This window comes from Lepus europaeus, chromosome 22, assembly GCF_033115175.1.
Source record: "Lepus europaeus isolate LE1 chromosome 22, mLepTim1.pri, whole genome shotgun sequence".
Classification (NCBI taxonomy): domain Eukaryota; kingdom Metazoa; phylum Chordata; class Mammalia; order Lagomorpha; family Leporidae; genus Lepus; species Lepus europaeus.
In genome coordinates, this window is record NC_084848.1 from 26,455,839 (window position 1) to 26,709,213 (window position 253,375).

Below are 253,375 nucleotides of genomic sequence, written 5' to 3' on the forward strand. Positions count from 1 at the left end.
ACCGCAGGGCCCCCGGGGTCGAGCGTTCCCCGGCCATTCCGCGGAGCTGGCTAGGAATTTGGCCCTCTTCTGTGACCCCGGGGCACCTAGCCATTCTGCCCCCTGTCCCACGAAGAGAGAGCAAAAAGCAGGCACGGGCTTTGAACTCGGAGCCTGGCATCCGTGGCTGCCTGATCTTACACCTGTGTGGCCTTGGGCAGGTGTCACGGCCTCTCAGAGCATCAGGCTTCTCCCTCCCTCTCCCTCACACACACACACCCTCAAGCTCTCCTTCCAAACTGTTTCCTGTACATGTCGCACATTTTTGGAAATTGGCCCTGCCCTGAGAACGTGAACTCCTATCACCTGGAGTTTAAACTCGGTCTTGTTGGCTGTGTAGCCCAGCACAGCTCAGGTGCGCAGAGTTTGTGGGCGGAATCCGGGCCTCCCTGCCGTCAGCACACAGCTCTGCTGCTGCCCTAAGTGAAACCACGTGGCAGCCCCTTCCCCAGGCCCCTGAATGTTTACCTTTATGGATCACCTGCCTGATAGAAACCTCCGGCTGAACTGATAATTGAGTGGCCTGTGCCTGTTCCTTCTGGTGTCTTCACCTGAAGCCGCTTACCTGGTCAGGACTTTCCGGTGCCTTCTCTCAGCCAGGTGCTGAGCGCACCACTCTGGGGGCGGGTGGGGGGAGAATGCAACCAGAAATCGGGAGAAGAAAGGGCAGGCATCGGCCGCGGTGCTCACGTCGTGCCTTGCATGCCCACGTCTCGTGTCAGAGTGCCTGGTTCAAGTCCTGCTTCCTCTCTCAAGGACCCCCTGGGAGGCAGCGGGCGATGATTCAAGCTCAGATTTTAAGACACAGGGAAAAATCCATGCCCCGCTGCCACCGTGACCAATCTTTGGTCTCCCTCACCTGGATTATTTCCTAAGCTTCCTGAGCTCTCTTTCTCCATGCACGTGCTCTTTTTTAAGATTTATTGTATTCATTTGAAAGGCAGCATTAGAGAGAGCAAGAGGGAGAGAGAGATCTTCCATCTACTGGTTCACTCCCCAAATGGCTGCATTTGGGCCAGGCCAAAGCCAGGAACTAGGAGCTTCTTCCAGGTCCCCCATGTGGGTACAGGGCTCCAAGCTCTTGGGCCGTCCTCTGCTGCTTTCCCAGGCACGTCAGCAGGGAGCTGGGAGCAGCTTTACCTGCTGCACCACACCCTCACTTTCTCTAGCTTCTCCTTCACACCCGTGTCAAAGATCCTGAAAGGCAAACCTAATCCTGTCACTCCCCAGCCTAAAGTTTTCGGTTGCTTCTCCATGTCTGTCGGACAAAGTCCCAACTCTGCCACTTGACCAGGCACCTGATAGTCTGGCTTCTTCGACCGATGCCCCTCCCGTCCCACAGATGCTGCTCTTTGTTCAGCCCCCTGCGCTGTTCCACTGCCTCGGTCTTTGTGCAGCCCGGCCCTCCTGTAATCACCCTGGGAGTCTCTCTCTGGAACCCTCCCTAACCCCTCTGGCAGAGTCAACAGTTACTTCTTCTGGGCTTCCAAAGCAGGTGCCTGTGCCTCTGTATTGTGTGGTGCCGTCACGCACTGCTCCCCCAGCTGCTGCTTCCTCTGGGCAGAGCAGAAACTGGGAATGAGACTTCTTTGTACTTTCCTGATCCTCTGGCTATGACACAGAGCCTGGTTCTCTTAGGTTCCCAATAAACACTTGTGAAATGACTGAATAGTCCCATGCTCCGGACAGGCTAGACACAGCTGAGGAGTCCAAGAACAGAAACCGGCAGCAAAGGCCATCTTCTGCCGGGGTTGCTGCCAATGGGTCTCCGATGGCTACTTAATCCTTTCACTTTTTAATCACTAATTTTTCAATTCTTATCTAAGGCTTAGAAGTTCAAGCCTGGTTATGATGCTGGCAAAGCACATCTCCTGGGGTTTGAGGGTTCACCTGAGTTAATTTTAAATTTTACAGTCTTAAATGCAACACACACACACACACACACATGCTCCCATGCAGGTATCATGCAAAGTCCTTCTCAGAGGCTAAAGGTTGAAACTGCTTTCCTTGCTTTCATGTCTGAGCTTGCTCGGAGTCCAAAGTATAACCCAGTAAGCCAGCACGGCCTACCACAGTCTCCCAGGACACAATATTATCTACTGGGACAGGTAGTTCATAACCGGCAAGGTTCAAAGGAGAATTTTTAAAAATGTTCATTGTAAAATATATATTCATAAGGACATCTAGATCTATGCAGATGGCTTAAAGAAAAATAATCAAGAGAATGCCCATAGGGAATGGAAAAACCCCACGTGGCCCTCCTCAGCCATCACCCTCAGATAACCACTATCGTACCAAATCATTCTACCTTCTCATTAGCTATATTCTCATTATGGCTTCAATTTGTGTATGTCCCAAACCATACATGTGGTTTTGCCTATTATTTATTTGTCTTAAGATTGATTTATTTATTTGAAAAGCAGAGTAACAAAGAGAGAGGGAGAAAGAGAGAGACAGAGAGAAAGAAAGAGATCTTCTATCTACTGAATCACTCCCCAGATGGCTTTAATGACCAGGCCTAGGCAAGACCAAAGAATCGAGAACTCCATCTAGGTCTCCCACGTAGGTAGCAGGGGCCCAAGTACTTGGGCCATCCTCCATTTCTTTCTCAGGTGCATTAGCAGGGAGCTGGATCTTAAGCAGAGCAGTCAGGACTCAAATTGGTACTCTGATATGGGATGCTGGCTTCATAAACAGTAATATAACCCACCGTGCTATAACACCAGCCCTTCTATTTCTTAAAAAAGATTTATTCATTTACTTGAAAAGCAGAGTTAGAGAGAGAGAGAGAGAGAGAGAGAGAGAGAGAGAGAGAGAGGGAGGGAGAGAGATTTTCCATCCACTGGCTCACTCCCTAAGTGGCTGCAATGGCCCGGACTGGGCCAGGAGCCAGGAGTTTCATCCAGGTTTCCTACAGGGGCACAGAGGCCCCAGCCTTGGACCATCTTCAGCTGCTTTCCCAGGTTATTAGCAGGGAGCTGGATTGGAAATGGAGCATCTGAGACTTGAACCAGTGCTCTATGGGATGCTGGCACTAGGAGGAGGCTTAACCCACTATACCACAATGCCAATCCTGGGCCCTTTGATTATTTAATGAGGACAAGATACATTAGCTTTCAAATTATTTAAGCAAAAAAAAAAAAATGTTCTTAGAAAGGATTAAGTGGCTGGGCCAGCGCTGTGGCATAGTAGGCTAAGCTTCTGCCTGTGGTGTCAGCGTTCCATAGGGGCACCCATTCATGTCACAGCTGCTCCACTTCTGATCCAGCTCTCTGCCATGGGCTTGGAAACCAGTAGAAGATGGCCCAAGTCCTTGGGCTCCTGCACTCTCATGGGAGACCTGGAAGAAGTTCCTGGCTCCCGGCTTCCGATTGGCCCAGCCCCAGCCATTGCGGCCATTTGAAGGAAGACTTTCTTTCTCTCTCTCTCTCTCTCTAACTCTGTCTTTCAAATCAATCAATCAATAAATAAATATTTTTTAAAAAGAAAGGATTAAAGCTTCAGTGAATGGAAACACCACAAAATGGGCAGCTTCAACCATGACTTTGTCCTTACCGCAAATCCCTGGTTCTCACATTTGTGCTCTGAACCCCTTGTACACATCCTTACTCATGTAAATATGGATGTTCCAGACCAGATGGTAGGTGGTCTGCAAGTTAACCTGCTGTCTGGAGGCCCCTACATCAGGAACTGTATGCCCTTTGTTCACTCCGTATCACCTCCAGTACCCACATCCCATCTTTCTGCCTCTCTGTTCAGTTGTAATTTAAAAATAATGAATAGATGGATACACAATGAAAATCTAGACATGATCTTAGGTGTTATAGTTTTTGGTGTATTTTTGAACCTAACAGAAAAGTATCCTTCTGTGGCTTCGCTTTTCCCTCAACGTTGTCATTGGCGGAGTTCTACGTGATTGTGAGTTGAGCTATGGTTCGTTGGTTTTCATTGCTGTATTTTGTAACATTCATGCCATGTCCCAAACCGAAGGAGGCAAAGATGGTCAGCTTCGGGTGATGTCCACAGCCTCTCCCTCCTGCACACGCCCTGGGACGCCAGGTTTAGGCGCTGGACCAACTCCAGTCTCCTGCAGATGCTTGAGGGACAGGGGTAAGATGGCCACATTGGAGCTGCCTCACTGGAGAATTTGGAAGCAAGGGGAGAGCAGTGCCCAGCTGCAGGCCAGAGCAGCGGGAGAAGCCAGGTAATTTGGTCCCTGGGTTTTCCAAGGGCTCTGTGGGTCCTTGGGCAAGGACAGAAGGTGCTCTCTGAGCTGCCTCATAGGGGCACCCGTGTTGGGGGAGGGGTGGGAAATGGCAGGGGGGGTGTCAGCCAATCAGCTCTGGCCTTTATTTGCATATTCATGAGCCCCCCTGTGCTGGTTGGCTGTGCTAAGCAGCCCCCTCTGTTCCCAGAGTCACTGTCTGCAGCAGGGCTGGGGCAATCAGATGGTGCTTTGCACTGCAAAGGACAGTAGGCTCCCCTCAAGCAGCTGGGGCACCAGGCCCGCCTGGGGAGGAAGCAGGTAAACCAAAAGCACTTCCTGAGCCTGTCCAAGGCTGGTGAAGACCGGGCACTCCATCTCCTGGAGCACGGCCCCACCTGGTCACCGAGCCCCGGCCTCGGACCCCCCTCCCCAGGGCCTGTCCTCCGTGAGTAACACCCTTTCTTCTGTTTCCCTGGCCAGACTCCGATCGTGACGATGATGATGGTGATGATGAAGGCATGCTTGCTACGAAGGCTTTCCGGTATTCAGATATTGCTAACATGTTGCTGTATTTATTTCATGTATCTTTGTTGGTGGGGAGACTTTTGAGTACATTGCAGACCTGGAGACCCTTCTGGCCCCAGGACCTTCACTCTGGGATCTGCGCAGGGGCAGGGACAAAGCTCTCCTTCCTGTCCTTTGGTTCTCACACCCGTTCTAGGTGGCAGGGTGATTACCAGTTCAGGACAAACAGAAACAGCAGAAAGCGTGGCCTGGGGCAAAAGGTCCGGGTGAGCGGAAGTCCTGACTGGCAGCTGGGCAGCTGCGTGAAGAGCAAGCAGGGCAGATTTCCTAGACAGCAGCTGTGCAGCCACAGAGCGACCTTGGGCCTGTCGCTCCACCTCTCAGGCCCGCTGTTTCCTCCCGCCACAAAGCTCCAAGGGTCCCTGACACCAGGCTGGCATATTTCCATAGAAACGAGAAAAGACAGTGTAGAGAGTTTTCCGCAAAGTTTAATTTATTCGCTCGTTGAAATAAAAACGATGGTAGATTACAGCCTTTGATGTGCTTATTTTGCGCCCTTACCTTCAAAATAAAATAGCAGCCACTCCCAAGCTAGCCCAGTTTTTTTTTTTTTTCTGTCCATTTTGTTCATGATTGAAGTCTGAATGCTCAAAAAGTAGCTGCTGCAAGAGTTGCTCCCCACGTCCCTTCCAGCGCTGGAGTTCATGGCTGCAGGGGCCCCTGACCACCTAGCAGGGAGACTACAATTGGCAGCGTGTCTGCTGGCAGCGAGAGCCGAGGGCCCCCGGCTCTGGGGAGGTGCCATCCTCCCCTCCCCCGGGGGCTGGACTGTTACCAACCCCATTGTACAGATGAGAAACAGGTGAGAGAGGTGATATAAACTCGCACGGAGTCACATAGAACAAGCGATTCCGAGCGAGGTCCCACACTGCTGGATCGTTGCACAGTTCACAGGCACCGTGACCCAGACCACGGGGCTTTCCGACCCAGTTACGTCTGTGTGTGTGTGTGTGTGGCCGGAGCTGTGTGGCAATGTGCCCACCAAACCAGACCCCTCTCCCCATTTCTGCCATGAGCCAGTGCCGCAGGGAGAGCTGCTCAGAGCTGCATCGGAGACGGACGGGGCGGCCTCTGGGCTGCAGCAAAGCAGGGTCAGTGCGGGGGGACGCTCATCTTAGAGAGACAGAGACCAGGCTGTGTGTGCACACACCTTAGCGCAGTGTAAAATTGCCCTAGGCGTTTGTGGTGGGTTTCCCTGAGCCAGTCTTGCGGTTGGCTGGGTCGGGTGAGTATCCGTGTGGGAGCCTTGCAGAAGTCCAGTAGGTGAGATGGCAATGTGTTCAGACGTAAATGTGATTAAGTGACCCTTCTCATGGATTGCCAGGGTTGGGCCCTCAGAGCCTGTGACACCCGCACGGGACAGGCCTTTTTAGGAGAAAGCATTTTGGTCCCAAATTCCTGCAATCTTAGCAGGGTGTAGTCAGCTACCAGCTACCAGCTGCGCAAATCCATCTGAGCACAGGAAAAGAATGGACAAAAACATTGCAAAGGAAAACACTAAGTCTCCCCAACAAAATTCTAGCAGACTTCTTGTAGAAGTCAGGATGGGGCCTCAGCGGGCAGTCCTGGAGTGGGCTAGCAGCCCTGGAGCTTTGGCTTTTGTCCAGGGCTCCCCCATCACCCAGCTCACCATCAGTTCCCCCAGGCCCTGGCAGAGGTGCCGCCTGTTCCTTTCTTTCGCCGGTCCCACCGTGGGCGGAGCTCTGGGCGCCCTGGGCCAACGCAGGGAAGCGCACAGACCGCCAGGGAGAGAGGCAGGAGGGCGTCTGTGCCCTCACCCTCCTGCACACCCAGCTTCTCTCCCGTGTCTGTCGCGTTCGTGACCTTCAAAGCCGCCCTCAACTCCTACTTCTGGCTGTAAACCCCGCATCACTCGGCGGTCATCTTGCGAGCCCGGTGCGCGCCGCGCTATGTCGGCGGCCAAATTCGCTTCAAAGGAGGGAGGCTGGGAAGGAGCTAATGGGAGGCGCTCAGAGCTGCTGCCCGTTTATAAACTTTTCCCTGAGCGCGGTCTTGGGCTCTGAGCAGAACTGGCTGGAAGGTGCGTTGGGTCCCCTGTCGCCCCTCCCCCAGCGTGCTTAACCTCCCCCAGACCCTGAAGGAACAAATGCCAGGCTCACCTTTTTTTTTTTTTTAAGTGTGAAAATCATATTCATGGAAAATACAAAAAAGTAAAAAGATACAGAGGAAGAGATTATTATCTGTGATCCCAAAGCAACTACTGCTAAGGTACCGATGTTGTCCTTTCTTTTTACGTATCCAATTTCTGACGCGCTCTCAGTTACTGTTTAATAAGGTTCCATAAACTCTACTGAAACATGATGCATGATGTTTAATAAGGTTGCATAACAGAACATCCTGTAGCTAATACTGTACTTCATCATTCATTTAACTCTGTTCTTGTAAATACTACTGGGATGGCCATCCCTGACATAAATTCGTGGATGTAGTTTTTGTCTTTTTTGGCTTAACTTTGTAGGCACAGATGCATTGACTCGAATGGTGTAAACAGTTTTAAGTTTGTTAACATAAATATTTCCCCAAAAGTGCCTGAGAAATGAGCAATATTCCTAAGAATCAAAAAATACAAATAATTAGATAACACCTTCACCCATCATTCTGGCAAATGTTAAAAGACAATGCCCAGCATGAACTCATTCTTGTAAAAAGTCAATGAGGAAATGTACAAGCATAGAGTACAAATGGAAAATGTCCTTCTTCAGCCGCTTGTCTTCACCCTCAGTCAGCCTGAAGTGCTCTTAGGGGGGAAATATACAAGTTTAACGTGGGGCAGGCACGTGGCACAGCGGCTGTACCCCACTTGGGACGTGGCATCTCATATTGAAGTGCTGAGTTCGAGTGCTGGCTGTCCACTTTCAATCCAGCTGCAGGGTGGTTGACGCGCACCCTAAAAGGCAACGGTGATGTGGGTCTCCACCATCCCCATGGGAGCCGGATGGAGGTTCACACTCCTGATTTTGGCCTGGCCCAGCCTTGGCTGTGTCAGGCATTTCAGCAGTAGATAGAAAACCTCTCTCTCTCTCTCCTGACCTTTCAAATAAACTAAAAATATTTGTTTTAAAGTTTAACTTATGCTTAGTCTTTGGCACAGTATTTCCATTTCTAGAAATGTATCCTAAAGAAACAGAAATAACTGTGTCAGGAACAGTTCTAAAAAGATAACAAATGTTACTCATTGGATCCTTACAACAACTCTCCAATAACAGATGCTGTGGTTATGCCCAGTTTATTGATGGGAAAACTGAGGTACAGCGATGTCACAAAAGTAGATCAGCAGCACTTGAGACTCAAATCTAGGCCGCCTGACTCAGGGGTCCATGCTCTCAACCACCATGCTCTGTCGTCTAGATAGCCATAACAGGAAAATAAGGAAAGAATTTGTCAAAAGAAAATGTGTTCATGGGCACCAGTTCATGTCCTGGCTGTTCCACTTCACATCCAGGTCCCTGCTACAGGCCTGGGAAAGCAGTGGAAGATGGCCCACCTGCCTGGGCCCCTGCCACTGATGTGGGAGACCCGGAAGAAGCTCCTGGCTCCTGGCTTGGGATTGGTGCAGCTCTGGCTGTTGCAGCCATCTGGGGAGTGAACCAGTGGATGGAAGACCTCTCCTTCTCTCTCTCTCTGATTTTCAAATAAGAAAGAGAAAGAGAGAGAGAATGTAAGGCCACCACAAAACACACCAAACACCAGAGTTAAGGGAAAGGTTTATTGTCGGATGGCGGAGACCCGGCAGGCTGGAGGGAGAGGTTAAGAGAGACAGAGCATGTGTCCGGAAGCACACACCCCTGTTACACTCCTGCACTGGATAGGGAAGTGGGAGCAGCGAATCCTGTTTGGGTGGGGGTGGAGCTGACACTCGGCCACCTAACATCTAGTGAGCCAGGCTGGCAAAGGCGGCCAGATCCTGGATGGTGCCACAGATAAGATGGCACCATTTTACTAACAGAAAATGTATTCAATAAGATATGGTGCACCTATACAATGGAATATTATCAACTTTCACAATGTTGTTATATATTTTATGAGAACTATATACATACCTATAATGTTATTTTTCAACAAAAATTTAAATTTTGATAAATTAAGCATAATTGTTATTAAATTAAAAAATGTTTAACTATGAGAACTTTTATAGGGGTAGGTGTTTGGTGTAGCATTTAAGTCACAGATTCGGGTGCTCACATCCCATATCCAAGTGCCTGGGTTCAAGTCTCACCTCCACTTCCTGTCTCACTTACTGCCAATATGCACCCTGTGGGCAGCAGGTGAATTTAGAGGTGTGGACCGGTGGATGGGAGATCTCCCGCTGTTTCTCCCTTCGCTCTTCCTCTTTCTGCCTTTCAGATAAAGTAAGAGTAAATGGGAAAAACATTTAAAGAAATTATATAAATTTGTACACGGAGAGAGAAGTTTGGAAATAGGGATGCACCCGAGAGTGTTCGCGGTGATTCCCCCCCGGAAGCAGCACTGGCGCTGTGTCTCCTTTCCTCCTCGGACGTCTCTCTGGCTGGGAGGTCAGCGAAGCCTGCATTACTTTCGCAACCTTAAGGAAAGCCATGCAGCGGCTTCCAAAGGGTCGGGACCACCGCTGCTCCCCGCAGCGAGAGCCAGAGCGCGCCGATCACTTTCAGACACCAAGCACGGCTGCCCCCGGTGCGCCGCCCCGGCCACAGCGCTCCGGGCAGCGCCGGCTTCCTGCGGCTCCGCAGCCCGGGGCCGGGTGTCGGGAGTCGGGCGGAGCCACGTCCGCCCCGAGCGCCGCGCAGGCCGGCTGCGTTTCCAGCTTCTCCTCCAGCGGCCCTGGGCTCCTGGTCGCTTCCTGACCGCGGCCCCGCCTCTCTGCCTGGTGTTCCGCCCGCTGCGCGGGGCCTCGGAAAAAGCAGCCTTGACACCTGCCGGGGAGCTCAGCAGGCTCCGTGGTCTCGTGAGCCCGTCTGTATCCGTTTTGTGCCGTGCCCAGGGCTCCGTCCTAGGCGCCAGGGTCTCCGAAGCGAAGCGCCTGAGCGCACGGGACCTCCCGGAGCCTGCTGGTTGAGACGCCCACATCCCTCCTGGGAGGGCCTGGGTTCCAACTTCCTGCTAATATGGGTCCTGGGAGGCGCCAGTGACGGCTCACGTAGTGGGGTTCCAACCACCCATGAGGGAGACACGGAGTGAATTCCCAGATCCTGGCTTTGGTATGGCCCAGCCTAGCTGTTGTAGGCATGGGGGGGTGTGAACCAGTGGATTTTGGGAACCCTATTTCTCAAGTAAATAAAGAACTATTAAATGTTTAAAAAGTCATTATAAATGAAGCGCTTGTAGAACAATATTTTTTTTTTAAAAAAGAAGATTTATTATTTGAAAGTCAGAGTTACAGAGAGGCAGAGAGAGATTTTCTGTCTGCTGGTTCACTCCCCAAATAGCCACAATGGCCCGAGCTGCGCTGATCCAAACCAGAAGCCAGGAGCTTCTTCTGGGTCTCCCACATGGGTTCAGGGGCCCAAGGACTTAGGCCGTCTTCCATTGCTTTCCCAGGCCATAGCAGAGAGCTGGATTGGAAGTGAAGCAGCCGGAACTCATACTGGCGCCCATGTGGGATGCAGGCACTGCAGGTGGCAGCTTTACCTGCTATGCCACAGTGCAGACCCCTAGAACAATTTTTAAAAAGGATTTATTTGAAAGGCAGAGTGAGAGAGACAGTGGAGGGGGGGATAGCGTGTATGCACTGGTTTACTCTCCGATTGACCAGAACAGCCGGGGCTGGGCCAGGCCAAAGCAGGAGCCAGGAACTCCATCCAGGTCTCCCACGTGGGTGCAGGGGCCCAAGCACTCGGACCATCTTCCGCGGCTTTCCCAGGCCTTAGCAGAGAGCTGGGTCAGACGCACAGTAGCCAGGACTTGCTCCGATAAGGGGTGTGTGTGTCGCGGGCAGCAGCTTTCCCAGCTGCACCGCAGTGCCGGCTCCTATAAAACCAATTCTTCAACTGGGTCCACAAACATCTGTTTGGTGACGATTGGTAGTCGGGCACTACTTGGGGACACAAAGGCTACCTAATGGAGAATATATCATATTGTCACAGACAAAGCAAGTTTAGTTTTGGGAAGCACATGGTTATCTTAGGCCCCCAGGGATTAACAAATCACAAGTGCAAGGTAAGATGGTTTTACACTCCAGGAACAGTAGATTATAACAAAGACAGTTTCAAGGAGGCACAAACTATCTTCCCTGGTATGTGACTAGGCCTTCATGGCAGGCGGGGAACTGGTTTCTAAGTCAATATCGGTTTGCTTAGACCCAGCCGGCCCTGTGATAACAAGTGGGAGGGAGTCTGGCGTCCCCTCGAGCTGGCTCCTTAAATTTCCAGCAGGAGAGGGTAACAATGTGGGCATAGTTCAAAAAGTCCATGGAAAAATGGAGAGACAAATTTGGTGGGGCTGGTGCTGTGGTGTAGCAGGTAAAGCTTCTACCTGCAACGCTGGTGTCCTGTAGGGGCCCCTGTTCAAGTCCAGGCCGCTCCACTTCCCAACCAGCTCCCTGCTAATGTGCCTGGGAAAGCAGAGGATGGCCCAAGTACTTGGGTCTCAAGTGGGACCTGGAAGAAGCTCCTGGCTCTTGGCTTCAGCCTGGCCTAGCCCTGGCCACTGTGGCCATTTGGGAAGTGACCCAGTGGATGGAAGAGTTCTCTCTCTCTCCCTCTCTCTCTGTAACTCATCTTTCAAATAAATAAATAAATCTATTTTTTAAAGTGGAATATAAGTTAGGGCCACTCTGTGGCACAGGAGGTTAAGCTGTCACCTGAGATGCTGGCATCCCATATGAGCATGGGTTTGAGTCCTGGCTGCTCCACTCCCAATCCCTGCTAACGTGCCTGGGAAAGGCATCTGCAGATGGCCCAAGTGTGTGGGCCCCTGCACCCATGTGGGAGACCCAGAAGAAGCTCCAGGATCCTAGATCAAGCTTGGCCCAGCCCAGCCATTGCAGCCATTTGTGGAGTGAGCCAGTGGATGGAAGATCTGTGTTTGGGTGGGGTGTGTGTCTTCCTCTCTCTGTTACTTTGCCTTTCAAATAAATAAATAATTTTTTAAAAAGGTGTTTATGTTGATGGAAATCAATGTATAGGTTTTTTTTTTTCATAACACTTGTTTTCCATGCACTTTTTGCAAATCAGTTGTATGTGTGGATTTAAAAAAAATTTTTGTACCGAAATCAACTTACCTTGTAATTCTATCTTCCATGAACTTTTTTGAAGTCCCCTGTTATAATTTAAATGATCATGTACTGTCCCTCTTGGTTAAAACATCAATGTTGGGGCAGGTGTTGGTTTAGCAGTCGGGACACATTGGGATGCCTGTGTCCCATGTCAGTATCTGGCTTTGGCTCTGTTCCTGACTCCAGCTCCCTGTAGGAGGCAGCAGGTGATGGGCCAGGTACTTGGGTCTCTGCCACCTACCTGGGAGACCAGGATTGAGTTCCTGGCTCTGGGCTTCAGCCTGGCCCATGCCCGGGTGTTGCAGGCATTTGGGGCATGGATCAGTAGATGGGAGTTTCTGTTTCTCCCACTCTCTTTGAAATAATTAAAATTATTTTTAAAAAATCAATCCTTCTTAGCTATAAAGTAGGGAATATATGCTTAGTGATCCAGGCAAGTTTATCAGAGGGTAAGATCAGTTTTTTAAGTAAGTTTTTCATAGTATAAATAATATGTATGCCTTGTCCAATTAAAACAGGAAATTGAGAAATGGTTCCTTCTCAGGTGGTGAGCCATGCGAACTGCTGGCATTGCAGGCGGTGGTGACAAAGTCCTGCGATTACGTTACCTTGGCAGTGATTTATTCTCAGGCGAAGTGCAACCCTTCTCAGGATGTGGACCCAACAGCCTAGGCATCGTCCAGTGGTGATGGCGCTGCAGCTGCTCCCACCTCCCATCCTGCACCCCGGCCCTTGGGGTGACACAGGGAGCCTGTGCTGGGTGCCTCTGCCAGTCACTGCCGCTCCAAGTCTGCAGGCGCCTGGGGTGGGCCCAGAACCCGCTGGCTGCGGCTGAGCCGGGAGAATGCCAAGGCCGCTTTGGATGATGGTGGGGAGAAGAGAGGCCGTTGTCTGCGGCCAGCATTTGTGCAAGAGAACCAAAGGCCATGGGAATAGGGGGGACAATCTGTCCACTTCCTCTGAGAGAGGATGAATTGGGGAGAGAGAATTCTCTCTCTCTCTCTCTCTCTCTCTCTCTCTCTCTCTCTCTTTTTGGACAGGCAGAGTTAGTGAGAGAGAAAGAGACAGAGAGAAAGGTCTTCCTTCCGTTGGTTCACCCCCAAATGGCCACTACAGCCGGAACTGCACCAATCCGAAGCCAGGAGCCAGGTGCTTCCTCCTGGTCTCCCATGCAGGTGAAGGGCCCAAGCACTTGGGCCATCCTCCACTGGCCTCCCGGACCACAGCAGAGAGCTGGATTGGAAGAGGAGCCACCAGGACAGAATCAGCGCTCCAACCGGGACTAGAACCCGGTGTGCTGGCACCGCAGGCGGAAGATTAGCCTAGTGAGCCGTGGCGCTGGCCAAGAGAAGTCTCTTCACAGACATTTTTTGTTGTTGTTATTTACTTGTTCCCAACTACTTGAAAGGCAGAGAGAGAGAGAAAGAGAGAGAGAGGGAGGGAGAAAATGTGTCTTTCATTTGCCGGTCCTCTCCCCAAATGCCCAAAACAGGAACCAGGAGCCAGGAGCTCCATCTGGGCCTCCCACGTGGGTGCAGGGGCTTAAGCAGTGGAGCCATCGTCAGTTGCTTCCCAGGATGCATTAGCAGGAAGCCGGGTGGGAAGTGGAGCAGCCAGGACTCGAACCAGGCACTCTGATACGGGATGCGGCATCCCCAGAGGTGGCCTCACCTGCGGTGCCACGACGCCTGCCCCTGGAGTCTGCACCTCTCACAAGATGGCCAAGATGAGTTTGAAAGGCGCTGCTCAGAGGCACACACCCGTTTTCTTTCTCTCATTTCAGGCGTCTGCGCAGGAGGTCTGCGAGCCACGGCCTCCAGGGCCCGAGTCCTGCCCCTACCAAGGCTGCTCGCGCTCCTTCCTGTAAGGACAGACGGGCGCTCAGCCCAGGAGGGCAGGAGGAGGGGTCCTGAGGCCCTTGAATTCCTTCCCAGGCCTGCTCACCCGGCTTTCTTCTCCGTCGGACCTGCTCCCACGGGCAGAGCTCCCTATGGAAGGTGAGCGAAGCCCATCATCCCCAGAGCTGGGAAAAGACCTTCCCCTTCCCTGGAGCCAGGTCCCTAGCTCTAGCCTGGCTGACCCCGACTGGTTTTGGGGTGAGCGCATCCAGGCGAAGCGGGCCAGAGTGGAAGCCACCGTCCACGACAGGTGTCTCTTGCCCCACCCTCTGCTGCCAGACCACACCGGAGCCCGGGGCGGCCCGGGCTGCCCAGAGAAGGCCCGGGAGCGGAAGAGGAAGCAGAGCCTCCCCGTGCACCAAGGCCGCCCGAGGCCAGGCCCTGCCTGGGACCAGGGCACCTGGAAGGGGGGCCCCCGGGTGAGAGAACAGCTTCAGCTGCTGAAGCGACAGCTGCGACACCTGCACGGGCACCTCCTGCAGGCCGTGGGGCCCAGGCCCAGCGCCCAGCACCCTGGAGGCTCTGAGAAGGGGACGGACCCCTTGCGTGGGGAGCAGAGTGATGGCTGTAGGTCCGGTCCCCAGAGCCTGGACAGCAACCGCTGCCACAGCTCCAGCAAGAACCCATCTGGGGTGCGGACAGCCAGAGGGGCCGGGGGCCAAGGCCAGCCTGAGGAGCCCCGCCCCCCTCCTCCCGGGGCACAGGCTTTGCTGGGGAGTCTGAGGACGGAGCTGACCAGGGCGGTGTCCCAGGCTGTGGACTCTGTGCTGCAAAAGCTCCTGTTGGATCCACCACGCCCTCCAGCTCCGCTGGGCAGAAGCTTCCAGGCGCTAGTGCCGGAGGCAGGGAGGGAGCCCACACCTCCTGGGCGAGGTGCCCACCATGACCCACTTGCTCTGGCCCTCTTGCCCGGGAGGGCCCAGCCTCCAGCTGAGGTCCCCTTGGGACATTTGCCGCTGGCCAAGCCTCTAGATTGTCCTCTGCACCCCGTCTCTGCGAGAAGCCTCCTCAAGCCCCATCAGGGTGCCCCGACTGGGCCTGCCTACAGCCAGGGAGAGCAGATGCTTAGCCAGCTCCTGGGCCCCGGGCCCAGCGGCCTCTGGAGCAGCCGTGCTGCCCAGGACTCGCCCTGCCTAAGCCACCCCTCCTCGGAGTCTGCCGTGCAGCCCTGGGGAGCCGCCGCGCCGGGGCCGACGGTTCTGAGCCAGCAGCGGCAGCGTCCCCTGCCTTTCACCTGCCCCGGCCTGGGGGGCTTCGGCCTGGTCCCCTCGGTGAAGACGGAGCAGCGCAGCCCGCAGGCTGTCCGGGACGTGCTCGCCCTCTCCTCCCGCCACGTATCCTTTCCCAGCCGGCGAGGGGCTGCGGGAGCATCCGCGGCTGCGGAGGGAGGGGGTTGGGAAGGAGTGCGGGCGTCGGGCGCGGGGCGCGGCCGCAGCCACTTCGGGGCCGCTGTTCCCAGGGGCGCACCGCTCACTGCGTCCTGGGGAGGCGGCCACTGTGCCTGTCGGCATTTCTCTTCTGTGACTCCTCACTCCCCCCACTACCGCCCGTTCCTTGAAAGCGTTTTGTTCGGTGGCTGGGCTGGCTGGTGTGCCGGCTGCCCGTGCACAAAGCAGTGACGTCATTTGCGGCATGGCTTCCCCGCCCTGCCTCCATAACTCAGGGGGAGCGACCTCGGGGCACACGGGAAGGGAGTTTTCGTCCCGGACTAGACCCGGCCAGGCAGCTGGAAGGGACCAGAAGCCTTGGCGTTAAGGGGCAGCTTCCAAGCTGCAGCTCAGTGGCCTGGGGCCTGGGGGCTGTGCCCGTGGAAAGAGAGGCGCCCCCACTCCCCCCGACGCATACTTAGAGAAGCCTAAGAGGCCCAGGGCGGCCCACAGGGGCCCGGATCTGACTGCTTCCACTTTGCATCCCTTAGGCCGACCCCGCCCTCCGCACCAGCGGGCTTCCGGGTGCGGGTCAGCTTAGTTGTCGAGTGAGGAGAAGTAGCTTGTGTAGACACCAGGGTGGTTTCTTTACTGGGACTTCTCATTGCCTTAGCACGCTGCAGTCTGACGCAAAGCTAGGGGCACGGTATCTGCAGCCCGCCACTCACTTGACAATGAACTCTCCTCCAGCGAGCATCTTGAAGAACTAACGTTTCTAAGGACATTTTAAAGTTTTTACAAGAGATGTATTTATTTCAAAGGTAGAGTGACAGCAAGAGAGAGGGGGACACATTAGCAAGGAGCTGGATTGGAAGTGGCACTCTGACATGGGATGTCAGTGTCACAGGTCGCAGCTTAACCCCCTGTGCCACAGCACCTGCCCCCAGAGGCCACATTTTGGATATTGCTTTTTAAGTGAGCTTTGCCCTCGCTGCTGCTTCCTGGGCAGCCTTGGGCCATCTCCAGAAACTACTGTGTCTGGGGAGTCGCATATCCAGGTGGGAACAGGGGTTGTCTTTTGCCTGGCAGCAGCCGCAGGGTGGGGTCCCGCCAGCTCACTCCCACTCCTGGGCCCTTCCTTGTGTCCTAGGTGTCATGAGCGCCCCCTGCTGGTCATAGGTCTTGGCAGCATCCCGGAGCTCAGGATCACCTTGAAGGCAGTGAGCTTTTTTTTTTTTTTTTTTTTTTTTTGACAGGCAGAGTGGATAGTGAGAGAGACAGAGAGAAAGGTCTTCCTTTTTGCCGTTGGTTCACCCTCCAATGGCCGCTGCGGCCGGCGCATCGTGCTGATCCGAAGCCAGGAGCCAGGTGCTTCTCCTGGTCTCCCATGCGGGTGCAGGGCCCAAGCACCTGGGCCATCCTCCACTGCCTTCCTGGGCCACAGCAGAGAGCTGGCCTGGAAGAGGGGCAACCGGGATAGAATCCGGCGCCCCGACCGGGACTAGAACCCGGTGTGCCGGCGCCGCAAGGCGGAGGATTAGCCTGTTGAGCCACGGCGCCGGCTTCTATCCTCAATGTTAAGGACACCACACGGGCCCGGGACAGGCTGATGCTAGCTGGCCAGCCGTTGTGCACGAGAAAGGCTACCCCTAGGGTCTGTCGTCAGAGACTGCTAGTTAAGACTCAGCACTAAATCCAGGCAATGGTCAAAGAACCCGCCTCCTGGAGACTGTGTGTGCCTGGCCCTGCCCTGTGAAGAGAGGACTGGAATGAGAGAGCTCCAAGAGGCTTCAGAGCGCAGCTAAGAAACACAAGCAGGCCTGGCTGCCAGGGGGAAGTGCTTGGCTAGCTTTGGGATGCATCACATACCGGAGCAGCATCCTGGGCCCCCAACTCTTCCCTCAGTCCTGCTGCCTGTATTGAGATGGATTCCTGGGGGCCATGACAATCACCTAATGGCAAGTGGCTTTGAAGTGTAAAAGAATGCTGTCACTCACAGACCCCTAACCCTGTGACACAGGGAGGCACGTGTGAAGACCGCTGGCAGGGGATGGGGGGGTGGGGGGAGTGCATCTTGTGGCAGGCACTGGTGCCAGCTGCTCATGGCTGCGGGGCCACCTCCATTCAGCCACAGTTCTGGAATCCAAAAGATTCCGAGGGGTCCTATGCTTTTTTTTCTCCTCTGATGGACGCTACTTATAGACCCCCTGGCTAAGCAGAAATAGTCTTACATTTTGCTATTGTATACAGTGCCTCTGCTGTGGGTGTTAATGTGCCTATGGTGCACATACCTCTCCCCTTTACAGCACAGCAAATTCCGAGATCTGAACTCCAGTTGCCCCAGTGTCTCAGATGAGTGCTGGGCTCGTGTTATTTCACAATCAAGTATCCCTTCCAGGTTCAGGTACCAGAGTGGCAGAGACAGAGAAGTGAGCTAAGTTGTCGAGAGTCGCAAGATAGGCAAGTGGGGAGACAGGATTCAAACCCAGGGTCTGATGGCCAAGCACGAGCTTTGATGACTGTGAGATGGCCCAGAGGGGGTCAGTGGCTTGCCCTAGGTCACGCAGCTAACAGGTGGCAAAATCAGCATCTGAAACCGAGCCTTTGGCTCCCAACTGCGGGGTTCTTCCAGTGGCATATATGGACCTGCAGGAATTGTAAGGAAAGGATGGCAAATGGGCAGCGACAAGGGTCTTCTGTGTAGTAGCTTGGGTGCCCGTGCCAGCTGTAACCACAGTGTTTGGTTTCTTTTGGCTAAACTTATTTATCCTATTGAGAAGTCTTTTTTTTTTTCTTTTTAAGATATATTTATTGATTTGAAAGACAGACAGACAGACACACACACACACACATCTATCTGCTGGTTCACTCCCCAAATGGCCTCAGCAGCCAGATCTGGTCCAGGCTGAAACCAGGAGCCCCAACCCCATCCAGGTCTCCCACATGCATATCAGGGGTCCAAGCACTTGGACTATCCTGCACTGCTTCCCAAGGCACATTAGTAGACAGCTGGATCTGAAGTGGGGCGGCTGGGACTTGAACCACATGGGATGGCAGCATTGCAACAGCAGCTTAACAAAGCTACACCAAAACACTGGCCCCTTCTGGGAAGCCATAACTGTCCTAAAGCTGTGGCTCTTAGACCTGAGATCCATGTTAGCTCTGTGCGATGCCTGTCACCCAGCTGGGTCCTGTCCATACCACAGCTCCCCTGCTCTTGCTAAATGAGAAAGAATCTGCTCCCAGAGTAAGGTTTGGTTTGGAATATAACTTCCAATATACGTGCATGGGTTAATATCAACCATTCACTCACCCACTCCTTTATCCACCAAACATTTATTGAGCACCTACTATGTTCCTAGCACTAGGCTAGGCACAGGGAACACAAAGATGAAAAGAGAAGGTCCTTGCCCTCTGAGAGCTCACAGTCTGGGGAGACACACAAGCAGTCCGGGTTCCCACAAGGTCACTGCTACCATAAAGGGTTGTACACAGAGCCCTGGTGGCCCAGGGTCAGGAGGGGCCTCAGCTCATTCGGTGAGGAAAAGATTCACGGGGGAGGCAGCTCTGGGTTGAGACTTGAGGGGAAGCTGTGCCAGGCCAGTGGGGGCAGGTGCAGCCCGGCCACCCCAAGCCTACGTGCAGGAGCACAGTGTGAGCTGGGCTCGGTCCCGTGAGACGCTCACTGGCTTAGCCACTGCTAAGGTAGTGGGGACGCCTTGCTGGCTCCTCCTTGTTCTAGACGAGGACACCGAGGTGGAGGAGGGCAGCCAATCCCGACGTGGGGACACCTGGAATAGAGGCGCCATGTCGTCCCAGCCCGTTCAGAGAGCACGCACCAACTTCCACACATCACGATGCTTTTAAAACCCTGCATTTTCACCGTGCACGTATGGTATCCAGTTTATCTGATCAGGGTTTCCAGAGACAGAAAAAATGGAGCAAATACATCATTCAACCAGAAAAAAAAAAATAGAAACAACAGGAACAGGACAATTCACCATTTCGATAATCAATTCGGATGAAACTGTCTGACGACCTGGTGCTTTACGGTGTTGATTTTCCTTGACATAGAGATAAACCCAGGAGGGCCTAACGCCTGGTCACTTGAAGAAGGCCAAGCTGATGTTTTTCTTCACGCGGTACCCCAGCTCCAACCTCCTGAAGGCCTGTTTCCCCGACGTTCAGGTAAAGTCATTCAGTGGGGTCTCAGCCTCGGCGAAACTCCCCAGGGCAGTGTGCACTGCCCAGTGTTAGGTCACGGTCATGGTCACGGTCATGGTCACGGGGTGTGCACTTCAAAATCGCCTTCATGTTTATGGAATTAGCATAACTTCCAAATCTGGGCTGAGACTCTGCCCCAATAATAGTAACCTTTGGCTAGGAAGGTTGGTTGTCTGGATTTTCAAAGTGTTGAGCTCTAGATAAGTCCAGAAACACACGAGAAGGGAGGACAGGGGCAGAGAAAAACACCAGTAAGTGGCATCTTGGGCCAAGCTTTCTGTCTCTGTGGGGGACGTTATGAAGAATAAAGAATACATTGAGCCAGATACTGCCAAATTCACATTCAAATTCCTGTGCTTCCAAGCTGAGACAAAGTATATACAGACCAAGTGTGACAGTAAGGAAAACAACTCCGTTGGAAGCAAACCTCCCCTGTTCCCAGCAAGTGTATCAGGGCCTCTCCCGCCCCGGGAGTTGGGTTAGGGGCTGCTGGTACTTTGGCTCTATCACATTCAGCTTCAGTTCTGTCCCCCATAATCAGTTGTTTGGTTGCCCCCCTGCAGCAAACTCTGATTGCAGTTTCAATTCATTCTGCAACTCCGAGCAGCCGGTGAGCTGCTCTGCGACCTCTCCTGGCCCTTCTCCCAGGCAGGCAGCTCCTGGGCTGCCATACAGTTTTTCTGAGTGCAGCAAAAGCTGGCACGCACTGGCCTTGACCCTGGACCTCCCCTAAGTCACACTTCACATGGGTGAAAAGCCTTTGTTGCGAGGGCCTCCTGCCCAGTGGCTGACTTGATGGGACCCCTTGTCTGCAGTTCAGCCGCTGCGTCACCTCCCAGATGATCAAGTGGTTCAGCAACTTCCGTGAGTTTTATTACATCCAAATGGAAAAGGCTGCCCGGCAAGCAATTGCAGATGGCGTCACAAATCCCAAAACGCTGGTGGTTCTCCGTGATTCGGAACTGTTTCGAGCTCTCAGTATGCACTACAACAAGGGGAATGACTTTGAGGTAAGAGCAGGTGCTGGGGTCCCCTGAGGTCCGATGAGGGAATCCCCAGCCTTGTCTGAGCGCCAGGTTAGCCGAGGGGCAACCTCTGTCTCCTCCACAGAGCTCAGACCTCCCACCTTGTCCCAGGCGGCTCTCTGAGTGGTCAGCCAGTCTTCCTTCTGAAGCTTAGGCAGAGGTCGACCAGGTGTCCTGCCATCTTAAACGTGGCATGTTGTAATGACCGAGTTATAGAACTCATTGCCTTAGTGCCAGGAGGCTGAGCACCAAAGGCTGGGCCCCACTCATTCCCTCGTCCTGGCCTAGGTTTTTGGAACAATTATTTCTGTCGCTCATTTGGCTCTGATCCATTTTCTCAGTTGAACGGCTTTATTTGGGGACCCTCCATGGCAAGTCACCTCAAGTCCCTCTGGGAATCATGACTAAGCAGTGCTCGAGCCTCCCAGTCCCCGGGAATCTCCGTGAAGGCACACGTGGCACCTTGGAGCCCAGGTGTCCCTGGCGTGAACAGCTGTCGGGCTGGCTTCTTTGCTGTGATCCCAGAGAGCAGCCCCTGGACGCTCAGCGAGAGGGTGTCTGGGAGGCCCGCCTGCGGGGAGAGGGACCAGGCCTCCTTCCTAAGGCCAATGTGGACAGGGCGGGGGGGAGGGTGCTGCCACATCTTCCACGTGGGGATGGCCATGTGGCACGCTGGATCCGGAGGACCTGTGGGTGCCAGTCTGGGTCCCCGCCCTGCAGGGCATGCCAGTCATAAGCTTGGGGTGCTCCTGCCCATGATGGGTGCTAATGGAAAAGATGACCAGATGCGACCACAGAGCTAATTTCAATCAGAGTCTCTTACTTCTTAAAAAGCCACGCCGTTAGTGGAATCAGCTCCTCCTACAAGGGCGTGTTCTTAATACACCTGTCTCCGTGGAGCCTCGCTCAAAGGTTTGTGTTTGACGAAGGAGCAGGGGCTTCCTGGGGCTGCAGCAATCACAGGCCAGGGGGGCAGGGGTGCCCTCAGCCACTGCCCAGGGCCCACATGGCATCAGCCAGGGGAGCAGGGGTGCCCTCAGCCACCGCCCAGGGCCCACACGGCATCAGCCGGGGCGGGGGGCGGGTGTCTCTGCAGTGCCAGCGCGTCCCAGCCTCACGTCTTTTCTTTCTTGGGGGTCTCTTTGGGGATGCAGGTTCCAGATTGTTTCTTGGAAATCGCCAGCCTGACGTTACAGGAGTTCTTCAGGGCTGTCTCCGCAGGGAGAGACTCAGATCCTTCCTGGAAGAAACCCATTTATAAAATTATTTCGAAACTGGACAGTGACCTCCCAGAGATATTCAGATCTTCCAGCTACCCCCAGGAGCTGTTTCAGAGTTAAGGTCCCACAACATGAAGAGTGACCGGTCTGTCTTAAATGGCTGTTCAGCTGTAACCATATAAAAAGGGCATAAGGACCTGCACCCCCCTCCCAGTAGCTACCATTACCATTTTGATCATTTATTTCCTTTTCCAGAGTCATCAGATTTAACCTTAAAGTCTGTTAACTTTAAGGTTAAGTGTAGCGGTGTGTTGGCAGAACACTGTAAAGGAAACACAAGTTTGCAACCAGGAGCCTTGAATCCCAACTCCACTCCACTGTCTCCCTGCATCTCTGTAGGGCGAGGCTGTAGGCACTGGGAGGCATCCGTCCCACAGTGCTCTGTGCTTCAGCACCCCCGCACCCTGGCTTTCAGAGAAGCTTCCCGTATTGAGGGTTTTCACAAATTGCTGTTTTGATTTTAGTTCTCTATTGATCAAGCTCCCTCTATTTGCCAGACACTTTAGCATGAATTATCTTTTTAGCTTGCCACCCTGAAAGGTAGATATTATCCTCTTTCAAAAAAAAAAAAAAAAAAAAAAGTGACCACACACTGAGACTTGGGGGGTAACTCGCCAGAGGCCATGAGGCTAGGGTGGTTAGGTTGTTAGGGACCGGCAGGAGCGAGTAGCCATCAAGGTCTTTGGAGCCGGACCGCCTGCTGGACCTCCCCAGGCTGTCACTTGGGATCTCAGGCCACCACCCCTGGGAGCCCCAGCGCTGGCAGGGCACAGTCATCCGACGGCCTCTGCCTGGCATTTGGGAGCGCCCACCCTCGCGTTTCACTGATCATCTTCACAAACCCGACACGCACTTCCTGCCGGCCCCGAGTGTTGCTGTTCTTCCACGTTCGTCTGCTGGAAAAGTCCATCAGCCGGACAACCCGAATAGTCCCCAGTCGACCAGTGCAACTGATGTCCACCTTCCTATGTGTGCAAGAAACTGAACCTCAGGAGACGGATCGTCTGGCCCACCTGCTTAAATTAGGAAGGAGGAAACCCAGGCCCAGAGAAGAGGCTCGCACGGCTGGGTACAGCCCCGGCAAATGTGTCACACGCAGAATTTGGGAATCCTCACTCCACAAAGAAATCACAGCCCATAGCTGACATCTGCAGATGAAGGAACTCATGCAGTCAGTAGGTTTTTTTTTCCCTACTGGTGCAACACAAATGGTGAGTCCCTCTGAGCACAGGGCCATGACGCCTGCAAAGCTGAGCGCCTGTGCCTGTCTTCTCAGCTGGTCAGGATCCAGTCTGCCCGCTCTGCCAAAGGTGTGCAGGGCAGGTGGGTAACACGGGGCCAGGCTTTGTAGTCTTCCTCACCGGGCGTCTCTGCCATCTGAGCAGAACAGGTTTCCGAACTCGGCTGGTCCCTGTCCACCACCTCTCGGGTCGGGTGTGAGCTGGAGAGCAGATGACGTTCCTGAGCTAGGCAGATCAGCACCGGGCTATGAGGGATGACTTCCTTCGGGTTTTCTCCTGCTTCGAACAGTTGAGAGGGAAAACAAAACGAACGCAGTGGCTCAGACCCACCTGCACAGGTGACTGACAGGTCTCCTCGCAGTGTCCCTCAATACTTCCACTTGCACTCGGACGATCTTTGCCCTGTTTTCTCCCAAAGTTCCCTTTATGAAAACAAAGAACTCTGCCAAAACCCAGGCTTCCCACGCAGCAGGCACTGGGCGTGGCTATCCGCTGTGTTTGGAGGCAGCGTTAGAACCCACCCTCTGCAGGAACAGCTCCGAGTTCACGACTGTCTGATATGGAACAGCCCTCTTGCCTGTCCGAAACCTGAAATTCATTAGTGTGTGTTTGAAAGACTGAGCCAAGCCACCTCTAGGGCAGCGAACCTTGTCCCAGGGACAAATTGAAAACATTCGTGTACTGCAGTCTTTCCGGGAAGTGCTCTCTAACCACTGAGCTAATCAGAGAAGAATGAGTAAATATATATGTTCTGCCAACAGAGGAATTCTGTTTTATTGTATTTTTCGGTTTCCACCAAGGGTATCTCTTTCCCTCCCGGGAACACGCTGCGAGTGTAAGCTGAGCCGGTCATTCTGTTCCATTCGCCTCACAACACAGCCAAGGTCTGCTCGTTCTTTCCATGAAGACACAGGCGGCGGCTGTTCTCTCCCGAGTCAGCCATGTCCAGAGCCTGGCCGAACACTGCCTAACTGTCTGGTCTTCTAGTGGTGGACAACAGGCCGTGGACTGTGGTTTTTGGTAACAGCTCTCCTGAGGAGTCAGTACCCAGGGATCGATTGAAAGCAGCTGGTGAACTGGCGTTCCAGGCAGAAGGTTCGTCAGCAACCTTTGATTCAAACGTGGTTTCACACAGTATACACAACTCCAAGCCAGGTGCAAACAGTGGGAGCCCAAAGGCAGCTCCTGGGCACATAAGGGGGAAAGGCAAAGCATAATTGGCAGAGATGTCGTGGCATTTTTGATAGTCCTCCATGCCAGCCCCAGAATGGAGGCCCTCTTTTAAAAATACTGTCTTCTTTGGCCGGCATTGCGGCTCAATAGGCTAATCCTCTGCCTGCGGCGCCAGCACACCGGGTTCTAGTCCTGGTCGGGGCACCGGATTCTGTCCTGGTTGCCCCTCTTCCAGGCCAGCTCTCTGCTATGGCCCGGGAGTGCAGTGGAGGATGGCTCAAGTGCTTGGGCCCTGCACCCCATGGGAGACCAGGAGAAGCACCTGGCTCCTGCTTTCGGATCAGTGTGGTGCGCCGGCCACAGCGGCCATTGGGGAGTGAACCAAGGGCAAAAGGAAGACCTTTCTCTCTGTCTGACCACTCTGCCTGTCCAAAAAAAAAAAAAAAAAAAAAAAAAAATACTGTCTTCATCTTCAGTGATGAAAACCTAGGATCCTCAGAAAGTCATTTCAAATAGCACTTCTGTAACATACTTTTTACATGTGTCTTTGGGAAATATTCCTTTTAAAAATCCTTAAACAATTAGCTAGCTTCCTGGATGAAATACATATTCTAAATTTTCATGATCACTGATTCTGGCCCATTTCTTCAGAGTTTTGATCCTTTGCTCTGTAAAGCAGATCAAACATAGTCTGGTGATGTACGCATTCAAACCAAACAGAAAATATTAAAAAAAAAAAAAAACCTTTAATGTTTTCACGCAGACTCTGTTAAGCATTTGCACAGATTTCACGTCACGCGAGGCCATTTCTTCAGTACTGAGAAAATCAGAAGAAAATCATGGGATTGTGTGATGGGTGGGCAAAGGTCGCAGTTCCCACGGGGGCTTCAGAGCTGCTGCTGCAGGCCTTGGTGCTTTCCGGAAAGCTAAGCCTGCAGCAACGAGGCAAATACAACAGTTGTCATCCCAGCAGATTCCCGGCCGGATTTCAGCCTGCTGGCCTACGTGAGGGGATCAACGTGCGCCGAGTCGCAGGGGTAGACCACGCTACCTACACTTAACATCATTAACGGGTGTTCACCTGTGGGAAAAGATGATTCCTGAAGAGTACTGGGGGGGGGGGTGCTTAGACAATTCCCATGGGTCAGGAAAAAGCTCTGATAAGCCGAGTACAGTGCTAACCTGGTGCCTGGTGTGGAACGCTCAGCCGTTAAAACACACGCAAGATGGACGCAGCCTCCAGTGGGCCAGGGCGGAGGAGAGCAGCAGAGGGACACTCCTGCAGCCCGCCGGCCTCGCCCGTCCAGAGATACACCGAGGCACCTGCCGGGTCGTTGTGGTTCTCACGACCTCACCTCTTCGTGCTCCCAAGCCCTTTTTCACCAGCACTTCCACATTCTCCAGTCACCCCCCGCATAAGTACGGGTTCCTAATCTTTCCTCAGCAAAATCGTTTTCTCCCTGAAGTTACTGATCATTGCTTCTGGCCTGGAAATTCAGCCTGAGGCGACAACACTCTCTCCCTCCACTGGATGCTGCCGCCCCCCACGCCAACCCGTTCCTCTTCACCCACCTTTCCTAAGCAGAGCGCTATGGTAGGAGTGTGGGCTCCACCACCTATCAGCTAGGCTCCTTTGCAAGCTACGCTCTTGGCCTCAGCTTTCCAATCTGTAAAACAGGGCTAATAAAACAGTGCCTATGGCCGGCGCCGTGGCTTAACAGGCTAATCCTCCGCCTTGCGGTGCCGGCACACCGGGTTCTAGTCCCGGTCGGGGCGCCAGATTCTATCCCGGTTGCCCCTCTTCCAGGCCAGCTCTCTGCTATGGCCCGGGAAGGCAGTGGAGGATGGCCCAAGTCCTTGGGCCCTGCACCCCATGGGAGACCAGGAGAAGCACCTGGCTCCTGGCTTCGGATCAGCGAGATGCGCCGGCCGCAGCGGCCATTGGAGGGTGAACCAATGGCAAAAAGGAAGACCTTTCTCTCTGTCTCTCTCTCACTATCCACTCTGTCAAAAAACAAAAACAAACAAACAAACAAAAAACCAGTGCCTATCCATCTCACGGTGCTGTTGTCAAGTTTAGGTAAAACACGTGTGGCATGCGTGGCGCGCTCCTAGTACATGATACATGCTCAGCAAATGGCATCAATGCCACTGCCCGGCAGTCATAAGCTGCCAGCGGTCAGAGACCTGCAGTGCTCTACTGGGAGAAAGGTTTCTTAGCTGGAGAGTGGTACTGACTCGGAACACATTTTGCGGCTTGTTTTTGTTGTAACTCTGCAGTAACATGGCACGGCATAAAGCCTAGCTTTAAGTCGGTTTGCAAACACATTGACATAAACAAATCTCCCCTACCTAATAAGCCTTGTGCTAAAATGTTTATATGCACCTCCTCACGTACTCCGTTCCCTGCCACCTGCCACACCTATTGCTGTCTGCGGAGACACAGACCTGCTTTTGCTTCTCCTGGGCCAATGTCAGACTCTGCATTTTTGGCATCCTCTTCCGTATAAGCTTAGCAACGGATGTCCCATTTCTAAAAGTAAGCGATTTTCCATCTTTAACCGTGACTGGGGGGCTGTCCGCATGTCCGCTGAGTAGGCTGTTTGGGGCCTGTCTTCTTGACCGACTTCGGTGCAGTTTTTCACAACACCCTTGCAGTCGCTCCACTTGATGAGAGGCTGGCTCGCTGCCTTCTTGCCTGGGTAAGGGGTGAGGCAGGGAACATGTAACTGAGGGCCCTGCTCGTCTTTTCCTGCCGTTTAAAGCAGACGTGCAGGATTCGTCCCCGTAAAGAAGATTCCACTCTTTTCTGGACAAGGACGCAGCCTCCTTTCTGCTGTTGGGTTCTTTCCACTTGCAGCCTTCGGGGCCAATGATCTTCTCCTCTGCTCTTCCTTGAATGTGGGCGGTGGTTACCTTTTTCAGGATATAAAGACTCTGTTTTCTGGCTACCTTGTTTCTAAATAAACTGACTTTTCACATTGAGCTTTGTGAGGCAATGGGATTACCATGTTGAGGTTTTGCTAATTCTCACTGTATTAGATTTCTAACACTGTCACAATGAGTGTGTTCTTTATAAACACTGCTAAGCTGTTCTTGTGCAAGGCTGCCATCCTGGTGCTTAGCTACTCCTTCCCACCCAGACCCCACGGCTCCACCAGGGCTGGGCTGACTCCCAGCCCTCCACAGCCCTTCCCTAGAGGCGACTCTTGCCAAAGACAGTGACCCCAGCAGGAGTTTCTAAGGAAGAGAGCAAGGCAAAGGGATTGGAACAAAACCCAAGCACCAGCTGTCGTGCTACGTTGTGGACTCAGCAGCAATTACTGGAAACAGAAAATTCAACAGCACTGGACATATTTTCCTAAACACCTTAATTTTGTCACACTAGGAGCAAAGATAAATGGTAGTCGTGAATGTGTATGCTTAAGCTATGGAGAGTAACAACCCAACATGTGAGTGAGGCAGAGCTTGATATGTTCACTCCATGATTAGAATATGCTGCTAAGTGTCGGCTTCTGTTTCTTTATTACAGAGCCGTGCCTATTCCATTCAAACACCAGGGCAGCTCTCTGGAAGGTTGAGTCTCACTGTTTGAAGATCCGATCACTGCATTTGGACAGAGCAGGTCTTAAATGTTTTGAAATGGAGGCTGGCGCCGTGGCTCAACAGGCTAATCCTCCGCCTTGCGGTGCCAGCACATGGGGTTCTAGTCCTGGTCAGAGCGCCGGATTCTGTCCCGGTTGCCCCTCTTCCAGGCCAGCTCTCTGCTATGGCCTGGGAGTGCAGTGGAGGATGGCCCAAGTGCTTGGGCCCTGCACCCCATGGGAGACCAGAAGCACCTGGCTCCTGCCTTCGGATCAGCGAGATGCACCGGCCGCAGCGGCCATTGGAGGGTGAACCAACGGCAAAGGAAGACTTTTCTCTCTGTCTCTCTCACTGTCCACTCTGCCTGACCAAAAAAAAAAAAAAAAAAAAAAAAAGAAATGGAGCAGAAGAGAACTGCCTGGCCTCACTCCACTGCTGTGGTAGATCTGCCCCAGAACCAGAACCAGCACCATTACGTCCTCCTGTTTTGGGGTAGATCCGTCTCATTTCACTCCTCCCAAATAAAGCAAGTGGCCGTGCTTCAACTATGCAGAACATAGTTTTCAAGGACAGCACCAATAATGATGATACTATGAAAAATGAAGAAAAAGCCACCTTATGTTTCAAAACCTGCATTAGTTACCCCTGCAAAGGAGCAGTCTCCAACAATACACAACGCAATTCGTTTTCTCTTAACAGTTCTTCAACATCTCATGTGGAGTTCTGTATCTTGCGGGTAGTGGTGATTACATGAGCCTATAGGAGGTGTAACTGCGTAGCACAGACACGCGCACATGTGCTTTAAAACCTGGAAAGTCTGTGTAGGCTCCGAAGGTGGGCTGGTGTCAACTCTTTGCCTTCGACAGGTTTTGATACATACCTCCCATTACGTGAGACGAGACCACTGAGGAGGGGCGTGGGTGAGAAACGCAAAGGGACTTCCTTCTACATTTGTTTGCAACTTCTGAATCTACAATTTTTCAAAGAAGAAGTTAAAAAAAATGCAACACCAGAATCTTTGAGAAGATTCTATTGGTGGAGTGATATCCCCTAAAAAAAGCCCATACTACATATCAGAACATTTTTATTGCCACTTATGCCAAGGTATCAAAAGCAGAGAAATAAGACACATTCTCGCTTCTTGATGAAAGAGCAATTTTCCTCCTGATGGGGTTAGTCTGGCTCTGCTCTGAGCACAGGGGAAATCGGACTACATGCTGGTGTTGGTCTTATGAGGCTCAGGGCCGAGAAGCCCCTGGAAGATGATCCGCTCTTCCTGCCCACTGCCCTCGCCTCATCTACAGCCCTCTCCACAAACCAAATTCCTCCTTCAAACTTTCAGGGTCAGATGACATTGCGCCATCGCTCTGTCTGCTGGCAGGCGCCTTTCCCACAACTGGCAGGGCGGTGGTGGCAGGGGGCGGGGATGATGGCGACTGTATGTTTGAGATGAACTTTGGCTTCATTTGCTCCCAGGAAATCAGATTCTTCCTGTACCTACGCTGCTCCTTGGCTATCATGCACCTCTGGAAACTGCATGAGCCCTTCCAGGCTAGTTGGATTTCATTTTTCACACTTAGAGTTATCAACTGCTATGCTTCCAACAAATCTACCTTCCACACCTGCAAAGCTAACAGGACAGAGTCTTCAGAAGTCATGTGTAAGGACTGTGTTTTCAATCTCCTGTACGCCTGGTTCTGAACTTGGCTGCCCACTGTAACTACCTGACGGCCCTCACAGGGTAGCAATGCCCGAGTGCCACCTTAGAGTCTGGTGTGCAGTCACGCAGTACGGCCTGAGCTTTGCCGGTCTTAAAAGTGGCCCAGGAAAAACCACTCTTTCACAAAACAACTCTTCACGTGGGATACTTTTCATATTTCCCCATTCTTCCACACACGGCGTATCGAGTGGAATTCAAGCAATTATTTCATTGGCCCCTGACTGGTTAATGAGCTATGGCCTCCATTGTCAAAAGCTTTCCCTCTGCCCTGACAATAACATTCATCTGGTGGAAGCAGAAGGCTAAACTGAAAAACAGAAAACTCTCAGAGCACATCCTTTTAATAAAAGCTTTAATGTCTGAATGAACCACCATCCACCAAAGTGGGTGTTCCAGACTTCACCACTTTAAAAAATTAGTTATTCTGAATTTAGTTGAAAGGGAGGGGGGGTAAGGGAGAGATTTTTCATTCACTAGTTTATTCCTTCAAATCCCCACACCAGCCAGGGCAGGGGAACCTGGAACTCAACCTGGGTCTCCCAAGTGTGTGGCAGGGACCTAAATACTTCAACTGCCACCTGCTCTCTCCCAGGGTGCACATCAACAGGAAGCAGAGAGGCTGGGACTCCAGGCAGGCACTCAGACATATGACATAGGTGTCTCTAGCAGTCTCAACCACTGTGCCAAACGCCTGTCCCAATAATGCCTCTATGGGGTGTGTGTGTGTGTGTGTGTGTATGATATATAGGAAAGGATATAGAACCAAAACCTTTTCCAGGATTATTCAAACTGGTATCAAAGCAGTGTGATGTACTCTCACACCACCTGTGAACCCAGTTGTCATAATCTCAAAGGGAGCCGAGAATGTTTCAGGAAAAAAACCAAACCAACCCTTGGTGACTGAAGAATACTATCACCTCAACCTACATTGTACTTTTTTCCACAACTGAAACATAATATCTATTCCTAAAATTTATTAGTTCTGAACGATGGCTACTTCTTAGAATTTATTTTGCTTATCTGTAGCAATTCCAAATCTTGATTCAAATGGCAGAATTCAAATGAGGGCAGTACATAAAGCTGGAACTTTGAAATACCAAAATTTTTTTTTGAGATTACAGACATTAAGTTAAGATTCCTTCTTAAACATATAGATAATTATTAGAAGAACATAAAAGGAGAAATTGTTCCCCTGTAGCTCAGCATTTATTCTGTATTTTCCCTGCAAAAAAATATGCCTACAAGGGGCATTTACCAAGATGTTTAATGCAACATTGTTATGACAGCAGGAAACTCACAAAAAAGGAAAAAATGTTACATACATATCATGGCATGTACCCATGTGTAATACATATCCATATTTATGATGATAGATACCTGCAAGTGTGTATCCAAGAAACAGTGGGTCTGCAGAACAATAGGGAAAGAATGTCATTCATGTGGAAAACTCTCTTGTAGATACGTACACCAATGCGTGGAGAAAGCCACACTTCCGAAAGCCACGTTCCAAATGCTAACAGTAATGACCTCTACGATTTAAGGTATTTGCATATAAGATGGGGTGGGAGTGTTTGAGATTCATCTGCAATAATTTTTTAAATAATAAAAATGAATTACTATGTAACAGTGGAAATAAACAGATCGGAAAAAGAAAATGTCCAAAAACATACTTTAAGAAATACAATGTAACAAAAATATACCCACCTTGACAGGCGCCAGCAAATTTGTTTTAATACACTGATTCTTTTCCCAGTGGAAATAGAAAATGGGAGGACGTTTAGAGCGATATATGCTGATCAATTCACATGCAGACGCGGCCACCCAGCCACTCCACTTAACCCAAGGGAATTCTTGCTGCCTTCTCTGGCACGGGTTTGCGCTCGCTGTTTAACTGTCCATACAAGGCATTTACCTGCATCTTGAGAAATGGAGGCACTAGAAGAATATCACTCAAAGAGGCAGGCATGATCACGCTTCCGTGTGAAAGCAATGGACAAGAACTACTCCACTGTAAATTCAGCATCGATATTATTACAGACCTAGAGCCATCAGGCTCAATGAAGACCCAACTGCTATTGCAAAGTTATCAGTAAAATGGTCAAAACATATATAATCTACATAGCATGACTGACGGCTTGTTTCTTCACAATAACCCTTCCAGAATCATCACTATTCGTTAGGGTCTACGTAAGGAGCCCCCAGACTATGGCCGCAGGTCACATGTGACTTATTCTGCCTCTACTATGTTGTCTCCACAGTATTCTGAAAAGATTATTTCATATAAAAATCCAGATTCCAGTTTATCCTCATCTGATAACATGGAATCTACTTTTCTTCATGGCAACCACCAGCTGGAGACCTGTCACCTTGCTACTGGACAAGCATGGCCAGGCATGGACAAGCATGAACAAGCATGCCAGCCCCCTCTGTGCCCTACTGCCTCACCAGCACTGAAGCCGAGAGGCAGCTGCCGCGTATCATTCTGATTTGGTTTTTTTCTAAGAAGATATTAATAATTAATTGCATTTCTAACACACAGCAGGAAAACTAGAGCTGGCATGTCAAATAGTTCAAGAAAAATGGGAATGAGGACACGACAGTAGAGAACATGCTTACATGTCTCTCAAAAACCGCCTGTCTCCACTGGGAGAATGTGACTTGTAATGATCGAACTGCTGGCCGATTCTCTCATTTACCTTATCTCCTACCCTTTGGAGGCATTTGGACTTGCAATAGCGGGTGTAGACATTGCATATGGGAACACTGGGAGATACAGAAGCAATGAAAAAGCAAACACTGACAACTGTTTTGTAAATCACACACCTGTTGACCTATATGAATTAAATTTCTATTTAAAGTTTCACCTGGTCAATTCTAGATTAACTTGTTGCACATCAACTATGTATAACAGATGTTGCACATTGGGTGCTGCAAGGGTGGAAAAGTAAAACAGGTCTTACCCCACAGGAGCTTGCACTGGGACGTGGGAAAGGAGTGGGCAAAGATGGGGGGGGGGGTGGCATTGTATACAGATTAAGTCGCTGATAATCCTGCTTACCCCATTTCTGATCCAGCTCTCTGCAAATGTACCTGGAAAGGCAGTGGAGGATGGCCCAACTTAGCCCCTGGCACCCATGTGGGAGATCCAAATGGTGTTCTTGGCTCCTGGCTTCAGCCTGGCCCACAGCTGGCTGTTGTGGTCATCTGGGGAATGGACCAGCAGATGGACGCTAGCTTGTGTTCTGTCCCCCGCCCCCTTCCCCATTGTTCTGCTCTCTTTCCTAGTGTTCTGTTTTCAAATAAATAATAAATAAATCTCTGTGTGTGTTTGTGTGTGTCTGCTTAGTATAAATAAAAGGGCTACTCTAGGAGAAAGGCAAATCAAAATGGCTGGTTATGGACAAGCAAAGCCCTGAGAGCTGGGAGGGATCAAGATAGGAAGACAGGGCCGGTGCTGTGGGGTAGTAGGTAAAGCCGCTGTCTGCAGTGCTGGCATCCCACATGGGTGTGATGAGTCCCAGCTGCTCCACTTCCAATCCAGCTCTCTGCTATGGCCTGGGAAAGCAGAAGATGGTCCAACTGCTTGGGTCCCTGCACCTGCGTGGGTAACTGCTCCTGGCTCCAGGCTTTGGGTTGGCCCGGCTCCAACTGTTACGGCCATTTGGGGAGTGAATCAGTGGATGGAAGACCTCTCTTTCTCTACCTCTGTGTAACTCTGCCTTTCAAACAAACAAACAAACAAACAAACAAACAAAAAAAAAGACGACGACGGGGACCAGCATGAGGGCAGCATGGAGGCTGGGCCCGCAGATCACTAAGATTCCTAAAGGATGAGAAAGAGAGGCAGAAACAGCAGGGACCGCAGGGGATGCTCAGGGGACCACACCCAGTGTCCTGCAGTGCTGGACAGGGAAGTAGCAGCTGGAGAAGGGGTTGGGATCACTGAGGAAGAGTTCCATGCCAAGCTAATGAGTTTGTCCTTGATAAGGTGGGACACAGGATGACCAAGATGCTTGTCAGTGGAGCTAAGGCAAACAGGCTAGTTACACATGAAATGACAAATGACAGAAAGCTATCTGCACACCAGGACACAAATGCTTTACCTGTGTACTCCACTGTTCTCGCACAAGAACTGAATTCAGTACTCCAGTTAACCTCTAAGCTTCTGTGATTAAAAAAAAAAAATCAGGGAAGAAACATGCACTCAGGTGAGATCCTAGTATACAGCCAAGGAAGATGGCGGCTGAGGTGACAGCACGGCTCCTGATGGGAGTCTGGGTAAGAAGGCAAGTCCAGGACCACAGCTTAGCACGCGCTCCACGCCGGGGAACTCACCGCTCCGGACTTCACCAAGGTCTGCATGAAGCAGCCACTGCAGTTCGACCGAGTGACTGAGAACCTGAGCAAGTCACTTACCTCCTTTCTCTTTCCAGTTTGAAACCGGCAGCCAAGTCAGAGGCGGCAGGCACTTGGCAGCCTGAGGGAGCTAAAGCCCTTACCAAAAAACCCCAAAACGCCAAAGCCAAAACTAAAGTTCTAGGTACTGAGTTACTGAGTCGCTCTCACACACACACACACACACACACAAAATCTTAATCCGTCGTTCTTCTTAGAAGCTCCCAACAGACAAATATTCCCACGGGGCCACAACCTGCTAAGGCCGGGGAGGTTCTGTCTCCCCCTCCAGTCGGCCTCTCGTTGCCCGCCTTACCGTTGTCTCTGCCCTCCTGCCGCACCCGTCACCTGCCCGGCTCTGCCACGTGCACAGGAAGCAGCACCTTATTTATTCTCTACAGACACAGGAGTAAGGCACTGGGCCAGGTGCTGTAAAGCAAACACGTGGTAGGGAACACACACCCCACTGTAGGGAATTACGTGTTGTCCGATTCTAGTATCACAACTCCAAGTCAACTGAGATCTTTCAACAGAGTTGGCTGTACTTCTGTCATTCTGGAGAACACATAAAGGGCCTCACTGCTGAGGGCTCCCGAGACCTCACAGGGCCGCTGATCCCTGTGGAGGTCCCCGTCTTCTTCATGGAGCCCACGGATTTAAGTTAGAAGAAAAATTAGACATACCTACTCATAATAGAGCAACGCACTGCCAGAGGTAACAGAACGGAGTGGGATTTCAGTGCCTGGCAAAAGCGAAGAGATCAGGCCTCAGTCTAGAACACAATCATCAGACACAGGGCACGACCATCTGGAAGAAGGGTCAGGCTTCTTAAGTAGAAGAGTCAAAGCATGGCTTTCCTTTCACAGTGAACCATGAAATCCACAGGCTCTTTGCAGAATCACAAACGCTAGGCGCTGCCCCAGGCAGAGGGAGGGCTGTCAGCTCTGGCTCTGGCCAAACGCACCTGAGATCAGATCAGCCACAGACGCGCAGGTGCATGTCAGTATCCAGGTTCTGAGGGCAGTGGCCTGAGGACTCTAACTCTCAGATGAGGTGGAGCAGAAACCACCACAGTAGCTGGCTGCTCAGGTCTTCAAAGGCACACAGTAGTTCTTTGTTCTGTCAGAGCCTACGATGCCTCTGTCACCACATTACTGTCACGCTCTCTTGAGAGCAGTTGCCCACGGTGCTGGGCTGGCTCCGAAGTGCTCATCACCCTCTGAGGACATCCACGTGAAGGATGCCATTGCTATTATTCCTTCATAGCTAGAAATCAGCTAAGTGCAGGAGGTGGCTCCGCAGGAGAATGGAATGGAATGTCAGTCAGCAACAAAAAGGAACAAACGGCTGACAGATCTAACAACCTGCATCAGTCTCAAGGGAATCATGCCAAGTGAAAACAGCCAAAATCCCAAAATGCTACACACTATACGGTGTCATATGTATCTTTCCCTAAATAACAAAATGACAGAAATGGAAAACCCATTAGTGGTTGCCAAGGGTTGGAGATGGGCTGGTGTGTATGAGGGGGGCAGATAGGATAAAGGTGGAGAAGGGGTTACACAAACCTACACATAAGAAAATTGTATACAATAACACCTATGCCCTATACTCCACACCATGAATAAATACAGCTGAAAGAATTTCTAAAAAAATTTAGTAATCCTCCTTACAATAAGATACGTTTGGGAAACTAAAAAGGGGAGAGAGAGGAATACTTTTACACATGATCCGAATGAGCTCCAACACATAAAGGAGAAAACCAAGGTAGCCATGTGTACAAAAACCAGCTGAAAATGTGAGTACTTAGTGTGTATCCACAGAATTTTTCTAAGAACACGACACAGTTTCCACCAGCTGCCTCTACAGATGGAAGAATACTTTACACTCCTGAGTCGTCTGAGTTTTACGCCACATGAATGTGTTACTCATGAATCACTCTCTTCTTTCTATGTGATCTGGCAACCGCTTTCTGGGACCACTCATCCCCTCTTGGGTACCTGATTACCCTCTGCACCTGATCTGAAACCTCCATACTGGTTCCAAAGATCAGTGCCACTGGTACCTGAAAGTGTCCGTATTTCTCCAGCTCACGTATGCTGTACTATTTCACATGGAACAGCTGAGTCTACAGTAGCTGGCTATAAAAAGCAACAACTATCTTCAGGCCAGCTGGGCATTTTGAATTTCAAAAGAGCAGTGAGAACATAATAGTGAGATGATGGCAGCTACTGACTGCTGAAACTTTACCACGGGCTGATCACTGCACCGAGCAGCTTACATGCACTATGTCTGCTTTATTATTTTCATTTTATAGGAAATGGAAGTTCAAATAGGTTAAAAGATTTACTCAAGGTCATATAGCTTCTAAAAGAGAAACCTGAACTTGTACTAGGATCTATTAATCTAAAAATGAGTGATCATCCTCCTTCTATGGCTCAGTAAAACTCATGTTAAGTCCTAGAAATTATGCCAGGCTCTAGTTACCTACAGCAACATGCAATGAGCAGAATAAAATACTTAGCGTGAAAGCTGCGGGCATCCACAGGAGGAAAATGTAAACTGAACTTTTTTGGACACCTACTTTGGCTTTCTCAATCAGTGTTCAAAACTTTTCCACAAGGAAGTAAATCCAAACACAAGACTTTATGGTTTTACCTTTGTCAATAAACTTCCATATTAATCACTGGTATCTGAATCAAATGCCTAGAAATTATGAGCATCAAATTAAGTGTCAACAGACAGACTACTGCAGAGTATGATGGCTTCTGATTCCTACAGTGCAGTCACCAAAATATTTTGAACAGGCAAACTCAACTTAATCCTAAATAAATGATTCCGAAAGAGAAAGGCCATCTACATCTCACCTACTAAGCTCCTTGTAAGCAAGTTTACTGGTAGAGCTGAATCATGGAATTGAGAAATCTGTACATTTAGGTTAAAAAACCCGACAGGCCCACCAGGATAGCAGGACCTTTCCCCAAAGTTAGACTACTCTGTATCAAGACACCAAAGATTTAACATAAGAGAACGATTAAAATAAAAATGTACTAACATTCTAAGCAGCTTTCTGAGATAAGAAAAACAATATTAATGAAATGAAAATGAAATGCTAGCAAATAAATAAAATCCCAGGTCGGGTCCTCTGTATTCTCAGTGCATCTCTTAACAAACTTAAAACCTTTGTGGGCATTTTCTAGCCATACCAAATCTCTCTGAGGTACCCTTGGATTTTCTACTCTGTTCTGCTTCTAGTGATAACACAAGTTCAAGATTTAGTTAACAATTCCATTACTGGACTAGCAAAATCAAGTAACAATTGACCATCCTAAATATTTTCTTTTTGGTGCCTAATTTTTTTTCATTTGTCTTCTTACACTGAGGTCATCTGTTAGATCACTTTCCTAAAGGCGATACTGCTTCTCCCCTAAGGTCATGCTAATCTGTATCTTCTAGAAACTGGCAGGGGCCATTTCTGTGGCCTCTTCCCCACACCTCTTGATACGAGCACAGACACAAAGCCAGGGCTTCGAGGCAAAGCCACAATCCCAGACTCTGATTACCACTCCCTATTTTGCCGCATTCTCAATGCCGTCAGAACACAATCTAGAAGAACACACAGGTTTCCATTTTTGTGAACCAGAGAACGCATTCTGGAAGTTTTGCTTTTGATGACAAAAGACATTGGTGGTTTTAGTAAGCAATAAATGAGTCTTTATATACTAATTCTATTTGGTTATATTGTGATACTCTTTTACCCAACATAATGAAGTGGCTGAGAAAGATCAGTGTGTAGAAATGTATGGCAGGCCAGGCCAATAAACAATCAAATAGCTTGTTAAATACTACAAACAGTGGAAGTTATTTTATGCAGCAGATTATACATTCAATATTGACTTCTTAATGAATTTAACGTCTCTTATGCTTTAAACACTAAATTTCAGGGAGGTCTGCATCAAACTAAGAGTTGGTGACCTCGGTGATACTACTCAAATGTTAGTAAGTATCAACTCTATTCACACAGCATGTAATGTAGGTCATAAAACGGCAGAGTTTTTGTCTGCAGCCCAAAGATACTCCACGTCCTGAAGTCTCTAGTGAATGTGTTTACCCGCTGCTGAGCTGCACTGCAGAGTGGAAATGGTGTTTGAGGAAGAAGGCTCTTCTCTGTTGTCTTCCAGTCTAGAAGATGACTTTTTTGTCTGAAGAATGAAAAAGGGAAAACAGCCCCCTTTTCATGTTGAAATAGGAGTATCTGGGCTTTGGCTCTGTGTTTTGGGCTCCACCTGGTTTTACCCACACAACAGGGCACTGTGTGCAGAAGGCCATGCCCTCCAATAATGAGCAATCTGGCAAGAACCTAAAATCCGACAGGCTTACAGGCTACATGGCGAGGGCTCTGCATCTCCATACTCCCTGCAATCTTGACTTTAAATCCTCCCATGGCAGTTATGTCCAACAGGATTCAATGCCACATCAGGAGAAAAACCAAAACCTAACATAAAAATAAAGGGAGGAAATGGAAAAGAAGAGAGAGAAGACACAGAGTGGACTCCAAAAACACTTAAAATAAAGCATCATGTTACTGAACAGATATACTCAGGGAGTTGATACTTGAACTTGGTCTCTGTCAGTCTTCAAGACACAAAGAAGAAATCAGCTATAAAACAAAGATGAGTGTTTATGAACGTCGTCAAACGCTGTGTTATGTAACATGTGCTAAGGAACCATAGAATTTTAAAATATCCAATGGGAAAGAGTTTTGGGGGATGTTCAGCTAGTATGTAATTAGGACACATCGTTTTATAAAAGTAATAAATATAAAATTAAGAAAACAAGAGAAACGGGCCCGTGCTGTATAGCCCATGAATCTCATCGGCTTCATCGTGAAAGTTTATTGTTTTTAATCCTAGTACAATCAGCTACCAGTTACATACAGTAAAAAACAAAACCAGCCACAAAGCAGTGATGGCAGATAGTCTGTGACGTCGTACAGTGGAGGAAACAGTCTCGGAATCCTCCAGTGGACCCCCACCGGGCTTCAGCACTTCAGCTATCACTCCCTCCCGCCCCAGAAGAGTTAAAAAGAAAAATTAATGTCTTGCTTGGGTACAGCAAGATCCTAATACCTCTTGGGGACACTGAAGAACTTTAAAAAACTAAAGCAGTAGAAACAAAACAAAAACTGAAACGTGGAAGCAAGGTGACACACAGAGAAGCTCCACGAGGCCTTGGCTTCGGGTCACCTCCAAGCGAACCACCTGCAGAGAAAAGAAAAGATCGTCAGGCCATGAGAGAATGGGCACCACGCGCAGCAGACCGCACTACCACATCATTCCACTCCTTCCCAAATCTAGGGCCTTCAAGCTTTCCTCAAGACTTTTGTTTTTCTAAGTGAGCCAGGTTGCAGAATACTGCTTCCTGTTCTAAACTTTTGTGTTGCAAATGTCAGCAACTGGCAAATACTTACTCTTTCAGAACTAGAAACACAGGAAGAGGGCATTTCTAGCAAAGCATGCTGTCTTCTTTATCTCAAACCCCTTGATGCAAGCACACAGTAGGCCGTTTGTAAGACTGCATACTCTTACCTCAGAGAAACAATGACTCCATTCAAAAACTAAGTCTCATATATATTTGGTTCGATTGAGGGCTTTTTCAGCCAGGTGACCACTTTCATCTGTGATCTTCTCCCAATCAGTCTGTCCGACCACAAAACCTATGGCCCTTTTCCTATCTGCGTCCTTCTTTTCTTCCAGGTCTGCCCATCTCACCTAAAAAGAACACAGCATTAGGCTGGGTTTCAAGAAAAATCAACATGCAAAAGGCCCCCTTCTCTCTGGATAGCTGAAGAGGCAAGATTATTCATCTGAAACCACAAGTAAGAAGTAGAGAAAGCCATTTATCTAAAGTTGCAGAGCACGAACTATGGTCAATCACCAAGTCCTAACTGTTCCGACTCCTGAGCTTGTCTGCTCTCGGCTCAGTTGTGCTCTCTCCATCTCCTCGGCCACTCCTTTTTAACTCGATGACTTCATTCTTTGGCCTGAAGTAAAGCACTAACATCTAACCTAGTCTCCCTGTCTCTGCTCACCCTCTTGAACCCACTCCGCCGGTGTGATCTTCCTAAAATATACATGGTTGTGACTCTCAAATCTTTCCCCTCCCTACAAGATGAAGTCCAAGCACTCAGGCCTTCTTAATACAGTCCCTGTCTGACGTGCAGCATCTCCAGCCAGTGCTTAAAGCATTTCACACAAGAAATACAGACTGACTTCTAGCACCCGGAGCTACTTCGTGCTACCTCACCTTGTATGTATAACCTCTCTTCCTGAACTCTGTCTACCTCGTGTGAGTCTGGTCATCCACCATGCTTTATCCCTCTTTTCCTCTGACATCTGAATAACTCATCATGGCTCTCCTGGGTTCACTTCTGGATTTCAATATGTCTGCTTTTGAACTTTCACATTGTATTGCAATTACCATTAATGGAGTTATCTTCCCTATATACTATATATTCAGACTACATACACCCTGGATCAAGGACTGAGAGAACTGAGTTTCATTTATCTCCCCACACGTAAAAACTTCTTGAAACTCAATCTTAGAGAAAACAGAGAGCTGGATTTATTACTTTCGTTCACAAGACAAAGAGATCAATGGACTCAACTGATATCATCATTCATGGCAAGATCACAACTACAAATCTATGAACAAAGGTATTTTCTATTGGTACTCTGGGTTTTCACAAATATAAATTCTTACGTCATAAGTTTCTAAAAACATATGCAGATATATTCTGTTTAAGTTGAAATATTTAAAGGCAGACTATGAACCTGCTGCTTGCAGTACACAGTGACACATTCTGCCAGATCATTTAAGAACGGCTTGTGATTTACTGTCTGCAGCACGGAGAGGGAACTTCATCTTCTTTATGCTGGATTAGGAAATACATTTTTGTTCTGACTGGTAATGAAATGACCAGACTTCTAACAGCTACAAACTGGTCAAAGGGAAGATCTAGTAACAGCAGTAGGGGAAAATTGGCAACACCTGACTCTGCTTCATGTAGCCTTCTAGAGGGTAGGAAATCTATGGCTTAAATTCCTTCAAAGGCCTCACTAAGAAGCCTAATAAACAGTGTAGGCTTTGGCATATAAAGATTTGACCTTTATATATGGATCTTTGGGCCTTCTACCCATCAATGCTGATGTACTGTTTTGCTTAATTCAATCAAGTCATACATACACTCAGTTCCATTTAGCTTCAAACATACACATTTTATAGAAAGATGGCTATTGGCCAGCGCCGCGGCTCACTAGGCTAATCCTCCGCCTTACGGCGCCGGCACACCGGGTTCTAGTCACGGTCGGGGCACCGGATTCTGTCCCAGTTGCCCCTCTTCCAGGCCAGGTCTCTGCTGTGGCCAGGGAGTGCAGTGGAGGATGGCCCAAGTGCTTGGGCCCTGCACCCCATGGGAGACCAGGAGAAGCACCTGGCTCCTGCCATCGGATCAGCGCGGTGGCCATTGGAGGGTGAACCAACGGCAAAAGGAAGACCTTTCTCTCTGTCTCTCTCACTGTCCACTCTGCCTGTCAAAAAAAAAAAAGAAAAGAAAAAAGAAAGATGGCTATGTCTTAAGGGGCACAAAGGATGGCTGGACAGACTGTGGCTGCTGTACAAAGGTCAATTTAAATCCATGCCTGGGGGCTGGCGCTGTGGTGCAGTGGGTTAAAGCCCTGGCCTGAAGTGCCAGCATCCCATATGGGCGCCGGTTTAAGATCCGATCCAGCTCTCTGCTATGGCCTGGGAAAGCAGTACAAGATGGCCCAAGTGTGCTTGGGCCCCTGTACCCCCATGAGAGACCCGGAGGAAGCTCCTGCCTTCAGATCAGCACAGGCTCTGGCTGTTGCAGCCAATTGGGAAGTGAACCAGCGGATGGAAGACCTCTCTCTGTCTCTACCTCTCTCTGTAACTCTTTCAAATAAATAAAATAAATCTCTAAAATAAATAAATAAATCCATTCATCCATCCATCCATCCATGCATGCCTGGGGTAGTCTCAGCATAGAGTTTAAAACACTGATCAATCTCACCCTGTCATTCTTAATTTTGTAGTTAGTTCCTGAGTCTTTAAAACTCAGATAATGGACCAGAATTGTGGTATAGCAGGTTAAGCCACCACCTGCAACGCCAGCATCCCACACGGGCACTGGTTTGAGTCCCAGCTGCTTCACCCTGATCCAGCTCCCTGTTCATGTGCCTGGGAAAGCAGCAGAAGACAGTCCAAGTGCTTGGGTATCCATGTGAGAGACCCGGAAGAAGCTCCTGGCTTCAGTCTGGCCCAGTCTAGGCAGCTGCTGTCATTTGGGGAATGAAATGGAAGATCTCTCTCTCTCTTGCTCTGTCTCTCCCTCTCTACAACTCTGTCTGTTGAAAGAAAGGAAGGGAGAGAGGAAGGGAGTAAGGAAAACAAAACCCAAAAAGCATAAAACACTCAGATAAGAGATGGGCATTAGGAATGCCTGAATCACATATTGGAGTGCCAGTTTGAATCCTGGATTCTCCACTTCCAATCCAGCTTCCAACCAATGTACTTGGCAGGCAGCAGAGAACTGCCCAAGGATTTGGGTTTGTGCCATCCACATGGGAGATCAAGATGGAATTCCTGGCTTCTGGCTTTAGCCTGGCCCAAAGCCAGCTGTTGTGGGCATTTGGGGAATGAAGCAGTGGATGAAGATCTCTCTTGCTCACTCTGCCTTTCAAATAAATAAATAGGGCTTGGGAAAAAAACTCATATAAAAATATGGAATTAGAAGCAAAAGTAAGAATTTTTTAAAAATAATCAACATGTCTTAGTGTACAAGTTCCCAAATCCAAAGTTGAAATTAAATAATTTAGAAATTAGTATTTTGTTCATATCTCTAATATATGACGCTTCAATGTGGAAAATTGAAATTACTAGATAATGCATATTTTCCATAAACTTTTTGAGGACCCTGCATATACTAATTCTATATTTAAACTAATTTACATGCTGAATCCTCCTTTTAGTTCCGTAACAGGATTAATCCACAGACCCCATGCACACAATCAACTTGTAGAAGAATGAATGATTACAAAAACACTAAACATATAAGGAGCAGAATAATGATTTCAGCTAGAAATAGCTTCTTGAATGCCAGGATCATTCCTAATTTTCCAAAAGCTACCTTTGAGATTTAAAGAACATTTTAAGAACATTTTATTTTTTGTCACCTATTAAAAAAAGTTGTTATAGTAAAGAAAAAATCTTGACTAACATGCAAAGGTTTGAAGTACATATATTTACTGCACTGTTACTAAAAATATACAAATTGAGCAAACAAGGGAATGTTTACATTTCTCTTTCATAGTTGTTAAAGAAATACAAACTGAAGTCCACATGAGCTATTATTATTATTTTTTAAAGATTTGTGTATTTGAAAGGCAGAGAGTTACAGAGAGAGAGAAAGAGGAAAAGAGAGGTCTTCCATCCGCTGGTTCACTCCCCAAATGGCTGCCCACAGCAGGAGTTGGGCTGATCCAAAGCCAGGAGCCAGGAGCCAGGAGCTTCTTCCTGGTCTTGCACGTGGGTGCAGGGGCCCAAGGACCTGGGCCATTTTCTACTGCTTTCCCAGGCCACAGAAGAGAGCTGGATTAGATGTGGAGCAGCCAGGACTCAAACTCAGCACCCATATGGGATGCTGGCACTGCCGGCAGTAGCTTTACCTGCTACGCCACAGTGCCAGCCCTGAGCCATTATTTTATAGTCAACTATGTAAATGAAATTTTTAAAAGATAAATTAATTATATTTTAAAGTCTAGCCATTTAGCTAAATTCTAGTATGGTAAACTTCACAAGTAAACAGCTTTTTGTTACAGAGGAAGTTAATCCCAAGAACTCACCTGGTATTTGTAAAAAGCCAGATTACAGAAACCAAGACACCCCAGGAGTTCTGATGTCAGTTTTTGTTGAGTTGTCTGAGAGTTAAAAGCTATTTGAAATTAAGGTATGAGGCAAGAGAGGAGGCTAAAGAGGAGCCTTTTTTTTTTCTTTTTTAAGATTTATTTATTTACTTGAAAGTCAGAGTTACACAGAGAGAGAAGGAAAGGCAGAGGGAGAGAGGTCTTCCATCCGCTGGTTCACTCTTCAATTGGCCGCAACGGCCAGAGTGGTGTTAATCAGAAGCCAGGAGCAAGGAGTTTCTTCCAGATCTCCCACATGGGTACAAGGACTTGGGCCATCTTCTACTGCTTTCCCAGGCCATAGCAGAGAGCTAGATCAGAAGTGGAGCAGCCAGGACTTGAACCAGCACCTATATGGGATGCCGGCACCACAGGTGGCAGCTTCACCCACTATGCCACAGCGCAGGCCCTGAGGAGCCACTTTATAGGATTATTTTGTATGTCAACTCAGTTCTCCTTGGCCACCTAACTTAAAGGAAACTGCATGGGATCACAAACTGCTCACTGATGAGAATGACAGTTACATAAAACTACTTAGAGCACAATAGTTCTCATTTCAGATTATTCACTGTTACCAGAAAGAACTACAATTACTCCTAAGGAGAGCTTCTACGGGTCCCAAATTTAAAACTGCAAAGACACTGAGACTGGCATCTGGCACAGACATTAGGTTGTTACTTGGGGCATCTGCACCCTGCATCAGAATGCCTGGCTCATCTGCCTGCACCAGAGGTCTGGTTCCTCTGCTTCTGGTCCAGCTTGTTGCTAACATATCCTGGGAGGCAGCAGTTGGTGGCTCAAGTACTTGGGTCCCTGCCACCAATGTGGGAGACTCAGATGGTGTTCCAGGTTCCCAGATTTGGCCATGCCCAGCCCTGGCTGTTGGGCATCTGGGGAGTGAACCAGTGGATGGAAGTTCTCTCTCTTTTTGCCTTTCAAATAAAAATGTAAAAAACAAACTGTAATAATAGTCATCACTCAAGTAGTCCTTGGATGGGGCTGGGCACAAATGGAAGGCCATCAATAGTATCTCTTTTTTTTGTAAATCTTTTAATTTATTTTATTTATTTATTTATTTATTTATTTATTTTGACAGGCAGAGTGGACAGTGAGAGAGAGAGAGAGAGAGAGAGAAAGGTCTTCCTTTTACCGTTGGTTCACCCTCCAGTGGCCGCCGCACTGTGCCGATCTGAAGCCAGGAGCCAGGTGCTTCTCCCGGTCTCCTATGCGGGTGCAGGGCTCAAGGACTTGGGCCATCCTCCACTGCACTCCCAGGCCACAGCAGAGAGCTGGATTAGTCTATTGAGCCATGGCGCTGGCAGGTATCTCTTTATCCCATCCGCTTGAACTATATATACAAAGGTGGGCCCCTGGACTGTCTGCTGTGTCGGAAAGCTTTGAAACCTGGATTCTTTCAAATGGTATATAGTGGAGTGTTTGTCATTTTGATTCTCTTAGAATAAAATATTCTCTAACTATTAGACACTGAGGAAATTAATAAAATACAAAGAAATGATGGATAAAGATATACAACCTCACAAAAAAATGCAAAATGAGGTATTTTTAATCTATCAGATTGTCAACAGTTAAAAAGTTTGACAATAGCACTGCTGGTGTGGAAAAACAGGCATTTACAAACAGGTCTACAGGGCATACAAACAGAAGTAACCTTTTTGGGAAATAATCTTTTAGTATCTGTCAGAATGATAGACCACAGTCTATGAGCTTGCGACTTTAATGCTAAAAATTCACTTCAAGGGAACATCTGCTGCCAAGACATACACACCACGACTCAGTATTTGTACCAGCAACGAAATGGAAACATCAGTAAGGCACTGGGTAAATAACTGATTGTACAGCCAGACGATGGCACAGTGCACAGCCCTTTATAGAGAATGGAAGAGTTCTACAAACTTACATAGGGAGATCAAGGTGGATTAGACGGACACAGCTTGTGCAGACTGGGTATGTGCCTTTGCTTCACTTTGTTTTAAAGAACATAGCTACAACAATCACTTCTACTGAACTCAGTATCTGTGTGAAGACCCATCCCAAGTCCTAGCCCCATTTCTCTGCTCCCTTCCAGAGCAGAACTTCTCCAAGAAGTTGTCTGCATTTACGGTTCTGTCCTTCTTCATCTTTCCACTCTCCAGTCTCCTGCAAACCAGCTTCTGTCCCCCAGCTCTCTGAAAATGCTACATCTGCTGGCGACCTCCACGCTGCGAAACCTAACAGCATTTCAGTGTCCTCCACGTCCCTGTCTTCTCTGCATCACTAAAAACGGACCGCTTTCTCTTCCTGAAACACCGCTGGCTGCAAGGCTGGGTCCTGTGTCCTGTCATCTTTTCTATTCACACTCATCTCTGGGCAAAATCACTCAGTCTAATGGCTTAAATACCATTTCCTCAAATTTGTGATTTCAGTCTCACGAAATTCATGACTTTCATACTACAAGTCTGCCATCCACACTGAGATCTCTAAGGTCCCTCCCTTAACTCCCAATTCTTTCCCTTCAAACTTATGACTTCTCCAGTTTTCTAAGTAAATGGTACAGCATAAACCTGGAGTGCTCATGGCCAGAACCTCAAGGAGTCACCCTCGATCCCACCTATCCTTGGACCCTCCACACTGAATCCATTATGAAGTCCCACAGATTCTCTTCAACACTGTATCCTGCACCTGGTTCCTCTGCCCCATGACAAAATGGCACAAATGGCCACTCTCAACCTACTTAGGGTTGACAATATGCTATTCATGTGAGGTTCTGGTCTCCATATTTTTAGTTAGTTGTACGTTTGATCTAACAATTTGTAAGGTCTGACACTTTTGTGGATATGTAATGGGATACAGTATAAACTAAACTGCTCTTAAAAAAAAAAAAAAAGAGCATTCATTTGATTTTCTGCCTGCAATTTTCAGAACCAGAAGCTCAAATGGGCCCTGCATGTGTGGCAGTTACTGACAAGATCTCTTACCCTCTTCTTCCCAGGCTCAGAAGCACGAGTCTCATAGTCGTCAGGGAGCTGAAGATAATCCTCCATTCTGCTGGCAATCGCCTCCCAGTCACGTTTCCTTTTAGTACCAGTCCTCAAGCCATCCAACTTGTCTGGGGGACAAACACAGAGCCGCAGCATTAAGGAAGAGTGTGAGCGAGCACACAAGACATTAACAAGAGGAGAGAAGGCTGGAGGACTTTCAGAGGGCACAGCCACATGTCTGAGTGCAGCATCACTTGCAGATCCAAACCGTCTTCTTGGTTGAAATAATCTCAAGCTCTGTCTACTGTCTGTATTGGCAGCCATGACATCATGATGTTGGGTTAAGTAACAAATATGGGCAAAGCACAAAGCAAGTGAAGGCACTTGTCTCCTGGCCTCCTTGTCCTCTCACCCCTCAAAATCACAATTCAGCTCTCATGTTCTGAAGGAAAATGAAAGGCAGGTTTCCCCAATTTTTTCCATTCTGTTGTTTTTCCTTAATGCAGTATTAATACCACCCATTTGATCTTCAATCAGGAGCAATATTATGCCGTATGAAAGTGAGGCAAGAACTCAATGAGCCAAGCTAACATTTAAGAAGGTTCTAGATTAACAGTTTCTCAGGATTTTGGCTGCTGTGAGAGTATTCACCATGGGTTAATATTTATGAATAAGCTGACTTTATGAGATAATCACTTTCTGTATGAAGTGCTATTGACCATTCTGAGGCTAAGAGCTGGTTAGCAAAGTGACAAGATCTGATATTTCTCTCTGAACCCAGAATCTGGGAGGGCTTTCCAAAGGCTCAATGCTGTAATCAATTAAACAAACAGGGACTATGAATTCAGAAATTACATGTCTCAAAGAAGAATACACAATGAGAATGTGCTGTATATTTTTTATTATTAATGTTGATTCTGATACTACATGTAGAATATTACGAGTTTTATACATTTTTTAGCTACATTGAAGCACTGAAACTTTTGAATCAACTGAATTTACATAAGCACAGTGTTGTTAAGCAGGCCAGTAAAAGAAAAGCCTAAAAACTTCAGAAACACATGATTACCATGCTTCATCAAACTCCATGAAGGGTGAGAGTGCACACAGGTGTACATAGGTACCAAGTTGGAGAGTACTTGATAAGCAAAGTGCAACAGCTGTAGGAGAGTGAGTTTATGTTTCAAATATAAATGTCTCCCACACAACTAACCGTACAAGCTTTAAAAACCAACAAGGTTTCCCATAATTGGCGCAGCTTTTAGTTACTAAGCCCTTCCCCCATAAAAGCAATCCTCACTGAAAAATTAGCAAAACAAACGACAACAATTACAAAACGCAAGAGAACTGTTATCGTCTCAATTGGCAATATTTTAACATGGACGGGTTCAACAGACCCAGTCTTCCAAGTTTCCTCTGTAAACCAACTGCTGTACTAAATGGCTGTATCTACATGTAAACGACGGGCCATGTTATACATGAGCTTAAAGCAGGGATACCTTGACTACACAGGGACACCGATATGGTATTAGAAAACCAACCAAGTCCCACAAACAAGAAAACTGTTTTCGGTTCAAAGCGTACAACATTACCAAAAGGGCAGGAAGCTCCAACACACTTATTAAACAGACCACAAAGGATTTCCAACCTTAACACAATCAGCTTTGCCATCAACATACTTCATAGGAAAACTTTCACATCTGTTTCAAGAACACAGCATGGCCGGCAGCAGTGCAGAAGGGCAGTGGGAGAACTGCAGAACATCCCCTAGCACACAGTGTGTATCACGGGAGTTACAGGTCAGAATCCCACATCTGTCACGGGGAAGCTCAGAAGAGCAGGCATTTCTGGCGTGAGCATCCTTGCTTGAAAGGGTTAATCTCAACTTTCATGCAAACATGCTAACGTTTCCTTCTTGGGGCTAAAGAGAGGCCCACACCTCTTCCACCCAAACAGCAGATGGGTGGGACAGGTGAGGCAAGAAAAACCTGGGTATTAGTCACAGGAAGAAGGCTGGTGCCCAACACTCACACTCATGATTTCCAGAGGGCCTGAGTTTCAAAAGATGAAGTTTTAGAGATGAAATTTTAAATCCAACTTGACAAGAGATTTTTACATTTTCAAAACAGTATATGTATTATTATAACACATAACAGAAAAAAAATTTAGACAAATCTATGTGTTTTCTAAATGTAAATGATATTTCTGAAAACTGATTCAAGGTGAACATACAAAGGTGATGTGCCTATACAAACAGTAATTACATTCTAACTGTGAAGGGAAATGCAGAAGGCCAACACACGACTCCTAGGTAGAGACAAACGACGCCAAGATGGGAAACCAAAAGTACTTCCTATGGAATTCCAGTAGCAGCACTGCTGAATCCCAGAAAGCTAACTCCCACTGTTGCATTAGGGTGACTGCACCAGCCAAGAGGGAACCAGTCAGGTGTGACTGAAGGTGCCTTCAACAGCTCCATGACACCCAAGCCAGCAGTCGCTCAGACCTGCTCTAAACTGTTCTAAAATCACGCTGCTTCTAAGTTGGCATTCCAACCCAGGCCAAACAGCATGCTGCTCTTAGATCAGAGCACTGAGCAAGAACCTGCGATGAGATCCGGCCAGCTGCTTCAAAGACTACAGGTAAGTATCTTCTCACTGGCAGACTCAGTCGTGAATAAAAATCCCTCGGTTTCAGATTCTACTCTTCTTCTGACTCAATGTATGACACTGTGAAAGCTTAGTATTTTCCACCCAAACATTATCATGTTACCAAGAGCAATTTAAGAATGTTGGTAAAGTACTCAGAAGAATAAATTTGTACCTGACAATCAAATATATTAAATTTGTTATAAGGATGGCAACATACAAAGACAAATTCTCAGACGCAAGATTCTCAAGTTTTGGAGAACAATCTTCTCAAATGGATCAATGGGCCAAAGTCAAAGAGGTAAGTACTTTCAGGAACGCACACACTCAATTTGCCTTCCTCCATGGCTGGATTATTCTCAAGATAATACTCACACGATGAGGCAAGGTGCAGGTTCTTACACAAACATTACTGTTACTCATTGAAAACAAACAAACTCCACTGCAAACATGTCGGAATCCACTTTCTAGATTACCAGATCTTTAGCGCTTTCAATGGAAAAAGATTACTTAATAAATTCATTTCTGGTATTCATTGTCCAACATTCTGTTTTTAAAACTGAATTTAAATAAAATGTATTTTTGAGATGCAAATGCTAGTTGAGACAGAATTTTGCTCAGCAATTAATACCAGTATTAATATAGTTTTGAACATAATTCCATTTTCCTTCTTCCTTAGAAACTAGAAAGGAAAGTAGAAAATGGACTGGCTTAAGTTTAAAAACCATCCTTCTAAGACCTTATAATGTAAACATCTCTGAAGAATATTTACTTTGCTAAAGTATTTGTTACTTCCATAAAGCCCTTGTCTATATTTTGTAATATCTTCTTGCCCCCCAAATATTATTATACCACTATTTAGATAACACAAAGGTCTTAAGAGTCTTCAAAGTTATTCTAAAAGTACAGAGCTTCAAATAGTTTAATTCTAATGTCAAAATAAGCAGAACTAATGCATTATTATTTTAACGACTAATATGAGATTATTGTTTCCCTACCTATTTAATTGCATTTAAACACAGAAATGTTTTGAAACTATACAGAAGACAGTTGGTTATTAAGCCATTTCCCAAAAGGAAAGACTAGCAGAAGAATGTCGGTAACCACTTGTAATTTTCACAAGCAATGAAATTCTAAAAATACCTTTTAAACTCTACAACAAAGCATCTATCCAAATACTCTGCGAATATTATAGTTTGTGGAACTGTCTTTTAACATCCACATCAACTGTTAGCGTAAACGTTTGGGAAAATTACAGATATAATGTATGCAACTGTGTACAAAGTGCACCTCTGATGTCAGACACACAGCTAAGTTGCTCAGACTTGTGTGAATCTAAGATATGCGGAGGGTTGTTCCCTGTTGGCAGCGACAGTGTGATGCCAGGGATTGACAGCTAACATTTCATCTATCAGAAGGTCAGTCTTCTCAACAAGCCTTGAGCATATTTTCTCACATCTTTATTAACACATCTTAGCAGGTTAAATCATTCTCTTTAAGTGAAGTAAAAAACAAGCTGAAGAAATGCTTTACAGTTGCATTCTGAACTACTGGAGGAATCCTCTGGATCCATATGATTTTCTGCTCTGAAGGTAACCACACACTAAAGTCTGCTTTAGACAATCACTTTAACCGCTTTACCTTGTGATCTGGCACTTCAAGACAACTTGAAGGAAAATTAGAAGGTAATTTTACAAAGCAAGTTCCTCAAAAAATCTGAATTATACATCTACTTCCCTCCATACAGCAACTTTAAGTTATTATGAGGAAAATAACTGTCTTTCAACTAATTTCAAAATTTTAATATATATTATTATTATTACCCAAAGTATTCATAATCAAGTCCAACTTTGGACTGCAAATATTTGTTAAAAAAAAAAAAAAGAAATCTCATCAGCACCAACATTTCTGATCAATATAAAAGAACGGACGTTAGAAGAGACAGCATTTTGTTACTAAATTTATCAAATATTTCCATTTAGTCTAAGAACTTTAAACGGCATTGAGGATTATTATTTCAAAATACTCTTTTATTTCACTCTGTTACAAGATACAACTAGTTAAACCGAAAGCTAGTGAAACAGACTAGAAGAGGTAAGGTAGGTCAAAAATCTTGGTTTAAGCACAAGTTTTGGGAAACTTGTTCTTCTTACAGCAGAAAGATCTATGACCATTACCATGAGGTATCACATATAAAAACAGGAAAAAGGAAATACCCACCTAGCTTTGCCTCAGATGTGTCCATCTCCCATTTGCTTTTCGGAATGTAACCCTAAATCGTACACAGAGAGAAGCTCGAAGGGTTAGAAAGAGACACATACATGCATACAACTTTTGAACTGGAAAAGCATTAAAACTGGGAATGGATTCAGTTTCCACTCACTAGTTATAAAAATATCCTTAGGGAAAACAGTCTCATTATCTTTGAAGAAACTAAACTGCCAAATTCACCAGACTTCACTGCCTAGATTTCAGAGTAGGCAATTCAGAACAGTGTAACGAAGGCGCTTAGAGGCAGCCACAGTTCAGGAATCAAAACTGCAGCTGAACAACATCTGTATAGCAAATATTATAAGATGTACAGGTAGTTACTGTGCTATGATTGTCAGAAAATTTTTAACTAGCTAGGTTACTTTCTAAATACAACTGCTATTCTCAAGTGATAGTAGTCATGAGGTCCAAAAAGCATTCTTTAAGATAGTTACTTTATATTTCAGTGTAATCATATAGTACTCAAAAGAAAGGAGAAGGATTGGTATCACTGAGCCCAAATACCCAATTATGAAGTTCAACCTCATTTTAAAATGATTCAATCCATTTACCAGTTAGGTCTTACAGACTATTTTATTGAATCAGTTTCTTTCATCATTTTGGAAACTAGATTATTTCTGATGTCTTATAAAACTGCGTTCTCCTATCATACAAAAAACCAGAAATCTCCAAAGGTAACTTACATCTTATATTTCATAAAGTACTAGAGGGTTTATTTCAAACAAACTCCCAAAGATTTTCAAATCTTCCAATGTGCCTAATGAACTAGGTATTCCTCCTTTCCATTCAGTCTCGTGTGGTTTGTCACGATGCCCTCTTTTCTTCACTTGGAGTCTGTTTTCCTATTAGTCCCTAACATACAGAAACTTAATGGAGCTCCTAAACAGGAGAGATTCATCAAAGGTGCCAGCATCTTCTTTGATGAGTCACTGTATCTCTCTATTGTTGGGGATGTTCAAGTTCACAGCACAGACTGACACAGGGAAGGCAGAAGGCATGTTGAAGATGTCACGACAACAGCATGTAGGTAAGTTTATGAGAGTATCATCACTACTTCAGGAAACCTACGTGTTATAAACATCTCTAGTGTTTAAGCCAGATCTAATAATTCAATTTCAATTTACTAGGTTGTATTTCAGGTTATAAATATTGTTTCCAAACACATCCTTAGAACAAACCAAGACAAAGCTAGGCTGAAGTGAGGGTGCTAAAAGTACAAAAGAAACCTGTACAAGTTATGTATCAAAAATTGTCTGAAAACCTTCAGCATTACTGGAATAATATTTTTATATATACTAGGTTCACTGAGGCACTAAAGAAGACAAACTATCACGCCAATGATTCCCCCAAAAAGGATTCTCTTAACCAAGAAGTACAGATTTCACCCAGCTGTATTAAGGAGTCCAGAACAGAAAATGCAAAGTTTACTGAGAAATCCATTAAAATGGTCTGAGTGACTAAAGACTTTCTCTCAACCCTTTGGTTAATATTCTCCAATGATCTTTTACTCTTGGACTAGACCCCAATAGTAGAAGATTTGGATACTGCATCCTTGAATGGGTTAAGGAAAGTTTTATAACATAAAGTTAAGCCAACGAGTATACTAATGTCTCCCTGCTGGAACCATCCTGTTCTTCCTTAAACCTGTCCCATCCTCCCACCGATTTCAATGGTAGGCGACGTGAAAAAAAGATAGTCCAGCAGGGTAGAAAGTGAAGGCTTCCTTGCCATGTTTCTGATGTAAAAATATAGCATTACAGTGTGTTCAACTTTAAAAAATAGTAGTACATGCAACTGAAGTAGTTTGACCTACATCTAAGCAAGTCACCTGTTATGGATCATACGTATTTTGAAAAGCTAGGAAGCTATAGCACTACACACTTCTCTCATGATCATGGTCTAGTACACACGCTGCAAGTAGTTACAGAAGTCAGCAGCCATAGTCCAGAACAGTGTGGACCTTTAAATGCATTTCCTGCCTGTATTTTAGATTATGTCAAAATACAACTTAAGAAAAATACTGTTTAAAAAAATAAAAAAAAAATATTGAGACTCAAAGGCCATTAACTTTAAATCTTATTTTTTAATCCATGTTTAAAACCTAGGAATGTAGAAATTGACACCATCTCTATATAATCACAGTTTCTATCAAGAGTCCTTTATCATGCATGCATTTGATGGGACCACTCCTTGGAGACTTATATACTCTAGAGGGTAAGAATCAGTGTTCTTGCTTTGTACATTTTCAGAAGAATATGAGAAGAACTTTAGCAAGGGCTGAGTATTAAATAAACCGAGTAGTATTCTGGAATTAAAAAGCAACACTATTCCAAGGCATTACTATTCTCTGTAGCTCATTAGCAAACACTGAAAAGTCAACATAACTTCAGGCCGCATATTTTTGAATGACAGGGTAAGGCAAACAGCTCTACAGAGATGTGATCAAAAGTATTTACAGTAGGTACACAGAAACTTTGAATTCACACTACATAAGCTTTTAATAAGTCTAAGCAAAATCCATTGCCTACACAAATATTTTTCCCATCACTTAACATGATAAAATGAAAAAGAATAAATCCAGCAGCCAGTGGCAACCCTCTGCCTCCTCATTCGATAAATCCTTCTGCTCAGTTGCCAGAAACTCAATTTTGAGATCTTGTAGCAAAGAAGATACAATTATGCGTAAGTTAGGTTACACCACAGATCTGCTGGAATGTAAGAAAGCCCTTAATATCTGTAATTGATTTTCTTAAAAAAAAGTATACTCCCCTAAAACCACCCACAAATAGATGAGTTTATACGGGTGAGTTTCTTAGCACCCTGTTAAAATTTTCTTTCAGCAACACAGTAGAGGGTTTTTTTGGTCTGAGGAAAAAGTAAAAACTATCCAAAAGTCTCCTTGAAGATGATTATGGGAAACTTTTACCATTAAAGTATATACCAACAATAGTAATCTGATCATAGATCAGAATTCAAACCCTTCTTAATGATTTTCATAAAGAGACACTGTTCAAAGTGGTTGGTCTGTCTCCTACCAGTTCGCTTTCCTCTTCTTCTGCATCTTTCTTTTCTTCCTTCTGCTCTTCAATATTTGCATCAAAATCTTCCATCTCCACCTACACCATGACAATAATCATGAAAAGAAAAAACATGTTAACATTTATGAAAATGTTGAGGCCCTCACTGAAACTGAGAATAAGCACAGCCATCCAGAGGAAGAAAGCACAGATTCACCAAGTCATTTTTTTTTTTTTTTTTGGACAGGCAGAGTGGACAGTGAGAGAGAGAGACAGAGAGAAAGGTCTTCCTTTTGCCGTTGGTTCACCCTCCAATGGCCGCCGCAGTAGCATGCTGCGGCCGGCGCACCACGCTTATCCGATGGCAGGAGCCAGGTGCTAATCCTGGTCTCCCATGGGGTGCAGGGCCCAAGGACTTGGGCCATCCTCCACTGCACTCCCTGGCCACAGCAGAGAGCTGGCCTGGAAGGGGGGCAACCGGGACAGGATCGGTGCCCCGACCGGGACTAGAACCCGGTGTGCCGGCGCCGCAAGGCGGAGGATTAGCCTATTGAGCCGCGGTGCCAGCCTCACCAAGTCATTTTTAACACCCCAAATTTTGACACAGAACCGATAAAAAACAGATTGATACTCTTGAACTTAATATTCCTGGGATGTGCATCTTCATAACTCCCTCCATAAAGTCAAGTGTAATGCTCTGTTCTGAGCAGACGACCACTTGTTTTGAATGCCTACGGAGGGGCCAGCACGTGGCGGAGCGGGTGATGCCACCGTCTGCAGTGCCGGCATCCCAAGTGGGTGCTGGTTTGTGTCCCAGCTGCTCCACTTCTGATCCAGCTCTCTGCTATGGTCTGGTAATGCAGAGGAAGTTGGCCCAAGTCCTTGGGCCCTTGCACCCGCGTGGGAGACCCAGAAGAAGCTCCTGGTTTCAGATAGGCCCAGCTCTGGCTGTCGTGGCCTTTTGGGGAGTGAACCAGTGGATTGAAGACCTCTCTCGTCTGCCTCTGCCTCTTTGTAACTCTGCCTTTCAAGTAAATAAATAAATCTTAAAAAAAATATATTTATTTATTTGAAAGTCAGAGTTACACAGAGAGAGGAGAGGCAGAGAGAGAGAAGTCTTCCATCCGATGGTTCACTCCCCAGATGGCCGCAATGGCCGACGCTGCGCCAATCTGAAGCCAGGAGCCAGGAGCTTCTTCCAGGTCTCCCACATGGGTGCAGGATCCCAAAGACTTGGGCCATCTTCTACTGCTTTCCCAGGCCACAGCAGAGAGCTGGATCAGAAGAGGAGCAACTAGGACTAGAACCGGCGCCCATATGGGATGCCGGTGCTTCAGGCCAGGGTGTTAACCTGCTCCACCACAGCGCCGGCCCCAATAAATCTTTAAAAAAAAAAAAAAAAAAAAAAGAATGGGCCAGACATAAAAAATAAATTCCTATGGATTACAAGGATTTCTTTTTAAAATTTTTAACATGTATTTTTCCAACCAGGTAAAACATGAAAATTATTCAAAGTTCAAAATGTGAAAAAGAGTATAGTAAAAAGTAGGATGGAAGTATCTTTGGCCCAGGATAGTAGCAATACAAATTAGAGTAGAAGGATTAGAAAAGTACTTATAAAGTACACTTGGCCAACTTGTTAATAGTTATATGGTAGAGGGACAAGGCTGAATACTGGTAAAGGGGAGAGTAACGACTCAGATAGAGGCTGGTGCTCTGGAGTAGTAGGTTGAGCCTCTGCCTGGGAGGCTGGCACTCTATATGGGCACCGGCTTGAGTTCCAGCTGCTCCTCTTCCGATCTGGCTCTCTGCTATGGCCTGGGAAGGCAGTGGAAGATGGCCCAAGTGCTTTGGCCCCTGCACCCACATGGGAGTTCCAGAAGAAGCTCCTAACTTCTGGCTTAGGATTGGACCAGCCCTAGCCATTACAGCCACATGGATGGTGAACCAGTGGATGGAAGATCTCTCTCCCTCTCTGTAACTCTGCCAATCAAATAACTAAATCTTTAAAAAAAAAAAAAAAAAAAAGTCAGAGATAATCCTAGATTACTGGTTGTAGCAATCAAATGATTGGTGGTTCCAATTACTAAAATAGAGAATATCAGAAAAGATAAACTACTGGATGAATTACATTTTGGATAGGTTGTGTTTGAGGCATACCAAGATAATACATATTTCTTTTTGATAGAAAATTTGAAAAATAATCATAAAATGAATTGTAAAAATCATCTCCACTCAGAAAGGTTGTTTAGACTGATGTAATTCACCCCAGTCTTTATAAATTTAGACATATATGTGGCAATCCAAGCTACTAAAAAGATTCTGATTATTTATATACAAAGTGCAAAGTGAAAACAGCCTAGAATAGAGGCGTTGAAGGAGTTGTTTTAAGGACTGGGTAGGGACAGCATGGTAGCGAAGTGGGTAAAGCTGCTGCCTGTGATGCCTGTCCTGCCTGTGATGTATGGACATCAGTTCAAGTACCAGCTACTCTACTTCCAGTCCTGCTCCCTGCTAATGCGCCTAGGAAAGCAGTGTAAAATCACCCAAGTCCTTGTTTCCCTGCACCCGTATGCGAGACCTGTGTCTCTCCCTCTCTCTGCAAAATTCTGCCTTTCAAATAAACAAATAAATCTTTTTAAAAAAGTTTAGTATTAAAAAAAAAGAATTGGGTACCAGGAGACTAAAAAGAAATGGTCAGAAAAATAAAACTGGAAAAATGTGGATTCTCAAAAGTCAAGAAACAAATATGTTCTTGAGAATATGGGCATGGTCAAGTATTTCACATATGGCTACAAAATTAAGCAGCAAGAAAGGCCTGCCAACTGTCACAGAAATTACCAGCGAAGAGTCTGTGGAGAACGGTGAGGACAGAAGCCAGGAGGAAAAGGGATGTGGAAGATGGGAAATGAAAATACAAACACAGTGACAACATTGAGTGTAGATAAAGCTCACAGGAAGAGTTAAATAAAACAGAAGCATACAACTAGTTAAAACAGAAACTCTGTCTTTTTTCCATGGTAACGATTTTCTCCCGCCAAATTAATAGTTGATTCAGGAAAGAATTATTAATGTATTCTGTTAGGGAAGAGAATAGTAATGAAGTATCTTCTATGGATTTCTTATTACAAAAAAAAGTAGCAAAAGAGCCAAGAGACACTACCTTAACCAAGTGATCAGTGTTTAAATCACCAATAAACAAAGTGGCATCTTACGGCTTCCCATATAATGCACTAAGCACACATCACCTCTTAGGCAGCATTCCTGCTAATGTTTAACCTAAACCTAAACATGTGCAGACAAATGGACAAATCCAAACTGAGGAACATTCTATAAGACAACTGGCCCATACACTCAAATGTTCCTTTATCTTTCACAACAATGACAAAACTGACAAGTTTCTTTTTAAATTAAAAAAAAAGTCGAATCCTGGAGTTTTGAAAATTGTTTTAAAGCACATCTTGGGCCAGCGCTGTGGTGTAGTGGGTTAAAGCCCCCATATGCAGTGCCAGCATCCCATATGGGTGCCAGTTCGAGTCCCAGGTGCTCCACACTTCCGATCTAGCTCTCTGCTATGGCCTGGGAAAGTAGCAGAAGACGGCTCAAGTCCTTGGGACCCTGCATCTGTGTGGGAGATCTGGAAGAAGCTATTGCCGTTACGGCCATTTGGGGAGTGAACCAGCAGATAGAAGATTTCTCTTTTTCTGCCTCTCTGTTACTCTGCCTTTCAAATAAATAAATAAATCTTTTAAAAAAAGAAAATAAAAGCACATGATGGGGACAACTAGTGAAATCTGAGCATGGATTGTATATCAGATAATTCAAGAAATTCTATTCAGGAAATGTATATTACTTAATATAGTATATTATCAATGTTAAATTTCCTGAATTTGATAATTGACCAGTTTTGGAGGAGAATGTCTTGCTCTTAGGTCTGATGTGCTGATGTATTTATGGAGGTGAAGGGTTCTGAGGGCTGCAACTTAATTCTCAGTGAGCTCTATAACAATAATGACAACATTATTTATAGCAATTTATAGAGAAATTGTGGCAAAATAGTAACAAAAAGTGAATGTATGAAAGCATACAGGTGTTTTCATGATATGGATGCAATTTTTCTGCAGCTATAAAATGATTCAAGGTAAAAAGCTGGAATAAAAGCTTGTTTTGTGCTGCCTTCGAGCCAAAGGACACTCACCTCTTCAATAGCAGCATCTTGCAGCAAAGAACGAATGTCTAGACGCATCATGTGACGAGGTGCAGCTTCCCAGTGATCGGCCATCTAGGGAGAGATTCAGCTCAAGTTATCTCAACAGTGCTCCAGAAACTACTCAAAGAAAGACCAAGTGAGCATGCCAGATAAAAATTCAACTAATACTATGAAGTCTAACAGGTTGGTTCCAAGAAAACCCAGGTCACACCTTTGTATACAAAGGAAAAAACATTTACGAAAGCAAGTAGAAAAGATATTCTGAAGGAAAGCGGGATAAACAAGAGTCTCCAGGTAACAGTGCTCATACAGACGGAGTGAAGTTTAGGGTACTCCACTGTTCTCTATTTCTGAAAATTACCTTGTTTATTTCTTTAAGTTTCCTTCCATGAATATTTCTCTTGCCACAAGTCTGGTTATCTGCACTCATTTCAGCCAAATACACCTATGCAAGAACAAGCGATGATTAGGAAAAGAAACACAACACTTACATAGCAACACAAATGCTCTGAAGTTCTCTTAACACTTTACCTCAAATCCTTTGGTTTTTGCTGCACTCCAAAACTGGTCAAAATGCCTGACTCTGTCATTGATGGCATCCAGAATGATGAAGGGGAAAAAGCCGTCATCCAGAGTCTTTTTGAAAGTTTTGAACATGCTGGTACGGTAGGTCTCCTCCATCTCAGCTTCATATTCATATTCCATTACCTATGAAGCCCCAGTAGAGAGCTGGCGTTAGCCAGAGCAAAAATCATCCTAAATTGTTTCTTTAGTTTAGCACAGATACAGAGAGAGATGACTCTGTAGTCCTCCATTCACACCTGAGTTCTAAAGTTCATGTTCCAAAATGAAAGAAGTCCTTGTCTTCAAAGATGCCCCATCTCTCTCTAGAACGTTTTCCTTTAAACACGAACAAACACTTTACCTTCTTTTTCACTTTCTTTCCAGAATCCGGATCTTTTTCTTCTTTCTCCACTTCAGTGATGAAGTAATCATCCAGGCTTAGAACTCTGGGTGCTGGTCCTCCAAATTCAACCTCCTTATCCTAAGAATCACGTAGTTAAGAAGGTTAAAAGAATTCACGGAGGGTGGGAGGGTGGTGTGGTGGGAAAACTCACTATATTCCTAAAGTTGTATTTATGAAATTTGTACTCATTAGTACAATCTAGTGGATTCAAACAAACAAAAGCAAAAAATATTTGTCTAAGGAGAAAGAAACTGGGATGGGTGTTTGATGTGGCAGTTAAGATGCCACTCGAGACACCCACATCCCACGCTGGAGTGCCTGGTTTGAGTCTCAGCTCCACTTCTGATTCCTGCTTCCTGTTAATGCACACCCAAGGAGGCAATGGGTGATGGCTCCAGTACTTGGGCTCCTACCATACATGTGGAAGACCCAGATTAAGTTCTAAGCACCTGGCTTTGGCCTGGTCCAGCCCTGGCTGTTTGGGCACTTGGTAAATGAACCAGCAGATGGAAGATCTCGCTGTTTGCCTTTCAAATAAAGTGAAAATAAATACTTTATATGAGCTACATGGGACACAGGTCAATTGGGAGTTACCTACGTCAATATCACTCTACTTACTAAGAAGGCAAGTAGCTAAGGCAAACAATTGGTTTTGTCAGTTTTTCCATACTCACTCGAATAAGTTTTGCAACATGTGTCTTCCCGCTACCAGGCAATCCTCTCATTATGACAACAATCTGAAATGCAACAGACCCCCCCAAAAAAAGTCATTCAGAGATTATTTGTTTTGCAATGAGATCTCAGTTAAAAATGACCTATCATTCTCCCTAATATCACATGGCAGGCCATGAAACAAACCTTCCTACACTTGAAAGGGTAGAAGTAATTGAAAGTATGTTATCTGACCACAATGGAATGAGATTAGAAGGTAACAGGAGGGGGAATGGCAATGTGGTGCAGTGAGTTAAGCTGCCGCCTGCGATGCTGACATCCCACACTGGAGCATTAGTTTGAGTCCTGGCTGCACTGCTTCCCAGTCAGCTTCCTCCTAGTGCAGCTGGAAAAGCTGCAGATGGTGGCTGAAGTACTTGAGTCCCTGCCGCCGATGTAAGAAACCAGGATGGAGTTCCTGGATCTGGCTTCAGCCTGGCCCAATCCTGACTGTTGTGGTCTTTTGGGGTGTGAACCAGCAGATGGAAGACCTCTGTTTGTCTCTCTCTCTCTGTCACTCAGCCTTTCTAATAAATAAATAAATTTTTTAAAAAGATTTGTTTATTTATTAGAAAGGCAGAGTCACAGAAAAGGAGAGGCAGAGAGAGAGAGAGAGACAAACAGACAGACAAAGATCTTCCATCCTCTGGTTCACTCCCCAAATAGCTGCAATGGCTAGGGCTGAGCCAGGCCAAAGCCAGGAACCAGGACTTCATCCAGAACGCTCAAGTGGGTGCAGGGGCCCAAGGACTTGGGCCATCTGCTGCTGCTTTGCAGGCTCATTAGGAAGAAACTGCAACAGAAGTGGAGTAGCTGGGACTAGAATGGGTGCCCATATGGGATGCCAGCAGGGCAGGCAGCAACTTTACCCATTATGCCACAGTTAAAGAGAAAGAAAGCAATGTAGGGAACAATAGGGAACATTAAAAAATATGTGGAAGTGAAACAACACATTCCTAAATAATCATTGAGTCTAAGAAGAAATCAAAAGAGAAACCAGAAAATACTCTGAAATGAATGAAAATGAAAACCTAACATACCAAAACTATGGGATAAAGCTAAAAACAGCATTTAAAGGGAAATTTAGAGACTGGTGTTGTGGCACAGCTGGTTAAGCAGTCATTTGCTACACTGGCATCCCATATCAGTTGTGGTGTAGCAGGTTAAGCTGAAGTTGCCGGTGATACCAGAATCCTATATTGAAACGCTGGTTTGAGTTCTGGTTGCTCTTTTTCCAATCCAGCTTCCTGATAATGCACCTGGGAGGGCAGCTCAAGATTGTCTGCATATTTGGACCCATGACTTCCAGATGGGAGACACAGGAGGAGCTCCTGGCTGCCCTGTCTTGGCCATTTGGGGAATGAACCATTAGATGAAGATCTTTGTCTCTCCCTCTGTCACTCTGCCTTCTGAATAAATAAAATTTTTTAAAAACTGACTGAAGAAGAAACTGACAACCTGAGCAGACCTCTGACAAGTGAAGAGATTGAATTACCAATAAAAATAACCACCCACTAAGAAAACCCCAGATCAAAATAGTTTCATTACTGAATTCTAGCAAATGTTTAAAGAATTAACACCAATTTGGCCGGTGCTGCGGCTCACTAGGCTAATCCTCTGCCTACGGCGCTGGCACCCCGGGTTCTAGTCCCAGTTGGGGCGCCGGATTCTGTCCCGGTTGCTCCTCTTCCAGTCCAGCTCTCTGCTGTGACTCTGGAGTGCAGTGGAGGATGGCCCAGGTCCTTGGGCCCTGCCCGCATGGGAAACCAGGAGGAAGCACCTGACTCCTGGCTTTGGATCAGTGCAGCACACTGGCCGCAACATGCCAGCCATAGCGGCCACTTGGGGGGTGAACCCACGAAAAAAGGAAGACCTTTCTCTCTCTCTCTAACTCTGCCTGTCAAAAAAAAAAAAAAAAATTAACACCAATTCTTCAAAAATTCTTCTAAAAAACAGAAGAGAAAGCAATAATTCCCAATTTTTTATGAGGCCAGCATTACCTTGATACAAAAAGCAAAGACATCACAAGAAAACTATATCTGTTATGAATATGAATACAATAACCTTCAACAAAATACTAGTAAACTACCTTCCAACACATAATAGACACAGTGGGGCTGGCATTGTGGCACAGTGGGTTAAGTGGTGGCTTATGATGCTGGCATCCCATACGACAGTGCCAGTTCAAGTTCCAGCTGCTCTATTAAGGATCCAGACTCCTGACAATGCATCTGGTGAAGGCTGAAGAAAATAGTCCAGGCGCTTGGGCCCTTGCCACCTGTATTCCTGCTCCTGGCTTCAGCCTGGGCCTGACCTGGCTGTTGTGGCCATTTGTTGTGGCTGCAAGATCCCCTGCTTGTTTCTCTCTCTCTCTCTCTCTCTCTCTCTCTCTGTCACTCTGCCTTTCAAATAAATAAATATTAGAAAAAACAGGCTGACGCCGCGGCTCAATAGGCTAATCCTCCGCCTAGCAGCGCCGGCACACCGGGTTCTAGTCCTGGTCGGGGCGCCGGATGCTGTCCCGGTTGCCCCTCTTCCAGGCCAGGTCTCTGCTGTGGCCAGGGAGTGCAGTGGAGGATGGCCCAAGTGCTTGGGTCCTGCACCCCATGGGAGACCAGGAAAAGCACCTGGCTCCTGGCTTCAGATCAGTGCGGTGCGCCGGCTACAGCATGCCGGCCGTGGCGGCCATTGGAGGGTGAACCAACGGAAAAGGAAGACCTTTCTCTGTCTCTCTGTCTCACTGTCCACTCTGCCTGTCAAAAAAAAAAAAAAAAAAAAAGAAAGAAAGAAAAAGATAAAACAAAGAATACCATGACCAAGTAGAATGTACTTCAGGGATACAAGTTAACATACAAAAATCAACCAATATGATATGCTATATCAACAGACTAAAAAAAACAAAGGAGTTATCAATTGAATTGATGCAAAAAGTGGCATTCAGCAAAATCCAACTTCCTCTCATGGTAAAAACATTCACAAACTAACAACAGAACTTTCTCAACTTGATAAAATAAATCTCTAAGAATCCTAGATAACATCATAATTAATGGCAAAAGACAAGACGTTTTCCCTGTAAGATCAGAAATAAGAGCAGGATGCCTACTTCCGCCACATCTGTCCAACACTGTCCTGGAACTTTTAGCCAGAAGCAGGTGTTCATCACAGAAAGAAGTAAAACTGTATTTGTAGATGACATGATCTAATGTACAGAAAAATCCCAAGAATTCACCACAATTCTGTTAGAACTAATAAATGAGTTCAGCAATGTTGTAGAATGTAAGGTGGGTACACAAAAACCAACTGTATTTCTATATACTTTGCAATGAATAATTCAAAAATTAAATTAACCAATTATATGCATATAAAAATTGTGAATGTATTAAGCAATACAGTCAAAAGGCAGAGACTGTCAGACTGCATAAAAAAATACAACTCAATTAATCTTTTTCCTACAACAGACAGATTTTACATTCAAAGATAGGAATAAACCAGAAGTTTAAATGGTAGAAGACATACAGTAGTAAACCTTTATCCATGGGGGATACATTCCAAGTCCCTCAAGAGAAATCTAAAACCAAGGGTAATAGTGAATCTTACACACAAGCACCGAGATACTGTGACAACTGATGTGATAACCAAGACAGCTACTAATGACTAATAGGTGGGTAGTATATACAGCATAGATAAGAGGGACAAAAAATATTATTCACTTCTTAAGCAGGACACAGCAAAATGGCATAAGATTTCATCACACTACTTAGAATGGTGTGTATTTAAAACTTATGAATTGCTTATTTCTGGAACTGTATAATGTTATCATTGCTGACTGTGGGTTAACAGAAACTATGGAAAACAAAACTGTGGAAAAGGGGGGACTACCATAAAATGCAAACAGCAACCACAGGAAAGCTGAAGTAGCCAAATAGTAACAGCATACAAAAAAAGCTCTATAAAGACCTCTTATCTTCTGATTACAGTACACTAGTCAACTCCATAGGACTCACTCTCTCAGGTCTGCTCTCTCGGCCTGGTGGTTTCAAAATGTCATCCACATTCTTTGATTCAGGCTTCTTCTCAACCCGAGGAGCCGGAGGTGGCTGGTGGCTTAGTGAAGGGGCTGGCAAGGGCATTCGTTCCTCTGGGTAAGTCCTTCGTTCTCCTAGAATTCCAGCAGTTGAACAAAATTACTAAGTCTAGTGGTTTGAGGGCCACTTTAAACCTTAAATAGAGAAAGATTAACATAATTCTACCAAAATCAAGAAAATGAGAAGACTTAGCTATGATTTGAAGCAAACAAAATACTGAATTCATCCTTACTTGTACAAAATGTAAGAAAAGGTGTGGGCGGGTATCACGGTGCAGCAGGTTAAGCCACCAGCACATCCTCTGACAGAATGCTGGTTCAAGTCCTGGCTACTCCACTTCTGATACAGTTCCCTATGAATGTGCAGCAGCAGGAGATGGCTCAAGAACTTGAACCCCTGAAACCCACCGTGGGAGACTCAGATGGAGGTCCTGGCTCTTGGCTTCAGCCTGGCCCAGCACTGCTGTTTGTGGCCATTTGGAGAGTGAACCAAATCAAAGATTGTGTGTGTGTGCGCGCGCATGTGTATGTGACAAAGCCTTTCAAATAAATAAATATTTAAACCTAAGAATACAGTTAAGCAACAGAACACAGAATAATAAATACTCTGCTGGATAGTCCACGTGTGACAATAGTTTTGTAAACTCTGCTTTATAGTTCTGAGAACAAGCATCATCAATTTATGAAAGCTTGTTCCTATAAATAGCTATGAGTTTCTAGTTAAGTAAAATTGATAACAGTGAAAACCTAAAAACAACCAAAGCATCCAACAGTAAGGGTCTTATATTTTATCCACTCAGTTAAAAGTCACAGAGCCACTAATAGGTTTACATATGGAAAGCTGTGTATGGTATAGAATCAATCAGAAAAAGCACCAAAAAAGAGTTTGGTGTTGTGGCACAGTGGGTGAAGTGCTGTTTGCAATGCCAACATTTTGTATCTGAGTGCAAGTTTGAGGGCTATCCTGCTTCTGGACCAGCTTCTGACTATGTACCTGGGAGGCAACAGATGATGGTCCAAGTACTTGGGCCCCTGCCACCCATGTCAGAGACCAGGATGGATTTCCTGGCTCTTGGCTTCAGCTTGGCCTAGTCCTGGCTATTGCAGCCATTTGGGGTGTGAACTAGCAGACAGAAGATGTGCCTTTCTAATAAACAAATTAATCTTAGAAAAAGCAACATAAAGAAATTATGCTTCAACTTTCTTTACATGCTTAACATCCTTGTAATTATAGGTATCACTCTACCTCCAAACATGGATGGCCCTTCATAGGCTGGGCGGTCAGACTTCCGGTCATAGGATGGCCTATCAAACCCCCCTCTCCTGGATGAAGAATGGTCTTTTTTGTCTCGATATGACTGAGTCCTAGAAGGTAGAACGGGAAATTGTTTGGTGTACAGAAAATATACAGAGGTCTATGTTTCAGAATACAACACCATCATCTGCCCAGTTTTCTCTATGGATAGTTGTTCTACATGGTCCATATGTTGCTTTGATTTTTATTTTATATCTACTTTACATAATCATCTACAAAGCTCAGAAATTGCAAAGATAAATCCTTTACCTACTAATTATGACACGAATGCTTCTAAATTTGACAATAACATTTCCTTTTCTTTCTGATTATCTCCATTTCCTATATAACCCTCTGGAATTCAAGCTAGTAAAACTCAGATACCTACTTTCCTGAAAGTTGGTCCAGAAATGCTCTTCTCTCTCTAGATCAGACACACATATGCATATGAATAGGTTATCAACTACATTTCCCTCAAATATACTAACTTTTGCTGAACTCATTTATCTGGTACTCTGCACACCTAGCAGTTTTCATAGCATACCTGTCATCTCGGGGTCGGCGTTCTCTGTCAAATCGATCCCGGTCATAGTCAATAACACCACGATCACGGTCTCGATCTCTATGTGTCTCTCGATCTCTTTTAAAATCTCGATGATCTGCTATAATATTACTTTGACGATCAAAATAAGGCTCACGGTCTCTGTCCCTATCATAACGATCACGTTGGCCTGCATGCTCTACAAAAACAATTAGTACAAAACAAGAACTGTATCCCTTTTTTGGAAAGAAAAACAAAAAAATACAAATCTATCCTTAGAACTAGTATAAACTGCTGTCCTAAATTCAATAACAATCTTTTAGCTATATTAAAAGAAGGCCTTGAAAATCTTACCAAAAGGAAATTCATGTGATAATTAGGCCCAAAAATATTTAAAAATACTACTCTTGGGGTAGGACTAGCACTATGGTGCCAGTTCGATTCCTGGCTGCTCCACTTCTGATCCAGCTCCCTACTAATGTGCCTGAGAAAGCAGTGGAAGATGGCCCGAGTACTTTTGCCGCTGCACTCATGTGGGAGACCCAGATGAAGCTCCTGGCTCCTGGCTTCAGCCTGGCCCAGCCCTGGCTGTTCAGGACATTTGGGGAGTCAATCAGTGGAAGGAAGATTGAGCTCTCTCTCTGTAACTGACTTTCAAATAAATAAATAAATAAATCTTAAAAAATAAAGTAAAATAAAAAACTGCTATTCTCTCTGGAAATCCTACCTGTATCAAAGGTTGACCTTTCAGGTAGTGGATCTGGGCGTAGAGTTATTCTTTCTCCATAGGGTATCTGCTCAACTTTATTAGAGGATATATCTGGCAAGTAAACCAAGAATAAAATGCTGTAACAGTGAAACTTAAGGAAACAGTGAAAGCTTAAGATATAAGAATAACAATTCCTACAGAATCCCAAATACTACCATTACTTACCTCGACCATGGCCATAATCAACAGTCTGCTGTACTGGTGGTGGTTTGGACATTGGTGGCATACCTATAGGCATTGGGCCAGGAGGCGGAATGGAAGAGTGAACAGGTGGAGGTGGTAATACTGGAGCAGATGGAATTGATGCTGTTTCAGGCTTAAATTCTGAATTCAATCCTTGTTCATCATTTGTATCCCACAGCCCATAGAAAGAATCTTCATCCCAGCGTTCCTGTTCTACAGCTGAAGTCTGTGGCTTTATCACTGGAGGAGGAGGTGGAGGCGGAGGTGGAGGCGGTAGAGGTGGAGGTATTGGGACTGGAGGCCTGGCCATAGGAACAGACGGTCTTGGTGGAGCAGGGGGTCTTACAATCGAACCTGGTGGTTTGCCCATAGGAGGGGGCGGTCTATAGGGTCCTGGAGGCTAGAGAACAGAGCAAATAGCTTAGTGGATGAGCACGCCACAGTTTTTTTTTTTTTTTTACAGATAAGTGGAAATTAAAATCAGGTTCTGATACACAAAAGAAAAAAATTAGGGGCAGCAGTGTGGCATAGAGGGTTAAGCCACCACCTGTGATGCCAGCATCCTATATGAGCACTGGTTTGAGTCCAAGCTGCTCCATTTCCAATCCAGTTTCCTGCTAATAGGTCTGAGAAAGCAGCAGAAGATGACCCAAGTCCTTGGGTCCCTAATACCCATGTAGGAGATCTGAATGGAGTTCTAGGCTCCTGGCCTCAGCCTAGCCCAGCACTGGCCATTGCAGCCATTTGGGGAGTGACTAGTCGATGGGAGATATCTCTCTCTCTCTCTACCTTTCTAACTCTGCCTTTCAAATAAATAAAATAAATATATTTTTAAAAAAATTTATGTGAGAGGTAGAGTTACATACAGAAACAGAGAGAGACAAAGAGAAAGGTCTTCCAACTGCTGATCCACTCCCCAAATGGTTGCAATGGCCGGAGCTGAGCCCATCCAAAGCCAGGAGCCAGGAGCTTACCCCAGGCCTCCCACATGGGTGCAGAGGCCCAAGCATTTGCGCCATCTTCCACTGCTTTCCCAAGCCATTAACAAAGAGCTGGACCAGAAGAGGAGCAGCTGGGACATGAACCAGCACCTATATGGAATGCTGGTGCTGCAGGTGGAGTTTTAGTCTACTATGTCACAGTGCTGGCCCCAATAAAATAAATATTTTTAAAAAGAGAAAATTAATAAATTGGATTCATTCAAAATTTAAAACTTTGTGCTTAAGACACCATTAGAGGTAGAAAATTTATGTAAATCTCTTATCTGAAGAAGTACTTGGATCAGAATACATGAAACTCTTAAAATTCAGTAAGACACACAATAAAAATATACATATAGGCTAAAGATTTGAAGGGTTATTTCTACCAAGAAGATACATTAATGGCCAATAAGTACATGAAGAGAAACTCAATATTACTAGAGAAATGTAAGTTAAAACCATAATGAGGTACCATTTTACACTGACTAGGATGGGTCTAAGTAGTAAGACACATAAAAACAAATGATTGTGAGGACGTGGAGAGAGAAGAACCCCTTAGAGAGAAGAATCCTCTTAGTGGGGTATAAAATAGTGTCACGACTTTGGAAAACGGTTTGTCATTCTGAAAAGAACCCAGTGATTTCACTTCCAGGTATTTGTCCAAGAAAAATAAGAACATACATCCACCCAAAAAGTTGCATACAAATATCAACTGTTTAACAACCCAAATGTCTGTGAACTGATGGATGGATAAACAGAATATGGTCTATACACACAATGCATTATTATTCAATGATAAAAGATACAGAGGGGCCGGCACTGTGGCGGAGCAGGTAAAGCCTGCAGTGCTGGCATCCCATAGGGGCGCTGCTTTGAGTCCCGGCTGCTCCAGTTCCGATCCAGCTCTTTGCTATGGCCTGGGAAAGCAGCTTGAAGAAGGCCCACATCCTTGGGTCCCTGTGTCTGGGAGACCTGGTGGAGGCTCCTGGCTCCTGGCTTCAGATCGACCCAGCTAAAGTCATTGTGGCCATTTGGGGAGTGAACCAAGGGATGGAAGACCCCCCACTCTCTGCATCTCTGCTTTTCAAATAAATAAATAAATAAATAAATAAATCTCTTAAAAAAAGAGAGACACAGAATATTGATTCATGCATCACATGAGTGAACTGAAAATATTATGCTAAGTAAAAGAAAACAGATGCAAAAGGGCATATATTGCATGATTCCATCTATATGAAATGCCCACAAAGGCAAACCTCGAAGTAATGGTTGCTTGGAACTGAGAGCAGGAATAAGGATTAATTTGCAAACTGGCAGAGGGATCTTACTAGGGTGATGAAATGTTCTAAAACTGGTTTATAACTGTGACAGTTGCTTGTTGAATTTAATTTCTAAAAATCATTGAAGTCTACATTTAAATTGGGTGAATTGTATGACATATGAATTATACCTAAATAAAGTTGCTTAGAAAAAGGAATAAAAGAGGGGAGGGTACTGTGGTACAACTGCTGCTTGAGATGCCCACACCCCACATGAGAGTGCCTGGGATGGAGTCCCGCCTCAGTTTCTGATCCAGCTTCCTGTTAATGTACACTCTGGGAAACAGTAGATACACTTGGGTACCTGCTACCCAGAAGGGAGACCTGGGTGAAGTTTTAGGCTCCTGGTTTTGGCCTGGCCCAACTTTTGCTGCTGTGGGTATTTGGGGAGTGAATCAGCAGATCCAAGATCTCTTTCTCATTCAGAAAAAAAGAAAGAGAAAAAGAAACTGCTCTCAACACTATCATCTATTCCAACAATGTACCACACCCTTTCTTTCTTCACCTTACCCCAAAACAAGGTACTATCCACTTAGACTCAAATGTCTCAGGCCTACCCCAAACCAACCGAATTTCTGAGTGTGAGGTCCTTAGTTTAAAACAAAAACAAGGGGCTGGTGCTACAGCGTAGGGGGTAAAGCAGCCGCCTGCAGTGCCAGCATCTGATATGGATGCCGGTCGAGTCCTGGCTGTTCCACTTCCAATCCAGCCCTCTGCTCTGGCCTGGGAAAGCAATAGAAGATGGCTCAAATGCTTAGGCTCCTGTACCCACATTGGAGACCTGGAAGAAGCTCCTGGTTCCTAGCTTCAGATTGGCCCAGCTCTGGCCGTTGCAGCCACTGGGGAGTGAACCATAGATGGAAGATTTCGCTCTCTCTCTCTGCCTCTGCCTCTCTGTAACTCTGCCTTTCAATTAAAATAAATAAATCTTTAAAACAAAACAAAATCCATAATAATTATTATGTTCACTCCTTAAGAACCTCAGCTATGGCCGGCGCCGTGGCTTAACAGGCTAATCCTCCGCCTTGCAGCGCCGGCACACTGGGTTCTAGTCCCGGTTGGGGCACCGGATTCTATCCCGGTTGCCCCTCTTCCAGGCCAGCTCTCTGCTATGGCCCGGGAAGGCAGTGGAGAATGGCCCAAGTGCTTGGGCCCTGCACCTGCATGGGAGACCAGGAGAAGCACCTGGCTCCTGGCTTCAGATCAGCGCAATGTGCCGGCCGCAGCGGCCATTGGAGGGTGAACCAACGGCAAAAAGGAAGACCTTTCTCTCTGTCTCTCTCTCTCTCACTATCCACTCTGCCTGTCAAAAAAATAAAAAATAAATAAATAAAAAAAAGAAAGTGGAGCAGTCACAACTTCAACCACAACGCCAATATGAGATGCTGGCATTGCAAGCAGTGGCTTAACCCAGTGTACCACAATGCTGGCCCTCAAATTTCTAAAAAAAAAAAAAAAAAAGAACCTCAGCTATAAATTATCTTTCTACTCCCTATCTCATCTGCAAAACCAGTAACCTTCCAGTGTGAGAAACAAACTCTGGATGGCCCCTGGACTGCTATTCCTTTCAGTTGTCTGCTTGACAACAGTAGTTTGTGGCAAGAGTAGGATCAACAAAGAACATGAGCACTGAGAAACAAAAAAAAAAGCAACTAAAAGGATGGGGCCAGCGCTGTGGCATAGCAGGTAAAGCCGCCGCCTGCAGTGCCAGCATCCCATATGGGCGTCAGTTCAAGTCCTGGCTGCTCCACTTCCAATCCAGCTCTCTGCTATGGCCTGGGAAGGCAGTGGAGGATGGCCCAGGTCCTTGGACCCTTGCACCCGCATGGGAGATCAGGAGGAAGCACCTGGCTCCTGGCTTCGGATCGGCGTAGCTCTGGCCATAATGGCTTGGGGGGTGAACCAACGGAAGGAAGACCTTTCTCTCTCTCTCACACTAACTCTGTCAAATAAATTAAAAAAAAGAGTTACACAGAGAGAGAAGGAGAGGCAGAGAGAGAGACAGAGACAGAGAGAGAGAGGTCTTCCATCCGTTGGTTTACCCCCCAATTGGCCACAATGGTGGGAGCTGTGCCGATCCGAAGCCAGGAGCCAGGAGCCACTTCCAGGTCTCCCAATTGGGCCAACTTCCACTGCCCTCCCAGGCCATAACAGGGAGTTGGATTGGAAGTGGAGCAGCCAGGACTAGAACCGGTGGCCATATGGGATGCTGGCACCGCAGGAGGCAATCTTACCTGCTATGCCACAGTGCTGGCCCCACATTTGTTTTCTAAAAGCAACCACCAGATGCCAAGAGAAATTTGCATTAAAGAGATGGGTAGCATGTTTTGGCAGACAGGTCCCATCCATTCAACACTGAAACTCCAAATATCTTTTAATCTTCTAACTTGACTCAAACACTCAGTTCCCATTCCTCTTAAGTTCATTGTTTCTGGTTTGTTTTCAGTTTACTGGCCACTAGTTTAGACTCAGAACAGCCACTAATACACATTACTCACTCTGACAGTGGAATGAGATGGACAGAGATGAATGAGAATGTTCCTGAAGTAACCTAGGCAAGAACTGACAGGCTGGAACTGAGGTTGTGGGAAGTGGATGAAAATACCTCAGCAATATTAAAAAGGTGGTAGACGGAGTGTGGGGCTGACTGCCAGGTGGAATTATGGTGACCAGATGACAGTGAGGAGAAAGAACAGTTGGATGGGAGATGACTGTGAGCCCCATTCTGAGCATGTTGAATCTGACAGGAGACAGATCTACAGAGACACTGAGTGTGCATACAAGGGTCAGGAGACAGGATCCGGGGACTCAACATCACCATGGCAGTGGCGGATGTCAACACTACTCGAGTGTGACATGTCAGACAAGTCGGAAGAGAGCACTGAGAAAGGAAAAGGGTTAGCTTGGAAAAATGGCTCAGCAGTGGCTGTTCCCCTTAATGTGTTGTCATAAAATTAAGTGCATGGTATCTGTTTTAAAGCTTATCACTGGCTTAAAGGTAAATCACAAATGAGAAAAACAAAAAGCCCAAACCAATTGAGCCGGCACTGTGGTACAGGTTAAAGCCTTAGCCTGAAGCGCAGGCAGCCCATATGGGCGCTGGTTCTAGTCCCAGCTGCTCTTCTTCCAATCCAGCTTTCTGCTATGGCCTGGCAAAGCCAGAAGATGGCCCAAGTCCTTGGGCCCCTGCACCTGTGTGGGGGACCCAAAAGAGGCTCCTGGCTTGGGATCGGTGCAGCTCCGGCCGTTGCGGCTATCTGGGGAGTGAACCAGCGGATGGAAGACCTCTCTCTCTGTCTCTACCTCTCTCTGTAACCCTGTCTTTCAAATAAATAAAATAAATCTTTAGAAAAAAAATCAAAGGAAAAAAAACAAAACAAAACAAAACATAAGCACCCCTTTTCACAACTTAGTGAACAGTACTAGCATATGGACTGGAGTGTGATGTTTGATCTCCTCCCCTGCTGAAGAACTAGTGGCCTAAACGGATAAGCATCACCAAGAGGCTCACATCTAGCCTTGTACAGAGGGGAAAACAGGCCTATTTGGACATAGAAACTTATTAGGAAAACAATACAATTCTGTGAACATGAAGTCATGCAATTCAGGTGTGCTTGGTACACTCAGCAAAACCTGGGAAAAACAGCATTTCTGCCGTAGTTTTAACTATACCTATAAGATGGCCAAAGGTCAATCACCAGTGTTTACTTTACCAAAATGTACACTTTTCACAGAGAAAATTTACACTTATTGTAACGTAAAAAAGAATCAAACAACATATAAACATACAGAGTAGAAACCGTCTCATTTTCTGAGAACACCTTTTCCCATACCGGATACATGGTGGGTCTTGAAGGTGTGTTCTGCAACCTTGAATCCTGTGGTGGTGGGTGGTCAGCCATCTGTGGCTCACACCCAAAGTCCTTCATCTTTTGAAGCTGTTCTTTCTGTTCCCTGTAAACAATAAAATTGCCACTGCACATAAGACACGTTTACTCCATTTGCTCCATATTAAGTCCTAAATGACTACAGTTAATATCAAACCTTTAAAAAAAGAGAGAGACCTAAAAACCTGATCCTACAATCCTAAGCAGTGCCTGATAACACCTCTGTGTAACACTTTTCCTTTTATGCAGATAACTCATCAGTTACATATGACCTATATATAATTATCAATTATTGAAGATATTCCAGGATGGATTCTACAACTGGCCTCAACATCTATTCTAATGTATCATCTACTTGTAAGGTTTTTCCTTCATCCCACCAAAAGCTCTCTTACTATTTTGTTAATACTCTTTAGACCAGAGATTGCAAAATGGTCCAGAAAAGGTTTTTTACTTGGCTTTCACATTAATTTTATAAATTTGAATTAGCTGCTCTTATTTATTAAACAAAATATTTTACATATAAACTCTGAAGAGATTTGGTAATAATAGGCTTATATGCCCACATGCCAACAATAGTGGAGCAGAAGCTGCCCATGTTAGATAAGCAGTTTCCATAATCCCCACCACACTATACCGATTACAGCTGGTCCACTTTCACTCATTTTTGTTACATTTCTGATTCTTATGGATATTTAAATCATGGACCCTGCTAATGAGAATGTTAGTCTATAGCTTTAACAACAATGTTTCATATTTCTAAACATTAATTATGTAAACCTTCAGGTTTTTCTTTAAATCCTGGTTAAGTTCCTTTAATTCTTTCTTACCATGCCTATCTGAAACATGTTTAAAATCTCTACAACCTCCTCGGACCTTTTAGAACTCCTCCTTACATTTTGTACAGTGTGGTGGGCCAAACAGACGTAAGGTGAGAATCAAGTATGTAGGACTGCTTTCGGCCTCATGTAAATCACATCCTGTGATAGTCCTTACAGCTGTACCCTAAAGCAACATAACCCACCTCTCTTCAACTATGACCACTATTCTCTCTCTGTTTATTTTAATTGTGTTCATGTGGCCTAGAAAGAGTTTTTAAAAAAAGGGATGATGAAGAAGCAGCACCTTTTACCCAGCATTTATATGCAAAGCAATAGTGGATGAAAAGAAAATTTCAAAAGAAAAGTAAAGAAACCCTAGCAGGTTAGCAACGCCCATCAGCCTGATGTTCTCCATAAATAACAGATCGTACAGTCAGACAGAGTTCAAATTCTAAGTCTGCCACTTACTGGCAGAGTGGACATAACGTCTCTGAGCCTTAGTGTCCTTTGTGAAGTGGGGATGATACCACTTATCTCTGCAGGCCTTTGAGATATAAAGATTTGAGAAAGGAGCGTTGAGACAATATACATTAAGTTATTAGCACAGTGCCTGGCACACAGTAGGTGTCAAATTAGAATATCAACAGTTCAGAAGAGAACAGTGCAGCAGCTAAACGTCCTATGACGTGCTTTCCACGTCTTCTTCACGAGTAATCTGGGAAGAATAAACCTCTCAGATTAGATTCTCCGGAAGTGACAAAACCTGTTTTACTATCTAAGGCAAGTGGCCTTTTTGTCTTTACCTACAGGTGTCCTTCCTCATACTTTTCTAGTCCTAAAGTTTCTATTACAATTTCTATGGCATAATCCACAAATGTAGACCGAAATAGAAAAATGAAAGTACCACAATACATTAGAATTGATTTAAAACCTAATCATTAACTTATTTTCTAAAAAAAAAAAAAACAAAACTGCTTTAAAAGTTGTCACTGACTCTCAACTTCCTCTCCTGGGATATGGCTGGTTTAAGGATTTAATGGGTTGTTATATAAACACTTAGATCAGTTCCTAGAAGAGTTAAGCATGCAATAAATGTTAGCTTTGTTGTTATTGCCACTACCTGGGAAACATTATGTGGATACCTATATGTGGTTGATTGTAAGTCAAGAAATTCGAATTTTATTCATCATCTCTCAAAGAAAATATCTGATTATGAACAAACAAGTAATAGCCTCAAGCAGAAAATATCTGACTCTGGTTATAATGAAAGATAACTAAAGAGAAAGTGTCAATAGTTAAACAAATCTGAGGATGCTTGAAAGTAAATCACTCTCAGTTTCAACAGAGAAAAAAATTCAGCACTTTCCAAAGTTATAATCCAAGATTAGTGAATATAAAGTCTAGCAGATTTAATACCAAAGAGCAAACTGCCTACTGGAACAGGTGGAGGTTATGCGCGGGGCCTGTGAAATCCAGAGCCCGGAAAGGTAAGTTTGACACCTGGAGCATGCACAGGCATGGCAGGGCAGCAGCACAGCTACAAAGGCCAAGAACAGCAAGCCTTTCTCACGTCTCGGGGCACAGTTTATAGTTCACACTGTTCCCACATACCCACGCTGACCCTAAAACACACTGGATGACGAGAAATAGAAATTAAAAGTATATAAGAGCTTGAAGTAAAATGATTCCATTCAAATACATCATTTCACTTTAAAAAAGAGCAGACCGAATGTGGTGTTGAGTAAAAAGAAAAGATCTTAAGGAGTCAACTTACCGAAGCATTTTCAGTTCTTGTGCAGCTTTCAAAATGATTTCGTGCTGCCTCTGACTGAGAACCATCACCCCTCCAAGGCCTTGATCAGAGTCTAAGTTTGCATCGGACCCCATCATTTCAGAGGAATGATGTGAGGAGGGCATATGCTCCGCCATGGGGGAATGTCTCTCCACATCAGATGGGTACCATCTGTCTGACAACCGTTCTCTTTCCCAGTCCATTCTGTCAGGAACATAATCTCGCTTTTCCCGCCACGTATCTCCTCTTTCTGGATACTCTCGAATTCTCAACTCACCCCTATCACGGAAATCTCGATCATACCCATGGTCTCGATTTCTTTCTTCTCTCCATCTATCATCCCGATATCTATCCAGAGGTGGAAGAGGTGGGAGGGGTGGTAAAGGCGGAAGAGACGGAATATCGCGTTCATGAAACTGTGATTCTTGTTCGTCCAGTGGTCTCCCATAATCTCTGTCCCACTCATTATCCAGATTTCTATCATACATATCCATGGGTCTTCCAATTCGATCCACATCCCTGTCCATGTCCCTGTCCATTTCCCTATTGTAGTCCTCATCCATATCCTGGTCTCTCTCCCAATCTTCCCACCAAGGGCCTCGCCGATCTCCATCATGAGACCGAGATGGAGGCCCTGAGAACCTGTCCTCTCTATTATATGGATCAAGTGTATCATCTTGATAGTCAGGTTCACACTCTCTCCAGTATCTATCTCTATCCCAATCATCAAGTCTTTCTCGGTCCATTGGAGCACTTCTACCATCTAATGGGAACTCTTCATGCCCTCTCTCTTCTCCATGGTTCCATGGAGCCCTGGGAGGCTCATCTCGGTGATAGGGATACATTTTTTCCCCACCATCTCCTGGTTCTGGTCGGAATAGACCTCTATCACGACCAAAATCTGGTCTTCCTAGTCCCCTCTCCCGATTGCCAGGCCCTCGAGGAGGTCCCCTCTCCCTGCTCCCAGCTCTGCGGGGTGGTACTCTCTCCCTACTCCCAGCCCTTCGAGGGGGTCCTCTCTCCAGACTACCGGCCCTCCGAGGCAGCCCCCTTTCCCGGCTGCCAGCTCTACCCCTTTCCTGGCTGCCTTGCAGACCACCTGGCACTTTCTCCCGACTGTTTCCTGGCCTCATCAGCCCCCTATCCCGGTTGCCTTCTCTGCTCATCTTCTCTCGACTATCTTCTCTCCTGCCCATCATCTTATCACGAAAGTCTTCTTGCTTGACCAACCCTGGGCCTCGACTGATTGGCTGGCCACGACCTCTATTTACCAGTCCTTTATCTCGAGTGTCTTCCATTCTGCTTTGCCCTGGACCTCTGTAAGATGAGCTGCTGCCTCGATTGCCTTCTGACCTATTATCTCTGCTATCTGGCCGGGGCAAACCTTTATCTTGGTTGTTTTCGGAATGGGGCAGACCGATACCCATAGGTTTAAAATCATTATCTGCAGTTAATGATGATGATGTTGCTACTGCTGTTCCTCCCTCCATCCCCCCAGCTTTTGAGGGAAAAGTAGATTGAGCAGGTACAGGTTTATTTGCAAGAGATACAGGCTGAGTAACAGCTTGGGCTTTGTCCATTTGAGTCTCCACACTTTGAGAATTCGGGTCCCAATCAGAAGGCTCTATGGGCCCTTCCGAGACTTCGCTTTTAGGTGGCTCTTGTTGAGAGTCGCTTAGATTCTCATCTGACTGAGCCGCCTTGGCATCCTTTACATCTGCAGCCACGGGAAATGCAGCTGATTGCATTTTAAAATTCTTCTGCTGGTTACTATTGGTGTCTGCTAATGGTTCTTTGCTTCCTGAAAGAGGCTCTGCTTGTGACTTAGGCTGCTGCTGATGTTGCTGTCCAAAAGCTGGTTTGGGGCCTTTCCACTGTGGTCCACTTTGTCGAGGACTTAGGGATGTATTGGGGGTAATATAAAATTGAGATGCTGGCCCCCGGGGAATCATTCCCCATTTGCTTTTAGTGCCCTCTGCTGGGTGACCTTCATATCTGGGTCTTGGCCCATCGGGGCGATTTCCTTCAAAACGAGGCCCTTTGGGTCTCGGTCCTTCACACCTTGACCCTAAATCCTCAAATCTTCGAGGACCATCAAATCTACAAGTAAAACAAAAGATATTACTCAAGACAGTAAAGCAGAAGAAAAATTCTCCATGTAAGAATATTTAAGGCACTCTCATTTTAGAGTTTGTTTACAACGACGACTCTTTCAGCCATGACAATTCTGAGCCATCTCCATGTTCAGACCAGTATGTTAGGGTGGCAGTGCTCAGAAAGTCTTAGGACAGGCTTTGGAAATCATGTCAGTATTATTAATTCATTTCAACACATCTCCTACAGCAAGTCACAGGAAAGACAGCAAAGCCCACTCATTTTAAATGGAAAAATAAATCAACAAATTGCATAACTAACCCTGAGGGTACTTATTATAGAACAACAAGAAAATATAGAATGGTTACAAATATCATTGGAGCAAGCACTCACATCTCGATTAACTGACACAAGTTCAACAAAACAGTAGCCATATCTTAAGAGTGTGCTCTGACATTGTAAAGTCTGCACAGATATGTATTTTCCTATGGACTCACTCATTCAGTAAATACTTATTGCACAGCCCTTATCTAATCAGGCACTACTATACCCAAGAGATTTAGGAATGAAATGTCATCTGTGACCCCAAAGAATTTACAATCAAGAGCAAAGAGAACCCAAGTATAAATAAGCGCCAACAGATGCAATGACTAACATGGATCTGCAAATAACAGAGCAACCGAGGGAAGACTGGCCAACTCTGGCAGGAGAAAAGGTGCTGCCCAGTAAGGGCTTCACACAGTAAGAGATGGTTCAGGAGAGTGCTGAAAGACAAACCCTCTGCGATCAGGCTGACAGAGTGTGCTAGAGATGAGGCAAGTAGGTGGCAAGGCCATCTCAGGCTAAGTCAGCATTATGAGGAAAGGCAGACACACACACCAACATAGCAGAGTTTAGCACGGGTGATACAAGGAAACAGAGTCAGGAGAGCTGGGGCGGAGGGAGGAGTGGAAAAGCAGCACATTAAGAAGTTGGGGGAGGGGGGCGCGGTACGGTAGCAGTGCTGACATCCCATATGGGCACCGGTTCAAGTTCCAGCTGCTCTACTTCTGATCCAGTGCTCTGCTATGGCCTGGGAAAGCAGTGGAAGATGGCGCAAGTCCTTGGGCCCCTGCACCCACAAGGGAGATCTGGAAAAAGCTCCTGGTTTCAGATCGCTGCAGCTCTAGCCGTTCTGGCCATCTGGGGAGTGAGCCAGTGGATCGAAGACCTCTCTGTCTCTGTCTCTCTCTCTGCCTCTCTGTAACTCTGCCTTTGAAATCAATAAATAAATCTTTGAAAAAAAAAAAAAGAAAAGAAAGAAAGAAGGGAGGGGCCATTGCTGTGGCCTAGTGGGTTAAGTTATGGCCTGTGGCACCAGCATCCTACTTGGGCACTAGTTCAAGTCCTGACTGCTCCACTTCCAATACAGCCTTCTGCTAATGTGCCTAGACAAGCAGTGGAAGATGGTCCAAGTCCTTGGACCCCTGTACCCACATGGGAGACCCAGAAGAAGCTCCAGGCTCCTGGCTTTGGCTTGGCCCAGCCCTGGTCATTACAGCCATCTGGAGAGTGGGGTGAACCAGGAAATGGAAGATTGATCTCTCTCTCTCTCTTTCTCTGCCTTTCAAATAAACAAATCCAAGGCGGGGGGGGGGGGCAGTAAAAGCAAGCATCAGTCTCTAGAGACCTTGCAGGTCTCCCATGGCAGAGTCTGCTGCTGCTCCTCCAAACACCCACTCCCACCATTCTCCACTGGAGCCTCTCTATTTTTAGCTGGACACAGGCTCCCCAGAGACTCTCTTTTCCAACTTCTCTTACAGCCAGAACTTGCAGCCAACATCTGGCCACTTGGCTGACAGTGAAAATTAGTCACACAACCTTCTGGGCTGTCCTCTTAAAGGGAAGAGTCACGTCTTCCTCTTCATCATTTTCTTTTTCATGTTAGTGCTGACACAGTGGTGAAGTACTCTGGACCACGTAAACAAAGACAATGTACTAGTGGGCAGTTAGGATACAAATCAGAAAGCACCTGGATTCCTGACACTGTGAATTCACACGTAAGTCCTGAGAGAGGATAAACTTCTGAACTGGTAAAGCCATCTGCCTCTGGCTTTGTTACAACAGATGAATTCAGCTGGCCAAGGAGTGTGGAACTGCCACACAAGCTATTAGAGTCACTAAATATAATCTGCTTTTTTAGAAATGATTTTAGCAGAAAAATATCAAAAGGATAGGAGGGAAAGATTTTTTAAATTATTTGTTAATTTAAATGGAGGAAGGGGAGAAGAGGAGGGGAGTAGGGAGAGAGGGAGAGAGAGAGAGACTATCTTCAATCTGCTGGTTCATTCCCCAAATCCCCACAATAGGTGAGGTGGACCAGGCTGAAGCTAGGAGCCCAACTCAATCCAAGTCTCCTACATGGGTGGTAGGGACCCAGCTACTTCAGCCATCATCTGCTGTCTCCCAAGGTGTGCATTAGTAGGCTGCTGGAATTGGAAATGGGCCCAGGACTCAAACTCAGGCTCCACTATGGGATACAGACAACCCAAGTGACATCTTAACCACTGCACCAAATGTCTACCCCACAAGGAAAAGAATTCAGAGATAATTTCTATAATCTGGGTAGATGAAGGTGATGCCCATTTTTTTAAAAAGATTTATTTATTGACTTATTTTAAAGGCAGAGAGAGAAAAAGAGAGATCTTATCTTCCATCTGCTGGCTTAGGCTCATTCCCCAAATGACTGCAGCTGGGGATGGGTCATGCTGAGACCAGGATCCAGGAACTCTGTGTCTACATAGGCTATCACCTGCTGCCTCCCAGAAGCATGAGCAGGAAGCTGGATCGGAAGAAGTGGGACTTAACTCTAGGCACTTTGATATGGGATGCAGGTACCCCAAACAGTGGCTTACTCTGCTGTGCCCCAACACCCACCCTGGAGACTCCTGTTCTACAGTCGTAACTGACAAAAGTGAGATGTCAAAGAAGATAGAACTAACAGGATTTTCTCATGGGTCGGGGGAGATCATAGTGTAAAGGCAAGAATTCAGGTGACTGAGGGGCCAGTTGATGCCTTTAAAGAGCAATGACAAAGGTTCTGCTTCATTTATTTGGGAAATCAGTGAATAATAAATTTAGTTTCAGCAAAACTTCTCATCCCTGTGACTTGAGGCTTTGCTGGTCTAACACTTCTACCAGAGCAGTAACAATGATTCTATGAAGCTGAAGTTGAGACTTCAGAAGGGGTTTACTGCATTGGCTGGGGTGATGAACTGGGTCCCTGATGCACAAGGGGGGGTCAGGAAGAACACGTCTGAAACACGACGGGTCCTTGAGGACACCTGCAGTACAGGTGTGTCCTGTGACTACAGTCAGCAGAAACCACCACAACCTACTGCACACAGCACTGCAAAAATGAAGGTCTGGGCCACCCAACCAAGCAAGGAGCCAGGCCTAGGCGAGCTGCTTGCTGAGAACAGGGGAGCACGGGCTGAGTGGGGGAAGAAGGTAATTATAAATACCAGTTCTGACCACATGACCAGTTGTAGAAATAAGGATAACATTTATGAATATTTCTTCCTTAATTCAATGCACATGTGTTTGACATATACATTTCAAAATATTTTTGGTTCATTTGTTTTCTTATCATCTAATGTAAGACGTTAACAATAGTTAACTTTCTATTTCAGCATTTACATTGCAGAATATCAAATCAGGGAACATAAACTGGCTAGGACAATGAATATTACCGCTCCATCTCCCCCCAAAAAAGACTTCATATCCTCTTCTGGGGAAAGGATTAGTTAGTGTTTTTAGTTGTCCAGGGATAAATGGCTTATCTTAAGTACAAAAATCTCCCTGTGAGGGCCCGCCCTGTGGCACAGTAGATCCACATACCACATGGGTGCTGATTTGAGTACCAGCTACTCCACTGCTGATTCAGCCTCCTAATGCACCTGGGAAAGTAGTGGAGGATGGCACAAGTCCTCAGTCCCTGCATCCATGTGGGAGACCTGGATGGTGTTCCTGGCTCCTGGCTCCTGGCTTCAGATCAAGTCAGCTCTGGCTTTTGTGGTCATTTGGAGAGTAAACCAGTGGGTTAAAGATATGTCTCCCACCCCCCGCCCCATAATTCTGCCTTTCAAATAAATAAATCTTTAAAAAAAACAATCGCCCTATGGTCCACTATAATCAGAAACATGTAAGAAGGGGAATTCTGGGAAATGTAGTTCAGCATAGCCAAGTTAACACTCCATAAACCCAACACAAGGAATTAAAAAAAAAACATAACCCATAATAAATAGATGAGAATCTTGTTTTTAAATTCTCAAGACAAAAATGAGTAGAAATTTACAGAGCTGGAAGAAGCTGTGGTTCAGGCTACTGGCAGCACAAGGGGATAAAATCAAAATGGGCTGGCTGGCAACATGGCTCACTAGGCTAATCCTCCGCCTGTGGCGCCGGCACACCGGGTTCTAGTACTGGTTGGGGCGCCAGTACCAGGTTCTAGTCCTGGTTGGGGCGCTGGTTCTGTCCCGGTTGCTCCTCTTCCAGTCCAGGTCTCTGCTGTGGCCCGGGAAGACAGTGGAGGATGGCCCAAGTGCTTGGGCCCTGCACCGGCATGGGAGACCAGGAGAAGCACCTGGATCCTGGCTTCGGATCGGCACAGCGCGCCGGCCGTAGCGGCCATTTGTGGGGGGTGAACCAACGGAAAGAAGACGTTTCTCTCTGTCTCCCTCTCTCTCACTGTCTAACTCTGCCTGTCAAAAAAAAAAAAAAAAAAAAATCAAAATGGGCTGACTTATGTACAGAATCCCAGGGACCACCAGGATTCTCAGACACCAGGGATGCTGGGGAAGAGCAGGAGTAAAATTTGGGACTAAGAAGATGTCAATTACAACCTACATTCAGAACCATCAACCAGCCCTTTCCCAGGCTGAATGTCTCTAAATTCCTGTATTTGGGAGTCCCCTAGCAGTAGCAGACAGTTCCTTGTCTTATCACCTAAAGCAAAACGTGACAACTGACATATACCTCACAGACACTCAGCACCCCTATCAGCTCATCAGGGTCACCCATTGTTCAAAGTAAATGGACAGCCGAAAATCACTAGCTATTTAAGAAAGAGATCAAAAGATAGATAAATAAGACATGAATATGGAAAAACAGAGGCAAAACACAGAAGAGAACTTATAAAAATCTCCTCACATCGGAACCCTCAGAGATTTTTAAAGAGTACACCAATAAATTAAGAACAATTTGCTATTAAAAAATTCAGACACATAAGAACCATGAAATTTTTTCAAATTCTCAAAATAAAAAAATGTACTGAGCATTAGAAGTCAAATTATGTCAGAAAAATACAACAAAACAAAAGAAAAAAGACACAAACATATTCAATCCATTAGATCCAAAGAAATTTCTTAAAGAGATACCAAATTCCAGACAGAAAGAATCCGGCACACTCAGTACTCAGTATAATTAATAAAACCAAACCTTAAAAAAAATATGAAATTTCAGAATATCAGAAAAAAAATGTTTCTGGCAGCAGTAGGAAAATAATCAGAAGAACACAACAGCCACACTCAGTGACAGAAGAAAACAATTACCCTAAAGCCTGGAAGGATAATTATATTCAACTACAAAGTCCATATCCAAATTACTGTCAAGTGGACGTAAGAATAAAGACATTTTCAGACAAAAGGACTCAGAAAAACAGCCTTCCCACTCATACTTCCTAAATGACACGAGATGCATTTTGGGAAAAGGAGGTGCTGAACCTTAACAGGAAGCCAGGAGATTCAGCCAACAGAAAATCCAATCCAGGGGGACGGTGACAGGAAAATGCTATGCTACCTGCCCGTCCAGCAACAACCCATCCAGGAACAAGGATGCCTGACTTTGGGAGACAGATCTCTCCAGAAGAGGAGATGTGCTTTCAGGAGTGAGTGTGGAGGAATATTTGAAAGAAACTGCAAGCAGAAACAGAAATGGGAATTCTAGAAAAAAAAAAAATTACTACACAAAAGAAAATGTAATCATAGTACCCTACCTTACTGAGTTCTACAGTAAGCATTTATAAAGCTAAGTATCACAGGTTTATCAAAATAGTGATATAAACATATTGAGAAGATGGGGTTGGAGGGTAGAGAAAGAACTACACCTTCATCAGAACAGAAAGTTAACACATCTAAAACGTGCCAGAGAGGAGCAAGGCCTTATTGAGTGCATGAAGCTAGATACCAAAAGAGAGAATTAAAAGAGGTTGTCTACCGGGAAACATAGGTAGGAGTGGTGAGGGGCAGTAAATAGCTGTGTCATTTGATTTATTTTAAAACCATGTCTATGTGTAGGCATACTTTGATAAAAATGTAAACTGTATGTTTTTCAAAGGGAACAAAGAGGGGCAGGCATTTAGTCTAATGATTAACATACTGGTTAGAATGTCCACATATGGATATGAGAGGGCCTGGGTTCAAGACCCAGCTTCACTCTTGATTCCACCTTGCGCTTAGGGTACACCTTGGGAGGGAGCAGCTGATGGCTGAAGTACATAGGTCCCTGCCACACACAGGAGTTCCCAGCTTCTGACTTTGGCCTTGCCCACCCCTAGCCATTGCAGGCATTTGAGGAGCGAACCAACAGACAGGCATTTGTCTGTCTCTGTGATTCTGCATCTTAAAAAAAAGGGGGGGGGGGCAGAGATTAGCCTTCATCAGGAGCTGGGCTTGTTCTCAAGACTACAAGAAAGAAGGACATGGTAAGAAAAGGTCAGCGGTGGAGATGAGGAACTGTACTGGCCCTGGCAGACAGCCCTGACTCCCTGCTAGGGAGGAAGCCAAATTAAAGAAGAAAACAAAATAAAGATACCTACTGACACTGAGAAAAGAAGCACTAGGATAGACCTGGCACAGCTATCATGGGCACAGGGGGAAAAGCTGACCCGAAACTCATCAAAGGGACTGCGATTCAGTCAACAGTGAATCCAATCTGGGGGCTGACCAGGGACCCATTGTGAATGGTGTTAAGGATGGAGAACATAGTTACAGAGTGCAACAAATATGCTGTTTTAGGGCTTGTGATGATTGGGTACCTTTTCTTGAAGTTACATTTATTAATTCAAAGTGCTAGAATATTATAGACCATTAGGATTATTATTAATACACGCAGTAAAAAGACTATCTTTCATAAAGTATAAGTCAGTAAGAAAACTATCAACGTGTTATCTGGTATTCCAAATTATGAATGTGAGCAAGCCATTTTCCTAACTTAACTGTGAATGACTTGAGAATTTTATCCATTACACACTTTGATATAAACAGTATTTATTGAACACCTACTAATTGGCAGGTACTGTGCTAATACAAGAAATAGAATCCAACTTGCAAAGATTCTACAAGAGTAAGACAAGTGAGTCAACAGTCAGAACAGAATCTGATGAATATGGGGCTTGTTTCTCTTGCTAACTAAAGTATCCCCAGTGTCTGCCTTATTGTAGGATCTCAATTTATGATTAAGGAAGTGCCACCTCTGGGACAGGAAAAACAGGAGTCAGTGAAGCAGGAAGGAGACTCAAGATCGAGAGAAGAGCAGGTGTGCGGTCAGAGGAAGGAGAAAGGAAGCAGGAAGCATTTAAGGTGAGCAGATAAAGAGACTATGGCAGAAAGATTCACACAGCAAACAAAGGGTAAGGTGCTTTGCTTTCAGAATGGCTGATTAACAGCCAAGAACCACCATTTTTATTTTCATACTGGGGACCAGGAAAATGTTGAGACTATTTGAAATATGCTTTCCACACTACATATAAATGGGAGTTTAAAATTTTTGGAGTTTAAAGACATACAACGATAACACTTAAAACCTTTTTCATTTATTTTATTAATTTTTAAGGATTTATTTTTACTTATTTGAAAGTCAGAGTTACACACAGAGAGGAGAGGCAAAGAGAGGTCAATCTTCCATCCGCTGGTTCACTCCCCAGATGGCCACAATGGCCGGAGCTGCACCGATCCAAAGCCAGGAGTGGGTCTAGGGGCCCAAAGGCTTGTGCCATCGTCTACTGCTTTCCCAGGCCACAGCAGAGAGCTGGATTGAAGTGGAGCAACTGGGACTCAAATCGGCATCCATATGGTATGTCAGCACTGCAGGCAGCAGCTTTACCTGCTACACCACAGCGCCGGCTCCACCTTTTTCACTGATAAAAGTAAAGCTCTTTAATATCTTTGGAAGCGAAGCTCTTTAAAACTCAGTAGGGGCTGGTGTTTGGCACAGTGGTTAAGGCACTGTTTGGGACTCCTGTATTTCTTTTTTTTTTTTTAATTAATTAATTAATTTTTTATTTATTTATTTATTTTGACAGGCAGAGTGGACAGTGAGAGAGAGACAGAGAAAAAGGTCTTCCTTTGCCGTTGGTTCACCCTCCAATGGCCACCGCGGCCAGCGCACTGCGCTGATCCGAAGCCAGGAGCCAGGTGCTTCTCCTGGTCTCCCATTGGGTGCAGGGCCCAAGCACTTGGGCCATCCTCCACTGCACTCCCGGGCCATAGCAGAGAGCTGGCCTGGAAGAAGGACAACCGGGACAGAATCCGGCACCCCGACCGGGACTAGAACCCGGTGTGCCGGCGCCGCTAGGCAGAGGATTAGCCTATTGAGCCGTGGCGCCAGCCCGGGACTCCTGTATTTCACACTTGAATGCTTCAGTTCAAGTCCCCAGCTTCCTGCTAATGGGCATTTGAGTTGACGGCTCAAGTACAGGTTCCTGCTACCTACATGGGAGACCTGGATTGAGTTCCAGGCTCTTGGCTTCGATCTGACCCAGCCCTGGTCATTGTGGGTATTTGGAGAGTGAAAATCTATCTCTCTTTCAAATAAATGAATAATTTTCAAAATTTTTGTACAAATTTTAAAATCTGTATTTCAACAATGAAATATTGTGATCTTTTAAACATCTATTTGAATTACAGTAAAAATGTAAGATGTGTTCACTAAATATAATTACATAAAATGGATACGTTGCACATTTGACAAAAAGGAAAGCTAACAAATATTTGGTATTCAAGTCTTAAAAACGTTTTGTATCACTGTTTCATAAACTCATAAAAATACCTAAAAGTTGGTAAAAAAAAAAAATTTGTATCTCAGAGTAGGTATAAAAATTTCAAAGTTTAATATAAAACCTTTAAATTGTGCCTTGCGGCGCTGGCACACCGGGTTCTAGTCCCGGTCGGGGCACCAATCCTGTCCCAGTTGCCCCTCTTCCAGGCCAGCTCTCTGCTGTGGCCAGGGAGTGCAGTGGAGGATGGCCCAAGTGCTTGGGCCCTGCACCCCATGGGAGACCAGGAGAAGCACCTGGCTCCTGCCATCGGAACAGCGCGGTGCGCCGGCCGCAGCGCGCCTACCGCGGCGGCCATTGGAGGGTGAACCAACGGCAAAGGAAGACCTTTCTCTCTGTCTCTCTCTCTCACTGTCCACTCTGCCTGTCAAAAAAAAAAAAAAAAAAACAAAAAACAAAAAACCTTTAAATTGAGTATAAAAACTTAAGAGGTATGCAGAAATACAATTACCCTTAAACAAGGTGTTATTTGAATCAGACTATTCGAATGATTAATAGACCATGGGAATTAAGAGATACCAAATTCTGGGATCAAATTCCTTCCTTTCTGGTTTTCATCAGAAGTAATGCCTATTTTCTAGTAACCAAGGTGCTAAAATCAAATTTCTCAAAAATAACCAATCATTATAAATGGAACAATTGTGACAAATGGAAACAAGAAAAACTATAGTCCCTTGACCTGCAACTGTGGCACAGGGTATTAAGCCACTACTTGCGATGCTGGCATCCCATATCAGAGGGCCAGTTCTATTCCTCAAGACAACACAGGGTGTGTGTGTGGGGTGTGTGCAGTGTTGTGGGACGGGGGTTAAGTGCCACGTGCTATACTGGCATTCTGTATCAGAGCACTCGTCCAAGTTCTGGCTGCTGTGCTTCCATCCAGCTCTCTGCTAATGCGCCTGGGAAGGCAGCAGAAAAAAAGGCCCCTGCCACCCCGGCTTTGGCCTGGTCCATTTCTTGCTGTAGTGATCATCTGGGGAGTGAACCAATGGACAGAAGATCTCTCTCCCCATCCCTCCCTCTCTGTTGCTCTGCCACCAAATTAAGACACACACACTCACACACACACTGAAGCAGGCACTTAGCCTAGTAGTTAAAATATCCCATGTCATACTGTAAGGCTTAAGAGTTCGATTCTCACCTCCAGCTCCTGACTCCAGCTTCCTGTCAGTGTAGACCCTGGGAGGCAGCAGTTATGGCTCACTAGTTGAGTTCCTGCCACCCCCATGGAGACCTGGATTGAGTTCCTGGCTCTTGGCTCCAGAACTCCCATCACTGTTGGCATCTGGGGAGTGAGCCAGCAGCTGGGAGCTCTGTCTTTTGAATTTTATTAAATATATATTAAATATGTATATAATCAATCCTTAGAGTTTATCAGGCTTACCTATCCAATTATAATTTTTGAGCTTTTTTTTTTTTAATAGTTCTATTTATAAAGACTGATTATTTTGTGACATTTTTTCTTACAGGCCTACCCAAGAACAAAGAGAAAATTTCATTTAAAAAAAATATATATAGGCCGGCGCCGTGGCTTAACAGGCTAATCCTCCACCATGCGGTGCTGGCACCCCGGGTTCTAGTCCCGGTTGGGGCGCCGGATTCTATCCCGGTTGCCCTTCTTCCAGGCCAGCTCTCTGCTATGGCCCGGGAAGGCAGTGGAGGATGGCCCAAGTGCTTGGGCCCTGCACCCCATGGGAGACCAGGAGAAGCACCTGGCTCCTGCCTTCGGATCAGCGCGGTGTGCCGGCCGCGGTGGCCATTGGAGGGTGAACCAATGGCAAAGGAAGACCTTTCTCACTGTCTCTCTCTCTCACTATCCACTCTGCCTGTCCAAAAAAAAAAAAAAAAAAAAAAAAGTATATATATATATATATATATAAATAAATAAAAAAGAAAAAAATATATAAATATAACAGCAGTGAGTGTTTAACCTAGTGGTTAAGATGCCAGTAAAGACACCTAAATCCCAGATCAAAGTACCTGGCTCTGGCTCCTGATTCCAGCTTCCAGCTAATCCTGTCCCTGGAAGGCAGCAGTGATGTCTTAACTAATTGGGTTCTTGCGACCCACATGGGAGACTTGGATTGTGTTCCTACCAGCTGGCTTTGGCCTCGGCCCAATATCAGCCATTGCAGGCATTTGAGCCAGCAGATGGGAGTTCATTCATTACCTGTCTCTGTCTTCTGTCTCTCAAATAAATGAAAAATATAAAATACTTTATATGAGTCTGTTGTATCCTTTTATAAACATAAGATATATTAGAGGATCTTACTGATTTTTTCCCCCTCTATCTTGAAACATTCTGCAAATTTCCTCATCCTAGAATCTGTTATTACACATCATTACATGTTAACTATCCTCAACTACACTTCAAAAGATTAAAATAAATAGAAAACAACAAAAACTTTTTTGATGGAGTTGTCTAGAGGGATGAAACAAGAGTGAAATAACTTTTCATCATACTAGCACTGCCCAAAATATTATGGTCTACTTTTAAGCTTCATTGAGTACAAATGAGAATTCAAAACTTTTCACTTCCTGACTGTAATGATAAAGAAGAAAACTGACAGAGAAAGTTGTTTCCAAATTATTGGATGTACAGAGACAGTAGCATTCTGGGCTCTAAAAATGATGTCAAAATGATCATATAAGTGAAATCTCCAGTGAGTCCACAGATGATATATCCCTGATGGATATTCTCAACCTCAAGATGTGGTAAGCAAGCAATTTCTGAGGATATGAAGGAAATGTGGTACTGTCACCCACTTAGTTATTAAGCAGGAAGGAAGAATCTGGATGATCTTGAATTGCTAAAAGGACTACCTGACAGAATTACTTTGTCCTTTATAATGTTTCTGTGTCAAAATTTATTGGATGCAAAGTACATTTATTCTTTAAAATTCCTAATTAGTTGATTTGTGCTATTCTTTTATTCTCTTATTATTATTTTATTTCTCTAAAAGACACAGTTAACAGAGAGAGGTAGAGCCAAAGAGAAAGAGAAAGAGAGAGAGAGAGAGTGTGTCTTCTATTCTGCTGCTTCACTCCCCAAATGACCACAACAGCCAGAGCTGAGCAGATCTGAAGCCAGGAGCCAAAAGCCTCTTCCAGGTCTCCCACATGGGTACAGGGGCCCAAGGAGTTGGGCTATCTTGTACTGCTTTCCCAAGCCATAGCAGAGAGCTGGATCGGAAGACGAGCAGCCAGAACTCGAACTGGCGCTCATTTGGGATGCTTGCACTGCAGGCTGGGGCTTTCACGTGCTGCGCCACAGCGCCAGCCCCTCCCTTTATTCTTACCTCTGTAAACTGTTTATAAAATTACTTTTGGGGCAGGCACTGTAATGTAGTAGGTTAAGCCTCTACCAGCAGTGCCGGCATCCCATATGGGCACTGGTTCAAGTCCTGGCTGCTCCTCTTCTGACCCAGCTCTCTGCTATGGTCTGGGAAAGCACTGGGAAGATGGCTCAAGTGCTTGGGCCCTGCACCGATGTGGGAGATCTGAAGGAAGCTCCTGGCTCCTGGCTCCAGCTCGGCTCAGCTCTGGCCATTGCGGCCATCTGGAGAGTGAACCAGCGGATGGAAGACCTCTCTCTCTGCCTCTCCCTCTGTCTGTAATTCTCCTCATAAACAAACAAACAAACAAATAAATAAAACTAGTTTAAATTTTAAAATAAAAAGAGTCCATCAGATCTATATGATAAATGGTCTGGTGTACTGAGGGTTAAGAAAGTAAAAAGTATGGGGCCGGCACTGTGGTGTAGTGGGTTAAGTTGCCACTTGCAGTGCTGGCATTCCATGTGGGCACCGGTTTGAGACCCAGCTGCTCCACTTCCAATCCAGCTCTCTGCTGTGGCCTAGGAAAGCAATGTAAGATGACCCGAATCCTTGGGCCCCTGCACCCATGTGGGAGACCTGGAAGAAGCTTCTGGCTCCTGGCTCCAGAATGGCACAGCCCCAGCCATCACAGCCAATTAGGCAGTGAACCAGTGGATGGAAGACCTCTCTCTCTCTCTCTGCCTCTCCTTCTCTCTGTATATAACTCTTTCAAATAAATAAATAAATATTTTTTTAAAAAGTAAAAAGTGCTTCAGAATGAAAAATCTGAACACAAACAATGGATGAAGATTTGGTATCTAGAATATATAAAGAATTCCTACAAATCCATAAAAGTAAAACCTAAAATAAAAAATGGGAAAAGACTTGAATCAGTGTTTTACAATAGAATAAATCCAACTGAATGATAACCAAATGGAAAGAAATGTAACCTCATTAGGCATCATGAAGTATAAATTAAAAACAGCTATCAGGATTCACCAAGATTGCTAAATTTTAAAAAGTTTAACACAACCAAGTGTTGAATGAGGATGAAAAGAAAAAACTGGAACACTGAAACACTACTATTGTGTAGAAATTAAAAAAAAATTTTGGAAACTGTATAACCGTATTTATCAATGCAAAACATGTACATACCTAAGACAGCCAATTCTATTCCTTTAACAGACTGTGGCATATTTACACCACAGACTATTGTACAGGAAAGGAATGAATAAACGACTGGTGCAAACAACACAGATAAATAATACAATGGAAATGAAAGATATCAGACTCAAGAGTACATACAGTCTGATTTAATCCCACACATACAATACATCCAGGCAAAATTAAATACACACCAACACACACACATCACATCTACAGGAGACATATATAGCACCAGAAGGCAAAGAAGTATTTTTTATATTAATCAAAACATTCCACTCACCATCAGTACTGGAATAAACAGACTGTGGTATATTCATACAACACAATATTGTCCAGGAATGAGAATGAACCAACCACCACAACATACACTATGGATGACTCTCATGATAATACAGTGTCAAGTGAAACATTCAAAAGAATAATGTAGGGGAAGGAGGTGTATTTAGCTTAGCAGCTAAGAGGCCAGTGGAGACACCAGCATCCCATACAGGTGTACACAGGTTCAGTACCTGGCTCCAGTAATTGGTCACTACCACCTACATGAAAGACCTACATTGAGTTCCTGGTTCCTGATTTGGCTCAGCCCAGTCCTGGCTGTCATGGGCATTTGAGGAGTAAACCAGAGGATGAGATTTCTCCATCTGTCTCTCTGCCTTTCATATAAAAATAAGTAAATGAAAAAGTTTAAAAGAAATACGTACAGAACGTAAGATTCCATAAATACAAAATTCACAGATGGGTAATTTGTGGTGTAAAAAAATCAGTTTGTTGGCTATCTTCAAGTGGGAAAAAATAGCAGAGGATGCTGTGTTTGGCACTAGCAATTTGTTTCCTTCACTAAGTAGTGATAATATGGGCATGTCTGTTTTGCTAAAATTCACTGAGCTGTATGCTTGAGAACATACACTACTCTACATTATCCTTCAATAAGTAACTTTAATTATTGAAAGCTAAAATGCTCTAGGAAGCCAACATCCATGATGGGACAGTTTCCTGGACAACAGTAGTCTTCTGGAAGACTCGGTGAATCCAACAGTGAGTGCTTATGTGCACACACACAGTCAAAACAGCTGCCCTGCAAGTTCAACAAGTGGTGCACCATTTACATGCCATGCAATTTGACTTTCTGAAACCTCCAGTTTTTAGAAGGCAGACTAGAGCTGGATTTTGCAATAATTCAAAACAACTGAAGTACTTTATTTTAATAACATGTTATTAGTAAATCAGTTTGGCCATGTTCTCAATTCTTATTTTTTCTACCTAACATTTTATAAAAAAAATGAGTGACTTACAGTATTAGTTATGTGTTTATAGCAAAATCAGACTCAACTAATGAAGTTCACAATTTTCCTTAAGAGTGTGAATTATTCTTAACTTCTTTCACTCAATAACCAACTTCCTGCTGGGGTGTATGTGTGTGTATGTACTGGGGGGGATGGCTGGTTACACAGGAGAAGAAAAGGGACTATGTTTAGGTAACAGTCAAAAACTGTACTCTCCAAGAATTCAGTAACCACGAAGTAGAAGTGTGATACAAATGGCAATGACTTAAGCTAGCTTGGGGAAAGGTTTTCAAAACAAGAGGGACAATACAAGCAGAATTCATCTCAAGGACCAAAAAAGACATCCTTATCAAAGTTGTAGTTGAAAAAGCTACACATACATAGAACAACATAATCAATATTTCACCAAGATTTCAGCAGACTAAAATGTTGGCCCAAAATTAGTTAGATAAAACATAAAGATGTCAGGGCTGACACTGTGGTGCAGTAGGCTAAGCCTGTGGCTGTGATGCTGGCATCCCATATGGGAGACCATTCGTCCTGGCTGTTCTTCTGACCCAGCTCTGGTAGGGCCTGGGAAAGCAGTAGAAGATGGCCCAAGTCCTTGGGCCCCTGTACCTGCAGGGGAGACCTGGAAGAAGCTCTTGGCTCTTGGCTTCGGATCAGCCTAGCTCCGGCCATTGTGACCATCTAGGGAGTGAACCAGCGGATGGAAGAACTTTCTCTCTGTTTCTCCTTCTCTCTGTCTGTAACTCTGCCTCTCAAATAAATTAAAATATTCTTTTTTTAAAAAACTTTTTTTTTTTTTGACAGGCAGAGTGGACAGTGAGAGAGAGAGATAGAGAGAAAGGTCTTCCTTTTGCCGTTGGTTCACCCTCCAATGGCCGCCGCGGCTGGCGCGCTGCGGCCGGCGCACTGCGCTGATCCGATGGCAGGAGCCAGGTGCTTCTCCTGGTCTCCCATGGGATGCAGGACCCAAGCACTTGGGCCATCCTCCACTGCCCTCCCAGGCCACAGCAGAGAGCTGGCCTTGAAGAGGGGCAACCGGGACAGAATCCAGTGCCCCGACCGGGACTAGAACCCGGTGTGCCGGAGCCGCAAGCGGAGGATTAGCCTAGTGAGCCGTGGCGCCAGCCATAAATTAAAATATTCTAAAAAAATGTAAAGATGTCTGGCCAGCGCTGTTGCTCAATAGGCTAATCCTCCGCCTGTGGCGCCGGCACACCGGGTTCTAGTCCCAGTTGGGGTGCCAGATTCTGTCCCGGTTGCCCCTCTTCCAGTCCAGCTCTCTGCTGTGGCCCGGGATGGCAGTGGAGGATGGCCCAAGTGCTTGGGCCCTGCACCCGCATGGGAGACCACGAGGAAGCACCTGGCTCCTGGCTTTGGATCAGCGCAGTGCGCCAGCCACAGCACACCGGCCCTAACGGCCAATTGGGGGGTGAACCAAAGGAAGGAAGACATTTCTCTATCTAACTCTGCCTGTCAAAAAAAAAAAAAAAAATCTAAAGATGTCAACTATTGGGAAAAACAAACAAAAGCAAACAGAAATAAACCATACAAGTTCAGGTGTAAGAACAGCCAATGTAGGTGCTGGCACTGTGGCACAGCAGGAAAGCTGCCACCCGTGATGCTGTCTGCCATATGAGCATCAGTTCAAGGTCCTGGCTGTTCTGCTTCCAATCCAGCTCCCTGCTAATAAATGTGGGAAAGCAGTGAAAGACGGCCCAAGTGCTTGGGCCCCTGCTACCCTCCTTAGGAGACCTGGGTGGAGTTTCAGATTCCTGATTTCGGTCTAGCCCAACCCCAGCCAATGCAGCCACTTGGGGAGTACACCAATGAATATAGAATCAATCAATCTCTTTGTCACTTTGCCATTCAAATAAATAAATCTTAAAAAAATAGCTAATGTGAAAAAGATCTGGGAAGCCAAATTGATATAAAGGTTCTACATGAGTCAACACTGTGTGAGCACTGGCCAACAAGTAGACAAAGTTAAGGAAACTCATTTAAGATCTGCGTAAAAAATAAACATTCCAGAAAATTATCAACGACTTACATGGCAGTGTTCCTTTTCACAGTGCCAATGTTTAAACACAATCTATCAAGCACTTGTCACAGGAAGTGTGAAGGGCTTAAAAGTGGATCAAGAGGCCTTGGATTCTAATCCCATCTCAATCATTTATTAACTATGTCATCTGGAGCAATTTATTTATATCCTCTCCAAATCTCAGCTTTCCTTATCTAGTAACCTCATGAGATCACTGAGAGGAATTAATAAGGTGACACATGCAAGACCCAGCATGACAAACTAAAATGCAATCCAAATGTGGGTTGCCATGGAGGGATATAGCAGACAAATGCTAAAATCCTTCTAGCACTGAGATTAACTTTACCTCTGAAGTAACAAAAAACTTAAAATAGGTCCTAAATTTATAAAACCAAGACTTGGTAGGCAAAGAGAGAAAACACTAAAAAAACAGAAATCAAGGGAGCAAGATATATGTTTCAAGAAGTAGTAAGAAGGTACTTCTTTGATAGCGAATTAGTCATCAGATCTGAGAGGTAATGCTCAATCCAGAAGACAGATACAAATTCAAATCTAGAAAATGCACACAGCAAATAAATCAAGACTAAAACAGTGTTTGTAATCACTGATAGTATGAGTCTGAACCATGGCATTAAACATACTGCTGAATGGTGCTTTGGCTTAGGGTCCCTCGAGACAACTCCATCTAGGTGTAGACTCAGGTTCTCCTCTCCTGGAGCTGTGATCCCAGTGGACTAAGTCATCCAATCCTCTCAGCTCCAGCTTGCAGCTGTGGTGTAAGCTGCCTAGCTCACAAGATGCTGAGAGGACTCCCAAGAGGTAACAATGTGTGAAATCTCCAGCAAGGCTCCTTAGCTCACAGAGGAATTCATGCTGACTGCCCCTAACTTTCTCTCAGCTTTGTTTTTGGATGGAGGTTTGCACCAAGATGTACTCAGAATTATAAACTTGTCTGGAAACAACCAAATGCTAAAAAATAGGTTTTAAATTAAAAATTATGCACAGACGCACTATTACTGAAATGGAAAGCTACATAATGAATAAGCAGAAAAAGTAATTTATAAAACATTGTACACAGAATGATCCCATTTCATGACCTATTGTTTAATGATTATCTCCTGATGGGGAATTAGGTGACTTTCACTCTTTTCCTAGGATGTCTGAATTTTGTATAAGGAATATATATTTTTACCATAACTACAACTAGTAAAAAAAAAATCTGATTAAAAAAACAGTATTTTTCTATATAGGAATTATCATTTAGGTAAATGGGGAGAAAAATATTTTTAAAAACTTGAAAAAAATGAATTTAATGCTTTTAACTGATAAAGAGAAAAAAACTTAGAAATCACTGATTTCTTGTCTTTTCTACACAAAGATGTAGTTCAGTTGGAAGAGAAACATCTCCCTAATTGAGGAAAATATAAAAGATGTATGTTCTGTGGGAAGCAGAGATTTTGTCTGGTTACATTTAGTGCTGTAAGCACAGAACAGGAACTTAATAAACATTTGCTGAACAAATGGAGAAAAATAAAGTCCTATTTACTCTTACACTAAATTTCACTGCCTTATTTCAGTAGAATATTACTTAATTCATCTTCATCTCTAAAAACTGGCACATTATCTAACAAATAGTATTTGTCAATTCAATTATCACATAAATGAAAACAAAAAAATCAATGAATAAAAATTTTTGAAGCTGAAAAGTCAGTAAGGATAAGCATTACTCTAAAACACTACATTCTGGACTGTAATCCCTACATATATGATAAAAGCAGCCATATCAAAGAAATCATTTCTGTAACACATTGTCACGTCTAGTAAATGAGCAATACCAACATCTGTAAACCAGAAGTATACATAAAATACAAAGACTAAAAATTGTAAAAATGAAGTTTTTGATTCCCTCAAAGCCTATGTGCCCTAAGTCCACAAAATAACCAAATCCAAGGGAAAAAAAAGTAGACCTACCTTGGGCCTCTTGGACCTTCCAAGTAACTGCTTCTAGGAGGATCTGGAAGCAGTCCACCTGACCTCACTGGCATGTCCTTGGCCGCAGTGATCGGCTGAGATGGAGCTGCTGAAGATTCCCCAAGTCCTTGCTCAGATGAGAATGAGCTGTACGGTAGAGTAGACTTGCTCAGAGGACCTTTAGAATTCACTTGTTCTGACTGCAATGGAGGATGGTAAGCTGAAGGTGGGGCTGAACCAAAAGACACAGGAGTGGGAAGCAGTGCTGGTCTAGGTTTCTCTGGATGCTGTGAGCTCTGAGAACCGGAGGCTGGTGGAATTGGGGCTGTTGTTAATGGAGGAGGTATCCCTTGTGGAACTCCAGGAGGAGGTATTCCTGGAGGAGGTGTAGCTGAAGACAACGGCGGGAGGGGTAAAACAGGGGGTGGTGCCGATGAAGAAAGAGATGGTGGGGGGAGAACTGGTGGCGGCCCTGCAGAAGAGAGGGAAGGCGGGGGAAGAACTGGAGGTGGCCCTGCTGAAGAGAGAGATGGAGGTACCCCTGGGGGAGGCACAGAGGCTGGTAGAGAAGGTGGCATCACAGGCGGGGGCATGCCAGGAGGTGGCACGCTTGTCGGCAGGGCAGGAGGCATCACTGGGGGGGGCAATGATGGCGGCAATACAGGAGGGGGCATTGTGGGTAAAGGTGGCGGCATCTGAGAATATGGGACAAAAGGAGGTGGCATTGACATGTTCCCCATATACTGGTTCTTCACATTCTGAAATGAACTGACTCTCTCCTGGAGATAGTTCTGAGTGGCCTTCATATGCCCCTGCCATGTTTTCCACTGCTTCTCATACTCCTGAAGTTGATCCTTATGAGGATAGGAATGGAGCTGCTCCTCCCACAGCTGAAACTCTCGCTCCCATTCTTGGTAGAGATGTTGAAACTGCTGCTGCTGCATCTCATAATGCCGCAGCTGCACATCTACAGACATGGTCTACAAATAAAAGAATAAAATTATGTCAAGACATTCACTTAAGAGAATTAATCACAAAGGAAAACGTTAATGAACCAAAGGCATACACAGACTTAGGGAATCAGAACATGAAAGACTTTAGCAGGCTAAGGGTAAGCTTGTTAAATCCTTTTAGTGATAGCCGGCGCCGCGGCTCACTTGGCTAATCCTCTGCCTGCGGCGCCTGCACCCTGGGTTCTTGTCCTGGTTGGGGCGCCAGATTCTGTCCCGGTTGCTCTTCTTCCAGTCCAGCTCTCTGCTGTGGCCCGGGAAGGCAGTGGAGGATGGCCCAAGTGCTTGGGCCTTGCACCCACATGAGAGACTGGGAAGGAAACGCCTGGCTCCTGCCTCCTATCTTCAGATCTGTGCAGCACGCCGGCCGTAGCGGCCATTTGGGGGCTGCACCAACGGAAAAGAAGACCTTTCTCTCTGTCTCTCTCACTCACTGTCTAACTTTGCCTGTCAAAAAAAAAAAAAAAAGAAATCCTTTTAGTGATGATCATGCTTCTTTCTTCCTTAGCTTCTTTATCACAGGTTTGGAAAACCCAACCAAACACTAAAGAAATACCTATATCAGTAGTAAGTATTTATCAAGTTGTTAATATCAATGTAAGTCATTTTAAGAACTGAAAAATGATCTATTATTATAGGTCTAGATACATGATTATGCACCTAAGATGCAAGATAAACAGGTATCTAAGTCACCTTATCTTTTTAATACATAAAACTATTTAAGATTTATTTATTCATTTTGAAAGTCAAAGTTATGGGGCCGGTGCTGTGGCACAGTGGATTAAAGCTCTGGTCTGCAGCACCAGCATCCCAAATGGGCACAGGTTCGAGTCCCGGCTGCTCCACTTCCCATCCAGCTCTTTGCTGTGACCTGGGAAAGCAGTAGAAGATGGCCCAAGTCCTTGGGCCTCTGCACCTGCATGGGAGACTCGGAAGAAGCTCCTGGCTCCTGGCTTTGGATTGGCTCAGCTCCAGCCATTGCAACCATCTGGGGAGTGAACCAGCAGATGGAAGACCTCCCTCCCTCTCTCTCTGCCTCTCAAATAAATAAATAAATAAATATTTTTTTTAAATGTCAGAATTACAGAGAAAGAGGGAGAGACAGAGAGATCTTCCATCTGCTGTTCACTTCCCAGATGGCCACAATGGTCAGTGTTGGGCCAGGCCAAAGCCAGGAAATTCATCTGGGTCTCTCACACAGGTGGCCAGAGGCCCAAGCACTTCTGCTGCTTTTCCCAGGCCACTGTAGGGAGCTTGAATGGAAGTGGAACAGCAGAGACAGGAACTGGCACCCATATAAGATGCCAGTGTTGCAGGTAGCAGCTCTTACCCATTATGCTATAATGTGGGCCCCACAAAACTATTTATTTAACAGGCAGCAAGGGGGCTGGTGCTGTAGTGCAGTAGGTTAACCTGACTTCTGCAGTGCCAGCATCCCATATGGGTGCCAGTTCAAGTCCCGGATACTCCGCTTCCAATCCAGCTCCCTGCTAATGTGCTTGGGGAAAGCAGAAGAGGATGCCCCAGGTCCTTGGGCCCTGCACCCATGTGGGAGACCCAGAAGATCCTACTGGTTCCTGGCCCAGCCCTGGCAGCCATTTGGGGAGTGAACCAGCAGATGGAAGATCTCCCTCTTGTCTCTCCCTCTCTCTTTCTCTCTGTAACTCTGCCTTTCAAATAAATAAAAGGCAGTGAGACAAAACAGAGTGAAGACAAAGAGAGTGAGAACACACTCCCATATGCTGCTTCACTCCCCAGATGTCAACAAAGGGTGGAGCAGAGCAGAAGCCAGGAGCCACAAATGCCATCCAGGTATCCCACATAAGGGCTAGGGACTCCATCACTTGAGCCATCCATGCTGCCTCCCAAGGTCTGCATTATCAGCAAGCTAGAGTCAAGAACTAGAGCTGGGTGTCAAACGCAGGTAATACGTGTGGAACATGGGCATCTTAACCACTAAGCTGAATGCCAGCATCTTACTTTCATTATCTTTTATGGCACATCTGTTTAGATTTTTTTGGTGAGGGTTGTTTTTGGTCTTTTTGGTATATTTATTTTCTTAGTTGTTAACGTAGTGATCTGTTGCAAAATACAAGTAAACTTGAAGTTATGTGATAAAATGCTCTGGTTCTTAAATCCCTTAGCAGTAGTACTCTAGCATCTGCCCTAGGCTGACATGATTAGGAGACTTCACCATAGCTACCTCACTCCGTTCCCCCAGGCAACTAGACATATAACTACTTGGGCAACCCCTGGGAAATAACTAACTGTCAACACCAGGCATCTTCAGTTTTTCACATTCAAATATCTTGCAGGAATAACAAATCCTTAAATGTCTTGGGGCAACTTCCCACTTGTCAGCTCTGGAAGCACTCGCCTGCATATGCGGTGGCTGCTGTATAATCTGCTGGTACTGCTGCAGGATCTGCTGTAACTGAGTGTGCTTCTGCATTATTCCCTGATACTGGAAGCCGACTCGATGCTGCTGGTGCTGCTGCCAGTGTGCTGCTGCAGCCTGCAACTGTTTTAACCTGGCATCTTCTTCTGGGTCCTCAGACTAAAGATAAAAATAGACTTTTATGTAACAAAAAACAATCAAATTAACATTTCACAAATGTGTTATAAAGTTCAGAATCGCTACAACTCAGGCTTGGTTGAGAACAGCTGTTCTAAAACTCCTAGCTCCATCTATTCTGTTATAATGGATACTAATAAAGAGGAGTTAAGCAAGTCCATAGTCCTCACTGTGACAATCATTTCACTTTTCCTATTTCCCCAGGAGAAAGTGAACCTACAGTGAGTCTTTTTCACTTTAGAAGAAATTTCTTCTTGTTGGGGAGTCACTTTTCACCAATGGAATACAATGCAATCATTATGGATCAATACAGTTTCATTTAAGATTTTGAGAGAACAATGACCTTTGGCCCAACATGACAATTTTCCACGTGCCAGTCACTATTCTGTGTGACAAAGATGATCACATTTAATCTTTCAGCAACTCTCTAAGAGGCTACTAGTTGAATAAGTGCTTGTTTCAGATGAGAACACTGAAGCCCAGAATGGTTAACTAACTTATTTGAGTCACCACCAGCAAGTAGCAGGGCCTGGACTGCAGCCTGGACAGCTGAAGCTCTTTAACCGCTGCCTGTACTGTCATTATGACCATACGCTGGCACCTCCCTCTGAATGAGAACATTCAGAAGACTTTCTCATTCTTCACTCTCGCTTACACTAACAAAAAAATTCTTTTTCTAAACATGATGTAGTAGATATCTGATTACTGCACAAACAGAATTTTACCTAAACATGTGACAATACAACATCTACTTATGACAAAAGTGGACATAAATGAATAAAAAAAGAACAATTTAATAAATACCAAGTACTTTTATGGTTACCTGGGGTTCCTCAGGTGGGAGAGGAGGTGGTGCCTCCTCTTTCAGAGGTGGTAAGGGGGGCTCCTCAGATGAAGGCGGTTCTGCAACCTGACTGGTGGCAGGCACTGCCACTTCTTCTTTCACTGGCTCTGGTGCATCCTTTGTCACCACAGGACTCTTCTTGTGTCCTGGCAAATGCACTTTTGTCCTCTGCTGCAAACTGAGCAAGTGCTGTCGATACCAATACTGCTGTTGTTCCTATAAACAGAAACCATCTTTAAGAATCCTAATTGACAGGCATCTATCCTTGCAACTTAGTAGTAACAGGAAACCACATCTGTATTTGAGTTCATTTGTTTATGTATATAATAAAAGGCAAAGTTAGTCTGACAGAGACAGACAGGTTAATAAAATCTTAATAAAAAGCTTCAGAAAATTTTCAGTTTCTCTCCCAAACTTACACATTTAATTCAGCATACTTCTTCACTCTCTTTTTTAAGATTTACTTATTTGAAATGGCTGCAGCAGGGCTGATATGAAGCCAGGAGCTTCCTCCGGGTCCCCCATGCAGGGTGCTGGATTGGAAGCAGAGCAGCCAGGACTCGAACTGGCACCCAAATGGGATGCCGGAACTGCAGGTGGTGGCATTACCCGCTATGCACAGCACCAGCCCTTCTTTACTCTCTTAAAACTTGCTTTTGGAGGTTAACACAGTCTTTTTGCTGAGTGATCAGAGTAAATCCTTTCAATTTTCAGAACTACTTTTTTTTTTTTGTAATGTTTATTTATTTTATTTGGGAAGCAGAAAGAGAATGTTCTTCCATCTGCTGGCTCACTTCCCAATTGCCCAGAAACCAGGAACTCAAATCCAGATCTCCCATGTGGGAGGTAGGAACTCAACTACTTATCACCTGCTGTCGCCCAGAGTATGCATTAGCAGTAAGTTGAAATCAAGAGCAGAACTGGGCTTGAAACCAAGGCATTCTGAGATTGGATGCAGGCATCTTAACCACCATGCCAAACACTCCCTCTAATTGTTTCTAAACTACCTTTCAGTTTCTACAGATTTATCCACAGGGGTCTCTCTTCTTTTGATCACTTCCAGTGCTCCTCTCTCAATTTTATTTATGTATTTATTTGCAAGTCAGAGAGATAAAAGGAGAGAAACAGAGAACCCATCTACTGGTTCACTCCCCAAATGGCCACAACAACCAGGACTAGGTCAGGCCAAAACCAGAAATGGGAAACTCAATCCAGGTCTCTCACATGAGTGACAGGAAAATACAAACTTCAAATTCTTGAGCTATCACTGCTGCTTTCCAGGCTCCATTAGCAGGAAGTTGAAGTCAGGAGTGAGAGAGGATATTGAACTCAAGTACTTCAATATGGAACTTGGCCATCTTTATTTATTTATTTTATTTGAAAGGCAAATACTACCTTCTGGTTCACTCCCCAAATGCTCACAACAGCCAAGGCTGGGCCAGACCAAAGTCAGGAGCCTATAACTCAATCTGGATATCCCATATGGGTGGCAAAGACCCAAGTATTTGAGCCATCACCATTGTCTGCCAGGATGAGAATTAGCAGAAAGCTGTGATCTGAAGCAGAGCCAGGGCTCAAACCCACACACTCCCATGTGGGGTATGGGTATGGTCCACCCTAACTTACCTTTTAATTCCATTTTCCCAAAATTTTTTGAAGAACCTTTGTACATTATTTTTACAGCCTCAGCTTTATCTTCCTAATTATATTGCAATTTAATTTTCTGGAACCCTGCTTTACACCTCCATTTAAAAAAAATACAGGGGCCGGAGCTGTGGAGCAGCAGGTTAAAGCCCTGGCCTGAGGCGCCGGCATCCCTTATGGGCGCCGGTTCTAGTCCTGGCTGCTCCTCTTCCAATCCAGCTCTCTGCTATGGCCTGGGATAGCAGTAGAAGATGGCCCAAGTCCTTGGGCCCCTGCACCCGTGTGGGAGACCTGGAAGAATCTCTTGGCTCCTGGCTTCGGATAGGCGCAGCTCTGGCTGTTGCGGCCATCTGGGGAGTGAACCAGCGGATGGGAGACTTCTCTCTCTGTCTCTACCTCTCTCTGTAACTCTGACTTTCAAATAAATAAAAAACAAAATCTTTAGGCCGGCGCCGTGGCTCAATAGGCTAATCCTCCGCCTTGCGGCGCCGGCACACTGGGTTCTAGTCCCGGTCGGGGCACCGATCCTGTCCCGGTTGCCCCTCTTCCAGGGCAGCTCTCTGCTGTGGCCAGGGAGTGCAGTGGAGGATGGCCCAAGTGCTTGGGCCCTGCACCCCATGGGAGACCAGGAGAAGCACCTGGCTCCTGCCATCGGATCAGCGCGGTGCACCAGCCGCAGCGCACCAACCGCGGCGGCCACTGGAGGGTGAACCAACGGCAAAAAGGAAGACCTTTCTCTCTGTCTCTCTCTCTCTCACTGTCCACTCTGCCTGTCAAAAAAAAAAAAAAAAAAAAAAAATCTTTAAAAAATAAATAAATAAATACAAACAATATGTTCAGTGTGGAAAAATATTAGAAAATACAAACTTCATTATTTATAGATTCTGTACTTGTGAATTTGCCTACTTGCAAAGACTTATTTCTAATCCCAAAATCAATACTCACTGAGCTTTTTTAGGTATTTAGGAAAATACAAAAGGCCGCAAAAACCATGTGTGGCCTGGAGCACAGCGATGCCCTGGCTTCTGTCCCAGCTCTCCTGCTATAGGTAAGCATTCATTCTATGGTCTACTCAGTGCCGCACTTTCCACACCTGCTGCTGGTTCTGCTGTTGAAAATGGCCCATGGGGGCCAGTGCTGTGGCGCAGTGGGTTAACGCCCTAGCCTGAAGCACCGGCATCCCAAATGGGCGCCGGCACCGGTTCATGTACCAGCTGCTCTTCTTCTGATCCAGCTCTCTGCTATGGCCTGGGAAAGCAGTAGAAGATGGCCCAAGTCCTTGGGCCCCTGCACCCACCTTGGAGACCGGGAAGAAGCTCCTGGCTCCTGGCTGGCTTCGAATCGGCGCAGCTCTGGCTGTTGCGGCCATTTGGGGAGTGAACCAACGGAGTGTAGACCTTTCTGTCTCTCCCTCTCACTGTCTGTAACTCTACCTCTCAAATAAATAAAATTAAAAGAAAAAAAAAGAAAAAGAAAATGGCCCTCAAGCACAGCACTGAGGGGCTGCCCCATGTTCCTAAGGGCAAGAAGACTGTGATGCTTCATGAATAAAATGCATGTTAGGTCAGCTTTCTTCAGCACTGCTGGCCATAAGGTTCCAGGTTAATATACTTTTTAAAAAAGATATAATAATGAACCTTTAAATAGAAACACCTATAAACAAGAATATGTATTGACTGGTTCATGAAAAGATGACTAGAGACCCATAGGAATCTAACCTTGTAATTCCACAGAAGCGATGGTTCAGGGGGCCAGCGTTACGATGCAGGGGGTAAAGCCACAGCTTGCAACACCAGCATACCTGACAGCCCAAGTGCTTGGGTCCTTGCCACCCACCCAGGCTTCTGCCTTCAGCCTGGGCTAGCCCCAGCCATTGTGGCCATTCAGGGAGTGAACCAGTTAACAGAAGCTCGCTGTCTCTTTCAAAGAAATACATAAATCATTTTTTAAAAAATATAAGGTGTAATGACTAGGTAATAATTCAGAACACAAATATCTCAAATAAAGAATATTTTTTAAAAACTTATAACCAAAACAAAGGAAAAAATGGAATGTTCAAATAAGTACCAACTAATTAAAATCTCACCCCTCAGAAAAAAACTGCAGAATCTTTATTATCCTATTCATTATAAAATCCTCCAGTTGCATGAGGAAAAACAAAAGTTGTCTTAGTAGGGGGCTGGCGCTGTGGCTTAGCAGGTAAAGCTGCCACCTGCAGTGCTGGCATCTTATATGGGCACCAGTTCGGGTCCTGGCTGCTCCACCTTCGATCCAGCTCTCTGCTATGGCCTGGGAAAGCAGTAGAAGGTGCCCAAGTCCTTGGGTCCCTGCACCTGTGTGGGAGACCAAGAAGAAGCTCCCGGCTCAGCTCTGGCCATTGTCGCCATCTGGGGAGTGAACCAGCAGATGGAAGTCCCCGCCTCCCCCCCCCCCCCCCCCGTCTCTGTCTCTCTGTAGCTCTGCCTTTCAAATAAATAAATAAATCTTTAAAAAAAAGTATGTAGAATTAAAATGTTTTCAATCTTCTTCCATTATTTTAAGATACTAAAACTATCATTAGGCTTATCTTTTAGCTTTTAAAAAATGTGTTCTTTCAAATAGAAGTTTAAAGTTTCCTTCGTTTTAGTTGCTTTGATAGTAACCCTAAGAGATACAAAGATGCAAGCTTTTGCAAACTAGCAGCCAACAGCTCAAGAGATGGCACAGGGCTAGACTCCTTCCTCATCAATTTGTACCCACCTATTCTCATGCTTCCCATCTTTGTCTCAGGGGCAGTTCAGGGTTAAGTACTTGTTGATTCACTGATAATATGCTTTGTAAGTCAGTATCTATTTAGTAAGAACTTTCTACGCGGGAACCAGATCTAATTCAATCCTACAACTAAACTTCAGCACAATTCTGAAGCTCTACAAATGAATACTGATGCCATCAGTCAGAAAAGTCCTTGGTGACCCCAAGAGAAGGTTGATTATCTCTGCTACACAAAGAAAAAAAAATGAGCCTGAGTTTCTTGATGACAGCAGACAAGGAGTCAGTTCTGAATGTCCCATTGTCTCAGACAACTCCATCTCACAGGGGTTCACAGGTAGAGGAAAATCAGGACATCTGTCACATTTAAAAAAAACCTGAATGAAGGGATTAAAATGTCCTACAAATATTATCCTACAAATAATATTACTAAAGAAGATGGTAAATTATCCAGAAAACACTTACTGTCTGCTTGCTACCAGCACAGCAATAAACTAGCTGCTAAATGATTTCCAGAGTGGGGAAAAGTAAAGGAGGAGGCTGTTTGTGTGTAATGTTCTAAAGAGTCACTCTGGAAAGTTCCCTTGCCTATACAAGTTGATTATTATAAAGGCCTGTAATACTGAATGCTCTGTCTTATATTCTAAAACAAAGAGAAAAACCTCGTAAGATAATAAACTAGATTACCATTTTAGAAATTCATTAAGAACATTTGACCTAAATTATTTTTTGAGGTTCACATTCTACTCAGGAAATTGGGATCACAAGATACACTAAGTCCAAATCTTTAATGAAAAAAAAAAAAATGTTGCTTTTTTTCACTTCTTCCTCCAGCTCTTGCTCTCAACTGTCATTCTCCTTCAATCCAACATCTTGCTAAAATTGTCTGTAATACTTACCATCCCCATTTCCTTACTTTCCATCATTCCTCTTATCAATGCAATATGGCTTCAGTCACCATGAAACTGCTCGTGCCAAGGTCAATACAACCTACACATCAGTAAGCTCAACAGGCACCTCCGAGGCACTCTCCTACAGGATTTGACACAGCTGACCACCCTCTTCTCCCTAGGAGGCATCTTCCCTTCACTTCTGTGGCCCTGCACCTCTTCATTTCCCATCTACATATTTGCCCTGCCTCCATTGGTTCTCCTAGCTGTTGCTATCTGGGCAGGGGTGGAGGAAGAGCTGGTCATCGTTTCTTTCTTTCTTTACAATTTGTTTATTTATTTGAGAGGCAGAGTTACAAAGAGGGAGAGAGAGGGAAGAGGGGGGAGGCAGAGGGAGGGAGAGGGAGAGGGAGAGGGAGAGAAAGAGATGTCTTCCATCTGTTGGTTTACTCCCTACATGGCCACATGGCTGGAGCTGGACTGATAGGAAGCCAGGAGCTTCTTCCACGTGGATGCAGGGGCCCAAGCACTTGGGTCATCCTCTGCTGCTTTCTCAGGAACATTAGCAGGGAAATGGATTGGAAATGGAGCAGCCGGACTCAAACTGGTGTCCACAAGGGCTGCTGGCACTGCAGGCAGAGGCTTAACCTACTACACCACAGCAACAGCGCCCACTCGATGTTTCTTAACCTCCGCTCTTACTCGGCAAGCACTGCTCAGGAGACCTCATCTATTTCTGTATTCTCACATACCTTGTTTATGCTGATGACTCACAGATCGATCATGATTTCCGGAAGTTGTTTCTAGATTCTACACCTCTATCTAACTTCCACCTGGCCTCGATATCTGAAGGACCTCAAACCCAGTATATCTAAAACTGAACTCATCATTTCCCCCTCATCCCCAGACCTGTTCCTCCTCCTCCTCAAAGTTTTCTTCCTTTAGTAAATGGGACCACCACCCACCCACAGCCCACTCCAGAAACCTAGGACTCATCCTTGATGCCTCCCTCTCCACAATGACTCAAACTCCAACTGAATTCTGGCAGCTGAAGATTTCTAGTTTTCTCACTTTTCTCCATTTTCACTAATACCAGCCAAGTCTAAACCCCTGTTATCTCTTGCCTGGTTTTCTTCAATTACATTCTCTCTAAATCACTCTTGCTCCTTTCAATCCACACTCTGCACTGCAAGCACAGTGAGCTTTCAAGTACGCCCATCTGTGACATTCACCTACACAAAAGCCTTCAATAGTTTCCTAATGCCATAAGTAAATTCTTTACAGGCCTTCCTTGACCTGGTTCATGCCCACTACTCTCTCCCGGAGCTTCAGTGAACCTTATGGAACTTAACTCTGAATTCTACTTTCTTTGGGTTTTACTTAAATATCACTTTACAAAGGAAGAACTCTTCAATTAGATTAGAGCTCCAGTATACTCAATCATTATAAAAATATTTGTTCTGGCCCGCGCTGTGGCTCAACAGGCTAATCCTCCGCCTTGCGGCGCCGGCACACTGGGTTCTAGTCCTTGTCGGGGCACCAGATTCTGTCCCGGTTGCCCCTCTTCCAGGCCAGCTCTCTGCTATGGCCCAGGAGTGCAGTGGAGGATGGCCCAAGTGCTTGGGCCCTGCACCCCATGGGAGACCAGGAGAAGCACCTGGCTCCTGCCTTCGGATCAGCGCGGTGTGCCGGCCGCGGCAGCCATTGGAGGGTGAACCAATGGCAAAAAAGGAAGACCTTTCTCTCTGTCTCTCTCTCTCTCACTGTCCACTCTGCCTGTCAAAAATTTAAAAAAAAAAAAAAATGTGTTCTGCAAGGCACTGTGAATACAACAGTGAGCTTAAAAAAACAATAGTTTACCTTTTCCAGTTCCTTATGGAAGAATCTAGTAATATTTCACATTTTATAATCCCAAAGTCTTCTGTACTTTTCTTAATTACTTATTAAATGCCTTCCTTGGGGCTGGTGCTGTGGCGTAACAGGTAAAGCCACTGCATGCAGTGCCAGCATCCCATATAAGCACCAGTTTGAGACCCAGCTGCTCTATTTCTGACCCAGCTCTCTGCTATGGCCTGGGAAAGCAGTGGAGAATGGCCCACATCGTTGGGCCCCTGCACCCACATAGGAGACCTGGGGGAGGCTCCAGGCTCCTGACTTCAGATCAGCACAGCTCCAGCCACTGTGGCCAGTTGGGGAGTGAATCAGAGGATGGAAGACCTCTCTCTCTTTCTGCCTCTCCTCTCTGTTTAACTCTGACTTTCAAATAAATAAATAAATCTTAAAAAAAATGATTCCTATTAAAAATAAGAGTGGGAGTAGGAGAGGAAAGAGATGTACAGTTCAGCACATGTTCCCTTGGACTTACCTGAGGGTGAGGCTAAAAACTTGCCATAGGACTCCAAATCCCATTAAGTTGGCAGGTACCAATCCCATCTTACTAGTTAAAGTGATCAGTTTAAGTTCATAACTGATCATAAAGATAGGATTAAGTGTCAAAGGGATCACATAAATAAGACCAAGTGTCTGCTAATAATAATTGATAGAATTAAAAAGCAGAGAACGATCAAACATGAGAAGCAGAATACACAGCAGACTCATAGATAAATGCTCTAAAAAGCACTCTGGCCTCAGAATCAGCCCTTAAGGCATTCGAATCTGGCTAAAAAGCCCATGAGAGCATTTCAGGCATGGAAAGCCAAGACACTGTGGCAAAAATGACCTACATAAAAGATCTCTGTAAGTGAGATCCTGGTGAAAAGAAGGGGCCATCAAAGAAGGAGGTACTTTTCTCTGAAGGGAGGAGAGAGGAGAGAACTTCCACTTTGATTATGGCCTGGTCTAAATAATGTCAGAGTTTGTGGACTCAAGAGGCTTCCATAGCCTTGGTAGCTCATGACAAGAGCCTCGGGTGATCACTGACATCATAAATAAGAGTGTCAATTGTTAAATCAACAACAGGAGTCACTGTGCACTTGCTCCCCATGTAGGACTTGTCCTTAATGTGTTGTACTATGAGAATTAATGGTAAAACTAGTCTTCAAACAATATTTTATACTTTGTGTGTCTGTGTGAGTGCAAATTGTTGAAATCTTTACTTAGTATAGAGTTGATCTTCTGTATATAAAGATAATTAAAAATGAATCTTAATGGAGAATGGGATGGGAGAGGGAATAGGAGGTGTGATGGTTTGGGAGTGGGAGGGTAGGTATGGGGGAAGAACCCCTATAACCCATAAGTTGTACTTATGAAAGTTTTATTTATTAAATAAAAGATTTCTATTAAAAAAAAGTTTTCCTTCACCACTGGAACAAGTCAATCACAGCAGGTACCATGTCTACCTCGTTTAGCATTTCATCTCCAATACTAAGCACCATACTTGGCACATGGTTGCCAGTTCATAAATACTTGAATATTAAATGATGTGGGCTTGTCCTGCGAGGCCTACTCTGTTGGGATGGTGAGGTGATGGTGTTCTTCAACAAGAAGCACCGGAGACAGTTTTGGTGAACATGTCCATTTATTAACAATCAGGCATAAGTTTTTATAGGGTAGGCAAAAGGGAGTAGCTAGTTCAGGGTAACAACACTAATTCTACAGAATAAAGCCAATACTGGTGCCTCTACACTTCTCCTCCAATCAGCTATGTAGCCTTCCAGGTGGTCTTATGGGTCTAGGCCACACACACACAAGCACAAGGCCCCTCAAAAGGAAGTAGGGGTGGGGGAAATGTACCTGAGGTCCCTGCCACTTGCCAGCAGTCAGGTCATGTGTGGGTCTCAATGTGCTGAGTCCTCAACTAGGGTCTTTCCTGGGAGGCATGGTGTGCCATGCCTTCTTAACCTCCTGCGAGGGCTAGGCAGGCAGTCTCCCAGCCAGGCACAGGATCACCCACATCCACCCCTCAATCCTCCCCGTTTTAGAGCAGACTATCTCTATGGTCAAAATCTCAGCCAGCAGAGCAGCCTTTCACATCAATCGGCAGATGTGACCCTGCTTAGCATGGCACAAAAAAAACCAGATCAATAAGCCACAACCCACAGTAACCACTGCTGTAGTAATCAACGCACAGGAATGGAACCAAAATTTCATGAGTCCCCACCAGTAATCAACCAGTCCCTGTATAAAGGTGGTAACTGCCAGAATAGAAACACAGGTGGCATTAAGTTTTGGGTTAAATTGAAGAGTGTCTGAGAAAACTCCCCATCCCAAGGACCCTTGATATAAGCTGACAAGTTATGATATCAAGTTTCCCAATCTAAGACTGGCACATTGGTGACACAAATATCCGTGAAGCAAACATCACACTGGAGGCACACGGTTTGACAAGGGAAACTGTGGTGATGGTCACACAAGCTACCACAGTGACAATGGATATAATAGCAGCGATGTTCAGTCCAAGGGCCCTCTTAGTCTACTCTACCAGCTGCCTGCCCGCATCCTTGAAGGGCTGGTCTCAGGGTCCAGTTCATTTACTGTGTATTTGGACAGGAAGCCAAATCGCTGGAGCCATCCTGGGACCCAGCCTCGTCATGGGCAGCCTGAGAGTTTGACGTCAGCTGCACAGATCAGCACCACCAGCAGCGAACCCATTGGATTGGGGGTGGGCATTGGGCTTGGTCCATCAGACCCTTGAGGTCCCCCCATGTCGGGAGGGAACAGGCTTCCTCCTCTTTCAGTGTCTCTTCATCAGTGGCTCATTTAGGGAAAGGTGCCGAGGTTGGCTTGTCAGAAGGTCGGCTTTCAGAGACTTGGGTCCAGGGTTTGACATTTCAGACCGGTATCCACAAAGGCTGTGGAATGATCTCTGGAAAGTCACAAGCAAAACCTTTTCCCATTGTTATAACAGGATCATTATATAACGGGACCACCAGCGGTCAGGTCATGTGTGGGTCTCAGTGTGCTGAGTAGTTGGGTGGTCAGGTTCCTCCATCAAACCAGAGGCAACTGGGTTGGGCCCATGAGGGGTCTTCAGTGTCTTACTGCTGGCAGCTCTCCACAGGGTGAGACTTGGCCCTGGATAGTTTTCCACCCGGAGGGAATTCCTCCTCTCTCAATATGGTGACATCTGTCCCTGAATCAGCTATGCCCTTGAAGACCTTACCATTAATCCAAACATGTATGTGAAGTTTGATCTGTGACTCCAGAGGAATGGTCCAGTAAGCCCCAGGGGCACCTATTTCCATTTGATTGGATTGTCCAGTTTCGGACAGCAAGACGGTCCCCCTAGGGGTGACGGGGCCAGGGGATGCCCTGATGCCTGTTTAAAGGTTTGCCCTTTGTCATACTGGGACCTACAATCCTCTGCCCAGTGATAGCCCTTCCCACAGTGAAGGCACACCGAACAGGGAGTGGAAGAGGAAGGAGAAACGGTCTGAGGAACAGGCTGTGGGGTGCGACCCAGAGAAACTGGGGCAGGGCAATTACATCGCATATGGCCCTGTGCCCCACAGCCCCAGCATATTGGGGGTCCACCTGCTCCCGCGGGGTCCTGAACCCACACCACAGCAGTCAGAGCTTGGGAAAGCATCTCTGTCTGGTCATTTAAGTGCCTGGGTGAGCTTCTCGGTTTGGGAAGAGTGCACCCCAATATCCTGACATGCTAGAATCCACTCATCTAATGACTTCAAACGCACTGGGGCAATCACACCATGGTGCGCTTTGTTTAAGCCTTCCCACACAGGTCACAGATCAGGGCCCTCTTGGCCTCTTCATGAGTGACCTTGCCCTGTACAGCCTGTACCACTCTGGTAAATAAGTCAGTAAGATCCTCAGAGGCCTTCTGACGTAGACCTTGGAGACTGACCGGAGCCCCTCCTACCGGCAGTTTACATCAAGCTCAGAGGGCACAAAGCTTTACCTGTTCAAAGAATTGCGGGGGATTCAGCCTGGATGATGGGGTCTAACCCCAGGGGCCCTCCCCCTTAAGACTCTAAAGGGCCTGGCAGGGGCCCCTAGCTCACAAATTGTGGACTGACTGCTGTTTGCATTCATCATAATAAAAGGCTCTCCATTTTAGAAAGTCCATGGGCTCCAGAGTGGCCTGCGCAAGGTCCTTCCAGTCCTGGGGGCAGTTAAGACCAACAGCTATGGGCTAGTAGTTGCTCAGTGTAGGAGGCACAAGGGCCATTTTTACATACTGCCTTGCACAGATCTTTAAGAGTGGAAATATCATAGGGATACCACTCACAGGGGCATTGAGAGGTTGGCAGAGCATTGATGGGGAAGGCCTCGGGTGAACTGACCTGAGGGGGAAGTTCAGATCCTCAGGGGGGGGGGGGGGAGTGGGCTGAAAAGCAGTGGGGAGCCAAAGCCCCACAGCGGGACACAATGGAAGTGGTCCCAGGTAGAAAGCAGCCCCAAGGAACCTGAGCAGCAGGGGGTAAGGGCATAGCAGGTATGCGGCAAGGAAGAGGAAGCGGTAATGCTGGCTGGGGGCAGGACTTGTGGTTTGGACTGGCCCAGTGGGACCTGAATGGAGCCGGGGGCGAGCTGGAGATAACAAGGGAGGGGTCCAGACACCAAAAGGAGGCAGCTCTCCCTGTCCCCCAGAAAGAGGAACTGATGGCCAAGTTAACAGAGGCCAAGGATGGGGGGAAGGGGAGGCTCAGACGAGATGGGGGGCTGGGAGCCAAGGTCACCCTTCCTGTTCGGTCCCCCATCAGGCCCACGATCTCTGAGTTTTTATCATTGGTCCAGTGCAGAGGCTCCGAGTCAGAATCACTGTCTAAGTCAGGGCTGGGGAGCCAGCTGACAAAGCCCGGTAGATGTTTGTAGCATCTGAGGTGGAAACAGAGGTCTGGCTGGTGGCATGGATGTCAGGAAAATGGCAGTAGGGGGCAAGATGGCAGTAACCATAGGGTAAAACTGGAGGTGTGTTGGCATCCACCTCTCACCATTGGGCGGTTTGTAAAACCTTCTCCCAGATGAAGAGATCATACATGTCTACGGCCTCAAGCCACAGACACATGCCTGCAGAGGTTTCCCGAAACTTTTCAGCTTCCTTCTGTTTTAGTTTAAGGCCATGAATTTCCAACAAAGCCTTAGGCCTGGGGTCCTTACTCAGGGTCTGGCCCATAGGTAGGGGCAAAAGTAAGCAACCAACCAGTGAAAGAAAGAGCCAGGAGGATAGAATCACAGACAGAACAATTCCATGGGGTGGTCTCAGGGGAGCAAAAGAAAATCCACATAAGGAGTCGACGAAAGTGGTGGGGGCCCCCAGGATGGGACAGAGATATCCTCTCACTTAGCAGAGAGAGGTTGGGGGCCTGACCAACGGGCTATGTTTTCTCACCTAGCAGGGAGGGGCCCCCAGGATGGGACAGAGATATCCTCTCACTTAGCAGAGAGGGGTTGGGGGCCTGACCAACGGGCTATGTTTTCTCACCTAGCAGGGAGGGGCCCCCAGGATGGGACAGAGATATCCTCTCACTTAGCAGAGAGGGGTTGGGGGCCTGACCAACGGGCTATGTTTTCTCACCTAGCAGGGAGGGGCCCCCAGGATGGGACAGAGATATCCTCTCACTTAGCAGAGAGGGGTTGGGGGCCTGACTAACGGGCTATGTTTTCTCACCTAGCAGGGAGGGGCCCCCAGGATGGGACAGAGATATCCTCTCACTTAGCAGAGAGGGGTTGGGGGCCTGACCAACGGGCTATGTTTTCTCACCTAGCAGGGAGGGGCCCCCAGGATGGGACAGAGATATCCTCTCACTTAGCAGAGAGGGGTTGGGGGCCTGACCAACGGGCTATGTTTTCTCACCTAGCAGGAGGGGCCCTGTGAGGCCCACACTGTCGGAATGGTGGGGCAATGGTGTTCTTCAACAAGAAGCACCGGAGACAGTTTTGGTGAACATGTCCATTTATTAACAATCAGGCACAAGTTTTTATAGGGCAAGCAAAGGGGAGTAGCTAGTTCAGGGTAGTAACACTAACTCTACAGAATAAAGCCAATACTGGCACCTCTATGCTTCTCCAATCAGCTTGAAGGTCATGTAGCCTAGGTAGCCTTCCAGGTGGTCTTATGGGTCTAGGCCACACACACACAAGCACAAGGCCCCTCAAAAGGAAGTAGGGGTGGGGGAAATGCACCTGAGGTCCCTGCCACTTGCCAGCAGTCAGGTCATGTGTGGGTCTCAATGTGCTGAGTCCTCAACTAGGGTCTTTCCTGGGAGGCATGGTGTGCTATGCCTTCTTAACCTCCTGCGAGGGCTAGGCAGGCAGTCTCCCAGCCAGGCACAGGATCACCCACAAAAATGATACCTCTAAAACTCTAAGCAAAGTCAAAGCTTCACCAAAATAAGTTATCCTGAGAATAAAAGAATAAAATCACAATTCATGAAAAATGACTGCTATCTACTTTACCCAGTCAGTCTTTTAAATATACAGAAGTTATTTTAAAAAGACACGTTCATGAGGCCGGCACTATGGAGTAGCAGGTAAAGCCACTGCCTGCAGTGTTGGCATCCCATATGGGTGCCAGCTGAAGTCCTGGCTGTTCCACTTCTAATCCAGCTACCTGCTAATGTGCCTGAGAATGCAGCAGAGGATGGCCCAAGTGCTTGGGAACCTGCACCCACATGGGGGACCAGGAGGAAGCTCCTGGCTCCTGGCTTCGGATCGCCTCAGCTACAGCCACTGCAACTATCTGGGGAGTAAAACAGAGGATGAAGACCTCTCTCTCTCTCTCTCTCTCTCTCTGCACTGTCTCTCTGTAACTCTGCTATTCAAAAAATAAATAATTTTTTTTTTTTTTTTTTTGACAGGCAGAGTAGATAGAGAGAGAGAGAGCGAAAGGTCTTCCTTTTTGCCGCTGGTTCACCCTCCAATGGCCGCTGCGGCCAGCGCATCATGCTGATCCGAAGCCAGGAGCCAGGTGCTTCTCCTGGTCTCCCATGCGGGTGCAGGGCCCAAGCACTTGGGCCATCCTCCACTGCCTTCCCGGGCCACAGCAGAGAGCTGGCCTGGAAGAGGGGCAACCAGGACAGAACCCGGCGCCCCAATCGGGACTAGAACCCGGTGTGCCGGCGCTGCAAGGCGGAGGATTAGCCTATTGAGCCACAGCGCCGGCCTCAAAAAATAAATAAATCTTAAAAAAAAAAAAAAAAAAAAAAAAAAAAAGACACGTTCCAGGACCAGTGTTGTGGTACAGTGAATTAAGCCACCACCTGTAGCACCGGCATCCCATAGAGGCTCAAGTTCAAGTCCTGGCTGTTCCACTTCTGATCCAGCTCCCTGCTAAGGTGCCTGGGAATGCATCAGAGAATGGCCCAAGGGCTTGGGCCCCTACACCCACTTGGGAGGTCTGGAAGAAGCTCCAGGCTCCTGGCTTCCTATTGGCTAAGCTCCAGCCACTATGGCCATTTAGGTTGTGAACCAGCAGATCTAAGACCTCTCTGGTTCTCACTCTAACTCCTACCTTTCAAACAGATAAAAAGATCTTTTTTAAGTCACATTCCATTAAGTCATTAACAGTTTACTTAGAAAACTGGAAAACAAATGGAAAAATATCAAGTATTTATCTTGTCCTTCCTATACTAACTATATGTCTACCAAATAGCTCTAGTTTATGAGTGAAAGTTTTTCTTGGGGCCGGCGCTGTGGCGCAGCAGGTTAAAGCCTTGGCCTGAAGTGCTGGCATCCCATATAGGTGCTGGTTTGAGTCCCGACTGCTCCTCTTCCAATCCAGCTCTCTGCTATAGCCTGGGAAAGCAGTAGAAGATGGCCCAAGTCCTTGAGCCCCTGCACCCACGTGGGAGACCTGGAAGAAGCTCCTGGCTCCTGGCTTCAGATAGGCACAGCTCTGGATGTTACAGCTACCTGGGGAGTGAACCAGCGGATGGAAGACCTCTCTCTCTCTCTGTCTCTACCTCTCTCTATAACTCTGTCTTTCAAATAAATAAAATAAATCTTTTAAAAAAAGTTTTTCTTTACGAATTTCATATAATAAATGTGGAAGAAATGGGAGGAAAAAATTACGATATTGCAGCTTCTAATGAAATAACTCACTCAGGTAGAGACCACTAATGAATGAACCACTAGATGAAACACCAGATGCAAGAATGATGGGAGGGGCTGACACTGTGGCGCAGCAGGTTAATACCCTGGCCTGAAGCGCCCACATCCCATATGAGCGTTGGTTTGAGACCCGGCTGCTCCACTTCTGATCCATCTCTCTCCTATGGCCTGGGAAAGCAGTGGAAGATGGCCCAAGTCCTTGGGCCCCTGTACCCGCGTGGGAGACCTGGAGAAGCTCCTGACTCCTGGCTTCAGATTGGCTCAGCTCTGGCCATTGCGGCCAACTGGGGAGTGAACCAGAGGATGCAAGATCTCTCTCTCTCTTTCTGCTTCTCCTCTCTCTGTGTAACTCTGACTTTCAAATAAATAAATAAATTTAAAAAAAAAATAAAATAAAAGACTGATGAGAAGCTTCACAGTAGAGGGATCAGACTGCCACCTCCTGAACCCAATCTTGCCACTTGAACACTGAGACAATCAGACACTGTGTGCCACACAATGGGATGTAAATGAAGTACACAGCATCATTATGAACTACACTTGCTAAAAGAGAGCTGCACTTTAATAAGGCTTCAGAATTAAATTCTAATCCACACACACACACACAAAACAGAAGACAGAGATACAAGCCAAATGACACCAGGAGAAAGCAGACAAATCCAGAATGTGGGACATTCTACAGGACACCTGACAGACTTTATATCAAGTTCAATGAGGCAGAAAAAGAGAATAAGATTGGGCGGCCAGCCCTGCTCTCTGCCTGTGGTGCCAGCATCCCATATGGGCACTGGTTCGTGTCCCGGCTGCTCCTCTTCTGATCCAGCTCTCTGCTACGGCCTGAGAAAGCAGAAGAAGATGGCCCAAGTGCTTTGGCCCCTGCACCCACATGGGAGACCCGAAAGAAGCTCCTGGCTCTTGGCTTCGGATCCTCCCAGCTCTGGCAGTTGTGGCCATTTGGGTAATGACCCAGCAGACAGAAGACCTTTCTGTGTGTATCTCGCTCTCTCTCTAACTCTAGCTCTATCTCTACCTCTCAAATTAATTTAAAAAGAGAGAGAGAAAAAGAATGATCTAGGTGGGTTTTTTTTTTTTTTTTAAGATATATTTATTTATTTAAAAGGCAGAGATACAGAGGAGGGACAGAAAGAGAGATCTTCCTTCTGTTGGTTCACTCACCAAACGGCTGCAACGGCCAGAGCTAGGCCAGACCAGAGCCAGGAGCCAGGAGCTTCTTCCAGATCTCCCATGTGGGTGCAGGGGTCCAAGTACTTGAGCCATCTTCTGCTGATTTCCCAGGTGCATTAGAAGAAAGCTAGATTGGAAGTGGAACAGCTGGGACTTGAACTCATGCCCACATAGGATACCAGTACTGCAGGCAGAGGCTTAACCTTTACACCACAGCACCAGTCCTATAAATGGTTTCTTTGCCCCCAGGGGGTTTCCAGTTGTCAGACCGGAGGCCTGTTACTAATATCTAGTGAGTAGAAGTTAGGGATGCTGCTAAACAACCTACAATGCACAGGACAAGCCCGCCCCCTGCCCCAGATTATTCAGTACAAAATACCTATGGTGCTGAGCTGAAAAACTTTCATCTACATAAAGTCTTCCTTTTAAGATTTATTTTAATTAATTATTCATTTTAAAGATTTATTTATTTATTTGAAAGTCAGAGTTGCATAGAGAGAGGGAGAGAGACAAAGAGCAAGATCTTCACCCACTGCTAGACTCCCTAGATGGCTGCAATGGACAAAGCTGAAGTCAGGAGCCAGGAGCTTCATCTAGGTCTCCCACATTGATGGCAAGGACCCAAGTACTTGAGCCATCTTCTGCTGCTTTCCCCAGGCCATTAGCAGAGAGCTGTGTTAGAAGTGGAGCAGCAGGGACACAAACCGGCCGGAATACCCATATCGCAGGTGGCGGCTTTACCTGCTATGCCACAACACCAGGCCCCTATTTATTTATTTATTTATTTGAAAGGGAGAGACATAGAGAAATTTTCCATCTGCTGGCTCATGTTCTAGATGGCTGCAACAGTCAGGGCTGGACCAGGCCAAAGCCAGGAGCCAGAAACTCCATATTGGTCTCCCATGTGGGTGACAGGGACCCAAGTACTTGGGCCACCTTCTGTTGCCTTCCCCCACACATTAGCAGGAAGCTGGATGGGAACTAGATCAGCCACCAGTATTGCACTCTAATATGGGATGTCAATGTCACAAGCAGCAGCTTAACCTACTGCACCACAATGCCAGTCCTCAAAGGGCCTTTTTTTATACCCTGTGTGTATCCTGATTTGAACAAACCAAGAAAACATTACTGACTTAATCTGGAAAATTTTAACATGGATGATACCAAGGAATTATTTTTTAATTCCAATAGTATAAGATAATAGGCGAAATCTGAATGAATCTGGTGTTAGAGGATACCAAGAAACTGTTAACTTTGTTAGGTGTTACATGTTAATTTAAGAAAAGGAGGAATGAAATGACACAAAATCTAAGATTTGCTTTAAAATGTTTCAGAAGCAACAATTAAAGCTAGTAAACATGACCAATTAAAACTAGCAAATGTGACAAAATTTTGATAGTTGGGATATATATGGCAGATCATGATACTTTCTCTATTTTGTGTATTTTTAAACTTTTACCACAAAGAAATTTAATGACATATTCCAAATATAAAATATGAATAAAATAGGTATGCAGAAGGGTTGGTTGTCAGAGATTAGTACTGGCATGAAGAAATGTTTATCGTCTGGGGCTGGCATTATGGTGAAACAGGTTAAGTTGTTGCCTATAATGCCTGCATCACATATGGGAACCCTAGTTTGAGTCCCAGCTGCTCCACTTCCAATCCAGCTCCTTGCCCATCTGCTTGGGAAGGCAGTGGAAGACACCCCAAGTACTCACGCCTCTGCCACCCATGTGGGAGACCCACAGAGTTTCAGGCTCCTTGCTTCGGAACAGCCCAGTCCCAGCGGAAACTGGATCTCCACATGCACAGGTATGAAACTAGACCACTACCGTACACAAAAATCCACTCAAAATGGATCAAAGAACTAAATCTACTACCCGATACCATGAAATCATTAGAGAACATTGCAGAAACTGCAAGAAAATGACATAGGCAAAGACTTCTTGGAAAAGATACCAGAAGCAAGGCAAAGCCAAAATTGACAAATGAGATTACATCAAGCTGAGAAGCTTCTGTACTGCAAAAAAACAACAAAGTGAAGGGGCAACCAACAGAATGGGAGAAAATATTTGCAAACTCTGCAACTGATATAGGGTTACCATCCAGAATCTATAAAGAGCTCAGAAAGATCAACAACAAAACAATCCAGTTAAAAAATGGGCAAAGAACTTGAGCATTTTTCAAGAGAGGAAATTCAAATGGCCAACAGACACTTGAGAAAATGCTCAGGATCACTAGCCACCAGAGAAATGCAAATCAAAACCACAATGAGGTTTCATCTCACTCTAGTTGGAATGGTTCTCATACAGAAATGAACAAACAACAAATGCTGGCAAGGAGGTGGAGAAAAAGGTACCCTAATCCACTGTTGGTGGGAATGTAAGCCAGTGCAACCACTGCAGAAGATAGTATGGAGACCTCAGAAACCTGAATATAGACCTACGATATGATCCAGCCATCCCACTTTTGGGAATTTACTCAAAGCAAAAGAAATCAGTATGTGAAAGAATGATCTGTACTGCCATATTCATTGCAGCACAATTCACAATAGTTAAGATTTGGAATCAACCCAGATGTCCAGCAACTATTTACTGGATAAAGAAATTATGGTAAATGCATATATACACTATGGAGTACTACTCAGCTGTAAAAAAAATAAATAAAAAATAAAAAACAAAATTCTGGTTTTTTGCAACAAAATAGATGCGACTGGAAACCATTACACTTAGGGAAACAAGACAGTCCCCAAAAGACATATATCATGTTTTCCCTGATCCAAGGTAACTCAGAGTACCTAAAGTGTAATGTGTTGGAGTGAAATAGACATTTAGAGATTCAATGATGTTCATAGCCCTTGTCTTTCTTGTTGAGGGACAGTGTTCTTTTTTTTCTCTTCATACTATTTGTTGAACTCTTAGAGTAGGGTTAACTATACAATCACTAAGTAAACTGAAAATAAATCTTTGTAAAAATTAAGAGAGGGAATGAGAGTGGGAGGGAAGGAGGATTGGAATGTGGGTGAGAGAGAGGGTCTCAGGGAAGTGCCACTATGTTCCTAAATCTGTATATATGAAATATATGAAACTTGTACAACTTAAATAACATTAAAAAAAAAAAACAAAAAAAAAAACAGTGGCCCAGCCCCAGCTGTTGAGGCCATTTGGGGACTGACCCAGTGGATGGAAGACCTCTGCATCTGTCTCTTCTTCTGTCACTCTGCCTTTCAAATAAACAAATACAACTTCTAAAAAAATATTTTCAAATAATAAACCAAAGTATCTTAAGCTTAGAGCATGACAAATCTGTGTCTCCAACAAATCTTGTGCAGAGTCTACAATCTGCAAAGCACTATCCTAGGTGCTAAAGGAAATTAATAAAATAAGCAAAACAGGCTGGCGCCGTGGCTTAACAGGCTAATCCTCTGCCTTGCGGCGCCGGCACACTGGGTTCTAGTCCTGGTTGGGGCACCGGATTCTATCCTGGTTGCCCCTCTTCCAGGCCAGCTCTCTGCTATGGCCCGGGAAGGCAGTGGAGGATGGCCCAAGTCCTCGGGCCTTGCACCCACATGGGAGACCAGGAGAAGCACCTGGCTCCTGCCTTCGGATCAGCGAGATGCGCCGGCTGCAGCGGCCATTGGGGGGTGAACCAACGGCAAAAAGGAAGACCTTTCTCTCTGTCTCTGTCTCTCTCACTATCCACTCTGCCTGTCAAAAATAATAATAATAATAATAAGCAAAACAGTCCCTGTCTGCAAGGGACTTCCAATCTGAAGAAAAGAACCAAACCAGATGGGTAAGGTCAGGTAAGGCTTCATGGAGACCTTGCTACTGGAGATGGCCTTGAAACAGATCCAACTCTACTGTGAAAGAGTTGGGACAAATTCTACACAAAGCTAAGAGAGCCACAAGTTTACAAGGTCTTTCTTGACCTAGTCCATATACACTCACCCCTTAATCCTCATCTTCTACCACTTTCATTCTGCCTTTCAGAATGGAGGTACAGGGGTCAGTGTTGTGACACCGCAAGTTAAGACACTACCTGAGACGCTAGCATCCCATATGAGCTTCGGTTCCAGTCCTGGCAGCTCCACTTCCAATCCAGCTCCCAGTGAAAGTGCCTGGAAAAGCTGCAGAGGATGCCCCAAGTGCTTGGGCCCCTGCCAGCACCGTGGGAGACATGCATGGAGTTCAGGTTCCTGGTTTTGGCCTGGCCCAGCCCCAGCCATTGAGGCCATTTGGGGAGTGAATCACTGGAGGCAAGATCTCCCTCTCTGTAACTCTGCCTTTCAAATAAGTAAGTCTTTAAAACCAGAATGAAGGCACAGAATATGCATACTTAAGGCACTTAATAAAGATCATCACACACAAGGGTACAAAGGCAGAAAACCAAAAGCAATGTTTATGGTGGGTGTTTATATCGGGACCCAGTCTGACACATACTCTCCTCTCCAAAAACTGTCAGAAACACTCCTAGCTTTTGGCTGTTGTAGGCATTTGGGGAGTGAACTAGCGGATGTGCAATTCTTATATTCTCTCTTCTTTTCAAATTTAAGTTTTTAAAACTCCCAAAATATAATTCATGTGTTTCTCTATAAGGCCAGAAAAGCAGTCTAGTAGTATAGACAAGGCTATAAATGTCACATTTTGGCTTGAACGAACTCTGACAGTTTGACAACAAAAGCAATGGATAACAGAGCAACCTGGGGGAACTAACCCAGTGGGACGGTACAGATTTGGTGTGGGCCGACAGAACCACTTATTCCACTGTTCCATAGAACAGAATCGCAAGCATCTTCTCCCGATGCTGTGCCAAGCATCAACTCATAAAGCCACTGCTTCTGTCCTCATTTTCTAATGCCAAACCACGTGAAATTCAAACCCCGCATGCCCATCTTTTGGAAACCTTTCCTACGCAAAGCTGAGCTTGTATTTCTAAGACTTTCTTTTTTGCCTTAGCAATTGTAACATAGGTAACAGCTAGAAGCGTTATTTTAAGAAATCATAATAAATGAGTTATTCCACTTCAGCCCTACCTTCCTTTACAGAGAAATTTACTTATTTCCATGACCCTGCCAGCCGCTGCTCTGCGGGCAGAAGTTCACGGTTCTCACTAAACTTTCCTCTACCTTGGCCAAATTCCACAGCTATTACTTTGAAGTGAGTGGCAGCAACAATTAAATGAAATAAACTGGTCAGGTCATAAAACGATCTCGCAAGTAATGGGAGAAAAGGATGTATGAGTGGATTCCCACAATGGACCAACACACCCCTGGCAGACAGCCTCACCTATGTACCGCACGTGGACCTCCAAGCCTATCAGGATGCTCCTGACAAGATCTCCAGCCTTCGCTTGCTGAGACCTCTTGATTCAGGAAGCTGACAGCCATCCTGGGCCCCTAAATAATGCCGTCGTTGCTGTTTTAAAAGCAGACTGGTCATGGATTTGCATGCATTGAAGGGTCAGCCCTGTGAGGCGCTTCCTTGTTATGCTGCCTCGGAACTCCAAAGCAAGGCGCTCTGCAGCGGCAACAGGACATGTAGTTGGCTGGGCAAAGAAAATCAAGCAATAAACCTGAAAAGCAACTCTGGAGCCAGCCCACTGCTCTGCGGTGTGCAGACACATCTCCCAACACTGTTCCTTTAGTAACACACTGTCCAGTCAGGCCACTCTTGGAGTGCAAATTAGCTGGTCGTTGTGTGCTGGAATCAGGCTAAGCACCGGTTAAAGCCCCCCGGGGCCTGTTCGCTTAGAGCCTTGTAGGGACCGAGCCCTCTTACCTGTGGAGTCATCGTGGAGGGATCTGGCTCAGGGGCGGCTTGCTGCTGCTCAGCACTCTTGTTCTTGGCCCCGCTCTCCAAAGGCTCCTGCCGGACAGTTGTCTTCGGGCCAGCAGGGGTGGCCGGTGGCGGTGGGGGGAGCAGGCCTTTAGAATGGCCCTGGGAGGGGCGGGAGGGCGACGCCTGAGAAGAGGGCAAGTAGGACTGGGAATGGCTCAAATAGGACTGCGAGGAAGAGGAGGAGGAGGAGTAAGAAGGGGTGGGCGCCAGGTAGGGCTGGGAAGGTGGGGACTGCGACGGGGACGGCTGAGCGGGAGGCAGGTAGGGCTGAGACGAGGACGGGGGATAGTACGAGGGTGGCGGCTGAGGCGGGGGCATGTAGGATTGAGAGGGGGGCATATAGGACCCGGGCGGAACAGGGGGAGACTCAGGGGGAGAGTCCAGCTCCATCGGAACCAAACCAGGAGGCCCGTCTCGTTGGTGGTGGAGCATCTGGTGTTTGTACTGCTGCTGCTTCTGATAGCTGAGGGCCGGCCCGGGTGGCGGGGGCATCGGTGGCGGCGGCGGCTGCCAGTCTCCGTAGCCGCCCCCGGGCATCACCGGCGGGGGCGGCAGCGGGGGCGGAGGAAGGTGGTGGGGCTGGAGCACGCACTGCATTTGCTTCTGGTGCATCTGCTGCAGCTGCTGGAGCTGCGCCAGGTGCTGCTCGCGGAAGCTCATGAAGCCCGAAGAGGAAGGGGCCGCGGGAGTCGTCGAGCTCGAGTACCCGGGCCCCGGCGAGGCCTCAGGAAGCGCCACCGGAGGCGGCGGCGGGACCGGCGGCGGCAGATAGTGGCTGCTACCGCCATACCGGCCCCAATTCGGGTACATATCAGAAAAAGAGGCGCAAGGCCCGTCCTGGCGCCGTTACTCGTCGCAACCGACCTCCAGGAGCCGCGGCGGCGACGGCGACAGCCGGAACTCGCGGCGCCTACAGGCCCCGGAGCGTGTAAACGGAGCGCGCCAGTGCGCCGGCGCTACCGAACTGGGCCTGCGACCGGGAAGGCGGGGACGGGACTGGACTGACTACGCCTGCGCAGGAGCAGCGAGAGGAGAACAAAGGCGAGATAGAGCGGCGCATTGCTTGCTGACTCGCGATTGCCATCTTCCGTCAGGTTCCGATAATGTAGGCGCGCGTCGAATGTTCTCATAGAACCGAGGAACCATAGAGTCTCTCAGCTGAAAGGGGGACAGAGATCCTACCGCTCCACGGGTTCATTTTTGAATGAAAAAAAAAAAAAAAAAAAAAGAGGTTCCATTCACAATAGCAACAATCGCAACAACAACATAAAACATAAAACAACGAGAAACTACTCCAATAAATATGTATCGCTTATATGAAGAAACCTGCAGAATCTCAGACTTGAAATGATGGATAGGTTTCCCATGGTCCTGAGTGAAAATATGTCAGTTCTCCCCACATTAAATGGATAGACTTAGCTCAGTTCTATCCAAAAATCCAACTGGGGACAAAGTTGTGAAGAATGGAACCTATTTCGAAGGCGGAATGTAAGACTGCACCAATTCCTGCGGGCATACAATAGGAGGCATCTGCAGGTGGTGTTAAAAGGAGAAAGAATTCTTTAGAATCCCCCTCCCCCTCCAAACACACACACACACACACACAAATCCACGTTGGAGACCCTCAGAGCTAAAGCAAAGATAGCAAAAACCAGCCACAGCGATTGTCTAGAAAAGATTACCAGGAGATAATCTTTCAAAAATGTCCAGCATAATACTAAACAGCTCCTTCTTTGGCTTGAATGAATTACTGAGAAGCAAAGGTGATAAAATGAATTCTGGGCGACAAAAACTACAAAACAGAATTTAAAAAAATATATTTGTTTATTTATTCGAAAGGCAGAGCAACAGAGAGAGGGCAAGACAGAGTCTTCTGTTTATTGGTTCACACACCAAATGGCTCCAACAGCCAGGTCTGAGCCAGGCTAAAGCCAGGAGCTAGGAACTCCACCCAGGTCTCCCACAAGGGTTACAGGGGCCCAACTAGTTGGTCCATCCTGCTGCCTTCCTAGTTACATTAGCAGGAAGCAGTACACAGATCAGGAAATAGAGCATTACCCAACCCAGAAATCCCAGAGTTGTATTTTTAACTTTTGGATTGAAATTCTCTTCTGAAATATAAATGAATAAGTAAATGTAATTCACGTAGTAATAGACTAAAGAAGAAAACCATGGTCATCTTATTAGATGTGGAAAAACATTTTTTTAAAGATTTATTTTATTTTACTTGAAAGTCAGAATTACACAGAGAGAGGAGAGTCAGAGAGAGAGAGAGAGAGAGAAAGAGGTCTTCCATCCGATGGTTCACCCCCAAATGGCCGCAACAGTCCGAGCTGCACCGATCCGAAGCCAAGAGCCAGGAGCTTCTTCCAGGTCTCCCACGTGGGTGCAGGGGCCCAAGGACTTGGGCCATCTTTTACTGCTTTCCCAGGCCACAGCAGAGAGCTAGACAGGAAGCAGAGCAGCCAGGTCTCAAACTGGCACCCATATGGGATGTCAGCGCTTCAAGTCAAGGCATTAACCCGCTGCACCACAGTGCCAGCCCCGTGGAAAAAGAATTTTATAAATTTCAAATTAGGGGCCAATACAGTGGCATAGCAGGTAAAGCCGCTGCCTGCAATGCCAGCATCCCCTGTGGGCGACGATTTGTATCCAGGTTGCTCCACTTCCAATCTAGCTCTCTGCTAATGGTCTGGAAAAAACTGGGAGATGGCCCAAGACCCTGGGCCCCTACACCCACATGGGATACCTGGATGAAGTTCCTGGCTGTTGGCTTCAGCCTGGCCCAGTCCCGGCCTTTGTCGAGTGAACCACTGATGGAAGATTTCTCTGTCTCTCTCCCTCTCTCTCTGTAACTCTGACTTCCAAATCATCTCTTAATCTAATCAAATAATTGAATTAGCTTGAACTGACTAATCAGGTAATAGTTTAAACATTTTACAAATTATAAGTTTATAAATAAATATAAATATTTAAACATTTTTCAAATTAAAACTTAATTTGAAACTTAATTTAAAAGTTAGCAAACCAGAAATACAGGGAACCTGCTTAATCTGATAAAGAATATCTACTAAAAAACTATGGCAAAGGTCATGCTTACAGGTGAAAAGTTGAATATTTTTCCATGAAGATCAGGAACAAGCAGCCACTACTATCACATCTGTTAAGAGTTGAATTTTAGGCCGGCGCCGTGGCTTAACAGGCTAATCCTCTGCCTTGCGGCGCCAGCACACCGGGTTCTAGTCCCGGTTGGGGCGCCGGATTCTATCCTGGTTGCTCCTCTTCCAGTCCAGCTCTCTGCTGTGGCCAGGGAGTGCAGTGGAGGATGGCCCAAGTCCTTGGGCTCTGCACCCGCATGGGAGACCAGGAGAAGCACCTGGCTCCTGGCTTCGGATCAGCGAGATGCGCCGGCCACAGCAGCCATTGGAGGGTGAACCAACAGCAAAAAGGAAGACCTTTCTCTCTGTCTCTCTCTCTCTCACTGTCCACTCTGCCTGTCAAAAAAAAAAAAAAAGAGTTGAATTTTGTCTCTCCAAAAAGATATGTTGATATTCTAATGCTCAGTACTTCAGAATGTGGCGTTATTTGCAAATAGGATAGGTACAGAAGTAATTAGTCAAAATAAGGTCATACTTGAAAAGTATGGGCCCCAATCCCATATAACTGATGTTCTTATCATAGGGTAGCCATGTGAAGACACAGAGACACACAGGGAGAACACCATGGGATGATGAGGGCAGAGACTGGAGCTGACCACTGCACAATAAAGCCAAAGATTGCCAGAACGCAAGCAACAGGTCAGAGAAATCGGGGAGGAGTCCCCTCCAGGTCTCAGAGGGACCGCAGTCCCGACAGCACCGCAGCTTGGTGTTTAATGTACAGTGATTTTACATACAGTTCAAATATTGGCAAAACAAAATTATTGTTTTTTTAGAGACTTTTTATTTTTTAGAATGAGAGAGAGAGAGAGAGAGAGGGAGAGAGAGATATCTATCCACTGCTTCACTCCCCAAATGGCTGCAATGGCCAGGGCTCATTTAGGCTGAGGCCAGGAGCCAGGAGCTTATTCCTGGCCTCCAACATGGGTTCAGGGGCCCAGTCACTTGGGCTATCCTCTGCTGCTTTCCCAGGCACATTGAACATGGAGCTGGATGGGAAGTGGAACAGTCGGGACTTGAACCGGCACCCATATGAATGCCGGCAGTGCAGGCAGAGGCTTAACCTTCTACGCCATGGAGCTGGCCCCAGCAAAATAAAATGACAACAGAAGTGAGGGTGGTGATTTCCTTTGGGGAGAAGGAAGAAAGGTAGGGACTAGGAGGGGCACCAGTGGTTTCTGAGGTTTACTTAATTTTCAGAAACCACAGTGACCTTCATTATACAGCGTCCCTGTCTCCAGAACCCTAAGAGGAGCCTCACTGGATAGTGCTCTCCTCCTGACACCTTAGCAACATTCACTCCACATCACAGGACCAACCCGGTCCATTTTTAGAGGCTCACTTCACTCATCTACATTGCAAAAAAAAAAAACAGTAAGACTGAAAATGAACGAAGGGATGACTTAGAGCACAAATCACACCGAAGGGTTTGCGCAGAAGATGCCAGAGGAGGCCAGCTGTTAGTTGTCAGTGCCACTAACAGGAGAAGATGTAGATTATTGAAATTTCTCAGGATAAGGTGTATGTCCCAGCTGCATTTCCTTCCTGCTGGGTCTCAGCCTAGGTTCAGGAGCAGAAGGTGGCATTTGATTGACAAGTTGATGTAAGGGCCTATTTGATGGGCTGGCGACTTGCATGGCATTTTGTAGAATAAAACCCCCTGCTAGGGGCCAGCGTTGTGGTGCAGAGGGTTAAGCCGCTGCCTCTTGTTCCAGCATCCCATATGAGCTCCTGTTCCTGTCCTGGCTGCTCTGCTGCCAATCCAGCTCCCTGCTAATGTGCCTGGGAAGGAAGCAGAAGGTGGCTCAATGCTTGGGCCCCTGCCACCCACATGGGAGATCTATATGGTATTCCTGGCTCCTGGCTTCAGCCTGGCCTAGCCCTGGCCGTTGCTGTCATTGGGGGAATGAACCAGGGGATGGAACGAACTCTCTCTCTCTCTCTCTCTCTCTCTCTCTCTCTCTCTCTAACTCTGCCTTTCAAATAATAAATAGATAAGCCTCAAAAAAATATCCCATAAAGCTTTTGCCATTTATACTGTTGTGAACAATAGGATCTACAGGCGGATTATCTGCTATGGGGCCTGTGTGTCTTGGGCAGGCTTTTCACCAGGATTCTGAATGGGTAGTGTTTAGATTCCCAGAAACCTGGCTAGATGTGAGCTTCTTCCTCTCCATGGAGCTGTGTTCCCATCTTATCCTAGAGAAACCTGTAAGTAACCTGGGTTGCCAAGTGGTCAGTCCTTCTAACCATTCCCAATGGATCTGCACGGTTTAGGAGAGCCTGGATGCTGGCCATATCAACAGCTGAAACTTAAAGAAAAATGGGGGAGAGGGCACCGTGGCTCACTTGGTTGATCCTCCGCCTGCGGCGCCGGCATCCCATATGGGCACTGGGTTCTAGTCCCGCCTGCTCCTCTTCTAGTCCAGTTCTCTGCTGTGGCCCAGGAAGGCAGTGGAGGATGGCCTGGGTGCTTGGGCCCTGCACCCACTTGGGAGACCAGGAGGAAGCACCTGGCTCCTGGCTTTGGATCAGTGCAGTGCCGGGCGTAGCAGCCGTTTCGGGGGTGAACTAATGGAAGGAAGACCTTTCTCTCTGTCTTTCTCTCTCTCACCATCTATACTTCTACCTGTCAAATAAAAAAAATTTTTTTTTTAAAAAAGAAAAGAAACATGGGGGGGCCGGAGCTGTGGCGTAGCAGGTAAATCCCAGTTCGAGTCCTGGCTGCTCCACTTCCAATCCAAATGTCTGCTATGGCCTGGGAAAGTAGTAGAAGGTGCCCAAGTCCTTGGGCACAATTGGGACTGCATTGTGGTGCACTGGTTAAGCTGGGCACTGGTTTGAGTCCTGGCTGCTCCATTTCTGATCCATCTCCCTGCTTATGCACCTGGGAAAGCAGCAGGTGATGGCTCACATCCTTTGGCCCCTGCCATCTGCTTGGGAGACCTAGATGGAGTTCCAGGCTCCTGGCTTCAGCCAAGGCATCAGCAATTTAGGGAATGAACCAGCAGTTGAAAAAATCTCTCTCCTTCTCTCTCTCTGTCTCTCCGTTTCTCTGTAACCCTGCCTTTCAAATAAATCAGTCTTTTTTTTAAAAAAGGTTGTGGAACATGGAGCTGCAACACCAATTGTACCACCCAGAGAACCGCACTGCCTTTGAAATGTTTCTTCCAGGTGCATTTCTGTGCTGTTTAAGGTAGACTGCGTTTGGATTTTAGATACTTGCCCTGAAAACCACTCTAAGTGAAACCTGGAGATGTATCCAGGGATACATATGGAAACACGAATCTCACACACAGTTGGGCCATGGAAACTCAGCCTCACTAGGTGCCACAAGAATGGCTGCATATGTGGGGCTTACAGAGACTGCAATGCAGTTCAGGATGGCCCATGGTACCCAGCGTGTATCTACCTGCTGCTCACTTGCTCTGCATTAGAAGGCCAGTTTCCATGCCAGGACTCTGCTATCCTCATACTCTGGCACTGGGTGCACCTTGCTTTTCTTTATGGATGGTTTCTACCCTTGCTGTAGCTGTTCAGCTCTCCCTATTTTGAGATTCTTGAGATTCAAATTTACCAAAGAGAAAAATTTATTTCCTTAGAACTTTTAAAAATGAATGAATGAATTTATTTGAAAGGCAGAGAGAGAGAGAGAGAGAGAGAGAGATCTCCCATCACTGGTTCAATCCCCAAATGCCCACAACTGCTAGATCTAGGCCACGCTAAAGCCAGGAGCCAGCAGCTCCATCCAGGTCTTTCACATGGGTGGCGGGATCCTCCTGTATTGCCTTCTCGGGCACCTTAGCACAAAACTGTATCAGAAGCAGAGCAGCCAGGACTTGAACTGGTGCTCCAATATGGGATGACGGCATCCCAAGCAGCAGCTTAACCTGCTGCACCACACCACTGGCCCGAGGACAGAATTTTCGTTGCAATCTACCTTGTGACCTTTTGGCCAATCTGTAGATTAGATGTTTGTAGGTAAGATGACCTTACCTTTGACTCAATTTTGTCAATTATGAGATACCAATGTGGCAATTTATGTGGAAAGACTCTAAGAATTCCCCTAGGAATATGCTTTCCATGCCAAGCTTAGAAGTCCAGTACACAAATGGATGAGTCACTGCACAGTGTAGGCTCAAGTTCTTTTTTTTTTTTAAGATTTATTTATTTATTTGAAAGTCAGAGTTACACAGAGAGAGGAGAGGCAGAGAGAGAGAGAGAGAGGTCTTTCATCCGCTGGTTCACTCCCCAATTGGCCACAATGGCCAGAGCTGTGCCAATCCGAAGCCAGGAGCCAGGAGCTTCCTTTGGGTCTCCCACGTGGGTGCAGGGGCCCAAGGACTTGGGCCATCTTCTACTGCTTTCCCAGGCCACAGCAGAGAGCTGAATTGGAAGTGGAGCAGCTGGGACTGGAACTGGCACCTATATGGGATACTGGTGCCTCAGGGAGAGGCTTGATCTTCTATGCCACAGCGCCGGCCACTCATCTAAATACTTCTAAATGTTAACAGCAAAAATAAAACCTCCCCCAAGACAAACAAAAAAAAATTAAAGTGTTTGCAATGAACAGACCTTGTTTTGAGTCCCTGTTCTGCTTCTGATCCAGTTCCCTGCTAATACTCTTGGGAAAGCAGCTAGGATGGCTCAAGCATTTGGTCCTCTGCCACCCATGTGGGAAACCTGCATGGAGTTCCTGGTTCCTGGCATTGGCCTGGCATAGCCCTGGTTATTGCAGCCTTCAGAGAGTGAACCAGCGGATAGAAAATCTTTCTCTCTCTTAGTAACTACCTTTCAAATAAGTAAGTAAATTAAAAAATATATAAATAGCTGCATAATTGTTGTCTTTAGCCAAAATATTTAGTCTAACAACATTGAACACAGTTAATATATGAGTAAATAATTTCATAATTTTCTTTTGTGCCTTTTTGGTTGTTGCATCTGTCATTGCCCCCTTTTCTCTTCTCTTAAATTCTTTTGGATTGATAAAATCTTTTTAATAATTTATTTTATTTTTTAAATATTTATTTATTTGAAAGAGTTACACGGAGACAGCAGAGGCAGAGAGAGAGAGAGGTCTTCCATCTGTTGGTTCACTCCCCAGTTGGTTGCAATGGCTGGAGCTGCATCGATACAAAGCCAGGAGCCAGGAGCTTCTTCCGGGTCTCCCACGTGGGTGCAGGGGCCCAAGGACTTGGGCCATCCTCTACTGCTTTCCCAGACCACAGCAGAGAGCTGGATCGGAAGTGGAGCAGCCAGGTCTCGAATTGGTGCCCATATTGGATGCTAGCGCTTCAGACCAGGGATTTAACCTGCTGCACTACAGTGCCAGCCCCTCATAATTTATTTTTTCCTCTCTATTGGGTTAAAATTATATGCTGTTTTTTTCTTTCGTTATTAATCCAGACTTTTCCCCTTCTCATTCATGTTAACTATTTGTTAGTAGTATGAACAAATTATTATTTATTACCATTAATAACAGAAAATGCATTGAGAAATAGGTCAAATATTTTGAATTTAAAATGTTTATATTAATGTAGCATATTCTAGAAAAGTAGCACAAAGAATACATTTTAGGACAGGCACTGTGGCTGCAATCAGCATTCCATTTGGGTGCCTGTTTGAGTCTCTCCAATTCGATCCAGCTCCCTGCATGGCAACGGAAGATGGCACAAGTGCTTGGGCCCCTGCTACCCATGTGGAGACCCGGGTGGAGTTCCAAGATCCTGGCTTCGGCCTTGTCCAACACTGGCTGGATTGGGAAGTGAACCTGCAGATGGAAGATGTTTCTCTTTCTCCCTCTCTCTCTGTAACTCTGACTTTCAAATTAATTAATAAAAAAATAAAACTTAAAGAAGAAAACATCGTAAGTGGCCGTTCTTTTGGAGGAATAAACATTTGCCTAGTGGTTAAGGCGCCAGTTGGAACCCCTGCATCCATAAAGGGGCGCCTGGGGTCGAGTCCCAGCTCCACTCTCTGTTCCAGCTTTCCCTCTCTCTCCTATTGCACAGCCTGGGAGACAGTGGGTGATGGCTCAAGTAATTTGATCCCTGCCACTGATGTAGGAGACCAGATTAAGTTCCCCGTGTGTGGCTTTAGCCTGGTCCAGTCCTGGCCATTGTGGACAACTGGGGAATGAACCAGTAGATGGGAGTTCTGTCAGTCCCTCAGTCTTCAAAATTTAATTAATTAAAACAAAATAAAGTTATCTATGCTTCAATCTATTATAATAGTGTTTTTTAAAAAGACTTATTTATTTGAAAGTCACAGTTACACAGAGGAAGAGGCACAGACAGTGAGAGAGAGGTTTTCCATCTGCTGGTTCACTCCTCAAATGGCCCCAATGGCGAGGGCTGGGCGAGGCCGAATCTAGGAGTCAGGAGCTTCTCCTGGGTCTCCCACATGGGTACAAGGGCCCAAACACTTGGACCATCTCCTGCTGTTTCCCCAGGCATATTAGCAGGGAGCTGGCTCAGAAGTGGAGCAGCTGGATTTTGGGCTGGCGCCCATATGGGATGCTGGCATCTCAGGCAGCAGCTTTACCTGCTACTCCACAACACCAGCAACTGCAGAAGTGTTTTCATATTTATCTCCTAGGGGCCGGTGCTGAGGCTTAGTAGGTAAAGCCACCACCTGCAGTGCTGGCATCCCATATGGACGCCGGGTCTCCCATGTGGGTACAGGGGCCCAAGGACTTGGGCCATCTTCTACTGCTCTCCCAGGCCACAGCAGAGAGCTGGACTGGAAGTGGGGCAGCCGGGTCCCAAACCGTGGTCTGCCAATGGCTGATTCAGAAAAAAAAAAAAAAAAATTGACATCAGAAACAAAATGCTGTCAAATCAATTGGTTATTCATCTTTTCAATCATTCATGTATTCAACTTTTTTCATTGCAAATCCTGTGCAAAGTGACAGAAACACAAAATTCAATGGCTTGGTTCCTGTTCCCATGGAACTCATTATTTACATGGAAAGACATGAAAGTAATTACAAGGCCAAGGAATCAGACGATGTGGGGACATGGAAGCAGAAAACTTGAATTGTGTCACAGAAATTCTTAGAATTCTTTGCAGTAAAAAAAAAAATGTTTGAGATGGAAACAAAAGAGCAGAAGAATAGCAGGTATAAAATCAGATTTGGGAATTCTGAGTGTTCATTGTAGCCAGTGTAGAGCATATTTTAAGGTACAGAGGAAGACGAGGTTGGGAAGATTTACCTGAGCCTGATCATGAAAGGCCTTACCATACCCATATGGGATGCTGGTGCCTCAGGCCAAGGCTTTAACCCACTGCACCACAGCGCCGGCCCCTTGAATACATTCTTAAAAATGTTTTTAAATTTGAAATGCAGAGAGAGAGAAAAATTGAAAAGAGAGAGAAAAAGAGACATCTCCCTTCTACTGACTTACTCCTCACATGCCCACATCAGCCAGGGCTAGACCAGGCCAGAAGAGAGCTGGGAACTCAATATTGGCCTCACATGTGGGTGGCAGGGACCAAACCACTTTAGGCATCACTTGCTGCCTCCCAGCGTGTGCATCGGCAAGAAGCTGAAATCAGGAGCCAGAAGTCAGAACTGAGCAGTCACTGTGATGTGTGGGACACAGGCCTCTCACCCAGCCTCTTTTTTTTTTTTTGGACAGGCAGAGTGGACAGTGAGAGAGAGAGAGATAGAGAGAAAGGTCTTCCTTTGCCGTTGGTTCACCCTCCAATGGCCGCCGCGCTGATCCAATGGCAGGAGCCAGGTGTTTATCCTGGTCTCCCATGGGGTGCAGGGCCCAAGGACTTGGGCCATCCTCCACTGCACTCCCTGGCCACAGCAGAGAGCTGGCCTGGAAGAGGGGCAACCGGGACAGAATCTGGTGCCCCGACCGGGACTAGAACCTGGTGTGCCGGCGACGCAAGGTGGAGGATTAGCCTATTGAGCCACGGCGCCGGCCTCACCCAGCCTAACTGTTAGACCAAATGCCCATTCTTCCTTGTGGTTTGACGTGCATTTTTTCCTCCAGGTTAGTGATGGAGAGCATCTTTTTATATGCTTATTGTCCATTTACGTATCTTCTCCAGATAATTACCTATTCACGTCCTTCACCCATTTTTAAACAGGGTCATATTTTTGCTGTTGTTGATTTGTAGAGGAGGTTTGATATAAATTCTGAATGTTAGCATTTCCCACCAATTATTTCTCCCAAGTAGATTGCCTTTCACTCCAGGTTCACTGTTTCCTTTGCCCTGCACATGTTTTTAATTTCGATGTCGATATAATTGTCTATTTTTGTTTTTATTGTCTATACTGCTGATATCATATCCAAGAGATCCTTCTCAAATTAAATGTCCTGAAGTTTTTCCGTCTTTCTCTTCTAGAGTTTTCTAGTTCTAGTTCACATGTTTAGTTCTTACTCCATTTTGAATAAATTTCCATAAGTTTAAGATAAAGCTCCAACTTCATTTCTTCACATGTAAATATCTGATTTTCCCAACACCAGTTGTTGAGGAGACTAGTCTTCCCTTGTCCTGAAATCGTGTCACCCTTGTTAAAAATCACTTGACTGGGGCCAGCATTGTGGCACAGTAGGTTAAGCTGCCACCTGCATCCTGAATGGGATCTGGTTTGATCTTGGATGCTTCACTTCCGTTTCAGCTCCCTGTTAATGTTCCTGGGAGAGCAGCAGAAGATGGCCCAAGTGCTTGGACCCTTGCCCAGGAGCTCCAGGCTCCCAGCTTTGGCCTGGCCCAGCCTTGGCCACTGTGGCTGTTTGGGGGAATGAACCAATAGATGGAAGACTTTTCTGTCTCGTTGGCTCTCTCTGTAACTCTGCATTTCAAATAAATAAATCTTGGCTGAAGCCAGGGGTAAAGAGCTTCTTCCAAGTCTCCCATGTGGGTGCAAGGGTCCAGGAATTTGCTCCATTTTCCACTGCTTTCCCAGAGGCATTAGCAGGGAGCTATACGGGAAGTGGAACAGCCAGGATTCAAACAGGTGCCCATATGGGATGCCGGCTTTTTGGGCAGCAGCTTATCCTGCTATGCCACAATGCCACCCTTCATATAAATAAAATTTAAAACAAAACAAAAAAACCACTTGACCACACATCAAGGGTTTGCTTCTAGGCTCTTTGTTCTGTTCCACTGGCTAAGATATCTGCTTTCATGAAAGTACCACACCCTCGATCAATGTTGCTCTGCCGAATGTTTTGCGATTAGGAAGCATGATTCTCCAGGCCTCCAACTTTGTTCTTTTTTTTCCAGATTGCTTTATTTATATGGGGTCCCTGGAAATTCTATATGAATTTTAGGAGGTTTTTTTTTAAAATATTTATTTATTTATTTGAAAGAGTTACACAGAGAGAGGAGAGGCAGAGAGACAGAGAGAGGTCTTCCATCCGCTGGTTCACTCCCCCAATTGGCTGCAACGGCCGAAGCTGTGCCGATCCAAAGCCAGGAGCCAGGAGATTCTTCTGGGTTTCCCTTGCAGGTGCAGGGGCCCAAGGACTTGGGCCATCTTCTACTGCTTTCCCAGGCCATAGCAGAGAACTGGATGGGAAATGGAGCAGCTGGGTCTCAAACCAGTGTCCATATGGGATGCCGGTGCTTCAGGCCAGGGAATTAACCTGCTGTGTGGTAGTGCCAGCTCCTAGGAGGGTTTTTTCTATTTTTGCAACAGAACAAAGCAGAACAACAACAACAAAAAACCCAATGGGATTTTGACAAGGGATTACATTGAATCTGTAGATTGCTTTGAGTATGGACATTGTAATGATACTGAATTTTCTAATCCATGGGAGTGAGATGTCTACTTTTTTCTATTTTGTTTGATTCCTTTTAGCAATGTTCTGTGCTTTACAGCACATATGGGATGCCAGCACTTCAGGCCAGGGTGTTAACCCGCTGCGCCACAGCACCGGCCCCTGGTTTGTCATTATTACTGTAGAGAAATGTGACTGATTTTTGTGTATTGATTTTGTATCCTGAAACTGCTGAAATTGTTCATTAGCCTTAGCTACTTTTGATGGTTTATTTAGAAATGCCAACATAAAAGCATATCACCTGTGAACAAAGATAACTGTACATCCTTTTCAATTGGATGCCATTCCTTTTCTTAACTAATTGCTCTAGCCCAGACTTTTAAATATATGGTTTAGGGGAAGGTGATGTGGAATAGTAGGTGAAGCCACTACCTGCGACACTGGCATCCATCTGCAGACAAGTTTGTGTTTCCACTGCTCCACTTCCGATCCAGCTCCCTGTTAATGGCCTGGGAAAGTAGCAAAAGATGGCCCCTGCCCTCCACGTGGGAGACCCAGAAGAAGCTCCTGACTCCTGGCTTTGGCCTGGCCCAACCCCACTAAGGAAGTGAATCAGTTGATGGAAGATCTCTCTATGTGTCTCTCCCTCTCTGTAACTTGCTGATTTTTTATTCATACTTACATTCCCCTGTGGAGCAGCTGGGATATTCTGGTGGCCAGCTTTGCAAAGTTCTATCTTCATGCTTTCGTGATTGCCAACAAAAGACAAAAGGGAGCATGGAGAATCACACAATTTTTTTTTTTTTAGATTTTTAAAAATTTTATTTATTTGAAAGGCAGAGTTACAGAGACGTCTTCTACCTGCTGGTTCACTGCCCAAATGGCCACAACAACCAGGACTGGGCCAAAGTCAGGAGTCAGGAGCTTCATCTGGGTCTCCCATGTGGGTGCAGAAGCCCAAAGACTTGGACCATCCTTTGCTGCTTTCCAAGACACATTAGCTGGGAGCTGGGTCAGAAGTAAAGCAGCTGGGACTTGAACTGGCACTCATATGGGTCACCAGGGTTGCAGGTGGCAGCTTCACACACTACGCCACAACACCGGCTCCAGCACAATTACTTATAAAGCCTCTGCCTGGAAAGGACATAGATCATCTCACATTGCGTCAGCCATAGCAATCATATTGTCACACTGCAGGGTGGGGGGGAAGCGCAGTGTTACCCTGAGGCCATCAGCTAGAGCCAGGCATCATTGGTAAACAGCGCCAGTGACTGCCGCCCTCCACCCTTCCTGTTGCCAAATGTTACACTCACTTTCCCTACCACAGGAAAAGTATGCACAATACCTTCCTGCAGAGACAATTTCTGGGTCCTGCCCGGTCACGGCAGGGCCAAAGAGTGGGTGATACACAGCAATCTCTACAGCAAGGGGCGTCTTGGCAGTCCCTATCGTAAGAAGGCAAGGTGCCTCTTCATTCAGGGACCTGTGCACTTGCTGGGTCTTAGTCCACCCGTACAAGGATGGACTGGGTCCGAGGAAAGGTAAGTGCGCCACTTGCCCGTTCCCCAGCCTCCCGATCCCGGAGACAATCAGACGCAGCGGGGAGCCAAGTCTAGCAAGGACTCATTTACTTCGTGCGAAACAGAACCTTTTATAGCACAAAACTGCAGAGTCATTGGGGCAGGGCTAAGGACCAACCAATCACTTAAATGATCATTTTACGGGGGGATTTCTATAGGACTAGCCATATGTCTATACACTTGTTACTAGTTTTGTTACCTCCCCTGATGTTGCACAGCCAATTAGTTTTAGTGGTAAACAACTTTGGATTCCGCCCACCTTACTTCCTTTGGGCACCATCATGTAACTAATTTCCCCACATGCACTAACAGGATAATAAAGTCTCTGCCTTCATATGGTAGAGACAGGATGGTAGAGGAATAGACCACTGTAGTGAACACTCCCATGCAGAAAAGGACACGTAACAGTGAGGAGCCTGTAGCAGTTCTGAGCACAAGGTAGTCAGACCAGGGGCACCCTACTTCGGGAAAAGGAACTCAAAAAAGCTAAAAATAAAAGGAGGAGCAAAAGTGTATAAGGAAAATGCAATACAAAAATATAAAGAAAAATCAGAAAAAGTGAAAATCAGGCTTAAAATGAGGCAAAGGACGCATTGCAATGCCGAAGGCTATAATTCACCAAAATCTATCGGTGGTGAGTAGTCACGCACAAACAACACAGCAACAACTTTCCTGAAGTGGACACTCTAAGCAGTGCAAAAAGGAAATAGAGAAAATACACTCTGAGAAAATGCAATGTAGTTTTCCGTGTGAGACAGAGTCAAAAATAAACAGTACAGGAGGGCATAGTGGCTCAGTGGGGTACACGCCGCTTGGGACTGCATCCTTGTTGGAATGCCTGCGTCACTGCCATGTACAATGCAGACCCTGGCCTCTGGGGTCCACCAGGCTCACGGGGGTGGGAGGCAGGCAGCAAATCCCTGGGTCTTCTCATTGCCTTCAGAGATGCTGCCCACCGCTTTCATGCTGACTTTGTCTCTGATTGGATAGTCCCCTGTGACCCGATGACCTTAGTTCCAGAATTTCGACATTCACCCATGGCATTGGGACAGCAGCCCTTGAAGCGTCAGCTATGAAGTCGAGCCCAGTTAAAGCAGAACTTATCAACAGGGAAATTCACTTCTTTGGTGTCAGAGTGGGACCCTTCAGGAAACTGTCTGGCTGGCACAATGCTAGTACTCACACAGCCCCAGGTCCGGCTCCTTGGAGGACAGAACTGTACCGGCGGAGGGTCCTTTCTGGAGTGCCCTTTGTCACCAACACATGACAGGGCTCATCTGCATTGAAGCGCTCATGAACGGACGATGGGTACTTGTTGGTGGAGTTCAAGGGTATCTTCAGGATTTTGTGAGTCTCTCGCTCATGTCCTTCAAACAGTGCAGCCCAGCTCAATGCATTTTACAGGGGCTGCCTCAGAGGCCTCTCCTGCAACTGCCCACTTAAGAATAGTTAGGTTTTCCTGGTTAGACCGAAACACTGCCCTGACAAGACTTGCAATTCTGGACACAGCGACCCATGTGGCTGAAGGCTTGTCGGATGAGACACCACTCTGATTCTCTGTCGTATCAGCTTCTTGGATTTGATTGTCACAGCACATGTGGGCGACTATCATCTGGTTCTGAGTTAGAGTTCCAGCTTTATCTGAGCAGATGGAGCATGTGGACCCCAAAGTCTCCACAGCTTCTCGGTTCTTCACTGAGTAGTTTTTCCTTGCCACATGTTGGGCAGTAAGCAGCAGACATATAGTGACAATGGCCAGCATGCTGGCTACAATGGCACAGATGAGGGAGTTGAAAGCCCCAAGTTTACCTTAATGACAGAGAAAGTACCTCCTTCCCAAGGGTACATGGGACTTGCGTGGAATTATCCATGTTAGCCCGCAAAGAAACTTCAGTGCTTTCCATTTCGTGTATCCAAGCAGCATGTTTTTTCTGTATTTTTTATAACTGAGGTAAACTTGATAATATGATGAAACACACCCATTCTGCATACAGTTCAATGTATTTTGACAAATCAATACATCCAAGAAACCATCACAACAACCAAAATACAGCGCATTTCCACCTCTCCCACCTGTACCAGTACCTTCACCTTAGGCAGTCAATGATTTTACTTCCTCTTGTTACAGATTAGAGTTTACTTTTCTGGAGTTCCATATTAATGGAATCTTACAGTATAAATTCTTTTGTTTATGGGATGTTGACTTTGCAGGAGGTGGCTTTACCCGCTATGTCACAACCCCAGCCCCTAATGCCTTTTTATACGTATGTGCCACATTGTCTTTACTGAGGCACTTTAAAGTCAATCATCGGTGTATCACCAAGGAACCAACAAATGGAATCAGGCTTCAGGACATCCAGAGTTTTCGTTTTAATGGATCCTGCCAAACAGCTTTCTAAAATGGAGAAATATTTGTACTCCTGTTGGCATGATATAAGTGTCTATTTCCCTACACCCTTGTTCTATTTACTGGAAAGTGTGATCAGGGCATCTTGTATACAAATCTGTAATTTTAATACATTCAAAATTATCAATTTTTTTTTAAAGATCTTATCTGAAAGGCAGATTTAGATAGAGGAAGACACAGAAGGACGTTTTTCATCCACTGGCTCACTCCCTAAATGGCCACAAACAGCTGGGGCTGCGCCATGCAGAAGCCAGGAGCCACAAATTTCTTCTAGGTCTCCCAGGTGGGTGCATGGGCCCAAGCAGTTGGGCCATTCTCCACTGCTTTCCCAGGCTACTAGCTGGAAACTGGATGGAAAGTGGAGCAGCCAGAACTTGAACCAGTGCCCATATGGGTTGCCAGGGTTGTAGGCAGCAGCTTAACCTGCCATGCTACAATGCTGGCCTCCCAAACTCTTCTTTTATGGCTTTTAGATTCTGCTTCTTAATTAAGAATTCTATCTAAAGGTTATAAACACATTTTTTTCCTTGTTACCCACTCCTCCCCTCCCCCTTATAGCTTAAGAAAAGTTTTGGTTTTGATCTACTTGAAATACATTCTCACAAATCATATGAAATAGGAATCTAAATTACTTTTCAGTCACTTTGCCATTATAATAGTAAAATAACCACTAACATTCACCTTTTATTTTTTAAAAAAAGATTTATTTGAAAGTCAGAGATCCTTGCGGCGCCGGCACACCGGATTCTAGTCCCGGTTGGGGCACTGGATTCTATCCCAGTTGCCCCTCTTCCAGGCCAGCTCTCTGCTATGGCCCGGGAAGGCAGTGGAGGATGGCCCAAGTCCTTGGGCCCTGCACCCGCATGGGAGACCAGGAGAAGCACCTGGCTCCTGGCTTCAGATCAGCAAGATGTGCCGGCCGCAACAGTCATTGGAGGGTGAAACAACTGCAAAAGGAAGACCTTTCTCTCTCTCTCCCTCTATCCACTCTGCCTGTCAAAAAAAAAAAAAAAAAGAAAGTCAGAGATAGGGCAGCGCCCTGGCTCACTAGGCTAATCCTCTGCCTGCAGTGCCAGCACCCCGGGTTCTAGTCCCAGTTGGGGTGCCAGATTCTGACCCGGTTGCTCCTCTTCCAGGCCAGCTCTCTGCTGTGGCCCGGGAGTGCAGTGGAGGATGGCCCAGGTCCTTGGGCCCTGCATCCGCGTAGGAGACCAGGAGGAAGCACCTGGCCCCTGGCTTTGGATCAGTGCAGCACATCAGCTGCAACGTGCCAGCCGTAGTGGCCACTTGGGGGGTGAACCAACGGAAAAAGGAAGACCTTCCTCTCTGTCCACTCTGCCTGTCAAAAAAAAAAAAAAAAAAAAAAAAAAAAAAAAAAAAAGAAAGTCAGAGATAGATAGATCTTCCATCTGTTAGTTCTCTGCACAGATGGAGAGATGGAGAGTTGGTTCTCTGCACAGGTGGCCAGGACTGGGCCAGGCTGGAGCCAGGACAGCTTCATCCAGGTCTCCCATGAATCACTAACATTCATTGGATGACACTTGAGCCAGGTACTGTTCCGTTTAACCTCACCTGATTGGGCTTGTTTTAAGGATTAAACAAAATATTTTAAAGAGAAAGCAAGAAAGGCACTTAATGGTTATGTGGTTTGCTCAACATTTATAAATACTGATTGATGGAATCTGAATTCTAACCCTAACAGAGTAACTCCATACTATCTGGCCTTCTCATACAATTTCCTTCTCCCATATTTGAAATGCCACTTATAACATACCAAATTTCTGGGGCTGGCACTGTGGTGCAGCGGGTTAAAGCCCTGGCCTGAAGCGCCGGCATCCCATAAGGGCGCCGGTTCGAGTCCCAGCTGCTCTTCTTCCGATCCAGCTCTCTGCTATGGCCTGGGAAGATGGCCCAGGTCCTTGGGCCCCTGCACCCATGTGGGAGACCCAGAAGAACCTCCTGGCTCCTGGCTTTGGATCGGCGCAGCTCTGGCCATTGCGGCCAGCTGGGGAGTAAACCAGCGGATGGGTGACCTTTCTGTCTCTACCTCTCTCTCTAACTCTGTCTTTCAAATAAATAAAATAAATCCTTAAAAATATATATACCAAATTTTCATAAATACGTAGGTCTGTGAGTGGACTTTCTATTCTGTTTCAATATCTATTTATTTTTTTAAAAAATCATTTTATTTATTTGAGTCAGAGAGGGAGAGACAGGGAGATTTTCCATCTACTGGTTCACTCTCCAAATGGCCACAACAGCCAGGGATTGGTTAAGCCTAAGCCAGGAAGGAGTTTCATCCAGGTCTCCCACGTGGATACAGGGGTCCAAGCACTTGGGCCATCCTCCTCTGCCATCCCAGGCACATTAACAGGGGGCTGGATCAGAGGTGGGGCAGCTGACTTGAATCAGCTCCATATGGGATGCCAGCATTGTAGGAGTAGGCTTAACCTTCTGTGCCACAGCACCAGACCCCCTTCCCCCACCCTGTTTCTATATGCTTACACTACCATTTAAAAGCTCTGATCTGCTATCTATCCTATTTAAAATTTAAAAACATACTACTGACCTCAGGATCAAGTCCAAACTGTTTGGCATGCCATAAGGCCTCCCCCCAGATCCATCCCGGAGTCTCAGAAGTGGGTACGGGCCTCTTCCCCTGTTGGTTCCCATGTAGCTCTCTGCCTGGGCCAAGCGCATCGACGCCTGGGGCATTGCATCTCCACGCTTCTCTTTACAGGGCTTCCTGTGCTCCATCTTCTCTCCCTCATTTATAGGGCAAGCACCTGTGTACTGTTAACTCAAATATCATCACCTCCAACCTTCCCTCCCTCCACAACCAACCAAGGAAAAAGAAGTCATTCTTCGCTCCTTTGTGTGTTAACAACTTCCCCGACACTTTCACCCTGTCACCACTATCTCACGGTACTTACTCATTTATGTTTTTCTCCCCCAATAATATGAGTGTCTTGAGAGCAGGACTGTCTCTTCTTCAGTATAAAACTGACTATCAAATTATGTAAGCAATAATTCGAACATCTGCTTATATTAAATATGACAAGTTTCAAGTCAGGATAAAAAACTGAATATATTTCAACAAATTCAGTTCATAATACAGCAAAAGTGTGTAGAGAATAGTAATTCCTGCTATAGCATGTTTAGTGAATTGGCAACAGATAAAGTTGGTCGAAGGAAGGCCAGGACACTTTGTCTTGGAAGAATTAGAACCGAGGGGCTCCATAATCATCCGGCATTCGCTCGATGTTGTATCTGAACAGGACAAGAAATTAACACTGGTAAGAAGGTGGATAAAGATCCCATCTAAAACCACATCCTTTACTGATTCCAACACTCTGACTTTCATTATTTATTCATTTGAAAGTCAGAGTTACACGGAGAGGCAGAGACAGACAGAGAGACCTTCCATCTGCTGGCTCACTCTCCAGATGGCTGCAAGGGCTGGGGCTGGGCCAGGCTGAAGCCAGGAGTTGGGATTTCCTCTGGATCTCTTATGTGGATGCAGAGGCCCAAGCACTTGGGCCACCTTCTGCTGCTTTCCCAGGCACATTAGCAGGGAACTGGATCAGAAGTGGAGCAGCTGGGACTTGAACTGGAGCCCATATGAGATGATGCCATCACAGTTGGCCATGTTACCTATGCCACAATGCAGGCCCCTTTATTTTAGAGGGACATTATAATGAACGATTTATAGGAAAATGCAGACTATAATGTGATATAATAATATTTATTCTTCAGAGTCAGTGTTAGAAGTAGGGGAGTCAGGATCTGATTCTAGCTAAACCCAACTCCTTAGCCCATCTACTTCCCACCACACTGTGCTCTCCTCAAGCTGAAAACGTGGACAATAACTGAGCACACACATGAAGGATAAAGAACACTACTGATGGGGCTGGCATTGTGGTACAGTAGGTTCAGCTGCTGCCCACAACACTGGCATCCCATACAATCAACAGTACCAGTCCTGGCAAAAAGGAAGACCTTTCTCTCTGTCTCTCTCTCACTATCCACTCTGCCTGTCAAACAAAACAAAACAAAACAGTACCAGTCCTGGCTGCTCCACTTCTGCTCCAGCTCCCTGCTAATGCACCTGGGAAAGCAGTAGAAGGTGGTCCAAGTGTTTGGGCCCCTGCCATCCACATGGGAGACCCAGATGGAGTTGCAGGCTCCTGGCCATTTGGGGATAACGAATGGATGCAAATCCTTTTCTGTCTCTTGTGGTTTTTTTTTTTTTTTTTTTTTTTTTTTTTTTTTTGAAAGGCAGAGTGGATAGTGAGAGAGAGAGACAGACAGAGAGAAAGATCTTCCTTTTTGCTGTTGGTTCACCCTCCAATGGCCGCTGCGGCCGGTGCATTGTGCCGATCTGAAGCCAGGAGCCAGGTGCTTCTCCTGGTCTCCCATGCGGGTGCAGGGCCCAAGCACTTGGGCCATCCTCCACTGCCTTCCCAGGCCATAGCAGAGAGCTGGCCTGGAAGAGGGGCAACCGGGATAGAATCTGGCGCCCTAACCGGGACTAGAACCCGATGTGTCGGCGCCGCAAGGTGGAGGATTAGCCTGTTGAGCCACGGCGCCGGCCTCTTGTGCTCTTTTAAGTAAATAAAATAAGATCTTAAAACAAAACAAAAACCAGGGCTAGTGCTGTGGCGCAGTGGGTAAAGCCACCGCCTGCAGTGACAGCATTCCATATGGCTGCCAGTTCAAATCCCAGGTGCTCCACTTCCAATCCAGCTCTCTGCTATGGCCTGGGAAAGAGTAGAAGATGGCCCAAGTCCTTGGGCCCCTGCACCCGGGAAAGAGACCCAGAAGAAGATCCTGGCTCCTGGCTCTGCATCGGCACAGCTCCAGCCATTGAAGTTAATTGGGGAGTGAACCAGCAGATGGAAGACCTCTTTCTCTCCTCTCTCTGTGTAACACTGACTTCCAAATAAATAAATAAATAAATCTTTAAAAAAATAAACACCAAAAAACAAAACCACCATTGATTAGCACTCTTCCATCAAAAAAGATGCTGTCAAAAAAATATCTTTCAAAAGATTTATTTCTGGGGCAGGCATTTGGCATAGCAGGTGGATTATCACTCAGGAAGTTAGCATCCCATATTGGAGTTCCTGGTCTGAGTCCTGGCTACCCTGCTTTTGATTCAGCTTCTCGCTAAAGTGAATACTGGGAAGCAGCAGGTGATGGTCAAGTACTTGGGTCCCTGCCACTTGTTTGGGAGACCCAGATGGAACTCTGGGCTCCTGGCTTTAGCCTGGCCCACTCCTGGCTGTTGTGGACATTTGGAGGAGTCAACCAGTGGATGGAAGATCTCTTTATCTGTCTTCCAATAAAATGGAAAAAAAATGTATTTTGGGCCCAAAAGATTAGCTTGATTTAAATTAATGCTTTATATTTAAAGCAATGTGTATTTCTTATAATCTTACTTTAACAATATGAATGTCTGCCTCCTCCCTAAATTCTATCTTTATTTTTTACCCTTGTTCTTGCTACTTTGCTTCATGTCTTCAAATTTAGTTATATAAACAATTGATATAGTAACTTCTTTCAAATGTTTGCTGTATAACCTTAAAATCTGATCTCATTTTAAATTGATATCACATATATACTTCTAATCACTTGCCCAATAGAAATTCCTCACCTGTGGTTAGAAATATACATGATAGGAACTCCCGGAATCTTCCGGATTCTTCGTTTTAGGTCCCGGTCAACTGTGGCCACAATGTAACACTTGTGCTGAAAGACACACCCAATGATTGATATTCACATAGAGTTCACTGAGTATGCTTAATGATCAGTGGAAAATTGTGTAACCACTGACTAGTCTGAACAATCTTCATTTTCACTTTCAACAGCAAAGTGAGTTATCATGATCTAATTCATATTTATAAAAGATATAACCAATTGCCTCGGCTAAATGGCGCTCCTAAGAATCTTAGAAGGAAGAAAACCACTTATAAGCTGTGAACTTTTTGTGTCTCACAAGTGGAAGGGACTTAGCCACACGAGGCAGACATTTCCTTAGTTGTGGGAAAACACCCGAGGGACTCTATGCAAATGCAGTATTAGAATGGACGGCACAACTGTTTTTCTGAATCTCAGGGTTTGGGTGAGGGTCTGAGACCTGCTGGTGGTGCAGCAAGGTTACCCCATGCAGCAAGAAGCAAGAACAGGACTTCCAGGATCTGAAGTTTTAACCTAACAGCTCTGAAAGCCACAACACTTAGCTGTTGGAAGCTACTTTGGGTTCTACTCTACTTCTTCATATCTGAATTTTCCAGTGGGTCTTAAGTTATAGCACGGTGTCAGCTGTGCTGTGGGAAATTAAGGGTCACCCAAGGGATAAAGCAGCTAAAGGGACGGCAGTGTGGTCACCAGATGATTTTCCTTAGCAGAGGGAGCTTCTCATACCAGCAATCAGTCAAAGAAGTTCTAGCGTGCTTGACAAGAAGGCCAGGATGGAAGTATTAAATCTACTAATTCCAGGTGTACCCAGGCACACTCTGGGGTAGAACTGAGAAATTCTGTGGGGGGCAGGCATACTGGAGAGGGACAAAATTCCTGAATGGGGAGTCAATGGAAATGGAACCTCACTTCAGATTCACAGGAAGGCAGAATCTGATATATCCATGTTAACTCACTGTAACCTTTTATAGATATTTGTGGAATAAAAAATCAGTACTTATACCCAGTAAATGTAGGAGCTGAGATCTGAAACCCATGTCTGCTCCTAAGCCTGTGTTAGTATAGATCTTCAATCCACTTTCTGAAGTAGATGAAGACACCCATACTCCTTAAGAAGGGATATGATATAATTTTCTTCGCTATTTATTTTCCTAGGTGCTTTACCGACTATGAACATTCAGGAAACAAATTTACTGATTTTTTTTCAGAGTGAAAAAAGTGAACACTGAACAATTGATGATACCTGAGTCACTCTCTGGACTAGGCAGTCATCTGCATAGGTTCCTTTGTGTGCGCACGGTAATCGCTCGAATCTTGGATCCTTGGCAATCCTGTTGGGTGACAAAAGTGGACTAAGTATCCGAGCAATTGGATTAACTTTTGGCTCTCCATCAATGAAGTACAAGGAATACTATCTTGGCAGATTTTCAGGCACCTCTAATTAGAAAGACAACTTATAGGAAAGGAAAAGACAGCTGTTTATGCTGTGGGTCATTTAATTATCACAAGACTCAGTTATATTATTTCCATTTTACAGGTTTGAAGAGTGTCAATTAATTTGCCCAAAGCTACACAGCTGGGAAAAGCCAGGAATCAGAACCTAATATTAATCCGGTCATTTCACTTTTAGAACGCTGTCTTACACAAATGTACAAGAATACTCCTATAGGTCTAAGGATGGTTACTATGGCGCAGTTTACAAGAGTGAACAACTATGGAGATAATCTAAATATCCACCAGCAAGGTAAAAGTTAAACACATTTTTAAAGAATGACGTAGAGCTGTATGTATGAATGTGGAAAGACCTATGAATAAACACAGAAGTCAATGTAAGTCAATACATACTTACATACTGAATATGATTCTGTTAATATAAATAAAAAAAATTTTTTTTTTGACAGGCAGAGTTAGACAGTGAGAGAGAGAAACAGAGAGAAAGGTCTTCCTTTGCCGTTGGTTTACCCCCAAATGGCTGCTGCAGCCAGCGCGCTGTGCTGATCCGAAGCCAGGAGCCAAGTGCTTCTCCTGGTCTCCCATGGGGTGCAGAGCCCAAGCACTTGGGCCATCCTCCAGTGCACTCCCGGGGCCACAGCAGAGAGCTGGCCTGGAAGAGAAGCAACCGGGACAGAATCCGGCGCCCCGACTGGGACTAGAACCCGGGGTGCCGGCGCCGCAGGCGGAGGATTAGCCTATTGAGCCGCAGCGCCGGCTTGATTCAGTTAATATAATACAAAGCCCTCTCATATTCTTTCTCTAGATTTGCATTTTTTTCCCACATAGAAAAAGAGCTATAGAAATATATGCTGGGGGCCGGCCCTGTGCTGCAGTAGGTTAATCCTTTGCCTATAGTGCTGGCATCCCACATGGGTGCCAGTTCTAGCCTCAGCTGCTCCTTTTCTGATCCAGATCTCTGCTATGGCCTGGGAAATCAGGGGAAGATGGCCCAAGACTTAGGCCTCTGCACCCATATGGGAGACCCAGAAGAAGCTCCTGGCTCCTGGCTTTGGACTGGCTCAGCTTCTGCGGTTGGAGCCATCTGGGGAGTAAACCAGCAAATGGAAGACCTTTTTCTCTGTCTCTCCCTCTCACTGTCTGTAACTCTACCTCTCAAATTAAAAAATTAAAAAATATATATATATACTCTGGGGCCAGCATTGTGGTGTAGCAGGTAAAGCTGCTGCCATCCCACTGGGTGTTGGCTTATGTCCTCGATGCTCTGCTTCTGATACAGCTCCCTGCTATCAGGGAATGGGAAAGGCAGCAGAAAATGACCCAAGTGTTTGGGCCCCTACTACCCATATGGGAGACCTGGATGAAGCTCTTAGCTCTTGGCTTTGGCCTGGCCCAGCCCCAGCCCCAGCTATCGTGGCCATTTTGGGAGCGAACCAGCAGATGGTTCTCTTTTTGTAGCTCTGATTTTCACATTAATACATAAATCTTATTCCATATCCTAACCCTTGTCAGTTGTCCCTCTTGGGTGGAAGAATGGAGAAGTGTGAATGTAGATGAAGATTTTTACTTTTTATTGTATGTATATGTTTATATTGCTTGACATAAAAAATTCAAATATATTGTTTTCATGTAAATTTGAAAGAAAACCCTCTAAGTTCGTGATTCCTTGAGCCAAGCTCTATTACATGATGAGGAGTCACTTAGAGGAATGAAAATGTAAGGTAGCAGGTAAGTACTAGGGACAACAAAAATACTCCACACTGCTGTAATTCAGTGCCAGGCCAACGTGAGGAGAATATATTTAGAAAAAATGACATGGAGATGATATAAGATGAAGATGAAAGAATGCAACAAGGAAAGTGAGGTGAGGAATGTTCCAAACAGGGCACCAGCCATCTGAAAAACAGTTTGCTGGTATTCAGGGGAGAGACAGCCCATCTCAAGGCTGGAGGAAGCGTTCATGGATTTGACAGTGGACTGGGGCTGGAGAGTCCCCAACGCCAGCTGAGAGGCGAGAGCTCCGTGATACCGAAGGGGAGCCCCTTGAAGATTTCTGAGATGGAGTGACATGAGCAAAGCTGTCTTGGGAACACTAAGCAGGCCGTGGCGAGCAGCACACAGCAGAGGGGAGAGAGCCTGCTGGCTGAGAAACTCGGCAGGCCAAGGTCTAGCAGGGATGGGGAACGTCTGGTCTGCAGGCTGCAGAAGGCCTGGGAAATCACTTGGTCTGGCCCTGCCAAGGCAAACGCAAGCTGGACTCGAAATCCAATCACTCTCTAGCAGGCTGATTTTTAAGCTGATGATTTTGTATGGTCTGTGAATTACATTATAAATATTCAAACGGCCCTTGGCAGAAAGACAGGTTTCCTAACTCTGGTCTATAGCTTTGTTCTGCATCTCACTCCTTTCTCATTGGGAACCATTCATCTCCTCCTCTCCACTAGTTTTTTTTTAAAAAAAAAAAAAGAAGAAGAAAAAGAAACAAATTATTTTTGTTTATACCTTCCTCCAGCTGACAACCCATTTCTATTTCTCTTTACAGCCAAACTTGGTGCCTCTACTTTCAAATACTGATACTTTTAACTATATATTATCACGAGATAAAGAAAACATCAAAATACCTCCACTGGTCTCAACAGAGAGGGGTCTTTTAGTATTGGAACTGTGATAAACTCACAATCTTCCAAAGCTAATTTTCACAAATTTTAACATTGGCAACAAACATGGTAAGTTGTTTTCTTTGAAGGGAGGAGTTCACAGCCATTCATTTATGAGAAGGGGCGGGCATTTAGTGCGGCAGGTAAGATGTTGCTTGGGACAGCCACATCCCAATTGGAGTGCCTGGGTTCAAGTCCTGGCTTCTGCCCTCCTCCCCGCCTTTTTTTTTTTAAATTTACTTATTTTATTTGAAAGAGAGAGAGAGGAGGGAGGGAGGGAGGAAGAGAGAGAGAGAGAGAGAGAGAGAGAGAGAGAGAGAGAGAGAGAGAGAGGTCTTTCATCCGCTGGTTCACTCCTCAAACAGTCGGAGCTGCGCCAATCCGAAGCCAGGAGCTTCTTCTGGGTCTCCCATGTGGGTGCAGGGGCCCAAGCACTTGGGCCATCTTCCACTGCTTTCCCAGGAGCACTAGCAGGAAGCTGGATAAGAAGCGGAGCAGCCAGGACTCGAACTGGCACCCATATGGATGTCTTTACCCGCTACACCACAGCACTGGCCCCATGGCTTCCCTTCTAATTCTAGCTTCCTGCTAATGTGCACCCTGAGAGTTACCAGGTGATAGCTTGAGTTCTTGGGTCCCTACTACCCAGGTGGGAGTCTAGATTGAGATCTGGACTCCTGGCTTCAGTCTGACCCAGTTCTAGCTACCATAGGCATTTGGAATAAACCAGCAGAGGGAAGCTCTCACTCCATCTGCCACTGTCTCTGTCTCTCTTGCCCTTCAAATGACTAAAAATAAATAAATATTTAAAAAACCTGCCAGTGGGTAGCAGTGAATACAATCAATACTAGAATTGTATGAGCCCACTGCTTTGGTTTATACTAAAGCAACAGCAATTTTGCAACCAGTATAAATGCTACCATGGTGAGAAGGGCAACATGTCAGTGTTATGATGAAAATGGTTTTGTGGACTCTCTGCCAAGATCTCTGAGGCCCACAGGGTCCACAGAAATACTTTGAGAACAACTAATTCCAAGGGGGCTTTCTGGAGTAAGACAGCAATTTCATTTTAAGATTTATCTATTAATTTGAAAGGCAGAACAACAAAAAGAGGGAGAGAGGGAGAGAATGAGAATCTTCCATCCGTTGGTTCACTCCCCAAATGGCTGCAATAGCCAGGTCTGCACAAGGCTGAAGCCAGGAACTCCACCATTCACATGAGCAGTAGGGCACAAGCACTTGAGCCATCTTCTGTTGCCTTCTCAGGCTCATTAGCAGCGAGCTGCATCAGAAGCAGAGTAGGGGCCAGCACTGTGGCATATCAGGTAAAGCCACTGCCTGCAGTTCCAGCATCCCATATGGGTGCTGGTTCTAGTCCCTACTGCTCCATTTCCAATCCAGCTCCCTGCTGGATTATTTATTTGAAAGTCAGAGTTACAGAGAGGGAGAGGGAGTGGCAGAGAGAGAGAGAGGTGCCTCCATCCACTGGTTCACTCCCCAAATAACTACAATGGCTGGGGCTGGACCAAGCTGAAGCCAGGAGCCAGGAGCTTCATTTGAGTCTCCCACATGGGTGCAGGGACCCAAGATCTTGGGCCATTCTCCACTACTTTCCCAGGTACATTAGCAGGGAACTGGATCAGAAGTGGAGCAGCAGGGATTTGAACTGACACCCATATGGGATGCTGCTGCTGCAGGTGACAGCTTTACCTGCTATGCCACAGTACTGGTCCTGGCCAAGAAATCTTTGGACAGCAATCAGATGAAGGAGAGTCAAAAGAATCTTCAATATACAAATCTGGAACAAACCCAGATTAGTTGTTTCCTACCTTAGTGCCACTCGATACTTCTGCCCCAATTTCTCAATTTCTGCCATTACACAATCAGTTATACAAGGAATACCTGCAAAAAAAAAAAAAAGCAAAAACACATTAGTAACACAACTTGTGAAAAATTTCTCTCTGAATTATATCGCGTTCAGAATCTTTAAAAGTCCTAGGAGCCTTCTGGAAGGACAGCAGAAAAAGAACTAGAGAAGAAATTCCTATTCATTAAGAAACTAGGGAACTGCTCCAACCCCATACCATAGATTCCAGAAAGTATCTGTCATGATCTGGGTGAAACAAATTATGTTTATTTTTTAAGATTTATATTTATTATGCTGGCGCCACGGCTCACTAGGCTAATCCTCCGCCTTGCGGCGCCGGCACCCCGGGTTCTAGTCCCGGTCGGGGCACCGATCCTGTCCCGGTTGCCCCCCTTCCAGGCCAGCTCTCTGCTGTGGCCAGGGAGTGCAGTGGAGGATGGCCCAAGTGCTTGGGCCCTGCACCCCATGGGAGACCAGGAGAAGCACCTGGCTCCTGCCATCGGATCAGCGCGGTGCGCCGGCCGCAGCGCGCCTACCGCGGCGGCCACTGGAGGGTGAACCAACGGCAAAAGGAAGACCTTTCTCTCTGTCTCTCTCTCACTGTCCACTCTGCCTGTCCAAAAAAAAAAAAAAAAAAAAATTATATTTATTCTGAAAGTCAGAGTTATAAAGAGAGAGGGAGACACAGATCTCCCATTCTCTGCTTACTCCCTAGATCACTGCAATGGACAGCAGTCAAGGTGCCCACATCTCACATCAGTGCCTGGGTTCAATACTTGGCTCTGCTTATGACTCTGCTTCCTACTAACGCAGAACCTGGGAGGCAGAGGTGACGGCTCAAGTTTTGGGTTCCTAGCACTCATACGGGGGATCTGGACTGGGGCATCAGGCACCGGAGGCTGTTGCAGGTATTTGGGAAATAAACCAGTGAATACAGGAACTCTATCTCAATGTGTCTCTCTGACTCTCAAATAAATTTTTAAAAAATTCTAAAGAAGGGGGCCAGCTCTGTGCCGTAGCAGGTAAAGCCGCTGCCTCCAGTGCCGGTGTCACATATGGGTGCCAGTTTGTGTCCTGGCTGCTCCACTTCTGATCCAGCACTCTGCTGTGGCCTGGGAAAGCAGTGGAAGATGGCCCAAGGCCTTGGGCTCCTGCCACCCATGTGGGAGACCCAGAAGAGGTGCCTGGCTCCTGGCTTTGGATTGGTGCAGCTCTGGCCGTTGTGGCCAATTGGAGGTGAACCAGTGGATGGAAGACCTCTCTCCCTTTCTCTCTCTCTGCCTCTCCTCTCTATGTGTAACTCTTCCAAGTAAATAAATAAATCCTTAAAAAAAATTCTAAAGAAGAATATGTATACTGAAAAACAGAACAGCTTTTCATTTATCCCCAACTTAAAAAATCTAGATTTCTGGGGCCGGCACTGCAGTGTAGCGGGTAAAGCTGCTGCCTGCAGTGCCAGCATCCCATATGGGTGCCGGTTCAAGGCTTGGCTGCTCCACTTCTGATCCAGCTCTCTGCTATGGCCTGGGAAAGCAGTGGAAGATGGCCCAAGTCCTTGGGCCCCTGTACCCACGTGGGAGACCCAGAAGCTCCTGGCTCCTGGGTTTGGACTGGTGGAGCTCCGGTCAACTGGGGAGTGAACCAGCAGATGGAAGACTTCTCACTCTCTCTCTGCCTCTCTTCTCTCTGTGTAACTCTGACTTTCAAATAAATAAATAAATCTTTTAAAAAAAATCTAAATTCTAAAATAGAAACTTTCCCACCTATGTTCAAAATCCATGTCCATAATGATGGTTACAGCACTCTGTTTTCTGAATTGTGAAAGCTCAATCATTCCCAGTCAAGGATGCATTAATTTCAATTTACTGAGAATGATCACTGCTGCACTGGCCACTGCAGAATAAATGGCCAGCAGTCCAGGTGACCGGAAGTCCACACCCCTCTTCATGTACTTGGATACATATGACTATCCTAAACAAACGCTGCAGAAATATAAAAGTATAATACTCACACTTGGCATATAGACAATCCATCATTGATTGTATTAAGTCCAGTTTGGCTTTAATGGAAAAGTTGATAAAGTTGGTATCAACGAGGATATGGTAAGGTGGGCCCAGCTGAGTGTTATATTGGAAGAATAAGCAGGAAGGGTGCTGGGGGCTGATGGAAAAAGAAATTAAGACCATCAAGTCACGTCCACTTGGCACTTTGGTGCATCAACAAAAACAAAAAAGCAAGTCTCTGGACAGGGTACTACAGATAAAACTTTCTCTTATTCATTGAAAATAAATCCTAAAAATGCAAGGAAGGAAATAACAGCATATCTTAATCTCAAGTGCACTTGCACACTTTATGAGTTTTTTTTAATATCCCCGGCTCTTCCTGTATCAGACACAGAACAGCCATGGGTACAGCGAGGTAGACCACAGCTGTCATGGTGAGAATGATGCTACAAGTTTGTCATTCTCACAGACTCCTAAAAGGGTTGTATGGAAGGTGACAGGGCTTGCCCAGAGTGAGGATTATGTACTATACATAGCAGGGTCTGTTTCTCACCTGAAAGCTCAAGATGTTGGGGCTGAATCTGAGGGTGAATCTGCGTCGCATTTTTAACAGTAGTTTATGGACCAGTACCCAGCCATGATGATATATCCATCATCAATGAACAAAATGAAATACTTATTTAAAAGCAATAATCTTTATTCTAAAAATAAACCCTTACTTTTGGTTGTTCCGTCTCTCTTTTATGCTGGTGTGTTAAACAACAATTAAAAAAAAAAAATTCTTGGCAATAAAAGAATTTAATAGGGTTCCATTATATTCCCAGGATTTCAGGGGCAATTTTGCTGCTCCCCGAAATATTGAAACCTTCAGGGGCCGGCACTGTGGCGTAGTAGGCCAAGCCTCAGCCTACAATGCCTGTATGTCATATGAGTGCCGGTTCGAGTCCTGGATGCTCCACTTCCCATCCAGCTCTCTGCTATGGCCTGGGAAAGCAGTAGAAGATGGGCCAAGTCCTTGGGCCCTTGCACCCACGTGGGAGACCCGGAAGAAGCTCTGGCTCTGGCTGTTGCAGTCATCTGGGGAGTGACCCATAGGATGACCTCTTTCTCTCTCTCTCTCTGAAGCTCTACCTCTCAAATAAATAAGCAGGGATTTCTAAGAGGCCTGTGGTTCTGAGAACATCGCTTCAAATTCCAAAGGAAAACCTGAAGCTTCGGTTACTCACACTTCTCTTTCCTTCAGTGCACTGGGGTCCTTCTTTTCTTTCTTCTTAGGTTTTAATCTATCCTTTTCTTTACTAAGAAGAAAAAAACACACAGTAGTTATAATCTCACTCTACAATTTTTTTTTTGGTACACAGAAGACATCCTACTTTGTAACTGCTTTAGGTTCACATCAGCATACATTTTCCAAGCAAATCACTGCAGTGGGAAGCAGCCTGGAAGTCTCAAAATTAATCAGTAAAGCCAGGATTTCATAAAAACTGTTAACAGGCAAATAAAAATTGATTATATTATCATTTCCTTTTTTTGTTAGGAGCTCTCATAACCAGGATCAAAACCCACAGCTTAGCCGGCGCCGTGGCTCAACAGGCTAATCCTCCGCCTTGCGGCGCCGGCACACCGGGTTCTAGTCCCGGTCGGGGCACCGATCCTGTCCTGGTTGCCCCTCTTCCAGGCCAGCTCTCTGCTGTGGCTAGGGAGTGCAGTGGAGGATGGCCCAAGTGTTTGGGCTCTGCACCCCATGGGAGACCAGGAGAAGCACCTGGCTCCTGCCATTGGAACAGCGCGGTGCGCCGGCCGCAGCGCGCTACCGCGGCGGCCATTGGAGGGTGAACCAACGGCAAAGGAAGACCTTTCTCTCTGTCTCTCTCTCTCTCTCACTGTCCACTCTGCCTGTCAAAAAAAAAAAAAAAAAAAACCCGCAGGGAAACAGGCTAACTTTTATCTTACCAAGACTCGGATCCTGTAAAAGTTGGAGGGGAAAGGATTCTCCCATAAGCCTCTTATAAAGGCTAAACCTTAACAACGCATACACAAAAGTTAACTGTTAGGTAGGAAGAAAATATTACTGATGGGGTGTCATTCTTAAAAATGACATAATAACTTCCCATTAAAGGCAGGCTGAGGAGCCGGCGCTGTGGCGCAGCAGGTTAACGCTCTGGCCTAAAGCGCTGGCATCCCATATGGGTGCTGGTTCGAGTCCCAGCTGCTCCACTTCCAATCCAGCTCTCTGCTATGGCCTGGGAAAGCAGTAGATGATGGCCCAAGACCTTGGGCCCCTGCACACGCATGGGAGACCCAGAAGAAGCTCCTGGCTCCTGGCTCTGGATCAATGCAGCTCCGGCCATTGCGGCCAATTGGGGAGTGAACCAGCAGATGGAAGACCTTTCTCTCTCTCTGCCTCTCCTTCTCTCTGTAACTCTTTCAAAAAAAAAAAAAAAACTTAAAAAAAAAAAAAAGGCAGGCTGAGAATACTTTTGAAGGCTCTAAGGACTATTCTCTTGTTTGGTGTCTCTTAAACTCACTGAAGCAGTTATTTAGGTCTTCTTTGTGACAGGGACTATCACAAAGGTGATCTGGATTCCTTTAAGATTTATAAAATGGAGAACTTTCCCATTCTCTTTAAAAAACATTTGAGGGTCAGATGCTGGAGACCCAAGACAAGTATGTCCTCTGACCTCACCATCTTTCAACATAGATCAAAAACGCATTCTCCCCCTCTGGGGAATGTTGTGCTGTAAGAAGATAAAGATTCGCATATGGACCTCTCACAAAACTGTTAGGATCCGTAAACGTAATGTGGCACATAATACAACCAGGTGTTCACCCAAGCAATGTTTAACTCCCAGGTCTTTCCCAGTGTAACTGTGTGACTACTACCCCATGAGAATACATCTAAGGCAACAACATTCAAAGTAAAAACAAACAAAAAGAAGCTTTTCCTACTTCTTCCCCCGTACCGCTGGCAACTAAGGACCCAGCTGATCGCGGACACTTACAGCCTCTCATCTCTTAGACTAAGCATTCGCTTCATGGTCGCATACTTCCTTGCTTTCTTCTGCTTCCCCTTGAAACAGAAGTCGTAAAGTTAAAAGAGTTGGAAACGCACTGCATTTTGAAAAGTCCCTTCTTTTTCCGTGTCCATTCCCGACCCCTCTTCCCGCGGATACACCCCTCTCCCCATTCGCTAAGGCATAACTGGCTCCGCTCGGGGGATTTTCAAAGACCAGAATGAGCACAAACTAGGGGAATGCGGGCGACATTCTGCCAAGCACAGAATCCCTCCATACAGTGGCCTCAGACAACCCAGTCTTGGACCCCCTCCCTTACCATGCTCTTGCCGTACTCTGGCTTCTTCCGGAATCACCGACAGCGCGACACTTTTACGTCATCTACTACTGTTTCCGGTAAAGGGTAGCCCGGAAGCGGAAGTCACTTTGGGAAACGGAAAAGTCCCGAGCCGGCTTGTCAGACCCGGCAGAAACCTGTACTGGGGTCTTTTAAGGGGTGAGGGTTGCTTGCTGGTGATCTACTGCTGGGTGTTGCTGTCACCTTCCAGGACGCCAGGGCTGCCGCTTCGCCGCGCTGCCACCCCCAGCTCGGGTAACGTTTCTCTCCAGCCCGAGGTGGAGCCCAGATCTGCCTGCACCAGGGTTCCAGGAGGAGGGAGCTCAGGGTAGGGAGGTCGGAAGCCTGGGGTACCCAGTAGTTTTGGGAAACACATTCTCCTCGTTCCCCAGCGCTCGGCATCAAGTCCCTGCGGTGCAAGCCTGTGGCTTTGGTGGCTAATCGGTGCTCCCAGCAGGCCCGGTGCTTCGTACCGCTAGGCGGGCGACCCTCCGCGAGTGGACACCGCGCGTTCGTCGCGGCGAAGAGGGGTGAAGCCGCGTTTGAGGGTCTTCAGGCTGTCGTGGACAGTTGAGGATTAGCCGGCGTATGTGCCTGCCGACCAGGCCAGGAAGACGGTGGGAGACGGTCGATATATATTATGAAGCCGTGGGGTACCTTACTTAAGGGGAAAGGGAGAGTTTGTGAGAACAAAAAGGGAAAGATAACTTGCTTTTTTTATTTTCCTTTTTCTTGAATACCTACCATGAGTTGCAGCGGTTCTTATTCTTTTAAAGATCGTATATCCTTTAAAAGTCAGTGGAAAGGCAGGGGCAAATCTTTTAAAAATGGGCGTGCATACCCACCGTGGGTCCTCTAGGTCTGTAAACTTGAGCTTTAAACACCTCTGTCCTGTACGTGTAATTTACCTTCTCTGACCTTCACAGTCACTTAGGCACCGTCGTTTTGCACGTGGGGAAGCTGGGGCCCAGACTTGGTCTGTTTGGATTTAGTTGAACCCAAAACCTATTCTTTTCTCATTACACGGTGTTATCCTGGTGGCTGGAGGCCAGAAAAATTATCAGATAGAAAAAAAGGCGGTGTATTGGTTAACATGAACTTTCTAGATTGATGGGAATGGGGTCTCTCACAGGCTATATGTCATTGAGTGGATTAATCTGGGTGGATTAATCTGTGCCTCAGTTTCTCCATCTGTTAAATGGAGATAATTATAGTAGTCTGTGCCTTACAGGAATGTCATCAGGACTTAGGGTGAAATATGAAGTTCACAGAACGGGGGCTACCACGAAATAAACCCTTCCAGTATTTCCTGTTAGCGTTGTGTGTCTTCCAACGTAGAGGAGTGTGGTTAGGGTTGGAATTTTATGCCAGTTTTTTTTTTTTTTTATATAGTCAGTCTATTTTGGAACCTGAAGGTGGTGATAAGCCTTGGAAACCTTATTAAGTTTTCAAGTTTTGAAGCCTCGGTTGCAGGATGGTTTCTTGGGTTGCATTCCTCCCGCTTCGTTCTCTTTTGGGCATGCGTTCAGATAGCTTCATAGTTCACATTTCTGTAGGCTTTGAATTTTGCTGTTGAAGAAGTTTTCTTATTGAAGCATCTGCAGATACTGTATGTGTCTGTTTGAGGTTACTGGAGTTCCTGATCGGAACGGCTGTCTCTTGCCAGCCCGTCATTCATGAGCAGAGCTGACAGCAGCCACTTTTGGACGTCTTTGTGATTAGGCAACACATTTTTTGCAAAGGTGGTCAGTTTTTTTTTTTTTTAACATTAGTAGACTGATTATATAAAGGTTCAGAGGGAAAGTGTGTATAATCAAGTAATAATTTGCATTTAAATTATTTCAGCCTCTGCTGCCCTTCATTGTGGCCTTTTGGGGTGTGCTTGCTTGTTCTCTCCTCTCTAAATCTGCCTTTCAAATCTTAAAAAGAAAAAAATAAATTCAAGCATTGACAGAAAAACACTCCCTTGATAATGTGGATCCTTAATTAATTTTGTAATCCATGGACAATAAGTTTTTTTTTAAAACTTAGTTTTTATTCTGAGAATTTTCTGATTTGCTTGATTGTTTCTACTTGATAGGGAGTAAATTAGTGTAGGAACAACATAGGGGACCAGAATGTACTTAGAAAAATAGCTTTTGTTATATTGTAATTTATTGCAATGTGAGGTTTTTGTAGCCTGGGATTAAAGCACTCAGATACTTTATTGCATTCTTTGGGGTGGGAAGTGGGGAGGTGGTGTTGATTTGTGTTGAGTGGGAGTAGAAAGTAATTGCTTTTGGGTACATACTTGTGAAAAGAAATTATTTTAGTCCTTCTCAACAGTCAAGAGAATTGTTTTGATTTTCCTGCAGTCTTAAAGAGAAAGAATCTCAAGACATTGGACCCGTAATTGGGCTTGGACTCCATTCCATTCTCTAATTGGTCTAAGTTACTAATTTAAGTTGATAACATTTCTTTATAAATTGTTATGGATAATGAAAGAACATCTAGTATTTCACTGTTAGTAAAGTTTAAGCAGATTCACTTTTGTGGCTATCAAGGAGAACAAAAATAATTTTAAAGTATTTTCTTCTTTTTCAAGTTAGAGCTTTTACATTTATGAGTCACATAACTTGGCTTCCCCCTCCCCACCCCCAACGAATATTGGTTGCTGTTAATTGTTTTTCAATTCATTGGACTGCCTCTAGTTGAGGCAGCTTGGTATACATGGTCTTGATGTTGAACTGGTTTGTAAGGATACCTCAGAGGGAGGCTGATGCTGCATGCTTATTTATCCAGAAAGCATTTCTGGAGGGCTGTTCTGCCTAGGCAGCGCGCTAGTTGCTCTCCCTCCAAGTGTTCAGTCCTGTATTGGAAAAAGTCTGGTGAACAGTTATGGCAGGAGGTTCAATCAAGGTTTGTGAACTGAAATCTTTTAGCAGAATCATAGCAGCTGTTCACCTTTCTAGAGGTGGCCCAGATCAGAGTACTGTTGTGCAATATTTATTTAATAGGTCAATATGCCATATAATAGATCAGATTTTATGACCTTAATGGATTCTAGTGTATCATTTTACTTTTTAAATGGTTTTAGTCATAAACTAGACTTAGGTTCAAATTTCAGGTTTTGTCCTCTTTTTTTTTTTTTTTTTTGAAGAGTTCATTCATGCTTAGCCTTCACTAATATTTTGTATATGCTTGGGCATGCACACTTCTGCTCGCAGAGTGTGTGTGTGTGTATGCATGTATGTGCATGTGCGCATGCCTGAGCCCTTGATGTGTGTTATATCAGCATGGTCAGACTGTTGCCATGAAACCTATGAGATAGGTTTAGTAGAGAGACATGACTATTCATTTAGTTTTTAGAAGCTAATGTTATGGTAGATTCATACTTTATCATTTAGGCTAAATAGAACAGCACTGGATGACTTAGATGGATTTTTGCTACCTTGAATGGTTGAGGAGTTTGCTTTGGTTTTTCGAGCTTACAGCTGAAGCATTCATTTCAGTGCAGTTTTCCTACTAATATTGAGATGTTAATAGTCAACATCTGTTAATTGAATTTTCTAGTCATGGTACTCTTTAGTTAGAGGTAAGGTAGTGTAATAAAATACAACATTCATTTCCTTTAGTGTCCCCTTTTAGCTAGAGATCCAGCCCATGTTACTTGAGCCTTTCTCTTGTCCATTTTGGGAAGATCCAATCCAAGGATATTCCCTGGTGTATGTAGTGAAACTATTAGAAAGAGAAAGCAGCTAAAACTTGCCAATCTAGTTTTTCACATCTTGATGAAGAGGGAACTCATCTGGGCTATGCAAATAATTTAGAGGAAAGGGTTGAAAAAGATTTTTTTAAAAATATTTATTTATTTATTTGAGAGGCAGAGTTACAGACAGAGGTAGAGACAGAGAGAGGTCTTCCACATGCTGGTTCATTCCCCAGATAGCCACAACGGCCAGACATGGGCTGATCTGAAGCCAGGAGCCAGGAGCTTCTGCTGGGTCTCCTACACAAGTACAGGGGCTCAAGCACTTGGGCCATCTTCCCCTGCTTTCCCAGGCCATCAGCAGGGAGCTGGATCGGTAATAGAGCAGCCAGGACTCGAATTGGCATCCATGTGGGATACTAGTGCCGCAGGTGGAGGTTTAACCTACTACACTACAGTGCTGGGCCTGAAAAAGATTTAAAAGTGCTTTTAGCCCAGCATTATCAGACTTGGGGCAGTGATTAGGAAACCATGGTCAGAATCCCAAGGGAGAGTGAGAATGTAAAGTTGGAAATCATGTACAAGTTAAAAACTTTTTATTGTGGAACAATTTTAAATTTATAAGGTGTTGGACAGATAGTCCAGTGTTTCTGCATGCCTTTTACCCAGCTTCTCCTAATGTTAATTTCTTACATAACCATGATGCATTTGTCACTTCTAACAAATTAACATTAATATAGTACTGTTAACTAAAGTATGGACTTTATTTGGATTTCACAGATTTTTTTCACTAATGTAGTTTTTCTGTCCTGGGACCCAATTCAGAATACCACGTTGCATTTAGACCATGTGGAATTTTGATAAATAGGTTGAGATATCAATGAGTGCTTTTTTTGTGCTCTGTATGTGGTCCAGTAATCTCTGACCCGTGCTGAAGAGTGAGTCATTGACCATGAGAATAAATAAATCTGCATAGGTAGTATTTTGTATTCCTTGATTCCCAGGGCGCTGTTAACTCCATGCAGGCGTTGGCTTTTCTCCCAGGAGAAGCTGGGTTTGCTCTCCTGAGAACTACAGGGAGTCCTGAGTGAGGTACCCGTCCTGGGCTCCAGTAATACCTGCACTCACCTCAGAGATTTCATTACATGATTACATGCGAGGATAATGGATTATGCACTTGTCTGTTATCTTTACTAAACTATGGTTCTAAAGGGCTGTGGACTGTTTTACTCATTTTGGAACCCCCAGGGCCCAGCATATTGCTTGGCATGTGCAAAATTCTTAATACACATTGGAAGAAATTAATAAATCTATGGTTTTTTTTTTTCAAGATTTATTTATTTGAAAAGCGGTCGGGTGTGGGGGAAGCAGGTAGAGATCAGTCTATGTTCCATCTACTGGTTCACTCCCCAAATGGCTGCAGTGGCTGGAGCCAGGAGCCCAGAACTCCATCCATGTCTTCCACATGGGTGGCAGGGGACCAAGCAATTGGGCCGCCATCTGCTGCTTTCCCAGTGAATTAACAGAGAGCTGGATCAGAAGTGGCGCAGCCAGGACTCGACCTGGTGTTTGTGTGGGGTGTTGGCAGGGCCATGGAGGCTTACCCTGCTATGCCACAGTTCAGGTCCCAGGAAGTTTTTGCCTGGTACCATGGTTTACAAGGTCAACTGAAATGTTTTACTGAGTGTCTCCTTCAAGTCAACCTGCTGCTGGCTATCATTTCTGTGACTGAGTTTTTTCTCCCTGGAATCTTTTTTTATTATTATTATTTTTTTTATTTTTGACAGGCAGAGTGGACAGTAGAGGGAGACAGAGAGAAAGGTCTTCCTTTTTGCCGTTGGTTCACCCTCCGATGGCCGCCGCGGTAGGCGCGCTGCGGCCGGCGCACCGCGCTGTTCCGATGGCAGGAGCCAGGTGCTTCTCCTGGTCTCCCATGGGGTGCAGGGCCCAAGGACTTGGGCCATCCTCCACTGCACTCCCTGGCCACAGCAGAGAGCTGGCCTGGAAGAGGGGCAACCGGGACTAGAACCCGGTGTGCTGGCGCCGCAAGGCGGAGGATTAGCCTGTTAAGCCACGGTGCCGGCCTATCCCTGGAATCTTAAACAGAGAACCATACGGTGCACATTTAAAGTTGTTCTTCCTTTCAATTACGTAAGCACTCAATTTTCCTTAAGAGTAGAATTGGAAGTAGTGGATTGTAGTAACAGCAGAAAATTTTGGTAGCTTTTTAAGTCTGTGAATGACAATTCTAGTTCATCCCACTGGGCTGCAGGTCTGGCCTTTTGCCTGCCACTTCATGCACAGTTAATGAAATAACAGCTTCCTAAACTTATTGAGGGAGACGGCTTGTCAGATTCAGAGAATTAGTTTAAAAATCTTGCTGTAATAGCCAAGACTCAGTGGCCCAGAGTCACCTAAGCATGAAAGCTGCCATGGGATGGGAACGTGGGGGCCTATCTTAATTCTGTGGATCGGCACAGTAGAGTCCATTCAGCATACAGAAAAAACATCAAGATAAGAGGGAATAGTAAGTTGAAGCCAATTTTTCTTTTTTAAAAAAGTACTTAAGGGGGTGGCATTGTGGCATAATGGGTTAAACCACTGCCTGCAATGCTGGCAACCCATATGGGCACCAGTTTGATCCCCAGCAGCTCTACTTCTTATCCAGCTCCCTGCTAATGCACCTGGGAAAGCAGTGGAGGATGGCCCCTGCACCCTTGTGGGAAACCCGGATGAAGTTCCTGGCTCCTGGCTTCGGTCTGGTGCAGCCCTGGCTGTTGTGGCCATTTGGGGAGTGAATCAGTAGATGGAAGATCTCTCTGTCTCTCCCTCTCTCTCTGTAACTCTACCTTTCAAATAAAATAAATCTTTAAGAAAAATACTCAAAGGAAATTTTGAGTAAAACTGTATGAATTTGCTGATTTAGATACCATCCTTCATCCTGAGCTGAACTTGGCTCCAGGAAGACTGACCCAGTGGCATATTTGTTGGATGAACGTTTAAAGGGGATACCAGGGGAAATAAAAATTCTAGCAGAAGGAATAGAATTGTGGTTTTAAATTCATATAATTCCAGTTACTGGCAGTTACTACTTGTGACTTTCAAACAAATAAAATGTTTTAAAGGGAGGACGGGGGAGAGATTGATTTTCCATACGCTTCACTCCACAAATGCCTGCAGCAGCCAGGGCTAGGCCGGCCTGAAGCCAGGAGCCTGGAATTCAGTCTGTCTCTTCCGTGTAGGTGTCAGGGACCCAATCACTTGAGCCATCACCTGCTGCCTCTCGAGTGTGCGCTGGCAGGAAGTCCGAGTGAGGAACAGAGAGGACTGGAACCTAGGTGCTCCCATATTGAATGTGGGCGTCCCAAGTGGCATCTGAACTGCTGTGCCAGTGTCTGCCCTGTTGTGCTGCTTTTTGAGAAGGCTTATTTCTGGTCATTTTCAATCAAGTCACTTGTCAGAATACAATGAATTTCAATTAGAAAAAGTATGAAATAATTTGTGAAAATGCGTGAAGCTCTTATTTTCACTTGCTCTCAGTCATGTCTAGGAGATCATCTTTTATTCCGCTTTCCACAAGTTAATACCTGTATCACCATGGCATTTGCTGTGATTAAAAGTGACATTTTTCAGGGGCCGACGTTGTGGCATAATGAGATAAGCCACTGCCTGCATTGCTGGCGTCCCACGTGGGTGCCGGTTCGAGTTCCGGCTGTTCCGCTTCCAGTCTAGCTCTGCTAATGTGCCTGGGAAAGCAGTGGAAGATGGCTCAAGTCCTTGGGCCCCTGCACCCAGGTGGGAGACTGGGATTACCTGGCTTTGGCCTAGCCCAGTCCTGACTGTTATTGCCATTTGTGGAGTGAACCAGCGATGGAAAAATCAATCAAATCAATCAATCAATCTCTCTCCCTCTCCCCACCTCCCCCTCCCTCCCCCTTCCTCTCCCTCTCTCTCTTTCTAACTCTGAATTTCAAATAAATAAAATAAATCCTAAAGTAACATCTTTCAAATTCAATTTATTTGATCAAATCAGTGAATATCAAGAAAAACAACATAATCTCTGATATACAGAGTCCAAACTAGTACTCTTTATGTATTGGTAATTTTTTAAAAAGATTATTATTTATTAATGTGAAAAGCAGAGTTACAGAGACTGAGAGAGAGAGAAAAAAAGAGAGAGAGAGAGGAGGGGGTCTTTCATCCACTGGTTCACTCTCCAAATGGCCACAACGGCTGGAGGTAGGCCTATCTGAAGCCAGAAGCCAGGAGCTTCTTCTGGGTCTCCCACGTAGGTATAGGGGCCCAAGGACTTAGGCCATCTTCCACTGCTTTCCCAGGCCATAGCAGAGAGCTGGATTGGAAGTAGAGCAGCCAGGACTCGAATCTGAACCCTTAAGGGATGCCAGCACTGCAGGCAGCAGCTTTACCTGCTATGCCACAGTGTTGGCCTTTGTGTTGGTAATTTTAGAAGCTAATATTTTCTTGATTTGGGGTAAGGAATGTGACACAGACATGGATGAACTAGTTTTCTATTTTGTTTTTCTTTAGATGTCCCATGAGGTTGCAAAATGAACAATGGTAAATTGTTCTTTCTTATTCTTGTTTTACTCACGTTGCTTTGACTTATTTTCCTACTTTCTCTGAGCCATGCTGAGAATGAATAGCAAATTATATTCCAGGAGGCAGTTGTGCCTAAGCTATGCTTTTGTGTATACTATTTATTTCATTTTTAAAAAAGATTGATTTATTCACTTGGAAGACAGTTACACAGAGAGTGAGGGAGTGGGAGGGAAAGAGAGAAGGTTGAGGGGAGAGAAAGAAATATCTTCCATTCACTGGTTCATTCTCCAAATTTCTGCAATGGCTGGGGCTGGGCTAGGCTGAAACCAGGAGTCTGAAACCCCATCTGGGTCTCCCACGTGCCATCTGCTGCTGCTTTCCCAGATGCATTAGTGGGGAGCTGGATCCAAAGTGGAGCAGCTAAGACTCAAACCAGCACTCATATATGATGCTGATGTTGCAGGCATCTATTTTGAGTTGGAAGAATTCTGGTTTCCTTAAGAGTATGATGCAATAGAGAGAATTCACACTGAATTTTAAAATGTAGAATTACTTTTGTCAGCTTAACCTTTGTAAGCCTAAATTTTAGTTTAACCAGTGAGCAATGATAAGGCAACTTTCTCTAGCCTCTTCATGTCCTGTGTTAGAGTGATACATTATGAGGAGAGTGCTTCTATAAAAGCTTCTTTTTTTTTTTTTAAGATTTATTTATTTATTTGAAAGTCAGAGTTACACAGAGAGAGGAGAGGCAGAGAGAGAGAGAGAGAGAGAGAGAGAGAGAGAGGTCTTCCATCCGCTGGTTCACTCCCCAATTGGCCACAACGGCTGGAGCTGAGCTGATCTGAAGCCAGGACCCAGGAGCCAGAAGCTTCTTCCGGGTCTCCCATGCGGGTGCAGGGGCCCAAGGACTTGGGCCATCTTCCACTGCTTTCCCAGGCCATAGCAGAGAGCTGGATTGGAAGTGGAGCAGCTGGGTCTTGAACCAGCACCCATATGGGATGCCAGCGCTTTAGGCCAGGGCGTTAACCTGCTGCGCCACAGCACCGGCCCCATAAAAGCTTCTTAAAACCAGAGGGTAAGTAGTTTTTTGCCTTGGCCTGGAGGTGCATGCTGTGGGCTGTGTAGTGCAGTTGTTACTTTAAAAACTAGTATCAAAGATACAGAAGTTTTGTGTCAATTCAAGGAGACAGGGAAACTAAACATCTGTAAATTTAGGCATGCCACTTGTTAGGTTGAAGAGGAGGAAATCTGTTGAAAGGTAAAGTTCTTTTCAAGTTCAGAAGTAGACTAAAATAGTATCTGGTAATGTAGAAGGATGGATTTGGAAGAAACAAAAGCATAATAAAACATAATACACATGAGATAAGTGGAATGCAAATACAAGTAGTTAGCAAAATCTTTTACAATTTGGTAAGAGGGGCAAGTGCTGTGCAGTCTGTTAAGCTGCCTCTTGGGACTGTCGTATCCCGTATGGTAGTGATTGTTCAAGTCCTGGTGCCTGTGCTTCCAATGCACCTCCCTACTAGTGTGCCTAGGAAGGACCTGGATGATAATCCAAGTATTAGGCCCCTTGTTACCCATGTAGGAGACCTGGATGGAGTTCCTGGCCTCTGGGCTGGTTGGTCTAGCCACTGCTGTTGTCGGTGTTCATGGAGTAAACTAGTTGACAGAAGATTGATCTGTCTCCCCTCTGGCACTATGCTTTTTAAAAATATAAATAATCTTTAAAAATTTTGATGGGACTTTCTCTTATGAAACTTTTAGGTAAACTTTATTTTATTAATTTTTAAAGATTTATTTATTTATTTGAACGAGTTACACAGCGAGAGAAGGAGAGAGACAGAGAGAGGGAGAGAGAGGTCTTCCACCCACTGGTTCACTCCCCAAATGGTTGCAATGGCTAGAGCTGAGCCAATCCAAAGCCAGGAGCCAAGAGCTTCTTCTGGGTCTCTAACACAGGTGCAGTGGCCCAAGGACTTGAACCATCTTCTACTGCTTTCCCAGGCCATGGCAGAGAGCTTGATCGGAAGTGGAGCAGCCGGGACTAGAACCGGCGCCCATATGGGATACCAGCACTGCAGGTGGCAGCTTTGCCCACTACACCACAGCGCTAGCCCCTTACGTAAACTTTAGAAGAAAGCGGGGGGAAATCTTTGTGAAACTGAATGAAGCAACTTTTTTTAAACAGTACACAAAACCAACACACTGTGGAAGAAGTAAGTTGATAAATTGGTTTTCACCAAAGTTAGATGCTTTTACCTTTATTTATTTATTTTAAGATTTACTTATGGGGCTGGTGCTGTGGCATAGTGGGCTAGACCTCTGCCTGTGGTGCCGGCATCCCACATGGGCTCTGGTTCATGTCCTGACTGTTCCTCTTCCTATCCAGCTCCCTACTTATGGCCTGGGAAGGCAGTGGAAGATGGCCCAAGTGCTTGGGCCCTTGCACCTATGTGGGAGCCCCAGAAGATTTATTTATTTATTTGAAAGGCAGAGTTAAAAAGAGAGGAGAGCTCTTCCATCCATTGGTTCATTCGCCAGACAGCTCCAGTGGCCAAGGCTGGGCCAGGCTGAAGCCAGGAACCAGGATCTTCATCTGGATTTGGCCATCTTCCGCTGCTTTCCCAGGCATATTAGCAGGGAGCTGAATCAGAAGTGGAGCAGCTGGTACCCAAACTGGTACCCATATAGGATGCTGGCATTGCAGGCAGCAGCTTAACCTGCCGCGCTATGACATGGGCCCCAACTTTTTATTTTTTATTTATTTTATTTTATTTTTTATTTTTATTTTTTATTTTTGACAGGCAGAGTGGACAGTGAGAGAGAGACAGAGAGAAAGGTCTTCCTTTTGCCGTTGGTTCACCCTCCAATGGCCGCCGCGGTAGGCGCGCTGCGGCCGGCGCACCGTGCTGATCCGATGGCAGGAGCCAGGTGCTTCTCCTGGTCTCCCATGGGGTGCAGGGCCCAAGCACTTGGGCCATCCTCCACTGCACTCCCTGGCCACAGCAGAGAGCTGGCCTGGAAGAGGGGCAACCGGGACAGGATCGGTGCCCCAACCGGGACTAGAACCCGGTGTGCCTGCGCCGCAAGGTGGAGGATTAGCCTAGTGAGCCGTGGCGCCGGCCTTGGGCCCCCAACTTTTACTTTTTAAAAGAGAGTTCATTTTCTATGAAGAAAATGAAAAGGCAAGCTACAGAAAATATTTGCCAAACATCTATCTAAAAAAAGATTTTTTTAAAAAGATGTATTTATTTGTTTGAAAGTCAGAGTTAGAAGAGACAGAGGGAGCTCTTCTGTCCCCTAGTTTACTCCCCAAATGGCCACAATGGCTGGGCCTGGGTCAGGCCAAAGCCAGGAGCCTGGAGCTACTTCTGGATCTTCCACGTGGGTACAAGGGCCCAAATACTTGGGTCATCCTCTGCTGCTCCCCACCCCCACCCCGGGCACATTAGCAGGGAGCTGGATTGGAAGTGGAGCAGCAGGGACTCAAACTGGTGCCCATACAGGATGCTGGTATTGCAGGCAATGGCTTTACCCACTACGCCATGATGCCAGCTCCAAAGATTTGTATTATATCAATAATTCTTTCCAACTCAATAATAAATCTTTATTTTTTTATTTTTAAAAAATGTTTATTTGAAAGTACAACAGAGAGCCATTGAGAGACAGAAAGATTGATCCTCCATACACTGGTTCACTTCCCAAATGACCTCAACACCCAGGACTGAATCAGGCCAAAGCCAGAAGCCAGGAACTCCATCCTGGTCTCCCATATGGGTGGCAGGGTCCCAAGCCTCTGGGCCATCATCTACTGCCTTCCAAGGCGCATTAGCAGGAAGCTGGATTGGAAGCAGGTCTTGAACCAGTACTCTGATAGAGGATGCTAGTGTGGAAGCTGTGCAGGTAATCTTAATACTTGAAAAGGTGCTCAGTATTGGTAGTCCTTAGGGTACTGCAAATTAAGACCATAATAATCTACCACTTCACATCTATGAATAAAATTAAAAAGATTAACCATACTCAGTGTTGGTAAATGTGGAACAGCTGGAGCTGTCATACAAATATATAAGAGTATAAAATGGTATCTCTGCTTTGGAAAGCAGCGTGGCAAAATTTAAGTGTATGTTTACCATATGACCCAGCATCCCATGAGAAATGACAATAGTGGTTCCTCTAAAGACTCATACTTGAATATCCATAATGGCTTTTTCTGTAATAGTCCAAAACTGGATATACCCCAAATGTTTATTTATCTGGTAAATAGATAAACAAATTGCAAAATGTCCATTTAATGCTATTACCGAGTAATAAAGAAGAATGAACTACCAATAGTGTAACAACATGTATGAGCCTAAGTGAAAAGCCATGATATTACCTGGTAAAAATGCCACACACAAAAGACCTCATTTTGATGAAATATTCTGTGTTGTGGTTGCATTTTATAGCATGGATGTACATAGTCATCTAAATTAATTGTACATTCCACATTGGTGAATTTTACTGCATATAAAGTACACCTCAATCAAAATATGTTTTAAAAGTTTTGAAGGGATTTTTTTTTTTTTTGCCAGTGATTCATGTAGGATTAGAGAATACATTCAGGTTAAGTTTACATCTGAATTTGTTGTAGGCTTTAAAAACATTTTGAAATGGTAATCAGTAGTCACTGAGTTGAGCTGGAAAGAGCTTACTAGCTATCAGTGTTAGGTCAAGTTTAGATTAATATTCTTTTCATGAGATGGAAATAAGCTGTACGTTTTATTTGAAGAAATTGCTAGATCAGAAAATGAGAGTTCCAGATAATTCAGGAAAAAACTTAATGAGTCTTCCCTATGGCGTAAGTCTTTTCTGGGTCCGATACTGTTGGCCACCAATTTCTAAAAATAATCCTTCATTTTGCTTCCAGCAAGCCACTTTTACAATTTTTCTACTCTGTTCATTGTTCTCTGCTAGCTCCTCTTTTTGGGAGGAGACTGGGAGAGGTGGTTGTAAGATCCATCCCCCCAGAGTTCTGTAATTATCTTTTTATTGGTCTGTGTGCTTTCTGTCGTGGTCACTTCCATTCCCTGTGTCTTCAGGCTGTAGGAGTCTCTATACCTTCAGATGCTGCTTCTCTGTTTGTCTCTTGGCATATCCGCCTGGATATCCTGTAGACAATTCAAACTTGATGTGTTTGGTTCTCTACTCCTTACCTTCTCCTCCCTATGTGCTCTGCCTCCTTGATTCCCCACCACCGTTGATCCAGGCTCCTGAGAGTAGAAAATCTGCATTTGTCCTTGGTTTCTTGCTCTCCTTCATCTTTCTAACGTCACAGGTCATCGATCCTGGTGCTTCAGATAAGGGGCATGCTCTAGTCCCTTCTTCCCTGTACCATTGACAGTGGGCTAGTATCCTCTTGTCTCCTGTGAGTCTCTTTCCCATTGCCTCGAGAGTTACTTCCTTTAACATGTGAGATCATTCTTCCCTTAGTTAAGAGCAGTTCAGTTTGCTGCCTGTGTTGTGGTGTAATGGGTTAAGCTTCTGCATGCAACACCAGCGTGCCATATGGGCGCCAGTCTGAGTCCTGGCTGCTCCATTTCTAATCAAGGCCCCTACTAATGTGTCTGGGAAATCAGTGGAAGATGGCCCAAGTGCTTGGTCTCCTGCACCCTTGTGGGAGACCTGGATGAAGTTCCTGGTTCCTGGCTTTGGCCTGACCCAGCCCTGGCTGTTGCAGCTATTTGGAAAGTGAGCCAGCAGATGGAAGACATCTCTCTCTCTCAGTTTCTCTCTCTCTCTCTCTCTCTCTCTCTCTCTCTCTAACTCTCTCTAACTCTGCCCTTTAAAATAAATAAAATTAAATTTAAAAAAACACCAAAAACCAGTTCAGATCTTGGTTGTTGTTTCTGAAAAAAAAAAAAAAAAAGAAGTCATATTCCTTGAAATTTTCAAATTATATATTTCTGAGCTCTCATCTTTCCTATCCTGTGAATATAATATTGTCATTTTGCAGGGTTCTTTTTTGTAGTGCAGCGGGTTAACGCCCTGGCCTGAAGTGCTGGCATCCCATGTGGGTGCCGGTTTGAGACCCGGCTGCTCCACTTTCTGTCCAGCTCTCTGCTATGGCCTGGGAAAGCAGTGGAAAGCAGTAGAAGGTGGCCCAAGTCCTTGGGCCCCTGCACCCACGTGGGAGACCCAGAGGAAGCTCCTGGCTTCTGGCTTTGGATCAGCATAGCTCCGTCCATTGCGGCCAATTGGGGAGTGAATCATCAGATGGAAGACCTCTCTCTCTCTCTCTCTCTCTCTCTCTCCCCCCTGTCCCCCTCTCTCCCCCTCTCTCCCTCTCCTCTCTGTGTAACTCTTTCAAGTAACATAAATAAATCTTAAAAAAAAAAAAGAGCAGGCTTTGGAATCATACTTGATAAGTGTGGATTCTTGTTATTATTTGCATCCTCAGAAAAAACCAAAACGTTTGTTATTTTTGGATTGTTGGCTGTGGTTGCTTCCATATGGGATCTTTCTGGAAAACCAGTTGGTCCCTCATGTAGACTCAAGCCATCTTCCTCACGCACTATGGTTTGGGCTGCTATCGCCTGCCACAAACCCTTGCATCATAACATGCAAGCAGCCTGGTTTGTGCACAGAGCTGTGTCGCCCAGGGCACTCCTGATGTAACAAGGCACCTGGGTCTGGAGTTTCCAGTCTTAACCAGTCCTTCATTTCCTTGTATTCTGACAGCAGCTTCCTTTTTCTAGTGCATCTCCATTTTACATGAGCTTGTGCTTAGGCTCAGGTGGTCTTTCTAAAGTTTGCTTCCTTAATGGTGAACTTCTCATCACTTGTTTTACTTTATTTTTGACTTGGTGACTTTTGCCTATGCTGCTCTTTCTGCCTAGGACACTTGTTCTTTTTTGTTTGTTCTGCCTTTACAAATCGTTGCTTTTTTATTTATTTATTTTGATAGGAGGGGAAGAGTGAGAGAGTGTTTCCATCTCTGGTTCAGTCTCCAAATGCCAGTAACAGCTCTAGTGTGGGGCCAAAGCTGGGAGCTGGGGATTCAATCCTGGTTTCCCATATGAATGTCCAGGACCCAACTACTTGAGCCATAACCTGCTGTCTCTGAGGGTGTGTGTTAACAGGAAGTTGGAATCAGGAGGGAAGCTGGGACTGGAACCCAAATACTCTGACAGTTTTAACCACTAGGCCAATCACCCACCCCTGCTTTCTTTCATTCTTTTTTTTTTTTTTTTTCTTTTTTGACAGGCAGAGTTAGACAGTGAGAGAGAGAGAGAGAAAGGTCTTCCTTCCGTTGGTTCACCCCCCAAATGGCTGCTATAGCCAGTGCGCTGTGCTGATCTGAAGCCAGGAGCCAGGTGCTTCCTCCTGGTCTCCCATGCAGTTACAGGGTCCAAGCACTTGGGCGATCCTCCACTGCACTCTCGGGCCACAGCAGAGAGCTGGACTGGAAGAGGAGCAACCGGGACTAGAACCTGGGGTGCCGGCGCCACAGGCGGAGGATTAGCCAAGTGAGCCGTGGCACCGGCACCACCCCTGCTTTCTTATTTTTAAAGAATCATTTCTGCAGATGACGCTGTGGCATAGCAGGTAAAGCCACTGCCTGCAGTGCTGCCATCCCATATGGGTGCCCAGCTGCTCCACTTCCGATCCAGCTCTCTGCTATGGCCTGGAAAAGCAGTGAGAAGATGGCCCAAGTGCATGGGCCCTGTACCTGCATGAGAGACCTGGAAGAAGCTCCTGGCTCCTGGCTTCAGATCGACCCAGCTCTGACCATTGTGGCCATTTGGGGAGTGAACCAGTGGATGGAAGACCTCTCTGCCTCTGCCTCTCTGTAACTCTGCCTTTCAAATAAATAAATAAATTGTAAAAAAAAAGGAATCTGTTCTATTTTCTCCACTCTCCCAAGCAAAGTCACCTCTCTCCGCCCTCTGTCCTTCACATTTTGTTTATTCCTCCTGCATGGCCCTTGCCTCATTGAATTTTCCATCTCCCATGATCAGCCAAATTCATCAAGATTAGGAAAGCACTCTACTTATCCTGGTGACTTCAGCATTTAGTGCATAGCCTGGCATACAGCAAATGCTTAAAAAATGTGAAACACATGAAGAAAGAATAATATAAAGGAACCTCAACATGTTGGTAGTCTGAATTACAGAGTAGAATGCAACAGAAGGCTTTAGCAAGTGATTTTAGGCAGAAAAATAAATACAGATACCTTGGGTTGGGGGAACATAGCAGAAAAATGTCATTTAAAATGTTAGTATGGGGCAGTTGTTTGGCCTACCTGTTAAAATGCTGGTTAGGATGCCCATGTCCTACCTTAGAGTGCCTGGCTTGGACTCCTGATTCCAGCTTCCTGCTAATGTGGACTCTGGGAGGCAGCAGATGATGGGTCGGGTTCCTGCCGTTCCTGTGAGTACTGGATTGAGTTTCCAACTCCTGGCTTTACTGCCCTGGGCATTGGAAGCATGTGGCGACTGAACCGGCAGATAGGGGAATTCTCTCTCTTTCTTGCTCTCAAATAAATAAAAAGAAATAAAATGTCAGTATATGGATGGTGCTAATGGGCAGTAGAAAGTTAAGTGTCAGGTGTCATGCTTTTCATTCTTGGGTTCAGGTACCTTCAGTGATAGAGGATAGTGGATGTACTGCCAGTAGAGTTCTAAGGAGTCTTTCAGTCTCAAGTACAAAATATTTATGAATATTTTTAATATATACACATTTTATCTTTTATTTAAAAAAAAATTTTTTTTTGACAGGCAGAGTGGACAGTGAGAGAGAGAGACAGAGAGAAAGGTCTTCCTTTGCTGTTGGTTCACCCTCCAATGGCCGCCGCAGCTGGCGCACTGTGGCCGGTGCACCGCACTGATCCGATGGCAGGAGCCAGGTGCTTCTCCTGGTCTCCCATGGGGTGCAGGGCCCAAGGACTTGGGCCATCCTCCACTGCACTCCCTGGCCACAGCAGAGAGCTGGCCTGGAAGAGGAGCAACCGGGACAGAATCCGGCGCCCCGACTAGGACTAGAACCCGGTGTGCCGGCGCCACAAGGCGGAAGATTAGCCTAGTGAGCCGCGGCGCCGGCCTAAAAATTTTTAATGTATATTTTATCAGAAAGAGGGAGATAGAGATATCTTCCATCTTCTGATTTATTCTCCAAATGCCCACTACAGTCAGAGCTAGGCCAAGCCAAAACCAGGAGCCTAGAACTCAATCTGGGTCTGCCAAGTGGGTGGCAGAGCCCCGAGCACTTGATCCCTCACCACTGTCTCTCAGGCTGTTTATTATCAGGAACCTGGAATCAGAAGTAGAGCTGAGTCATGAACCCGGGTACAGTGAAATGGGATGTGGGTATCCTAAGCAATATGTCCCCATGTTGCAACTTTAGAAATTCATGGAAATAATGCATTCTACTTCATTGCCTATGAGATTTTTTTTGTAAAGATTTATTTTTTTATTTACTTGAAAGAGAGAGGGAAACAGAGCTTCCATCTTCTGGTTCACTCCCCAAATGGCTGCAACAGCCAGGGCTGTGCCAGGATGAAGCCAGGAGCTTCTTCCAGATCTCCCATGTGGGTGCAGGAGCCAAGCACTTGTGTCATCCTCCACTGCTTTCCCAGGTGCATTAGCAGGGAGCTGAATCAGAAGTGGAGCAATCGGGACTCAAACAGGTGCCCATATGGGATGCTGATGTTGCAGGTGGCGGCTTAACCTGCTACTCTACAACATTGGCCCCTGTGAGTTTGTTTTAACATAAAAATACTTTCAAGGGGCTGGCACTGTGGCGTAGCTGGTAAAACCGCTGCCTGCAGTGCCGGCATCTCATAGGGGTGCCAGTTCGAGTCCCAGCTGCTCCACTTCTGATCCAGCTCTCTGCTGTGGCCTGGGAAAGCAGTGGAGAATGCCCCAAGTCCTTGGACCCCTGCGCCCACGTGGGAGACCCGAAGAAGCTCCTGGATCCTGGCTTCAGATCAGCCCAGCTCTGGCCACTGCAGCCATCTGGGGAGTGAATCAGCGGATGGAAGACCTCTCTCTCTGCCTCTCATTCTCTTGCTGTGTAACTCTGGCTTTCAAATAAATAAATAAATAAATAATTCTTTAAAAAAAAAAATACTTCCATCTCCCTGCCCTCTGTATCCTCTAGGAAAATAGGTGCCCCAGGAATATTTGTCATTTATTCTCTGGCTTCTAGCACATTTGGCATGCCTGGATGCCCAATTCTGAGAAGCAAGGCGTGGGGTTATAGTCTGATATGGCACCATCCTAGTTTTCTGTGATTTGGGGGATTGTCATGGAACTGAGGAGAATGAGCTCATCTTGTTCTGTCTGTTCCTGGAAGGCAGCAGTCAGTTGGAGGCACCTCATTACCAGATCACTGGGGACCAGCTGGACAGAGTTCACAGAAGACCCGAAGGAATGATTAAGAGACTGGAGGGGCAGACCTAAGCGGAAAGAATATAAATGAAAACTTACAACTTGGCTGAACCAAGATAGCAGAAATGTCCAACTGTATAAATATCTCAGTAATCTTGATGGGGGAGGGCTGTCTTTTATAGTGGCTTTTGAGTGTGGAGAGAATGAACTGAGGGTGAAATTAAGCCAAGGTAAATGCAAACTAATAATCCAAGTACCTGATGATGCAGTTTAGTTCTTGGAACCTTCTTACTGCTCTGCTCTAGGTTAGACTTCTCCAACCTGTGAGCCTTTTGTGAATTGAACCACTTGATGTTCCTGTACTGTGTGTGGTGCTCTGTTCAGAGAATGCTGGAGACTACATCCTGCAAAGCAAGCATCTCTTATCCTGTTGTGTTTTGTAGAAACTGGTAGCTGGTATCGGAACTTTTATGTGCTGCCAGTAGTTCTTCTATATACACCAGAATTCTGAAGTAGACTTCTGCATCAATTTTTTCATGGCTTTTAATTTTTTTTAGTTTTTATTTATTTATTTATTTATTTTGAACGTCAGAGTTACAGAAAGAGAGGGAGTGGCAGAAAAAGAGAGCTCTTTTGTCTGCTGCTTCCCTCCCCAGATGGCTGCAATGGCTAGTGTTGGGCCAGCCTGGTGCCAGGAGCTTCATCTAGGTCTTCCATGTGGGTGGCAGGGGCCCAAACTGCTTTTCCCAGGCCATTAACAGGTAGCAGGATTGGAAGTGAAGCAGCTGGGACACAAAACTGGTGCCCATATGGGATATTGGCATTATAGGCAGTGGCTTTGCCTGCTACACCACAACGCTGGCCCCTAGTTTATTTTCATTTTATGTCAAGGGAGACAGGCAAAGATTTTCCACCTGGTTCACTACCAAAGTGCCAGCAATAGCCAGATCTGGACCAAGCCATAATCAAAAGCCTCGAATGCAGTCTGGGTCTCTCACAAGGGTGGCAAGGATCCAAGTACTTGAGCCATAATCTGCTGCCTCCCTGGGACACATTAACAAAAAGGTGGAATCATGCAGAGCTGGGACTTGAACCCAGCACACCAGTATAGGATGTGGGTGTCTTAGCTGCTGAACTATATACCCAGCCCTTCATGGCTTTTTATAAGAATGACACTTTAAAAGTAGAATGAACTGCGGCTGGTGCTGTGGCACAGTGGGTTAAGCCACCATTTGCAGCATGGCATCCCATATGGATGCCAGTTCAAGCCCTAACTGTGGCACCTGTGATCCAGCTCCCTGATAATGCTCCTGGAAAAGCAGCAGAGGATGGCCCAAGTGCTTGGACCTCTGCACCCACCAGAGACTGGGCTCCTGGCTTTGGCTTGGCCCAGCCCTGGCCGTTGTGGCCATTTGGGGAGTGAACCAGCAGATGGAAGATCTCTCTCTCTCTCTCTCTCTCTCACTCGCTCTGTAATTGGTAATATGTACATAATTTTAGGGCCCAGATGCAGTATTTGGTTCCTGAGATGCTGGTTTTAGGAAATAGTTAGCCTTGGTAAAATTCAAGCACAGTTGCATGAAAAACATACTCTGGGAAATGATTGTGTAACTTCCTAATTGGATTATGGAAGGCATAAAGCATTTAAATAAAAATTGAAATTGGAAACATTTGCATACATTTCTGAGTTTTACAGCTCTTTTCCTAAGAAGAAGATGATGATTTTTATGCTTTCTCTGACTTGTAAAAATGCATTCATTTACAAAACACAGTTATGTGGATTTGGAACCTCTATGCCTAAGATTGGTACACTTCTCTGTAAAGGGTCAGATAGCAGTTTTGTGGGCATTATGTCTCTGCTGCAGTACTCAGTTCTGCTGTTGTATAGCAAATGCAGCCATAGGTAGTATGTAAATGAGTGAACTTGACTGTTTTCGTAAAAACAGGCAGCTGTCTGGATTTGGCCTGCAGACTGTAATCCGCTGACTCCTGCTCTGGACTCTTGCTCCTGAAAACGTGGTCTAAAACACCAGCAGCATCAGTGTTACCTGTGAGCCTGTTAGAGGGAATATTGGACCTCTTCAAGGCTGACTTCCCTAGAGTCTAGACGCTGCTTTTCAAACTCTTATATGCATAGGAATCACCTGAGGATCATATGAAAGTACAGGCTCTGAGGTAGTGGCCATGGAGAGGCAAATGTGGGTAGGACCCAGTCAGTATCCCCAGTGAGCCCACAATCTATTAGGAGAGACTGCTATATAATCAAATACTTACCATGTGTACTAAATAAGTATCTTCTGCATAGCAGTGTTACAAAGGAGGAAGTGATTGATTCTGCCTGGTGTGGATGGAGTCCTCAGAGAACCCTGGGAGCTGGCCCAGGTAGAGGTGGGTGGGGTACTTGAGCAGAGTCTTGAAACTCACCACAGGCACTGAAGCATTGGAGTAAGCCTGGTGGTTCATGGTGGAGACCGTGACGGTTATGTAGAACTAAGAGTTACTTGATTTAATGATGAGCTGGCTAGCTGATCACAGGGTTAGAGACGCACTAAGATCATAATGAATATAATTTAATTTCATTATACCGTTTATTTGAAAAAAGGAGAACTTGTCTATATTTGCCTTTTGTAAAAATTATTTTTCAGTTTTTTTTTTAAGATTTATTTATTTAAAAGGCAGAGTGACAGAAACAGAGAGAAATAGGCATTGATCTTTCGACTGCTGGCTTACTCCCCAAATGGCCACAGCAGCTGGGGTTGGGCCATTTCAAAGTCAAGAGCCAGGAACTTCATCTGGGTCTCTCATGTGGGTGACACTTGGGCCATCATCTGCTGCCTTCTCAGGCTCATTAGCAAGGAGCTGGATTGGCTCTGTATGAGATGGGTAGCTTAACCTGCTGCACCACAGTGCTGCCTCAACCCCTTTTTTAAAGAAGATAGGTCCCTAAAAAGTATATGTTCTCCAGCAATATGAACTTTTGCATCATTACAAGTTTGTAAAACACTGAAAGGTACAGGTAGAAGATAAAAATTATTTATAATTCTATATGCCAAGAGATGACTGCTGCTAATATTTTGGTTTTCCCTTTTAGTCTGTTGCTTTTTTTTTTTTAAAGATTTATTTATTTATTTGAAAGGCAGGTACAGAGAGGAGGAGAGATATTTGCTTCACTTCCCAAATGGCCATAATGGCTGGGGTTGAGCCAGGCCACAGCCAAGAGCCAAGAGCTTCTTCCAGGTCTCCCATGTGGGTGGTAGGGGCCCAAGGACTTGTGCCATTTTCTGCTGCTTTCCCAGGCACATTAGCAGGGAGCTGGATCAGAAGTGGGGCGGCTGGGACTCTGGTGCCCATATGGGATGCTGGCACTGGTACCACAGGTAGCGGCTTAACCAGTTGCACCACAGTTGTGCCGTGGTGCCAGCCCCAGTCTGTTGCTGCCTTTTTTTTTTTTTCCCATAAAGATTTATTTATTTATTTGAAAGCCAGAGTGACAGAGAGAGGGGGAGAGGCAGAGAGAGAAAGAGAGGGACAGATCTTCCATTCAATGATTCACTCTCCAGATGGCTGCAACAGCCAGGGCTGGGTCAGGCCAAAGCCAGGATCCTGGAACACAATCCCAGTCTCTCATGTGGATGGCAGGGACCCAAGTACTTGGACCATCATCTGCTGCCTCCCAATATATGCACAAGCAGGAAGCTGGATTGGAAGTGGAGTAGCCAGGACTTGAATCAGCACTCCAATGTGGGAGGTAGATGTCTCCAGCCATGGCTTTATCTGGTGCCTGCCCATTTTCAGTTTCCTTTATATAAACTATTTAAGATTGGGAGTAGTGGCTGGTGCTGTGGCATAGCAGGTAAAGCTGCCACCTGCAATGCCAGCATCCCATATGTGCATATGTGTGCTGGTTCAAGTCCCAGTTGCTCCACTTCTGATCCAGCTTTCTGCTATGGCCTGGGAAAACAGAAGAAGATGGCCCAAGTCCTAGGGTCCCTGCACACATGTGGGAGACCCGGAAGAAGCTCTTGGCTCCCAGCTTCAGATTGGTGTAGCTCCGGCTATTGCGGCCAATTGGGGAGTGAGCCAGCGGGTGGAAGACCTCTCTCTCTCTCTCTCTCTCTCTCTCTCTCTCTCTGCCTCTCCTTCTTTCTCTGTGTAACTCTGACTTTCAAATAAATAAAAAGATTGAGCTTACAGTGTGTAAACAATTTTATGCCTGGTTTTTCATTTAACATTTGTGAGCTTTTCCCTGTGTTGTTATTCCTTAAAAGTGTTGCTTTAAAAATCCTTATATAACATTCTATCATAGGGATCTCTTATGGTTTATGTAACTATTCTCATGTTTGTGGCTCCTTTAAACTAGTTCCAATTGCTAGTTGACCCAGGTTTTGGCTCATGTACTTGGCAAGTCTACTGCCATATTTTTTTTAAAGTACATAACTTGTTTATTTTTAATTATACACATTTGCCAACTTATTTGATCAGCTGGCCTTCACTCATTCTTTCTTCTGTTCTTGTCAGCATTACGTGTTTTCCTCTTTGGTTTCCCATAGTAGTCATTAAAAGCTTGGATTCTGGGTTTGACTCAGCTCTCAGGTTTTGTATGTACTCTTGAGGAAGTGTGTGTCCCAGTTTCTTCATCTGTAAAATAGAGGTAAATGTGTCTCTGTCTCAGGGTGGTGACTTAGTGCACTGAAAGCACTGAGAACAGTTCCTGTCGTGTGGCCAGTCTGTCTCTGCATTTACTGATTAGCAGCCCCTCCCCCGTCCTACAGTGGCTCTGACTGCGTTACCATAAGCCTGCCTCCACGAATATCTTTAGGGAGAGTTACAGACTGACTTTATCAGACTTAGTGACTTTGTTTTTGAAAGCTCATAGATTTTCTCCCCCCTGCTTGTAATAGCAGCTGTTTACTGTTTTGAAGACGACAATTATCTTTGTTTAACCACATCTTTGAAGTGCATACCTGAGCACAAAGGAAGCGGACTGCATGGGCAGATTAGGTTTTAGATCTCTTTACTGGTTTTTCTTTCCCAGCTGAATATTGTCCTGGTTCCTTCCCATGCCAAACAAGGCTCTCTGTAATCTGGTTCTGCCTGTGCTGTCATCTTGTTCTCTTCAGGGTTTTTCCCGGACCCTGGTCTCCTGCCTGGTTAAGCTGAAACTGGGCATGTGGTTGTGATGAGGCACCTTCTTTAAATCTGTGCTGGGGCAAGCACTGTGGCATAGTGGGTAAACCACTGTCTGCAGTGCCGGCATCCCACATGGGCGCTGGTTCGAGTCCCAGCTGCTCCACTTCCGATCCAGCTCTCTGCTATGGCCTGGGAGAGCAGAAGATGGCCCAAGTGCTTGGGCCCCTGCACCCGTATGGGAGACTCGGAAGAAGCTCCTTGCTCTTGGCTTCAGATCTGTGCAACTCCAGCCATTGTGGCCATCTGGGGAGTGAACCAGCGGATGAAAGACCTCTGTCTCTGCCTCTGCCTCTGTGTAACTCTGCCTTTCAAGTAAAAATAAATAAATCTTTAAATCTGTGCCCTAGTTTGCCTCTGCTGAAGGACTGAAGTCACCTGCAGTGGTGGAGCTTCCTTATAGGGAGCAACACGGTTACAGGCTACGAAGTTGCTGGTTGCCTTTTTTTTTTCCTTAAGATTTATTTATTTATTTATTTATTTTATTTATTTATTTTTTTGGACAGGCAGAGTGGACAGTGAGAGAGAGAGAGAGAGAGAAAGGTCTTCCTTTGCTGTTGGTTCACCCTCCAATGGCCGCTGCAGCCGGCGCACCGCGCTGAACTGAAGCCATGAGCCAGGTACTTCTCCTGGTCTCCCATGTGGGTGTAGGGCCCAAGGACTTGGGCCATCCTCCACTGCCTTCCTGGGCCACAGCAGAGAGCTGGCCTGGAAGAGGGGCAGCCAGGACAGAATCCGGCGCCCCGACTAGGACTAGAACCCGGTGTGCCAGCGCCACAAGGTAGAGGATTAGCCTGTTGAGACACGGCGTCGGCCAAGATTTATTTATTTATTTGAAAGGCAGAGTTACAGAGAGAGAGAGAGAGAGAGATAAAGGTCTCCCATCTGCTAGTTCATTCCCCAAATGGCTGCAATGGCCAGGGCTGGACCAGGCTGAAGCCAGGAGCTTCAATCTGGTCTCCTATGGGAGTGTCAGGGCCCAGGTGCTTGGTCCTTCTCCTGCTGCTTTCCCAGGCACATTAGCAGGGAACTGGACTGGAAGTGGAGCAGCCAGGACAGGAACCCAACCACATATGAGATGCCAGCATCTCAGGTGCAGCTTAACCTGTTGGCCATAATGCTGGCCCTGGAAGTTGACTTTTCTTGTGGGGTTGGAGAGTAGCCTCAGGGAAACTGAGTTCTCATTGGCAATGTTTGGTCAGTTTACCAACCCTTGGCTATGTTTAATGTCCCAGGGTTCTCGCTGCCTATTCTGCCTCCTCTTTGTTGTTTTCTGGGTACTTTCAGAAATAAAAGCCTATTCTACTGATGTGTTTTCCTTTTAGGGTAGGATCCTAGGATACCAGAGTGGATGCACCCTTTGGCAATTGGCTGCAACCTATACTGGAGAGACATCCAGGAATGATATTCCTGGGCTGTATTTCTTCATCTTGGGATTCATCCAGTTCGTCCCAGAAACACTGATCCTCTGCTTTCTGTGACATACCTTCAGTGAAGATCCGATGGACAATGACCTCCCCGTGACCTTGTGGCTTTTTTCCTTCATGTGGAAGTTGGAAGACAAGGTGAAAGAAGCCAGAGATTACCTGCCTTGGTGAATAGGAGTGCTGCACTCGGTTCTCAGAACATGGGCCCTCGTTTAAAGGTAAGGTGACTGGCCACGTTGAGAGTAAGTGATTGGGAAGTAGAGCATGGCTCCAGTGACCAGTTCCTAACCTTGGCAGAGCAGGTTTGAGTAGGAAGAACCAGTTCTTCATTTTTGGAAAATAACTTTTTCACAACTGATTTTCAATTTGGAGGCTTAAGTGAATGTGATGTTGTAATTATACATCTTTACCCTTCACAAAAGCAAAGGGTTTTAAAATACAAAAGGGTACTTCAAAAAGTTCATGGACATGCATATTGTGAAAACAGTGTGCCTGAAGTTCGTTTTTTTGTTTTTTTTTTTTTCACCAGAATGAACTTACCTTTTAATTCCCTTTCCCATGAGCTTTTTGAAGCACTCTCTTAGCGTGTCAGCCAGCTTTCCGATGTTCCCTTGGGGCAGGTATTTTCAAGATTCTCCCCCTTCCTGTGAGTGCTGTGAGCCAGAGTGCTGCAGTGTCAAGCAGACTGCCCAGAATCCTTCACTAGCAAGTGATATTTCTGCATTAGATAATTAGTCCTGCATTTTTGTCATGTTTTTTATTTTGAAAGATAAAAAAGGTCATCAGAGTTTATCCTTCTAATTTTAGCCTTACTGTGAGATTCCTCACCGTAAGATTGGGTAATGTTTTTCATGCTTTGTTTTACCTGTTTTCTTAAATCTTTTCTTTTCACAGATACTTTGCTAAACCCATGACTTCATCGTTTTTCATGATTCAGTGTTGTGTGAGGTTAAGAGCACTGGGCTTCAGAGTTAGACACTGGCTTGAGTCTCAGCTCTGTCACTTAACCAGCTGTGAGATGTTAACATTTCTAAGCCCAGCTTTTTTTTTTTTTTTTAAGTGTCTGTAAAGTGAGATTTATAGTGCTTATTTCACCAAGTTGTTGTGATAACAATTACAGTACTTAGGCTAACACATTTAAAGCACTTAGGACAGTGTTTGGCCTGTGATACGGCTTAAGAAAGTGGTAGAGAGTTATTGGTTTACTTACCACTACTTTTATTCTGCTAGCTTCCAGTGTCACAGTTTGCTACATTGTATAAAGGTAGGACAAGAGATGAATTTGAAAACACCCAAAATACTCTTATAACTGTATTGTGTGAAATGATATGGGAGAGGCTTGAATTGTAGACGCGGAAAGAGTACTAAAATAGGCCGGCGCCGTGGCTCACTAGGCTAATCCTCCGCCTTGCGGCGCTGGCACACTGGGTTCTAGTCCCGGTCGGGGCACCGGATTCTGTCCGGGTTACCCCTCTTCCAGGCCAGCTCTCTGCTGTGGCCCGGGAGTGCAGTGGAGGATGGCCCAAGTGCTTGGGCCCTGCACCCGCATGGGAGACCAGGAGGAAGCACCTGGCTCCTGGCTTCGGATCAGCGTGGTGCGCCGGCCGTAGCGCGCTGGCCTCAGCGGCCATTGTGGGGTGAACCAACGGCAAAGGAAGACCTTTCTCTCTGTCTCTCTCTCTCTCTCTGTCCACTCTGCCTGTCAAAAAAAAAAAAAAGAGGAGAACCAAAATTTGCAGGAGAAGTGTGAGCTGTTGAAACGGGTGCTGTAGAAAAATACCAGGCTTGAGAACTCACTGCCTTAGTGGAGGGTATTTGGTAACATGTCTGTTGAAGAAAATTCTCAGCTCTTGGACTGAGGAGTTTATAATCCTGTCTTGTGTGAATATACTGCTGACTAGAGAAATCTTTGGATACTATACCTGAAAAAGTTTTATGTGGAAAATTCCTGACTCTTAGACATTCTGGACAAAAGAATAGACATTTGACACAGTCCATTCAGTAGAAATTTCTTTTTTCCTTTTTTTTTATTTAAGATTTATTATTTCAAAGATAGAGTGACAGATCTTCCACCTATTGGTTCACTCTCCAAATGGCTACAGCAACCCAGGGCTGGGCCAGGCTGAAGCTAAGAGCCTAGAACGCCAGCTAGGTCTCCCATGTGGGTGACAGGGGCCCAGGTACTCGAGCCATCTTCTACTGCTTTCCCAGGCACATTAGCAGTTCCCAGGGAGCTGTAATAAAAGTAGAGCATCCAGGACTTGAAATGACACTTATATGGGATGATGGCATCTCAGGTGGGAGCTTAACCCACTGCACCACAACACCAGCTCCAATTCAGTAGAAATTTCATCCATATTCATTGCAGTTACTATTGCAGTTATGTTGAAGGCTTTAGAGTTTTTTTTAAGTCTCCTCTTTGTTTAATAGTATTCACCACTGTGAAATGAAAAACCAAATGAGGCTAATTGAATATAAATGCTATATTTATATAAAAACAAGGTTGTATCGAAATTCAGAGGAGGAAAGGAATTTCTAAAGTGAAGATCAGGAGGAAAGTATCTTCCTGGACCCTAGGAACAAAACGTGTTCCACGGACAGAGACTGAGGAAGAAGACAGTTTAGGCAGAGAGGGTGACTTGAAAAGTATGGGGATGAGATTTTTCAGAGCCTGTATGTAAAAGTGTAGGTCAGGGATGGGGAACCTTTTTTCTGCCAAAGGTATTTAGGTATTTATAACATCCTTTGGGGACCATATAAAATTGTCCACCTAAAAATTAGCCTGCTATAGATTTATTGAATTCCAAGTCCCACCTGTGGTTGCCTTAGGAGGGTCAGACCAAGTGATTTCATGGGCCTTATCCAGCCTGCAGGCTGGGTGTTCCCCCACCCCTGGTATAGAGGATCTGATTTGGACAGATCTTGGCATAAGTTGTGGGAGAGGTAGCCAAGGAGAATAGTGTGGAGTAGTAGCAGTGGAGATAGAACAGAACAGAGAGAGCCCCCTACAAAGTCAGTCAGAGAATGGAAAATATCTATGAAACAGATGAAATCTGGAATAAAAGTGATTTGAATGAAAGAAATGGGGAGACTTTGTGACAATATTTAAGAGGACTCAGAGGGACTATGTAGAAGGAAAAAAGATAAGAATATGACCAGGGCTAAAATTGGAAGAAGGGTAAAGGTTGTTGGGGGAGGTTTTGAGAACTGTTGGAGAGCAGTGGGATGTTTTGTAAAGGTTAAATCAACAAGTAATGAATTGGCAGAGTTAATTCATAAGGAAGAATTAAGAAGAGAGGAGGAGTGGGCATTTAGCTTAGCCTAGTGTTCCATATAGGAGAGCCTGGGTTTGATTCCCAGTAGCAGACTCCAGCTTCCTGCAGATGTAGCCCCTGGGAGGCAGTAGTGATGACTCAAGTTGTTGGGTTCCTGCCCACCCTCATGGGAGACCTGGGCTGAGGTCCTGGCTCCTGGCTTCAGCCTGGTCCCAGCTGTTGTATGCATTTGGGGAATGAACTAGCAGGTGGGAGCCTGCTCTGTCTCTCTTCTCTCTGCCTGTCAAACAAATACATACAATTTTTAAAAGAGAGAAGAGAAGAGAATTATTTGGAAACATGTAGCAATTGATATACTGAATTTTAAATAATAAAAAGAATTGGGATAGAAATGACTTACTGGAAAAGGTGCAGATTAACATCAGTACTGATGATGTGGTTGAGAAATCAGTAAATCGGGAGAAATGGCAAAGATTTAACAAGATAAATTTCTTTACTGCTTGCTTCCCCAGAGCTGAGACGGAGGCTGTCGTGTTCTACCTGTTCCCCCAATACCTGGCATGTTAAGTAAACATTCAGTATTGGAGGAATTATCTTAGGGTGTGTTTTTAACTCTTTGTTCTAAAACTTTTCAGACAGTATTGGAATATGACAGAATTGTGTAAAGAACGTCCATGCAGGCTGAGAATTTAGGTGCAGTGAGAGCAGTGCATATTGAACTGTGGATCAGTAAGGAGGTTCTCTGTTTCCTAACAGTCTGAGGCAAGGGAGTACTGCTACTATTGATACTAATTTTAATGTCTCAAATAGTTCTCAAAATTTTGAGAACTCACTGTATACCAGACACTTCTAGGATGTGTCCGTGTGTTAACTCATTTAATCATCACAGCTTCCCTTTGAGTTACATGTATATGTCATCCCCATTTTATCTCCTGTGCAGAGGAGATAAAACAACTTGTGCAGGGTCACCTTGTCATGGCAGAGCATGGACTTCAACTGTAGTGATCTAACTCTGGAGCCTACGCCTTCATCTCTGTATTAGGCTGTTTGATGTACTGTTTGGTGTGCAGCCTGGATGGCTATGAGGAGTTAATTGAAGGCAAATCATACTGAAGGACGTGGGGCCATAGAAATTATAAACTCACAGCTCACCAAGCACATCCCTAGAAGATACATCCTATAAGGTGCAGATAGATGCTTTTTAAGAGTTGACAGCACTTTTTTTTTTCCTTTTTTTAAACGATTTATTTATTTGAGAGGCAGAGTTACAGAGAGGCAGAGGCAGAGAGAGAGAGTAGTCTTCCAACCGCTGGTTCACTCCCCAGTTGACTGCAACGGCCGGAGCTGGGCTGATTGGGAACCAGGAGCCAGAAGCTTCTTCCGGGTCTCCCACTGGGGTGCAGGGGCCCAAGCACTTGGGCTATCTTCCACTGCTTTCCCAGGCCATAGCAGAGAGCTGGATCAGAAGTAGAGCAGCTGGGACTCGAACTGACACCCATATGGGATGCTGGCACTGCAGGTGGCGGCTTTACCTGCTCTGCCACAACACCAGCCCCAGCAGCACCTTTTTGAGATGATAGCAGCTTTTCAGCATAGAGTCCCAGGGGATGAAATACTTGTTGGGAAAGAGACTCAGTAGTCTTGCTCACTCCTCAGATTACCTACTCTCTGTGCATTCCAATGAGTATATTGGTATCAAAGGGACTTAATGGCCCATTTTCTGTCTCTGGATTTTTTCAAGCATTATCAGACATAAAAGCACATCTTGCAAAACAAACAAAACTTGCTTGCTTTGGTGTCTCCAAGATTTGATTCTAGACATTTTTAACCTGTCTTGTCTCTAGGTAATATTCTGGTGTTGATACAAGGTTCTCAATTGAGATAACGTGGATAACTTAATATATATGGACTTAAAAGGAGTGGATTCAGTGCACTGTGGAATGGACTGCATCTCCAGCCTGCACTAAGAACAAACTCAGTGATACACTATGAATGTCAGCATATATTTCATTTTTTCCTGGGTGGTACCTTTAGTGATTCAAATGACCAAATGAGTAATGAAGGTTAAAGTCTTGCTGGAAATGAATTTGATGACAAAGTTTCCCCTCACAATCTGACCTTGGCAGGTTTCACTTAGGATGAGAAGTACAGTGTCCTCCTCTGTTCCTCTCCTTGGTCTTCCTGCTGAGCTCATCTTCCAGGGGGCCCATTAGTTTGTCTGATTGGCAAGAGAGTAAATGACTTCTCCTACATGCTCACTGCTTATTATGGGATGACCTGGAGTTCATTCTAATTGCATAATTCAAACATGATGAAAAGAATACTTTTTAAAAAAGATTTATTTATTTATTTGAAAGTAGAGTCAAAGAGAGATCTTCCATCTGCTGGTTTACTCTCCAAATTGGCCGCAACAGCCGAGGCTGTGCCAGGTCCAATCCAGGAACCCGGAGTTTCTTCCAGGTTCCCACGTGGGTGCAGGGGCCAAATCAACTTGGACCATCTTCCACTGCTTTCCCAGTACATAGCAGGGAGCTGGATCAGAAATGAAGTAGCCAGGACATGAACCAATGCCCATATGGGATGCCAGCTTTGCAGGTAACAGTTTTACCCACAGTGCCACAATGCTGCCCAGGTACTTAACTTTTTTAAAAATATATACTTTTTATTTATTTTTTTTTGCATTTTTTAAAAGAATTATTTTATTTCTTTGAAAGACAGAGTTACAGATAGAGCTAGAGAAAGAGAGGTCTTCCATTCCGCTGGTTCACTCCCCAAATGACTGCAATGGCCAACGCTGAGCTGATCCGAAGCCAGGAGCCAGGAGCTTCCTTCAGGTCTCCCACGCGGGTGCAGGGGCCAAGGACTTGAGCCATCTTCTACTGCTTTCCCAGGCCATAGCAGAGAGCTGGATCAGAAGAGGAGCAGCAGGGACTTGAACCGGTGCCCATATGGGGTACCGGCCCTGCAGGCAGGGACTTTAACCCACTGCACCACAGTGCTGGCCCCCCAAAATATACTTTTTATGTAGCTATTTCTACTTAGCTGAGTTACTTCCAGAGGGCAGATACTGTATAAGGGGAAAGTATCTACATTATTCTCTTTGCTTGTACTAATTGGCGCCATTGTGCATGGGGGAGGGTAACTCTCTTGGGAGCCCTGGATCTAAGAAGATGAAAGCTGGGCTGCTGCCTTTTGTAATTAGCAGTAGAACCGGAGGCTGTGTGTGGTACTCCTAGGTGGCCAGAGGATTGCAAGTCTGTAGGGAGAATGATGCAGTGTCTCACTCTTTTTCTGAAATATGTCATAGGGCACCTGCCAAGCTAGAGAGAAGGAACACAAGTAGGAAGGGTTGGGATTAGTGAGTTGGTTGGCTTAAGCTGTGTGTTCTGCTTTGTCTCATCCTGAGATGGCTGTGGGGACGAGCTGCAGAAAAAGACTAAACAAGTTTTCTTTTGCAGCTGCAGCTGTGATCCTCGGCTGTCTGTTGGTGTTGAAGGGACCTGATGTTTTACGTTATTGGTACGTTATAGAAAGAGCGCTCCATTGTCTTTTTGTCAGGGTTGCTTAGGTCACTTTTGCCTCCCTGGCTATCCCCATTCCCCTTGAAAGAGAGCTGGAAGTATTTCTAATGGCGCTACAGTGTGCCTTCACAGAGTTGGCAGAATTCATTCATTTGGGAAATATTTATTAAGTAATTATAGTCAGCACCAGACACTGTTTACTATGGAGTCAAAGTTGAATAAGGCAAAAATCTGCCTTCAAGGAGTTTGTAGCATGAAGCGGGAGATGGTCAAGAAGGAGAAGTTACGGTAGATGAATGTAGCAGGGATTGAGGAAGCCCGGAAGAGGGAACTCTTAACTCTGCTAGGGGTTGGGGGGAGTAATTGGCCAAGGGAACATGGGAGCAGAAGGCTTGCAAGTGGAGGGAATCAAATGCATTTTCTCGTTTTGCTTCTGTGAGGGTCTGGCACACACAAGGAGGATGGGAGAATGGGGGAACATTTTGCTGTGTAGTTCAGATATCTGTAAAAGGCAAGTTAGTAAATACTTCTGGTTTCAAAGGCCCTGAGTTTCATTACAGTTACTCAGCTCAGCCAGTGTGGTGCAAAAACAGCTGTAGACAGTTTGTAAACAAATAGTGTGGCTATATTCCAGTAGAACCTGATTTTGGAAGTAGGTAGTAAGTCAGACTTGGCCTGAGGACTGTGGCTGCTATCCCCTGATGCAGAAGTTCCTCTTTGGCTACAGTGGTAGGGACCTGTGCAGTATTTCTTTAGCAGTCCTGCCATTTCATCCTGACTTCCTTAAATTTTTTTGAGAGATGGCCAGCCTGCTCCATAATGCGAAGTTGTAATGGTTTGTGTGTTTTCTCTTTCACATAGGTGGCATCACAGTGTCTGTGGTTGCATTCTTCTTCACAATTAAGTTCCTCTTTGAGCTTGCCGCACGTGTAGTCAGCTTCCTCCAGAATGAGGACCGTGAGCGCCGAGGGGACCGGAGCATTTATGACTATGTGCGGGGAAATTACCTGGATCCCCGGTCTTGCAAAGTCTCCTGGGATTGGAAGGACCCCTATGAGGTGGGCCACAGCATGGCCTTCCGAGTGCATGTAAGGGCATGTTTCTGTCTCCACACCCTTTGGGGTTCTGAGTCATTTGCTTTCCCTAGAGCCCAGTTCAGGCTTTCAGTAGTGCTAGCCTGGAATGTTGACATTTTCTCTTTTCATTTTTTTTTTTTAAGATTTATTTATTTGTTTGAAAGGCGGAGTTACAGAGAGAGAGAGGTAGAGGCAGAGAGAGAGAGAGGTCTTCCATCTGCTGGTTTACTCCCCAAATGGCCAAGACTGGGCCAGGCCAAAGCCAAGAGCTTCATCCAGGTCTCCCACGAAGGTGGAGGAGTCCAAGTACTTGGGCCATCTTCTGCTGTCTTCTCAGGCACATCAGCAGGGAGCTGGATCAGAAGTGGAACAACAAGGACTTGAACTGGCGCCCATATGGGATCACAGGTGGCAGCCCAATCCACCACACCACAGTGCCAGCCCCTGTGTCCCTATTTATTGGAACTTAGCCACACCTTTTCCTTGTGTGTGTGTGTTTTAATATTACAAAAAGGCACAGTATCTGAGAATAAGCTTTTTCTTTTCTTTCTTTTTTAAGATTTATTTATTTGAAAGTCAGAGTTATACAGAGAAAAGGCGAGGCAGAAAGAGAGAGAGAGAGAGTTCTTCTATCTGCTGATTCACTCCCCAATTGGCTGCATTGGACAGAGCTGTGCTGATTCTAAGCCAAGAGCCAGAAGCTTCTTCTGGGTCTCCCACGTGGGTGCAGGGGCCCAAGGACTTGGGCCATCTTCTACTGCTTTCCCAAGCCATAGCAGAGAGCTGGATGGGAAGTGGAGCAGCCAGGACTTGAACTGGTGCCCATATGGGATGCTTGCACTATAGGCGGCGGCTTTACTTGCTATGCCACAGCACCTGCCCCATTCCTTGTATATTGGTAATGGCTGCTTTCACTTGATATTTATGTCCAAAAATACATATTATCTGCTCCTGCACACAGAGAGTTTGCCGACCTCCTTGGTGAGCTCGCCACTGTAGCATTAAGCTGGGCGTGTGTGAGAACCTGCGTCCCCTACCCCCACCCTTGCCTGGTGCGTGCCAGTGCTGCTGGCTGACTTACTTTCCTTTAGATTTGAGTTAGCATTGATAATATGCTGTAAAGGGTTCTAAGACCAAGGAGGCAGCATTTGTGGTTCAGAAATAGAAAATTAAAGTTTAAAATTTGAATTTGCTCTTTCTGCACTTTCTTGATTCAGTGGTGTGTTCTGCCTCTGTCCCTCTGAGCAAGTCGAGTTTGGAGAGCGTGTGTTTCTCTGGGTTTCTGGGCAGGATGTTAGGAGCAGGTAGGTACTGGGGTTTACTGGTGTGACCTCTACCAGCTACCTCCTCTCTCCCCCCACTCTTCTGCTTAAATGGAAATTGGTTCTCTGCCCCTGCTCACTAACAGGTGTTTCTCTTCTCCCCACTGCAGTTATTCTATAAGAACGGGCAGCCTTTCCCTGCACATCGGCCTGTGGGACTGAGAGTCCACATCTCTCACGTTGAGCTGGCAGTGGAGATTCCAGTGACCCAGGAAGTCCTTCAGGAGCCCAACTCCAATGTGGTGAAGGTGGCCTTCACTGTGCGCAGGGCCGGGCGCTATGAAATCACCGTGAAACTTGGTGGATTAAATGTAGCCTACAGTCCCTACTACAAAATTTTTCAGCCTGGTAGGTTCTCTGTTCTTTTACCCTGTTCTTCCCCACATCTCCCTCACTCCTTCCATCCCCTCTTCTTTTCTTTCTCACTCTCTCTCTTTACTGATTTTTTTTTTTTTTTAATTTATTTATTTGGAGGCCAGCATTGTAGCTTAGCAGGTTAAGCCACTGCCTGGTGCAGGTTCCAGTCCTGACTGCTCCGCTTCAATCCATCTCCCTGCTAATGTGCCTGAGAAAGCAGTGGAAGATGGCTCAAGGAACTTAGGCCCCCACACCCTCATGGGAAACCTGGAAGAAGCTCTTGGCTCCTGGCTTTGGCTTGCCCCACCCCCGGCCATTGCAGCCATTTGGGGAGTGAACCAGTGGATGGAAGATGTCTTTATCTCTCCCGCTATCTCTTTTAAACTCTGCTTTAAAAAAAAAAAAAGATTTATTTATTTTACTTGAAACACAGAATTAGAAAGATCTTCCATCTGCTGATTGACTCCCCAAGTGTCCACATTGGCCAGGACTGGGGCAGGCTGAAGCTAGGGGCTTCTTCTGGATCTCCTACATGGGTGCAGGGACCCAAGTACTTGGGTCAACTTCCCTTGCTTTCCCAGACACATTAGCAGGGAGCTGGATCAGAAGTGGAACAGCTGGGATACAAACCGGTGCCCATATGGGATGTCAGCCTCACAGGTGGTAGCTTAATGTGCTATCCCATATCTTCTGTCTTTAAATGATGCCTTATTGAGATTTAGTTTACATTTCATACAATTTATCTACTTAAAATATAGTTTAATGGTTTTAAAATCCATAGTTATACCACAGTCAGTTTTAGAGTATTTTCATCACCCACCCCCAAAACCCCAGATCTGTTAGCAGTAACTTTCCTCCCAAATCTCCCTGTCCTGGAAAACCACTGATCTGCCTCTGTGAGTTACTTCCTCTGGACATTTCACATCAGTGTAATCATCAGATGCATGGCCTCTTGTGTCTGGCTCGATTTACTGCATGTAATGCTTTTAAAGTTCATTTCTGTATTGTACCGTTAATAGTACTTCCTTTCTGTTCGTTGCCAAATGTTCTGTTGTATGGATAGACCACTTTTTATTTATCCTTCATCAGTTGATAGATATTTTGGTTGCTTCCACCTTTTGGCTAAAATAAGTAATGCTGCAATGAATATTTGTGTGCAAGTTTCTATGTGGACATATGTTTTTATTTCTCAAGGAGTAGAATTGCTGAGTCATTAGCCTGGGAGATTTTTAAGGGCTAAGGATGCCAGGAAGAACAAAAAAAATTCTTCTGATGTTTGAAACATTTTCAAGTGAAAGCACCTTGACCTTAATTCCTACCTTTGCTGCCAGTATGTGTTTTACTTCTGAGGAGTGCTTGCCTAAGCTTCTGGTATCTAAGAGTTGAAGCCTTTATCTCTACATTTTTTTCCTTTCCTTGCCTTTGTGCCAGATAACAGATACTGGTGTTTTTTTTTTTTTTTTTTTTTTTAAGATTTTATTTATTTATTTATTTGAGAGGTAGAGTTCAGAGAGAGAAGAGAGAGAGACAGAGAAAGGTCTTCCATATACTGGTTCATTCCCCAAACGGCCATAACAGCCGGAGCTGAGCTGATCCGAAGTCAGGAGCTTTTTCTGGGTCTCCCATGTAGGTGCAGTGGCCCAAACACTCTACTGTTTTCCCAGGCCATAGCAGAGAGCTGAATCAGAAGAGGAGCAGCAGGGACACAAACTGGCACCCATATGGGATGCCAGCACTGCTGGTGGAGGCTTAGCCTACTACACCACGGCACTGGCTGTTTAAAACACAGCTCACTGTTCAGAAGTATAATCTCTGACTCTTGGTCCTGCAGATATACTTTAATGTATCAAGATCCTATCTGCCCTGTGTTCACTTTCTGGCTTCCTTTTAAGGGTGTCCTTAAAATACTGGTCCGTTGGGTAACCACAGCAATGACTGGATCTTGAATACTTTTGAAGCCAAACCCTAGTGAGTTGGACCTTAAGATTTGTGTATCTTTCTTTGTCTAGTCCTCAATTTTGTTTTGTTCTGTTTTTTGTTTCAAAAGAATTTTTATTTGACAAGTATAGACAGAGACAGAGGGAGACACAGAGAGAGCATGAGTGCACTCCCATCTGCTGATTCACTCCCCAAATGTCTGCAAAAGCCCCTCGCTGTGGCTGAAGCCAGAAACTGGGAACTCAATTCAGGTCTCTCATATTGCTGGCAGGTTGCCAGTCACTTCAGCCGTCACCATTGCCTTTCAGTCTGTATTAGCAGGAACCTCAAATCAGGAGCTAGAGCCGGGGATCAAACCCACGCACTCCAGTGGTGAAAATAGACATTTTACCCGGGTTCTTAACCAGTAGGTGAAGAAATAATGCAGAGATCTGGTGCACCCTTTTCCTCAGCAGTAACACCTTTGAACCAGACGATTGGCACTGGTACAGGGAAGATCCAGAACATTACCACCGGCAGAGTGATCCTTTGACAGCCTCACTCATTTCCCCTCCCCCACCCACCTGGTTCTTAATCCCTGGCCTCCCATTAATCTGTTCTCCATTTTTATAATTTTGTCATTTGAAAATATTATAGAAGTAGAATCATATAGTGTGTAACCTTTTGGGGTGTACATTTTTTTCACTCAGCATAATTTTCTGGAAATTCATCCAGACTGTTGAGTTTATTAATAGTTGGTGCCTTTTTATTGATGAGTAGTATTCCTCGGTCGAGTGTTTAGTCACCCTTTGAAGGATACCCACGTTGTTTACAGTTTTTGATTATTGTGAATAAAGCTGCTGTACGCATTCATGTGCGGTTTCTGTGTCAATACGTTTTCATTGCTCTGATACAGATGCTGTGTGTACAGTTCCAGAGATGAATGGCAGTTGCGTGCTTAGTTTTTTTTAGACAAAGAAATTACCAAACTGTTTTTCCAGAGCTGCTGTAGCATTTTACATTTCCACCAGCAATGTAGGAATGATCCAGTGTCTTCACATCCTTGCCAGCATTTAATATAGTCATGATTTTAAGTTTCAGCCATCTGAGTAGTGTGTAGTAGCATCTCATTATGGTTTTAAATTTGCATTTCCCAAATGGTTAATAATATTGAACATCTTTTCATGTGCTTGCCATCGTCTGACCTCTTTGTGGAAATGTCTGTTCATGCCTTTTGCCCATTCTCTAATTAGATTTTAAAAATTTTTTATTGTTGAGTTTTGAGAGTTCTTTATAGGTTCTGTATACCAGTCTTTTGTCAAATATGTGGTTTGCAAATATTTTCTCCCAGTCTGTAGCTTCACTTTTCATCTTTATAACAAGCTTTCATAGAGCAAAAGTTTTTAATTTTGATGGAAGTTCAGTTGATCCAGTTTTTCTTTTATGATCATGCTTTTAATGTCAAGAACTCTGGTCCCAGATCATGAAGATTTACTCTTCTGTTTTTTCCTAAAAATTTTATAGCTTTATGTTTTGTATTTAAGGTCATGATGCCTTTCAGTTGGTGTTTTTTTTTTTTTTTTTTTGAATGTGAATCTTGATCCAAGGTTCTTTGCAGGTTTTTTAGTTGTACACAGGACTTCAAAAAGTTTTTGAGAATTGGAATTGAAAGATAGTTTCAGAGCTGGCATTCAGCAGAGCAGTTAAGACGGTTGCATCCCATGTTTGAGTGTGTGGGTTCAGCACCCTGCCCTGGCTCCCAAGTCCAGCTTCCTGCTAATGTGGATCCCTGGAGGCAGCACTGATGGCTCAGGTTACTGGGTCTCGGCCGCCCTTGTGGGAGATCCAGATTGAGTTCCCAGCTCCTGGCTTCAGCCACAGGCAGGCCATTGCAGGCATTTGGGGAGCAAACCAACAAATGAGGGTGGAGTGGGAAGGGAGTTCTTTCTCTCTCTCTCAAATAAATGGAGATTTTTTTTTTTAAAAGATACGCTGGGGCCCGTGCTGTGGTGTAGTAGGCTAAGCTTCCACCTGTGGCGCCGGCATCCCATATGGGTGCTGGTTTGTGTCCCAGCTGCTCCTTTTCTGATCCAGCTCTCTGCTTATGGCCTGGGAAAGCAATGAAAGATGGCCCAAGTGCCTGGGCCCTTGTACCCATGTGGGAGACTTGGAAGAAGCTCTTGGCTTTGGATCGGCTCAGCTTGTGCCGTTGCAGCCATTTGGAGAGTGAACCAGTGGATGGAAGACCTTTTTCTCTGTCTTTCCCTCTCTCTCTCTCTGTAACTCTGCCTCTCAAATAAACAAAAATAAAATAAAATCTTTCAAAAAAGGAAAAAGGCGGGGGGGGGGGGGGGGGGCTGTGACTGGCTTTGTGGCTTACTGGATAAAGCTGCTACCTGCAATGCTGGCTTGTACCATATCAGTTCAAGTCCCAGATGCTCCACTTCCAATCCAGCTCTCTGCTAATGTGTCTGGGAAACAAGCAGAGGATGGCTCAAGTATTTGAGCACTTGTGTCCACATGGGAGGCCTGGAAGAAGTTCCTGACTCCTGGCTTTTGACCAGCCAAGCTCCGACTGTTGCGGCCATTTGGGGAGTGAACCAGTGGATGGAGATCTCCCTCTTTTTCTCTGTCTCTCCCTCTCTCTCTGTAACTCTGCTTTTCAAATAAATAAATAAATCTTTTATTTTTAAAAAAGAAGCTTATTTTAGTACAAAGGATTTTGATATCCATGATATGATGGAAAATGGAAAATGCATTATGAAAAAAAACTATGCATAGATTTTGAAATTTTTTTGCACAAAGGTGAACATCTCTTAATTCTATGTTTGCATGAACTTTGTGAAGTCCCCTGGTGTGATGTGTGGTTGTACCAGCATCACTTGTAGAGAAGGCTGTCTTCCGTCCCTTGCACTGTTTTTATACCTTTGTCAAAACTCAGTTGGGCATGTTTTTGAGGGTCTGTTTTCTGTGTTCTCAGTTCTGTTTCATTCATCTGTATGTCTCTCCACCACTATCGTGGAGATTGATAATATTTGTATTAAGTCTTAAAATTGGTGAACTGACTTTTCCCACTTTATTCTTCTTTTTTCAACATTGTTCCAGCTACTCTATTTTCTCTGCCTGTTCAGAGACATTTTTAGAATAATTTTGTCTAAATCTATAAATAATCTTGCTGGAACTTTAAAGAATTGTGTTAAGCCTGTGTGTCAATTTGGTGAAAATTGACTTTTTTTTTTTTAAAGATTTATTATTTATTTGAAAGTCCAAGAGAGAGGAATAGAGATCCTCCATCCTCTGGTTCACTCCCCAAATGGCCGCAAAAGCCCAGGTAGGGCCAGGTCAAAACCAGGAGCCAGGAGCTTCTTCCAGGTCTCCCACATGGGTGCAGGGGTACAAGTACTTGGACCATCTTCCACTGCTTTCCCAGGCCATAGCAGAGAGCAGTCAGGACCTGAACCAGCACCCATAAGGGATACCAGTTTTGTAGGTGGTGGCTTAACCTTATACCACAACACTGGCCCTGAAAATTCACATCTTTACTGTGTTGAATAGTTCTATTCATAAACATGATTTGTCCATCCATTTATTTAGAGTTTGTTGTTGTTTCCTTCATAAATGTTTTGTAGTTTTCAACAGATATTTCTTGTTTGAGTTAGACTTATATCTGAATGTTTTGTATGTTTCTTTTGGGGTGTGTGAGTGACTGTTTTTCCCCAGCACTTTATTTATTTTTTTTAGCTTTTTAAAAAGACTTATTTATTTGAAAGAGTTACAGAGAGAGAGGTAGATCCAGAGAAAGAAAGGTCTTCCATCTGCTGGTTCACTCCCCAAAGGCCGCAACGGCCAGAGCTGGGCCAACCTGAAGCCAGGAGCCAGGAGCCAGGAGCTTCCTCCAGATCTCCCACACAGGTGCAAGAGCCCAAGCACCAAGAGAGCTGGATTAGAAGTGGAGCAGCTGGGACTCGAACCAGCATCCATATGGGATGCCTGCCCTGCAGGCGGTGGCTTTACCTGCTATGCCACAGTGCCGGCCCCAGCACTTTATTTTTAAGGCCCACTTCACTCATTGGTTCCCAGTGGGGACTCTAGGCACTGTATATCTCACTCTCAGTTCTGTTTCATCCAGATTTCTTTTCTCATTCTGTTTATTGCTTTCAGTGGTTAAGAATTTGTAAAAATAAGTGCCCAAAATTCATTTGAATTAATCTCTGTTTTCTTTCTTTCCCTTTCCCTTTATAGGAATGGGAGTGGATCCAGCTCTGTAGACTCCCTAAGAAAATCTTTGTGTCCTAAAGAGTACCTCAGTAAATGTTAAATTCCAGTGTGTTTTTTCCAGGAACGGTGGTTCCTTCCAAGACCAAAATTGTGTGCCATTTTTCTACTCTCGTGTTGACCTGTGGGGAACCACATACCCTTCAAATAGTGCCCCGAGACGAGTACGACAACCCTACCAACAATTCCACATGCTTTAGAGACGAGCACAATTACAGTCTGTCCATCCGTGAGGTAAGTAAACGCTTTCCCTTTCTCCTCTGTGTGTGGGAGACCAGGCTCCTCTCTCTCTCGTCCTCAGCCCTTCTACTTCACTTCCATCTCTGGCTCCTTCTCCCTGACTCCTGTGCTGTCGGCAACACCTGTCTCATTAATAATCGTGAGACTTAGACTGGAGGTGGGCAAGCTCTTTATGAAGTGTTTTGTAAATATGGAAAATTTCTTAAGTGATGCCTTGTTTTCTTCCTGTAGCTCGGCCCTCAAGAAGAAGAGAGTACTGATGTCTCATTTGAGAAGTCAGTGACATCCAACAGGCAGACTTGCCAGGTGTTCTTACGAATCACCCTTCATTCCCGTGGCTGTTTCCATGCCTGCATTTCATACCAGAATCAACCAATCAATAATGGTGAATTTGACATTATCGTCCTAAGTGGTAAGTTGAAAGGAATTATATGATTTAGTCTTGTTCTTGGCCACTTCTTTGCACGTCTGTGCTCTTCTGACTGGCCTCTCAGACATAGGTATTTGAACCCCAATCGGCATTTCCCGTGGACCAAATGTAGGACTAACAATAACTTTTTCTCCCATGATTCATTCTTGAACCTTTATTTCCTATTGCACTTCAGAGAATGAGAAGAATATTGTTGAACGCAATGTGTCCACTTCAGGAGTGAGCATTTACTTTGAGGCTTATCTGTACAATGCCGCCAACTGCACCAGCACACCATGGCACCTGCCACCCATGCACATGAGCTCTTCCCAGCGCCGGCCTTCCACTGCCGTTGAGGAAGAAGATGAAGACTCACCCTCTGAGTGCCACACCCCCGAGAAGGTGAAGAAGCCGAAGAAGGTGTACTGCTACGTGTCACCCAAGGTTGGAACACTGACTCTGCTGTCAGCCCCCCTGCCTGGGCTGCATGTGTTGGTATTGGGTAATAGGAACCACAGTGTAACAGTCTGAGTATCAGAGGGCAAGATCGGTGACTTAGAGGATCTCTGGGAGACGCAGACAGGCTGGTTAAGGTTGAGCAGAAGATCGTGCCGCCTCTGCCACTGCAGATACTTGGCTTGGACTAGACCAGCTCTGTCTCGAGTCTGTGAGTCCCGGTGCATTAAAGCACCTGTGACATCCCACAGTTAATTGCTTCTGGGAAGAGTTTTCAAAGCATGGCTCTCAGAGTTATGAAAAAATAAAAAATTACTTTAACCGCTAGAAATTTCTCACTGATACAAAAATCACTGTTGGCCGTTTGTGCTGTGTGGAAACAGTTTGATCTTTCATTCTGTGATCTGTGAAAACCACTTTAATAAATGAATGTCACTTGTCAGGCTACAACATGGCTATAAAGAAATTTTGGCAGAGACAAGAAGGTGAAATTCCCAAGCCCCTGAGCTTAGAGGTGCTTTGTGTTAAAGAGTTTCTTTCTGATATTTGTATTTTCTTGTTCATTCAGTCCTCATAAAAATGAGAGTGTTCTGAAACACCTCATTATATCCTTTTAGTCTCATAACCAAAACTCAGTTCTAATTCTGTTCAACTTCAGAACACTTTGCTGGGCCCCATTCTTGATTTTAAAACCTAAACCTAGCCTTAATTTGGGCTGGAGTTGGGGGTGGTGATGAGAGAAATAGGTGGGGTGAATAAATGAAACAAAATGGGCTCTGCATTGATAATTGTTGAAACTGGTGATGGGTTCATTATACTGTTTCCTCTCCTGTAGTATGTGTTTGAAATTTTCTATAGTGAAACATCTGTTTAAACTGCTTTGCATTCAGAAAACAGGTTTATTTGTAAATTAAAAATCTATTGTGTTGCCTTTTCTTTCTTTATAAATGGCTTAAGAAGACTTGCATATTCTTAAAGGAGTGATTTCTGTGAAATTTTCATATGAGTCCTGACCCCATTGCACTGGACTTCAGCCCCCTCAGCCCCCATTTCTTCCTTCCTCCACAACCCTTTGGTACCAATCAAATGGAGATAAACACTGGGCTGTGGGTGTTCCCTGTCCATTGACTTGGAGGAAGTAATTCTGAGCAGCACCAGGCTGAGCAGGAGGTTTGATTGCATCCAAGTGAAATAGTCTCTACTCACAAAAAACCTGGTCTTTGATATTTAGAAATTGAACTGAGTATTAATAAGATTATAAAATATGTCTGTGTGGACTTGCATGGCCTTCCTAAAGGTAGAGTTGATGTATTTATTTGATGTTAGTGCTAACTAAATTATCCTTTTTGTCTCTAGAGATGAAGGTAGAGACTCTGCTGTTTTAGCTATAATGCACAAAGAAAACCTTTTACTTCTCACTCACTTCATTTTCTGTATGTCACCCTCCAGCAATTCTCAGTGAAGGAGTTCTACCTGAAAATCATTCCCTGGCGCCTTTACACCTTCCGAGTGTGCCCAGGAACAAAAGTAAGTTGGCCCTCAGACCTAGCTCAGGCCCTGCAGGCTTCTGCCCTGCAGTATTTCCACCTTTTCCTGTTCCCAGAAGGCCTTGTGGTAGGGCTTGTGGTGTTTCTGGAGTTCTCATTGCAAACACAGGATTCCTCGCTAAATCACAGGCTGTTAGCGCCTCACTAAATGGCATGAAGAACGTGTAAGTCTTAGAAGGACCTGGGCCTACAGAAACAGGAATTGGTAGCAGCGCAGAATGCTTTAACAGTTATCTTTGTCTCCAAGACTGTATCCACAAAGAGGGTCCCAGCTTGGTCTCCCCGGGTGCTGAAGCCACCTCTTGAGATGCAGCGTTTGCTCACTTTCCTCCATCCAGTTTGGAGTAATTTCTTGATATTTTGTATATCCTTAACAGCTTTCGCATGTTTTATGTTGTGCATCTGTGGTGTTGCCTGTGATCCTTTCCAAATGTGGTCTCTACAGAAATAATTTGAAATAAAATTTGAATTATAGAGCACTGAGGTGAAAAGATGTATTCCTGGTACTTGGGGGAAACAGCTTGACTTGCTTTTGTTGGTTGGAGGAGTTTTTGCTGGAATTGAAGGTTTCATAGGGTTGCTTTTTTTTCCCCCACTAGTTTTCATACCTTGGCCCCGACCCTGTCCACAAGCTGCTCACACTGGTGGTGGATGATGGCATTCAGCCTCCTGTGGAGCTCAGCTGTAAGGAGAGAAACATCCTGGCAGCCACTTTCATCCGCTCCCTCCATAAGAACATAGGTAAGGTGGGGCTGGGATTCTGATGGACAGGACTGCCAGCCTAGCTCCCTTAGGGGCCTGGGACTGTGGAGGTGGGGTTCCACAGAGGTCTTGTAGTAACTGTGACCCTTCTGGGCCTTGCTGCTCCTCAGGAGGCTCTGAGACCTTTCAGGACAAGGTGAACTTCTTCCAGCGAGAGCTTCGGCAGGTCCACATGAAAAGACCACATTCCAAGGTCACCCTGAAGGTCAGCAGACACGCCTTGCTGGAATCGGTGCGTAAAGTGTCCTGTCTGGCAGCAGGTGCCAATGTTTTCCAACTAAAAACTTCATTTGTCTTTGGTTGTATTCTGTAAGTTTTCTTTTCTTATGAAACCTGAATTTCCCTCTTTACATATGCCTGTAAATGGCCATTCTTCTCTGCGTTTGATTGGGGCAGGATGTTGGAGGTGTGTTATTGGGGGGAGACTAGCTGACATACTAGCTTTCAAGTCTGTACTGGGCTCGTTCCTGAACATTCTCTTGGAACTCCTGTGTAGGGAGGTGTAAGTTGCGGTTCCAAAATAAAGTTCGTGTTATTCAGTCCCTGGGATAGAAAAGCTCTTGTTGGATTAAAGAGAAGTGAGTTTTGTTGTTCCTTGGGGCTGAGGGAAAAGGAACACCTGATATGTGTCTGTCTGCACCGCACAGACGCTGGCATAGTTCTGACATTCCCTGAGCATGAGGAGGCTTGGTCCCTGTCCAGAAAGTGTTTGTGATGTTTGGCTCTGGTAGGTGTGACTGGAAACCCTTTTTCTCAGCTACATTCTCTCGTGTGGCATAGCTCCCTGTCTGAACTTTGCCTTGTGGATAAAGGTGTCTAGTGACTTTGTTGAAAACCAGGATACCAGGGGCCAGCATTGTGGCATAGCAGGTTAAGCCTCTGCCTGTGATGCTGCCATCCAATATGGGTACCGTTTCAAGAGCCGGCTGCTCCATATTTCATCCAGCTCCCTGCTAATGTGCCTTGGAAAGCAGCAAAAGATGGCCCAGGTGCTTGGGCCCCTACACCCCTGTGGGAGCCCTGGAAGAAGTTCCCAGCTCCTGGCTTTGGCCTGGTACACACAATCCCTGGGGAGTGAACCAGCAGATGGAAGACCTCTCTCTGTAACTCTGTCTTTCAGAATAAATAAATATTTTAAAAAAAGAGATGTATTGGTTTATTTCAAAGCCAAAATGAGAGGGAGGGAGGGAGAGAGGGAGAGGGAGAGAGAGATCTTTTATCCACTTGTTCACTCCCCAGATGGCTACAATAGCTGTGACTGGGCCAGGCCAGCAGGAACCTAGAACTCCATTTGGGTCTCCCACGTGGGTGGCAGGGGCCCACGCACTTCAACCATCTTCTGCTGCTTTCCACGTGTCTTAACAGGGAGCTGGGTCAGAAATGGAATAGCCAGGACTCAAACCTGCACCCATATGGGATGCCAGCATCGCAGGCGGCAGCTCAACCTAATGCACCATGACACCAACGCAGTATGTGCATTTTGAACACGAGATGGTATTACACTTCTTATGAGTAATGTGCCTCCACCAAGTAGTAGAGGTCTGCTCAGCGGACAGTGGCAGTGCTGTTGTGCTTTCGTCTGTAACACCCGAGGAATGCCCGCCAGTGCTCTGATGGTTTCCTTTCTTTCACTGTTTTCTAGTCTCTGAAAGCCACTCGGAACTTCTCCATTTCAGATTGGAGCAAGAACTTTGAAGTGGTTTTCCAGGATGAAGAAGGTCAGTTTTGAAATTTCATATTCTTTTTAAACTCTGGTTCGTGTTTCCACCCTCTCTCTTACTGTCTCTCTACAAAACAGCAAAAGCAACCCCCTCCTCCCAACTCTCTTAAAAAAATCTCCCTGTTTTCAAGGGAGAAAGAAACCAGGAGTCAAGAAAAAACCAGGGTAGTGTTTACCAGCCACGTGGTCTGGTGGAGACGGTAGAGCACAGAGACTGGACAGGAGGGCTCTAAGCAGTTGGCTCAGAAGGGCAGAGTAACCTTTGCAGAAGGCTGTGTCCTGGGATCTCTGATCTCCTGTGTTTCCAGGCCTGGAGGCATTCACTTAGTGATCAGAATCCCTTTAATCCCACAGGGAGGTTGGAATTTCCAGAAACGTTCACTGTTTCATTGAGTTGTAGTGGTGAAGCAGAGGCAGTGGAATGGGTGGAATGAGGACAGTATTGGATGATAACTACCAGAACCAAAGTGATAAGAGAAAATAGGCCAGAGTCACTTTTTATTTTCGTTATACTTTTCAGCTCTGGACTGGGGAGGGCCTCGCCGGGAATGGTTTGAACTGATCTGCAAAGCACTGTTTGATACCACCAATCAGCTCTTCACCCGATTCAGTGACAACAACCAAGCATTAGTGAGTCTGTGACTGCCCCGCAGCGGGTGAAAAGTGTGGACTATATTATAGTGGATATATCAATAAGGTTTGAAGGTGGGAAACTGCTCTGGGAGTCTGACACCCCAAGTTCTTACGGTGTGGGCCAGTCTAGTTGCATCCCTCTGTCTTGGACTATTTCTTCTCTAAAATAAGAGAAAATACAGTAAGGTGAATGTTTGACTAGAGAGCAGCAGTGCAGTGGCCACTCTATTAATTTTTATTGTAATAATTAAGCCACTTCCTCAAAATGTGCCTGAAGCCAGTGATTTCTGCACGACATCTTTGACTAGGTAGAAGTTAGGAGTGGAGAAGGTCTTTATCTGAAAGAAGTTCTAGTTTAGGGAAAAGGCATCACATCCGTGCTCAGCCAGGGACCACAAACTTAACACAGGATTTCTTCAACTTCTGAGTCCATCTTCACTCTTTATCCACTGGTCCCTTTGAAGTACTCAGTGGTGGCTGCCTATAGGCTAATGTCATTTGGATGGGCCTTTTGATCCTCACGTTGAAATTTTTGTTCCCTTAGCTTAGAGTTAAAGATGGAGGATCTTTCCGGAACTGGAGTTGAAGATAAGTGGCCCAGAGCCTTTCAGTGTCTTTTTTTTTTGACAGGTTCATCCCAACCCTAATCGCCCTGCTCATCTGCGCCTGAAGATGTATGAATTTGCAGGGCGGCTGGTTGGCAAGTGTCTCTATGAGTCCTCTCTCGGAGGAGCCTACAAGCAGTTGGTCCGAGCCCGCTTCACCCGTTCTTTCTTGGCGCAAATCATAGGACTGCGTATGCATTACAAGGTAACGTCTCGGATGTGCATTTTCTCCTAAGGTTCCCGGCTGTTAACTCTGTAATCTCTCCCCTTGAGCTGATTACTCTTAAGGTTAAAGGGATAAGTGATTCTACACAGTTAAAAAGTTTCATTTCTGGGCAAGGGCAGCCACTCATGTTCTGTTCTGCATCTTTCTACCCTCTCAGTACTTTGAAACAGATGACCCAGAATTCTACAAATCCAAAGTCTGTTTTATCCTCAACAATGATATGAGTGAGATGGAGCTGGTCTTTGCAGAAGAGAAATATAACAAATCAGGTCAGCTGGATAAGGTGAGAAGGAGGACCAAAGCCTTGGGTCCTGTGTTCCCCAGCTTCCTTCCAATGGAAATGTGGTATATTTTTTTATAATTTTTTTTATTTGACAGGTAGAGATATAGATAGTGAGAGAGACAGACAGAGAGAAAGGTCTTCCTTCCGTTGGTTCACTCCCCAGATGGCCACTACGGCTGGCGCTGCGCCGATCCGAAGCCAGGAACCATGTACTTCCTCCTGGTCTCCCATGTGGTTGCAGGAGCCCAAGCACTTGGGCCATCCTCCACTGCCCTCCTGGGCCACAGCAGAGAGCTGGACTGGAAGAGGAGCAACCGGGACTAGAATCCGGTGCCCATATGGGATGCTGGTGCCGCAGGCGGAGGATTAACCAAGTGAGCCATGGCGTCAGTCCCAATGTGGTATACTTGTCTTGTCCATTAAGTACCTGGAAGTTGGCAAGTGTGCCAAAATAACTGAATTCCCATCTTATCCTATTTTACTTAATTATTTTATTTTTTAATATCTTTATTTATTTGAAAGGCAGAGAGGAATATCAGTTTTCCATCTGCTGGTTCACACCCCCAAATACCTACTACAGCTAGGGCTGGGCCAGGCTGAAGCCAGGAGCCAAGAACTCAATGTGGGTCTCCCACATGGGTGGCAGGGACCCAAGTACTTGAGCCATCACCTGCTGTCTCCTAGGGTATGTTTGCAGAAAGTTAGATTAGAAGTGGAACCAGGAATATAACCCAGACCTTGTTTTATGATATGGTATGTGGGTGTCCCAATCTATGACTTAACCTCTACACCAAATGCCTGGCCCTTTTTAAATTAATTTAGTAACTGCATTTGGCTAGTGACTGCCATACTGGACAGTGTAACTGTAGGGCATTGCATTCTGGTCTGTTATGAACTGAGTGGGGGCAAACACATGTGCTCATCCAGACTGCTGTTTCTTCATCCCAATTGGATAAGAACTGAGTGATGATGAAGCAACACTGCACAAGCAAGACTTGGAAGGGTGGCAGTGGCAACGCAGCAGCTTCCTGTGTGTTTTAAAACCATATTAGAAATTTATTGGTCAGAAGTTTCTGTGAGGCAGATGTGCTTCTGTTTACATTGTGGGGTAAATAACATCAGAAGATAATGATGAAAGTAGAGTCGCAGGAATACGTAAACATACTAAAAACAAGAGAGCAATGATTGAGGACGTGTGACCGTTGGTACCGCTCTGCTGAAAATCAGATATCCCTTCTGAAAATTGTGGGTGTCCCAACCTCTGCCTTTGTGCACATGGGATCAGAGCCCATCTTCCTGCCCCAGCACAGCAAGGCAGCCAGGGCCAGTAGAATACTGGTCCAAGGGAGTGCTCGTTTTCACTGGGTTCAATATGAATACTAAATGTGAATTGACTTCTTGGGCTACTAGATGGAAATGCTTACATGAGAGAAATATCCAGAATTATGCATAGGAACAGGCAGAAAGTCACATTTTGAATCCATTGAGAAGCCCTGCTATGGAGGAACATGCTGTTCCTGTCATGTTTTCATGATTTTAAAATCTGATTTTGTAATTTAATGGCGGCCTTCGTTCATCTATGGAGACAACCTTGGTCCCTATACACATTTTTTCCAGTGTGGTGGTTCTATACTGCTTCAGGGATTCCTCAGAATTCCCTTAGGAATGGTCTATTGGAAGATGCTAATTCTATTTGAGAGTCTGCAGCTTTTCAGCATTTTCTTTGCAGAGAGGAAAATAAGGGGCCTAAATGGCTAGGTGACTAGCAGCAGGGCGGGGATTACAGTTCAGGATCTCCAAGTTTCAAATCATGGCTGCTTTCCACTCACTCACATTGCAGATAGAATAATGTGCATGATCAACTGTCCAGTCTTGGAATTCCTAAGACATAAAAAGACTTCTTTGTTACTTATCTGGCTTTGTTTACTCTCTGTTGGTTTAGAGATTAGATCAGTAGAGGTCTGGATTATAGATTAAAGTATCTTCCCGTTGCACCTCCACTGGTTAACTGTGTCCGTGAAGACTTCATCCAGATCCCCACTTCAGGGATAGGAGCTGGTGGAGGCCAGTGTTGTGGTGCAGCATATAAGAAGTTGCCACTTGTGATGCCAGTATCCCATATGAGCTCCAGTTCAAGTCCTGGCTGCTCCACTTTGGATCCTGCTCCCTGCTAATGTGCCTGGGAGTGCAGCGGAAGATCATCCTGGTGCTTGGGCCCCTGCCATCCATGTGGGAGACCTGAGTAGAGTTCCAGGCTCCTGGCTTCAGCCTGGCCCAGCCCCTGTAACCCACGTGGGAGACCCAGATGCAGTTCCTGGCTCCTGGCTTTGATCTGAGGCAGTCCCAGCCATTGTGGCCATGTAGGGAATGAACCAGCAGATGCAAGACCTCTCTCTGTGTCTCTCCATCTCTCTCTGTAACACTGGCTTTCAAATTAATAAACAAATCATTATATATTGAGAAAAGAAATAGAAGTTAGTGGAATACAGCAATAGTGGCAGGAACCCTGAAGTGCAGGAACAAAGTAAAACCGTGTGTGTCAATCAGATGAATGTCTAGCAGGAACTTTTTTTTTTTTTTTTTAAAGATTTCTTTATTTGGGGCTGGTGCTGTGGCGTAGTAGGCTAAACCTCTACCTGCAGTGCCGACATCCCATATAGGCACTGGTTCTGGTCCCAGCTACTCTTCTGATCCAGCTCTCTGGTATGGCCTGGGAAAGCAGTGGAGGATGGCCCTGGTACTTGGGCCTCTACACCAGCATGGGAGATCCGGAGGAAGCTCCTGGTTAAATTTTAGAGGCAGAGTTACAGACAGAGAGGGAGAGACAGAGAGATAGGTCTCGCATCTGCTGGTTCACTCCTCAAATGGCTGTAATGGCTGGAGCTGGGCCAATCTGAAGCCAGGAGCCAGTAGCTTCCTCTAGGTCTCCATGCTGGTGCAGGGACCCAAGCACTTGGGCCAGGTTCCACTGCTTTCCCAGGCCATCAGCAGGGAGCTGGATTGGAATTGGAACAGCTGGGACTCAAACTGATGCCCACATGGGATGCTGGTGCCACAGGTGGAGGCTTAGCCTGGTATGCCACAGTGCCAATCCAGCAGGAACTTTTAACAGACACTGACAGATTAACTGATGCTGGGTTTGTGAATGTACCAAGCAGGTATCAACTTAGAAACTTCCATCCACGACCCCTCCTTGTCTCTTTGCCTCCTATTTCAGGTAGTAGAACTCATGACAGGTGGAGCTCAAACGCCAGTTACCAATGCGAATAAAATCTTCTATTTAAATTTGCTGGCTCAGTACCGGCTGGCCAGTCAAGTGAAAGAGGAAGTGGAACATTTCCTAAAAGGTGGGATCCTATCTACTCTTGTATGTGTCTACATGCATGTTGTGAGAATGGCTTTAATTGGCTGCTTTGTTTCAGGCCTCAACGAGTTGGTCCCTGAAAACCTGTTGGCTATCTTTGATGAGAATGAACTGGAGGTACGTGCTGTGTCTGTTGTCGGTGCACACCCCACCCCCAGAACCAGCTTGTTGTCTTTCCTGTCACGAGATGCAGCAGGAAAGCTCCTAATGCAAACATTAGCTTCACCTTGTCATTCTTGCCATTCATTGACCCTTTCTTTAGCTTTTTAAAATTTAGAAAGTAGCAAATAGCTAATTATTTATGAAGATAAGTACTGTTCACTTAGTCATCAAGTATGGATAGCTGTTGAGTTGTAAAGAATGTCGGTGTTGGGCACAGCCTTCCTGGATTCCTGAGTGCCTCCTGTGTGCTGTGCATGCCCAGGCACTGAGGAGGTGGAGGGAAGAGACAGTTTAGCCCTCGTGGAGCTAGCAAGGAGACAAATCACAAAATGTGGCCATATTGCAAAGTTTTAGGTCACAGCACTGTATATATTTACATATTGGTAGTAAATATATTCTTATTTCAGATCCAGTAACAATAATAGATGGTAAATACCATTATTCTGTAATTACCAAAACTGGAGTCCATGTCAGATGTGGTCAGAAATTGCAGTTTGTTTTTACCTGCTGCTCACAGATGACGCAGAAGGCGCAAGTTACTAGTTTAAAGCTCTCATAGCTTTTGTGAGGAGTGTGTTTTGCAAATTGTAGGGGAATAGTAGTTTTGCAAATAGGGGAAAAGTAGTTTCAGGTGGTCTTGAACCAGTCTCAGTAATTGAACTGGCTTCAAGAACAAGAATCAAACTGTTGTATACCTTCAGATATGAACTCCAAACAAAATGAATTCTCCACATGTCAGTCTAGTTGTTTCGTTTTTAGATTTTAAGCAGCTTTATCGAGCTATAATTGCGTACTGTCTCCAGAGTTTCTGATAGCCTGTCACGTAGCACTGTTAGTTTTGGGACTGAGCAATGGCTACTTGCTGATTTTGTTGTATCATGGAGCAGAGCATCTGTACCAGTTTGCAGGAGTGGACAGGAAGGAAGGACACAGTCTCTGACAGTTGTTCCACATCCTCCTCTAAGTTACGCATTGGCCTAGCAAGTTCTTCTTGAAGGAGCCAAGACTCCTGAGGCATCCTTTGGGCTTTTCTTGTCTCTTGATTAGGACACATCATTCTTTATAGCCATTGGACAAGTCTGCTAAGTAACACGCTGGATCCTGAACCAAGTTCGGACATCAACAAGATGTCCAGGGCTCTGATGTCATTAATGTTCTCATGTTTTGGCATGCTTTTAAATTTATCTGATCAAGTAGGGGCAGAGCTGAAGGGAAGGTAGTAAAAGTTCAATTCACAGATGAAGGAAGGATCCTGGAGAAAAGGAAAGGCCATCTGACAAACTCATAAACAGGACTGGGGTCTTCGTCAGAGGGAACAGCTGGCCTTTTCTCCCTAGGCCGCGTTCAGAGCAGACTGCCCAGTAAACACTTGGCTCTTTATTTGTCCTTTGTTTGAGTTGAAAAGAATCCTTAGTAGCAGTGCTTAATTAGGGGTGCTCATCAGAGAAACCTGGGAATCTTTTCCAAGCTACACAAGCTCATAACTGGTCCCTAGAGATTCTGATTCACTAGGTCTGGCATTGATAGGGCCACACGCATCTCTACTTGCATATTTTTATAAGGCTGTTTGATTATTTTCCTCCACACTGGCTTGGAATCATTGGTGTATTATAATTGATTTTCCTAAAGAGATATTTTGCATTTTTCATATTAACATAGGTAATCGTGACCCTGTAGTGGGGTTTTGTCCCTCTGACTGTCCTAGTAACACCTGACCTTCTTCTCCAGCTGCTGATGTGTGGGACTGGAGACATCAGCGTGTCTGACTTCAAAGCCCATGCAGTGGTTGTGGGCGGCTCATGGCATTTCAGGGAAAAGGTGAGCGGCCCTAACTTCTTTCAGTTGGATTTATGCCAAGTTACAAGGAAGAAGTTTCAGAAGAAAAAAGTCACAGAGGACTCAAAGAAGTAGACATGTTGGCTGAGAACAAACGATGTGTGGTTGTCCAGGCAGAGGGGAGCCCTGTCCCTCGGGGCTGTCATGCCGAGTGCCATGGGAGCAGGAAGTTGGACATGCAGAGAACGAGAGCCAGTTGATGAGTGACGACTCTCTGACCACAGGACCTTGCGAACGCCTGAAGAGGGGTCAGCCCTAACCCTTCCTCCCCATGTCCGTGCAGAGCTGTACCTGGGGCAGAGCCCCCCTTCAGGGTGTCTGCTTCCTCTCCTGGGACTGGTGTGTGACTCTGACCCTGTGCTCTCCCTCCAGGTCATGAGGTGGTTTTGGACTGTGGTGTCCAGTCTGACCCAGGAGGAGTTGGCTCGGCTCCTTCAGTTCACAACAGGCTCCTCTCAGCTACCACCTGGAGGCTTTGCTGCGCTCTGCCCCTCATTTCAGATCATCGCTGCTCCGACCCATAGCACGCTCCCCACCGCACACACATGGTGGGTGTCTGGCCGCCCAGCGCGTGCCCTTGCCAGTGTTCCTGGTGGTGTGAGTGAGTCACTTCTCTGCTTGCCTTTTCAGTTTTAACCAGCTGTGCCTCCCGACGTATGACTCGTACGAAGAGGTGCACAGGATGCTGCAGCTGGCCATCAGCGAGGGCTGCGAGGGCTTCGGCATGCTCTGACTGCTCTGCCGCCACCGCTCGCTCCCACGCCCCCAGCGCATGTTACAGACTGCACAGCCGCGGACCCTGACGCGCACCATCAGCAAGAAGATGCCGCGTGCTCCCCTGTGTCTGGAGTATTGTGTCACCTCCAAGCCTTGTTCTGACCTCGGCCCCTCCCTGCCCAAACCCTCCGCAGGCCACTGTGGCATGGTGCAGAAGCTGAGCTCGTCAGTCAGTCACGAGAAGAGGACCGTGCTGCTCTCATTTCATTTGGTCCTTTGAAGGTCTCAGTAGCTGGGACTGCCGCAGTAGCCGTGAGAAGTGGACGGGCTCGGCTCTGTGGGGAAGCTGGTGCGCAGAGCCTTACGTCCCCGCCTCGCCCCGGCTCCCTCTGCTGAGGCTCCTCGGAGGTGTCCTTTTGGCCCTCGCGACTTGACCAGACTAGTACGTGAGTCTCGTGGGAGGGTGACTGCCTCTTCTTTTCAGAGGCTGGGAGAAGCCCAGGTGGAAGTGGCCCATGTGAGCGATCTGCGTTAGACCCCCTGCACCACGGCAGGCACAGCCCATGGCACTGGACTGCTGCTAATGAGGACAGATGGTACAACATGACCTGTTTTTATGGTGGCACAACTGGGAAGGCACTTTCCCTGCAGGCATTTCTGGAAGTGATCATTAATCCATAAAGGAGAACTCTCTAAGCTTTTTCTTGAATTTGAGCCAGTGAGAAAAAGGCAGAGTGAAGGCTAACTGGGCTGAGGCTCCAGTGCTGAGAGTGGTTCTTGCTTTGGGTTAGGGGCTTGTCTAGGCACACGGCTGCTAGAGGACTGCTTTTCCCTGAGTTTGTTCTTTGCACTGAGGTGTGGCCGAGCCTGGCCACTGACCTCTGAGTCATACAGTCTGCTAAGAGCTGGGGTGTCTTTGGGCTTCTACTGAAGAAAATCTTGTAGCCAAGGATTGGCACAGTAAGAATAGCATGCCCGCAATCCTTGGTTCTCTCTGCCTGGAGCACTGAGCAAGGAACAATGCCCGTGGGTCCCTGGGGTCAGGACACTGGGGACAGAGAGAAGGGTTTGACAGTAAAAGCCTTGCCGTTCCATGTGCCTCCCTTCACTCCCTCCGTTACCGAGAAGGGGAGCGAGGGAGGGAGAGAACTATATTAAGTTCACTGTTGCTTGATGATGGAAGAGAACCTGCTGCTGTCTCATGGAAAATGACAACATCCTTACTCCTTCTGTTTGAGAACAATTTCAACACCCAGAATCTCATCACCTTCCCTAATTTCTGTTAAGAAGGCTTTGCCGCAAGCTCCCATTCCCTGTGGGACATCAGCCCTGAGAATATTACAAGCCATCTTGATTGCCAAAACCAGCAAACACAGAGTCCTGAGGCAGGCAGGACTGTGGCAGTACCTCGGCCTCCTCGAAGCATGTCTGAGCCCTCCTGGACCCGGGGCCATGAGGATCAGGCCCCTCGGAGTGCTGCGGCTCCTGCCTCACCTCACTCCTCCACAGTGGTCGTCTGTCCTGTCCTTTTCTGGCGTGGGTGCTGACCTTACTTGTCCTTGGGGCCCAGGATCCAGCATCACAACTCTACACCCCAGGATCCTCCATGCCACATGGTCACTGCTTTCCTCAGGGACCAGGACAAGGTGCTGCTGCGTGGCCAAATGTTTCCCATGGGATGTGTACAGGAAAGTTTAATCCTCACCGTGGGAAACATGACGCTGCCCCTTGGGCCCAGAGAGGGCGTCCCGGCTAGGGGCACGTGGGCTGGTTCTGCTGTTTTTGGCCATCATTTCTCTCTTGGATCCTGCATTCTCCCTTCCAGCGGCTCTCCAGAGACTGATGCTGGAGATGGAGTTGGTTTTCTTGGCTCGATCTGTCACTTGAAGGTCCAGTCATAGCACTTCTCACAGCATCCTCGGCACCACTGCAGCCCACCTGGGGCAGCTGCATCCCGGTGATCCTGAGACACCAGCCTTTGTTCGATGAGACCCTTTGGTACTGGTGTGACTTTGTGTTCTTCCAGTTCCTGTCTCCCTCCCCTCGCCCTCTCCTTTGTCCCCACCCCAACCCCTGTCCCCCTCCCCCCAATTCAAAATATCTTTGCTGTTTTTGGCCTTTCCTTTTACCTTTTTTTTTTTTTTTTCTTCTAATTCTGCTTTGGACTAGCCAGTGTGAAGAAAAGGTACAATATGTTAGAAGGCAGGGGTGTTATTTCTTAGGCAGTGTTCTATTCATGTTTCTTATTTTGGCCAGTTCTTTAATTTATGTCCCTGTGGCCCAGGTACTTTGTGTGTGTCGGGGAAGTGGGGGCTGCCCTCCCAGCCTTTTAGTGTCCTAGAAGGAGACCAGGCGACAGGTGAGCACCAAGGAGAATGTTGGCATGTTTCCAGAAACCCAGCGGAGACCAAGCCCGGCTGCAATTCATCAGGCCAGGTGCAAGGGCCAGATGGTTACAGCTGATGATGTAAATATTTTGTACAGTAAGTAAATAAATGTCTAAAAGAACTTCAGAGCCAGTGTCTGCTGCTAAGTGGAGATTCAGGACTTAAACTGAAGATGGGGGAGGAAAAGAGTTAGCTGTGTTTTTGAACTTCTCCAGTAATTTCTCTGAAATCGGGAGTGGTTGGCTCCGAGTGGACAGAAACCCCAGCCTGTCTGTGGGGTTTGCCCTTTCACCTTTCCCCGAGCGCTCAAGGGCCAGGCAGGCCCACTGCCCTCAGTCTGCCTGGCAGCCGTCGAGTGGGACATGTACTTGTGCTCAGCTCCCAGAGAAGAAACCAGTTTGGCAAGAGCTGAGGGTGTGTGTGCTCATAAATACTCTTATCACACGAGAAGTTCAGTATAAAAATTGGGAAACAGGAAAATGTCCAAAGGAAGTCAGTCACCTACCTTCCAAAAGTACCACTGTTAACACCTTGACCTTCATGGAATCACACATTGGTTTCCCAACAAACCCCTGCCCTCCTGCAAGAGCTCTAGTGACAGCAAACAAAATACCGCTGCTGAAAAGTCCGGGTGGCAGGTGTGCCAGCGCAGCCAGAGGTGAGCCTGGCAGAGAGAAGCAGGCCTCTGACTGGGGCCTGGGAGAAGTCCACGGACTCTGGCTTCCTGCCGGAAGTGATCATGGTGAGGCTCTGGTTCTCTCTCTGGGTAATGAGTCTCCCTTGGAATTTTTTTAAAAGCAGATTGTTAGTCCCACCCCTCCTGACCTACTGAATTGGAATTTTAGGTTGAAAACTCCATTTTGAGAGAACATGCATTCTGTTCTCACCTCCTCACGCTCCTGAGTGACATGAGAAGTCTTAAAAAGGAAAACAGAGGTCCGTCCTCGTGTGGGTATTTATAGCCCTGCGTCTTTGGTCCTTGCTGCTCTTGGGGTTTGGGGTGAGTCGCTGTGTCCACCGTTGAGCAGTTTCAACTGACATCATGACTCTCAGGACTGGTCAGAGCGTTCCTGAATTGACACAGCAAAAACTGGCTCCTGCCTCTTGTGCTGTCACCCCCAAGCCATGGCAGGCAGGGCTCTCAGCTTCTGTGCAGCCACTGCTCGGCCACAGTGGAGGTCCTCCTCAAGTGGCTTGAATCAGCATTTCTGACCTCTCCTTTGGCTTCGCTTAGGTCCTCAAGCATAACGGACTGCTCCAGATAGCCTGTCGTTTGTACAAAAAACATAGCATGAGTCCAAGCGTGTCTCACTTAGGAGCAATTATAAAGGACGCAGGTGTAACCACCATTCAAGGAAGAGGTAAAATAGCACGTCCTGCAGAGCAGACACCCAGTCCTATAGAGGGGAGCTTTAGCCTGACTTCAATGATTCTTTCAGCAACCCCCTTTTCCAATAGCCTGTCCCAAAAGTCAGCCCAAACGGTCAGCTTCCCTGTAGTGATACCAGACCTTACAATTGGTGGAAGTCTTCTGAGATGCCCCGTGAGAACATAGTCCAGATTCCTGATGCTGAATCCAATCATTCATGTGCTCAGACTGCAAAGTTTCTCTTTCTGTAAAGATTTTTTTTTTAAAGATTTATTTTATTTATTTGAAAGAGTTACAAGAGAGGCAGAGACAGAGAGAGAGGTCTTCCATCCAGTGGTTCACTCCCCAGATGGCTGCAACGGCTGGAGCTACGCCGATCCGAAGCCAGGAGCTTCCCCTGGGTCTCCCATGTGGGTGCAGGGGCCCCCAGACTTGGGCCGACCTCCACTGCCTTCCCAGGCCACAGCAGAGAGCTGGATGGGAAGAGGAGCAGCCAGCCCCATGGGAGACCAGGAGAAGCACCTGGCTCCTGCCTTCGGATCAGCGCGGTGCGCCGGCCACAGCGCGCAGGCCGCGGCAGCCATTGGAGGGTGAACCAACGGCAAAGGAAGACCTTTCTGTCTGACTCTCTCTCACTGTCCACTCTGCCTGTCAAAAAAAAAAAAAAAAAGAGGAGCAGCCAGGACCAGAGCCTATATGGGATGCCAGCGCCTCAGGCAAGAGCTTTAACCCATTGTGCCACAGCACCGGCCCCTCTTTCTGTAAAGATTTGCCCCACATAATCTAAATTTGATTCTACTTCACTTTTACACCTGTAGCAGGCTTTATGGGCCGATCTAAACATGATCATGATTCTCCGGTGGCCATCAGAAGACCCTTGCAGTGTCGTGTAAGTATTGTAGTATTGGAAATGCCTCCGCTGAATCGTCTCCGACACTGTGGAATGGGCCAGTACTTCTAATTCGGATTTCTGGGGTGCTCTTGATTTGTGTGTGTCAGAGTGATTGTGTCTAGTGTTAGAGTCTACTCTGCTATTAACCCTCACCTACCCGCCACAGATTGTGTGTTTTAATTTTGCCTACCTTGATCTAAGAACACTTTGTCTTAGTGAAGTCAGGTGTGGTCTCTACGGGATGCTTGGTGAGGAGGTGGTGGAAGACGCAGGCTGTATGCAGAAGTCAGGAATGGCAGCTGTAGGAGTTTTTTTTTAATGATACCCAAGGTGAGTTGTTCAGGTTGTCAACAGCAGGCAGCAGCGGCAGCTTCTTAACGCACAGGGTGGTGCTTATGATGTACTCAGAGCAGGCATCAGACACACCAGCCAGAGCCACAGCTGCCAGCCACGTTGGAAGAGCAGACTGGGCCCCCCATCTAGTTGCCCTCACACTTTATCCAGCGGGAGGCCTGTGGATGTGGGAGCAGCCAGGAAGCAGCCACCATGGCCTTGGTAGTCTGGTGGCCATAAGCGCCTTAGGCAAGGTTGGGCTGGCAAACCAGGGACATTTCTGAGTGAGCAGGGTCTTAGGACTGCGTGTTCTAGGGAAGACTGGGAAGAAGTCAGTGTTGGACTGTACAAGAAGGTAGGAGAGGACACATGCCAGCCACACGTCCTGATGGCAGGAACCCAGTTACATCCTGTGTTTCTGGCTAGAGCCCTGGGCCTGACACCCCCCGCAGAGCAGGCGTCTCCTGTTTCCAGGAAGATGCCCTGGGACAGTCTGCGTCAGCGTGCAGGACGAGGTCCTCGAAGGGTAGGGAGCCACACGGTGATGAGCTCGAGGACTGTCATCTTTCACTCCCGTAGTTCAACCTTGGGTGAGACAGTCGTCTTTCAATATCAGTTTCCTGACCTGCAAAATGGCGCTGTTAACTACCTGAGGAACTCAGCTGGCAACGTGGAGTCCGCGGGAAGTGCTTCTCACATACAGGATGGGTGACGACATACCGACCCCGGCTTCCGGCCCTGGTGGTTTCCGCAGAGGAGACCGTGGATCTGGGGCAGTCTCGGGTGGCAGAGTGGGGATGTATGTGGACTGTGAGGGCTTGTTTCCCACCGTGGCATGGCTGGGCCAGAGCGTGAGTATTCAGTACGCCGCGCCCTAACAAGAAGACCCCCAGTTAGAAGAAACCTCTTCCCCCTCTTGTGTGACTCCAGAGAGCAGAGAAGCTGCGTGAGACCTGTTCTGTGAGTGACAGCCCGGTGACCTTGATTTTCCTCACTTCATCTGGCTACTGAATCATCATAGCTGTCCTTTTTTTTCTTTCTGTGTGGCAGGAGTATTAATGTGCATTGTCTCATAGTCACAGTGACTGCAGGGTAGGTGTGTCTTCTGCACTTTACACAAGGCACCATCCATCGCTGCCAAGGTCCCTTAGCTGGTGAGTGCTGGGGCTGCACTCGAGTGTGGGTCTGTTTGATGTCAAAGCCCCAGCTCCACATTTCTGGTTTGTCTCTAGCAGATTAGTTTAGACTAAGAAACAGCCCAGGCACTGGGCCACCAGGGCTCGCTGACTCTGCCTCACGTTCCTTGGTGGCGCTGTGACAGCTGATCGCTTCATACTGTGGATAACCACCAGTCCCTGCGGATTCGGGATTTATGGGGAGAAGGTCCCGTGCATCCAGGGTAGACAGCTTTTAGGAGATACAGCTATTAGTAGCGGCTTTAAAATCTTTTGCATGAAGAAAGTACTATAGGATACAAGCTAATGGCTTGAAGTGACATCCAAGTTTACAAGAATACAAGTTCCCTTGAGGATATAACTGGAGGAAAAAAACCTGAAGTTTTAATACCCCTACTTTGGCAGAGAATCCGTGGGTCACGTGCAAATACAGCAAATACAGCAGGATGAAGTCAGAGTTGCTGCACAATACCCTGATGTTTATCTCTGGTAACCAAGTCTGCAGAAAAAAGACTCATTTGAATAAATCTTTTGTCTGTAAACTCTGCTTACATGAAACAGCAGTTTGGCATAAGCCAGATTCCTGGTAGATATCTCACAGGGCAAGCAGACATTTTCAGGAATGCCAGAGTTAGAGGGAAACACACTCTCCAAACGAGACTGTCTGTGTTGAAGCTGTAAGCACAGTGTCTTCTCTGGAGCGGGGAGCAGCACCTCGGAGATGAAGTCACTGTTTGTACACCCCCCACCTCATCTGCGTTAGGGGCTGGCACGGGAAAGAATCCCAATCGTCCTGTTCGTTGCAGACCAACAGCTTTCCCTCTGTGCTCAGAACTCCCACTGCAAGGAATTGCCAGGACATTCCTGTTTGCCCATGAGCAGAGTCAGGGATATGAGAGTGTTCGCAAGCCAGCTGGAGAGCCTTTGATGGCTTTTATGTTATGTTGCAAACAAAATGTGTTACTGTGTAAGAGGAAGGTTATGTGGGTGTCATCAAGCCCTACTCCAAGTTGCTATTTCACTTCCTATAAATGGACCTTCCCCGCTACCAAAACCTGGTGTTTCTGTTCCATTGCTAGGTTTAGGGCCCCCTTTGCCCTCTAGTTCCGTGCTTCTCGCGTTTCCGCCAACATCTCCTGTGCTGTGGATGTTGTGCAAGGAGTTTGGGACACCCAAGACGGAATGTGACCCCTGGGGCTGGCGTTGTGGCGCAGTCAGTGGATTAAACTGCCATCCCATATGAGCGCCAGCTCAAGTCCTGGCTGCTCCACTTCCGGCCCAGCTCCCTGCTGAAGTGCCTTCGAAAGCAGTGGAAGATGGCCCAAGTGCTTGGACCTCTGCCACCATGTGGGAGACCCAGATCTTGGGAGTGCCAGGCTGCTGGCTTTGGCCAGTGAGTTGGAGAGGGAGCCAGTGGATGGAAGATTTCTTTGTCTCCCTCCCTTCCTCTGTCTGTAGCTCTGCCTTTCAAATAAATAAATCTTTAAAAAAAAAGAATGTGATGGCTGCCTCTCAGCAGCTCACAGCCCTGTGGGGAGAGGCAGAGGAGCAATCTGTTTTCCCTGGCATTTCCTTTCCCTGACACTGGGGCACCCAAACCCATTATCACCGTGCCCACCCCACTGCCATCACTTTGACTTATTCCTGTTTCATTTTGAGAGAGAGGCATTCCTGTTTATGCATTTGGAGACTTTCCACATTACAGACTAACAGCTGCAAGTGAAATTTGTCTAGCTCCTTACACAAAAGGAGGGAAATTACTCTCCCTGTTGACTTTCAAAGAAAGATCCCTTGTAAAGATGCATTCCAAATCTAGAGACCCCAGGAGCAATCCCCTCACGCCATAAATAGATTGTCACCTGAGCAGGCCCAGGGATGGGCCAGGAAAGGGAGCTACCCTGTCTTTAACCTGCTCTTCCAGACAAAGCAGGCCTGAGGTGTTGACTTTGGCAGTGGGGAACTGGCCAGTAGCCTGCAGCTCGGTGAATGAAATGACAATCCTGAGTGGGTCTGGAGAGGGAGGCATCGCCACACCAGCAGGAGCAGAAGTCTGCACCAGGCTCAGCGTAGCCAAGGGGCGGCACAGAAAGACAACGATGCCACAGCCGATGAAGCCAGAGGCGCGGAGGAGCCAGTCAAGCTGGTGGAGAGCCGTGAAGTTTATTGGTTGTGACCACTGTGGGTCAAAACAATTCCCCTGAATGTTAACTGGACCCAGGAAATGGAGTTGCTGGTTTTCTCCATCCGGTGCTGCCAGGGATGCCTGCTCCTCGCCGGGCTTTGGGCGGATATTGAAGTTGATTCCGCAAGTTTCTGAGCTGGATGGCAGCCTGATGGGCCTTGGGGTCAGGCCATTGCCTGTCGGAAAACCAGCTCTTTAGACTCCCTTTCCCAAAAGAGTTTCCTCCTTTGAAACCTTGTTCACGATGACACCAGCTTGTGTCTCCCTGAAAAATTAAGCTTGGGCATTCTGTTGCTGCACCACCTGATGTTGCTGTGTGGATAGACAGAGGTGGCGTGGGGTTCCGGCGGGCTCTGGAGATGCCCGGAGGCGGGAGCAGTCGGCAGCCAGCCACCTGCATGCCTCGCATGGCTGTGGGGGCTAGGGTTCCGACTGGTCAGCCCCCTCAACCTTGAAAATGCTGTTGCCTCGGGATCCAAGCGAGTCTTCCAGCCAGCCTCTTGCACCTGGAAGCAGCGTGAGGCTCTCCAGACCATGAGCTTTGGCTCCAGAGATACCATTGTGGATTAGGTATGGGGGTGGGGGAAGAAAAAATGCCAGCCCTGACTTTGGGGGTGAGGCTGGGCTTAGGGGCTTGGCATGATGGGGCCAGGATGGTGGTTGGCACCGGATATGGAGGACTCTGGAAGCAGAGCCAGAGACTCAGGATTGAGGCCCAGGAAAGTTTGGCGTGGGTCACAGCTGGGTACTTAACCAGGAACAGTCCTTCCATTTTCCTCAGCCTTGGCAGTGAGAGCAGCAAGCAGCACTAGCAGGGTCCACGCCTTCCTGTTGTCTCCGCCCCAGCCTCGCTGATCCGCCTGGACATCTGCTTCCTGTTTGGGCCCAGGTGCGGGGTGAGGAAGAGGAGGGTGGGCTCTAGGATTTGGTTTCAGGTGCTGCAGAAGGGGTGAGCATGTGATCTGCTTTTTAAAAACGTGTATCCACAGCCCCCAAATCTAGCCAGTAAGCTGTTTCATTCCTGGGTAGAGGGAGCAACCCCAGAGAGGGAATGGGGACCCGCTGGGGAGGTCTCCTGGGCTCTCAGAGTAGCTGCTTTTGGGGGCAGCTCTGAGCCCCGCAGGGGAGGGAGCGGAAGTGATCAGTGCCCACCAGGAGCAGAGGTGCTAATGAGGCAGTAAACACCTCCCCCGAGCTGCACGAGCTGCACAGACAGCAGTGAGTCAGAGCAGCGACACAGCCTGGGGCTGGATGTGGCGGGAGAGGACAGCCGGTGCCAGCACTCCCTCGCAGCACCCTCAGCGTCTCCGCCGGAGGAATTTATGTTTCTCTAGCGCTTGCCCTGAAATCTCAGTGCATTTTAACACCCCAAGGGAAAATATTGAAAGGGAATCTCAGAACACTTGTAATAATAACGATACAAGTTAATAACAGACTTGTGTTAACTCATTTAATTTTCCCATCCATCTGTAAGCGAAAGACATTCAGTATTCCCGTTTTACAGATGAGGAAACTGAGGCACAGAGGAGCAATGCATCCGGGCTGCATGTGCTGTGGATGGGTTTAGGGGTCACGTTCACCCTGGCACCTTATCTCACACAACCTCACAGGGGGCGGAGTTTGGGGGCAGGACAGTCCACTCTCAGGAACCCTGGTAAGAAAGTGGCTAGTGGCCAGGCCAGAGGACAGATGGGGGAGCTCTTGACTTCTGAGGGAGCCAGTCTGGAAGGTATGTCTGTCCAGTGCCACCACTGTGCCCCCCGCGGTCTCTGCTGCCCATCCAGGGTGGGGCTTGCACTTTGCACTTCCCCCTCCAGGGCAGGTGGTACCTGGCCACCTCCCAACCCAGGTGAGCTGGGGGAGGCAGCATAGGGAGTTGCCCAGCTGTGGGCCCTGGTGGGGAATGGAGGCATGGAAGGGCAAGAGCTGTTCCAGGCCCAGGGGCTGCCCGGAGCCTCAGGGCTGAGGGGTGGGAGCCAAGCTCCTCACTTGGTTGGAAACTTGAGAGCCTCGCTGATAGAGTAGCTCACCCTGGAAGCCCCCGTCTTGCTGAAAAGCCACTGGATGGAAAGTGACAGGCCACAGACCTCTTCCAGCTGCCGCCTTCAGGGCCGTGCCACAGCCTTGCCTCTGTGTGGAAGCCGTCCCTTTCCGCTAAGAGATAACTGTGTGTAGGCGAGAGGTCCTGGGAGCCCCAAGGACAGTGGCCCTGAGCATGGCCAGCTCTCGGTGAACACGGTCTGAGCAAGCCCAGCTCATGCCTGCCTCTGCTTTGTTGCTTGTGTTGCACACTGCACGAGGAGTGCCAACCCAGTGCCACCCAACCTCCTCCTCCTTCAGACCCAGCCTGCATCAGAGGGTGTGAGGGTTGAAGAAGACAAGCGGTGAAAGTGCCAGCACTGTGTCTGACGCATCTGAAGCCTAAACAGGGGTATCCTGAGCCCCATTTCCATTAACAATAGTAAAGCAAGAGCCGCGGCTGTCACTGGTTGGGTTGTAGATGTGAATCTGGGAGGTCTAGGTAAATCCTGATCTTGCCGCTTCATCTTTCTTAAACTGGAAAATGCTGACTCTTTAAGACTACAGCGTACCCTACAGTGTATCCCTGAAGAGAGAATGGATGTTGAGACATGTTTTATAAATGACAAGACATCCTATAAATACATGTTTGTGGGGGCCAGCATTGTAGTGCAACAGGTAAATCCACCACTTGGCAACCTTGGCAGCCCATATCAGAGTGCCGGCTGCTCTGCTTCTGATCCAGCTTCCTGTTAATGCACCTGGGAAAGCGGCAGAGCATGGCCCACGTGCTTGGGCCTCTGCCTCCCATGTGAGAGACCCGGGTGGAGCTCCTGGCTCCTGACTTCGGCCTGGCCCAGACCTGGCTGTTGCAAGTGCTTGGGGAGTGAACGAGCAGATGGGAGATTCTCTCTCTCTCTCTCTCTCTCTCTCTCCCTCTCCCTCTCCCTCTCCCTCTCTCCCCTTCCCTCCCTCCCTCCCTCTCCCTGTCTCCTTATCATTCTACCTTTCAAATAAATACATCTTTTAAAAAAAAATGGGCATTGCCTCTCCCACGTCCACTAGCTCATGTGGGGCTCTGGCCTTGGCCTGGCCTGGGTATAGCTAACCCCTTTGTCTTTCCATTCAGCATAGGCAACCTGGAATTTTTTCAGGGCTTCAGTTTAAAAACGAAGAGGGTGGAGGCAGGCGTTTGGCTCGGCGGTGAAGACCCTGGGTAGGATGCCCCGTGCCATGTCAGGGTACTTGGGTTTGACTCCCAGATCCAGCTCCCGATTCCAGCTTCCTGCTGTGCAGATCCTGGGAAGCAGTGGTGAGGCTCAAGTCAGGGTCCTGCCACTCATAGGAGAGTTGGGTTGTGTTCCTGGCTCCTGGCTTTGGCCCTGGCCCAGTCCTAGCTGTTGTGGGCACTTGAGTGAACCAGTGGATGGGAGCTCACCTGTCTCTCTACCTCTCAAAAAAAAAAAAAACCAAATAAAAAATAAGGGGGTAAACTCAAAGAAGACAATGCAGGATAGGAGCATGCTGATGCCTCTTGCTAATAAGTCCAACCTCAGGGCCCAAACTTACAGGCAGCTGTGACCATCGTCCCTGGGTCCTGGCCCTCCTCAGCCTTTCCATACACGAACGGCGGGACCTTGAAATGTTACCGGTCCAAGCCTCAGGCAGGTGCAGCTAGCACAGTCCAATTTCTGAGGCTTACTCGCTTGCCTGAGTGCCTTCCAAGGTCACACATTTCAAGGTCATATATTTTATGATATTTGCTAAGGTAAGGTATTTTTAAAAACCATACCAGGTTTCAGCCCTGATTTCTGTCATACCTCGTCCGTGTCAGGTGGGCGTGGCATTGCTGGGGCATTTGGGGATGTGGCTCAGAGAATTCGAGCCACATGTATTCATTTGGGAATGTATTCATTTAGGATACATGTACTGCACTTATGCCAGGTAGTACGTCACTGCTAGCTGTCGTGGTTCCAAATGGCTTTTGGGACTATTTCTGCCATGTACCGCCCTGAGTCACCTGAAGAGCGACAGGTGCAGGAGTCACACCCTGAACCAGAAGCACCAGGGTGAGAGCGGAGAAAAGAAGGGTTGGAATGTTCGGAGCCAAAAGTCAGCGGAAAAAGCCCCCCCCACCCCCCCCCGCCCCGGCCAATAACCTGGGCAAAGCATGTTGAGAATTTTTGTTCCAGAAAATTCATGGAGAATACATCTTATAAGAGCTACATGGATTTCAAAATGTTTTGTACCAAAGCAAACTTTTAAAAATTTTTATTTATTTGAAAGGTAGACAGGGCTTTCTCATCTGTGGGTCCACTCTCCTAAATGTCCACAACAGCCAACACCCAGAACTGGGCCAAGCCAAAGCCAGAACCTCAGTCCAGGTCTCCCATGAGCCATCGCTCACTCACAGCCTCCCAGGGTCTGCATAGCAGGAAGCTGGAATTGGAAGCAGGGCTTGGACTCGAACCCAGATCATCTGATATGGGATGTGGGCATCCTAAGTGTTGTCTTAACCACTGCACCAAATGCCCACTCCCCAGTTAAACTTCTTTTAAAAAGATTTACTAGGGCCAGCACTGTGGCATAGTAGGCTAACCTGCCTGCGGGGCTGGCATCCTGTGTAGCTGCCGGTTCAAGTCCTGGCTGCTGCATTTCTGGTCTGGCTCCCTGCTAATGTGCCCGGGAAAGCAGTAGAAGATGGTCCAAGTGCTTGGGCCCCTGCACCCATGTGGGAGACCCAGAGGAGGACCCTGGCTTCTGGCTTCGGATTGGCGCAACTCTGGCTGTGGCAGCCATTTGGGGAGTGAGCCAGTGGGTGGGAGATTCTCTTTCTCTCTCCCTCTCTCTCTCCCCCTCCCTCCCTCCCCTTTCTCCTCCCCATCCCCCTCTCCCTCCCTGGCTCTCCCTCCCTGGCTCTCCCTCTGTCTGTCTGTAACTCTGTGTGTCAAATAAATAAATCTTTAAAAAATTTATTTAGGGGACAGCATTGTGGCAGAGCGAATTAAGCCTCTGCCTGTGTCGCCGGCCTCCCATATGGATGGCGGTTTGAGACACAGCTGCTCCACTTCCATTCCAGCTCTCTGCTCTGGCCCAAGGCCTTGGATCCCTGCACCCATGCGGGAGACCCAGAAGAAGCTTCGGGTGCTTGCTGTCTCTGCTCTCTCTGTCATTCTGCCTTTCAAATAAATAAAATATAAATCTTTTTAAGAAAAGATTTAAGTTCTTCCCATGATGTTTTTAAAAAAAGATTTATTTATCTGAAAGGGGAGTGACAGAGAAAAGGAGAGTCAGAAAGATCTTCCATGTGCTGGTTCATTCCCCAGATGGCCACAGCAGAAGCCAGGAACCTGGAGCTCCATCCGGGTCTCCCACGTGGCTGGCAGGGCCCCAAGTACTTGAGCCATCATCTGCTGCCTTCCTGAGCTCATTAGCAGAAGCTGGATCAGAACCGAGCTGCCAGAACTGGAACCAGTACTGCCATATGGGATGTGGGCATCGTAAGTGACGGCTTAACCTGTGGCACCACAATGCCCCCCCTCCCCCGAAATAAACTTTTAATTCTACTTCCCATGAACTAACGCATCCTCATTTAATTCTGGAGCCCTCTTGAGGAAAAAAGTATACAAGGTTGGGTATAAAGGAGAATGTTTATTTGGAATAAGAAAAAAGTCACAACAAATCACAAAATATAAAAAGTTGGCAAATACCCCAGACACCACAAAGTCCAGGAAGACGATCCAGACCAGTACTGGGATCTGGCCCTGCAGCTGCTTGTGTGTCTGCCTCCGCCCTCTGATGGGAGTCACTTCAGGATGGTCGGGGAGAGGTGGCAGTCATTCAGGATGACTATGCCATCTCTGGCCTGGTCCCTGGAAACAAGACACAGAGTCCCCAAGCCAGCAGCCCAGACAGTTTCCTTAATTCAGAGCTGAGAAGTCCATGGCAGGGGCCGGCGGGTCTGCCTGCGCCATGTTCAGATCCAGGGAGCTTAGACTTCCCTCCAAGCCCGAAGGCTACCGGGTTGGGACCGGTTGCTTTGAGATTCGGGAGGACTTGCCTTGGCCAGAGGGCGACTCTGCAGGAAGACAGGGTCACACAGCTTAGGCAACACCTCCTAATGTTTACTTGGCATTCCCCAGGGTCTTGCGTTCCCCGGAAGCAGATCCTGCAAGGAGGATTTGTGCGAAAGTGATGATTTCTTAGGAATCTTCCCAGGAGTGGGGGAAGGGCTCTGGGAAGGGAAGAGGACCAAACGAGGGTTCAGTGTCAGGCACCAGGGGAGTAAGCGGCTCAGTCTGCAGGGAGCTCTGGAAATGGAGCCGGGGTGTACACCCCTACATGCAGAGTGGCCGGGCAGGGGCCCTCCAGGGAGGCACCTCCGCGCAGGTGGCCAAAGCGTGACCCGGCAGCCTGCTGGAAGGGGCTGCAGATGCTAGCTGTGGTCGCCTTGCCCCTCTGCAGCTCCACCTCAGCCGCACCGTCCTCTTTAGTGGTCTACAGTCATAGCAAGTTACTCAGCACTATTAGCTCGCTGATGCCCCCAAACAGCCCTGTGCAGTGGTTAGGTCCCTATTGGAACGCCTGGTTCAGATCCTGGCTCTCCTGCTTCTGATCCAGCTACCTGCAGACGGGCACCCCGGGAGGCAGCGATGATGATGGCTCAAGTACTTGAGTCCTATATGCCCCCCATATAGGAGATGGAGATTGAGTTCTGGGTTCCTGGCTTCCGCCTGGCCTAGCCCTGGCTATCGTGGGCAGTTGTGGGGTATGAATGAATGGATGGAAGACCTGTCTGCCTTTGCAATAGAATGAAAAGAAATTAACATTTACAAAAATTCAAAATAGACCTGTTTTCAGGCTCATGTTATGGAGGAACAAACTGAAGCTTAGAGGCAGTGCTGCGCCCAAGGTTTCCTTCGGCTGCCCAGTGCTCTGCTGGGTGCCCCCACCTGCTGTGGTCCATCTCAGTGCTCTGTTCCTTCCTTTCCCTCAGAGGGCTTCAGGACCAGGTGCTTGGCCACCACACCAATGCCAGGCCTCCTGGGGCCAGGCCTCACAATGCCGTGTGGCCATGATGCCCCCTTGTGCAGCCCAGGGCTGGGGACCACAGGGTGCCTGTGGATACTGGAACAGATGCCTGCTGGGAGAAGAAGACAGCCCCGAGCCTGGCCAGTGCCAGGGCAACAGGGCCAGCTATATTTCGACAGTCTTTGTTCATGTCGGAAGCACTTGTGAAATGGCCCTCTCAACGATTCCAGTCTCTTGGGAATGGCAGCAGCTTATTTTTGGATGCTTTTCAGTGTGTCCCTCAAGTCCCTCTCCCCACCCCCAAAAAAAGTGTGCCATGCACAGCCTGCGTATGAGTTTAGAATTAATTTGGGAGATTGCTAGAGGCCTCTGGAATGTGCCACAAGCAAGCCTGGGATCTTGCCGGGGAGCTCGGAGGGCTGTGGATAGCCCCGTACGGAAAATCAGACAACTGGATACAGAGCCCATATCAATTGGATGAAGTCTTCAGGCTGCAGGCAAGCCAAAGAAAAAAGCACTTTTGCCTTGCATGCTGTCTGGGGCCCTGCAGGGGTAGCGAGGGAAGGGCTGCTCCTGGCTCTTTGGAGAGCAGAGGGGATGGAAAACATGCTCCATCCTGTCCACCGGCCCTGTACCTGGGCCTGTGTTCTTAATACCCAGCCCTGCTGCCTCTCCCTGGAGCTGGAGAGGGCTGAGCCCAGGCCTGGAGCAGAGAGAGAGAGAGAGAGAGAGAGAGAGAGAGAGAGAGAGAGGCCGACTGAGCGGGACCTCAGGCTGCAGAGGGGCTGGGGCAGAGCAGCGCTTGCAGCCTAGAGAGCTCCAGGCTGGCTGCCTCCTGCCCTTCCCAACCCAGACTAAATATCCAGCCCTGTGGGTAAGTGAGAAATTCTTGGCCTCGGCCCGGGCCTCTCTTGGCTGGAACTCGCCTGCCTTCAGGGAACAGGGGCTGCCGTCTGCCCTTGGCCTGTTCTTCCTGTTCCTCACCCCAGGGGTGCGAGCTGATTGGCAGACTCATCGGAGCATGGCGGGCAGGGGCACTGGCCTTGGGGAGTAGCCAGCAGGGACGGGAGGCAGAGACACACAGACTGAGGACGCACATGGAGGCAGAGAACGAGAGACAGGCAGCGACTTGAAGACTGACGGAGAGAGGAAGAGGCAGGGAGCTTCCCCGACAGCAGAGCAGACCGGGCCTGGAGCTGGGGCGCCCACCTCGCCCCCGGCCGCTGCTCCTTTTCAGCTCTCCGTGCAGCGGAAGGTGCAGGCGCGTGGTCTCCCTGGTGGGACTTTCCACATCCCCGCAGCTGCCCATCTGCATCCGAAACGGAGCAAATGGGCACCGACCGTAGTGCCAGGGTCCATTCCAAACAAACCTGGCTTTCCCTCTGCGGCTGCAAATCCATACACAGACACTGGTAGCTCTGTGGGGTTGCCCCAGGCTCCACGCGCCTCTCCCCTTCCCCTGGTAGTGCAAGCGAGGAACCAAGGAAGGGGAGTCTGACCGACTGGGGCACCTGCATCGCATATCAGAGGGCCTGGGTTCAAGTCCTGGCTCTGCTCCCAATTCCAGCTTCTTGCTAAGGCTCCCTCTAGGAGGCACTTGGGTCCCTGCTACGCACGTGGGAAGCCCGGATAGCATTCTAGACTCGTGGCTTTGACCTCCTGAGCCGGCCTCAGCTGTTGCAGGCATTTGAGCAGTGAATCCGTGAAGGGGAGACAGTCTCTGACTTGCAAACAAATAAATTAAAAAAAACAAAAAACAAACAGGAGTCCTGTGGCTCTGACCTGGAGAGGACCTGGAATCCCTGCCTACGGCCTTTGGGAGGGACCCCACATTCATGGGGCCTCCCAGGTCCTGCCCTGGAGGCTGCCCGCCGTGTGCTAGTCCACGCGGCCACCTTGTCCTTCCTGGATCGGGGAAGCAGGGTTCCAGAGAAAGACTGGCCACGTCCAAACAACTGCACAGTGCCTTGACAGATGGCACCGGTGTTTTAAAAAGGCTTTGAACTTGCGGGCTGGGCCATCGGCTTCCCTCTTGCCATTCGGCCCTGGTAGCTGCCCCATCCCTCCCTTCCCTGTGCCTCCCTCTCTGAGCTCTTTGGCCTTTCTGCCGCTGCACCAAGCCGTGTTACTGCCTCTCCTTTTTTATTCTCTTCATTCGCTCACTCATTTTACCATTCATTTATTCAGCCGCTCAGCGTTGACAGGGCGCCGTGCTAGGCTCACGGTCTAAAGAGGCAGGTCCTATAGTCAGAGGGGTTGGAGAACAGCACCAGGCAGGTCTTGTGGCGCAGGTCAGATCTCCCTGTGATGGCCGCATCCCCGGCTGCTCTGCTTCTGATCCAGCTCCCTGCTAATGCACCTGGCAAGCAACAGAGGATGGCCCAAGGGCTTGGCTCCCTGCACCCAGGTGTGCGAGCAGGATGGAGCGCCTGTCTCCTGGCTTCAGCCTGCTCAAATCTGGCTTTTGGGTCATTTGGGGGAGCGAACCAGCAGTTGAAAGCTCTCTCTCTCTGTCCCTCCACCTTTCAAATAAATAAAATCTCTTTAAAAACAAAAAAGAAATGTCATAGTTGGTGTATAAATAAGTGCTAGAATTAATTATCCTAAGTTCCCCCGTGTTTCGGAGAAGGGAGATGACAATCTTGCCAACAGACGTGGGATTGGGTTCTCCTGGTTTGCCCTGCAAGAGGCTGTGAAGGGAGGGGCTCGAGTACCCTTGGGTCCGCCCCGCAGCTGACAGGCCTGGAGCCACAAGGCACCAGAGGGTAGGTCAGGGAAGGGGGGACCTTCCGGGCCGTGAGCCTCAGTGCAGCTCCCGAGGTTCAGGGTGGCAGTCCCCTGCTCATCAGGCCCCCTGGTCTCCCAGCGTCCCCCAGCGGGGAGCAGGCAGGGCCACAGGATGCCCGGAAGGAGGGCTGCGAAATCTGCCAGTCTTGCCTGGGGGGGAAGGCTTGGGTGGCAGAGTTTGGGAGGGGAGCTGAAGTAAGTGGAGACTTTGCCAGTAGTCAGTAGTAAAACGGAATCTATCAGCTTGCGTAGCTGAGAAGTCCAGCATTGGACAGGCTGCAGGGTCATTCTTTTAAAAGAGGTTTACTCCTATGTACATTTATTTGAAAAGTGGAGCAAGAAAGAAGTGGATTTTCCATCTGCTGGTTCACTCCCCGAAGGTCTGCAGCAGCCCGGGCTGGGCCAGGCCAAAGCCAGGAGCCGGGAGCACCATGTGGGCCTCCTGTGGGGGTGGCAAGGGCCCAAGGACTTGAGCAATTACTGCTGCCTCCCAAGGCTACAGAGTAGCAGGAAGCTGGAATCGGAAGCAGAGCCAAGACTTGAAGCCAGGCGTTCCGATATGGGACGTGAGTGTGCCGAGCTGCCCTGCCTCGGAACCCGCCGCGCCCGCCCGGGCTCATTCCTGATACTCGGGGGCTGGAACACCGCCTTTGGCACTCTCTGGGGAATTTCTGGAAATGCCAGACTCCTGGCTAATGGGCATTGAATATTTATATGTGCCGTGGACTCTGTTAAGCAATTTCACATTTGAACTCAGTCACTCTGCAATGCTGTGGCAAGCATTTTCATTATTTGCATTTTACTAAGCCATAGGTAGGTTACACAGCAAGTAGCTAGAAGGGTCTACACCCAAGGCACCTGTTCCCAGCACGTGCGCTCTTGAGCACCATTGCATACTGCTGTGGTAGACGCGAGAGCACACGAGTGGGACTTTCAGAGTAAGCCAGTTTCTCAGCTTATAGTTCCCATAGAGTGTGTCTTCAGGTTAAAAGTCTCTCTGGCTTGAGGTGGGTGTTGTGGCCCAGCGGGCTAAGCTGCAGCCTAGGACGCTGGCATCCTCCATCAGAGCACTGGCTGGAGTCCTGGCAGCTCTGCTTCCCACGCAGCTCCCTGCTAATGCACCTGGGAAGCGGCCGACGATGGCTTACGTCCTTGAGTTCCTGCCACCCACACGGAAGACTCTGATGAGGCTCCCGGCTCCTGACTTCAGCCTGGCCCAGCCCTGGCTATTGGGGCCATCTTGGGGGGAACGAACCAATGGATGGAGGCTCTTGCTCTCGTCTTCATTTTCTCTCTCTCTCTTTCAAACAAACAAGTAAATAAAGCTTTTTTTTTTTTTTCCCTCCAGCTTCCCCAGAGGAGTAGAGCAGGGGAGGTGAACGATTCTGTGAGGGCATCTGAACATCTCCTCTTTTTCCTCTCAGCTGAGACTGAACCAGACACAGATTCCTGGGGGAGACTGAGTGTCTACGTACCGCTCACCTCTTCCGGCCACCATGTACTCATCCCGACGTTGCTGCACGAGAGGAGGCTCCTGCCTTGTGGTGCCAGAGAGTGAGGCATTGCGGAGGAAAGAATGGGCTGTGTTGAAAGCACACAGCAGCCAGCCGTGGGAGCCCCCGCAACAACATCAAAGAGTGACAACATTGGATTACAACCCACAGGGTAGAATACATACCCATGAGTCTACCGAAACAAGCCATGCAGCTTTTAAAAATGGGAAGGAAGACACACTTTGTCTTTACAGAAGAATTCTAAGGAATCATTGTAGAGGGAATGTGGGAGATAGGAACTTGCCATTAGGCAAGCAGCGTAGTAATTGCCGTAGGCAAGACCCACCAGTAATGGATGCTGAAACCCAAGGGAGCAAATCGAAGGGGAACCAGGAAGTCTGCATCGTCTCTAGCCATCGCCGCTGAGACACGTATTAAGGAGGGAATGGTAATAGCACAATACTAGGGCAGAGACATATGGCGGACATAGGCTTAACGAACTGGTCGAGGTTAACCTCACCGGTGATAAGCGAGGGCGTCATGGGCCCCGCGCTGTCACCTGGAGAGGGCACAACATCGTTCCAGGGTGCTCTCCCCAAAGGCACAGTCTTAACCTAATCACGAGGAAGCAGCGGGCAAACGGGAGTTGGGAGACAGAAAACAGAAGAGGCTCATTCAGCGCGGCGAGGCCACAGGGACCAGGCAGACCGGGGCGCTGTCGCCCAGCAGCGGAACCGGGGACTCCGTGAGTAAATGCCAGGTGAGAGTCGGGAATGGGAAGAGGATGTCCGGGGGAGAACAGGTCAAATTTGGCCAAGATCCCTGGTTTAGTTAACAGTCATACCTGTGTTAATGTGTCAGGTTAGTTCAGCAGCTGTGCTCTGGTTGCGGAAGCTGCTAACAGTAGGGGAAGCTGGATGACGGGTCTGTGGGCACACACTGTGCTATTTCTACAACTTTCCTATAAGTCCATAACTTTTCAAATTAAAAATGAACATGCAGGGGGCCGGCACTGTGGCATAGTGGGTAAAGCTGCCTCCTGCAACACCAGTGTCCCTCATGTGCGCAGGTTCAAGTTCTGGGTGTTCCATTTCCAATCCAGCTCCCTGCTAATGGCCTGGGAGAAGCAGTGGAATCTGGCTCAAGTGCTTGGGCCCCTGTACCCACATGGGAGGCCCGGATGAAGCTCCTGGCTCCTGGCTTCAGCTTGGCCCACTCCTGGCCATTGCAACCATTTGGGGAGTGAACCAGTGGATGGAAGACCTCTCCGTCTCTCTGTCTCTGTCTCTGTCTCTCTCTCTCTAATGCTGGCTTTCAAATAAATAAATAAAACTTAAAAAAGAAAGAACACATCAATTCCCTGACACCTGCTTACTGCCAACACCTGGGACACACAGGTGACAAGACATCTCCAACGGGACTGACACCGGCTCCCCAGCAGCAGTGCCTCTCTCACGGTCAGGTGCGCACATTTTAATATTAATATCACACATTGTGACCCGGGTGTTGGTGGGGCCAGAGAATCTGCCTTTCAAACAAGCACCACAGTGAGCTATTCATGCTGCAATCCCATGGACCACACTGTAGGAGAGTCAGCCAGGCAGGCACACGGCCGGAGTGAAAGTCAGCAAGCACACTGCACAGCGAAAGCTAAGAGCCCGTGAGACGGGAGCCACGAGGGTCTCGCGTGGACTCCTGAGCGAGGACGATGCTCCAGGCTGTGTGTGCCTCCTGGCCTTTGCTCAGGCCTCAGCAGTGATGGCCAGTGTTTGTTTGTTTGTTCCAGGTTGCCTCTGGCTATAGCCCCACTCAGTCAGGCCAGGCTGGGCTAAGTGAAAAGGGACAGGTGCGGAGTTACAGAGGCATTTGGAGCGTCTATCCGTGCCCATGAGTATGGGCCTCGGGAGCTTTCTTGTTGAGCCCTCAGCCGGCTGACACTGGCCTAGCTGTCCCCGGAGCTAGTCCTCGGATCAGCTTCTAGGCAACAAGTTCTCTGGGGACACACTGCTCTCTGGGGTCTAAGAGTGCACACAGACACAGAGCCCGTCAGCCCACAGAACCGTATTATTTCATCTGATCTCTGTCTGCTAGTGCAAATACGCTCCCCAAACCGCTGGCCTGTGCTGGGCACCCAGCTGTAGCTTAGGTCACATTCTGCACGGTGACACCACTCTCTGCTGAGACTCAGGTCTCCAAAGTGGGCTGGTGACAGCCCCTCCCCAGCCAGTCTTCCATTCAGCAGGCTCTCAGAGGGCCCCACCTTCACGGCAAGGTCATTGTGGGCTTGTAAGCCACAGAGGCTCAGTCAGGCCGCTGGTTTAGTACACAGAATCTCACTGTTTCCCTCTGCTCCATGGAAGGGTTGTGACAGCACTCACAACAGAGCAGTGCATGACGATGTCTGTGTTTTGTTGTTGTTGTTTTTATTTTAATTTATTTTTTATTTATTTAAAGGACAGAGTTACAAAGAGAGGTAGAGCCAGAGAGAGAGAGGTCTTCCATCTGCTGGTTCACTCCCCAAATGGCCACAATGGCTGGAGGTGGGCTTATCTGAAGCCAGGAGCCAGGAGCTTCTTCCAGGTCTCCCATGCAGGTGCAGGGGCCCAAGCACTTGGGCCATCTTCTACTGCATTCCCAGGCCATAGCAGAGAGCTGGATCGGAAGTGGAGCAGCCGTGACTTGAACCAGCGCCCATATGGGATGCTGGCACTGTAGGCCAGGGCATTAACCTGCTGCGCCACAGCGCTGGCCCCTGATGTCTGTGTTTATAGTCAGAGAACCTCTGGGAGTCTGGCTGGCAGATCTGGACTCCACTAAGGAAGTGCATCCGCAAGATGCAGCCTGGAGAAGGTTGGCTGACCCTTGAAGGAGCGCTTGCCGCATGCCAGATACGTGCCCTTTGACCTTCTCAGCCGTGCCTTTGGCAGGTAGTGTGCAGGGGAAGACGATGCCAGCTGGGACTCTGCCCAGCTTTGAATTCGGTTCTTCCCCAACCCTCCACATTTAGGGCTTAAGTGAAGTTCAAGTTTCTCCTTAAGATTTCTGGGAATGTCTACAGACTCGCAAGTCTGTGGGCCCCTCTGCCACAGTAACAGCAAACCGAACCCAGCTTCCTCCAAGCAAATCTGTGACCAGTGTGCAGATGCCTGGGGGTCAATGTGACCTTGGCCAGCCCTGTGCCCAGGCTTCCCAGGGGATCTGTTGACATTCTCCCTCCCCCTTCTGTTGCTAGGTTCCTGTTCTGGCTCTGAATCCTTTGGACAAATTGGTGAAGTGATACTGCTCGCGAGAGGACGCAGTCCCTCCTGTGACCAGCAGGGGAGAGTGCCTCGCGTCCCAGGAGACGTCAGGGATCTTCCTGCCTGATCTCTCTGTTATTCACTCATCTTGTCCCCCTCCCAGCACACAGGGCCATCATAGCTTCTCCGGCCCCCTCGGTCTCAGGGTCAGACTCTTCTTGGGACACAGGACCATGCGGAGGTTACTGGTGCGGGTTCTGCACTTAGCTGTCTAGGTTCAAATCCCAGTCTCGCTATTTGGGAATTGTGTGTTGTTGGGAAAATTATTTAATACTTCCAGCCTCAGTTTCACCATCTGTAGGAGGATGGAATAAAAATAACTCTGGGGTGGGCATTGGCCTAGCAGCTACGACACTGGTTACAACTTGAAGGTCCTGTATCCAAGCCCCTGGGCTTGAGTCCTGGCTCCAGTTACCAATGCCAGTTCATGCGGACTCTGGGAAGCAGCAGGTGATGGTTCAACTGGTTGAGTTCCTGCCACACCCATGGGAGACCTGGATTGAGTTCCTGGCTTCCAGCTCTGTCCCTGGACCAGCCCTGGCCATTGTGGAAACTTGGGGAGTGAACCAGTGCATGGGTTAAAATGTACAGATGGAAGTGTTTTTCTTTAAAGAAAATCATTTGTAGTTGTTAGCAAAAGATAATGGATCTAAGCAACACAGACTAACACCTGGCGGGAAGCAGCAGCCTAATCAATGTTCCGTTCCGTAGCTGTTGGTGTCAACTGTTCACTCAGTACTTGATTTTTATGCTGCCTTAGAGGGGGGAGTCAGATGACTTGCCAGGAAGAGGTCTCCAGTTCTGAGTTTGTGCCAGGCCCTGGTGCAAGCCTCACTCACATTAACTCTGCGTTTCAGGAACCACTAGCCCAAGGTCCACAGAGGCGCTTGTGGGAATTGTAGTGAATTATGAGGGTAATTCAGCATGGAGGACACGTGCAAACACAAGGTTTTGTTTTTTTTTTTTTTTTTCCTTTTTGGATTTATTTATTTGAATACAGAGGCAGAGAGAGAAAGATAAATCTTCCATCCACTGGTTCACTCTCCAAATGGCCGCCATGGCCTGAGCTGGGACAATCCAAAGCCAGAAGCCAGGAGCTTCTTCCAGGTCTCCCATGCGGGTCCAGGAGCCTAAGGACTTGGGTCATCTTCCACTGCTTTCCCAGGCCATAGCAGAGAGCTGGATCGGAAGAGGAGCATCAGGGACAGGAACCGGTGCCCATATAGATGTTGGCACCACAGGTGAAGGCTTAGCCCACTACACCACAGCGCCAGCCCCCTGAATACAAGGGTTTTAAATGTATTGCTGTTGTTTGTGTGTGCTTTAGTTCAGCCTGCATATAAGGGACTGGTAGACAGAGCTGCAAGGTACAAAGTTGCCAAGATTTTTCCAGACATGTCCAGGAGGTGAAGTGTTCTGATGATCTATTTTTATTTTTAAGAAGATTTATTTTACCTATTTGAAAGGCATAGTGACAGAGAAGAGAGACAGAGAGAGAAACATCTTCCATCTGCTAGTTCACTTCGCAAAAGGTTGCAACAGCACCAGCGCTCGCTGGGCCAACGCCAGGAGCCTGGAACTCCATCTGCGTCTCCCACATGAGTGCCCAGGGCCCAAGTTCTTGGACCATCTTCTGCTGCTTTCTCAGGTGCGTCAACAGGGAGTTGGGTTGGAAGCAGAACAGCTCGGACTGAACCGACACTCATGGGATGCTGGTGTCGCAGGTGGTGGCTTAACCTGTGCCACGACACTGGCCCCTCTGCTGACTTCTTGAGCAAAACCTGAAAATCTGTCAGATGGAGTTATGGGGCCAACCTGCGACCCTTTGGTTTAGGTCCGAGGTAGCCTAGTCTAATTCCTCCCTCATTTCTCAGAGAGGCCTGTGCCCGGGAGTCGCCTGGTGCCACCCAGCAGGCCCATCTCCTCTGTTCAGGTGGTAGAGCGCTAAGGCAGGTTTGGCTCCCAGTTCTTCTCCTGTCAACTTGTGAGACCTGGACAAGGTGCCCCACCTCCCTTATCTGTGGGATAATGCACATCCCCTTGGGTACCCTTGAGCATGAAGCCAAATAGCACGATGGAGGGCATAGCATTCAGCCCGATACTCGGCACCTCCCATAGTTTTCATTATTTTCCTTATCCTGGGACATAAAACCTGCATTGTAAATGCCCCCTTCCCAGGTTCCTGGCTTTCCACGCTCTTATGTAGTTCTGTTTCCTTACAACCCTCCTCGATAAGCTGCTGTTGGCGACTTCTGGCCAGGCGTTGGCTGAACTCTGGGAAGATGGGCGTGTTCCTGTAGAACAGCGAGTGAAGGCTCTCCTTCGGGATCAGCCTCCAGGGTGGTGTGAAAATCTTAGGGAACTGAGGCAGGTGCTGGGGAGAAACTGAGGCTTGAGTCACTCGGCACGGTGAGGAATAGCCCAGAAGTTGCTGTTTTCACCCTGGGGCCATCAGCCTATCTCCAGCCAACCCCCAGCCCCGTGGTTAAGACCTTTAATCACCGTGTGCCTCAGTTTCTCCTCCTGTAAAACAGGAGCTCTAATACTATCAACGTCCTATCAGCCTCCTAAGTGGTTCTGGGGATTCCATGAGATTGTATGCATAAATGCTTAGCACCAAGCCTGGCACATACTCACCCAATATTAGCGCTTCCTGTTTTATGGAGCCCACGATGCCTGGCGTTGCTGGGCACAGGGTGGGGGTCACGGAATCCCAGCTTTCTGGCACTCCCCCAGGAGGTGATGCTGAAAGCAGCTGGTGCTGTCTGGCTGGGGACCCTGGCTTGCTCCTGGCCCTTATCAGCGGTGTGAGGAGCCAGGCTGCAGCCCCGCTAATGAGGAAAGCAGGAGACCAGCCCTTCCTCCACAGGAGACGTGGTCTGCCCAGCCTCTTGGCCGACCTCCTCGCATTGCGAGATCTGACTTCCTCCCTCTGTTTTCTTTTGAATAGAAAATAACCCGTCCCTGCCTCTGGCCCTCACCTCCCGCTCTGCAGCCCAGCCTCTAACTTTTGGAAATGAGGTTGTTGGAAACACCCTGTTTTGAAAAAGCCAAAGCCCCCTCCCCCACCCTATCCCACTCCCCCTCCTCTCGCTAGGAGCGCCCAGGGCAAACTGCACCTGCGTTTCTCACTCAGCGAGGCTGAGGTCTTTCCTGCAGATCACACAGCAGGAATGAGGAGCAGCCGGACTTGAAATCAGGCCTCGAGAAGTCTGCTCCCATACCTCCTTCCCCTGGGGGTGCAGGGCGGGGAGTCAGTGCTCCTGGAGTATGGGGCCAGGTGAGGGGCAGGAAGGAGGAATGGAGAGGCTGTTGCCTGGTTTTGCCTCAGGCCGGCCATGGCTGTGGCTGGTGATACCAACTGCCAGGCCCCAAGGGACTTTTCTCCCTTGGACCTGGCCCAGAGGCACTGCCCCTGCCTCCTCCTTCAGCCCCTTCCCGCCCGCCCTACCCGCTTGGTGCTTGGCCCCTTGCAGGGTCTACAGTGCCTGTACCCCCGTCTCCTACTGGGGACCTCTGGGTGAGGTGGCTGTCTCCGAGCTGTGGTCGCCTTTGGCTTCTGCCCCAGGAGCTGCAGACTGGCCAGCCCCTGGTGTGTGTTGGATGAGGTGCAGCTGGGTTGGGACAGGAAAACCCAGCCTGGTGTTGAGGCAGACAGAACCTCAGTTCAGACCGCTGCGCAGCCAGCTCTTTTCTACTTCCTGGGGGTGGTGGGTGGGGGTGGGGGCTCCTCCCCAGACCCCTACCCCTTGCAGGCCTGCGGACTGCTCTGGTCTCCAGCCTGTCTGCCCCAGTAGCTGCCCTTGTGGCCAGTAGTAACCGTAGCTATCTGGAGGCATTCCCCAGGGCTTGGGAAAATACCCTACCCTTGACCCTGACCCCTGGGGGAGAGGAATGTTGAGGCTGGGAGCTTGAGTAGGCTCTGCTGGCCTGGCAGGCAGCCTGCCTGTGCCTCAACACAAGGATGGGGACAGGCCAAAGGGGACAGGGACTCTCCCAGCACGAACAGAAAGACCGAGGGCCCCAGGGGCTGGCGACTGCAGTGTCTTGTTCTTGGAGTGGGTCCCCGGGCCAGAGCCCCGAGCTGGCTCCTGAGGCTGTCCCCTTCCTTGTTGGACTGTTCACATGTGTAGTGTCCTGGGAGGCTGTCCCCAGAGCCCTCTCTCTCCAGGGAGGCTGGGTGAGCTGCCCGGGGTTAACAGGGAGGATCCTGGGGGTGGGTGAAAGGCAAGTCTCTGTCTCCTCAGCTGAAAATGGCAGGTGGGGCTGGAGCTGTGGTCTGAGAAGCCCTGTGATTCCTCCAGGGACCCCACAGGCTGGGCAAGGGGCTGTGGCGGGGCAGGGAGCAGGGGCTCAAGGGTGGACCCCTTTTCATCCACAGTAGCTGCTCAGCTTTCAGTTCACGCCCTTGACCTGGCCCAGGGAGGCCTCAGAGGGCTCTGCTCTGTGCATCCATCACCTTCATCCTGTGCGATCTGCAGGCCTCTCCTACAGCTTCCTGTGGCTCCAGCGCTCTCCTGCCTCGGGGAGTTTTCTCCTAATAGCTCCTGCCTGGTCCACTCTCCTCCCTCCTTCTTTTCCTGCCTGCTATGCCCCCTTGTAGATCTCAGCTCCTCGGGGCTGCCTTCCCCCCTCCCCAGGCCTGTATTAGGTCACCTGCCTGCAAACGCCCCTTTCTGAGCTCTCCTTCAATGGCCACTCACTGCTGATCTACTAGGTGCTCCATGTCTCTCTCCCCCACCAGACTGTAAGAGCCAGAGGACAGGAATCAGGGGTGCATCATGGCATTTGATGGATGTTTGTTGAGTGCTGAAACACTGTCCAAAGGTTTTTGCTGCTTAGTTTATATATATATGTATGTATGTATGTATATATATGTATATGTATGTATGTATATGTGCAGTCACTTTTTAAAAAAAGATTTATTTATTTTGAAAGGCAGAGTTGCAGAGAGGCAGAGGCAGTGTGGGGAGGGTGTCCTCCATCTGCTTGTTCACTCCCCAGATGGCTGCAATGGCCAGAGCTGGGGGGATCTGAAGCCAGGAGCCAGGAGCTTCTTCCAGCTCTCCCATGTGACTGCAGGGGCCCAAACACTTGGGCCACCTTCCACTGCTTTCCCAGGCCATAGCAGAGAGCTGGATTGGAAGTGGAGCAGCCGGGTCTCAAACGGGCACCCATATGGGATGCCAGCATTGCAGATGGTGGCTTTACCCGCTATGCCACAGTGCTGGCCCCTGTGCAGTCACTTTTACCACCAAAATATGCCAGGCCCTCCCCATTAAAACCTCGCTTGGTCTTTTCTTATCTTCTGGGGTGCTTACAAGGCAGTGTGTGGGCAGTAAGGGGGAGAACAATAGAGGAATCCCCAGAAAGCCAGCACAATAGCCCTTTGCACTCCACGGGAGAAGTAGCTGAGGGTGGGGCCTGAGGAGGAGGGCGGAGCCTGTGTTCAGACCTCCCGGAGTCTCGGGTTTTGCTGGTGTCTGGGCACACCTGTCCCACAGCGCTCCAGCTGTCTGCTGGGGCGGGAGGGCAGGCAGCTCCTCAGACCACAAGGACCAGGGCTCTCAGACCAGCTGTTTTCTTGCCTTCCTTTCAGTGGCTGACCCTGTGTTGTCCCTAGTCGGTTCCAAGCAGCCTGGGAGACTTCCAAGCCTGTCTCTTACAGGCCAGCTGTGTGTCCCCTGGCTGCGAGCTCGCGCATGGAGAACAGGTGGGTGGTAATTATCGTAGCAGGAGCGGAGCGTAACTGGAAGCTAAGGAGACAGCTCTATCAAGCTGTCAAGAGCAGAAACCACCTTCCCCTCCTGCGCTTGCTCTTGTAGGGGGAGAGGGAGAGGCGATTCGAGTCTGGAGCAGGAGCCTTGGCCCTGTGATGGATTCTGGAAGTTCCCATAGCCCGCCCCCTCATCTCCCGGTTCTGAATGCATATCCCATGTGGAGTGAACATCTGTTGTGTGCAAATGCCCAGCACTCTGTCCCCGGCCTCCTGTAACAGAAACTCAATGTTCCTTTGGGGAACTCCCCACTTCCTCTCCCCGCCCTCCGTTCTCAGACCTGGACACAGGACGCAAGGTCCCAGCAGAGTGGGAACTTTGAATCTGGGTTGGAGTCGCTACTGACGGTGGAAGGCGAGTGGCCTGGTGCCATCCAGAGCCAGGAGCTCACGTGCCCCTGCCCCCAGGCCCCCAGAGCTGCCTGGACCCCTGGCTTCCCAGGCAGAGTTGCTGAGAGCCTCCCTGAGTACCCTGGACCCGGCCACTGACTTCCGTTCCCAGTTTCAGTTGGCCAGAGCCGGCTTCTGGAACTGGCATCCCCTGCGCTGTATTCCAGCCATCTTCTCCCCTCGTTCTACCTGCAAATCCGTTTTCTCTGAACACCTCTGTGTTCTCTCCCATCAAAGTCTACACCCACGGAAGGGTCTGCACCGGCATTTGCGCTTCAAAGTAAAGGAAAACCGAGTCCTTTTTCTCCTAGAGGTAGATGCATTGTTAGCTCCATCTCTGTGTGTTGGCTAAGGTTTGCCTTTGCCTCTTGTTTTAGGGATTAGGAATATTCAAGAAGAGGTGGAATCCCCCTCAGCATCTCCAAGGGCCTTACTTTCCAAACCTCTCTCAGGTTCCTAAATCCATGGATGAACAAGTCCTTTATAGAAACCAGTGTAGTATTTGCACATAACTACCCACATCTCTGTATACCTTAAATAGTCTCTTGTTAACATTCAATACCAGGACACTGTAAATGCTACATAAGTGGCTGTTACACAGCTCTGTTTAGGGGATAATGACAAGGCAAGGAAGTCTATATGCAGTCAGTACAGCTGCCACCATTGTAGGCCTAACTACATAGCACAAGAGCAGACGCCAGGCAAACAGTGCTTAAACAGTATGTGCTGGGGGAGGCAGGAATCTCTGGCCTGCTGGGGGCCACAGCACATGCGTAGTACTTGGTATGTGGAAAGTTCAAGTTTCAGCCTTTGGGTTTTTCTCAAATATTTCCTATCCTCAGTTGATTGAACCTGTGCATGGGGAGCCTTCAGATATTGGGGCTGCCTTTGTTCCAGGGGACAGAGTGGCTCTGACCACTGACCCCTGCATTTCCGTCACTTGCACGTACTAGGAGTTGCCTTGTCCATCTGGTAGCTGTGTCTGTGTGCCACCCAAGTCTTATCCCCTGACACCCAGCGAACTTTGTCCCCCCTGGAGTCACCTGCTCCAGGCTGGGAGGTCTCTAGGCAACACAGCCGAGCACCTGCAGTGCGTAGGGTCCTAAGCTAGGTGTGTACAGGCCAAATGCCTTGTTGAGCAAACGCTACTGAGCCTCTCCTGCATGCCCGGGGTGCTGGGGGAGAGCAGTCGGGGTGACCCAGGAGGAGTGCTGCGACCCGCCTCACCTGTCTCTCGGTGTCTATAAATGAGGGCTCTATGGTTGCAAGCAGCAACAAGGACTCTGACTGATTTGTATATAAAAAAATAGAAGAGTGGGGATACCTGAAACATTTTAGGAGCCAATAGAAAAGAACAGGTAGGAATCAAGAAAGCCAGGAATAGAGGCCGGCATTGTGGCATAGTGCCGGCATTCCATGTGGGTGCTGATTCAGGTCCTGGCTGCTCCACTTCCAATCTGGCTTCCTGCTGGTTTGCCTGGGAGGTCAGTGGAGGATGGCCCAAGTGCTTGGACCGCTGCCGTCCATGTAGGAGACCCCGGGGAGGTTCCTGGCTCCTGACTTCACCCTGGCCCTTGCAGCCATCTGTGAAGTGGGCCAGCAGATGGAGTAGTGTCTTTCCCTCTCTCTGTGACCCCCGGCTTTTGGATAGATGAAATGACTCTTAAAAAATAAATAAATAAAAAGCCAGGAATCTAGGCCATGATGGGGCCATGATGAAGCCCCAGGAACTCACTGGAGCATGTCTTTGGGAGCTGAGTTGGAAGTTCAGGGTCAAGTCGTGGCAGAGAATTGGGCTGGGCCAGTTTGGGTCTGTGCCCTGTGGCAGGGAAGGGCAGGCCCCTAAAGGAAAAGTGATGCTGGTGGCAGAATAGGAGACAGGTGCTGGGCAGAGCCCACTGCGGGCAGCAGCCAGAGGGTAACGCCTTAGCCTTGGGCTAATCCCATGGCAACCACAGGTGGAGCGAAGGCGCCATCCCGTGAACCTTGCTGCAGGAGGGCTCAGGTGGGTAAACTGAGACCTCCAGAGGGGAAGCAGTCACAAGCTGGGTTCTGTGGGTCTCTGACCACAGCCGGGTTTCTAACCTGGAGCCCGCTGCCCAGGCTGGGTCCCCAGGCTCTGCTTCTGCTAGAAACTTTCCCTTCCAGAGGTGGGGTTGGGGTGACCCCCCCCCCCCCAGCGTGTGCTCCACAGGTATGCATCCAGCCACCCTGCCCTGGCCTGCTCGGTGCTGGGAGGCAGAATCCGTTCCCTAACATTTCCGGCTCCATGCTCAGGGTCCAAACAGGAATCCATCCTTGAGCCCCTGGGTCCTGGACCGCAGAGAGGAACAAACATTTGAGGGACGAGCTGCCCCTGCACGTGCAAAATACAGTCCTGGCTTGGGGGCTGGGGCTGTGGCGAGGCTTTCTGGGCAGTCCCTGGGGCTCCCAAAGGGCCCCTTCCTCTAGGGTGTCAGGAGAAATCCACAGTGAGGGCCGCCAGGCTCATCTCCTGCTCCCGGCCCGCCCCTGCAGTCACGGAGCCAGACAAGCCCATCCCTCTGGGTGTTTACAGTCTGCCACGCTGGGCTGCTGGGCCACCGCACCCCACGACCGCCCAGCCCTGATGAAGTCAGTGGCTGCCTGGACCTTGCCTCCGCTCAGCCTCTATGCACAGGGCCTGTGGCAGCAGCTGGCACCCCTCCCTGCCCTCCTCCTGGAGCCCTTTGGCTCTCTCTCTCCCGCACGGCACGGTCCCCTGGCATCTTTCTAATCCCCTTTCCCGCAGGAGGCCGTGTTCCAGCCGCATCTGAGCAGCCCTCGCCTCCCAGCCCCTTCTCCTGGAAGATCCAGCCCTGAGCTTGGGCACCCAGGGTGTGTGGGGAGGGGCGGGCCCTGTTTCCACCCAGCTTGTCCTCTCCTGTCCAGCTGGCACGGGGAGGCCCCTGCGCGAGCGCTGGCCTTCACACGCTGGGCTGCTTCCGCCAGCTTCCACCTCATTAGTGCAGGTATGACAGGAGCCAGACCTGCCTCCTGCCCGACACGGAGTCAGGGCCCCGCCCGGCTCCCTGCGTGTCCCACCCAGTCTAGAACGCTTGGCACACAGCATCAGCTTCCTTGCCTCGCCTCCACCCCCCTGTGGTGCTCTCTCTCTCTCTCTCTCTCTCTCTCTCTCTTTCTGGCTCTCCCTGGCCCTCCCTGGCCTGGCTTTTTTTCCAAGCTCTGGCGAGGGGGAAGCCCTTCTGCCTGCACAACCTGTGGGTTCAGTCCCACCTTCCCCAGCCAGCCCTGGGCTGGGGGGCAGGTCCATAGGTGAGCTGAACAGGACCCGAGCCCTTCCCCTGTCTCCTGGTCCATGGGTGAGCTGAACAGGACCCGAGCCCTTCCCCTGTCTCCTGGGAAAACAGGAAACCACCCCAGATGGCCAGGAGCTTCACCAGTTCTTATGGCGGCTGCCTCCCCTTTCCGATACTGTCGCACGGAGCTTTCCTAGTGTTTGGATTCTCTCACTGTCCCTGCTCCCCGTGGCTACTCGCCTGCCCATTTTTTTTTTTTTAAAGATTTATTTATTTATTTGAAAGAGTTACACAGAGAGAGGAGAGGCAGAGAGAGAGAGAGAGAGAGAGATCTTCCATCTGATGGCTCACTCCCCATTTGGCCACAGCTGCTGGCGCTGTGCTGATCCGAAACCAGGAGCCAGGAGCCTCTTCCGGGTCTCCCACACAGGTGCAGGGACCCAAAGACTTGGGCCATCTTCTACTGCTTTCCCAAGTCATAGCAGAGAGCTGGATTGGAAGTGGAGCAGCCAGGTCTCAAACCGGTGCCCATATGGGATGCCGGTGCCCCAGGCCAGGGCATTAACCCGCTGTAACACGGCGTCAGCCGGTGCCTATTCTGTTTTCCAAAGCTGTTTTTGTCCCCTCCCCTCCACTCTGTCTCCAGTGAGCACAGAGAATGCAACTTCTACATTAACCAGAGGCCAAGCCTTGAGAGAGAGAGAGGAAGATTTGGGGAAATCTTCCCTTGGCCTGCTTCTTCTCTGGGCAGAGCGGTTTCCAGAACCTTCTTCTGGGATATTATCCATCGAGCAGCCCTGCTGCATCTTCACGCCTTGTCCTCTTGATTCGTCCTCATGTATCCCAACGTCTGCCGCAGACTCCAGCGGCAGAGCCTAGGCACCGGGCTAGGGGAGCGCGGGAATGAGATTATGGGTGTGAAGTCACTGTAGTGAGTCACAGCCAGCGTTCAACAGCAAAACAGACGAGAGCAAGTGGAAAACGTGAGCACAGCGCACGCAGCAGAGAAGTGTCTGTTACAGAGAGACGAGGAGACCGCCCAGCCTTTGTGGAAATGGATTGAAGGACACGTTTAGGGCTAGGCGTTTGCAGAGGTCCACCTGCTGTTTGGATGCTCACATCCTACAATGGAGCGCTTGGTTTGAGTCCCAGCTCCTCCACTCCTGTTCCAGCTTCCTGCTAACGCACACCCTGGGAGACAGCAGATGGTGGCTCAAAGTACTTGGGTTCCTGCCACCCACATAGGAGAACCAGGTGGAGTTCCTGGCTCCTGGCTTCAGCCTGGTCCAGCCCTGGCTGTTCTGGGCATCTGGGGGAGTGAACCAGCAGATGGGAGGTATCCCCCCTACCTCGTCACTCTGCCTTTTGAGTAAATAAATAAATCTTAAAAAAGAAAAGCAGAGTGGGTACTTGAACCCAGGCTCCTAGATACGAGATGTGAGTGTCCCAAGCATCGGCTTAGCAGTTGGGCCCTCGCCCCTCCCCCACCCCACCTAGCTTGACTCCATGGGGCAGACTGAGGAGCGTGCACTTAGCTGCGCATCTCTAGCGCTGTTACCCACACGTCCGTGTGTCCCTGGGACTTTGGGACCATTTCCGTGTACCTCGGAAAAAAACAGTGGCAAACTCTGCGAGGGACCTGGCACATAGAAGACGCTCAGCGAATGTCGGCTGGAAGAGAGGTCGCCTCTTGAGTGTCCCCTTTGGTGCCAGACAGCACCCTATCTCGTCAGGTCCACTGTGGGAGCCAATGAGGACTCCTTCCCTCTTGGCCGTGACGTTGGAGCACACCCTGGGGCAGTGCTGACTGGTGACGGTCCCGGCTGGCGGCAATTCAGGCTGTGCAGAAGCCCTACCAGCTTTGCAAGTCTTTGAGAACAAAATTCTTCTGACTTCTAGAAGCTCCCACATGGGCTTTGATTTCTGCACCGTGGTGAGCATTCCCGGTGCGTGATTAACCAAGCAAACAAGCAAAGCCCCAATTAAGAAATCTGTGTCACATTCCTTTCTGGGACCCACTCGCAGGCTGGCTGTCCCCCAGTGGCCTCCCAGGAGGCGGGCACATAGACTTGTGTGGGGAGGTGTCTTTTATTTTTGATTAATTAATTAATTTTATTCATTTGAAGGGCAGAGAGAGAGAGAGAGAGATCTCCCGTCTGCGGATTCACTCCCTAGATACTCTCAATAGCCGAGGCTGGGCCAGGCCAAAGCCAGGAGCCTGGGGCCCAGCCTGGGTCTCTCACATGGGTGGCAGGGCTGTGATCTGCTGCCTCCCAGAGTGTGCGTTAGTAGAAAGGTAGAATTGAAAGTAGAGCTGAAGGCCGGCGCCGCAGCTCAATTGGCTAATCCTCCGCCTTGCGGCACCGGCACACCAGGTTCTAGTCCCGGTCGGGATGCCGGATTCTATCCCGGTTGCCCCTCTTCCAGGCCAGCTCTCTGCTATGGCCCGGGAAGGCAGTGGAGGATGGCCCAAGTGCTTGGGCCCTGCACCCCATGGGAGACCAGGAGAAGCACCTGGCTTCTGCCATCGGATCAGTGCGGTGCACCAGCCGCAGCGCGCCAGCCGTGGCGGCCATTGGAGGGTGAACCAACGGCAAAGGAAGACCTTTCTCTCTGTCTCCCTCTACTGTCCACTCTGCCTGTCAATAAATAAAAATTAAAAAAAAAAAAAAAAAGAAAGTGGAGCTGAGATTTGATCCGGGGCACTCCAATATGGGAGTCCCATATTGGACATATAGTCCCAATATTGGCCATCCCAAGGGAAGTCCTCACCACTATGCCGAATGCCCGCCCCTTACTTGTGTCTTGTGTCCTCTCCTTCTCCTCTCCTTCTCCCTATCTCGAGAGCCCTCGGCTTGGTCACCATGAACTTTGTCTTGCACCTTCTGCCTGCCGTGCCTTATCCTTGGGGGCGTGGTAGATGAGCCTGAGGCCCCTGCGGGGTGGGATTGGCCTGCACGGGGCCTGGTCTTCTCATGCCATCCTCTGTCCCTTCAGCCTCTTTTCGCCTGACCTCCCAGGATCACTCAGGTCTCCCTGCTGACCTGGGTGAAACCTGCTGCTGGGTGACACCTGACCGCCGAGCCACTCATAGCTCAAGGCAGCTCTCGGAGGTTAAAGAACTCCTGGCCACAGCAGTGCTGCTCTAGGGGGCAGGGCCACTCCACCTTCCTACAGGACAGGCTCTTGGGCTCTTCGATGAGGAGCCAGAGGCCGAGGGTGGAGACGAGACCTTGACCGAGAGACGGAATGAAATCTTAGGCTACGTAGCCCTGGGATGTGTCTATATACTGCGTTTACTGGCAGTGGAAATTCATGCTCCTGTGTTTTTGTTGATCCTGATCCTGGATGTGGACCCCCACTGTGGACCACACTGCAACAGAGACAGTGGTACTAAGTTCCGCGGGAGGAGCACCCAGCAGCGAGAACAGCTATGGCCCTGGGTCCTTCTCTCACTGTTGGCTCCTGCGCCTGACCCGCTCTCTACTTGGATATCCCGCCATTCTCTCCTTTCCCCAACCTCCAAGTAGCAAACCCTTAACTCTCTGAATGGATTATATATCCTGTAACTCACCAGTGTCAAGTGCGCCCTTCAATTACTGTTAGTAAATTTACCACGTTTTGCAACCATCACCATAAATCAATAGTAGAGCATTTTAATGACCCGCATTGCATTCCCTGTGGCCATGTATCATTAATCCTCTCCTTCAATGCCCACCTGTGTTCTTAGAATCTTCTTTCTGTATCTTTGCCTTTCCTGGATACCTCACATAAATGGAACCATACACTCTGTGATGCTAGGTGACTGGCTTTTTTCACTGTGCATAATGGTTTTGCATTTCCTCCAGGTGGGCACTTGTATTCACCATTCACACCTTTTTATCGCCAAATGAGATTTCCACACGGGGCAATAGCAGATCTTGTCTGCTCCCCCATTGACAGACATTTCATCACCAGCCAACGTTTGGCCTTAACGCCGCTAAAAACTTCCATGTGCAACTCTCTGTGCAGATCCAGTCAACCCCCGACTCTACTCTTCTCTTTGCTAAGATACTCTCTCCATGCCTGCAAGCGTGATTGTCAAGCTGTACAGCCCACAGCCATGGCCTGTCCCTCCTGGTTTCCCTGCTGGGTGGCATCTTCCAGCCTTCCTTGTTGTAAGGTACAACTGTGTCACTGAGCCCCGGTTAACGGCAGGTGGGGAGTGATGTTTGTCTCTCCCAGCACCACCCTGTGAAAACCCATGCAGTCTTCCATGTTCTTTTTCTCTTCCCATCGTCGCTTGGCTGAATTGGAAGGAGGAAGAAATCTCTTGAGATAGTGGAGCTCTGTAGTGGATGGATCCTAGATCCCTGAATGACTGTGTGGATTGTGCAAGCCGTCAATCTGTTATGAGTAATGCCAACACAGAGCAAGTGGAACCCCTCTCCTACCCAGAGTCCTCAAACACTTGAAGATTGTGTCTGAACAGCTTGGAATCCATTGTTACCATCTCTGTTCTGAGCCCTGGCTTCTAACCACGACGGAACTAGAGCTTTTGGAAGGTCGCACGTTAGTTTATTTTAAACCAGGAGCCAACTAGGCTCTGCCTTTTCAACGGTTCTGCACCACTACTCCCTCTCCCCAGATTCCAGTCTTTTCCCATGAACAGCTATCAAAGCAAGTATCTCCATCCTTAAATAAATGATTGATTGTTTTTGGACCAAGATGCAACACTTTTTCACTTATCGCCATGAAAATCTCAACTTATCTACATCAGTTGCTATCATGCTTTCATGATTCAAGTTTTATAGTTTGTTCCTCCAGTCCTATGTCATGTGAAAATTTGATAAAAATGCTGTTTCTGACCTCAGATTGTGAGAAGTCTTGTGCAGGTCACAGCCCTGACTCATGCAGGGCAGTGGCTCTCAATGGTGTCGCCATGGGGAACGGGAGTTTAAACATCTACCCGTCAGCCCAACCACGTTACTGAGAGCTCTGCATTGTCTCCGTCTCTCCACATGGAACCTGGTTTTAATAGAATTAAAAATATTGCAAAATGTCTCTAATCAAACACCCCTTTGAAAAAAGGAAATGGGTAGCATCTGATTTGGTTTATTTTTTTTTTAAGGATATGGAAAGATACATATAGATTGTTTTAAAAAAAGATTTATTTATTTTATTTGAAAGGCAGAGTTACAGAGAGGCAGAGAGGGGGTGGTGGTCTTCCATCCACTGGTTCACTCCCCAGATGCCTGTAATGGCCAGAGCTGGGCCAATCCAAAGCCAGGAGCCAGGAGCTTCTTCCATGTCTCCCACACAGGTGCAAGGCCCAAGGACTTGGACCATCTTCCACTGCTTTTCCAGGCCATAGCAGAGAGCTGGATCAGAAGTGGAGCAGCCAGGACTCAAACAGGCATCCATATGGGATGTCAGCACCATAGGCAGTGGCTTTACCTGCTACGCCACAAGCAACATCCCTACAAATAGATTTATTTTAAATACTACTCTATTTTTTAAAAAGACTTATTAGTTCATTTGAAAGGCAGAGTGACAGAGAGAGAGGAGAGATCTTCAATCTGTTCATTCACTCCCCAAATGTCTGTAAGAGCAGATCTGGATTGGACCAGAACCAGGAACCAGGAACTCCATTCAGGTCTCCCACATGGAGGCAGGGATTCAAGTACTTGAGCCATCACCTGCTGCCTCCCAGGATGCATTTAGCAGGGACCTGAATCTGAAGCAGAGCAGCTGGGACTCGAACCAGCACTCTGTTACAGGTGTCTCAAGTAGTGACTTAACCCACTGTGCCAGGGTGAACAGGTGGCTTGGGATTGGGGAACCGGGAACTCACCAGAGCTGAGCCCCACCTTGATCAACCCCAACCTACTCCTTCAGCCTCTTCTCTTTCCGTACCCCTTTCACATCGAGCTCCAGTCACCGGGGTGGTTGTGACTCCCCCTGCAGCTCCGGCTGCCCATGCACGGCCTTCCCCTCCCACCCCTCCCCTCGCGGTGGACTCTTCTTTAGCCTTCAAGATCCAAGTTCAGGTTGTGACTCCTTGAGAAGTGCGCCCTGGCCGACCCCTCCCTGCGTGGCCAGCACCCTCTCAGTGGGCTGGAGAGCCCGTGATAATTCCCCTACAGAGCCACTTGGCTGCCACACAGGGTCCTGTCCATCCCAGTGTCTAGCACAGAGCCTGGCATCCCTGAGACCCCCAAAAATGTGTCGCTGCCTTGAGAGGCACCATGATCCTTGACAAACAAGCTGAGCCCGAGGGACAGGAGCTTAGAAGACCTTCAGGCCTCACGAATGGCCCGAGGCTCCCAGCCACATCTTCTTAAAAGCTTTACGATGTCTTTAAATTTTATTTGAAAGGGGAGGGGGGAAGAGAGAAAGAGAGAGAGAGAATCTTCCATCCATTGGTTCACTCCCCAAATGGTCACAACAGCTGGGGCTAGGCCCAGTCAAAGCCAACTACTTGGGCCCCTGCCACCCACATGGGAGACCCGGATGGAGTTCCGGGCTCCTGGTTTTGGCCTGGCCCAGCCCTAGCTGTTGAGGTCATTTGAGTGTGAACTAGTGGATGGAAGTTCTCTATCTCTCTCTCTCTTTTAAATAACTATATGGATTTTTTCTGAAAAGGAGTCGGGAACTCAGCCAGGGTCTCCCATGTGGGCGGCAGGGACCCAGCAGCTTGAACCATCACCTGCTGCTTCCCAGGGAGCACATTAGCAGAAAGCTGAAATTAAGCAGAGCTGGGACTCAAACCCGGGCACTCTGGTAAGGGATGTGGCTGTGCCAAGTGGCACCTTAACTGCTGTGCCAAATGCTCATCCCACCAGCAAACACCTTAAGGTCAAAGTTGCAGGTGGCAGACTTGCACAGCTAATGGGGGGTGGGTAGGGAATAGTGTGTGTGTGTGGGTGCACATGTGTGTGTGAGAGAGAGAGGGGGAAAGAGAGAGGACTCTGTGGAGCAATGGTTCAACCAGAAATGGGGACCGCTTCCCCCCAGTCGTCACGGACCCTTCCCTGTTCTTGCCAACCAGAAGAGGGGCGATGCTGACCGCTCACCCCCTGTGCTCCCCCGCCGCCCCCTAGCTCCTCTCCTCTCCTCTCCTCCAGCAGCTCCGACACTTGCCCTTTCTGTCCCGCTCGGCTGTGGGTGCTGCCATTCTTGGATGCACACCTGCTTCTGGTCTGTCCACTCCTCAGACCAAATCAGCATGGACATGGGAATTCATCGAGTGAAATCCTTTATAGCTGGGAAACTGAGGCTCAGGGGCAGGGAAAGGGGCGTGATTAGGGAGACACGGGCGTGGGGGGCGTGAGGCTAGAATCCAGGCTGGTGCTCCCTGCTTTGACCCTACTCCAGCTTCGAATGGAAGAGCCTTTTGCCCCCGAGTTGCCTGTGTGCCTAGCCTGGGGAGACACGGGGCATGGTGACTCTGCAGTCTCAGGCCATCAGTTTGGGGACACAGGGCTTTTGAGCTTACAGCAGGAGCCACCCAAGCTAGGGGTCCTGAGACCTGCATTCTCCCCGTCCGTATGTCACTGCCCAGCTGTGTGGCCCGGGGCAAGCCGCTCCCTCCTCTGGCTTTATGCCCTGGGATTTAATGAGCTGCACCAGAACTGTGAGCTCCAGGGCACAGGGACCCGGCCGCCCCCACCCACCCTGTTTTCAGAGGAACGTTTCACAGTTCACACTTTCAGAGACAATCTGATTGGTCCAATAACCCATAATGTCTGTATTCAAGGGAGACCACAGAGTCTTGGGCCATCAGCCAACGAGAGGGCTGTCTTTGGGTCAGGAGCTCATTCCTGGTCCAATCAGCCTAGAGGGGTACGTCATTGGTAAATAGGAGTGGGCTTCAAAACATTCATGGAAAATAAAATTAAAGAACAAGTTTATTTCCCTGTTTAAAAAAAAAAAACAAAACTTGAAATCCATGCATAGGAGGGGTCTTTAAAACATTCATGGGAGATGTGTCTTATGAAAAAGTTATGCTTGAATTTCCAAAAAAAAAAAATTTGAAAGATTTATTTATTTGAAAGGCAGAGTTACAGAGAGACGGGGGTAGAGACAGAGAAAGGTCCTCCATCTGCCAGTTCCCTCCCCAAATGGCTGCAACAGCTAGGCCTGGCCAGGCTGAAACCAGGAACCTGAACTCCATCCAGGGATGGTGGGAGCCCGGGTACTTGGGCCATCTTCCGCTGCCTTCCCCCCGCACATGAGCAGGGAGCTGGGTCAGGAGCTAAGCAGCCAAGACTCAAACTGTTGATCCGATGTGGGATACAAGCATTACAGGCAGCAGCTTAACCTGCCCTGCTATAATTCTGGCCACTCAAAAATTTTTTACATGAGCATAAACTTATCTTTTAATTCCATTTGTCTACAAATATTTTTTAAAAATTGATTTATTTGAGAGGCAGAGACAGAGTGCTCCCACCTGCTGGTTCACTCCCCCAAAACCTGAAATGGCCAGGGCTGGGCTGGAGCCAAAGTCAAGGGCCAGTAACACATTCCAGGCCTCCCATGGGTGGCGGACACTCAACTTCTTGGGCCATCCGTGCTGCTTCTCAGGGTCACTAGCAGGATGCTCAAGTCAGGAGTCAGCGTGAAACCCAGCACCCTGACGTGGGACATGGGCATCTTAACCATCAGAACAAATGCCCACCCGTGGACACGCTGCAGTACCCTCACCCAGTGGCTTTTTCTGGACGCTCTGTGTAGAAAGATGTCTAGTCAATCTTTTCTTCTTAAAGATTTATTTATTGGAAAGGCACAGTGACAGAGAGAGAGAGGGAGAAAGATTCCATCCAGCTGTCCACTCCCCAAACAGCCCAAGGACTTGGGCCATCGTCTGTTGCTTTCCCAGGTGCATTAGCAGGGAGCTGGACTGGAAGTGGAGCAGCCACCAATGCTGCCTTTACTGCTGCAGAAACTGGCTCACTGAGCCACTTAGCCCAGGTCTCATCACTGGCAAAGGTTAGAACTGGCTG

At 47.1% G+C, this 253,375-nt stretch overlaps 4 protein-coding genes across 11 annotated transcripts; 2 read left to right on the forward strand and 2 right to left on the reverse strand.

Moving 5' to 3' along the window:
* The first annotated feature begins 14,034 nt into the window (after positions 1-14,034).
* On the forward strand, positions 14,035-21,898 carry PROX2 (prospero homeobox 2). Its single transcript, XM_062181473.1, has 4 exons — positions 14,035-15,278; positions 19,392-19,497; positions 20,349-20,543; positions 21,713-21,898. The coding sequence occupies exons 1-4, from the start codon at positions 14,035-14,037 to the stop codon at positions 21,896-21,898; spliced, it is 1,731 nt and encodes a 576-aa protein (XP_062037457.1).
* A 16,909-nt stretch (positions 21,899-38,807) lies between these two features.
* Positions 38,808-125,062, reverse strand: YLPM1 (YLP motif containing 1). Of its 3 annotated transcripts, XM_062181722.1 has the most exons (21): positions 124,071-125,062; positions 101,789-102,025; positions 100,768-100,947; positions 97,381-98,360; positions 76,390-78,507; positions 73,741-73,861; positions 67,591-68,008; positions 67,384-67,476; positions 66,660-66,855; positions 66,068-66,186; positions 64,742-64,896; positions 60,701-60,763; positions 59,985-60,104; positions 59,591-59,767; positions 59,421-59,504; positions 59,048-59,131; positions 54,868-54,948; positions 51,782-51,833; positions 46,911-47,041; positions 39,541-39,723; positions 38,808-39,213 (listed from the first exon to the last, which is right to left on the reverse strand). In XM_062181722.1, the coding sequence occupies exons 1-20, from the start codon at positions 124,938-124,940 to the stop codon at positions 39,577-39,579; spliced, it is 6,426 nt and encodes a 2,141-aa protein (XP_062037706.1). In that variant the 5' UTR covers positions 124,941-125,062; the 3' UTR covers positions 38,808-39,213; positions 39,541-39,576. The 3 variants fall into 3 exon arrangements, with proteins under 3 accessions (XP_062037706.1, XP_062037708.1, XP_062037707.1); XM_062181724.1 differs by lacking the exon at positions 76,390-78,507 and having other exon boundaries at positions 124,071-125,061; XM_062181723.1 differs by lacking the exons at positions 38,808-39,213; positions 39,541-39,723; positions 51,782-51,833 and having other exon boundaries at positions 46,926-47,041.
* A 19,019-nt stretch (positions 125,063-144,081) lies between these two features.
* FCF1 (FCF1 rRNA-processing protein) lies at positions 144,082-158,106 on the reverse strand. 2 transcript variants are annotated; one of them, XM_062181795.1, is made up of 8 exons: positions 158,031-158,106; positions 157,700-157,767; positions 155,924-155,995; positions 154,706-154,854; positions 152,657-152,729; positions 147,962-148,049; positions 146,675-146,769; positions 144,082-144,288 (listed from the first exon to the last, which is right to left on the reverse strand). In XM_062181795.1, the coding sequence occupies exons 1-8, from the start codon at positions 158,031-158,033 to the stop codon at positions 144,240-144,242; spliced, it is 597 nt and encodes a 198-aa protein (XP_062037779.1). In that variant the 5' UTR covers positions 158,034-158,106; the 3' UTR covers positions 144,082-144,239. The 2 variants fall into 2 exon arrangements, with proteins under 2 accessions (XP_062037779.1, XP_062037778.1); XM_062181794.1 differs by lacking the exon at positions 158,031-158,106 and adding an exon at positions 157,944-158,010.
* Positions 158,107-158,125: 19 nt separating this feature from the next.
* Positions 158,126-214,506, forward strand: AREL1 (apoptosis resistant E3 ubiquitin protein ligase 1). Of its 5 annotated transcripts, none has more exons than XM_062181797.1 (20): positions 158,126-158,303; positions 183,176-183,495; positions 190,011-190,071; positions 190,935-191,161; positions 192,582-192,819; positions 199,085-199,254; positions 199,492-199,672; positions 199,866-200,113; positions 201,575-201,652; positions 202,272-202,413; positions 202,545-202,666; positions 204,077-204,152; positions 204,675-204,784; positions 205,418-205,597; positions 205,776-205,901; positions 209,119-209,248; positions 209,324-209,382; positions 211,156-211,245; positions 211,636-211,811; positions 211,894-214,506. In XM_062181797.1, the coding sequence occupies exons 3-20, from the start codon at positions 190,056-190,058 to the stop codon at positions 211,994-211,996; spliced, it is 2,472 nt and encodes an 823-aa protein (XP_062037781.1). In that variant the 5' UTR covers positions 158,126-158,303; positions 183,176-183,495; positions 190,011-190,055; the 3' UTR covers positions 211,997-214,506. The 5 variants fall into 5 exon arrangements, with proteins under 5 accessions (XP_062037781.1, XP_062037785.1, XP_062037782.1 ...); XM_062181801.1 differs by having other exon boundaries at positions 190,935-191,131; XM_062181798.1 differs by having other exon boundaries at positions 158,141-158,207.
* Positions 214,507-253,375: the final 38,869 nt, after the last annotated feature.

Bases quoted from the DNA above. Each gene is read 5' to 3' on its own strand.
- PROX2 (XM_062181473.1), top strand. From the start codon at position 14,035: ATGGAAGGTGAGCGAAGCCCATCATCCCCAGAGCTGGGAAAAGACCTT. The intron at 15,279-19,391 runs ATCCTTTCCCAG...ATAGAGATAAAC, and splicing joins GCCCTCTCCTCCCGCCACGT to CCAGGAGGGCCTAACGCCTG. The intron at 20,544-21,712 runs GTAAGAGCAGGT...TTGGGGATGCAG, and splicing joins ACAAGGGGAATGACTTTGAG to GTTCCAGATTGTTTCTTGGA.
- YLPM1 (XM_062181722.1), bottom strand. From the start codon at position 124,940: ATGTACCCGAATTGGGGCCGGTATGGCGGTAGCAGCCACTATCTGCCG. The intron at 66,856-67,383 runs GTAGGATTTCCA...TTGTTTTTGTAG, and splicing joins AAGGTCAACCTTTGATACAG to AGCATGCAGGCCAACGTGAT. The intron at 60,764-64,741 runs GTGAGTCCTATG...GTTGCATTTCAG, and splicing joins GAGAGAGCAGACCTGAGAGA to ATTGTTGTCATAATGAGAGG.
- FCF1 (XM_062181794.1), bottom strand. From the start codon at position 157,988: ATGGAGGGATTCTGTGCTTGGCAGAATGTCGCCCGCATTCCCCTA. The intron at 155,996-157,699 runs GTAAGTGTCCGC...TTTTCTTCTTAG, and splicing joins AGTCTAAGAGATGAGAGGCT to TAAAGAAAAGGATAGATTAA. The intron at 144,289-146,674 runs GTGAGGAATTTC...TGTCCTGTTCAG, and splicing joins ATGTATATTTCTAACCACAG to ATACAACATCGAGCGAATGC.
- AREL1 (XM_062181797.1), top strand. The intron at 201,653-202,271 runs GTAAGTTGGCCC...TTCCCCCACTAG, and splicing joins GAGTGTGCCCAGGAACAAAA to TTTTCATACCTTGGCCCCGA. The intron at 202,667-204,076 runs GTGCGTAAAGTG...ACTGTTTTCTAG, and splicing joins GACACGCCTTGCTGGAATCG to TCTCTGAAAGCCACTCGGAA.